At 39.4% G+C, this 278,063-nt stretch overlaps 11 protein-coding genes and 1 long non-coding RNA gene across 23 annotated transcripts; 6 read left to right on the top strand and 6 right to left on the bottom strand.

The window, feature by feature from the left end:
* Positions 1–4,060: 4,060 nt before the first annotated feature.
* On the top strand, positions 4,061–32,829 carry LOC119730701 (hepatocyte nuclear factor 1-alpha-like). Its single transcript, XM_038203703.1, has 8 exons — positions 4,061–4,817; positions 19,316–19,515; positions 20,321–20,501; positions 26,423–26,589; positions 28,375–28,601; positions 29,293–29,530; positions 29,797–30,099; positions 31,296–32,829. The coding sequence occupies exons 1-8, from the start codon at positions 4,399–4,401 to the stop codon at positions 31,607–31,609; spliced, it is 2,049 nt and encodes a 682-aa protein (XP_038059631.1). The 5' UTR covers positions 4,061–4,398; the 3' UTR covers positions 31,610–32,829.
* Positions 19,401–29,327, bottom strand: LOC119730702. Its single transcript, XR_005271389.1, has 3 exons — positions 29,247–29,327; positions 20,296–20,458; positions 19,401–19,480 (listed from the first exon to the last, which is right to left on the bottom strand). It is a non-coding gene; the product is annotated as an uncharacterized LOC119730702 (long non-coding RNA).
* Positions 32,830–37,055: 4,226 nt separating the features above from the next.
* Positions 37,056–48,248, bottom strand: LOC119730094. Its single transcript, XM_038202877.1, has 7 exons — positions 47,867–48,248; positions 45,353–45,403; positions 45,017–45,059; positions 44,683–44,784; positions 44,067–44,137; positions 42,572–42,674; positions 37,056–41,225 (listed from the first exon to the last, which is right to left on the bottom strand). The coding sequence occupies exons 1-7, from the start codon at positions 48,246–48,248 to the stop codon at positions 40,682–40,684; spliced, it is 1,296 nt and encodes a 431-aa protein (XP_038058805.1). The 3' UTR covers positions 37,056–40,681.
* Positions 48,249–52,410: 4,162 nt separating this feature from the next.
* Positions 52,411–57,117, top strand: LOC119730467 (probable sugar phosphate/phosphate translocator At5g05820). The gene is made up of 3 exons (XM_038203383.1): positions 52,411–52,494; positions 53,332–54,010; positions 54,646–57,117. Exons 2-3 carry the CDS (start codon positions 53,467–53,469, stop codon positions 55,074–55,076), a joined length of 975 nt encoding a protein of 324 aa, XP_038059311.1. The 5' UTR covers positions 52,411–52,494; positions 53,332–53,466; the 3' UTR covers positions 55,077–57,117.
* Positions 57,118–68,897: 11,780 nt separating this feature from the next.
* On the bottom strand, positions 68,898–124,401 carry LOC119729952 (splicing factor, suppressor of white-apricot homolog). 2 transcript variants are annotated; one of them, XM_038202744.1, is made up of 17 exons: positions 124,071–124,401; positions 100,297–100,463; positions 90,488–90,573; positions 90,264–90,297; positions 86,268–86,374; positions 84,615–84,849; positions 83,618–83,763; positions 82,487–82,697; positions 80,737–80,920; positions 79,537–79,796; positions 78,105–78,560; positions 77,005–77,178; positions 75,104–75,413; positions 74,565–74,690; positions 71,568–71,693; positions 70,161–70,317; positions 68,898–69,391 (listed from the first exon to the last, which is right to left on the bottom strand). In XM_038202744.1, exons 1-17 carry the CDS (start codon positions 124,283–124,285, stop codon positions 69,326–69,328), a joined length of 3,060 nt encoding a protein of 1,019 aa, XP_038058672.1. In that variant the 5' UTR covers positions 124,286–124,401; the 3' UTR covers positions 68,898–69,325. The 2 variants fall into 2 exon arrangements, with proteins under 2 accessions (XP_038058672.1, XP_038058671.1); XM_038202743.1 differs by lacking the exon at positions 90,264–90,297 and having other exon boundaries at positions 90,454–90,573.
* A 586-nt stretch (positions 124,402–124,987) lies between these two features.
* On the bottom strand, positions 124,988–129,978 carry LOC119729951 (oligosaccharyltransferase complex subunit ostc-B-like). 2 transcript variants are annotated; one of them, XR_005271321.1, is made up of 5 exons: positions 129,757–129,978; positions 128,814–128,887; positions 127,563–127,780; positions 126,033–126,189; positions 124,988–125,777 (listed from the first exon to the last, which is right to left on the bottom strand). XR_005271321.1 is itself a non-coding variant. In XM_038202742.1 (4 exons), the coding sequence occupies exons 1-4, from the start codon at positions 129,893–129,895 to the stop codon at positions 126,171–126,173; spliced, it is 450 nt and encodes a 149-aa protein (XP_038058670.1). In that variant the 5' UTR covers positions 129,896–129,978; the 3' UTR covers positions 125,960–126,170. The 2 variants fall into 2 exon arrangements, 1 of the variants encoding a protein (XP_038058670.1); XM_038202742.1 differs by lacking the exon at positions 124,988–125,777 and having other exon boundaries at positions 125,960–126,189.
* Positions 129,979–130,259: 281 nt separating this feature from the next.
* LOC119729950 (transmembrane protein 199-like) lies at positions 130,260–134,631 on the top strand. The gene is made up of 6 exons (XM_038202741.1): positions 130,260–130,466; positions 130,856–130,935; positions 132,044–132,133; positions 132,518–132,557; positions 133,407–133,519; positions 134,413–134,631. Exons 1-6 carry the CDS (start codon positions 130,274–130,276, stop codon positions 134,488–134,490), a joined length of 594 nt encoding a protein of 197 aa, XP_038058669.1. The 5' UTR covers positions 130,260–130,273; the 3' UTR covers positions 134,491–134,631.
* Positions 134,632–140,060: 5,429 nt separating this feature from the next.
* Positions 140,061–154,950, bottom strand: LOC119730802 (polymerase delta-interacting protein 2-like). Of its 2 annotated transcripts, none has more exons than XM_038203833.1 (11): positions 154,825–154,950; positions 150,361–150,424; positions 148,832–148,929; positions 147,375–147,489; positions 146,468–146,537; positions 145,382–145,489; positions 143,689–143,825; positions 143,507–143,533; positions 141,899–142,024; positions 141,042–141,121; positions 140,061–140,559 (listed from the first exon to the last, which is right to left on the bottom strand). In XM_038203833.1, exons 1-11 carry the CDS (start codon positions 154,932–154,934, stop codon positions 140,445–140,447), a joined length of 1,050 nt encoding a protein of 349 aa, XP_038059761.1. In that variant the 5' UTR covers positions 154,935–154,950; the 3' UTR covers positions 140,061–140,444. The 2 variants fall into 2 exon arrangements, with proteins under 2 accessions (XP_038059761.1, XP_038059762.1); XM_038203834.1 differs by having other exon boundaries at positions 146,468–146,528.
* A 2,086-nt stretch (positions 154,951–157,036) lies between these two features.
* On the top strand, positions 157,037–161,389 carry LOC119730867. Its single transcript, XM_038203931.1, has 4 exons — positions 157,037–157,388; positions 158,781–158,919; positions 160,855–161,070; positions 161,235–161,389. Coding segments are annotated over exons 1-4 (471 nt in total). The 5' UTR covers positions 157,037–157,273; the 3' UTR covers positions 161,236–161,389.
* Positions 161,390–167,026: 5,637 nt separating this feature from the next.
* On the top strand, positions 167,027–239,171 carry LOC119730093 (neurogenic locus notch homolog protein 1-like). The gene is made up of 51 exons (XM_038202876.1): positions 167,027–167,481; positions 175,834–176,080; positions 176,796–176,854; positions 184,975–185,094; positions 187,066–187,179; positions 188,466–188,579; positions 189,042–189,158; positions 192,606–192,719; positions 194,187–194,312; positions 194,752–194,877; positions 195,317–195,442; positions 195,881–196,006; positions 196,451–196,576; positions 196,773–196,892; positions 197,499–197,618; positions 197,866–197,997; positions 198,819–198,944; positions 199,750–199,875; positions 200,678–200,803; positions 201,606–201,731; positions 202,535–202,660; positions 203,463–203,588; positions 204,391–204,516; positions 205,321–205,446; positions 206,250–206,375; positions 207,100–207,303; positions 208,109–208,234; positions 208,988–209,113; positions 209,303–209,422; positions 209,612–209,731; positions 209,922–210,041; positions 210,228–210,347; positions 210,536–210,655; positions 211,037–211,150; positions 211,472–211,585; positions 212,893–213,009; positions 214,578–214,688; positions 216,586–216,723; positions 218,037–218,156; positions 220,149–220,265; positions 223,316–223,429; positions 224,271–224,396; positions 225,904–226,026; positions 227,169–227,312; positions 228,540–228,647; positions 229,779–229,892; positions 231,684–231,791; positions 232,806–232,925; positions 234,243–234,350; positions 235,076–235,189; positions 238,172–239,171. The coding sequence occupies exons 1-51, from the start codon at positions 167,271–167,273 to the stop codon at positions 238,333–238,335; spliced, it is 6,462 nt and encodes a 2,153-aa protein (XP_038058804.1). The 5' UTR covers positions 167,027–167,270; the 3' UTR covers positions 238,336–239,171.
* Positions 239,172–243,323: 4,152 nt separating this feature from the next.
* Positions 243,324–274,857, top strand: LOC119730485 (fibropellin-1-like). Of its 9 annotated transcripts, none has more exons than XM_038203426.1 (13): positions 243,324–243,821; positions 248,684–248,900; positions 249,161–249,240; positions 251,780–251,896; positions 253,060–253,185; positions 258,053–258,163; positions 258,612–258,734; positions 259,646–259,768; positions 260,305–260,409; positions 262,752–262,922; positions 264,220–264,324; positions 265,533–265,643; positions 271,833–274,857. In XM_038203426.1, the coding sequence occupies exons 1-13, from the start codon at positions 243,596–243,598 to the stop codon at positions 272,024–272,026; spliced, it is 1,809 nt and encodes a 602-aa protein (XP_038059354.1). In that variant the 5' UTR covers positions 243,324–243,595; the 3' UTR covers positions 272,027–274,857. The 9 variants fall into 9 exon arrangements, with proteins under 9 accessions (XP_038059354.1, XP_038059353.1, XP_038059355.1 ...); XM_038203425.1 differs by lacking the exon at positions 265,533–265,643 and adding an exon at positions 265,355–265,474 and having other exon boundaries at positions 243,328–243,821; XM_038203427.1 differs by lacking the exons at positions 258,053–258,163; positions 265,533–265,643 and adding an exon at positions 265,355–265,474 and having other exon boundaries at positions 243,328–243,821.
* Positions 266,900–268,125, bottom strand: LOC119730487 (galanin receptor 2a-like). The gene has a single exon (XM_038203435.1). The coding sequence runs from the start codon at positions 268,123–268,125 to the stop codon at positions 266,974–266,976; it is 1,152 nt and encodes a 383-aa protein (XP_038059363.1). The 3' UTR covers positions 266,900–266,973.
* Positions 274,858–278,063: the final 3,206 nt, after the last annotated feature.

Here is a 278,063-nt window from a genome sequence, read left to right as displayed (position 1 = left end):
AGGTCGTTTTGAGCTTTAGATTCAAATTTTCGGTCAAAGTAGGCCGTACTTTGACCGATTGCAATTGCAGCGCAGCCAACCTCTTGACTACATGTATTATACTAGTCAAGTCAAGTATGTTTGCCTTGTCATCAACTAAGCCCCAGGAACCCGAAAGTACAATCGGCGTTTCGTTCGAACTAAATGTAACTTTATTTTATTATTTTTTTGGAAGCTCGATGACTCATCACGCGAACGGCATGCCGTTCAACCGCGTTTATATCTGTGAGTACAACCATTTAGACATAAAGAACCTATGAGTACAACAGATTGTCAAACCGATTGCAATGCTGCCCTCTATGATTCATTCGGTCCAACCCATGCAGTGTCAACGCTGCTGCGCTGGTGAATTGAAACGAAACATCATGATTGCCGAGTGGCGAATCCACGATTTTTCAAATGGTCGTCGCCGAGATGTTGAGCTAAAAAAAATCTATTGTGTCGTGAACTGAGATTGCAATTTTTCTACGTAATACGTGTGGTTAATCACCCCCAACAACTCCCTCAAACTGGCTATTGGTGGCGCTACTTTCACTTGGGGGGCGTGGTGTCCATTCTGCGATCGATACTGAATTTTTAAAAACTGCAATTTTTACCGCAGTTTTCAAAATTCTCTTTCGATTTGGACAGAAAGTTTTAGTCGATGTTTCGTTTTCTTCTAGAGTAAGATATTGTCCTCAACCTGTTGCAGCTAGCAGGCCCATTTTTGTTTACTGGATTTAAGTTGCATGCCGTGAACATGAGCTGAGCGTCGGGGGGGGGGGGGGGGTTCCCCCCTCGAAAAATCCTTGCGATGGTCATGCTATAGCAATGATTAGGAATGTCGTTTCCAATTCAATGGGAGACTTTTGAGACGTCGGTGGCAGCAAACATGTTTAAGCCAAAGCGCGCATGCTCAATATGACGCAAACAATGGAAAAAGGACCGGTATGTTTGCTGCCACCAATGTCTCAAAACTCTCCCATTAAAAACAAAGGCTGGTCACTCTTTTGCAAAGATGACCACTGAACATTAACGGAAAGGAATGCAGTTTTTTCCCCTTTTCATTATGGGTGCAGGCCGGAAAATAGGCCCGATTTTTTTTTTTTGGGCCTTGAGCTAGAGGATTTGTAAACGAGAAGGGTGGAAGCCATGAATAGGATTGCAAACTCCTATTTCTGAAAAATTCGGATGAAACTGGGCCCTAAAATTGGTCTATTTTGCAGTGGAGCGTATAGGCATCCTTTATTTTTGTTAAAGTGGCGATGGGCTTCAGCTAGGACTGCTAGGGTGATCATCCATGGATGGAATTTTCTCTCAAAAATCATTTTTGCCAACCACGGCCTGCAAAACTAGAACTATGGAAGGTCCGACACTGCAAAAATGAAAAAGAGTTATTACAGATCACCAAAATATTATTTGATTCTTGAAAATACAACATTTTCAACAAAGCTACAAAATAATTCCTACATATGCTTTGTTACTATGTGTTGATGGCGTTAGGAGGACTTTTTTGGAAAAATATGTTGCCATCCACGGCTTCAATTTATGCGGTTACGGCAGCCCATACAAAATGGCGCCAATGTTTACAATCAAAAGAAAGGCCTATAATCGTCGAATTTGAACAGCGCCCCCTATTGCAATAGGGTACTATTCCGGTTTTCAGCAGCATGAAACGACTGAGAATTCTTTCTATTCCCCCTGGATGGGATGCCAGTCCATCGCAGGTTACTCCCCAGCTAATGCCGGTACCCATACTCCTGGGTGGAGAGGGGCAAGTGGGGGTGAAGTGCCTTGCCCAAGGACACAATATATGACCAGCGGCTGGATTCGAACCCCTGACCCTGTGATCATGAGTCACGAACCCTAACCACTAGGCCACACACTCCCCTGAATCTAGCTTGAATTAATTGGTAATAAAATCCAATTTCGTTTCCGAAATACTCATGCCACGAGAAAAAATGTCTCGACCATGATTGTCCATGATTGAAACCCATTTTTTCGTCACGAATCATCAATGTAATGTCTACCTGACGCACTTTCAAGCACGCTCCAATTCCGACAGTACAAAACCAATTTTTTGGAACCCCCCAAAAATCCATCCATCCAAAAACGAAGGTGCACAGTCCACCACATCTTCTTTTATTATCAAATCAATTTTAAATTAAAATCTAATATACAAAACATTCTCAAATTAGACACGTTTTCATAATCACGTCCTCCTTTCCCATATTTTTTTTTACATGCAGCTGCTTCTACACGCGACCGAAGATGCATTGTTCGCTTTCATGTTTACGTTGTCAGGAAGTCTCTAATAATAAATTTAGCAAAAACTTGGGCGAGCTAAAAACAATAGGCTGGGACACCTTGCCTCGAACAGTCGAACTTTCAATTTTAAACAAAAAAATCCTTTTGTAGAACCATGACATACCGGTAGCAGTACCCTTAATTGCGTCGTTAATCCATGTAAATCAACGTTAGTTTTGAATAAAGGGGAACAAATGTTTCTGCAGAAAATGTTTAGCCGGACGTGTTTGCCTTCATAACAAAAAGTCGATAAATAGCTGGTTATTTTTGTTGGGATGAAATTTCCAAGAACATCCAGGTTTTTAATCAGCTCCAGCTTCGTGTTATATTAAATATGTCTTTAAAAATCCAGGTTTTTAATCAGCTCCAGCTTCGTGTTATATTAAATATGTCTTTAAAAATCTCCATCTTTTTTTATGGCCCACGCGTGAGTACGAAAACAAAAAGTCACTCGGAAATTATCCAAATCTTTTGTTTATTGCTTTTCCGCTTAAAAGCGGACTTGCTTTCAACGATGAACTTGCTTTCATTATTATTATTATTATTATTATTATTATTATTTATTCGACCAAAACAATACACAATGAACAAACACGGTATGAAAAACAAAAACTAAACAAAAATGTATGAAAGCTACGAAATACAAAATAAAACAAACTAAACACAAAAGACGACACTGTATAAGTGTAAGTGTATGTGTAGGGGCCACAAAAACAACGCATAATATGAAATGAAATGAAAATATTTCAACGATGTTAGTCTGCAGCAAGGGTGGGCTTTTCAAATATCTTACCAGTGACGTCATGTATTATTCGAGCCCCACTTGGCGGCAGGTTAAAAAATGTCAAAATGAATTTTCAATTGATTATTGTGACAACGTTTGAGGTAATCGCTTCAAAATTAATATATATGGTGACCTTTATGCAGACAACACATGTGCGCGAAATCTGCTCACTTTAACGCTGTTTGCCCTTTTGGACACCGACAAAATTTGTTCGTGTTATGAACTTTACTCCTTAAAAATGAGATTTCTCCCATACACAAGGGCTGGTTGGATCGTCATAAAACTTAGTGGAAAGTAAGATAATGTTATTAGTATGCCAAATCCGAAGTGACGTCATAATTACGTAATCGGTGATTTCTTTATGACTTTTTTTTAACGATCAAATACATTTTTTATATATTAAAAAAAAAAAAATGCGGAAAATCCTATGTTCTGTTCATCGAACGGACACAGTTCTAGTTATTTTCCTTTCCGTCATTTTCCAAACCTTTTCCCCCCTTTCGCCTCATTATTTTGAGGATCATTTAACCAGATTTCTAAGAGAAAGACAAATTTGGGGAAAACATTTAAATTCCGAGTCGAATAATTGTGTACTATTCGGCTTGAGCGCAAATTGTTTGTTCGGGTTTTTTTTCACAGAATGTGCATTTTTCTTTTCAATTTCTGACATTCCTATCCTCGCTATACGGACAAGACCTTAAAGTTAATATCAAATTTCGGTCGCACCATTTCGCTGCTTCAGGGGTGTCATAATTCTTGATCATTAACTCCACAATCACCGCCAAGTTTTAGCAAAACATTAAACAAAGTAATTACTCTCGAATCCTCTTAAATGGTTAATGTGAGCTGGACCAGCCGAACCCATCATAACTGATTAACACCGTTATCTCATCGTTATCAGTCCCATGCAAATGAATCATGAATTATGCAACAGATAGGTGTGTCTTTAGCGGGGTTCAGGGGTTGGACTTTCAGCGATGACCCCTTCGAATTTGCAGCAGGGTACAAAAAAATATAAAGCAAACATCGAGAAAATGTATGTACATATATGCACGGGTTGTGTGCATAAAGTACAGGGCCGTATTTATCCGGTGGATCGGGACTGTGAACAGGTGTAAACGACCCGTCACTCGGCGGGACACTACAAAGAGATTCACCGCGAAGAAACTCGTCAAACCACGCTTGTTTCTCCGACACCATGTATAGGCGCAATATCACAATGTTTTCAATTAGAAAATTTAAAGACTAATAAAAAAAGAGAGATTTTTTTGTGTTCCGGAGTCGTCAAAATGTCCAGTGTTACGGAGCTTCAGCGACAGCTCATTTTAGCCCTGGTTCACTCGGGGCTTGATAAAACGGACCTGATACGCGAGGTCGCGATGGCCTACCCCGCCACCACCACGGACCGCAACGGTGAATCGCGTCAAAACCACGGCACCGGTGTCGGCGAGAACGCGGTGAGCGCTCACGCCTCACCCGTGATTCGGAACGCCGCGGCGGTCGTGGACGTACGGGAGCGGGACGGGGACGGGGAAGTCGACGGGGAGAGACGGGCAGGCAGCGGGGATGAAATGAGCGACGACGAGGAGCATCGGCAAGAAGAGAACGGAGGCCTGATGAGCGGTGATGACTATGAAGGGAGTGAGCACACTTACGACCAGTCCGTGGACCCCTCAAGACCCATGTCACTCAAGGAAGAATTACTAAGGTAACCCGTCATCCACAAAAAGTAATAATAGACGAAATCTACAAGAAAATGATACACAAATTCAAAACACAAACATTTGCAATGCCAGTTTGCATTCTAGATCCTTGTACACATTTTTGGTTCGTAATATAAGCATGCAATTTCTTGAATCGTAAAAAATAATTTAAGGAAAAAATCAGATTTGCGAATCTGCATTGCCATGAATCTTTATATTATATGGTGCTAACACTATGTGACATTGATTGAAATAAAAGCTTAACTCAACCTCAGTGAACATTAATTTTTTGTGCCTATTTAGAACCCCAGTAGCTCAATTTCAATGACCATTTTGTACCTACATCAGTTTTGTTTTAATGAAATATTGCAACAAATATATAGGTAACAAAAAGCATTTTTCTCAAAATAAGTGAACATTTGGCAAATATTATTATGCTCAGGTAATTAATGATTGAAATATCATGTGAATATCAATATTAAATATTGACAAGTACCGAGAATTGTTGGTCACATTCTTGACCTTCGGGCGTGTTTATTATACACCGTTACAAAATTTCGTTTAATATTAAACGGAAAGAATTGTTCAAATGGTTTTCTGATGTCTGAATGTCTATAGTAAATTGAACTGGTTTGAAATTGATCAACATAAATCGCAAACATCTTGAACAGAAACAAACCTATAACCTTTCCTAAATCCACCAGGTATTTTATAAGTCATACAATCATGATGTACAAACAAAATATCCGCATGAATGCTTTGCATAAAAAGGCAGGCGAGCACGAAAGGTATACGTCTAGCACCAAGTCATCCCAATGTAACGGCACGATTTATTTTCCGTCAGACAACTCATGTTCAAATTTACTTAAGTTACAAATCTTGTTCAATCTTCCGATTGTCACTCTTTGTAAAAGTGAAAGAAGACTTCAGTTTTTAAAGTAAATGTTTTTTAAAAGTAAATGTTTTGAAAAAGTTACATTATACCTTCGCAAAATCTTATAATAAATGTCGAAAAATTTGAAAATTTTGAAAAACATGTAGCAGGGTTGCTCGAGACTTTTATATTTCCGCAAAGAGCTTAACATTTACATGCTCTTTGTACCGTCCATGTTTATTTGTCATTTTGACATATCTAAAAGTTTGTGTGGTTGTGGTAAACTGTTCTGTATGTGAACTTTTCAAATTCAATCAGCAAAAATATTTGCTTTCCACTTCAGGACGGAAAACGAATCAACCTTGAAAAGCAAATCAAACTTGCCCAAGGCATGCTGGCGGGTAAAAATAAAGTTTAATACACTTTTTGGGGGATAGACAAGTAACGAAATCCCTCCGTCTGTAAAATTGTCTGACGGATTTTCAAATTTCCAGATCTTCACCTTGAAATTAAACTGATACCCTAAAATTAAATTATGAAATAATAATAATTTTAATCAATTAAACGAAACTGACGTTGTTGCCAAATTTGTATTCAAATTTTTCAAAACCCTACAACAAAAGTTTTTCGTAAATTGACGCAATGTAGCCTTCTTCCAAAATATTTGGAAACAAAATTGTACTAAAATCGAAGATACTAAACGAATACTTTGAACATTTTTGTTAAAGAAAATATGATACTGGAAGAAAGTACTAAATTTGTGACTTGCGGTTTACTTTTTTTCGTAGAAATTTCTAAAAAACACATTATTTCTGCGAAGAAAATAATCTTTAAAAATACATGACAATTAAAATCCCGGTAAAATGGGAATTGCCTATTCGCTTAAAAAATCTTTAGCCAAATCAAAACGATCGCTTCTTTTTTTAAACACGAACTGCGGCTACAGAAGCAATGGACAAAACAAAGGCTTGATCAAAGGTTTAAGAAAATCGAAAAAGGAAGCGAAGTTCGAAATTATTTTTTTTATTCGCAACGACCGGAAGGAATGGAAGTCGTGTTTAACAAAGGACTGCACACAAATTCATCTAGTTTCGTTTTTACTTCCTAATTCGTGCACCAAAATTTCCATATGATCATACTTGCCACTTTCACGACAAAGTTTCCAACTAACGAAAATGCTGAATTCCACCCTACCCGCCAAAAACTTTGAAACCCACACTTTGTCCAAGTGGTCCAAATGTATTGATTTCCCGGTCGTTTCTGATTGGCAAAAAGTTTACGGGACCCAGGGGGATATAAAAATAAAACCACTCTGGTTATATCATAACTAGGCTTATGACGGCTAGGAATAAATGATCAACTCGGTGTTATGGCTTAATTGCAGACAGGGCCTGAGAACCCGGGTAGATCATTTGCTAAAGTTTATAACTTTATCTTTAGGGGCATGGTTTGGGAAGCCCTATCTACTCTCTGTTCGGAGATCAAGGTATAAATACTAGCATGCTAAACCCTCCATCCACCACAACATTGTACCATGGCACACCGAGTGCGAGCGGTGCTGTTCGGCGTGCCGTGCGGGAATAGTACAGCCGAACTCCCCGGGATGATATGCGCCGTCTCGCGGTAGCTGCACCACGCATCGCGGAGCCAGCCCCGGAATATTCATCCAGTCAGGCCGGCCATTTTTTTTTCTCGTGTGCCACGATGTTTTCTATAATACCATCAGAAATTAGATCTGTCTTTGTATTTCTATATGTGTGTGTGTCTCTCACTCATCATTACCATGGAGTTGGATAATATGGAAGGATGGACTTTGTCCCCTAAAAAGGCCATTTTGGGGGATAGCGCGGGCCCCGGCAGCGTGTTTGGATCAGGTTGGTTGTGTAAACTGGACCGGCCCACTCGGCTGAAAGGTAAGACCATCGTACCGCAACGCCACCGCCGCCGCAACGCGCGGGGGCCGGTTTGGCGCGAAACTGCGGGAAGACAGGGAATTGACTCGAGGGAAAATTAACGAATTTTCCCCGTTGCTGCGCGGAATCCGTCGACATTTGCTTCCAGGAAGATGGAGCGGTTCCCGTTCGATTCAGAAAAAGTGCGAGTTTGGTTCAAACAGCTCGCTTTAATACCGAGAATTTATGATGGATTTGGCACCAAGAGATGTGAATTAAAAATAATGAAGCGATAGAAATGAGGAAGAAAATTGTCCGAGTATTGCATGCTGACAGCAAACTCAGTGATATAAAATAATTAAAATCTGTGTGTCATTGTATCAACAGAAAAATCTGTATAAAATTTACTTTGTAAATCTAAGAAACTTCATCGCATCGAACTCACAACTGTAGGCCTACTAAGTCTTGGTATTGTGTACAAATTCTACGGACACAACTGAAAGCCGCATTTCGTTTAAAAATTCAGTGGCTGTGTTACAGCGACTGGAAATGCAATTCTCTTTACCGTTCACACAGAAGGGTCCACACGTTAATTACACTAATAAGTAGCGTTTAATTTGTTTTCATTTGAATCATAACGGAAACAGTATTCGTGTGTAAACTGTAAATCGCCATAGTAGGCTACACTGCAAAAACTGCAGTGTTAAATTTACACCATTGGTATCTTTATAGGACCATCTGGTGTTAAATTTTACTGGTGTTGTCCTATATGGATACCGAACGGTGTTAAATTAACACTACAGTTTTTGCAGTGTATATTTCTCAATATCGTTCGGGGAAATTCCAGAATCTTACCACATACATTTCAGTATTACAAGAAACAAAAGCGATAGACGATCGATCGCGTATAAATAACATTGCAAATTTTAGAGAGCCTTAAAAGTAACAAAGAGAACTGATTACAAACAGTTCGAAGAAGAATTCAACATAAACTATCGGGTAACGATTGATGGAAAACACTTGTTCTAAATCGTTCGTTATTGTAACGATCGTTTTATTCAATGAACAGCAGTGAATTTCTATGGGAAATACAACTGCAATATCTTTACGCATACGTCATCAAATGACGTCATATGCAGGGAAGCAAAATTACAAGCTTACGATCTTACTTGTTTTGCCTTTATTTTAATAACCGCACAATAGCAGTTTGTACAAACGTAATAGGAGCTGCGATAACTGTAAGGTTCCAAACACATCTTCGTTTGAAAGGGTTTTAATATAAACTCAAAATAGAATCTTTGCAAAACAACATCTGTTTCCAATGCAAACAAGGTAACAACTGCAATCAATTTCCCGCAAGACAGGAGGCTGATATTTACCATGGCAACTCCTTTTCCCTTCTTATTGTTAGTTAAATTGCATTCGGAATTTTAAATTTCACAAAAATACTGTTCCAAAAATCAATGCAGCATTATCTCTTTTCACATATCAAAATTGAAATAAAACACTTTAGCACGCGTACATTTATTCAAATCCATACTTCTATCTCAGCTCTATTGACGTTTGAATATAAATAAATAACAGCAGGAGTGGCGCCATTATACCATTTTCAATAATTGACTTGTATTTTATAAATCAAACACAGTTATTGATTAATTAATTATTGGGATGATTAACACGAGACAGTGCCACTGTGTAAATTAGATGTTGAACTTCATACCCGGCCCTCACCGTATTAACGTTTAAAGTTTTTTCCGTCTTTTTTTTTTTACCCAATTAAAAAAAAAACCTTCAAACTCTAAAGCAAGGTGTCAGAACATGCAGGAATGATAAAGCTGCTACAAAATGCCTATACCAACTGAAAAGCCCCCAAATATAGAGGGTGGCCAAAAAAATGCAACCCTGAAACATTTGCCTTTTTTTCCAAAAACGTGATCGGTGAAATTTTGTTTTGGATATCAGATTGAAGCTGAAAGCTTTTTCTTTCAAACACTGAAAAAAAATCATGAAACAGCACATAGGGTTGCTGAAAAAATGCCAAAAATGTAAAAGAAGTAATTTGTCATCCTTTCCAAATGTGTTTCAAAAAGTGAAACATGTTACTGTAAGCCCACTGCGCAATTGTCTTTTTGTGCAATATCTTTAATATTTTGACATATTTATGCATGATGCTGAAAAGGTTAAAAAAAAAAATAGAACTAAAAGGAAAAGATTCAGGTGGAAAATAAAAGGTATTTCCACCAAATTCATTTAAACTCTTGTCATATTATGTGCCTTGCTGTTTGCAAGGATTAGGACACAATGCGCTACATACATTTCATGCACAAATAGGTACAGTGTAATGCCATTGGAATGGACCAAAAAGGAGTTGTGTTTCACATAATTGGCATTTCCTCAGCAACCCAATGTGCTATTTTCATGATTTTTTCCCCAGTATTTGAAAGAAAAAGCTCCCAGCTTTGATATCCAAAACATAGCAATTAACTGATCACGTTTTTGAAAAAAGGGCAAATGTTTAGGGTTGCTTTTTGGGGGAACCCTGTAAATAATATAAAGTTGAGGTTTCGGCCCAAGCTGTTTTTTTGTTTTGCCTCCGAGAAATAGCCTGCATGCTAGGATCGAATCGTCAGGCCTTCCAATTTTGATGATTTTAGTTCAAACGCATAGGCCTAGTAAAGATAAACTTGAAGCGTTTATGATAGTTCAGCTATGAGGATATACCTTTTCAAGAATAACCAATTGAAAAACACACTTTGTTTGACAAAAATCCGAATACGAGTTGATGAAAAGCTACCCTGGCCGGACGTTTGTATAGCTAATTTAAACTAATGACCCAAGCAGTACTCAATTCAAGCAAAAGCCAAGATTTATATCCTGTGTTTTTGTCCATGGGCAATATATTTACTGCAATTGCTTCTCTTGCCCAAAATGACAAATTGGTATCAGTTTTTTTCTGGTAGTGTACAAGGCTTCTTACCACAATGGGAAAAATTGCCTTGATAGAGTTATCAGAACAGTACAAATCAATAATAATGCAATAATATTAGTTATAATGATGTAGGCTAATGAGGTAGAGGGTTCGAGTTTGTAAAAACCTTTCTTTATTAGTGGGAAACAACCAATCCTGGTAACGCATCTGGGACAAGTGGTATAAACGTTTAGAGTGGGTGGATTAAGGGGTTTAGAATATGAAGGTGACTTTAAAAGAATCGGAAACCTACACGTTTTTTTTTCTCACCAATGTCGATATTTTAAAAAAGAACACATCTATTTACATTTGGAAGAAATCAGAACTAGGAAAACAGGAAACATAAAATAGTAGCAAGAAATCGATAGTCACAAGATATCAACTAAACTAGCTAATTGAGGAAATGAACTAGGGCCTACAATATCCAGATGTGAAATTTGATGTAAACCAAAACAAATTTGTAATTTTGTTGATTTGCCAAGGGAAAAGTCAATGGAAAACCAGATTCAGCTGATATCAAACAACCTTTGAAATTCATTTCCCATCTTCTTAACTTTCATGAACAAATGTGTCAATTAGTGTATAGATCTTAACCACCCAAAAAGATATTAAGCCTTTCCCCTCTGACTCATCACCTTACCACCCCTGTGGCTGGAATGGAATATGCCATCATTCCTAGGACTCCAACATTAGTGAATGCCGCCCTGGTTGATAGCAGGAGTGGGGATCTCTGTACAAACAGGCTGCAGTTTGTGCACACAAACTGGCAAATGAGCAAACAGGACATGGTTTTGGACTTGGGCTAGACTTCAATCAGTCCTCCCCAGAGAGTATGATCCTGAAGGGTACGAAAGAAGCCAAAGCAAATTTCAGGACCCTTTTAAAAAAGTTTTTCATTTCAACGTTACATGTTGTTCTAATGACACCAGATGTAATGGCACTTAAATGTAGAATTAATAAGCCACACTGTTTTAAACAGTACTGTCGACACATTTAACCCTCCTATGCAAACATACATTCTGTGCAAAGTTGTCCTTTCAGTCAAAATCAATCAAGTGACTGTTTTCAACAGATAGGAGCTCCCAGTCTATATAAAGCAAGATTGACTGGCTGTGATTGTTTATGTAACTTGATAGAGCTGTGCTTTGACTGTAGGTGATTAATAAGCCAGCTGTGCATTTCTTGCCTGCTTTTGTCTGTTGACTGAGTTTGACTAGTCAGAGTGCTTGCTTGAATTATGATCTGACAGTTGTGTAAAAGGCATGGCAGGGGAAGAGGATTGACCGATTACAGTATGCTATAAATATTCCCAAAATAATGAAATTTAATGTTCACAAATTATGATTAAATTACTCAACCTTTTAGCACCCGTGATCAACTGAGCTACTTTGTATAGGTTACTCATTGGTGAATCCATACGAACTACACTCAACCAAAAAAGAAAGTCCCCCTTAATACTTTTTTGTCTAACTCAAACACTACTGGGCACATCTCGCTCAAATTAAGACTAATCAGTACAGAAATTCCTTAGCAATCCAGCCATACTCTTTGTCTGGCCCAAAATAGTGATAATGTGTACAAAATTATGCAATTTGTGACAAATGATACCGAAAACATAGTTGCACTTTTGTATACGTGCAAGGTGAGTGTGAACCACGACTTGCACGTATACAAAAGTGCAACTGTTTTCGGTATCATTTGTCATAAATTGCATAATTTTGTACACATTATCACTATTTTGGGCCACACAAAGAGTATGGCTGGATTGCTAAGGAATTTCTGTACTGATTAGTCTTAATTTAAGCAAGATGTGCCCAGTAGTTTTTGAGTTAGACAAAAAAGTATTGGAAGGGGGGACTTTCTCTTCTGGTTGAGTGTATATACAGTGCTAAGGTGGGATAGAGAGCAACAAGCTGTGGGATACATCATTCACAAATGCCTGAAACTTCCTCTCTACATCTCCCCAGCTTACTGTCCCATGCCCCCCTCCCTTTCTGGCTACAACCCAGCTCACTACCAAATCATGAAATGCTGTTAGTCATACAGGGGATGTTATTCTTCCTAAACATCTACTATTATTTCAATTCCCCAAGAACTGAACAGGAACTAAAAAGTGTGACAAGTCACCACAAAATAAGCAAAGCATAAAGTTAAACTTTTTAAGAATTGAGAATTTTTTTGTATGTCTGGATTCTGCAGAACAGGAGCTTTGCAATGGTAGATAACATATTTGGGGTACTGAGCTCAGCACAGTCAACAGATAAAACAGGAGGGAAGTAGGTTATCAAGATGTTTGACGGAACGAAAACAATTGGAAATGTAGAACAGGATTAACAGATTGAGGTTCACATGAAAACAAACAATCAATACCCCTGGCTTTGCTTAGTGAGTAAAAAAACGAAACCCAAATGTTGGGACCACTGTTTTAGGGAAGTTCTGCATGTAGCATTTGCAATTGCAGGATATGAAAGTCCAATTCATAAGCTTTCTTTTAGTACAATAATCATTCAAATCACTCATGTACTTTTCAAGTTACGGAGTTTTAAACACAACCACCGTTTTATGGTTCTGTCCACGGATCACAAAAAAGTTCAGTGTTCTTTCAGCAAAACGAAAACAAATCACATAGGGATGTGTGTGAATTGTTTTCGTCTTGCTGAAAGAGCGCACACCGTTTTGGTGATCCGTGGACAGAACCTCAAAGCAGTGGTTGTGTTTAAAATTCTGTAACTTGAAAAGTACATTGAGTGATTTGAATGATTCTTGTAGTAAAAGAAAGCTCATGAACTGGGCTTTCATATACTAGATTTTGAAAGTGCTACATTGCAGAACTGCAATAAAACAATAGTCCCGACATTTGGGTTTCGTTTTTTTTTTTACTCACCCTGTACTGCAAAGTGGTAATTTCCAACTTTATGCTCATTTCATTTGTAACAGGTCACAAATTGGCTGGGGGGGGGGGGGGGGGGGGGGGAAGGGGGCAACAAACATACAGCAATTAGTGGGCATAGCTCCAGCGCAGTATTCTGGGAGTGTAAGTTCAAATTGTGCTACATTTCATTTTACTTTTTCAACCTCAAAGCTGGACCAGGGACCCAAATTACAGGGCTGCTCGACTGCAAATATTGCCAAGCACATGTGTGCACACACAAGCAAAAATCCACTAAGAACCAGTCACAATAAAAATCAACACTGTCTTTTATGCTGGTATTAATTTTTGTGGCAAATAAAAGCTTCATTGGGCATTGTTGGCAACGGCTGTGCACTGTAGCACATTAAAGGTAAAGGACACATTTGCAATTATGTTACAATTAAACTGTCAAAATATCACGAAATATCCTACTTGATTGTAAGTTAATAAATAGGATCATGCATCCTTTGAAATCATTGCGCCTAGTATGCTGTCATTTTAGAGAAAAGAGGAAATACCATCATTTCCTTGCGATAGTTAGGACCAAACCATCGCGATTCAACAGAAATCTTTGCTTTGCATCGAGAAAAAGGAAGATGCATTTTCACAGTTTTCTCAAAAAGTATGACATCTGCTGAGCTGAAATTTTGACAGGACCTGCTTCATATTTATTGCATTGTTGTTCCTTGTATCGGCCAAAAAAAAAATTCCCATTTTTGTTGGTGCAAATGGTGCCCATTACCTTTAAAACCCTAACCCCCAGGCCCGTTTTGCTAAGAACCATCCTCAATCCTCCAAAATGCTCCAAAATTTTGCAACTCGCCTAAATTTTTCAAAATTGTCAGACAGTCCTGCCTCAAAATGCATTCATCGTCAATCCTCCAAAATCCTCCTCATCCCAAAATTTTGCACTCGTGTTTAAATGAAGGATAACCAACGCCAAATCCTTCAAAATCATCAGACAGTCCTGCCTCAAAATGCATTCATCCTCAATCCTCCAAAATCCTCTTGTGCTTCAATCACCATTCATCCTCAATCCTCTAGAATCCTCCAAAACCGCCAGGAGGATTTTGGAGGAGTGAGGTGGGTTAGGGTTTTTTGCAGGGTGCGCCATGACAGTGTGCAGGTCTTTGTACCTGTGTGATACACTTGATCAGGCACTTTGTGCTTTCATTATTACTGAATCTAAACAAAACCTGCCCACTGTCATGGCACACCCTGCAAAGGGTCTTGGCATTGTTGCATATGACTACGGCCATTCAGTTGACCTAATTAACAGCAAAAACAAACAAAGCCGAAACCACAAAATATCTGATTAAAGAAAGGGACTTTTAAACTCCATGGGAAATGGCTCCCAGGTACCGAGTGGAATGGATGAAGTCTACCTGCAAGTTCAGCAAGTGCAGATGGGGACTAGCTGCACTTCCAGCCCTCAGTCCCACCCACACACTAAGAGGAAAAAATAACACAAACAAGAAAAATCCCCTCTCATCGGTTAAAAAAGTTGATGATTAAAGTTATTAACTCGGTGAAAATAAAAGCCACACAGATGTGGATCAACAGAACCTCGGGGTAAGGACAGCGGGGAAAAAAGTACTCTGACACGAGTCCGGGAAAGTGGATTTTTACAGTAGTCAGGGTTTTAGTTCGTCAGGTTTTTTTTTCTGATTTGCGATGGTGGGGGAGGGGGGGTGGACAGGGGACAAAACTGTAATGACAGAAGAGAGAGAAGACACGATGTTAATTTCCCGTGACCAGCGGCCTGGCGCCAGGCTATATTGGTAGAGACGAGCGCGTGCATACACATGCACGCTGCGCACAATGCGTGAGCGTGTTTGCCATGTCCAAGGGTCACTTATAATGCAGAGATGCATTGTGTTTTTCCTTCCACCATTTTGTTATTTTTAGGATGCTATTAGCTGAATCGTGAATTATTTTTTCTTCTTTGTTAAAAACATCTCCTTCTTTGGATATTTTAGTAAAGATACTATTGAAAATTAAAGACTGTTTTGTCCTGAATTCTAGGACCGTATTCTGCAAAGTTTATCTTTACGACTATTTCTCTTTGCTTGAAACAAAATTCGTCATATTCTTTGATTTGTTGACCAATGTATGGTCTGTCTAAATTAACTCTGTAATATATTTTAAAGAACAATGACAAAAACTAGCAGGAAACCATGGTACCTGCTGATTGCAATGAAATATCACAATAAGTAAATAAATATTGCAATCGATTCCTGCTGGTTGAAATTTAAAAAAAAATAAAAAACAGTAAATAAATCAGTTCATGCTGGCCCCAACTAAGCCTACATGTATATTGAATCAGAACGATACTGTCATAACTTTTAGGATTTTAAAAGACAAGAGAATTATATTCTATTTGAAAATGCCACATGAAAGAAGATTGTGAATTGCGGGGATGCAAGGGATGTGCAATTTAGCCATAATTCACACTATCCGAAACCCACTGAATGCCACAATATGTAATAGTGTGCAATTTCTATCTAACACAGGGTGAGTAAAAAAAACCCGAAACCCAAATGTCGGGACCATTGTTTTGGTGACGTTCTGCATGTAGCACTTTCAAAAGTCCAATTCATAAGCTTTCTTTTAATACAAGAATCATTCAAATCACTCATGTACTTTTCAAGTTACAGAATTTTAAACACAACCACTGTTTTAAGGTTCTGTCCACAGATCACAAAAAGTTCAGGGTTGTTTCAGCAGAACGGAAACAAATCACATAGGGATGTGTGCGAATTGTTTTCGTTTTGCTGAAAGAACACACACCTTTTTTGTGATCCGTGGACAGAACTTTAAAACAATGGTTGTGTTTAAAACTCCGTCACTTGAAAAGTACATAAGTGATTTGAATGATTCTTGTACTAAAAGAAAGTTTATGAATTGGGCTTTCATATCCTAGATTTTGAAAGTGCTACATGCAGAACTTCACTAAAACAATGGTACCGACATTTGGGTTTCGTTTTTTTACTCACCCTGTAGTGTGCACTGCACAGGAAACAAAAAAGGCCTTTTGTTCTAGCTGTGTGATTTTGATGGATTAAGCAGTTTTACTGTACTTTGTGCTTGTTTTTTTTTGGAATCTGTTGAATTCTGGAGAAAACCTTGAAGGGATTTCAGAACTTCCAATCAAACTTTGCAAATCCAACAAGACCCAACATAAAGCTTTTGGAGGGATCTCTATGGTACAGGGATGATATTGTCAATTTGAAAAAAAGGTCTGAAAATTGGATGAAAGGTTTGGAAGATGCATTTCTTTCTATGCTGATAGTGTCTTTGTCTCAGATTAAAAAAGTCAGAAATCAGACCAAAATCTGAAAAATCTCTTGCGTGATGCAAGAGACGAGTTCCGCTCAGAAATGTACAAAAAAAATGTATTACTTAAAATCCAACTTTTGATGGTCCACCCCCATCTCCCTAAAAAAATTGTGCCTTCAAGTTATAAAAACAAGCAAATTTGATTCAAATAGTAATGGAAAAGTGGCCAGGAAATGCCTCAGATTGCACCACAGAGCATCTAGAATCCAACATTTTCCAAGGCCCGTGAGCAGGCCCCGAACCCTACACCGTATTGGCTTCACGCTCCGCGCTCGCATATAAAAAAATTCCAGTTTGGGATTTGAAGAACCCCCCAGTCTGGGATCAGGGAACAGGCTTGTGATGGTACTAAAACACTGATCTTATCGATCCGTGCCGTTGCATTCTTACAGCCGTGTTCAACTGCCAAAGGAGTCTTAAGTTTTGGGACCGCCATGTTTCAACCTCTTGCCAAAGTGACCAAACTTTGGTTGAATAGAAAAGGTCAATCAGCAGCCACAGGTCAAAAGCCGACAATCTCTGTACCAAAGTTGTAGAACATTCCAGATTTTCTTTCAGAAACCACTAGATAAACTCTAGTTTATTTTTACCCATTCGGAGCATCCCCATACTCGAACACACCTATATTGGCCCAGAAAACAAGTTCCAGTGAGATGCAAACAGCCTCTTTTTTTTCATTTTATTCCCCTGCCGGATTGGAGAAAGCACTATTTCAAGAATTTGACAAGAAAGCACATTAATATTTTAGCGTGTCAATGTTTTTATACTTATCAAAGACGTGGATTTTGTTTAGTGGATTATGTTTATAGTATTTCAATTATGTGTATACAGGGTGAGTAAAAAAAAACGAAATCCAAATGGCAGGACCAATTTTTGATTGAAGTGTTGCCTGTAGCACTTTCATAATCTAGGATAAGAAAACCCAATCAATGAGCTTCTTTTAGTACAAGTATTATTCAAATTACTCATGTACTTTTCAAGTTACGGAATTTTGAACACAAAGACCATTTTAAAGTTCTGTCCACGGATCAAAAAAAAGGTAAGTGTTCTTTCAGCAAATCGAAAACAATTCCCATGTATGGTTTCCTATGAGAATTGTTTTTGTTTTGCTGAAAGAACACTTCCAGTTTGTGTGATCCGTGGACAGAGCTTGAGAACGGTGGTTGTGTTCAAAATTCAGTAACTTGAAAAGTACATGAGTGATTTGAATGATCTTGTACTAAAAGAAAGCTCATTGATTGGGCTGCATATCCTAGATTTTGAAAGTGCTACAGTTTTTTTTAATCACCCTGTATCTCTTATTGAAAAAAATGATTGTAGCTTATAATTTAGCTTTGATCTGAATATCATGAAAACAAATTACATATCTTTTTTTTGAAAAGAATATTAATTACTGTTGATTATTTGTTAAACACTGACAAATAGTTGGCCTTCTGACAAAAAGTACCAAATATGCAACACAAAAAATTGTTTCTTCTAGCTGAATGGTTTATGGTATACAGTATAACAAGTAATGGAATACCATATAGCAAGAAGGGCCCAACTCCTCCAAATACGAGTAAGACCCAGCATTTTTGTTTACTTGAACAAATGGTTTCCTTTTGTGTAAAAGAGCCTAAATCAACACTCCAAATAGCATTTTTGCATGAAAAAAAATTACCAACTCCCAAAGACAAATCCAGAAATGGTGCCGGGTTTTCAATCATAGCTGAACAAGATATTCAGCTTAATCAAATAAGCACTTTGAGCCATAGTTTTTGCCGGCAGGTTGGCTAATGAAACAAGGGGATTATCAATATCAGGGAGTCAGGTTGGCGCAGTGGTTTCTTTCCTCGCCTTCCACTGCTGTGACCCAGGTTCAATTCCTGCCCTGGTTCACATGTGGATTGGCTTTTCAGTCCCCACCTGATTCCGTGGGTTTCCCCCAGAACATTCTTCTGGGGTTTTCCTCCCACCTCTTAAACTGTAATTTCTTGTCAATGTTTTCTCTCCACAGGCTTCCTTAGGCTTGCGAGCTACAGTGCCTAGGGCGCTTTTGAGGAATCCTTGGTTTCAGTACCAGAAAATAATAATAATAACCCCCTTTAGTCAACCTTCTACATCCCTCCGACTCCTTGCACTTAAGAATTTCATCGACACTTGACCAAATTTTGGAGCATCGATGAGATCGTTCTTCCTTTCAGATAGTTAATAAACATGTACATGTATTGTTAAAGAGAAAAAAATGTTCAATGCAAAATATATACGTGTATAAGATGGAATTTTTGCGCCAGGGTGATATAAATCAAATTAGGTTATGCCCTTCACCGACGTTTTAAGACATCTGCACTAGAAAGCAGGAGGTCGTGGGTTCGAGTCCCACCCGAGTGATTGATTTATTTTTATTTTTTTTCCAACTTTCACTCGGGAGGTAACACACTGAGTATACAGTGTTTAAAACGTCGGTGAAGGGCATAACCTAATTTGATGCAAAATATACATAATAACCAGAGCTACCTCTTCTCTGTCGCTTGTTTCAGAACCGACTCATGGCAGGTGGCCAAGATGATCAAGAACTACATGCAGCAGCACAACATCCCCCAGCGTGAGGTGGTGGACGCGACGGGACTGAACCAGAGCCACCTGTCCCAGCATCTCAACAAAGGCACGCCCATGAAGGGGATCAAGAGAGCTATGCTGTACGGCTGGTATGAGAAGAAACAACAAGAGATCATGCAACGTGAGTACAATTTTTAAAAACTCTTAACATATGTTGTTGTTAGATTAGGCCAAAAAAAAAAGTCTCCGGTTTCTGGTATGCGCGCCCGTCGCCGTAGCCATGCGCGTCGGCAAAATGAAATTATTTTTTTTTCAATGAAAGATGATGTCTCAAAACCGCCAAACTCACTGGTTTGACTGGAATCCTGCTGCTGCACTTGTAACGTGTTTTTAGATGGGGTTATGATCGAGAATAAGCTTTATGTGGCCTCTCTGGTCTCCCATAATATTTGCACTAAGTTTAGTCGGGCACCATTTGCAGTCATCAGCCGACATTTGAAGCAAAAAAAACAGGGGGAAAAAAAAAAAAAGCCACGTCGCCGCACCACTTTTTGGGCAAGCTCCATACCAGAAACCGGAGACTTTTTTTTGTGGCCTTAATACCCATTTTTGACTGGCCTTCAAGAGTCGCACTTAAAGGTAATATACAACATTTGCAAACATCAAAAACAAAACTACCAAATTATTACGAAATACCTTGCTTGACTGTAAGTGAATAACAGTTCAAGCATCCTGTGAATCGTGGCACCTAGTGTGCTGTCATTTTCAAGAATTGTGGAATATTTGTATCAATTTCCAATGATGGTCGGCTGACCAAAACTAGAAGGAAATAAATTGTTTTTTTGTTGAAATATAACATCAAAATCCAAACTTTATTTGGAGAAAAAAAAAAAAATTATAAGATACTCACTAAAAAAACACACCACAAAAACACAAAAACTCCAAGCCACCATATATTTACCTGGGTAATGATCTCTCATTGACAGAATTCACAAACCCAGAGAAATCCATCTTGGCAGATGATCGAGGCGATACGAGGAACAAGAAGATGCGAAGGAATCGGTTCAAGTGGGGGCCGGCATCGCAGCGGATACTGTACGATGCCTACCAGCAGAACCGTAACCCTAGCAAGGAAGACAGGGAGAATCTGGTCGTTCAGTGCAATGCGTGAGTATACATAGTCACATTTTGTTGTAATTTGATGGGACTGAAAATTATATCTATTTAAAGGGAATGTACAGCATTGGCTTTTGCTATAATGGATAAAATGTTGTTACACTGACAAGTTTGAAGTTTTGTGTTTAAAAATGCTGGAAAAACCAAGAAAAACAAATATGTTCAAATAGTCTAGTTCCCTGACTCCACTAAAGATGAAATTGATCAATTTAATAGATGCCGGAAAATTGTAAAGTAAGTGTCACAGTCTAGTTGGCCTGCACCCGTTCATGAACATGTAACCAATAGCAAACAAAATTTGCACTGAAAAAATGGTACATTTGGAGCAGTATAGTTAAAAAATAGTTAGGTTTTTCCAATGGTGGTCGGCCGACCACCGTTGGAAATTTACACAAAATAGCACTTTTCTATAAAATGACTTCACACCAGGTGCCATAATTTTACAGGATGCTTTATACTGTCATTTACCAACATCCTAGTAAGGTATTTCGTAAACATTTGGTAGTTTTGTTTTTTTATGTTTACAAATGTTGTATATTCCCTTTAAAAAGATCATCTCTGAAAAAAACTTAACATCCAATGATTGCATACTTTCAAGCAGACACAGGTGAAAAAGTAGGAGAATAGTACCTGGGATCAAATTATAAAAACAAAACAGGACAAAAGTAGGATTTTGGAGGACAAAATCAGGCTTTCGATAGTACACTTTCAAAAGTAGTTTTCGTAGATACTCAAGTCTCATTTGGCATGTTCTGTTCTCACAACACTTGTGCTCCATCGTCAACTAAGCTCTTGGAAGGACAGTTGCAGTACTCCTGCGCCCAATCCCTTCATTGTGTGATTTTATATGTGGCAGTGTGTAACACTGTTATGAAAAAAAAATATTCAATGAGATTTCCTTTTTTTTTGAGTTGTGGGAAAAAAGTAGGGAAAGTAGGAGCAAGGTTAAAAACAACTAGGCAAAAGTAGGAAAAGTAGGAATACTTGAAAACCTGGATTGAGGTACTCACTGTAAGATTTGAACTGATAGGCAGGGTGACCATTTTAGCCGATTTTCAGCTAACTTTGACAGAATTTTGGTTAAACAAAGTGTTCGACAATAAATTTGACAGAATGCATTTTTTTGGCAGATTTCTGGCAGAATTCTGCAAAAATGGATATTTGACAGAAAAACATAGTAAATAAAAAAAAATTGTACGTTTTCTTTAAAAAAGCTTCAATCTTTTCAAACAAACCCTTGCATAATGGGAAATGTTGGTTGGTCTAGGTGCTGAGGTTCACTGGGAACCAGGCTTTGTCACAACACAACCCCGTTTCGTCAGAAATTTATGCAATTTTATAACATCTTTATGTGACTGTAGATTGTTTATAATGTAATTTGAACCTTAATAAAGGCAATACTACAACATTTGCATGTGACTTTAAATGGTTATACTGTATTTCAAGTAAATCTGGGGAATTTGGCAGATTTTTGATGAATCTGACAGATTTTTGAATTGCATTTAGCAGAATTTGTGGCAGTCAGGTGGTAAGGGCACCTACACTTGTAAGTAGGAGCAGCTCCTACGTTTCCTACTTTTCTCACTTTTCTCTTGAAATTCCTACGTTTTCCTCATTTTTTGTCCCACAACTCTGAAAAATGAAATTTCATTGAAAATTTTCCCGAAGGTTTAGCAAAAGTGCCTAGGGAGTTAATGGGCCCATGCAATGTAATATTATTTAATGAAATCCTTGAAAACACACCTTTGTTTCCAATTTAACCCTATTTTCAATTTTCATTTTGCCATTTTCAAGGGTATTTTGGTGCCTTTTTGGTTTTTATGCTAATATGAAGTTTACATTTATGAGCAAATGTGCGATGTCATTTCAGGCAGAATCCGCAATGTTACAGCTGTTTCATCAGCACCGAAAGTTGCCAGAATTTTGGATATTTGCTGTTGTGAATTTTCTTTTCATTGGTGGTTCATTGTTGTATCAGTTGCCATTGAGCAGTAGCCAATGAGCAAACATTTCTCACAAGTGTTGTCAATGAGCAGATTTTGGTTCACAATTTATACAGAAAAACCCTAACACGAACAGTGTCTCCCTGAAATGACATCACAGCAACAATGCCCTCAGTTGTCTGGAAAGCACGGACAATTTTAAGTGTTTAAAGAAGTGTACTTTTCAATAAAATTGGCCCAAAAGGGTCAAATTGTTTTCATACATTTAAGAGGAGTAGAATTTTGCACAAATTAAGAAAAAAAATGCATCTCCATGTACTCTTTAACAGTGTGTTGAATCTTTGGTCTGATACGATACTTCAATTGTGGGCCTCTGTTGGATTTCAAAAACCGAAACCACAGCGAATAGGCCTATGTGTGCACAAAAATTGCTACAAGTTGAGTGCGAACGTGCATGCATTCCCACAACAAATTATCGGCCATCTTGGCTGATAATCTGTTTAAATATGCGTAGACTTTGACCTCTATTATTGGCGCATTTTCTCTACTTCAACGTGAAAGCTAAAAACACTTCAGATTTTGAGGTCAATTTTTGTTTTGGGGCTCAGTGCAAGGGTTCACTTGCAAACATGTGTTCTGAAACAAACACTATTTGTCTTTATATTTATCGATGGTTGAAATGTTAAACGGTTGCTTTTTTTAATTGCAATTTGGATATAAACAGGTGTGACTACTGTATTCTTTTAATTGTCAACATAAACAGCATTTTTGTTAATAATTAGCCAAAATATACAGTCACAATATGCATAATTGTATCCATTTCACAATCTGTTTTTCAATAATTTGTGTAGATCTGTTACATTCAAAAGAAAATTTGAAACAATGAAATAGGTAATTTTAAACACCCATTTTCACTGAAAATGATAATTCATAGTTTTGGCCAGTCGAGTCTAGAAAGAAAATTGGAGATTGTTGTCTGTAATCTTATAAAAATAAAGGCTCTTTATTCTGCTAAAATTTTTGCAGGTTTTCCCCTACACTCCCATATTTTATGTTAAAAGCAATGCACTGCACTGCAGAATTATGTTCAGTGCCTTTCAAGAGCTTTTTCAAAAAAAAAAAAAAAAATCTCTGACGGAATGTACACTAGATGGGTAATGCAAGAAAGTTAAAATCGAAGCCATTTCATGCTACACATTTCAGGTTTTATATAATGTTGCATTTCCCTTTCCCCCCGTTTCATCCCGAAAACTAGTTTCTTTTTCTAAATTCCTTTTTTTTCTAGCTTTACAAAAGTTATTCACTTTTGAATGACATCAACCAAAAAATCTGCCCATGTTTGGTTATCAAATTATTACTTTACTATTTCAAATTATTGGCTGCCAGACAATGATTCTGTTCTTACAGGGGTAGGCTGGTTGCTGCCACAAACAGCATCAATAATGTATGCACTGGGAGCCAGTCTGCTTGCGTAGCGAATCATTCATTCCCAAAACGAAAAAATTTAAAAAGAGGTTTTTGTGGTTGGAATAATAAAACATACAAGTTGAAAATTTATTAGAAAACAATTAAACTTGTTGCAGAGCACAGGGAATGCAAATTTAGGATGGCCACAAATTGCTGCAGAAATGTTAAAGGGAATATACAACATTTGCAAACATCGAAAAATATAACTACCAAGTTTTTATGAAATACCTTACTAGGATGTTGGGAAATGACAGTCTAAGCATGCTGTAAAATTATGGCACCTGGTGTCAAGTTGTTTTCAAGAAAATTGTATTTTTGTATACATTTCCAACGGTGGTCGGCCGACCACCGTTGGAAAAACCTAACTATTTTTCAACTACTGCTCCAAATTTACAATTTTTTTCAGTCCAAATTTTGTTTGCTATTGGTTACATGTTCATGAACTTGTGCAGGCCAGCTAGACTGGTTCCCTTACCTTACAATTTTCCGACATCTATAAATTGATTCATTTTATCTTTAGTGGAGTCAGGGAACCAGACTACTTAAACATTTTTGTTTTTCTTGGTTTTTCAAGCATTTTGAACACAAAACAAATGTCAGTTAAACAATATTTGATCTTTTATACTAACCCTTCAAATAGTTCATTTCTGAAAATTACAGCAAATGCCAATGATGTACATTCCCTTTAAGGTTCAGGGAAAGATGTGCAAAGCTTTGTACAACACCAAAAAGATGTGGACAAAACATAACCAAAAGGTGTATTTGCTCTGTACAGGTAGACCTCAAAGAACTCAAAAACTCATCTTTCGTTTCTTGGAGTACACCACTGTGTAGTGCTTGACTTACACGGCACCATTGTTCGGTATTTAATTACCGATACTAAAAAACACACATATAATAGCAAGGGGTTGTGGCTGGTTTTTAGTGCAGTGCAAAGACTAGCCATTAATCTATTTGTAAACCTCATGAAAGAAGTTTGCCCAGCGGATTAACAGGCCAATAACAAGGGATTCAGGAAGAGGGAAGGTTTACATTTTGGCAAATGTTGGTCCACTCCTTTAGCACAATGCCCTGATCATAACAACCAGCTAGACCACAGTGTAAACTCGTCTGGGGGATATCAGTTGTTGTGGTTTGTATACTTTGGACATGGCACATGGCGGCACAATAAAACCACAAACAAAAATGGAGGATGGTTAGAAATTGAAGTCGTTGAACTGAACTTGGACAAATTGGGAGTTGGCACACACGAATTGACCTTCAAATTTCTGACTTTTGGTCTCCTGACCAACTACTTTTTATTCAAAGATATTCTTTCAGTATACTTCTTGATTATTTGATGTAAATTTTATCGCTGGCATTTTTTTGTGAGAGGGGGAGTGGTTTAAGGAAAGTCAGGAAATTTCAGGAAATTTCCTAAAATGTTTAGGAACTTAAGAATTGTGCAGTGTTTTACTAGACTGATATTGTAACTGCTTATTGACTTTTTCTTATTTATTTACTTTTGGGGGGGGGGAAGAAAAGATGGCTATAGAATTAAATGGTGTCCTTTTTATACAATCTGAAATTTTGATTGTGTACTCTTCAACCTTTTCATCAGATAACTCATTGATATTTTGAAGTAAAACGTTGAAAACTTGCGGCTGGAATAGTCATCCCAAATTCTTGATTCTTTTACACAATTTTAATTTGCAGTATGGGTTGACAACTGAGAAAGAACCATGGTTGGTCAATATTTTCAAAACAACTGAGGAAAATAGACTAGTAGGGGACTCGAACTTCTACTGTCACTGATCACTACTGCTTCAGCTACATGTATGCTCTATCATTGAGTAGTGTACATGTAGGTGGATGCGTACTGTTACAGCGATCCACTGGTTTTGGGTTCAACCTCCATTGTTTCCCTTGTTCACTCCATATGCGGTTTGATTGCTAATTCTCTGATTTTGGTGTTTTTTGCTCGGAAGCTTAAAAATTTACCAAAATCCATCTCCGGCAAACAAGTAACAAAACAACAAATTGGGACATACCAAGCCTAGATGTAGGTGGAGTCATCAGTAGCTGACTCAAGGGAGTCAGGTTGGCACGGTGGTTTGTTCCACACCTTCCACCTCTATGGCTTGGGTTCGAATCAAGCCCCGGTCCACATGAAAATTGAGTTTTTAGTCACTACCTGATTCCATGGGTTTCCCCAAAATATTCTTCTGGGGTTTTCCTCCCACCTGTAAAACTGTAATTTCTTCATTGTCTTCACTTCACAGGTTTCTTCAGGCTTGCAAGCTACAGTGCCTTGGATGCTTTTGAGGAACCCTTGGCTTCATACCAGAAATAAATAATAATAATAGTACCAAATCCTTCAAGTAGGTGTTGGATTCAGAGAAATTAATGAGAGTTGACTTATTATTCCACTTCCCTCATGGTTTATTTCAGTGACCACTAACGCTTCAAACGATGGCCCTTCAGTTTCAGTACAAAAACATCTTGTCTTTGTTTTTTTTACAGAGCGGAGTGTATGCAAAGAGGCGTCTCACCCTCCCAGGTCAGTGGGCTGGGAACAAACTTGGTAACAGAAGTCAGGGTTTACAACTGGTTTGCCAACCGGCGGAAAGAGGAGGCATTCAAGAACAAACTAGCACTGGATGCACAGGGAATCCAATACACAATACCAGGTAAGGATGGTTAATGATGGTTAATGATGGTTAACTTGTCCAAGCAGTTTTAACCGGGTTAGTGAATCGGTTTGCGGCCCTTTATTGATCAGCTGGAGGAGCTAACTAACTAGTGAATCTATTTACAACAAGTTTGTGATTTCAAAAGGAGATTTCTTTTGCAATCTACAAAGACAATTCACAACACGGAGCGTCAGGAAAAAAAGCAACACCCTTAATAATCCAAGTAACAGTTCTTTACAAGTTGGTAAATCCACTGAAAATTAATTTTTGAGCTGCTGAAAAAAGTCATTCAAAAACAAACCGGATGCACAGAAATCCATTCCACAGTACAGGGTGTGGGTAAGTTAAATTGGTTGTTAATCCACATCGATATTTAATCAAAGTTGGTTAACAGGTTAGTTAAGCTGGTCAGTTAAAGGTATTTTTATAATATAGGATCATTTGCATTTATCCCAAAAGTAACCTACCGAGTTATTGTCAAAAACCTTACTTGGATTAAAGATTGTACAGGTACTAAACACCCTGTGAAATCATTCCGTCTGGCTTGCTGTCATTTGTAGGTGATTTCCAACGATCAGCCAAAATTGTGTTTCCTGGTAAGAAGGTTATTCATGGTTTTTCACTGTTTTCTCACAAAGTGTAATATCCACTGAGCTGAATCAGGATTGAAACATTCTTCTTTGGATTTGAGTGGGGTTATTGTTGGAAACAATGAAAAGCAAATTATGCCTTTAACTGGTTAATGAATTTACAAAAGTAATGACTATTTGAGAAGGAACTAGATCTACATGCACTGGAAATCCACAGCTCTGCCAGGCAAGGATTAATTGAACCGGTTCCTTAATCCAAGTTGGCATTTTTTGAAGTTAGTCAACCAGACTAATTCAATAAGCCATTGACCATTCGAGCGCACCGTTGTTACGTCGCCTTCATTGGCTACCAATTCAAGCACGCATAAATTTCAAACTTCTTGTCATTGTATACAAATGTATCAACTCTATGGCACCTTCATATCTCTAAGAACTCATCTCCTTCAACACATATGTCTATGCCACCTGCTCATCATTTGACAAAACACGTCTCCATAACCCCGAAACTAAGTCGCGTACTGGAGATCATGCCTTTCAAGCCACTGCTCCACGGCTGTGGAATTCCCTTCCCCGTAACATCCGGGAAGCCAACACACTTCAGCTCTTCAAAAATAGACTCAAAACCATTTATTTGTTTAATCATGCCATATGTTACTTTGCTTGTATAGGTTTTTTGCTTGTAATGCATTTTTTGTTTGTATCCTTAATTATTTTGTCAGCTTTTGTAAAGTGCTCCGATCTTTGTGGGGCGCTATAAAAATACCTATATGTATGTATGTATGTATTTGCGAGTGACCTATACCCTTTGGGACATAAATTTGAAAAACATCTGGTACACTGACTTGCTCAGAATGCTTGGCACATTTTAACTTTGAATTCTCCTGACCAAAGACACTGTTGCTAATCACATGATTCGGGGCAAGCTCTTGCATAGTTACGTAAGACAGGCTCAGCACCAATACATTGTTCACAATGGGTGAGAATGGCACAAAGACACCAGACCATGCCAGAGCTGGGGGTTGCTAGCATAAGGCGTGCCCCGAATCACGTGATATAGTAACAGTCTCTTTGGTTGGGAGAATGCAAAGTTAAAACATACAAAGCATTGGATTAAGTCAGTGTTCAAGATTTTATTCAAATTGAACTCGCAAATGGCTTATTGGCAAAGTTCACAATTTCAACCAATCTAAAGGTACCATGGATGACGGTAGCAGTCCCGACATCGTCATGGCAAACACAAGCGCAGGGTCCGGCACGCCCTCGGTCATCCAGCACAACGGCCAGCCGGGGATCATGGGAGGCTGCCCAATCACGTCCATGACGGCGCTGGAATCCACCCAATTACAGCACGCCATTTACAGCATGGCACAGCAGCAGGGTGGGATGAAAACGAGCCCTGCGACCCATCCCTCGCACATGGTTAGTTTCAGAATATTTGGATAACACACATTTTTTTATTTGAAAGTGGGTATGGCGGTAAATTCAGCATGGAGGTAAATTCAGCATGGAGGTAAATTCGGCATGGATGTAAATTCAGCATGGAGGTAAATTCGGCATGGAGGCAAATTCAGCATGGAGGCAACTTTAGCACAGTTGTAAATTATCTGAATATGTATAGACATCAGATGTTCTCTCAAGTCAATCACAATTCAACCAGTCTAAAAGCAAGTGACATGCCGTACAAATTAAATGGTGATAAAGACATTTCTTTGTCACTGCACTTGTGATTGACTTGTGATCGACTTGACTAAAATGCTGATATTTAAAGATATTTTGGGAAAAATTTAATGGAGTTATCAAGCAGGCGAATTAACTGAATACAAACAAGTTTTGCTCAGCGAAAATAAGACGTCCTTAAAAAAAAATAATATGATGCGGGAGACAGGACTTTAGTAATGGTTCGAAGAAAATGGTCCATTAACCCGTAACTCCTGAAGCAAACTTAGCACGACTTACTTTGCCCAAAACCTCCAAAATCCCCAGTGGATTTGAAAGACGTCTAGAAAGTTTAGAGAGTTAAATAGTCTGCTTGTCTAAGTTTGAAAACTCAAAAATCAAACTAACCTGCTTCGAATAAATGAACGTTTCCTTTCCTCATCTTTGCCTCCAGGTAACCATGCCGACGTCCACCAAACTGCCTCCAGTCAGCTCGTTGTCAGCGGTGACCAATTACAACCAGGCAGCGTCGCGGCTGAGCCTACAGGGCATGGTGTGCACAATGCAGCAGGGTCACTCACAGCAGCAACAGCAGCAACAGCAGCAACAGCAGTCGCAGCAAGTGCACTCGCACAGCAGGCAACCATCACAGATGGTGCAGATGCTGCAAGGAACACAGGGACAAAACACTGGTCAGTTAAATTTCAAAATTAGGTGTTTTTTTCCTGAGCCAGAAAAGTCAAAAGCCCGCTAGATATTCAAAGCTTAATACTTTTGAGTTAAAGGTAGAGCGGACCGTTTGCAGCTATCCAAAAAAGACCGACCAAAATTTTGCTAAAAGGCTTACTGGGTTTAAAGATGGTAATGACACTAAACTCCCTGTGAAATTATTCCTTCTGGCATGCTGTCATTTTGGGTTAATTTAAAGTTAAATTTCACTCACTTTTTTTCTATCCAGCTGCCGTGATACAATCCCACAGTCCGGCGGTCAGCGTCCATCGCCTGACCACCCTCAACTCCACCACCCAGCCTGACCACCACCCACCCCACTACACGGTGGCCTCGCGGCAGGTTGCGCAGCAACGAAGATCTCAACAGCAGCAGCAACAACAACAACAACAGCAACAGCAACAGGGGCAAACACAACAGCAGCAGCAACACCAGCAGCAACATCAGCAGCAGCAGCAGCAACAGATGGCACAGATACAGCAGAATCTGCAGAGTCTGATCGAGCCAAGCTTCCTGCAACAGCTCAGCCAAGGTGGGTGGTCGCATTATTCCAGCAAGCTGAAAAATGGGGGAAAATTCAAAGAATCTTGGACCTTATGTATTATTATAAGAAGCAAATTTTATTGGGCTGAGCACAAAGTTCTGTTGAGCATAGAAAACATTTGCTGAGAAAAGACAGGTTTAATACTATGACAAAGTATGTGAATTTAAGCAGATGCTAAGAATCCTACAAAATTGTAACTGATTATCTTTTTTTAAGGAAAAAACAAGACAAAAATATGTCGATTACAATATTTTGAAATGATTTAATCATCCTTAAACCTTTGGTCACTGTAGCGCCCGAAAGCACCCTACCCATTACTCACTGCAGTGTCCAGAACGCCTGATCACTCTGTAGATTTATTGATTAAACACAATGTAATACAATGTAGTACAGGCGCTTATCAGTTAATGTCACTGTCTACATGATAACAGACATTTTGTAGGTATACAACAAGAAGTCAGGACACTGAACAGTTTTTGGTCAAATTGTCAGAACTTAATGTCGAAAAAAAAAGCAGCGCTTATACAAACGAGGTGACATTTTGGCTACAGTTCCAGCAGAAGCCATTCAGAGTATTGACTGACATGTTCGGGGCGTTTCCCAGATACCACCACAACCTCAGCAACACTTGAAAATCATTTTTTTTGTTAGTCTCGGGTCAAAGTGTTATTGATGTACTTATCTACATATTGCAGTAGGTTAGTTCAGTATGATGCAATCACATTCCCAGAGGCGTCTTGTTATAAGACTACCTTTTACGACATAAATACTTCCAATAATAAGCGTCTCAGCAAAGCCACCAATCTTAACCTGATTCGTCCATTAGTGCTACATTCTTTTTAATCCAATTTGCAGTAATGAACCAACCAAAGGAGACCAAATTGAACCTGCCCCAGTATAACAAGCACCATTCACATCTTGACTTTATTAAAGACTAACATGGTATCAACCAATGAAACACTTCACCTGATTGGTCAACCAGTAGTTTGACTGACAGTTTTTGTCCATCATTATCTTTCAGCAATGAACCATCCGAAAGAGACTCAATTAAACCTGCCCCAGTATCTTCTTGAGCACCAATCACATCTTGACTTAAGACTAACATGGTATCAACCAATGTAACACTTAACCTGATTGGTCAATCAGTGTTTTGATGGACAGGCTGTTTCACCATTGTCTTTCAGTAATGAACCAACCCAAGGAGATTCAATTAAACTTGCCAGGGCAACATCATCAACACCAATCGCCCCACATCCATCAGGAAGTCACCATCCCGGTCAACGTATCGGGCGGCGTCACCATGACGACGCTGGCCACGCTCAGCCCAATCAAGATCTCGGACATGGCCGAGCTTCCCATGAGCATCCAAACCAAGCAGAGGGAAGGCAACATCACGATCGTGTCGGCACCAGCTGGCACCACGCCGGACGAGATGGAGGATTCTAAGGCGGGCGTGATACTGCAGAGGGCCGTTAGCGGAAGGTACGTCCGTCTCTGACGCTCATTACATCTGACAAATCACCAATATTCTCCCTCTGGAATCATACCTGCATAACATCTCAAGCTATTACATCAGGGGATCTTACACTCTCTGTGTTGTCCGAACTTATGTTTTTAATATCTAAAAATATATGGTGTATACAACTCTGATACATATGTGGCATTCCCCCATCATTCCACTGGATCTATATCGACCAATATTGATGCACTATTACAGTAGGGAATGTTACACCCTCTGTGCTGTTGAATAATGATGAATTCACAAACAAAATCATCCCCTCTGAATATGTACCAGCCAAAATCAATGCGCTTTTACATCAAGGGATGTTATACCCTCTGTTTTATCTCGCTCATGATTTATACTGGTCAGCCAAGTATGATCCGCTGTTACAGCAAGGGAGGTTACCCCCTTTGTGCTATCCACAATATGTTTTTAATATTTAAAAATAGTGTGGTGTGGATTTCAAGCGATTGTGTTTTTTTTCCCACAAATGTCGAAATGAAAGAGCTTAGCAAGGCCAATTTTCTTAAAATTGGTTGATAACTGCCACAAAGTAGTAGGAGTTTTGTGATTTTCGACTTCCTTGCAGTTGGCTTTAGTTTTTAGTGTGAACAAAGTTGTCAAACAAAATAGAAATATTTCTGGTTACGATATATTTTCATTATAATATGTCTGCGCTGGGTTTTAAAATGTTCAATCTCTTGAATCCAATTTCTACTTTTAATTCCCAAATTTCCGAATTCCTTTTTAAACTTTTAAATTTGGTAATCAGGACGACATATTTCTTGAGATTTTGTACAAACCGTCAGCATTATTTGAGCAATGATATTGTGATAAACCGTCCTGAGATGACAAGATATTTTTGACATGAAAACTACGAAATTTTTACTGATATGGATTGGAATTCTCAAAAGACCCTATATAGCATCAACAGTTTGACTTACAATTATTTTTTGGCTAGTTTAGATGAAATAAAAGGTAATGTTTTATGGTGCTAGCGTAATTTCAAATGTTTGAAAAACGGTTTTCTTTTATTGCTACTGAGGTGTACATATTCTAGCTGTAAATAGTTATACAGTGCATGAGAAGATAAACTACAAAGGTTTTATTGAACTGACTGTGACCTCTTTTGGCTTGTAAATTACTGCATACTGTAAAGATACATTTCACAAAACGATATTTGACTAAACAGTTTGGTTGTTGTTTTCCATTCCCCCCATACATTCAGTGGACTCCTTTCCAACATTTTCATGTTATACAAAAGCACTTGTTTCTGTGAATTATTTTGGGTCTTAAACATCTTTTTAAAATTGTGTTCATGAATCTTTGGTTTGAAGGGAGAATGTTGCTGTATTCAGGGTGACCCAAAACAAGTTGTGCAAGCAGACATCTTTAGTTTTCTCAACAGTATCCAACATCAGCATTTCATGTTGATGGAGTAATATTGTTTGTACTCGTGTGTGTAATCACAGTGAAAATCTGATGAAAATCCATTCATGCAAACCAAAGATTATAAATGGCAATGTGTTTTTCACCCGTTCCAATGTGATTTATACACTGTTAATGAAAAGACCAATTGCAGAGTGCCGGTTGAGCGATTTCCAATGCAATGTGTACTTCCCATTGGAATGGTTGAAAAACACATATCCTTTTATAATCTGTTACTGCTCTGGTTTGCATGAATGGGTTTTCCATGACATTTTTACTGACTATACACAAGAGTATAATGAATATGCTCCATCAAAATGACATACTCATGTGAGGTACTTTTTGAGAAATATAACGATATCTGCTGGCACAACTTTTTTGGGGTCACCCTGTAAAAACATGGACGTGGGGAAAATTGTAGCTGTCAAGAAACTACTGAAGGTGCCACAATACCTATATTTAATTGTAAATAAATTTCAGGTTTGTTTTGCGGGAATTAAATAGTTAAGAATAAACTGTTGTCGAAAGGCTGGTTCATAATTCACGCAAAAGCGAATAATACAAAGCTGGTTTGATGTCACTAAACATTTGCAGCGAAATTCGCTAGAGCTGAAATGATGTCAAAGCTTGCCATGACGTCACACGTTCGTGTTTGCGTATGAACATGCCTTAAAGACCAATTTACACATGCTGTTGCGCATTTTTATAAATACACACAAATGAATGAGAGATAAGATGTGTGACTTTGTCGCAAAAATGTAAACGCACTCACTGACGTGGTATCCATGTAAACAGACTGTGGTACATGTAGCTATTAATTGCAATGCTGCTAATTTTATTCATTTTTTTTCTGTAATCGTACAACAGTTTACATCGGAATTGTTTTTAGTAGTTTTCTTGGTTGTGCGGGAATCTTTCTTTTTACATAACAAGGTTTGAAAACAGCTTTTAAAAAACCTGAATACATTGTACATGTATTTGTGGAATCCTTGATGTAGGTGTACAACATATGGTGCAGCCTACATAGACATGTACTGGTATTCAGATAAAAGACAAACACCAGTTTAAAGCTATAGTCCATCATTTGCAGCCATCCGAAAAAGTAACTGGCGTATTATTGTTGAAAAACATACTTGGTTGAAAGATAGTAAGTGGACTAAACTCCCTGTGAAATTAATCTTTCTGGGAAGCTATCATTCTGAAGTAATCAACGAAAGAAGGCCTTTCCATCGCGTAGGAAAATTTCAATTAATAGTTCGTTTTGTTATTCGGCGCAGCGCGCGCAAGCATTGGCACGACGCACAGGCGCGCGCGGTTGCTATAATTCGTCGGATCAGTGCGCGACATCGCGTATAGCTGCAATTCAAAAACAATTCAAAACATGATTCAGCAACTTTTTATTTGAAATCGAGATCCTAGAATGCTGTTTTTCTCGGAATATACAGCTGAAGCTGAGCTGAAACTTCATCAGGTTAGTTGTTCAGCATCCTTCATTAGATTTTGAACACTTTTGTTGCTTCAAACGAACAAAATGCACAAATTACAAATGATGGACTATATCTTTAAAAAGAAGTGTTCAGGGGATGTCAAGTCCTGAAGAGAATACAGGATCCAAAATTACAGAAGTTTTCTCAAAGGCCAATTGATGCAATTAAAAGATGATTACTGAAAAATTAAATTTGGTACAACGGGTGTTTTACCATACCATCTGAGATTTGTTTCCCCAGAAATATGAATCTTGGTTGTAATATGCAAAACTTTACAATAATTATAACTCACAAGATGCTAACTACACAATACATGCCAAACTTTTTACAGTTTTTAACTGCCCTTGGAGAAAATTAATCATTGAGTGAGCTCAATTTTTCGGCAGATTTTAAATATTAAATCCTCCGAATTTATCCTAAGATATTTTTTTTGAGTTCCAAGAAAATTGAACACTTTATTTTTGGACCCTGTATTCTTCACACTGTTTGTATAGCGTATAGATGTTTAAAGTGTTGATCTCTTGCCTGTAAATATATGTTTCAATGTGTTGTGTTGTTGTTGGGTTCTGTTGTTGTAAGCTGTGTTTTCTGTGCCTAACGAGGTACCATGTCATGTAAAAAAGTCTTTTGCTAAAAAAAAACTTTGTTTCAGGTTTCAGAAGCTGGGATTGTACATGGTTATTTTCATCAAATACTATTATTTTTTTGGCCTTGTGAAATAAGCTTTTTTCCTGCCTTCAGCCGGTGATATTGCTTAGGTATAGCTCGTCCGTTTGTCCATGTTCAGTGATTATCCATTCCAAATACTTAGACGAAAACTTAATCTGGATTGCTTAATTTTTCGTCGTTTAAATGCAGACAGTGCTTTCCACTTTTGCTTAATCTGCTGTCAAAAAGAGTTGAAGGGCGTATCTTAGAGTGAAAATAGAAAAATACCAAGAGTTATATTTGGATGTAGGCGATACATTCTAGAACTTATCTATTTTTTTCTTTTATGTTACGGCATCACTGCAAGTGCAGCAAAGTTCAAGTAAAATGACTCAGCACCCGAATTCCGCCTTTAGAAATCACACAAACCCACCACCGCCGCACAGGACCTGTATCAGGGCAACGGACACGCTATCTCCGGCGTAACAGATAAGGAAACACAATGCGAAGTGAGATGCTTGCACGTGCAAACCCCGCCTTTTTTTTTCATGAACAATTTAAAAGGGGTCGATTAGAACGTTTCAGTTCACCGCCCTGTTGGTTAGCGATACTTTTTTTTCTGTCTCTTTTGGGTTTTCTTTGTTTTTTTTTATAGTATGGATTGTTATAGCGTGTTCGGTGCACGTAACCTTTCGAAAGCACTTTGGATAGCACGGTTACCGGTTGCCTGGTAACCCGTATTTAGGTCACACAGTACAGTGACTGCTGCGTGTCACAACGACGGGCCTGCCACTCACCGTACAGCACTTTGACCATGTTCAAACACAGATAAAATTGCCTTTGAGATGCGAGTTCTGGCCATCAACTACAAAAAAAAAATTGTTTTGTTTTTCTAATACATACACAGTCAGAGTTATAATAATTGAGACCTGGAGATTTTTTGTCTCCAACCAAGTTTTTTGAATCTCAACTACACCCCTATAATCAGTTGGCCCAATTCGTTCATTGTAAGCCTTCATTTCTAAGATAAATTTCCAATTTTAAATTTGTATCCTTTTAAAAACAATTTCAAAGCTCAAAGCAAAAATAAAAAACTACGTCAAAGAGTGTATTACTAGTCTGACCTGTGTAACAAAACTATAATTTAATAGTCATGGATTAAAAAATCAAAATTGCAGTAATGATCAAAGTTCACTTATGCCAAAAAAAGTGCAAAATGTCATTGTATGCCTCACATTTTGACGAAACATGAACTTGAAACTTTGAACTTTTTCCCCTAAAGGAAGACAATCTTTTCTTGGTTGGTTTCAGCAGAAATTGTACATTATATTGATAGTGACCATCAACATACACATGTACAAAACCTACATGTCTATTTTTATAAACCTGGCCTAAACTGCATCTCCTGAGGTATCCATGGCAACATGCTTACGTTTCTTGAACAGGTGATGTAATAAAGAGGGAAAACCTATGGGCTGGGCAGGGGGGGGGGGGGGGGGGTTGTAGGTAACTCAAAGAAGGTTCGAGAAAGGATGGTAAGTGTAATGTGATGACCTTGAATGTGATGACCTCGATCGCGTGCATATTCGGAATGTTCCTTGAGTCCAGGGTCCAATCACGGGCCCTCCATGTGTATGGCATGCAGGGCACCGGTGGTAACCGTGACTCAGGCAATTCCCATCCAGTGATGAATCATGGCTTAAAAATCTGGATTACCGGTGTATCCAAGTTTGAAGTGCTGTAGAAAAGGTTAAAGATACGTGCATCTACACACGTATATGACCCGCCCTTGTTTTTTTAAACCAGGCAAAGTTTCCGGGGCTGTTCTGATGATTCATCTACGTTGAATATTAATTAGTGGAAAATCACGACCACGTAGATTTGGTGACCATGACTGGTCAAATCATTTAATCATTCTGAAGATCAATGAAAAGATATTTTACTCAGATGAAAGTATCAGTAAAACTAATTTTGGTGGATAGTTACCAATTTTTGAAAAAAACATATTTTGTCTTTCCTGAAAAACATTCAAGATGTGAAGGAACTTTACTAAAAACTAAAAGCAAGTTACATGCACATTTCAGTGAAAATTTTACTTAGCAAAAAACAACTTGGGGGATGGATAAAAAGGGTTAAAATAATTACAAATAGCTCATTCTAGTTTAGAAAACTTGAAAAATTACTATGACAAAAAACTGCTTATCAAAGCATGCACATGGGCTTTTATACCTGGTTTCCATGACGACCTCACTTTTTTTCCGAGCATTTTCTGTTTAACCTTTCCGATACAATTTTGTTCACTAAAAATGTGATTTGTTTCTTATTTTTTCCCTGAGTTCAATGGGATTAGCTGCGTTTTTGTAAAAATCAGGGTTCTGTGTTTAGAATCTGATAAGCAGAGAAGTTGACTTTTGCTAAGTCATATTGCTGTACTGTAAATGAAATAATAAGCAAATTTTGCCAAAGATGTAATTATTTAATTAAAAAGATTTCTTCAGATGCACACTCAAAAATTGAAATCTGATTTTTGCCAAAGTTGTAATTTATTGTGATTCATATCTATTTATGATAATTACATGTCATTGTTTTATGCTAATTTTATAAAGATTAACAAAAAATACATTCATGATGACTACATGTAAAAGAATCAAAAATTGTTTATATGCAAATGTTTTTTTCTTTTTCTTTGTACATATATTTATTGAGCTAAGCATTTCTCTTGAAATTAAAAAGTGTGAGAAAAAAGAAATCCTGAAGGTGGTGGACATTTTCATTTTGTCTGATTAGTGTCGCGGTCAAGTTCAATGCTTGTAATTTAACCAGTTCACGCTGGGATTATTTTGACAAGAACAGAACGGGGCCCAGGATTACTTTTCGCTCGAACTCAAGCCAGGCGGGTTGAAGCAATCACCCTCATGCAGCACACTCATATTTATGGCCTCGCTCGCTGCGACCGGGTCGCTGACAGATATTTCCGGCCTCGGTCCCTGCGTGCTTTATCCGTCATCCGTTCCGAATACCACAAAATCTTTGTGGGTAGTCACGTCATCCAGCGCGAACTGGTTAAGAGAAGTTTCAAGATAGTATCGGATACATCAATAATCTAATAGATTCTAAAGCATCCTTAAATTGCATTCCCCGTGCTTTTCAAATTCTATTTTTTTTTCATATTTATAAGTTGTAACTTGTATGTTTCTTTACAACCCCAAAAACCCTCATTTTTCCTTTTTGGACATATGCAACCCTCAGAAAAAAGGGTTTGGTTTCAGGTGCAAACAGATCTGCTTTGCAAGCAAACTGGCTCCCAGTCTGTACATGATTGATGATACTCGTGGGGCGGGAACCAGCCTTATCCACGAGAACGAATTATATATTGCCTTGCAGCCAATAATTCAAACTTATTATGTGCTAATTTGATAACTAAAAACATGGGCCAATTTTTTGGGTCAATGTCTCATTCAAAGTGAATAAGTTCTGCATTGCTAGAAAAAATAGCAATTTAGAAAAGGAATCTATTTTTCTGGATGCAACTCGAAAATAGCATGGCGATCGCAACTTTATTTTGAAAATTTGACACATTTTGTATGTTGAAGGGAACACATGGTTAGTTGGGATTGACTGACCACTATCAGTTCAAAACACAACCTTTTGCCAAATCACAAGTCAAGTAGGGATGTGCATCGCCAAACAATTTCTCGGGGGCATTCAGAAAAGTCAATGTTTAAAAATTTCAATCTTTTTTCGAAAATTGTTTTGACCCATCCGCCCTCAATTTTGATTTTTAAATGTTGAATGACTGTACCATATATGGTATACACTTAAGTACAAAGTAATGCTTCAAATGAAGCAGATATTTTATTAGGTCAATGCTCATTGCTCTCCCAGCTCAGGAGTTTTCAATGGCTTTTCCAGGCTTCCGGCATGCAACTTTGTAGTTGAAACAGAAGAGAAAATTGCCAAGCACACAAAACTTTACACAAGGTTTTTTCAGTTTTCTATGACACTATATTTAAAAAAAAATCAATGTATAGAACGGTGATTTCAGCCTTGTTATGATAAGCTTTTGCTGTGTCCAAAAGTATTGTAGATGCGGCGGGATCTCACACAAAAATACACGCGTGATGGTGGCCAAGATTATCGCACAAAACATGTCAGCGCTGCACTAGTCTTCAATTCAAGCCTGGTTTCACCGCTGAGTGAGCGCCACTGATATACCGAACCCTGTTGTACTGCCATATTGGCCTGTGCGCATTGTACCAAAAAACACCCAACCATTACCGACTTGTAATGAAGTCTATTTCAATATTTATGCTAAACCCAACCTCGTCCCCATATGCTCGAAGAGTCACTCACGCGATCTCCCCATTTATCTACCGTTGGAACGAGGTGGACTATCGAGATGCAGAGATCGGCTATTGAAATAAGGTTAACCGATGACAACGGAACAGCACAGACATGACAGACATGACAGACGATCTCAAAGAGGCCGCTGGGTATTTTGGGGGGTTTTATCCCTTCTCCTTTATTATTAAACTGGATTTTTGATATTCAAATACTTGATTTTGAAATGTACTGACCAAGTTAAACATGCGCCAACCGAAATTGGCCACCAAACAGGATTTGCTTGTGTGCCTGCGCTTGTCAAAAAAATTGACAAACGCCTTATTTCAATAATATAAAGAACAGGTAGCAGTGGTTGATATTTGACCGATTTTAAAGATGTTATTTGAGATAAAGTTCCTAACGAAAGCTCTCAAATCATGCCTGAAAATGGCTTATAACAAAGGTGTGGCATTTGATAATTTATACAATTTTCTTCGTCTCCTGGGGATCACTTAAATTTTTCGAATATCTGAATTAAGAAAATGTTTGTCTGTATATTTGGCATAACCCAAAAGTCAATCACAAGTACGTTAATCACATGTCAATCACCAGTCAATAAAAAGTCACACAAGTCAGGTCACCAGACACTGGGAATTAAAAATATGGTTCTGTCAGAGTTCATGTTTTAAATTACCAGTATACTTGACTTTTATACTAAATGACTTGAACATGGCATGTGATTGGCATGTGATTGACATGTGATTGACTTGTGATTGACATGTGAGTGACATGTGATTGACATGTGATTGACTTTGATGACTCTCCTCTCTCTGTGAGCAATCTGGCAATGCAACCTTTTTCCATGGGAATAGTTACTGTAACCCATGAGCTCTCAATTGAGAATTGTATTTTTTTCCCTACAATATTCATATTGGGATTCGAGCACGGGTACCTTAACACTTTTTATCCAGTATGAAACATTTCGTGAACATGGTTCCTTCCATAATGAAACTTTTTTTCCCAAAAGGAATTTTCTGGAAAACCAAGCATGTTCAAAAGTTTGAGTTGTTCCAAAAACAAAAAAAAATTCTGCACAACACAGTAAGATCTTTCACAGCAGCCTACACAGCCAAACTTTTCACATTTTCTGTTCAACAGGTTTGCTCCGTGAATTGTCGCACTGTCACCTAAGAGACGTTTCAGAATCGACGCCATGAATCGTTTGTGGTGCTGTATCTTGGCTCTTTCCCATTTTCTTTTTCTTCTTTTTCCGCTTCTTCACTTTCCGTTCGGATTGTTCAGAAGTCACCTCCTTTCCATTTTCAAAATCTTTTGGTTGTTGTCCATTATGCTTTTCTTCGCTTTGGTTGTTTTCAATCACTTTTGGCAAACCAGATTCATTCAATTTTTCCACGGCCTCAGAAATAGAAGTTGTTTCTGTCTTTGTCTTCTTCTTCCTCCTCTTCTTCTTCTTTTTCAATTCAGTTTCACTGCCGATTCCCTCCGCAAGTCCCTTGTGTCTTTCAGGTTCAGAATCACGTGGTGCATTGCAAGGAATCGACTGTGAGGATTCGGCAGGGGTCAGAGTTGAATGTGGGTTAGTAGGTGAAAGGTTAGAGGTCACCTGGGGGTCTTGCGAATCCGGATGCCAGCTGCTGCTGCTCTGCAGGATTTGATCGTAAGAGACGGCCACTGAAGACAATTTGGCTCTCTCTTCGTCTGAGTCACTAAAATGTGGGAAAAATACAACACACTGGTTGATAAGTATGAAGAATTTCAATCTCAAAAATTGCATCTCTCCAAAGTGGTTTAACACTGTAGTCACTGTACCGCCCAAAACCGCCATACCTATTACTCGCTGTAGCGCCCAAAACCGCCCTGCCTATTACTCACTGTAGCGCCCAAAACCGCCCGGCCTATTACTCACTGTAGCGCCCAAATCCGCCCGGCCTATTACTCACTGTAGTGCCCAAAACCACCCTGCCTATTACTCACTGTAGCGCCCAAAACCGCCCTGCCTATTACTCACTGTAGCACCCAAAACACTCAAGTGCTCTATGGTTTTATTCATTCTTCGGCAAATAAACACAATGTAGTACAATGAAGTACAGGTGCTAATGGGAATATCTTTCCATGCACAAGTCTTCAACTGAAGTGGTGAAAAAAATTGAGCAATTAATGGAATCCTTTGAAGATAAAAGTTGTTTCTGTAGAATGGAAACATATTTTTTTTTTCATTTTGCACAGACATTTGTGTTCCAGCTACCATTTACCGAAGTGATATGCTGGAGATGCACTTAAGAAAAAAAGGAAAGGAAAAAGGAAAAAAAAATGTGAAAAAATATATGCAGAGGGTATTGCAAACCTTAACAGTAATATTGTCAACACAATTATGGGTGTATAAAAGTTGCAGGCCAGTAAATAGGTTACACCTCTATGTTCCGACACCCCTATGTTCCGACTGCACATATTCCTATTCCTTACCCTAACCCTAACCCTAACTGGGAGTAACACAATCTAGGTTGTCGGAACATAGGGGTGTCGGAACATAGAGCAGTCACCAGTAAATATGCCAAAAATTTGCATGCCCTCAAATTCTCTGTTATATTAGAGAGCTTTGTGGCCCATGCAGTTAAGGATTTGTAAAACTGAAGGGTGGAGGCTCTGAACAGGACTTTGAGCTTGTATTTCTGCAAGATTTGGTTGAAATTAGGCCTTACAAAAAATGGCTCTATTTTCCAATGGAGTGGAGGGATCATTTTTCAAAATGGCAAGAAACCTCAGGACTTTTTTTAGGGGCGATCATTTTTGGGGTCAAATTTCTCCCAAATGTCATTGGCTTAAAATAAAAAAAAAATTGAACAGAAAGTGATCAAATAAGCTTGATGTTCGAAGAGTTGTGAGTATTTTTCCTGATTTTTGTAATTGAGGGTATTTACCATTGGGGTCTATGGCAATATATTTACTGGTCTGTAGCCATAAAGACAAAAATATAATAAAGTGTGTGTGCTACAAGCCCACTGACAGGTATATTTGAATCCAACAAATGGACTGTTGGGCCAGTCTAGCTCACCTGTCACTACTGCTTGATGGAGGGCGCTGTTTCCTTTTAACAGCCTGGGATTCCTCCTTCACTGGGAGGCCAAGCTTTGAGGTAGAGAACAGATGGAAATCATCTGAATAAAAAAACCAAAAAAACGAGAATTGTCTTTTTAACCAGTTCGCTTCGGAGGACATGATAACACGCACTGGCTGTTTTTATACACAGGCATGGGTGGCAGGTTAAAACGTCAAGATTGCCTCGACTCTCCTCCGGGTGACGTCTAAACACGCTAATCCCTAATGCCTTTTGTACACACACACAAAGTCTGTGAAGTCTGTGGAGGGGGACTGTGTGTTGATCTTGAATTGGCCGTTGTGCATGGCCTATTGTTGTATAATTTACGCTCCGGAGTATTGAAACATATGAGGTTTCAGCAAGAAATATTGTACAAATACTGTTGAAGTGATTCTTGCGAATCAGTATTGGTGGCATTTGGCTGTATTTCAGAAGTTGGCTGGAAAATTGTGCCTTTTGGCGCAAAATGGTTAAATTGCATTTATCGTGAAATAATTACAGATATTGAAGAAAAGTTGTAAACCCCCAATCCATTCTTGTTTCTGGGTTGTGGGGAACACACACGGAATGTAAATTATTGTGGGTCCACAAAACCTACGGAGGAAATTTATGCGTTTCCACAACTTGGTCCAAGTTAACCTAAATATACAAATCTTTCGAACATTCTGTAAGCATTCAAAAATTACCACCTATCAAATTTCACAGCATTCTATTTGGGGATGGGGTTTCTCATTAGTCTGAGAATTTGGGACTCTCAAAACTGTGTGTGAGAGTCTCAAAACTAAAGATAGTGAAAACATGCAACACAAGAAAATAGACTGGCATCTGAAACAACCAGTCCCACACCACTTCAGTACTGCATCAATCAACTGAGTCAACAGAAACATCTGGTAGCTAGTCTCTATTTCTACACATTCTCCCCATAGTCATCAGGTCGTGCCACGAGACTATAGACATTTATCATGCTTCCACCATTTTAGTCATGTTCCCTGTATCCAATAACAGTACTGAATGATAATGTTTTTGTACAAAAAGGAACCAGACTATTTTTCCTTCCAGCCTCACTTTGGTTACATTGGTCTGAATGGGAAAAATCAAATGGCTGCAACATGATAATGGTCTACTGAAGGGTCAATCTTTTCAAAAAGTTGGACATGTACCAGTCTAGCCTTTGGCTTCAAATTAAAATCACTGGCTTGGCTTCACTCTCAGGTGCAAAATGTTGAAGGAAAGCCTCCTTTAAAAATTGAATTGAGACCTCAAACTACGCTGGTAAAAAACAGAGTTCTTTGCCTCGTGAAAATTTTGGAGAATTTTGTCGGCTAAAGAGTGAGTAGAGTTGGCCTGAGTTTATTTTGCATGTTTTTCTGCACTCAATGGTCCCAGTCTGGTTTCTCATAGAAGCAAGTGGAAATGCTGCAAGATATTTAACATTTTTTCATGTACCTACCATCAGGATTATCCACTGCGGCCACTGCAGTTGAGCCGCCTGATGTCTGTCCATCAATGACTGATATGGAACTGGGGAGATCAACAGAAATCTTATTTAATCTTCTTTTTATACCTGTTACCTGAAGGGGGAAAAATCTAACTATGTAATACATTTAAAAAAATAATGACACAACTGGAAAAAAGGCCAGCAATCATCATGGATTACACAACACCTGAATAAATCCCCGTCATCTGATTGGTGGGTTGTTGATCACATGTCGTTGAATCATTCATCCCAACCCACGGCCCAGCCGCACTGTAAACATTGAAGTTCTATTCCACGGTAAATAGAAGTTCCATTGCACGGTCACACGTTGGTGGCTCTGACCAATCAGATGACGAGGATTTATTCAGGTGTTAAATGAATGTTTCACATTCCCACAATGGAAAGAGTAATTTAATTCAGGGACAGATGAACTATTCCATCCATCTGTTACCTCATGAAATTATTCTTACCATTGCACTCATAAACTCATGGATAGGTCTATTCCTGCAAAATCCTACACGAATCTCTTTGTGGATTTTAAGGGATCTGGAATGTCGTAAACATCTGCTACAGTGCAAAGATGCATTACCTATCCAGCCAGGAAGTAAGTTTCTTGGCAATGAAGGTCTTCACCTCAGGTGTGGCATCAACGTTTCTGTAATCTCCCTGCTCTTCAAAATCTTCTTGGTTTCTGCAAAGGGAAAATTAAGCAGAAATTGTAGTTTAATAACCTATTTTTGAGCAACTTTTATTAAAAGATGTGTTATTTTTGGCTGTACATAACTTCTTTCAAAAAAATTTTTTTATAACAAATTTTGTTTAAAAAGCTCTACAAAGTAATGTTGAAATATAAAATTTTATGAAATATACTTGACTGTAAAAAATTGCTAAATATGTTTCCCCCTGTATTATTTCAAAACTACCTCAAACTCTTCTTTTGTTCAGTTCCAATGCCCGATTTAGTGCCTGAAAAGGAAAGCAATACAGTGGGTATAAAAGTGGAAAGAACCTTCAAGCACAGATACAAAGGGGTAACTGCCGAGGGGGGGGGGGGGGTGCAGGGGTGAGGGTGGGGGGGGGGGGAGAGAGAGAGGGGTGCCGGGGTGGGGGTTGGGGGTGCCAGGAGGGGGGGGGGCAGAAGGGCTCTCTCAAGTGAAAAACAACCTTATTTGAGACAATTTTGGATCCACCACTGACCTTACAGGTAAAATATAAAAAAAAAATTCAAAAAAAAAAAATTCAAAATATCTAGACCCCACCTTTCGGGAATACTGTTGGGTCGGTCAGGTTACCGAAAACACAGCATTTTTTTTACAGGCCTAAGCATAGGAAAAAAACACAAAGGAAGAGAAAAACAAAGAAAAATGTAAAAAGAATTTGTCATTAAAACATCACGTATCGCCATTAGCCAGTCGCAGTGCGACAAATAATTCATGTGACCAAACCAGCCTCTGAAAAGCTCCTGAAACAAGCCATTTAAAATTCATCATCATCCACTTTATAAATGTGTTGTTTTTTTAACAGAAACACCACAGATTACAGTATAATGTATATATGGGCTCCGTGCGCCGACAAAAGAGGGCACCCTTTTACCTAGCAACGACGTCCCATGGGCGGGACATTTCACTGGTTGACGCGCACCGTTCCTTGTGTGTGACGCATGTACACCTGGGGATTTGTACTATGTACACACAGGGGCCGTGCTTTGCGGCAAATGAATTGCAGTCAGGCAAGATGGCGTTGGTCGGTCACCCCCAACTGTACTTCTTTGCCGGTAAGGGGGTGCTTGTGAACAGAGCGGATACTTTATGATTTTCACTTTGAATGCATTTTTGGTGATAAAAAATAAATCATTAATGTATATTTTGAAGGAAAATTGTACGACGCTATTGCACTGAAATTTGACTGCAATATATGTTCAATCGCGTCTATTCTGACTTCAGCGGAGCCAGTAAGTACCCTGTGAAAATTTAGATTTGGCTGAGATTGGGCACAAATGCACAGTCATGTGTGTGCTACAATTTGCCTAGACCTTTACACATTTTCAATGCTCACATTCAAGAAAATAATCGATGAAAAATTGAGCTAAAAGTATGGATTATTTTTGCACCTTCCGAATATCGCACACCAAAATATTCAAGTTCCCGGATGAAGGGAAACTTGTCTACTATGTCATAAGGTAGGTCTTATTCCCAACAGCCCTATAGGGCCTAGTGCATACGAGCTATGCACAATTGTTGGAAAGCATTCCTGCCCGACTGATTCAAAAGCACTGCGCACTTGTACGGCCGAAACATGAACCAAGTTTGTGGTGCATAGACACATACCTACTGGAACGGGGTCCTAGCTAAAATACACAATTAGTAGTTAGCCCTACAGTAGTTGTGTAGTTTAGGACCCCAATCCCATAAGAGAACGAAAAGACACTTGGTGTTTTCGGACATAATATATCCTCGACCCTCCATAGAGAGTTCAGGTTATCTTTCCGAGGGGACGCGAGTCCCTTGTTGATCAAAAAGTCACCTGCAACTGCCCCCAGAGCAGGAATTACAGTGAACTTTTGGGAGAGTACCCCATTGCAGAGAACCGTTATGGGCCTTCCGTGAACGGATAAAGAAGAAGAGTGCAGTGCTATAGAAGAGCCGCAGTCATTTCTGTCGAGCCCAGGTAGCACTGCAGACAACCCAAATAGAGCGGTGAAGGAGACAGTTACTCCAAAGAGATTACATAGTGACTTGTTGAGTTTTGCCACTAGTCCAGCGCGCACAGAGACAAAGAACTTGACACAGAGTACACAGAGCCCATCAGCTGGCCCATGGCTGCTGAAGAGAGAACCAAGAGTTGTCAAAGAGGGCAGGGAAAATTTGGAGTTGTCCAAAAGACGACCTATTACCCCCCATAGCGGGCAAAGTGTTATGGAAAGAGTATTTCCAGCACCTTGAGTCCTGCAGAGTAGTGAACCAATGGAGGGAGCAACAGGCTGCTAGCTATCTGGCTGCAAGTCTGCAAGGGGGCGCCCTCAGATTATTGGGCGATGTTCCTGCAGGACAGAGACAGTCGTATAGCCAACTAGTCAAGTTGCTGTAGAGAAGATTTGGTTCAGGCAGGCAGAGCGGGAACTATCTTGTCAAGCTGAGGCAAGCTGATGCAGTAGAGAGTCCGACAGTGAGAGAGGGCATCAATAGGGCCCGTCCAAAGAATCTAGATGAAGCCATTTGAGCTGCACTAGATACAAAATCTTTTGAAAAGGTTGAGCAACAGAGGGCGCTCGACGGCAGGCCACAGGAAATGGCAAGAGCTGTAGATACAGGTGAAGAACAGAGGTTTTAGAATATAGAGACAGAGATGAAGAGTCTGGTAGGATTGTTAACAGAGTTAACGAAGAAAATCAAAGATAAGAGTACTGCAGGAGAGGACTGCATTGGGACTCCTAGAGCGAGTAAACAGAGTGGTGAAAAGTGCACTAATTGCGGTGAGACAGGTCAATCCGCAAAAGTGTGTAAAAGTCATAAGGATGGAAAACCATGGCAGGATGACTGGAAATGTTTCAACTGTGGAGAAAAAGATCACCTTTGCAAGAGAGTTTGAGACAACCTGAAGAGACCCTGGAAAACAGGGAAACAAGAACCAGCCGCGCGCAGGGCCCGTGGGCAGGCTGGGAATGAATGGGGCCAAAAGAGACACTGTAGCAACAGTCAGAGAGTAGTGTATAAGAGAAGCGGCAGAAAACTGAGGTGACACACTGATCAGCAGTACAGTGTATCACCAGATACCAAAGGAGCAGAGACAAGAGAAGGTAGAGGTGCAGGTCAGGCAGGTGGGTGGAGGTCCCCTCCCTGTGCTAGGCACAGCGTGGGTGGATGTCCAGATTGGACGGACCACTAACCCAGTAAGAGCAATCATCACAGAGATGAGATGTGAAGGAATCTTAGGGATACTTCCTAGTGGAGCATAAATGGTGAGAGAATAAAACGCACCAGTAGTGCAGGAGAGCCCTTTGTAGGGAGAGTGGTAGTTGCAGAGACAACTGTGATTCCCTCTGGGCATGAGGCAGTAGCGCCGGGCATTATTGCAAGAAAACACCAAGAACGGTCTGGGCCAGCCATCATCGAACCAGTAGAGGGTAGTGGAGGCTTGGCACAGAATTGGCATCATGCTTGCCAGATCGCTAGTAGAGAAAGGGAGCCAGGTTGTTCCGCTGCGGGTGTTCAACCCCGGCAAAGAGAAAAAAGTGGCCAGAAAAGGGACCATTGTAGGAATAATTTCTACGGTGAACCCCGAAGCCATAGAGAAGGGGGCAGACAAGTCTAGAGAGGCTGTGCTTGGGTTACCGGTGCACGTGCAAGACTTGTTCGAGAGATCGAGAGACAACGTAGAGAGCAAGTCTCGTGGCCAAATCAAAAGATGCTTGGATGAGTACCAAGATGTGTTTTCTAGAAGTGACCATAATATTGGTAGAACAGATGTTGCTACACATCACATAGACACTGGGAATGCCAGACCAATTAAAGAGAGGTCCAGACAGCACCCCGAGTGCATCCAGAGAGAGATACAGAGACAGGTCAGGGACCTGGAGACAAGAGGTGTAACAGAACCCTCGGACAGTCCGGGGCAGCAAACGTGGGGCTGGTGAACAAGAAGGATGGGACCAAGCGTTTCTGTGTGGATTACAGAGAGATAAAAGCTGTGACTATCAAAGATGCTTACCCAGTACCCCGCATCGACGAGATGTTCGATGCGTTGGAGGGTGCCCAGTGGTTTTTGACGCTAGATCTTGTGTCGGGCTACTGGTAGATTGCACTAGATGAGGAGGCCAGTTTGTTGTGAGGAGTGGCCTGTATGCCGTTTGGGTTATGCATGAAAATGTATGATGTTTGGGTTATGCAATGCCCCGGCTTTGTTTGAGAGACTCATGGAGAAAGTGATGAGAGGATTACAGTGGGAAGTCCTCTTTAGCTATCTAGATGACATAATTATCTTTGGAAAGACAGTTCCAGAGATCATAGAGAGACTCAGAAATGTGCTGAGTAGGCTTAGAGACGCTGGGCTAAAGTTAAAGCCTAGCAAGTGTCACCTTTTTGAGAAGTTAGTGGCCTACTTAGGCCATACATGTATAGTTTCTTCCGAAATTGTGGCCACAGACCCAAAGAAAGTCGAGGCCATCAGAGATTGGCCAGCGCCAAAGTGTGTCCAGGATGTAAGGAGCTTTGGAGGCTTTGCATCCTACAATAGAAAGTTCATCAGAGGGTTTTTTCAGAGATAGCTAGTCATCTGCACGCCCTGACAGAAAAGTCAAGAGAGTTTCAGTGGAGCGGGTCATGCCAGAGAGCATTTGACGAGCTTAAGAGTAAGCTCCAATCGTCTCCAATCTTGGCTTATCCATCGTCAGAGGGATGCTTCATCTTTATAGACACCGATGCCAGTGGTGATGGCATTGGGGCGGCCTCAAACTCAGAATGGTGAAGAGAAAGTGCTGGCTTACGCTAGTCAAAAGCTTAGCAGACCAGAGAGAAACTACTGCCTAACCCGCAGAGAGTTACTGGCCGTCGTGGTATACTTGAAGAGTTTCAAGCAGTACCTGTATGGTCGAAGAGTTGTAGTCAGAACTGACCATGGTGCCTTGAGATGGATCCTTAACTTTAAGAATCCAGAGGGCCAAATGGGGAGATGGCTAGAAGTTATTTCAGAGAATGACCTAGTCATTCAGCACAGAGCAGGGAAGAAGCACGGGATGCAGATGCATTGTCCAGGCGACAATGCAAGCAGTGTGGCCGTGAAGAGCCGGTATAGTCAAAAACTACCCAGGAGGTAGAGACTTCAGAGCAGGGATCAGAAGAGGTGAGGCCACTGGCCAGGGGCATAGAGGCCCAGCCTAGTATCCCGGTTGAGGTTTTGAGGAGAGACCAGTTAGAAGACCAGAGCGTCAATTGGGTGTTAAGAGCCAAAGAGGAAGGTAGAGATCGCCCAGAGTGGAGGGCAGTGTCCCATTCACCGGCGGCGAATAAGAAGTACTGGTCTTATTGGGACCAGTTACACGTAAGAGGTGGTATAGTGTATAAGAGGTGGGAGTCCGACGATGCAAAGTCTGTGAAATGGCTGTTGGTACTACTCCAGAGTTTGAGGAATGAAATCATGAGAGAAGTGCTCGACAGCTAAGCCTGCACTAGATACAGAAAATTTTGAAAAGGTTGAGCAACAGAGGGCACTTGACGGCAGGCCACAGAAAATGGCAAGAGCTGTAGATACAGGCGTAGAACAGAGGTTTCAGAATATAGAGACAGAGATGAAGAGTCTGGTAGGATTGTTAACAGAGTTGATGAAGAAAATCAAAGATAAGAGTACTGTAGGAGAGGACTGCATTGGGACTCCTAGAGCGAGTAAACAGAGTGGTGAAAGGTGCACTAATTGCGGTGAGACAAGTCACTCCGCAAAAGTGTGTAAGAGTCGTAAGGGTGGAAAACCATGGCAGGATGACTGGAAATGCTTCAAATGTGAAGAAAAGCAGAAATTCTCTGATACCATACTTCAACTCCTTACACCAAAAAAGACAAGCAAACAAAACTTCTATATATGAAACAAGAAATTCAAATAAATGTTAAAACGACCTTACCACGAGGGTTAAAAAGAAGAAATTATAGAGAAAAAAAATGAATGAATAAATACATTTACATTTTTTTTTTAATTCCAAGTACAATTTAAATAAATGAATAAGCATATATACTTTTAAGCAAAACTATTTGAAAATTCCGTAATAAGCACGGAACTCGACACGAAACTTTGAAACTGCATGATATGGGACTGTATGTAGGCAGTCCAGCGAATTTCATTCTTTAACGAAAAAAATATCATGTTTTGTATCACTGAAAAGAGAACTACACGACAAAATCAACGGCGTTTGATTGATTCAGCCTCATAGGTGTTTGCATTTTGGAGATACAACAATGTAAATGGCCGAAATTGGCGTTTCAATTCTGTAAGATTTATATTTTATACTTTTAGCATCTTTTATAAATCTTATTTTCCAAACCTATCAAAATGTTTGATATCATTATAGGAATCCCCATTGAATAAACAATAACTTGATTTTTGAATCAGGTTTTAACAACTCATTTACAAAAAAGTTCCTATTTTTTCCGGACCTTCGCACAGTCAAGGCGCACGCCGAGCAAACACTGCTCTGAGACCAGACAACGTCAGATGGCCCGTGCTGGGTTTTCGCAAAATTTTGGTGAATCTTAGTGGCTTTTTTCGAGTGATCTAAAATGAAAATCAAGATGGCTAGGAAAATCATGAAAATCGCATCACAATACCTTACGAACATCCAAAAAGCGGAATGCGCAATTGCGTCGCCACTGAAAAAGATGTTTGAGCATAAAAATGACAATGGCTGCGTGCTCGACCATGTACGGTCCCTACTTCAAGCAGGTTCAGGAACATGACGTGATGGATTCTAAATATTCATGATAATTACATTACAAGATTGGATTTCATCGGAACCTGCAAACCAAAGAAAAATGGATTTAAAGTTAACCAGGGATTTTTTAAAACACCGAAAATGTGTTTGTTTAATGCAGTAAAATGTGATTATTTTGCATACAAAAAGGAGTGCAGAAATATGATTGAAATGCTCAAACATTGTCAAAACTCACAATTTTCTCAAAATCCTTGTCTTTCATCATGCTTATTCCAATCCCATAAACATGGCATGGCAGACAGCAATCATGTTTTCAAACATTCAGATATTTGAATTTAAATAGAACAGTAAGTATGAATGTGCAAAACAAAATCAAAATTTTAATCACAATTTCCTAATCACAAAAAAGGGTCACAAAAGAACAGCGCCCTCACAGTCACACATACCGGGTGTCACATGTCAATGATAATGTCACATTGTGGTAGGCCTAAGCTTAGGCCGGCTAAGGAAAGGGTTAAATATTATTTTATATATATATAAAAATACCTTTTTGATTAGTTCCATGCGAAAAAGTTGGCCAAGCAGCAGATTGAAGTTTAGCTTTTTCCTCTTCGTCGGAGCTGGAACTTGAATCTGCCATGTTTGGGTCGTTTTTACCCTCAGTTATCGAAGCAAAGCTTCACCTTACCTTTCGATGGGCGCAGACATGTTGTACGAGGACAAAATACTGTTTATGAAAGTAAACTCAAAATAAAATTACCAGAGAAAAAAAAGTATTTCTTATGGAAATTTTAAAAGGACACAAATGCCTTTTTTGTTTGTTTTTATATTAACAAATCGCAATATATTTTAATGTTCCTCTAAGCCCCACCTCCCACCTCGGTCAACTCCCCGCCCCCCCCTTCCCCATTCACAGCCACTTGAGGGCGCAATTTCAGTCAACATCTGCTGGCCAGCAGCTCTAGCTCTGCAGTGTTGATAAATTAGGTGAGTTGATTAATCTGAAAAAGCAATTTAAAAATCAAGCATTGTATAAAATATCTCGAAATATCTCAAAACCTGAATAGTACTTATCAGTTATTTTCAAGGAATGATGAATTTTATTTAGAATTAAAAGAATCAAGACAAGAGAGCCATAACGATAGCCACTGGCACTACGATTTAATTAACAATAACATCTGATCTAGGGCCTAGCTACTCCTAGAACTATGATGCTCCGCGTGAGCATCATAGTTCTAGGAGTAGGGCCTAGCCCGACTGCGTCTGGCCGTACAGTACTATCGCAAGCTCTGTAGTACGACCAGACGTCCAATGCTTCCAAAAAGACTGAATTTTTTTGGCCGCTGATGTAGCGATTTTGCTACAGATTTCGATCGAGATTATCTTTTCATCCAGGACAAAAATTTCCAAAGTTAAGGTTCTTAGTCGTAGAGCAACTCGTACCTTTTCGAAAAAACGTTCTTTGGTCTCAATATTTTCATCCATCTGGCCAAAAGACGACTTTCAGTCATCATCTTCCACAAATATCGTCCCGAAAATGCTCCCCCATGCGATTTCAAAATGGCGGCCGTGCTGTAATGTATGCATTATGCGAGCGCCCTTGGGCAAGATAATGAATATGCATTATTTAGATCATGACCTCGTGTTTGTATGGCCAGCCGCGCCGAGTGTCCGACAAACGTCATAAACTGTGATGCATATTCATTATCTTGCTAAATAACATCATGCTGTGTGTTTTTTTCAAAATTCCCAAAATCATTCAAGAGAATTCTGCAAGTATGTTTATACCGTACATTAGTTCACAAAGTTTCTTTCCTTTCACAGGACTCAACTTTTTGTTGCAACCAAACACGGCACAGACTTCTTTGTCGAAGAGGATTGAATTGAACAACATCTGATGAACAAACACACAAATAATAACTAATTCAAAAAGTGCCCCTACCGCAAGGAGGTAGCACCATGTCCCCGCCCCACATCCAAACCATGGCCTACCTGGCCATGGCTGGCTGGATCATGGCTAGCATCGGACTCAGCAACATCAACAAGTGGCTCTTCGATGAGGAACATTTCCGCTACCCGGTCTTTCTCACCATGCTGCACATGTTCTCGGCCTGCCTGTTCGGCTCCGTCGTGCTCCGCTACACTCCCTTGGGGGCGGCCTTCGGCGAGGGCAATGCCCGGTTGCAGATCCCGCCCAGGTTGACAGTCCGGATTCTTGTCCTCAGCATCGTCTTCACCCTGGCGGTCACTCTAGGGAACATCGCCCTCCGTCACCTCTACATCTCTTTCCTGAAGATGGTCTTTGCGCTGTCACCACTAGTGACGGTCATGCTGTCCCGGATTTTCTTTCACCGACCTGTGGATAACTACATCTACATGTCTATGGTGCCACTCTGCTTCGGCAGCATGATGTGCGTGACGGGAGAGGTCAACTTCAACATCTATGGGTTTTTAGCGGCAGTGGGAGCAACAGTGCTCAGAGCGCTGAAAAGTATACTACAAGGTTGGAAAACTGCCGTTTTGTGTTTTTGGGTTGTGTTTGTCACAGTGTGCGCATGTATGCCACACCACACTGCATACTTACTAAAGGCCTTGGCAGCACATTATACCACAAGTTGTCAGTAGATAGTGTGGTAGAAAAGTGGAGGCTGCCCTGTTTTGAAATGTGATATTACAGTCGAGTCTCGTTAATACAAACTCGATCGGACCTAGCCAAATGGTTTGTTATATCAGAATTTTGTATTAAGAGGAACATCAGTCCCATTCATTGCACACATTGCATTCATTGCACAGTCGGGACCAAGGCTTTATGTTTGTTATAACCAGAATTTATATTAACAGACTTTATATTAACAGAGTTTGTACTAACGAGAGTCAACCGTACATGGCAGCCAAAACATGGCAGCCAAATTGACCAATCAACAGCTTAGCCCACATTTATGATTGAAACGACGTCACAGTTTCTCCGAATGGCTGGCGAACGGGGTCGCATAAAATTTGCATGCTAGGATATATCAGAGGTTCCTGAATGTCTGATCCTCAAACTATTCATTTGCATGTGTCCTCCTCAAAGATGGTTAATTTTTTCCACTCATTATTTTGACAAGTGTATTAAACTGATCTCCCTTTGAATCCCAGGTGTTCTCCTGAAGGAGCAACGCATCGACTCCATCCGTCTCCTCTATCACATGTCCATCCCTAGCTCCGCTATGCTGCTGGCAGCCGCGGTCATCCTAGAACCCTCTGCCTTCTCCCCTGCCACCCTCTGGCCCGGTGCCTTGCGTCTCCTCTCCTTGCTCCTCCTGAGTTGCCTCTGCGCCGTCGGCTACAACCTCATGAACTTCCTGGTCACGTTCTACACCTCCCCAGTGGCTTTGCAGGTTCTCGGCAACGTGGCCATCGTTTTGGACGTCGCCGTGTCGCTGGTGGTCTTCCAGAACCAGATCTCCTGGCTCAGCCTCGGGGGAATCGCCTGCATCATGGTTGGCACGGTGATGTACCAGGAGGCGGGGTCGGTCAAGTGGTACGTCGAAAACCGCGTGTCAAGATCGCTCAACGCGTACTTTTAACGAATGGTCACGACAAATGATCCTCTGCGCATATGCAGACATGATCGTTTCTTCGCAGTATCCTTTTTAAGTGTTGCAAAATGAAATAACTTGATGCATACATAAAGTGATATAAATAGTTGCAGTCGGCAAGGCTTGAGCATTCATTACACATTAAACCTCCAGCTGTCTGAACTGTCACAGACAGTCAAAAGAATCACTCCTCTCCCCTGCCATGCCTTTTACACAGGCTAGTCGCCAACAGTCAGATCATATTTAGAGCAATTCACTGCGATTCCGATTGCCTGTTTGCGCACGTAACCGTGACATCACTTCCTTTACATTCCAAGCCCCCCCCCCCCCCCCCCCCCCCCGCTTTTTTAATTGCTCACTGGTATTAATTAATCTTAAAAGACAGTCTGATCTGTCAAAGGATCAACCCACACACAGCAGAGTCTGGATGCCAGACACTATACGTGTATTTTCAATAAAGTTGAAATACAGCTGATTATCATTCCACACACCTTTAGAAGATGACAGTGAAAAAAAAACCAGTAGAATTTCTTTTCGAAATATACATAAGATTTGATCCATGAGGTCAAATTTTTAATCTCTTGCCATGCACAATTTAATTTTATTTCTGGAAAAAACTTTTTTTAACAATAATGTGTAGATTAAATAAAGCCTGTCAGTTTCCATTGTTTTTATTATCATTTTTACGTACCTTTTATATTATTTTTAAAGTCCATTTGATGATCTTAAATGCCTGTTTTCTATGTATACATGCAAGTACAATCTGAGTCTTTTTATAAAGTTATCTTTCTATTCACACATCAGCTTATGTTGAGTTGTGACTATTGACTCTAGTGAAGTATTTTAATCATTCTGAAATGATCTAAGTGTCTAATTATTTAAAAGAAAGCAAGAATTGTGTCCACAATGTGACCATGAACTTAGCAGTTATGACTTCGTGCCTATCTTTTCCTTCATTCCCAAAATTCCATTGCGAGACACCAATAAGTGGTGCAAGTATTCTACGGCTATGGTGATCGATTGTGCAATATTTAAATAATGCTGATATAAATGTACATAATGTAGCTTACTGTTATTATTATTTGACTTATTTGAAGTTTGTATTCTTGTTTTAAATACCCTGCCAAGTACCCCATGTTATCCAGAATGCATTTGGTCATTTTTTAAACGTGTTATATATGCAAATTATTTTTTTTAATTTCTTGTCTTTCATAACAGGTCTTAACAAATTAAGCCATGGAATTCAGTGGTTTTGGTTGTACAGTACATGGTGCACATTTTTGTTCAGTATATTTTTACCTGCCAACAGTCTACACCGATCAAGACGGCCCAATACTTACAGTTTAACGGTGTTAATCTGGAATAACCCTTACCACCCCAACCCTGGAAAAAATCCAACCACATTGAAATTTGTTAGAATCTGTGGAGTGAGTATTGCACTAGTAAACTGATTATGCTTTACATGGGGTTAGGCATACCACCATAATCAGAGTCCAACAGTTTGGGTGTTGAGTTTACCATATGGTGTTGGATTTTGCAAGAGTGAGGAAGGTTCCTAGTAAATCACTCAAGGAGGTAGGGTTAATGCACTTTTGAAATAGCAGATTGGTTTGTGTGAGCCCAGTGCTCTCAGTTTAACGGTGCTAATTTTGAATACTACATGTTTTAAAAGGAAATCCAGGCCAATCTCAATTTAACTCAAAGATAACAAATATGAAAAGTTAAACAGCTCACCAAATAGTCATGTATTCAAAAACCTTTATTCAGCCCAACTAGTGACCAAAATATGACCTCATAAAAGCAGATAGTATTATTCATAAATAATATCCATCATAAATAATATCAATCATAAATAATAATGAGTTTTCAAGAATCAAATGCAGCTTGGAAAATGAAAATGGGTAAAGAACAACAGTTAAAGGTACAGTCCATATTTGTAATGTGTGCATTTTGTTCATTTGAAGCAACAAATGTGCTTAAAATCTAAAGAAGGGTGCTGAACAACTAACCTGATTAAATTTCAGCTCAGCTTCAGCTGTTTATTTCCAGAAAACCTACATTCTAGGATCTTGATTTCAAATCAAAAGTTGCTGAATCATGTTTTGAATTGGGCCTGAATTCAGCGTCCGAGACACGTTCTCACTGAGCTGATTAATTGCAGCTACGTGATGTCGCGCACTGAACCGATAGCAACCGCCCGCGCGTGTGCATCGTGTCAACACCTGAGCGCGCTTTGCCGAATAAAAACACAAACTACTTACGGAAATTTCCAACAATGCGTCTTTAGACGTATCGTTGAAAAGTCTTTCTTTCTTTGATTTCTTCAAAATGACAGCCCCCTTGCTGCATATATCTTTCAAGTTTCAACCAAGTATGTTTTTTAACAATAATTACGTCAGTTACTTTTTGGATAGCTGCAAATGATGGACTGTAGCTTTAAGAGTGTCAGATGTTTGGAAAAATACTCTACATGTGTATCACTGAACAGTATTGCAGGCAATATGGTTAACTTTGAATATCTGTGGGGGTCTAACACAGAGTATTGTCTCTCTTGTTTTTATGTATTCAGTTCATGACCATGTACATGTACATGCTGTAGTATTTGATGCAGTAAAATTACATGCATGCCTGTGGAATTTTTGCTTTATTTTTTAATTTTTTGAAATAAATCATATTCTAAAATAGATATTTATTTCTGGCTTGTAAATACATAAATTTAACTCTTCTTAATTCAAGGTGTGTATTTTATTCAGGACATATTTTTTTTGGCATATTAAACAGAGAATTTTGACGTGTTTAAGTATTTATTTATCAGATGAATTGTACATGTACTGCTATAAGTGTGTATATTGAGGCTGGATATTATTCGTTAATTAATTAACCCTTACTCTCTGAGGGTAGTTTACTGCATGTCAGTTGGTTATGCCAATGCCCTCCAGCTGCAGTTAATTGGAGGATAAACTATCTTGACTGTGAAGGCTCCAATTGGCAGGAGTTGGAGGCCCTGGAGGGTGCCTGATACTGACCAGCTGGGGGCACTCACTTTGTTATCAGAGGACTCTCATTGTTCTCTGTGGCATGTATTGGAGTGCCTGTCCAGTTACCCTTGAAATGACATGGCAGATATTGGAGGGCCATGCAAAAAACATAGGAGATTTTCTTGAGGCACATATTGGCATGCGTTGGAGGGTCTAGTAGGGTAAGGGTTAATTAAAGCTTAAAAGAGATTCTGAAAAAAGCATATATGTCACAGTTTGGGTTGTGAGGGACCACAGTACTACGTATTATTTTTTAGGACGATAATTTATGATTGCAAATAATCGCAACAAATTTTAATACGTACATTGCCATATTGAAATGGTATTGATTATTTTGTAATAAAGATGGAATGTACCTCAAATAAGCTTTTAGGATAATCAAGGTATTGTGACCTGTCGCCACGAAAAGAGCATAAAGTCGTACAGTGGGGCGAAGCCAAATTTTTAAGGGATGGTTGATTTTGTTTTCAGGTGAACTCCCATTTGTAGGTTCTATTCTACCTTTACCAATCGTTCTTGTTCTATCAAATGTCTTCAAACTTATTTTCATCCCTTTGCATTAGTTGACTGTTATTCACTGTAATACAACAGTGGATTTTGAAACCATTTTCTCAAAAATTAGTTTAACAACTTCAATTTAGTTGGCAGTCTATATTTTTGTTACTGAACTCAGTACCGCAAAATGTTATATACCGTTAGAAAGATCTTGTTCTGCAGAATCCAGAAATACAAAATATCAGAAATTCTTCAAAAGTCAGATTTTATGCTCATTGTGTGCTGACAGGTCTCAATTCACAAACAGTGCTTAAAAGTTGTGAATGAATGCATAGATCCACTTTTTGGCGCTTGTCACTACTTATTTAAATGTGAAAGACATTGTTCACAGTTATGCAACCTGAGGGCCCAATTTCACGCTTAGCAGATTTCCGTGCTAAGCATAAGTCGGCAGAGAACCAGTCAATAGCTATAAACACCACATGGCATTTTAGCCGGTTACCTGTTTTTGCTAAGCACATATTTTCTCTGCTTAGCAGGTAACTCAGACTGGGACCTTGAGTGGAGAAAAACATGCAAAACACATTCAGGCCAACCTTACTCTTGACTTTTAGCAGACAAAATTCTCAAAAAGTTTCCTGAGGCAAAGACCAGGTCCTCAGTATTTCACTAGCCAAGTTCAAAGTCTCAATTCAATTTTTAACCCTAACTCCCTACTGTCTTTTACTAAGTAATGGACCAAGTCCGCCAAACTCCATCACTGACCCTGCTTCACATAATGCTTCAGGACCAAATCTGCTGAAATCCACCACAAGACCACCACTAGTATCTAGGTGGATTTTGATGGACTTTGTACAGATGGCTTGTCTGCCAAAATCCCTACGAAGGGGCGATGAATTTGGATGGAGTTGGGAAGGTTAGGGTTAATTAAGAAAACTTTTCTTCAACATTTTGTACCTGAGAGTGAAGCCAGGTGATTTCAATTCGAAGCCTAAGACTAGACTGGTACATGTCCAACTTTTTGCGAAGATTTACCACTTCAGTAGTCTGGTGGCAGAGTAGGGAAAGATGTGTAGAGATAGAGACCATTAACAAATTTTCGGACATGCTCGGCCCTGGTCCAAAAATTTGGGACTCTCAATACTGTGTATGAGAGTCCTAAAACTTAAGGTACTGGTATTGAAAACATGCCAAACAAGAAAATAGACTGACATCTGAAACAACCAGTCCAACAACTCTTCAGTACTGCATCAATCAACTGTGCCAAAAGAAACATGTGGCAAGTTAGGAACTAGTCTCTACTCACTTCCCATTTCTCCATAGTCAGTCACCAGACTGATGACACTGAATGAAGAGGTCAGTCTTTTCAAATAGTTGGACCATGGTTGGACATGTACCAGTCTAGTCTTTAGCCTCATTTTGAAATCACTTGAGAACCCTCTCATGTGCAAAATATTGAAGAAATGTCTCCTTTAAAAATTGAAATGAGTTTTCAAACTTGGTTGGTGAAATGCTGAGGACCCTTTCTTTGCCCAATGAACATTTTGGAGAAATTTGCTGGCTAAAGTGTGAGTAAAGTTGGCCTAATAGTTCTGCACGTTTCAGAGCACTCCAGGTCCCAGTCTGACTCGGCCCTAGCCCTCTGGATATGGGTAGTTTATGTACAATGGGTAATACTCAAGTTACGAATGCAAAAAAAAATGTACAATGGTAACGCATTCTTGTACTTGAGATTAGAATCATTCCTGTTTTACTCGGTAACAATAGACATTCCATGCCACACACAGTCGATTGCATGAAATAAAAAAAAGTTAATCGGATTACTACAAAAAAGGAAATCAAGTAAAGTTGTACACAAAGCTATTTGTGCTTGCGCATTTCCTTTTTCTTCTGATGTAAAGTTGTAAATGTGAAGACAGATTTAAGGCGTCGGCATATCAGCATATGCAATGTAATTGTGAGGGCATACTATGTTTCCTTCCATTTCTGTCATTTAAACATGGCCTTAAAGAGGTTGTGGAATGCTCGAAGACATTTCCGTCATTCTTCGGGTATATGTAGCCTAAGGTGTGATGAAATAAAAACGACTATTGTTTCTGTCATAAAATGAGTACAAAAGGTACTGTTTTTCAAGTCCTGTCATGCCTGTTTCGACCCGAACGTGCAATTTGTGTAAAAGTCGTCGTTGCGGGCAGCAAACAAAACACAGTAAATCGTGACGTAATAAACAGGACTCCCGATGCAGAGTAGCATAAACGAGTCCTGTTTATGACGTCACGATTTACTGTGTTTTGTTTGCTGCCCGCAACGACGACTTTTACACAAATTGCACGTTAGGGTCGAAACAGGACCTGAAAAATAGCTCTCAAAAGTACCCTTTGTACTCATTTCATGACAGACACAATAGTCGTTTTTATTTCATCACACCTTAGGCTACATATACCCAAAAAATGACGGAAATGTTTTCGAGCATTCCACAACCTCTTTAAGGCAGTAGTATTGGGCAAAACATATTCCGTTTGGTCATAAGTTTTAAAGAAAAACCTGGCATCTCTATCAGAAAAGACTTGGGAAAAACCGGAACATCATATATTTGGCTTTTAGGAAAAACAGGAATTTTTATCAGTATTAAATTAACTTATTTTATACATTTTGGAAAGAATGTTGCATGCTGACGCCACTTCTTTTTCATCATATATCATCTCAGTGGAGGTCAGTCAATGCAAAAATGTTGAAAAGACATGAATCTGGGACTGAGAAACATTTCCAATTATGTTAGAAAATACTTGAAATTCTTCTTGACTCTCCATAGACTTTTTTGTACACAACCAATGAAGTGGCGTCTGGATACTACGGTACATTCTTTCCAAGATTTTTGTGCGGTTGACTTACAAATGTCAGTAAACATGTCAATTTATGTTTTTCTTGTGATGCATTCATAAAATTATTTTTTTTAATATACATGGAACTTAACTTTCAGGCATGTTATATTTTCTATTTCGTTTAACATTTTCTATTTTAAATGCTTCTGAGTTCTTTCTTTAATTTAACAGAAATGTTTTATATTTCCTTATGAGGCTTTTTGCAATACACATTGTTTGTTGAATGCACATCATGAAAAAACAAAGTTTGTGAATAAATGTTCAGCAGTGTCGTATTCATATATGTTGTCAAATTGTCTGATCACTATAAACGAAAAAAATGTTGCAACCTGACGCCACTTTTTTCTTCATACATGTTTATCATCTCAATGAAGGTCAGTCATTGCAAAAATGATAAGACATGAATCTGGGACTGAGAAACATTTCCAATTTTATTAGGAAGTACTAAATTTCTTGAGTCTCCATAGACTTTGTACACAACCGCTGAAGTGGCGTCGGGTTGCAACATTTTTTCCCTATAAATTGTTTTTGAATGGTTTCTAAAAACTCAAAATATCATCCATGCCTGGATGTTGAAAGACTAACCTGTTGGAGTTTCACGCTTGGCAGAGGGCGCCAGCCTGTCGTCTTCTTTGCGCCTCACTGACCGACTGCCTGACTGACTCCCCATCACTTGTCAATTAGACTGGTTACCTATCTCCAGGGTGACCGTAAGGTCATGGCAAAATTCTGCTAAATGCGCCTCAAAAATCTGTCAGATTTATCAAAAATCTGTCAAATTCCCCAGAATTACTCAAAATACATTATAAACACTTAAAATCACATGCAGATTTGTAGTTTTGCCTTAAATATTATAAACAATCTATAGTCACATAAAGTTATGCAATTATTGCGTAAATTTTAGGCAAAATGCAGCTGCGTCACGGTTCCCAGTGAACCTCAGCACCTAGACCAGCCAACCTGTCCTATTATGCAAGGGTTTGTTTGAAAAGATTGAAGCTTTTTTGAACATTTACCATTTTTTTTTTCATTTGCTATGGTTTTCTGTAAAAAAAACCCCCATTTTTGCAGAATTCTGCCAGAAATCTGCCAAAAAAATCCATTCTGTCAAATTTTCTGTCAAACTCGTTTTTTAACAAAAAAATGTCAAAGTTAGCTGAAAATCGGCTAAAACGGTCACCCTGCCTATCTCACTGACCGACTAAGACTTGTGTGGTTACCTATCCCACTGACTGGCTGTGGCAGAATTACTTGGCTATAATGGCTGGAAATTACACACATGCCTATAGATGGAAGCACTTGCAGCCACTGCCCATAGACCTGTATGTTATTGCTAGCCATAGCTGTAGCCGTTTCCCATAGACCCGTATGTCATCACCAGCCGTAGCCATGTAATTAGGATGCAGCCGCTGACTGTCTCTTGTGAATTAGACTGGTTACATATCCCACTGACTGACTGTCTCTTTTCAAATTAGCAATGGGCTTCAGGATTACTTTTAGGGGTGCTCATCTTTGGATGGAAACTTCTCCAAAAGGTCATTGCATTACCCCTGATAAGTTGAACAGAAAACAAAACATGATGAAATGAGCTTTAATTTGATGTGCATCTCAAATGCCTTGGAGAGTTGTGCATATTTTTTCCTAATTTTTGGAAGTGGGCCTAATTATCACTTGGGTCTATGGTACCAGTATATAGTTTATTTATTGGTCTGCACCCTATAGTGTTCCACTGGAAAAGTTTAGTTGGGATGGTCCTAACCAAAGTTGGGCAGATAGTATGGTGTAGTTGGGGCAATAACAGGTACTTATTAAGGTAATATATATTTGTTTTTGCTGTCATTTTCAGAAATGGATGGAATTGGGAGTTAGTATTTTTGAGGAAATATTGTTACACTGACCAGTTTAAAGTTTCATGTTCAAAGATGATGGAAAAACCAAGAAAAAAAATGCTGTTCTTGTAGTCTGGTTCTCAGACCCTACTTCAGACGAAATGAAGCAATTTATGGACGTCAGGGAATTGTCAGGTCAGGAAACCAGACTAGCTGGCTTGCACCCGTTCATGGATGTGTAACCGATTGCAAACAAAATGTGGACTAACTAAATTTGGTAAATTGGGGGCAGTATTTGAAGAAAGTCCATTTTTTTCCAATGATGGTCCGTCGACCATCGTTGGAAATTGATGCAAAATGTGGACTAACTAAATTTGGTAAATTGGGGGCAGTATTTGAAAAAAAAAAAAATCCATTTTTTTCCAACGATGGTCCGTCGGCCATCGTTGGAAATTGATGCAAAATTTCCATTTTTCTTGAAAATGACAGCACACCAGGTGCCATGATTTCACAGGATGCTTGAGACTTAATTATTCACTTGCAGTCAAGTAAGGTATTTCATAATAATTTGGTAGTTTCTATTTTTTGGGGGGATGTTTGCAAATGTTGTATAATGGACAAAATGTACTTTGTAATGACAGTACTGTACATGACAATCATCAAAGACACACAGTGGTTTTTAAACAAAAGCTGTTTTGGTTTAATTAATGCATCAACCGTTGAGCAGGTGCACAGACCAAACATGAAGTCAACTGTGCTGAGGTAAATACAAAATAGCCGCAGGCTGGAAACACTATTCAACAAATCATGAGGGGAAAAACAGAAAAACAATGAACACAACCTTTCTGACCGTATTCAGTTTTTTGTTGCTTTTAAAGCAAAACATTTATTTGCAAATTTGTGTACTTTGCAAATGTAAAAAAAAAACTAAAAAAAAAAATAGCCCGTAGCTGATATGTATAGAAAAATGTTGCTATAGCAACACAACAGACTTTCCTTTTTATCTTCGATATTTAAATTTATTTACTAATTTATTTATTTATTTACTTATTTATTTATACAATAATATTCGGAAAGACCAGTTGCACATCCAGCTTTGATTGTTATAGCAACATTTAACTGAAGTTTGTTGAATTTCTGGAGGTACTCTTTCTTTTCACCAATCATTTTTTCGACCAGCGTAGAATTGACAACCATTTTTTTCCAAACTCACATAACTGCAAAGCATGGACAATTTCCAAACACAGCAAGTTTGGCTCATTACAGCAAAAGGACAGATCACCAAAGTTGGAGGTCTTGGTTGTGATTGGAATATTTTTTGGCTTTGAGCTTAAGCAAATTTTAACATGCTTAGCAGATATGTAAAATTTGCTCCTTGACTTTTCTTTGCGTTTGAGGTAAACAAATCTGGTACAGATTAACTTATTTTACACAATATTTATCTCTCAGGAAAAAACAGAAAATTTCTTCAATGGAGTTCACTTTTTTCCCCCTAAATTTTTTAAATAACACAAGACAAGACAAAGTATTTACTTTTTCGTTCACACACTTTTTATTTTATTGTTTTTAAACCTGAGTTTTCCTAAGTAAACAAAACGAAGATATTCATCCCGTAACAAAAAGGTATCTGACAGAATTCTTTTTTTAAAAAGTGAATCCAGTGAAGAAATCCTCTTATTCCTTTTGAGAATTGATTCAACAATCTCAGACAGTGCACAGAAAAGTCGTAAAGCTTTCAGACAACATGACCACCATATACAATTAGTCAGGATTAGCAGAGCATACATATATTGGCACATAGAAAAAACTATGCATAAAGCTCACATATGCTAAACTTTGGCAGCGATTTGCTCTTTCAAAATCGATGATTGAAAATTGGTTTTTCATTAACCAATTGTTACAATTTTCATTTAAAGCCATTTTGGTGTGGACACAGTATGTCCCCAAAAAGTGTCCGTCTTGCTTTTTGTGAAATAACTACAAAACCATAAAGTCAATTTTGATAATGTTTGCTTGTGCAGATACTCCTTATCCTTGGTCTAAATCCCTATGAGTTTCATTTCATTTCAGTCACGCATCACTACACAATTGTCAATTGATCACAGCAACATGTTTGGACACTGTGACCAAGTTCCTTGCCTTATTCAATTTCAGTGCTGTTATGTATTTGTGTTAAATCCTGCATGTTGTGAAAAGGGCTATGGTTGGGATTGGAATCATTTGCCTGGCTATCAGAAATCATGGCAAGACCTCAGTTTAATGCTCAAGGAAAAATGATTCCAATCTCAAACCACATCAGCCTTATTTTCACAACATGCAGGATTTTACCCAGCTTACATAATACAGCACTGAAATTGACTAAGACAAGGGAACTTGGTCAGTGTCCAAAATTGCTGTTGTGATCAATTGACAATTGTGCAGTGATGCATGACTCAGGCATGCAAATGGGAAGTCACAAAAAAAGAGGAAATTCAAATCTTTCCAAGACTTTGTACAGTGTTTTTCTATTTTCAATGGCACACATGGGAAGTAAAAAAAGAGGAAATCAGCTGATTCGAGGAAAAGTTGCATGCCTGATGACTGAATTTAAATGAAACTCATAGGGGTTTAGGCCAAGGATAAGGAGTATTTGCACCATCAAAAATTGTGAAAATTGTCTTCATGGTTTTGTAGTTATTTCAAAAATAGTCAGACGTACATTTTTGGGGGACATACTGTAGTCACTTTACTGTGAATTTAACATTGAAGAAATCATGATCTATCATCACAACCAAGCAAAGACAACACTTGATGATTCTTTAACTCCATTCAACCTAAGCATGGTAGCTGCCGTACACAAGCTTAAACATTTTGTCGATGTTCAATGCGACTCACCTACATCACTTCATGGGCGGAGCTAGGACAAACGAGGGAGGGGATGTACATTGCAAACATTATTTTGCATGTGTTTATATAAAAATTTTAACATCTTGTGCGATGAAAATGAAAAGTAACCCATTCCCTGATTTCGACTTAGATCCGCCCTTGAAATAGACCAGAGATTAACATTGAAAGCAAATAACAATGAAATTGTTAACAGACAAAAAAAAAGAAATACCAGTAACACATTTTCTTATTAGATGGCAGAGCGCCAGTGATGTCCAGTCTTAAATCAAAAAAGCTTTTTAAACAATTATCTTTTGTTGAACTAAAGACTTACTACTTGAGAACCCAAGGTCTTTTGCCAGTTTAAATGTTTTTTTTATCCAAGAATTCTTTTAAAAAATTCTGAGACTTCATCTTTTCAACTGATTTCAATGATTTTCAAGAATTTTTCAATGAGTTTATCATTAACTCAATGACTAAATCACTTTAAAAATTCCATCCTTTTTTTTAACCAACATTTTCAACCTTTTACCCCACTTCAAAATTTAAATTTTTGTTGTGCTTAAAGCTCGACTTCCGTTTCTTTTTCCATGCAAAAAATGGACCAAGACCTCTGAGAAACTCTTATCATTCTTTTTACATTCCGATTTTCGCTTGCCTTCTCGCAGCACAAATATTGGCCATAATTAATCTTTCTCTTTTCATGCAATTTTGTTTTTCAAATCTTTCGCAGGCAGTTTTTTTTTTCATTGGCAATCCTCCTATTTCACAAACACTATTCTGCCAAGTGCCAACTTCCTAGCTCCTAAATGGCTTCTTAAACTCTCCTTTGCGGCATGTCAAGTTTTCAGGCATTCTGTTATAATTCATAAGCAATACCGTACACCATACACCGTAAAATTCATCTCAGTCTGCTGTTTTATATCAAGTTATTTTTTCACGTTTTTTAAAATCGCTTTGAAATAGCTGCAGCGTATATCATTTACTCAGTTTGATTTGGAAACGACATTGAAAGTTGGAGATCTGATAATTTTGATGAAGATTTTTTTTTTACAATTCACTTTTGATAGGTAAGAAGAGCTGGCCATCGCTTGTGGAATACACTCACACACTTTTAAATCTTATTTTTTTAAAAGAGTTAATTTTTTGAATTTTGTGCTTAGTACCAGTGCCTCCCAAAGCCTCGGAGAACACAGTAAATTTCACAAAATGTCTTCCGGTTTTTTTAGGCCCACAGAAACACTTCAAGTATAACAGTCCACTCTCAAAATTTTGAGTCCTATTTGGACAATTCCAAAGCTGAATCTTGTAATATTTTAAAGGAGTTTTTTTTGATATATTGTAGAAAGAGACTTGTTAATTATTAGAAGTCAGAGAAAGAGATTTAGTTTGAAATTCGCTTCTGTGATATCAATTTATGAATGTCTATTCCGAGATGTGCGTTCCAAATTTGACTTTAAAAAAAATTGTAAAGTTTGGCATCAAGTTGATTTTTAACTTTGCAAATCTCAAAAACATGAAAAAAAAAATCATGTTTTTGTTTTACACACATGTCGGGTTCACTAGGTAACATAATTTACCAATAAGTTTCAATACTAATCTGTCAATTCAAAATTTGTTTATAAAAATGGAATGATTTGTTTTCAAAAGATTTTTTTTTACTTTACCTTTGTAATTTGTTACTGTAAAATAATATTCACAACCAACAGCGTTGAGATCCAAAGAACCTGACTACTGTTATTTTATAAGGTATACCAGTCTGGTACCACAGCTCCTCAGTGATGCAACATTTATTTTAAGTTAGAGTTTTTCTTTTCATCTAAGTAAAACTTCCTGCAGGCATTACCTGCAAGCATTCATTCCACGCATGACATTTTTTTAAATTTCACTTTACGTTTCTCAAGCACTTTACAAGTTGAAACCCCTTCTAAATTTCCAAAAAAGGAAAGAAAAAAATGAATGAACTACCGATAAGAAACACAAAGAGGTACACGTAAGTCATTCAAATCCAACATTTTGTCATCTCCATTTACGTTAATACTGCCGACAAAACTTGAAGAAGATCCTTCCACGAGTTCTCACAAATTTATGATTGCTCTTGCAATTTCTTTGAAAACTCTCACAAAAAAAATAACTGCAGTAATTTTCCCCTTAAAACAATTTTGTGGAAGTTTGGTATCTTCATGACATGTACTCTCATACGTTACTGCATGAAAAACATGTGCAGTATAACCGCTAATGCATGTTACACTGTTGGCATGGCAACACACAAAAAATTGGCTTTAAAGATAGCTGAACACAATTTTCTTCTATAAATAATATAATTTTAACTACAAGACCAAATTACAAAACTCCGCTCACGAAAAACACTGCTACAGCAGCAATGGCCAAGTTCGGGCAAGGACCATTAGTCGACTAGTGGTTGATTTGTGACGTACCTTACGCATGCGCACTAATAGCAAAGTGCGAACGTCTCTAGTCGAACGCTGGTCAAAATGTCATTGCAAAACGTCTGGATCCTGGCTCCCTGCTGTACGTTATGAACGCGCGTGGCTATGGTTACCAGCGAAGCAACCAACCCCAGTAGGTTGGTTCCAAATAGTCGACTAGCGTAGTTAACCATCGTCGACTAGACAGAGTTCGGGCAAGCGTTAGTCGACCAATGGTTAACTATAGTCCTTGCGCGAACTTGCCCAATGATACTCAATGCTGATTACCAGGCAAAACACTTTAAGCAATAGTTTTCTTTACAGATTATCAGTTAAAATATCATCCCAACAAAAAAGAAGTGCAATTTCTACGCAATAGCATAGATTTCTACTATTTGCCATTTTACTGTGAATGCTTAATTTTGAAAAGAAAAGAAAATCAACTACTTATTTCATTGCTTGAAGCTTACGAAAAATTAGACAAGAAATAGCAGAAATATTTAGCAGAAACGGTTTGAAACTTTGTTGAAAAAAAAAATCAACAAAACTTATACTTCAAAAGTTGCTTTGAAGTTTTCACACACATATATCGGGGGCTGAATCCCTGAGAATGTGACCCTAGATTTTTCATGTCCGGTGCGTCTCGTGACCTTTGACCTGTCGTGACCTCGCCGGGTGACCCCTCCCCCCCTCACACTGCTAGCTTGGTTGAAAATCCATTGTTCTTGTGGCGGCTAGCATTGCACGGATTTTGGCCCGGAAATTCTGCAAAATAGGGGTGAAAAAAGGAGAAAAAGAGAGGGTTTTAAGAGTTGTTAAAAGACCACAGATATAATAATAATAATAATAATTTGGGAGGCTAATCATCCTTACTCGCAGCTGGTATGCTGAATTGCGAAGGACGCGGCTACAACATGGTCGGGCCACTGGCACGTAAAGGCGCCTATGGCTGCCGGCCACATCGACCCATATATGACCACGGAGCACAGCCTGAGATCAAAAGTGTTTGATTTTTCCGGAGGGAGGAAAACCGGAGGGCCCGGAGAAAAACCCACGTGGCACAGGAGAGAACCAACGCACAACTCTACTCAGGATTCAAACCGTGGTCACCTTGGTGAGAGGCGAGCGCTTTACACACAAGCCACCCATGCCATCCTTGATACTTAAGTTATCACACGAGCACGACTGGAACACGGGATAATGCAGTGTGTCTGTGTCCCACATACCACAAGACCGAAGGCACTACATTTTCCGTGTTTTACGAGTGCAAGTGGGGTAACGACCTTATCTTCAAGCAAACTTGACGGACAGTTAGTTGAGATGGAACACCCACCGTCCGTTGTTCCATGGTTTTCGCATGACACGTGCGTGCAGCATACAGGAATGGTACGGGCATCTTAGAATAGCGCGATACATGGAGTGCCTTACAGACTGTGCTACATGGGATAATGTAGCACAGTTTGTTGCCATGGATCAACCAATCAGCATCTAGGATTCAAGTTTGCTTGAAGATAATCGGGCAAATTGCACTTACATCTTGAAAGCTCGTGTCTGTTGTTGTTGCTGCCGTCGTGGGCACTGTTGTTGCCATTGTCGACGTTGTTGTTGTTGCTGCCGTCGTCGAGGTTGTTGTTGTGGATCCGTTTTCCTCTGACGTCTCCATTGGAGGCTCTTTGTACGAGTCCGAAACACTGCCCCAAAAACGAAAGAAGGGAAATATTAACATTATCAATATTCATCTTCTCATGAAAACTGAAATGAAAAGCATAACAATTTACCAGCAAACATCACATCTATTAAGATTTCCTTGTGTGGCACACTTTCTTTTCTTTTCATGAGACTTGGAATTGTACATTATTGACTTCCTTAATCTTTAGTTTTACTTGCAATAGTCTATGTAATAGGCCTTGGTAAAAGCCACGTTCTATTGTCACGTCTAAACATGGATAAAAATAACCCCGCTAGATACATCAACAAAGGCGTTGGTCACGCGCTACTATGTTACGCAACACGTACGCGCGCGGCTCGCATTACAAAAAACTGCATTCGAATTGACCAATCAAACCATTAGTCCTGATTTGGGAATGAAATGATGTCACGATTTAGTAAAGTCGACTCCGATTGGCTGAGGCGCGAGATCGCATGAATCTGCATGTCTAGACATATCAGACGTTATACAGGAGACTTGGCACCGTGGATAACGGATGATACTCAGACTAACACCCTGCCTGAAGTAACAAACGTTTTGAAAATTTAGGAATTTTCTTTAAAGTTAGACTCAACCATTTGTTTGTAGTTGTGATGCGAAAAAAAGCTGCAATATTGAAGTTTCTGTACCGCATATAAAGCAGTAATTGAATTCTACTCAGAACTGGATTATCTCCAAATAAAGTAATGCGTAAGCAACTTGAGATTATATTTTGAAATAACTCTTACATGGAAAAACAAGATTAAAAGCTTCTCTCTCTCTCTAAAAAAAAACCCTTTCTTTTGCCATACATTTTTACCAAGTGAGAGGTCATCACAGATTGGAAAGTGGATTTTATAAAAAAAGGGGTAAACCTGTGTTAACAGGAACGGAGTGCCCATCTCTCTTTCTTTAGCGATTGGGCCAGACTCGTATGCTGCTGTGGGGGGATTGCCACACCTCCTCCACAGCGAGTCTGTTACCTTCCCAGCATTGAATAATGCCGGCACCCATTTAACACCTGGGTTGAGAGGAGTAATTGAGGTAAATCGCCTTACTGAAGGGCACAACACGCATGGCCATGGCGGGGCTCGAACCCACAACCTCACGATCATGAATCCTGTGCTCCACCGCTAGACCACACGTGCCCACTAGGTGTTCTTGAAAAAAACTGTACCTCAACGCAAGAAACTGGTCAATTTTTTCACACTATTTTTATCTTGAAAGTGAAGTTCAGCCATAAGAGTGTTATACCTATCATCCGGTGTTGGCTCTGATGAGAGAGGGGGTGTGGCACTAGGAGATGGAGGGGCAGCATCAAGGACCATCGGTTCCACTGACGCGGCTGGAAAATTGCGTCCATTTTCAGGGGATAATGACCTGACGGAAATTAAATTGTGAAATCAAAACAACCACTGTTATTTCTTCTGTAACATGTTGACTTTGATTATGGAGTAAGCAGCCTTTTTTAGATGGAATAAAAGCGATGTGTTATGATGACATCTTCAGGCAAACTTGAATCCTCGATCCTGATTGGTCAATCCATAGCAACAACAGTGTGATATTATCCAATATACCATGGTGCACACCACACTCCGCGTATCGCGCTATTCTAAGATGCCCACGCCATTCCTCCTACACGCACGTGTAATAGGATAACAGCTGAAAAGTTTATACAGGGGCGTGCTCGTTTCAAGATTTTCTGTACGTCAAAGTTTGCTTGAAGATCATTTTGTTACCCCACTTGCGACCATGGAATATGGAATTTTAGTGCGTCTGCATCCCACATAGGCACGTTGGATGGACACGCACTACTTTAAAGCGTGTTCCACTCGTGCTCGTGGGATACTAAAAAATACCACATTGAGATACATCAGCCGACTGTGTCCAGTGGGTGCCATTTTGGTCTGCTGTATTTTTTTTAATGCAATTTTCAGTAACGATGGTATACAGGAGTAACAATAAAATGCACCATAGGAGAGTAAGGTTGGATATAAAGTGGAATGGAGTTTCAATTCCAGCCAGATTCCACAGATTTTCCCAACAACTTATTTCAAGGAATCCTCTATGTCATTACAAAAACAAAACATGATCACTGCTATGGTAGAAAGAAGCATTTGTATTTGTGTGAGTATGTAAACACCGGCAATCGTGGACGTAGGACAAAAGAATGTGGGTGCAAACAATACGTCCACGATTGACCGAACGTCCACGATCTCAAATCGTGTACAAAACCAATGAGAGCTGTCGCTAAAAAGTTACAAACAAAGGAAAGAGGATTAGAAACAATGGGGCGTCCACAATTGCCGGCATTTACACACGAGTTTGTCTTACATTCACTATGTGGACTTGCGAACAAAAGATGTCCACATAATGCAGGTTTTGTGGACTAAGCCGTGTCCATATAACGTTTTGCCCTTTCTGGAAAACAGGTTTAGAGGCATTTTTGGGTTAGGTTTATCCGTAGCAGAATGAAGAGAAACACTATAGGGAATCATAGAAAAAAAATTGGGTTGAAAGAGTTTTCACAGTTTACCGTAATTTCCTGCGGATAAGACGCGTCTTATCTGACTTTCTAGACCACAAAAACATCGCTGCGCCTTATCTACAGGTGCGCCTTATCTGGTGTCGCTTGAGTTCAAAGTGACGGTCTTTGTGTGAAGAATTCTTTCAATGCCGCAATCAATAATGCGGTCAACCGAGGCTCAACTCTCCAGACATTGTGACCGTATTTTCATTCCAACAATGCCGCGATGTGTTGATCCCCCATGATCGTGCTTTCCTTCCAACAATGCCGCAATGCGTTGATCCCCCTTAGTGATCGTGCTTTCGTTCCAACAATGCCGTCATACAAACGTTTTTCTTTGTGGCCGTTTTTTCATTCCGAAAATGCTGCAATCAGAATTACTTAAACGTTTGGAAATCGCATTCACTCAAGTTCTATTGTGTGAACGTTGAGGGTGTTTATTGTACAGGATATCTTCGAAGTCTGCAAGCCTGAAGATCAAGATGAAAACAGTGCGAGTCGGTAAAAGCGGCTCAGGAAAGCGTACTTCCGGCCCGAGCGCCATGTTATGCATACAGAGACCGCGCGAACCTCAGTGCACGTGTGGCCGAACATTTTGTAGAAACACGCTGCGGTGTATCATCAAGTCCGAGCGGTAAAATCTCGTTAAAATATATATTTCAACGGACAAATACATACACAGTGAAGAGAGATCACGTTCTGAGAATTAATTTGCGGAAATTCTCTTTCTCCACCGATGTATGTTATTTTCTACGATCCAAATTCGTCCTGATACGCTACTGTAGTCATGCACGGAACATCATGGTCCGGTACCGTATGTAGGCCGTAGTCACTGGTTCCTGGCCCACATCATAGCTTCGATTCTGTAAGCATGCGATGGGAACCAACGAATACTGATGGCACTGCTGCCGCACGGAATATCGTACAGCGGCATGGCTTCGACGACGTGCATCACAAATGCGTCAGAATTACAGGCCTTTTCGTCAAGATTTAGCGTGTCAAGATGAAATAATATCGTGTAAACGATTATGTTGTGCATGCAAATGGCGTGTGTAATATTACTGTGCGTATCGGCGGCTGAAAATGTGATCGGCAATTTGTTTTCTATGTACGGTGAGTAATTATACTGACACTGTGACAGCTCGGTTACTTCTCCCACGCGGTCTGGGTAAATTTTCCCGTGTCGAAAGTCCAAGTGCGGACAGTGGTCACATTTGACCATTTCTCATTTTACTATCGTCTCGGTAAAACCTTCCAAAAAAAAAGTCCAGTGCGGACACGGCTTAATTCATCCTCCGAATAGTGTGATCGTTCTAAGGCAACACAATGGCCCCTTTGTGGCGATGTACCGACACCGGGTGACGCCTGGTGTTCTTCTGTGTGCGGTCAAACATGCGTCTTATGCGGCGGTGCGCCTTATCTGTTGGCGTTTGAATTTTTTTTGGGTGATTTTAGGGACCTGCGCCTTATCCGCCGCGCGCCTTATCCGCAGGAAATTACGGTAAGTAAAGTTATTTTTTGTACCGAGTTTTCTTAACTACACGAAAACAAAGGAATGTCCACATAGCGTATGTAAAACAAACGTGTGTGCGTGTGTGTGTGTGTGTAATAGTGTTAAGTATATTCAATAGTGGCTTTCAATCGATCAAAGCATTTATGCCACAATGAAACATTAAATAAATTTTACAAATAAATTTGTCGCCAAGAGCGTACTGAAAACTTACCGTGATTTTATTGGAAGACTAGAGGCCTCAAGACTGCTGGATCGCCGCGGCAACGATTCTAAAGTTCGAACAGGTCGGACGGGGGAATTTGACCGTGACCTCGACCTCCTCCATCGCTTTGGTGACCTGAAACATCAATATATACAAAGGTCTATTGATCAGCATCTACCTCATAAAATGTAGAATGTCATTACAAGTACAAAATACCCCTCATCACTGGTACACACATTTTTATCAATGACAATCAACTGCTTTGTTGTGGTGGAAAGTTACTGAGCACAATACTGAGATCCTTGACCAGAAATCAAATGTGACGTAAAATAAATATTGTGGAAGTCAGATTTGAGACTTTTATGGATAAGATGGACTTCAATAACTAAAAATCGTTTTGAGAGTAGTCTCCAAAAGCAAGGAACTAATTCTACAAACACCATGATACTTCTACAATTTGAACCAATAATGAGAAAAGGAAGCAAGAACCAGGAACTATGAACCAAGGAACCAAGAACCTCAATGGTACAGCTCGCTAGAGCTCTCACCTGTTCCTGCCCATTTGGTATGACCTGGGCGGGGTCACAGGTCGTGACCTGACCCCCGGCGAGGTGGATCGGGCTCGGGGCTTGTTGTCCCCTTCCCGTGAGGATGATGCGGAGAAACGGTTGGCGTCTTGGTAGGACCGGGGAGGCCGCTTGTGCTTCTTGTCTGGGGAGGGGCTGCGACGGCTGCTTCCACTGCTGCTACCGTGTCGGTGCTTGTGCTTCTTGTGTTTCTTGCGGTCGGTTCTCGAGTCCGTCTTTCGCTGCTTCTCGGGCGGACTGAGCGATTCTGTTGTTGGAATGTCGTTTGGCTCTGTAAGGAGGAAATGACACAAATATTATTGAACGAAATTTTAGTCCAAGATTACCAGAGGGAAAGTATAAATCAAAAACATTACCAGAGTAACTTCAGTTCGGCCACTGTTTTAGGCTTTATATTCTAAGATCCTTCTTCAAAATGCAATGAGACATGACCTACTTAGAATACGGCTTGATGTTTCGGTGGAATTTGAGCTATCCATTCATTTATAAGATTGTCAATCTGCTGGAACTTTGCGAGAGTCACTCGTTCACCGCACACAGTATTTATGCCGCCATGTTTGTTGGCATTACCCTGAGAAAGGTCTATAGTCAACTAGAAATCATAAACTGAAAATGTCTTCAATCAGAGCTGGTAAAACAAAACAGGGTGGTGTTCAGATGCAGATTTCTCAAAATTTGGGAGTCATGTTGAAATTGTTTTTTAAAGATTTTCCTAAACTTCAAGATCTTGGTGGTATATGATTAAAACGGCGTTGAACATAATGCCTAAATTAAGAAATGGCAGCCATTTACAGAAAAACGGCCAAAAACCTTTTTTTGCGCGCATTAGACATGGCCATCGTTAATGCAGTTCTTTGTGCACGCAGTGCTATTGTTTTTACCATATCTCACAGACTTGCATGTGGACAAACTAGTTTTGACCATTTTTCTGTAAAAGGCCGCCATTTCTTAATTAAAGGGAAAATACAACATTTGCAAACATCAAAAAATAAAACTACCAAATCATTTTGAAATACCTTGCTGGACTGTTAGTGAATGACAGTGTAAAGCATCCTGTAAAATCATGGCACCTGGTATACTGTCATTTTCAAGAAAAGTGGTAATTTTGTATCAATTTCCAACGCTGGTCGGCCGACCAGCGTTGGAAAAAACTAGCTTTTTTTCAAATTCTGGCCCCAATTGACCATCGCACTTGTTTGCAATCGATTACACACCTATGAACGGGTACAAGCCAGCTAGACTGGTTCCCTGACCTTACAATTCCCCAATGTATGTAAACTGCTCTGTTTCTTCTTATATGGAGTCAGGGAACCAGACTACAGGAAAATGATTGTTTTTCTTGGTTTTTATAGCATTTTCGAACCCAAAACCTCAAAAAAGTCAGTGTAACTATATTTGCTATATATTTCCAACCCCCAATTCCATCCATTTCTGAAAATTACAGCAAAAGCAAATGATGTATATTCCCTTTAAGGCTCTATTTTCAACGCCCTTTTCACCAAATACCACCAAGATCTTGTAGTTTAGGAATATCAGAAAACAAGTTTAACATGTCTCCCCAATTTTGAGAAATCTGCATTTGAAAAAGTGTAAAAACATCTAGAGCTGCTAATGTAACGTTGCTAATCAAATTCACACTGGGAACCAGTCGCATGCAACTTAAAGTGCATGACTTTTTGACTGGTAACCCGTTTCTGTTAAGCAAATATATTCTGTGCTTAGTGGATTTCTGCGCCTGGCAGCTCCATAGAATTGGGCACTCAAACTTTCACTATGTTCTTGCTGCTCTCTGATTTTTTTTCTTTCTTTTTTCCAATTAATGATCGGACAAGACTACCAGTTCCCTGGTCCCCCGTCCTTACCTGGTTCCATGTTGTCCAGCTCGGCGGCTGCCCCAGCCTGGGGGCGGTCCTTGATCATGCTCAGGAACACCGCCGCTTTCTTGCGCCGTTCCATCTGCTGGATGCGCTCCTTGGACGCTGACGCCATTTTCTCTCGGGCTGCAGAAGCCAGGCGGTCTTCGAGTCGCAACTTGGCTGCAAAGATTAGCAAAGAAAAATGAGACGATAATTCTTCCTATAACTTGGAGGTTGTATTTATAAGATTTGTCTTTGACAGTATCTTCAATTGTGTGAATTTGTAACCACTTTCTTTCAGTTTTCCAGGGAAGGGGCGATTTGTCATATTCTCTGTATTGTTTTTCTTGAAAAATCTTGGCTGAATAAATAATAATAATAATAATTAAGAGAAGTGTTGCATGATGATGTTGCGAACACTGGTCAGTCAAATCCTACCTCTGAATCGGCAGTCAACTTCCAAATTACATTTTATTAATTGAACATTGGGATAGAGTTCCCAATTATATATTTTTTTGATAATTTGAATAAATCAAATTATATATTCTTCTTGAGGTAAAATACATGTACATATTGTGAGCATTTTAAGCCTCCTGCTTTTCAAACAGTCAAAGACAGTCAAAATTCACTTCCACTTCCCCTGCTATACTTTTTACAAAGGCTAGTCACCAGCAGTCAGAACATATGTCATGCAAGCACTGTGACTAGTCAAACTGGTCAACAGGCAAAGCAGGCAAGTTATGCTCACAGCTGTTTTATCACCCACCCGGAGTCAAAGCATAGCTGTATCAAGTTACTTTAAACAGTCCCAGCCAGTCAATCCTGCTTTATCATGCTTATGTAGGCTGGGAATTCTTCACTGTTGAAAACAGTCCCTTGATTGATTTTGACTGAAAGGACTAGTAGGCACAGAATGTATGCTTCCATAGGAGGGTTAATCAAAGAAATCTACGTTCTGAAGCTCTAAAATACCGTATAAAACTAATGAAACTTTACCATGAATTGTTTACATTAAATGAATAGATTTTACCAGACAAAATCTAGCAACAATTCAAATTATATAAATCTCACTCTCAAATTTTAGGCGAAGTTTGCATTTGACTTACCTTGCTTCATTTGCCATTCCTCCTCTGTAATTCCCCGTCCCCGGTCATACGCCCCCCTCAGCTGCGACCCGTCCCGCTCCGTGTATGGATCCGGGTACTCTGAGTATTCCAGGACAGGTGGTTCCCCGTAAGCTGGTTCCCGGTAGGCCGGTTCCCGATATGTGCCCTCCTGATAGGGCCCCTCGTAAGGAGGCAACTCAGTCCTCTCGACAAACGGCCGACCCCTGAACGCGGGGTTGAAGGGCGGTTGGCCAGGGTAGTTATCACCCCATGACCTCTGACCCTCGAGGTCGTCACCCCTGACCTCTCTGGTCAGGCTCTCTGGCGGGGGTAATCTCAAAGGCGGCCTTTCTTCTTCCTCTTCGGAGTCGCTGCTCTCGACTGGGAGGGCGCTTTTCCTCTCCAGGGGACGCTCTTCTTTGGGCGCCTTTGCTTTGATGGAGAAACTCACCGAAACTAAAGCAGAATTTAAACAGGACGGAAATGGTTCAATGCAAGTGTTTTATGAATGAAATTATCTAATATTTCAATATTGCTTGTGACAGTAAGCCAGTTGGGTATCTCAATGAAGTAGTCCAGGTCAAAGGTCATTCGGGATAAAATCGCTGATGCGATGTTACGCGAACTCCCATTCTGCTTGTAATTAACATGTGAGTGTCGTGCACCCGTCTCCCGACGGATTCATGCGCCTTCGATGAGCGTTTGATTATCCCGAATGACCCGTGACCTATATCATTGTGCACATGCGCAGTTAAATTACCGAACTGACTTATTAACTTGAATTTTGGAACAGGTTTTTGGAATAAAGGAGAATGTGCCTGACAAACCAAGCCTCTGTACAATGTTTTCACAAGCACTGATGAAGAGAAAAGAAGTGAAAGTCAGTTGAACAGTTGAAAATCTGCAACCTGCATTTTACAGGAACATGTACACCCCGTTGCTCCACACAAGACTTCAATGGGTTGTTGCATTGGGCAAGTCAAAAGGAGCAGCATTGTTCTGAGACAATTGGCAGGCAAGCAGAATGAAGAATTTAGACCTAACTTCATGTAATTTATTTACCATCCTTTTTTCTTACATTGTCCAATTTGCCTTTTAGCTAACAAAATGAAACAAGAGGATTTCGCACATATATTACCAAAGTAGAATGCTAATCTCCGACAATGAATCTCTGCTACTTCAACTCAACAGCATGAAGGTCTGAACATAAATTGTTACATCTCATAACAGTGCCCTCTTGAAAAAGCCCCCCTCCCCCCCCCCCCCCCACTTTAGAACTTGTGTTCACAGTTTTTCCCCTGTATATGTACACTGCCGTACTAAACGTTCACTTTGTTGGTAGCACTGCAACACCTCCAAAATACGAAACAAAACAAGTGGCTCATGAGTAATTCGGCATCTTCCCCACCCATACCCTCCCCCACCCCCCTACCTTTCTTGGTCTTCTCCTCCTGTCTATCCTCCTCCTCCTCCTCCGCCTTGCCTCCCATCTCGCCGATGAACATCTTCTTCTTCTGCATGTAGTATGTGTTGTACTTGTGCCAGGGCAGGAGAAAATCAAAGCGCGGGTCGGACTTGCTGCGCACGCTGGCTTCAAAGTCAGTGCCGTTCTTGGCCACGAATTTGGCCAGTTTATCGATGACGGGCTGGATGTCCGGCGGTGGCGGAATGACCCGTGGAACATCAGCCTCACTATTTTTTTTTAATGCAAAGAAATCTATAAATCAACTGAATATAGTTAGGCCCAAGTCACGCATTCCAATTGGAGCTACAAATATCCACGATTTACCAAGAATCTATCAATTATGATGAACCATCGAGATTCGTGGAGAAATCGACTTTCTAAGAATGCACTACCGTTTCAGGGCGGATAGCCACGGCTGTCCTAAGGTTTCTCTACGAATACAAAACGGTTTGTCAAGAATATGGACGGACTGTTGAAAAATATCGATGGTATTACTAAGAATAATGATGTTAACGCCACGGTTGTCTGCGATTGGGCCACGGATGACCAAGGTTCTCCTACGAATAAAGCATACATATTCATATTACAACCTTAGCAGAACCCTAGCATATCCGGGAATATCCGTAGGACATTCGTAACAAATCTGTAGAGATTTCTACCATGAATGAGCTACCAGTCTCAAAGAATATGTAAGATTAGAAATGAATAACACTACGAATCAGTACGGTTGTCCTACGGATGTCCCACGGTTGCACTATGGATTGATTTTCATGACGATTCACCACGGAGGTTTTGAACGGTTTAAAACTTCCGTAGCCCCGCCACGAATACCCAAGGAAGATGACGGATAACCACGGAGGTAATAAGGATGAATACGTAATTCCCACGGTTTATCACGAACTTTAAACCGTGGATATCCGTAGCTCCAAACCGTGAATGTGTGACTGGGGCTTCATCAAGATCCGGTAATGGCTATGAAACTACATCAAAAGAAGACTTTTTCTTCGTCATTGGACTTATTTTTTGGAGGGTTAAGGAGAATTGTATTCTCTCTCCCGATACCCCCAAACCATCATTTCCACCTCTGCCTAGTACTATCTCAGTTTGCCAGAACGCCTTACATTTGTGAACAAACCAAGGTTCTTACACCGACCGTTGGACCCTTACCTGATGTCGGCAGACGGGGGCACTGACGGCGATTCTTGGTGAGGTAGAACGTTGGGATCCAGACCCAGGGGCGCGGCATGGCTGTGGGCCGGAGGAAGGGTAGGGTGGGGGTTGGCCATGACGTAGGCGGGGTCGACCCCTGAGAAATGGGGCGGTGGCACTGTCGGTAGTGATAAGGCAGCCCCTGAATTCAAAAAGAAATTATGGAATGAAATGTGAACAAAGCATCATAAAATCTACAGTAAACCATCATTCATTATGGTCAAAATATAAGCTACATTTTGTAAGAGAAACATGTAGGATTGTTTACAAGTAAATGTAGTTGATACTTTCACTCTTTTCGTTATCTACAGCGCGTCTCAAAATACCAGCAACATTTTTTGCGAGGCTCTAGCGTCGTCGCGGAAACACGTTCCGCCATTATTTCTATATCATTTTAAAGCTTGGAATCTCAACTTTATCCCGGTTAAGTATTGCTTTGATTTTCAAAAGGGTTTTGAACTGATTCGTGTTCAAATAAAGGCATGTCAAAAACAAACTAAACCAATTTCAAGGAAAATTAATCATGCACATGTTTTTTGAATGTGGAAATGGTTCATCATGTGACGATCTCATTGCCTTTTACTTTCTGTGTTTCCTATTCTTTCACCTACACTACACCTTAAATAAATTCACAATATTGTTCTTCATTTCAAGTTCAATTTTGAAATTCATGTGCAAGAATGCACCTATTCAAAAAGCGCGCTCAAGGAGCTAGAGCTTCGCAAAAAAAAGGTTACGAGTATTTTGGGACGTACTGTAAGTCAGAAGATTCATACTCTGGCAACTGTGGGCAGGACATGCACACATGTACATTCTGGAGTCTATTTCTGTGAGCGTGGGGCGTGGATGTACATACACTCTTGTTTTACTATACTCCTGAGGACAATGCTTGTGTTTCCCTTTGTCCCTGTAATATAACACTCTTCCATAGACTAAGCACACAAACTTACTACAGAGGACCGTTTCCAACAAAAGACCCAACTCCCAAGGACTGAAAGGATCTGTTGTCTCCCTTTGTGTGTCGGTCCTCAGGGGGTTATGTAGACCACGTACACATGTACATGCGCATAATGGTAATTCTATAAATTTCGGGTCCAAAGTGTGACCTTTTTTTCACAGTGGTGCTGACTAATGTTATCCCCCACATTACAACTGTCAATGTTAAAGCTCTAGTCCATCATTTGCAGCCATCCGAAAAGTAACTGGCGTAATTACTGTTGAAAAACAAACTTGGTTGAAAGATAGTAAGGGAACTAAACTCCCTGTGAAATTATTCTTTCTGGGAAGCTGTCATTTTGAAGTAATCAACGAAAGAAGGCATTTCCAACGGTGATTCTTAAGAAGCACCGTAGGAAAATTTAAATTAGTAGTTCGTTTTGTTATTCAGCGCAGCGCGCACAAGTATTGGAACGACGCACACGCGCGCGCAGTTGTTATAATTCGTCAGATCAGTGCGCGACGCCGCGTATAGCTGCAATTACAAAACAATTCAAAACATGATTCAGTAACTTTTGATTTGAAATTGAGATCTTAGAATGCTGTTTTTCTCGGAATGTACAGCTGAAGCTTAGCTGAAACTTCATCAGGTTAGTTGCTCAGTATCCTTTATTAGATTTTGAACACTTTTGTTGCTTCAAACGAACAAAATGCACTAATTACAAATGATGGACTATAGCTTTAACTGTATAATCTTAAACAGTTGACTTACCAGAGGGAGGAGGTGGAGGAGGAGGTTGGAACATTGGGTAGACGTTAGGCTGGTCGTAATACCCAGAAGGCCCCATGAGTGGGGGGTCCACAGCCTGGGGCAAGAAGTTGGGGTCGTGGTACCCCATGATGGGCGGCGGCTTACTGAAATCCATCGGGGGATGATAGGACGAGGCGGGGGGCATGGAAGTAGATGTTTGAATGGTGGTTGTCTGAACGGATGGACAAAAATACCACAAAAGAAAATTTGAAGGAAAAAAACCTTAATTGTTTTTAGCACCTTAATTTTCTCTTCTCGTGAAGGTTTTTGGAATTTGTCCTCTCACAGATACATGTAGATGTAAATGTACTAATGTCACCTCGTTCCCAGGTTGTCAAGCAGTACGCACACACCACTACCTGCTCTCTTACCCTGGTAATGGATCATTTGCATATTCCACATTGTTTGGATACGTACTGTATGCAAATTAAAGAGACATTCACCCATTTGTTGAACACTGGTGGTTTGTAAATATCAAAACTATGGAACATATGTACTGCAGAGTCACTGTCCAATCAGAGTATAGGAGATCCCATCCCTTGGCCTACTATTGGAAAGGAGGTTGGAAATAAAGTAGGCCCTGGGGACGAGGTTAGTAGGCCCTGGGGATGAGGTTGGTACTTCTTTGGCCGCGATATGGTGCCCTTGAAAGCAATAATCCATGGGGTTTATTTTTAATGGCACACATGGGAAGTAAAAAAAGAGGAAATCAGCTGATCCGAGGAAAAGTTGCATGCGTGCCACTAAGACTGGACTACCTACCCCTGCCTGCATGGGTGTGGGCCTGGGCCTAGACTGGCCCAGTAGGCTGGGATGTAAGTACCCGCTGTTATCATTATCATCTCTGATTCCATTAAGACTGGACTACCTACCCCTGCCTGCATGGGTGTGGGTCTGGGCCTAGACTGACCCAGTAGGCTAGGATGTAAGTACCCGCTGTTATCATTATCATCTCTGATTCCATTAAGACTGGACTACCTACCCCTGCCTGCATGGGTGTGGGTCTGGGCCTAGACTGGCCCAGTAGGCTAGGATGTAAGTACCCGCTGTTATCATTATCATCTCTGATTCCATTAAGACTGGACTACCTACCCCTGCCTGCATGGGTGTGGGTCTGGGCCTAGACTGGCCCAGTAGGCTGGGATGTAAGTACCCGCTGTTATCATTATCATCGTCATCGTCATCATCATCGCCACTGCTGCTGGCATTGCTGTGCTTCCTTACCCTGTTGTTCCCACCTGCAAACAAAACCCAAAACAAAAACTGATTAAATTGAAGATAGCTATCAATGAACCTCACAACAACACAAAGTGAAAACAAGACAGACTTTTGGTTGGCTACTCAAGCTTGACCCTAGACTTGAGGACAAGTCATTAGACAGTCGTGGGCACCCCCAATATTCACCAGCACGGCGCTGTGTATCGTGCTTATCATTTTGCTGGCCTTGACATGAAATTGGTATCAACCTACACGCATATTGGGGCGGAGGACGCACAAAGCGTCCCCGCAAGTTAGTGTCATACTGCACGTATACCCTGCAGGACGATATGCTGTACATGTATTTGTCCAAGCCAGTATGCTGGTGCGCGGTGGGCGAACTACACTGCCAATTACTGAGTCTCTAGAACTTGACCCAACATTTTCATGGCAGTTTAGGAAGTCTGGGACACTATTGATACTCAGTGATTCAGTCAGTGTGACAGTCACTCAATCAATCAGTCCAAGGAAATAGTCTGGCCTTTCGGTTTCAGCAAAAATACAAGTGCATTTTCGATAGAAATATCAACAGATTTCAAAAACTATGTTTTCTGTTTTGGGCGTCATGGTTGCATCGCGTCATGGTTGCATGATTGCTCCCTTCTACGCTCACTGGCTAAAATGTCTGAATTACTTGGCTATGACTAGAAATTACACACATGCCTATGGGAAGCAGCCGCAGCCACTTCCCATAGGAAGCAGCCGCAGCCACTTCCCATAGGAAGCAGCCGCAGCCACTTCCCACAGGAAGCAGCCGCAGCCACTTCCCATAGTCTTGCGTGTTATTGCGAGCCGTAGCCATATAATTTGGCTGCAGCTCAAGTCGGCTTACCCTGTTTCTTATGGTTCTCATCTTCGTCGTCTTCCGGCACTCCTTTGTACTTGCCGCTCTTGATGCACTTGAGGAGGTGCTTGTAGTAAGGGTTGAGGTAGTGGTCAAATTGGAGGAAGTCAAACTGGGGATTGTTGGCCTGTTTCGTCTTGAGGATGATCTCCATCTGGGAGCCCTGGCTCATGATGAACATGGCCGTCTTCTCCATGAACTTGTGGGTCTTTTTGGTCCCCGGCTGAATGAGAATGGGATGGGTTTAGAAAATTAATGATAGCAAAGTCTCGACAGGCCATCATGCAAGAACTATAGTTGCGTCCTCTAAAGTGGCACACGCCAACATTTCCCCCAAGTTTTCTCATGCATTGTTGCCAAACCTCTTTGTTGACAAGCTTCAAATTCATATAGATATTAGTACTACATGTATTACTTTAATAATGCTTGCTGATAATCCCTTGTGAATAATTTTGAGAGTCATGAAATTTTGTTCGAAATTCAACATCTAATGGCATCCAGAAATTTGGCAGGGAGCAGGGAGTGTTCCCTAACGTGGCGCACTTGAACAAGTCTAAAAAAATTCCAAAAATGAACATTTAAGAATTCCTTTACAGATGACAAATTTTGATAAACCAGTATATCTCCACTAACATATTCAACTAAATGTTTGTCAGATAATTATTTTCATATTTTTTTGAGCGCATTAAAAAAAAAGTTTCGCTTTGCACTTCAAAATAAAATAGACAAATGGCGCCAAACACGTAATACCCAGATCTTCATTTTCACAAAGAGGATTTCACAAACACGGAGATCCGATATAACATTTGACAATCCAGCTGTTCTTTTCACTGTGCAATCCAAACTCCAAATGTTATCACCAACTTAAGATTTTGTTTATCTGCTTCCACAATTGAGTGAGTGACTTAACACAATTTCTATAATCTCTGTGTTTAGGCCCTATGTTTTATCAAACATGCTATGGGTGTTTACCAGTTGCCAATGTGTTACAGTGGGGAAGTACCGAGGACAAGTGCAACCTTTCAAAACTCCATCCGTTACCAGCCATCCGTTGACAGTGACCAAGTACAGCTACTTTTCACAACACTTTAAAAACTCACGGCAACCAGAAATGTTTTGTATCATCCAAAATACCTGTAAGTTTATCAGTGAATGACAATAACATGAAATGTCAAATTTTCAATGGTTTCGATCAACAAAACACCCCTCTATCTATCTATACAATGGCAAGGCCCTCTGGTAAACAACTCCTATTATTATGGAGATTGATGCACGCGTCGCGCGTACTGTGTGATGTGGCGCACAACGCAGATGTACCGGTGTAGTGTGAATTTAGGACTATGAAATACTGGTATCATTGCGCATGCCTACATTGTACGTGAGTATTGTGAACGTTCAACCAATAAAAAACGGTGCTGGCACCAGATTTCATAGGAGTCAAATTTCATGTGACACTGGAAAAGTGTTTAAGACCAGCCAGCCATGTCTTTATCAACCGTTTAAAACCGGCCACGTGACGGGCTCTCGACAAATAGGAATGGGTAAACTGTCTTAGGTATTTATAAATTTGGATTTATACTTTTACAGATTTATTTATTGATTTGTTTGTTTGTCTGATTGTCTTTCTTTTGAGTTGTTTACCATTTCCACTCCTATGGGAATGTCCATCTCTGCGGGAGCAATAAACGGTTCCTCCAGCTCAGCCTCAGGTGATTGACACTCGGGCGGAGTCTTGGCAAATTGCTCCTCTGGATTGGATGATAAGACAAAAGTAATTAACATAAATGAATAATAAGTGCGCTCGTTTGCATGCAGATGTAAATGAAAATTTTTCTGGTTTTTTGTATTTTAACAAATTATATAGGAATGATGTAATCTACATAAATGAATAATAAGTGTGCTCGTAAGCATGCAGATAAAACAAAAAGTTGTTCTGGTTTTTGTATTTAACAAATTATAAAGGAATGAAAACATTCACTGAAAATATATGCAAGAAGAAAGAAAATTATTGACAAATATATTAAATTACAACTGTACAAAGTAAATTTACAATAAAACCATCAGAGGGCGTGCACTTTGTTGAACAAACTTTCCTAACACCACACTTGACCTTGATGCAAGGTGAATGCTAAAACTAGACAATCTTGTTAAGTCATACTGATATTGCAAAATAAGTTTATTTTGTGATAGTGGGTTTACACGCACGCGCGATAAGTACCACCTGTAAATGTTTGAATGTATTTAAGATAAAATACGGTTCTGTATTTAGTGCAAATTGAAGGTAATCAGCCTGTATTGTGTTAATAATGTGTGAAGTCATAAATTTTATTTTTGAATTGTAAAAAGATCAAATTAATTTTCATTCCTGTTCATTTTAAGCCCACCCTGAAGTAAGCATTGTACCTTGTACTTTTGGCTATTTCTTTTGTGGTTAGATAGCGTCAAGTGGCTACCTAATATTGACCCTCGGATGAACCGTTTCCTGATACGCAGCCTGGCTAAGTTTCGCGGGCAAACAAAAACAAACCTCTTGCACAACCCTGGACCAAACTTTGGCCTTGTTTTGCCAATGTTATGAAACCGTTTATAAAAGTGGATCTTTATCTGTTATCTGAACAAAAATTGATCTCAACATTTAAGGGCAATAGTGGAAAAGACAATGAAGAGATTTCTGGAAAAAAATGATTCTGTGACTAGTAGTTTTTTGTTTTAATGTGGGTTGACCCAAAATTCCTGAAATTTTATAAAATTTACTACAAAAAAAATAACTATGGTTTGAGGGTTGATAGACGATATTAGTCCCCTGAGGTATTGGAAGTTGACAAATTAATTCCTGAGGCAAACCACGTTTCATTGGTTTTACTATAAATCATTCATATTCAACAAACCTTTGTTGAGTAAGGCATCAGATTTCTTGGAAAACGTTGTACGTGTGGCCCAATTTACATGTACATGTACATGTAAATGTACATGTACCAAGCTACAGTACATACTGATATAGGTATAGGGAGATGCCCATGCCTATGTACACTAGCCCAGTGTGCTGACATTTTCAGGAAAATTTTAATTTTGTATCAATTTCCAACGCTGGTCAGCCGACCAGCATTGGAAAGAAACTGGATTTTTTCAAATACTGCTCCAATTTCATCATATTTAGTTAGTCCGCGTTTTGGGTACAAAGCAGCTAGACTGATTTCCTGACCTAACAGTTTCCCGACGTCTATAAAGTGCTCAGTTTTATCTTAAGTGGAGTCAGGGAACCAGACTTCAAGAACATGATTGATTTTCTTGGTTTTTCCAGCATCTACGAACCCAAAACTTCAAACAAGTCAGTTTAACAATTTTTGCTATAAAATATGGTACTAAACCCCAATCCATCCATTTCTTAAAATTACAGCACAAGCAAATGCTGTATATTCCCTTTTACAGTCAGAGCGGTTACAAAAAATAAAGACTCAAGACCTTGACTTTTTTCCCATGACTCTTATTCTAACCCCTCCTCTATTCTCCTTTCCTAGAATTCAGTGCATAACCCTTACATACCGGTGACGAATGAGCACACTCATGGTGGCAGGATCTGTCTCGACTTAAGTGTCAATCGAAATTTCCTGCCGAAAGCTTGCGAAAAGGAAATTTACTGAAGAGTTCCCCCAAGATGGGTGGTCACTGTTTGAAGTCAACTCAAATTTACAAACCCTATCCTTTCTCCCTCAACACTTTACCTACACGTACTACACTTTAACAAAAAAATTTCCCCAAAAAAATACCCTGCGACTTTTTTTTCCGATTTAAAGTGAAGGTAATATACAACATTTGCAAACGTCAAAATACAAAACTACCAAATTTTTATGAAATACATGTACTTGTAAGTGAATAATAGTCTCAAACATCATGTGAAATCATGGCACTTGGTTTGCTGTCATTTTTAAGAAAAGTTGATTTTTTTTGTATAAATTTCCAATAACGGTCGGCCGACCACAGTTGGAAAAAACCCTGACTTTTTTTCAAATGCTGCCCCCAATTTAACAAATTTAGTTAATACACATTTTGTTTGCAATCGGTTACAAATCCGTAAACGGGTGCAAACCAGCTGGTCTGGTTCCCTGACCTGACAATTCCCTAACATCTATGAATTGCTCCACTTTGTCTAAAGTAGGGTCAGGGAACCAGACTACAAGAACAGCATTTTTTTTCTTGGTTTTCCCAGCATCTATGAACACAACATTTAGTGCAACAATATTTGCTATAAAATATTAACCCCAAATCCATCCATTTCTGAAAATTACAGCAAAAGCAAATGTTGTATATCTTTTACAATATTTTTTCATAGAAATTCCATGCAAGAATTTTTTTCTTTGATGTAATTACTTTGTTGATAATATGTTCAAAACAAGCTGAAATTATTATTTTTTTAAATACATTTCTACATGTATATGCCTCACGCTTGATCAACATGGAATAATCAAGGGCCAATGCATGCACTTTGCCAGTGGCAATCAACGAGGAAAAAATCATTTGACTCCAAATTCAGAAAGATGGAAAGAAGTGATATTCAGATGCGGCATTGACGTCATTCTGTGTTATTTTGTAAACAAATAAACACTTCTGATTTAATTTTCCCTCGGTGTGTGGGCAACAATAAAGCAGATCGGACAAACAAAAATTGTTTTTGCAATTTGTACAAGTTTGTGGCATAAACATGTTTGTGCATGCAATTTCTTTCATATATTAAGCACCGTCGATATATCAATATTACTAGATTATTTGATATTATTTTGATATTGATATCGCCAATAGCAAGTTTTCAATCATATCGAAATATCCACATTTTTGATATTGAGGAATGAAATCGAAAATATCAAAAAGGCATATCAAAATAAATCTCCTGTTTCTGCTTTTAATTTGTGTTTTATGTTTTGTGCTCTGCATTCGCTGGAATTCGCGGCCTCCCTAATGTAAAACAAAGAAACCACCCGTTCTGGACAAACTCTCAAAGCTGAGATTTGTTTTAAAAAGTTTGAGCAATATGCTCCAGAGAAAACCGTGAAAAAGTGCGACATGGTAAAAAAAAAAATTTAAATCAAAGTGTCATCTTTATGGTCTTTAATTTTTACATGGGATAATCGATATATCAAATATTCTCGATATTGGATTTCCGAGTATATCGATTATTGCAAATTCTGATATCGATGGTGCTTATCATTTTAATTCATGTAATTCTTTTTCATAAAAATATTTTATTGCAAAGGAAAATAGCATTGAAAAATAAGAAATATTGGTGTGGCCAAACCTGAAAATAAGAAAAATGTCACATTTTAGCCCAAAACCACCCCAATCATCAAGGATCCATACTATGTTCTGTGAGCACCAGTAATTTGAACGTAGGCCATTAAGTTTATGATGTGTTTTTAAGTAAAAAGTTATCATCCAAAAACTGCCTGTATGACTTGAAAAAAAGAAAAAAAACCCAAAAATTGTAGGCTTGAGGATTTTAAAAGATTAAATACTCCAGCGACGTTGCTGTCGCTACAAGCGTAGCATTTAAGCGGATTTAGGCACACCGCTTTCAAAAAGGACGAATTTGATTTTTTTTTAATATAAACAAATATAAAATTTAACTAAGTCTCAAAGATTTACCATCTTCTGTGGGCCTCATGGGATCGTACTCGTCCTTGCCCTGATCGTAGGAGAACATCACCTGGTTGTACGTACTGTCTGACGAGCGTAGCATTTAAGCGGATTTAGGCACACCGCTTTCAAAAAGGACGAATTTGATTTTTTTTTTATATAAACAAATATAAAATGTAACTAAGTCTCAAAGATTTACCATCTTCTGTGGGCCTCATGGGATCGTACTCGTCCTTGCCCTGATCGTAGGAGAACATCACCTGGTTGTACGTACTGTCTGACGAAGCGATGGCCAGGTTCAGCCGCTTTATCTCTTCCTCTGTGAAAAGACAGACAGGGTAGGAGAGAGAAAACAAACAGAGGAAAAAGACAGGAGCATTAATAACACACTCTCGCTTGAAATCGCAGACAAGGTCTAAGGGTTGAGGATTTGGAGGAAGGTCGGCCGTGGTGCCTTTGGATATGACGAAGAAGATTGATAGTTTGAAGGTGATGGGGGATTTCTGGAGCAAGTGGGGCCAATATTCTGGCTGAATTAATCATTGAATGGGGCCCGATCAGCCGATCTACAGATGAAATACAGGGTGGATAAAAAAAAGCAAAACCAAGATGTTATTGCTAATTGGAACAGAAGTAGGGCACATGTGAATCAAAGGGAGATATCCTCTGTTTGGGTTGAATCTCCTCTTTAAAATGACACCCTGATCATGTCATTACATTCATGGTTGACTGAGCAGTGACCAATTTTATGAAAGGGTCTATTTGGAGAATTGCGCCACTTTTCAATTGTGGTTTTTGTGGTGTCATTTGTCAAAGAGTGAAAGGCTATGGTTGCCAATCAAGGCAGGTGGGGGGGGGGGGAAGAGATTTCACCATTAAAAGTGGCGCAATTCTCTAAATAGACCCTTTCAAAAAATTGGTCACTGCTCAGTCAACCGTGAATGTAAGGACATGATCAGGGTGTCATTTTAAAAGAGGAGATTCAACCCTAACAGAGGATATCTCCCTTCGATTCACATGTGCCCTACTTCTGTTCCAATAAGCAATAATATCTCGGTTTCGCTTTAAATATCTACCCTGTAGAGGAATCAAGCCTGGCAAACAAGATAATGTGGATGGATTTCTCTGGCTTTTGCGTATGGTAGGGATCAGGTCTATGGTGATGCCACTTGCAAAGCAAGTGTTATATCTGTAAGGTGTAACTTTCAATGTGGCCCCTACAAAAACTGAAATAAAATTTTGAACTGGCGTTCATATCAGGAAAATACATTTTGATCAATTCAAGCACCTGTGACGCCAACGCAGACTGGGACCGTGAGTGCATAAAAACGTGCAAAATTACTACTGACGTTTTTTTACTCACCATTAGGCTAATTAATGCCCACACAACACATACATCAAAATGATAAAGTTGCAAGCATGTCATCTGCGAAATTTGAGACCTTAAATCCAATTTTAAGGCAAGTTTTTGGCAGTTCAAAAACCATCCACGTCAATCTCCATGCTCTGGAAATGGGTGTGTGATTCTCAATGTATTCTGGGTAGGTGTAGGAAGTGCCCTGCAGCTTACTTGTTTTTTAATTGATAGCCAAATGAACACAGCGCCCTCTGTTAAAAAATGAAACATTCTACATTCACTCAGATCAACAAGAGGGCGCTGCTTTATCTACAAGATGAAAATGTTCTAGCTAGGGAGTTTTTTTGCACAATGCATTGCAGTACACATCAACGTGATGTCTCACGTTTGGATTTCGATAACTCTCTGCAAAATTAGAATTAAAAGCTGAATATTTGGTGATGCAATGCTCACAACAGCAACTTTGTGAGGCAGAAGTTTCGGGGATTATTGAGGAAACTGTCGTGAGTAAGAAGCTTGCAAATTTGATTCACACTGGTTTTATTATGCAGCACAAACTTTTGCACGATATGGATACCTTAAGTTTTGGGACTCTCATACAAAGTATTGAGAGTCCCAAATTTTCGGACTAACGCCAACGCAGCAGGGAACTTTACCAGACAACCTCTGTCGACAGTTTGTTTGTCTACAGATGTCTAACTGTCTGTGCAACCTTCAAAGCACCTTCCAGATAACACAAACTGAAATCGAGGCAAACACGCCATACCCCCCCCCCCCCCCCCCGAGGCTGTAATATTTCTTTCTAAAATTTATAATGCAGCAAACTCCGAGACCATAGTGGTCCTTACAGCTAGGGGGTACATGTATCTTGAATTTTAATCAACATACTCATGAGGTTGTTTGGGGGTCAGTCTGTGAAGTAGTCTCGGCCTTAGGGCAAAAAAAAAATCATCATCTACTCTACACTTTTGCCTTCCAATCCTCCCCAAAAAATTAATGTGCAAGAGAGACTCAAGTGCCAAGGAAGACCGACTTTGACCCTAACCCCCTAGGCCCTTTTGGCCAGGAACAATCCTCAATCCTGCAAAATATTCCAATTGCCACCATGTTAAAATTGGATTCAGCCTCAATACTCCAAAATCATCCGTTATTTCTTGAATTTGTTCAGCGGAGGGGTGACCATTGCCTCAATCCTTCGAAATCCCCTAATAACCACTGTTAATGGGTTAATGCCGATGACATTCAGAAGCAGTGCGGATGATATCGAGCAAATTGCAGGGCTCAATTTTGCATGGCTGGACATAAACAATGCAGGACACAGCCTACAATGTACTAACGCGGCACAATGCATCCTCCAAAATCAACTGACACTCTTTTGCCATTCAGCCTCAATTATTCAAAATCCTCAAAATTGCCAGGAGGATTTTGGAGGATTGAGGAGGGTTAGGGTTAACCCTAACTCCCTAGGCCTTTTTGCTAGGATGAAGCCTCAATCCTGCAAAAGCCTCCATTTGGCCTCATGGAAAAATAGCATATACCGGTAGCCTCAATCCTGCAAATTCCTGTTATTTCTTGAATATGGTCCATGGAGGGATGACCACTGCCTGAATCCTGCAAAATCCTCCGGCTATGTCTGTCAATAGGCTGAGGCAGAGGCAGTGACATCCTGGAGCAGTGCGGAGGATTTCAATTATAATCAAGGACTAAATTCATGCACGTCTGAGCATAAACAACACAAGGTCCGGACCAAGACCTTGACACAGTGCGTCCTCCGAAATCAGCAACGCACTTTGGCCATGTAACCTCAATCCTGCAAATTCCTCCAATTTGCAAAAAGGATTTTGGAGGATTTGGGATGGTAAGGGTTAAAGTCTGGTTTAATTTGCTGCATAAATTAACCTCAAAAAGCAAGTTTCTGTTTTCTTCAGATAGGGGGATGGGGCTGGAAAGAATTCAGGAAGGAATAGGTTAGTGTATGTTTTATGCGCAGAAAACTTGATATAGGCTGTGTGTTTTCCCCCCTCATTTCAAATAAGTAAAAAAGTTATTACTCCACTAAGGAGCCCACAATTTGACTGACTTTCACAGTATCTTAACAGAATTATCCCAATGACAATTTAAACTGAATCTTCCCAAAGGAGTTTTATTCAAACAGAGGAAAATTGTACAACACATGTACACATAAATGCAGGCCACAAATCAATTGAATGAAATATAATTTGTTTTCCTCTTATACATGTACTTAAAAATAAACTGAAATCTGGTTAATTTGATAATCTGTCAAGATGCCCAGTGAATACGTGTATTGAAGACTAGGTTCAGCTGCGGTCGGTCGCTAATGACGAGGGAATGCCCGGGGGTAAAGAAACTGCAGAAGAAGAAGAAGAAAATCTTGGCATGGGTCTTCACTAGATTAATCAGCTTCCTCTCCTCGTTTTCAATCTTTCTTCTTTTTTTCCCCTTTCTTTTTTCCCCGGCTATTTTTCTGTTACGGAATGAACCGCCGGACAATTCTAGGAGCTCATTGATCTGTTTTGCTCATCTGGCATTCCGTATCAATTCCAACAGGGTGCAGGCGTGATGATCGCGTCTATTTGGCTGACAAGGGCGAGAGACTGGATGAGGGATACTTACCAATTGGCAAAACGAAGGTTGTGACGGGAAATTAGGAACTGATTGTGTGCATATACAAATTCACACAGCTGTTTTAACAATATAAACAGCACAACTACTCCCTGAGAAGTACATGTAATGCAATTATAAGCGCATAAAAAACGGAGTAAATTTCACTAGCAGATTTACTTAAATAGCGTTGGAATTACACGTACATGTACAACTGTACGCAAACACTGACAAGCCTGCTCAGTGCAGCAAGATACATTGTACATAATGTTTAGGCCTAAATAGTTTTACTTCTGACTTTAAGAAAACTTCTAACCTTTAGAAAGCAACCTTCTCTGGACTGACTTTTAAAAAAAATTGAGAATTTCTTATAATTGAACATGTGCTGTTTTATTTTGCTTTCTGTATTCAGGAAATATCCCTACCGGCACGTGTGCATGATGTAGATTCATAGTATGAGAAGTATGGGGGCCACGGGGGCCATTGCCCTCCTCCCACCACTTCATCCACTGGAGGGGGAATCTCTCCCCCCCCCCCCCCCCCCCCCCCACTCTTGGCAGTTCCCGACATAGTCTACTCTGGGCCCTATATCTGGAAGAACATAAAACAAACGTTTTCTACTTTAATGTCTCTGGAAATGACAGGATCAAATGTTCGCTTTCAATCATTGGGAAGGCCTACAAACACTGCAGTTGCCATAAATGTACTTGTACATGTAGGTGGGGGGCGCCCCAAGGGTGTAACATACACCAAAAACAAAAACATAGCCCCCTATCGATGAATGAGGTCCATCAAACCCCCCCCCCCCCCTTGTGTACTGAAAATAAAAATATTTAACATCCATAACGGTTGTTTACTTAGCTCATTTATATCTCATTAATTAATTCAGCTCACACTACGGTACATTAACAATGGCATGTTGTACATTAAGGCCCAAGCTAGAGTTGTACCAAATATATAAAATTTGCTTTTACTGAAAGTATTTTATTTTGTTGTTTCAATTGATGTTTAGCTCTGAATGTAATGTGTAAATACATGTAGAAGTAATTTCTTTCTTGGTAAATTTCTCAATGGTTACCCACAAAAAGTAACATAAGTAAATATGCATAATAATGCATTTGGTTGGTAGTCTGCTTACAGGGAGCTCAAATTAGCTTACATCGTCACATCTGACAATTTCAGGTCCCCGGTCCCCGTCACTACCCCAGACAGACGGAAATGTCAAACAGACGGGTGACCGGTGAACCAAGCAGAGGAAGCTTTCAACACACCAACAGAAGCAGGCCACGGGCCATTCCTCAAACCCTGGACTGCTCTCCAGCTTTGGCATCAATCCTGACCCTGGAACCATCTTGAATGCCTTTGCTGTCTTAGCTATAAAACTTCATACATGTACTTTGGCCTAGTCTGGTTCCCAGACCAAAAGATTCTGACTATTCTGACAAATCGTAGGTCAGGTAATTGCCCCGGCTAAACTACATTGTGTAATCAGGACCAAAAAGAGACTCTGCCTATTTCGGAAAATGTCTGATCTTTACCAAATATACCTCGTTAACACTGGGATTTGTTCGCAATAGCTTGGGAATTTCTGGGCGTAAAATATGATTTATTTACCAAATAAAAAAACACACCTGTCATGCTTGTCATCAGTTTTGAAAAGTGTGAGTTTATAAATTCATTGCTTACACTAAAAAATTCCAATGTCAGGTGTACCATATTATCAAGCTTCTGTATTAAATGTCCAATGTGGACGTTGTGCCTCAAGTACGCACTCGTACGATGGCAGACCCACTACATGTTCCAAGTCTCAGGCATCTGTTTTCCTCAATTTGTGCAAGTCAGCCCAATTTCCACATGCCACCGTCTTGAATTTTGGCCGCTTACACTGTCACGAGACAGGATTTTGATTGACCTTGGTATCTCTGCGATGGGACGGGCTGTGTCGCTTCATATTACCATGACGTGACCAAAGAATTGTCAGAATAGTCGTTATCTATTGCTCTGGGAACTGTGGCTTTGAAACTTGATGTTCCATTGTCCTGTGCAGGACAATAAGCCCAATGTCAGGGAGGGGGGACATGGAGGGGGGGGACATGAACCTGGAGCCTGAAGGCGAGGCTGGAAACAAAGCCTAGATTTGAGGAATGGCACTGGAGTCATCTGTGGCAGAAGCCTCTACGTGAACTCGTCAGTGAACTATTCATGGTGCATGTGTGTCTATTACAGTGTGACCTGGGAAGGCCAGGGTTTAGCTGCCTCGTCTGACGATAATATACAATGTAAAGTGCAGTGTCCACTGCATATCACTTTCATAACTTACATGGAGTTGGAGTATTTTTATCAGGAAATTTGGCCAGACTTTACACAAACAAATGTATTCCTGCTTTGGTGGACAAAAGAAAGACGGAACAAGAGTGTGAAATCGATTCTGTTTGGGAAACAGCAATCATACTTGTACGTGTACACACATACTGAAATTTATATCACTGTGGAGACATTTCTTTGTTCTCGTGTAGTAAAGTTTTCGAGTTTGAAAGTGAAGTTTCAAAATGCTCTTATTTTAACCAGAATTAATTTCCTTGTCTGAAATTCGGACTTAATATCCCTTTTCTAAAACTCTTCCATTTGCGACGGATCAACCCACCTTGGAAATTCCTAGTTTTTGAGTAAAATCCATATATCTATTTCGTGAAAACCTTGTGGAGACGTATTCATCTATAAAAATTGCCATGTGGAGACGTTTACAATCTTTTGTTCCCTATTGTACACACGTCTCCAGAGGGCACGGTGTATCAGATCATATACACTTGTACATTGTACATGATGTATGGACAAGACAATGCATAGTGTACAAAAAAGTAGATATTTTGGACTGTAAAATTGAAACCTGTGGAAGAATATGACAAAAAAAATTTCAAGCCATATTTTCAGTTCACATCCCAATCATTACCCATGTTCTTGTTGTGAGCGTTAAAACAATTGTGACCTATTTAGGTCAATAGTGTGCAAACCCTTCCCTTTTCGTTTTATTAAAACTTTTGAAATAGAATTACTCGGTCTTGTACGGTACATCATGTGAATGAATGATCTTGTGCAATATATACAAAAATGTTAACCAAAAACTGGTGCTCCACGTATTTAGCCAACAAAATTAGAAGTCATATTTGAGGTGAAACCACGTTCAAGTGCACGCTGCACGCATTCTTAAAAGACGAGACACGCAGATTTTGGTCCAAGGAGCACAAAGTGCGTGTACTAAGCACGAGCCTGGTTCCGCCTCGAAAGTGGCTTCTAATTTTGTTCACCGATTCAGTCTATCACCATAAAAACCTGAGGTCAAGTTTCTAAATTCTGTAAATGTCCATTATACAATAATAAGAATTCTGATAGCAAAGTCTGTAAATACCAGCCAGTTATTTTTATTTCCTAAATGCTTTGATGCATAGCCCTTCTTTGTGAGTGTAAGAAAAGCTCAACAAGAGGGCCGAGTTACCCCCTGGAAATTTCTGACCCAACCTGGAAAAAACCCACAATCTGTGTGTGGGCCATGAGGGGTATTGGGTACGACTGTACATATACAATGTACATGTACACGTACCAGTGATTTGGGTTTTCCCCAGAAATCTTCATGTTCGTGGAAAAGCAAACAAACACATAAGCAAACAAATCTTTACACCCCAAAAACATGTCCTGTTGAATAGATTTGCATTTTTCTTCTCAAGCGCTTAGCCTCTGACAGTACCCATTGCTGGCACAAATGCCAAGTTGAACTTCGCAGCAAAAACAAAACTTTGAGAATTTTTTTTTTAAAGCTATACTCCTTCATTTGCAGCAATCCGAAAAGTAGCTGGCGTACCGGTACTTATTGTTGAAAAACATACTTGGTTGAAAGATAGTAAGGGGAATAAACTCCCTGTGAAATTATTCTTTCTGGCAAGCTGTCATTTTGAAGTAATCAACGAAAGAAGGCATTTCCAACGATGCGTCTTAAGAAGCACCGTAGGAAAATTTAAATTAGTAGTGCATTTTGTTATTTGGCGCAGCGCGCACAAGCATTGGAATGACGCACAGGCGCGTGCGGTTGCTATAATTCGTCGGATCAGTGCGCGACATCGCGTAAAGCTGCAATTCAAAACAATTCGAAACATGATTTAGCAACTTTTGATTTGAAATTGAGATCCTAGAATGCTGTTTTTCTCGGAATATAAAGCTGAAGCTGAGCAGAAACTTCATCAAGTAAGTTGTTCAGTATCCTTCATTAGATTTTGAACACTTTTGTTGCTTCAAACGAACAAAATGCACTAATTACAAATGATGGACTATAGCTTGCACCAAAAATACATTAGATGATGAAAACGCAATTTAAACTGTTCCGTGCTGAACATCAATCAATACCCTTCCACTCTCAGACTGTCTGCTTCACAGCACAATGGCCAACCTCGGAAGTTGACACAAGAGCAAAGTTAAAAAAAAAAAAATTCAACAGCTTCCAATGCAGCAAAACGTCAATTTTCTTCTTATTTTCAACATGCTCCCACCAAAAAATTAAACGATGACGATGCATTCAAACTGTTCCGTGCTGAACATCAATCCATAACCTGCCCCTGTGTCTCCACAGCACAATGGCACACCCGTTGTTGACAGTTTGCACAAAGTAAAAAATCCATGGGTCAGGCGCCCCGGAGTGGCCTAAATGCATTGTTCCCTAAAGCCGTCCCTGGGATCGCGGGGAAATTTCAATGTTCAGTTTCCACCTGAACTGAAACAGGTTTTGTGGGTGCAACTTAACCCCTGAACTTTGCCAGCTTTCAGTGATTGGAATCTGTATTTTTTCTTTCGGGGGAAAGCTTTTAATCAAAATATTTTTTGGGTGTTGAGTTTTGACCTTTCTTTGTGGGAGCATGAAATAGAATACATACAGAGCATGATTTCTATAAAAGAATTTTTTTGACCCCCCCCCCCAAAAAAATAATAATAATAATGGAAACAGGAGTTGTCAAATGTTAAGTGCTATGCAGTGAATATGGCATTCATTGTGAGAATTGTGAGTAGACAGAGTGAACTATAACAGTGTTTGCGTAATTAAGAGAGAAACGAATCATTGTACAAAGAAAGACTTTTTAAAGAAAGTAAACATTTTTAAAAAAATGATTGTATTGTACACAGGAAGCAGATTTTATATCAAGGAAAATTAGTTCCAGGAAAAAAAAATGGGAAGTTTGTTGAAGATTAAATCTTCTCAATAAAACCTTTTCCTATAGAAATTGGGAAAGAATGTAGTATCCAGACGCCACTTCGTTGGTTGTGTACAAAGTCTTTAGCAAGTTTCATACATTTTAAAAGCATTTTCTAACAAAATTGGTAATGTTTCTCAGTCCCAGATTCATGTCTTTTCCACATTTTTGTGTTAACTGACCTTCATTGAGATAATATGTGGTGAAAAAAGTGGTGTCAGGATACCACATTCTGTCCAGAAATTGTAGCATATTATAAGAAAACAGTTAAAAGATTTTCGAAGAGAATAACAGATAGAATCTGGAGAAAAGGAATATTTTGTATGAATGTACCGGTATGTTCATGTGCATTATTAAACAGTTTTGTTCCAAATATTTCTCTGTAAAAAATGGTACGTACCGTACAAAAACAACATATTTGCACCCAAAAAATCTTTGTCTTAAGTCAAATATTTCTGGATAGAATGAGAAAGTGGAGTGTCATGGCCTAGCGATTAAGAGCACCGGGCTCATGCTCTGGTGTTACAGCGGCAACAGTGGCGTGGGTTCGAGCCCGGGCCCGGACACTTGTGCCCTTAAGCAAGGCACTCAACCATTATTGCTTCGTCCTTCGGATGGGACGTTAAGCCGGAGGTCCCGTGTGTTGTACAAGGCCTAACGCACGTAAAAGAACCCAGTAACACTTATCGCTAAGAGAAGGAGTTTGCCCCGGTGTTTCTGGCCTCCTAGTTATACTCCCTTGTTGAAGTCCTTAGGAGAAGAACCAACCAAGTACAACAAAACCACCTTCGCACAAAAAAACAAGTTTCACAATTTTCTCCTACCGTACCTTGTCTGAGTTCTTCCTCCATCATGTCTTTATGCAGCGCCATGTATCTCTCCTCGTCACACAAGGCCTCGATTCTCTCCTCTTCGCCAGAGATTTCCTGGCGCCGACTGCCCAGCCACGAGTCCTCGTACTCCGAAAGACTTGGTAGATGGCCCCGCCCATCATAACTAAGAAAACAATTGAGAAAAAGGGTATAATCTTATGTTTATAATAAATATGCCTCAATTTCTGAGATGTCAGGTCACCATCTCGGACTTTCATGAAACTTTTTTTACCTCTGTGGTTCTAATGAACATGTGTAAGTTTAGCTCCAAGTCCAAGTCCTTGGCCAGATATACCGTAATTGCCTGACTTATATCTCGAAAATGCGGCGAGGCAGTGTCGTAGCAAAGGGGCCCAAGGGGGCAAGTGCCCAGCCCCCCCCCCCCCCCCATTAGAAAACTTGAAATTTGCTGCTTGTCAAGGAAGTGTCTTTTTAAAGTATTTTTTGAGTAATTAAAAAGAGGAATAGTAGGTGAAGTTTTTTTAACCGATTCGAATCCCCTTAGTTGCCTTAACCCTAAGCCTTCATTGAAATGTGAATACATTTATAAGAAAAAAGAGCGCCCTCTATCGTCCAGAGGTCGAACACAATGTTACAATTCACAATGTTTATGAGTAATACGTCCCACGATATTGTACAATTCCCAAAAATGTCTGAAGTACTGACATGTACAATCATCAAGACGAAGTCCTCAAAAGTTAGCTTCTTAGCCCCCCCTCCTTTAGCCCCCCCCCCCCCCCCCCCCCACTTTTGTTTAATTTCCAGTTCAGTTAGAGTCTGGAAGCTACAGGTGTTTGCCATATCATACTTCTTTTGAAACACCTGGACATACATGTACATGTACATGTGGATGTGCGTAGGTTCTATGGTTACACTGATTCAGGATCACAAGGTTAACGACAACCTGATTTAAGCACTACCACACTATCCAGCCCAGGTTCAACGACCTCAAAACTTTGCGACACCCAAGATTTTTCTACACCTACCGTACATGTACGTAAAGATAATATCGATGTACATGATACTGTGTCTTTGTGTATCCACACCCTTGGGCTAGGGAGTTAACGTCAACAACAGGAGATGTCTCATAAATGCTCTCAACTAGTCATGATCACGCTGGATGCCTGACAAATGACCCGAGTAGATTTTAATGTCATCCCTGTTTCCTCCAGATCATGTTTGTTTTGTAACCCTATCCTGCTATCCAACGCATCAGACTTGCTAGAGATATCAAACTGTATAATAATATTGCTTTCCAACTAGTGTTACATACATTGCAATGTTGAATTCTGAGTATCCAACATTAGCAACAGGCACACCCCTAAAATTTAGATTATAATAACTTTCTGGAAAGTAACCAATTTCTGACACCATTCTAGTCTAGGGGGCAAGACATTGTTTTGGTTTGATACGCGATAATCCGCCGCTGCGATAGCCTGCCACCACGAGAGGGCGTTATCACGACCAACCAATATCACCTAGGAACCCGTCAGGAACAACATCTAGGGAAATTTGTATCGGTTGTGTTATGCGCGCACACCTGTTTGGCCTAACACATGTACAATATGCAGCGCGCATTCAAAACATTTTATTGTACATGTAGTTCCGAACCAAACTCTTAAATTTCTTCCAGTAGTATACATTTGTAAAAGATGCAGAGTCAGTTTTGTGCAACTTCACGGGTTAGCTCTTTTGAGGGGTATCTAGTGCGTGGGACTGAAAATGGACCGTAATTGCTTGCAGAAGTGGTGCATGCGCACTAGTTTCCCCCATTTTTCGGGGGGAGATTTTACGAATTTCCCTAGATGTTCCTGAGGGGTTCGTGGGTGATATTGGTCTGTCGAGATAATGGCGGCAGCGGGTTATCGCGTATCAAACCATAACAATGTCTAGCCCCTAGACTAACACCATTCTTTCGAATGTTAAAGGGGATATACATGTACATGTATATACATACATGTACATCATTTGCTTTTGCTGTAATTTTCAGAAATGGATGGATTTGGGGTGTTGGTAACACTAACAGTATATAGCAAATATTGTTACACTTACTTTTTTGACGTTTTGGGTGCGTAGATGCTATAAAGACCAAGAAAAACAATCCTTTTCCTGTAAGTCTGGTTCCCTGACTCCATTTAAGATGAAACGGAGCAATTTATAAACATTGGGGAATTGTAAGGTCAGGGAACCAGTCTAGCTTGCTTGTACCCGTTCATAGGTGTATAATAAATTGTAAACAAATGCGGACTAACTAAAATAGGGCCAGTATTTGAATAAAAAAGTCAGTTCTTTCCAACGCTGGTCAGCCGACCAGCGTTGGAAATTGATACACAATACTACTTTTCTTGAAAATGACAGTATACCAGGTGCCATGATTTTACAGGATGCTTTAGACTGTCATTCACCAACAGTCCAGCAAGGTATTTCAACATAATTTGGTAGTTTTATTTTTTGATGTTTGCAAATGTTGTATTTTCCCTTTAATGTTGAATTCTTTCTAATGTTAATCTAAATGAAGACTGTTGAGAGATGAAATTGACAAAGAGCAGTTTCCTTCGATCCTCATAGTGCAATGCAGGGCAACTTTAACTTTGTACATACATGTATTTCACTCATAAAAAAAATATTTCATTCATCAAAATAAATTGTGCTCTTGATAAAATGTACAATATAAAGCATGCAGTTGGTTTGCCAGAATTTTTTTTAAACAAAGTTGTTCACTGATCATCAACTCATTCAAAAGTGCGGAATCACATTTAACCCAACCCGGTATTACCCCCTAGTACATGTAGTCCCTCAGGACTACCCTGCTAAATCCAACAGAGTCCAACCGGACTTTCCTGTTCAATCCACTGTGCCTTATTTTCAGTTGTCTGCTGAATCCAACAGAGTCCAACATGGCGTTATGATGAGGTTCAGTTGCCTGCTGAATCCAACATTTGGCATCAGGAAAGTACACACAAGGGGTTTACTGCTCAATCCAACAGGCTCCATCGGGTATACATCCTGTTGGATTAAGCAGGATTAGGCCAAAAAAAAAAATAAGTCGGTCTCTGGTCAGCGCGCGCGTCGATTTTAATCATGCGCGTCAATCTTTTTTTTTTCCAAAATGTTCCGCGGTAGCTCCAACAGCGCCCTCTATTTCCGCACCTCCTCAATTTTTTTTTACCAAAGAGCACCAAGGAATGGGAAATTGCACCAAGGCAAATGATCGAAAGCACCAAGGCAAATTATGGAGGACACCAATGTACATGAGGACACCAAAAAAGCAAAATAGTACCCACCTTGTCTGTACAATCCAAGCTTGAAGAAAAAAAAAAAAAGCAAACAAAAAAAAAAAGCCGCGTGGCCGCGTCAATTCCGGAACTTTGGTCTGACCAGAGACCGAATATTTTTTTTTTTTTGGCCTTAGGGTTAATTAATATACATGTAGTTACTGGTGCCCAGATTTAATACATGTAGGTTTAATTGCTACTGCCAAGAATAGTTAATGTAAAATTTATTAATTACTTCGAAATTATTGTTAGTGATTTATGGCAGTTACCCGGTAACAGGGGAATATTCAGAGTCTTTTTATACACAACTTGTGGTGTGTGTTTTTTTTTGGGGGGGGGGGAGGGGGTTGATTCCCCCCCCCCCCCTTATTCTAAGAAATGTTAGCATGTGGTTTTGATTTCTTTTAAATATTGACAAAATAAGAATAAGGCTCAAGAGTTAGTTACAGATTAATTATGCAGAATAATTAAGCTCTCTAATTTCTACTTAATAATCTCTCCTCCTTCAAGCACAATAGCCAGGGGATTCCAGAACAACGATTCATGTACACTTCTCCTTATCAAGTACACGTTCCATGAACATACTGTAGGCGTACATAGTACAGAAAAAAGGACAAATTTAACAGAAAAAGCAGCGTGCTGCTAGTGCTTCAGGGAGCAGTTTGGACTGGTTCAGACTAGTTCTGTGCTGAATCACCGTGTGTGCGTCGTATTACTATAGGAAACCGCTATTATTACACCGGTGCTCCGCATGAAAACAGTGACCCTTTGTGACAGTCCTCTTTTATTTTTAAGTACGGGTTATCTCCCTTGACAGCAAAACAGGGGTTGAAAAGTCTGTTTGTGTAGAGGGGATTCACCTTAAAAGTGAGATCACATTTCCTTGAACTCTGTAAACGGCTGTATCAAATGTTGAATAAGCAGAATCTGGTTTTGTTATGCCATTCATGAAAACTATCAACTGACAAAGAAAAACTTGGTGGGGCTACTGATGTTTCCACATGCTATCGGAACATGTACAATATGTACCGGTATGTTTCACTATTGGTATTTAAAGATAATATACAACATTTACAAACATCAAAAAGCAAAACTCCCAAATTATTATGAAATACCTTACTTGACTGTAAGTGAATAATAGTCTCAAGCATACTGTGAAATCATGGCACCTGGTGTGCTGTCATTTTCAAGAAAAGTGACATTTTTGTATCAATTTCCAACAATGGTCGGCCGACCATCGTTGGAAAAAACCTGACTGTTTTCAAATACTGAACGCAATTTACCAAATTTATTAAGTCCACATTTTGTTTGCAATCTGTTACACATCCGTGAACGGGTGCAAGCCAGCTAGTCTGGTCAGGGAGCCCGACTACCAGAACAGCATTTTTTTTTCTTGGTCTTTTCATCATCCATGAACACAAAACCTCAAACAGGTCAGTGTAACAATATTTGGTATAAAATACTAACCCCCAAATCAATCCATTTCTGATAATTACAGCAAAAGCACATATGTTACCTTTAAAGCAAAGGTTCATCTATATTATGTAAATACTTTGTCACATTTTCCGTTACCTAATTTTCAAACTTGAATATCAAGCCGAAGAAAATAATCCAGTTGGCCAAATTAGCATGGCAATTTTGATGAGCTCTTCAGCGCCACTGGGCGCTTAAAACTGCAATGCAGCGCATTTGATGGAACACGGTCTAAATGACAGTCCAAGGTTATCTTGTGCATGTATACATACACATACTGTATCATTGTGTATTCATGAACCGTGCGTCACCTAGAAATTCGTCGGCCGGGGAGAAGAAATTAACGCGTGACCGCCGCCCAAATTTCGGTTCACCGGACATGGAATCTGATTTGACTTGTACGAGCTTTGGACAAAAACCCCGGGCCAGATCCCAGGGCCCCTGTAAAATTCACGGCTGCGGTTACTAGCTGCTAGGACACAGTGTCAGATTGTTGGAAAGTGCATAGTGCTTCCTTGGCTGAGCGTGTCTTGACACGCTCGGCTGTGCCGATTGAGAAGGGAATATTCTCCTTTTGGGATTTAACTAGTTTTGGGATTTCTGCCTGGCACATTAGCCAGGCAATGATACAAATCATGTAGTGTGGTTTGAATAATTAGGAGGGTGCCAATATTTAATCAGAAGCAGTGGCAGTAAATTTCAGAAGGTGTTTCTCAAAAATTGATCTCAACAATTTCTAAATACTTTTTTCTTCTTTTTGGGGACAGGGGGTTTGTAGCAAATTCCACTTTAAAAAAAAAGAGGCCACTTTGGGGGTGTAGCATTTTCCAGTATTTCAAAAATATTATAGTAGTTCCGAAGCAAATTCTCGAATTTCTTCCAGTGCAATAAATGATGCAGCAAGACCTTTGTGCAACTTCACTGGTCAGCTCTTTTGTTATGTGTAGGAATGAAAATGGACCGTAATTGCCTGCAGAAGTCGCGCATACATGCGCACTAGTTTCCCCCCATTTTTCGGGGGGAGATTTCAGCAGATTCCCTAGACGTTGTTCCTGCCAAGTCCGTGGGCGATATTGGTTGGTCGTGATAGCGCCATCTTGCAGCGGCGGGTTATTGCGGTGGCGGGTTATCGCGTATCAAACCATAACAACGTCTAGCCCTAGGTTGAAGGTTTCAAAATACACATGAAGTTTTGTTATTTGACATTTTTTTGGGGGGGGGGGGAGGACTAGGGGTGTAGCAATTTCCATTATTAAAGGTTTTTAAATGCACATCAACTTCTGTTAAACCCGACTAAAACCTCACTGAAAAAACGACATCAACACACAACTTATTTAAAATATATTTATGCCTCATTTTGTGGGAAAATTAATGCATCTAAATGATCCCCAAACATTAGACCAACGTATGCCCATCGAGTGCCTTTCTACACATATTCCTAGATCTCGCCAAATGCACTCTCATCCAAGTACCTCTGTCTAGATGGATATGGAAGCCCTGGGCAACTGAATTATGAGAGTCTGACAGATGTGCCCAAGCAGAGTGCCACTTCCAGATTGCAGTGATAGTCTCAGCTCCAGCCGGCTGTCCGACCAAATTATGATAGAGGTTGCCAAATTGATTCTTGGCTTAAGTAAAATTTGAGTCTAGGTGAAATTGGCAAAGGAAAAGATATTTGTAATTTTACTGATTTCACCTGTAAGGGGAAACTTTGATTTCTGTAAATATACATGTAGCTTGAGCCCTGAACTTACGACCCCCGATATCCTATTTTTTACATCATTACAGCATAAACCTTCCTGCTGTCTAAACAGTCACAGACAGTCAAAAACTCAATCCTCTTCCCTACCATGCCTTTTACACAGGCTAGTCACCAGCAGTCAGATGATATTTTAAGCAAGCACTGAAACCAGTCAAATTCAGTCATGACAAAAGCAGGCAAGTGGTACCGGTAGGCACAGCTGGCTCATCAATCACCTACAGTCAAAACTAGACTTCATCAAATTACATAAACAGTCACAGCCAGTCAATCCTACCGGTACTTTATGTAGGCTGGAGAGCTCTAAACTGTTAAAAACAGTCACTTGATTGATTTTGACTGAAAGGATAACTTGGCACAGAATGTATGCTTGCATACCGGGTAGGAGGGTTCCGCAACCTTACAATCCACTATTGCATTTTTGTTATGAACTGACCATGATAGTGAAACTTCAGTGTTGAACATTGACTATGACACACATGTACATTGTACATGTACACACAGTGTACCGGTACTAGTTCTTGCACAAACATAGCCCTTAACTTGCCGGTAATTGGTCACTTTTTGCTACTTTATTATCGCTGAGCTGTCAAATCACACAACAGTAACATGCAGAATTATAGCACTGCAGAGCTCTTCCTCATAATATTATAAAACCAGCTGATGATATAAACATAATACACAGGGCCACGCTGGTTGATATCAGTGGCACACAACAACACACGACAGTCCAATGACTTGAATCAAGTCTATCATTGGCTATGGAGACACCCACTGACCATCAGGCTGGAATCAAGTCTAGTCTCCTTGTATGCACAGCAAACAGTCTGCCTGCCAATCACCATCCAGTGTCCATTCCAGGCTTCCTGATGGCCCATTGTGTAACCATGGCGTCAACCTCAACCACAATTGACGTTGGGTAATTGCTGCCAGGCTGGCCGCCGCTGACCTTGGTGCGACCTTAGCATTGAGGGCAACCTGTCTCCATGGCTCCATAATGGTGTCATGCAGGAGCTTTTGAGACCATGGCTTCATCTCCGGCCTCAACTTCATCTTTGGTTTTTCAAGATTTATTTAGAAACTTATTTATTTAAAGTTTGGTGTCATTGATGTTCCTGTTAGTAGAACATGGAACCACATTGAGCCAAAGTCCCCCAAGTACGGGTCAGAAATCTCCTGTACCCGAAGCTGCAAAGACGAAGACAAGGTTTCAAAAATCCCTTCAATGTCTGGATCTGAAAGGTGATGACATCAGCAGTATGTCAGCTTCAACATGCTCCGACCATTCTTGTTGCTAGCATATTTTTTTTCAGTGGTTGGCATCAGCTTGTTGAAAATGATTATTCATGAAGGGTAGCACATCAAAACTTGGTATTCAAGTACCTGACAGCTGATATAACACATCAGGAACAGGTTTCAGATTACAGGATTGGGAACCCATAACCAAGTTTACAAATAGCTTAGTACCGGTACCAGCACATGTAACTTTTCAGTCAAGGTTTTGAATGCCACTTTGGGGGAATTTTCAAAATGAAAACCAGGCTACATGGAAAACCAAAACAGAAATCATGTTTATGTATGCATTTTAACGCGCGACAGATGACACTCACGAAAGTTGCAGTTTACAACCGTAAAGCTATGTAATGCCCTTCAGACAACTTCTGGGATTTGAATTTTGGGGTTAGTTTTCTTTTACTGGTACCCGGGCACTGGTTTTTACTTCAATACGGTACCTGGTTCCCATATACCCATGCACAATGTTCTCAGTTTGATACCCAAAATGATACTTGGCTTTGCAACATGTAAGGTACTTTTACATGTACTTCTATAAAGAATGACCAACGAGTACATGTACATACTCTGTGCCGAGCGAAAATTAGTTGTCTGCCTTTCTTTGATTGAAAAACTAACACTTCAGTTCAGCACACAATCAATTTTCTGAATTTAATCGAAATGGCCAGTGCAAGATTCTGACAATTAATAGGACTCCAGTGTGGTTCATCAAAAAAAGGAGGGAAAAAAATTAACATTATCCAATCCCTCACACCCCCCCCCCAAAAAAAATTAAATGAAAAAATCTCAATCGGATTTCGGAAGCTGCGGGCCAACGAATGCGTGTTCATATATGAGTCACGTGATTGTGCCATGTAATTTCTGGACGGAGTCGTGTTTTGATTAAAACAAATCAGGTTTTTGACCCCAGGGGCCCCTATGATGACCTTTGACCCCAGTTTGGTCATGTGACATGTTGGGGCTGGGCTACTGATCCTTTTGACATAGTTCGGTTGAAATCGGTCAAAATATGTAGGAGCAATATAGACAATGTCAACATAAGTTACTAACTAACTTAAACAGAGAGACATGATAATTTGTTGAGCTGCTTTTCCGATCCTGCAGCTAAAAACTTAATACTGATGTACATGTACATGTATGGGAACTTCTTCAGGGGATGTACATTTGTATTTTGGATCACTCAAAAGTTGGGAGCTCTAATTTGATGAGTGTTTCTAGAAAAACGTTAGATTCTCTGGGACATTTTTAAAGCACTTGTACACGTAAATGTGTCATCCAAAATTTACATTTGTCCCATGACAAACGTTTTAAAATTTAGGTGATTTAGCACAGAACGCCCCCTCCATGTACAGAAATGTTCACTGTTACAAACCATGGTTTGATGACACATCGATGACACATTGTTTTGAATATTTTATGGAAAAAGGCCACTTCATATAGTTCCTACATGTAAATGTCCAAATTGACAAAGAAACAACTTGTCTAGACGTGATACATGGACAGTGTTATGAACAATCAAGTGAAATCTAGCACCGTCAATCAACAGTGCAGCACTGGAGAGTTCGAACCCTGTGTTTACCGTGGCACAACATAATGAAAACGATCCAGAGGGGGAATGAAAACGATCCAGAGGGTACGTGTATTCACAGCAGCATGATCCACTGCCCAGAACTTTAGAATAGTTTGTCCTTGCATTTGAAGGTTTTCCTCACATGCACTGATGGAATTTTTTTTAGTGCCCTTACATCATTAGGGTATTAGTCATATTCAACCAAATACTGCACATGTATTGTAATTATTGAAAAATAATCAATGATAAAATATCTGGAGGGATATTTTTCGGTAACTCACGTAAAATTAATGTAAACATTTGAGAAACTAACAATCAAACAAGAGTACTCTTTGGCATAGGATATGAACCTTTTTCTCCGCCTTAAAAACAAAAACTCACAATAACTCTTGCATTTTGCAAGTAAAAACAAGGTGCCAAAATGACTACCGCAAAATACCACGTTTTGATGAAAAAAAAATACACTTGACCATATTCCACCTCACTGGGACATTCAAATGAAAGGTCTCGTTGCCACATTAAAGTTGATACCACATTTGAGGTAAGGGTGCCTGTAATTTTGAAGATTTCATAAATTTTCCATTTTTCAACATTTTCAATGTCAACATTCTCATGGCTTTGCCCATACCAGTAAGGACATGTATGTACCGTACATGTTCCCCAATACCCATATTCCCCAATGCCGATGATCCCCGAAATCCTTACCCTATAACCCTAACCCTAATCCTAATCCTAAGGATTTGGGGGAACATCGGCATTGGGGAACATACATGTAGGTATTGGGGAACATCGGGTAGACTCCCGTACATGTATACTCTTCATTCAAGTCTGTAGTTGTCTATCAAGTTCAAGGCCCTGGGTCTGTGTCAAAGCATCAATAGTATCCAGACTGGAGTCAAGATTAGTTTGAACTTGTCAGCACTTCAGGAAATCAGGAGCACCGTCCTTGAGATCTACATGTGCAATACATGTATGCACCGGTACCTGGATGATTTCCTCTATACGGTACATAACACGTATGTTGGTTTTCATTGCACATGTACAAAAAGTACATAAGGCCAAAAAAAAAGTCTCCGGTTTCTGGTATGGAGCTTGCCCCAAAAGTGGTGCGGCGACGCGGCTTTTTATTTTTTTAACCCGTTTTTTTTTTTGTGGCTTCAAATGTCGGCTAATGACTGCAAATGGTGCCCGACTAAACTTAGTGCAAATATATGGGAGTCCAGAGAGGCCACATAAAGCTTATTCTCGATCATAACCCCATCTAAAAACACGTTAAAATTGTGCAGCAGCAGGATTCCAGTCAAACCAGTGAGTTTGGCGGTTTTGAGACATCATCTTGTATTGAAAAAAAAACTTTTTCATTTTGCCGACGCGCATGGCTACGGCGCGCATACCAGAAACCGGAGACTTTTTTTTTTTGGCCTAACGGTACACTGTACCAAGTTCATCACAACTGTACCACTTTCATCACATTGTACTTTTCTTTGTACACAAACGGATGTATAACCATCTGTTTACATTTTTGCTATGGGTTCGTTAAGTGTGGTATTTTTTTTTCTGTTTTAAAGGGAATATACAACATTTGCTTTTGCTGTAATTTTTAGAAATGGATGGATTTGGGGGTTAGTACTTTATAGCAAATATTGTTACACTGACTTGTTTGAAGCTTTTTGTTCGTACAGTAGATGCTGGAAAAACCAAGGAAAAACCATGGTCGGCCGACCAGCGTTGGAAATTGATACAAAAATTCCACTTTTCCTGAAAATGCCAGCACATCAGGTGCCATGATTTCACAGGATGCTTGAGACTATTATTCACTCACAAGTCGAGTGAGGTATTTCATAATAATTTGGTAGGTTTTTTTTTTATTGTTTGCAAAAATGTTGTTTATTCCCTTTAATGGCTGTTAAGTATGGTACAATGTACTATGCTTGGACTGTAGGTGATTGATAAGCCAGCTGTGCCTACCACTTGCCTGCTTTTGTCTGTTGACTGAATTTGACTAGTCACAGTGCTTGCTTGAAATATGATCTGACTGTTGGTGACTTGCCTGTGTAAAAGGCATGGCAGGGGAACTGGCTGGAATTTTGGACTTTCTGTGACTGTTCAAACAGTAGGAGGGTTAAAGGGAATATACATCATTTGCTTTTGCTGTAATTTTCAGAAATGGATGGAATTGGGGGGTTGGAAATATATTGCAAATATAGTTACACTGACTTTTTTGAGGTTTTGGGTTCGAGAATGCTATGAAAACCAAGAAAAACAATCATTTTCCTGTAGTCTGGTTCCCTGACTCCATATAAGAAGAAACAGAGCAGTTTACATACATTGGGGAATTGTAAGGTCAGGGAACCAGTCTAGCTGGCTTGTACCCGTTCATAGGTGTGTAATCGATTGCAAACAAGTGCGATGGTCAATTGGGGCCAGTATTTGAAAAAAAGCCAGTTTTTTCCAACGCTGGTCGGCCGACCAGCGTTGGAAATTGATACAAAATACCACTTTTTTTGAAAATGAAAGTATACCAGGTGCCATGATTTTACAGGATGCTTTACACTGTCATTCACTAACAGTTCAGCAAGGTATTTCAAAACGATTTGGTAGTTTTATTTTTTGATGTTTGCAAATGTTGTATTTTCCCTTTAATGTGTTTACTAAATGTATTTATTCACAGAAATATGAGCTTTATCTACCGGAATATCAGAAAGCTTTGTTTCTTATTCTCAACTGATTATTCAATTTTTATGTAGGGCATGTAGGGATGGTAGCAACAACCCCCCCCCCCCCCTTCCAAATATTCCAAGGTCTGGCAAAATGCAAGAAGAGCAGACGCATCAAGGAAGGTGATCATCGCTTCAATTCCCAGAATTCACACCTTACTAGCCACCGTCTCTTCACAACAACTTGTCGTCTTGACGCCTCGTCGCCTCATAGCAACAGACCAACCGTACTGAGCCAACCGACATTGACCCCCTGCTTTTTCCTATTTGGTGGTTGTCGCGCCGTCACCTGGTTCTACCAGTACCTCGCTCTCCACTGGGGAAAATTAGCTTCAGAAGAGGCATGTCCTTGGCGTAACTAATATGCATGCAATCTAATGCAGACGAGAAGCTAGCTTTTGATTATAATGCATACATGTGTGCATTTAGTGTACTACCGGTATGCAGTAGACACATTGAACAAAACCATGACAACCATTTTACTATTGTACCTGTTTTGTTTTTGTACTGTTATGCAAATAAAAGCATAAATGTGTCCAGACGCCTGGAGTTCACATTCATGTTTGCATCTGGCGAATACATACTTCACTGCGTATCAAGGTTGAACAAAAATATGTTGATGTTTAGCTTTCATGTACGTACCGGTACATGTACTTGACTGCTTAGTGAAGCGTTATAAAACTGATTGTACTGTATAAAAGGTTTTTACGTATAGCTCTTTCATTTTTTCCAGAGCTAGCACATGAAAAGAGGCTTCTTTAGAACAATGTGATACTTGAATAATTTATGAAAGTTAAACAAAGAAATTAACTGGATGGGGTTTGAACCTGCGACCTCCCGATAACCATTCCGGGGGGGGGGGAATAATTCTGCCCCCCCCCCCCCTTAGATCGGGCATCGAGTGACGAAAAATTATAAAACTCTGTACATGCAAAGAACAACTTAGTATGAACATACCCAGGAAATTTCATGACTATAGGTTAAAGGGTTTTGGAATTATGGCTAATTAATTATTCATATGCACCAATGGTAATTCTGCTTTTGTATGGGGAAATTCAGTTTTCACCAAAAAAAAAAATTGCAAGGGTATCGCGGCAAAAGTTGAGGCCCCTCCTTCCACCCCTCCCTGGCCCTTTTTGGGTTAAAGAATAAGGAACTAATAATTTGGAAAAAAAACTCTATTGGCATATAACATGAACCTTTTTCTCTGCCTTAAAAACAAAACTCACTTGCAATTTTGTATGTAAAAACAAGGTGCCAAACTGACTACCTAAAATCCACAATTTTGGCCAAAGAAATATCCAGAACAGTGATATTTGAACGGTTATTTCACTTTTCTTATCTGAAAAAACTTGTTTGGCACCACACCAAGTAAAATGCTAGTTTGAGGATCAGTCACATTACGTGTGCAGAGCCAAGGGCAAATGTCTGTTCTGCATGTACATGTAGCATGCACATTTTATGCGACCTCGTGTGCCAGCCAATTGGAGTCAACTTTAGAAACTGTGACATCATTTCAATCAGAAATGTGGACTAAGCTGTTGATTGGTCAATTTGGATACTATACTTCTGTAATACAACAACTGGTTACCGACGGCCCGATAAAGGTGCCCGCTGGATGGTCAGGATCTCGAGGTCAAGATGCAGTCTTGTTTTGCTTAACCCTAACATACCTGAATCCATCAAAATCCACACACCTGTTTCGGGGGATTTCGGCAGACTCAGGATACCTCCATATTGAAAAAGTTGGGGGATCTCGATGGATTCAGAACATGATGCCTAGCGGTACTGCAGGATTTTGATGGATTCAGGATACCTCCATATTGAGCAGTTGGAGGACTTTGATGGATTGAGGATCTCAACAGATTTACTCCAGGCTACATGTACATGTAACTGGTGGATTCTGATGGACTCGCTGGCCACCAACATTTTTTTGCATGGCAAAATTGATGGAATTTGGCGGATTCAGGATACTTTCTAGTAAAAATGCCCAAGGGGCTAGGGTTAATTAATCATAGACCGTTGCTATGCAAGGGGATATTCCATAGGCTAATAAAATCCAAGCTGCGTTCTTTATTCTGAGTCATGTGCATTTTTATCAATTTCATCAGTCCATGTTATTTGCCTTTTCAGCAAGGCTGTGCAATCACAAGGCCATCTTGACCAATTACTTTGCAATGAGGATCCATTACGGTGCCGTCTTCTATAGCCATTACACAGCCGGGCACTTATCATACGTGTACTCTATTCACCAGGCAATCAATCCACAGAAAGGAAACGTCAGGTTGATAGAGGTGATGACCACACAATGAAGAACAAAAGGAATAATGCATGTAAAGAGCTTTTATCATTTTATTGATTTTTTTTGTGCCGATGTGCATGAACTCGTAAATGATAGGGGAAAAAATATATTAGTAATTTTTTTTTTGTTCGTAGCTTTTCATTGGAGATATTTTGTCCAAAAAAATTTAATTCATATTTATGTAAGCATTATCTATCCTAAACTCACAATACAAAAAAATGTAAAAAAATAAAATTGGAAAAAAAAATTACACAAATTATCAGTTCTTTTCAAACTTAATAATTTTCCAAACAAATTCAAGTTTTGACAAAACTTTACATACATGTATGTACATGTATATACATGTATTTGTAAGCATTGTAAAATTTTATTTGAAATACCGGTACTTTAAAGGGAAAATACAACATTTGCAAACATCAAAAAATAAAACTACCAAATCATTTAAAAATACCTTGCTGGTCTGTTAGTGAATGACAGTGTAAAGCATCCTGTAAAATCATGGCACCTGGTATACTGTCATTTTCAGGAAAAGTGGTATTTTTGTATCAATTTCCAACGCTGATCGGCCGATCAGCGTTGGAAAAAACTGGCTTTTTTTCAAATACTGGCCCCAGTTGACCATCGCACTTGTTTGCAATCGATTACACACCTATGAACGGGTACAAGCCAGCTAGACTGGTTCCCTGACCTTACAATTTCCTCAATATTTGTAAACTGCTCTGTTTCTTCTTAAATGGAGTCAGGGAACCAGACTACAGGAAAATGATTGTTTTCTTGGTTTTTATAGCATTTTCGAACCCAAAACCTCAAAAAAGTCAGTGTAACTATATTTGCTATATATTTCCAACCCCCCAATTCCATCCATTTCTGAAAATTACAGCAAAAGCAAATGATGTATATTCCCTTTAATTTGAGTACAAGCAATACTTTATGTGATTGAATACCAAAGGTTACCTCTCTTGTTTGTTAAAATGTTTATTTACTGAGATAAAAAAAATTACGAATTTTAGAAATATGAAACACATGTGCCGTTGAATGTCAATGTAAACACTATGTAGATTCATTTCTCCATTAGGCCTACATGTATATATCTGCTTATATTTTCTCGAGTACTTTGGCGATTATATTCAGCGCTCTTTTCATACAGTCTAGATCATTCTGGAAGGACGCTAGAAAGGACGCTACTTGAAACTGATTAATCATCAAATATACCACAAATGGGAAACTGACTAGGTCCCCTTGTCATCATAATTAGGCTTAAAGGAATATACAACATTTGCTTTAGCTGTAATTTTCAGAAATGAATGGATAGGCCTATGGGGAGAACTTTATGGCAAATATTGTTACACTGATCTGTTTAAAGTTTTGTGTTCATAGATGCTGGAAAAACCAAGAAAAAAATTGCTGTTCTTGTAGTCTGGCTCCCTGACCCTATACTCTATATAGACGAAACAGAGCAGTTTATAGACGTCAGGGAATTGTCAGGTCAGGAACTAGACTAGCTGGCTTGTACCCGTTCGAGGATGTGTATTAAACCGATTGCAAACAAAATGTGGACTAACTAAATTTGGCAAATTGGGGGCAGTATTTGAAGAAAAAAAAAAGTTTTTTTCCAACGATGGTCGGCGGACCATTGTTGGAAATTGATACAAAAATTCAAATTTTCTTGAAAATGACAGCACATCAGGTGCCAGGAATTCACAGGATGCTTGACACTATTATTTACTTACAGTCAAGTAAGGTGTTTCATAATTTGAAACTTCTGTTTTTTGATGTTTGCAAATGTTGTATAATACCTTTAAGAAAGACTTGACAAACTGGAAGACTGCAAACATGTACAGTACATACCGGTAGTATATACAAATGAAGAACTGGATACAATGCAAAGATAACCCAGTTGGTAGAGCACTGGTATGGTCCTTTTAAAATAGCAGTTTCAAATCCCGCTGTCTTCAATATCTTTTTTTGTTTTACCAAGTAATAGCCAAATTGGTAAAAAAAAAAAAAAGCTGTCATCACCAGATACGATTTATCTCATACCAGCAACCAGCGCAGATCCATCAACTAAACAGAGTCAACGTGTTCATCTCAATGTCGAATGATTTATTATTTGATAGTGCAGGTTTTTTTGTGGGGGGAGCCCAGCTTTTGGGGGCTGGGGGAGGGGGGGGGGGCACTTGGGGGCTGGGTTGGGGGGGGGGGGGGAGTCCCTCTGCATTTATGCACCCTCAACCCCTCCCTAAAATATTACACTGGAATTTATTTGGGGGGGGGGGGAAGAGGGTGGTGTGACAAAACAAATTCTTTCTCTCTCATTTTGCTATATCATACTACTACCTCATTATATTCTAATGACTGTTTGCCCTGTCTATTTCACTTGACTGACATAAGGAGAGAGAGCGATAGAAAGAGACTGGTAGACAGGTAGTGAATCTATTGACATAGCGTAGTGTTGCATTCCTTGTGTCAACACTGAAACAATGACCCTGGGCGCTGAGTGATAATAAAAAAAACTGTCTGCCGCTAGGTACCAGGAGACTGCGTGCACCGGAAAAATCTAATGAGTGAACCAAATTAAATATCGGTTAATGGAAAATTGCATGTACACTGAGTCTTGTTCACAAAATAAAGATTAGTTGTGTCATTTGGCAAGCTCATGTGCTATCTCTGGAAGAAATGGTATAAGAATCAGTTAAGAGGCAAACTTTCAAATGCAAATTTCCCTATTGATATGGATTAGGTCATTAAGTCCTATCTATTTTTTTTTTTAATAAATGAAAAATTTCTCTGTTGATATGTTTCCAATTAATAATTGAAAAGAGTATGAAATATATTTACGGTATACAATGTACACGTGTTTGAACAACTGTATGAACATATCTGAGTGTTAAAGATTTCTCATTAAATTTACAGAAAGGTTAATTTTTTGCATGTTTCTTTGCTGTTGGCTAATGAATTCAACCGACTGTCGAGGACATCGTTATCTTCAATATTCCTCTAATTTTCATTTATAAAGGTTTGGAATGCACATTTTCATAATGTTCAAGGGATAATGACTTTATTATCACAGAATAACAACTGTACATTTTCTTGTAATAAAAATGGCATTTTACAATCATCCATTAAGGATGTGACTCGGCGTTTAATTTTCTGAACATTTAGCAAATATTTTACGAACCGTTTAAATATTTAGTTAATTTACAAAGGCTGACACCTGCCCATTACATGTATGTTTGCTGACGTGAGTGCTTGGCAAGATCAAAATGATTGACATAATAAGGCCAAACAAAAAAATGGTGTGTTTACGGTAACCCGACCGACCTGGAATTTTTTCGGCCAAATTGCCGACCTCAAACTTTTTATTGCCATTTTGAAGGTTGATAATTGACAAATTTCAAACATTTCAAGTACTTTTAATTATTTGCCACGAACAAAAAACATTTTCCACACTTGAATCTGACCATGATTTGACACAAACATACCTGTGTTAAACGTGCGAAAATCGCGACGATCTCAAAACTTGAATTCTCAAACTACGAAGTACGATTATTTTTGCACAAACGCATCGGGGTACGCATGGCTGGCCAACGGACGGCATGATTCTCCCCACGTACAAACGTGCGTACTGCGTATCGGCCCGATACGCTGGAATTGCGGCCAGCCCGATACGCCGACAAAAAAATGCCGATCACATTTTTTAGCCCCTGATACGCACAATATAATGATCATACACGCCATTAAAATGCACAATTTGATCGTTACATACGCCATTATTTCAAAATCTTGACCAAAATCCTGCTTTTCCGATGCATGTGTGATCAAAATGCACACGATGACGTATTCTGCCGACCACCAGCAGCACCCAGCTAACATACAGCATGGTACACTGGTTCCCTTCGCCAGCTAACGGAATCAATGCTATGATGAAGGACCGGAACCAGTGACTACTGCCTCTCTCCGGTCCATACTTCGTATCATACAGCATGATAATGTAGTGGGCCGAAGTTGGATCGTAAAAGTATTTTTTTGTGCTATGTATATTTGCTTAATAACTTAAAGGAAGTTGGGTTACGGGTTACGGACTTTAAACGTCGTGGAAAATTTGTAAACGGATTTAAAACTTTTTTCGTTTAAAGTTTAAAAGTATAAACGTCATATCCTTATCATCCATCATATTCAAAATCAAATGAGAATCACAGGAATGAAATCATAACACAACTCTTATAAAGCTGAAGAAAGAATTTTTTAGAAAATTGTAATCATTTTTACAGAATAGGCCTACTTTTTGACATCTGCAAGATTTAGATCATTTATTTTTAGATTGAAAACTTGTCTTTCCTCTAGCTGGAGTTACCCAGCCCTAAATTTTATCATTGGGTTGTCATCTAGGCCCAATGATAAAATTTAGGGCTGGGTAACTCCAGCTATCTTTCCTCAGACTATTATTATTATTTTATTATTATTATTATTAATCATTTCTGGTAATGAAACCAAGGATTCCTCAAAAGCGCCCTAAGCACTGTAGCTCGCAAGCCTGAAGAAACCTGTGGAGAGAAGACAATGAGAAGAATTTACAGTTTCAGAGGTGGGAGGAAAAGCCCAGAAGAATATGCAAGGGAAAACCCACGGAATCAGGCAGGGACTGAAAACCCAATCCACATATTGGCCCAGGCGGGTCACAGAGGTGGAAGGCGAGGAAAGTACCGCTACGCCAACCTGACTCCCCAACAAGCAGATAAACTTTCACATTTAGCATTTTGGTTTCCTGACAAAGCCAGACAGACAGAAGATTAAAGATTTTTCGGAGAATAACAACAGTGCAAAGTGAGGGGAATGCCTCACAGACAAAAAGTGCAGCCTTACAACAATGTACAGTGTACGTCGCAGCGTACTTCCTAGTCCTAATGTAAATGTCGTGACAACCACCCAAGGATGAATGTGAATAACAAGCGTTCAACCGGAACATGCCAACACACACGTGTGCATTCATGTGTACCGCCATTCTGTCGGCTGTAACTATTTTTTCGCTTCTTTCTTTCTCAGTTAATTAATCATCCTACGCAGAATGTGCCATCACATCTGTGCTACTTTTTATGTAGGGGAAAGGTGTTGCAGTAGATAGAATGCTGCTGTTTACAATATGTTATTGTTGAGATATTCATCCTGTCGGCCTTGAAAGTCTGGAGCGGAAATGTAATTCCAGTAGTTCAAATCATTCAAAGTCAAATTCAATTGCAAAGTCTGTCCTTCTAACTTCTAAACACAATTTACACAATTGTTGAAGTTTTTAGTTTTGAATTTTGTTAAAGGAAGTCTGATCATCAAATTTAAGTTAGGCAGGATGAATTTGAAACCTTTTAAAGATAATGTAACAATTTGAACTACAAATTTATGTATTTTTAAAGGGTTTTCTTAAAATGGGGAAGTCACTTGTGTTCCACCAAATATTTAGTTGCAATATGGGTTCAAGACACAACTAAGTTTTGTGGGTTTTTTAAAGTGTTTTTTGTACCCTAACCCTGCTCAATCCAACGTGATCCAACTATTTAACATTCTCGTTGGATCCTGTTGGATTGAGCAGTAAAGACCTTGAATTCCTGTTGGATTCAGCAGGCAACAGAACAAACTAAGGCACAGTTGGATTCTGTTGGATTGAGCAGGCAAGTCATTTTATATTTTTAGGTACCTAGCAAGCTCATATGAGTAACTGTTGGACTCTTGGATTTAGCAGGGTAGTCATGGGGAACTATTAGGTTAGGGTTTTAATTACAAGTGCAGACACTCTCAACACTACGCTACAGTAAAATTTTGAGGTGACACCTCCATAAAAGATTTTTACAAGTAGTACTTTTATTTTTGTAAATTGTAAAAACCAATGGATCTATCCAAATAAATACCTGTACACGATACTGCTTTACCTATCAATTCAATTTTTCAATTTCAATATAGGCCTAATATTTATTTCCATCAAAAGCAAAGTAAAAGCATCATAAGAACGAAAAGTACATATTAAGATGGAGGCAAAGTGTTTCCAAACACTCAGAGATCTATGGTTCGTGAAATCAATGAAAACTATACTAAAGATAGTTGTTGCCTCTTTGGAACCTAAAAGAAGCCTAACAACAACAATCTTCTTTGAAGCGAGTGCCTCCCATTGTCCCAGAGAAAGATCCGCAGAGGAAGGCCAACACAGGAAGAGACGATATCCCCGATACGAAGCATTGAATTTCCCTGAGCAGGGCGGAGGGTAAAAAGCTCAGGTTTCTTCAGCGGTGAATCGCATCTTGTGTCCTGCATCCATCCCCCGAATTAGAACTCGGGAATCGGGTTGCGACGATACAATTACTCCCGTGAAAGGATGCTTCCATGGCTGGTTCCCCGTTGAGCAACCGGCAAACGGCAATGGACTGGGGCAATATTGGGAACTCCCGCTCGCCGCGGAAACTAAAATAAACTTGACAGACGGGCTAATTGTGTCTAGCAGATTGATACGGGTCAACACAGCAGGAATCGTATCACTGCGACAGACGGACGCACGCTTTATTGCAATAATAATTAATTACTTCAGGGGAAATGAGAATTTATGATCATTGATAGAATTTCTCTGGGGTATCCCTCAACTACTATTGTGTGGTGCTACGAACCAGGAAACATGTAAACTGTTCTGTAGTGATTACAAGTAGATATCTGTGGACATAAAAATCTTGATATATGTTTGTTGACTTTCGTAATTCTTATTCACAAGTTTTGAAGTGCCATAAATGCCAGTAGTGTTTTGTGGGCCCTTTTTTTGAAGGGGGGGGGGGGGGGGTAATGTAGCAATAGAGCATTAAGTTACAACTGTAACCAGAATGTGTATGCTTAGGAATAGGGTAGGTAGGTAGGCAATTTTTTTTTGGGGGGGGGCAATTTTTGTGTGTCCATTTGTATGGTCATATTGAGGTGTCTGCGTGTAGTCAAGGGTAAAGGGTAGTAGCCCTAATTGATGGTTTTCAGGATTTTTTTCCTCATTTTCCCCCCAAAAAAATTTGGATAGGGGCTGTCGAAATAGGGTAGGAACATGTAGGGTAACCAGAACCAGAACTATTTTTTGTTTTGGCCTTAAGTTCTTGTCGGCATTCGCAAGCGGGAACACAAAGCTTCCAGTATGCATTGCCATACATGTACATGTACACATTTTGCAAAACACGTAACTTGAATTCTCTAATTTATGATTCCTATGAAGTGGTAGGCAGGTAGGAACAGGTAAAAAAAACTTTTAAAATATATGACTGTATTACTTTAATGACCAAAAAAGAAAGCTGCATGGGTTTTCTGAACTACTTCATGAGACACAATGAAGAACAATGGGCTGTTTTATTTTATAATCTGAAGTGACAGTCCTACAGTGCCAAGCCTTTCTTCCCTTGATAAACTACATTTCTTACAATAATCAACTTGATAAGAAACTTCACTATAACACAAGGTTTTAGACCAGGGGAGGCGAATGCGACCTTGATGACCCGGATGACCTCTGTAAAACCCAAGGTCAGCTTTTGATACATGCACCTGTAGCAGTAATCAAATGAAAGTACCGCCCTGTGTGATATGACTTTCCTCCAGCCGCTTTTCAAGATGCTGCATGAATAACATGCTTCCTCCAATCATGGCCGAGAGTGACGCACTGCACGCAGGCTTGAAAACAAGACTGACACACCAAGGTCTATTTCATTATCTTGCATACTGCACATTGAGCCACAGCATGAACGTTGGCCTTGAGCGCTAGAACCCAGACTGGCAGCTGATCATGTGGAACTGTGGAATGACCTCCTTCCCAACGACAAAACAAATTTCAAGGAAAACTTAACATTTTTATTGTTTTTTTTTTTTTTTTCATCAGCACATTCAGGTTGAAACAATTTTGTGTTGCCGCATTTATTTTACATTTGGTACCTATGTGATAACATGCTACGCAGAATCGGCATTCCCATAATCATTATTTCGGAGGGGGTAATTCCATTCGATTCCACGTTATACCTGGACTCCTTGGAGAGGAAAATCATCTGTGGAAATTTGAAGAATGTAGGGCCTAGGCTAAGGTCAAAATGCCCTGTTTTCTTTTAAAAAAAAAAGTTAAAATATTTTGTAGCATATGGGGTCACTCACTTTTGTCTTCTAAGACTTCCGAAACAGACCTATTCTCTATGGCACTACAATATTTGTTATGTTGACAATGTGTATTGTGTTTTGTTACTCAGTGTTTTGCGCATGGAATATCAAAGCAAAACCTTTCATTTGAACCTGCAGATTATAGAGTTTGCTTTTAAAGCTTAACCCTAACCCTCCTCAATCCTCCAAAATCCTTGAGATAGTTTTTTTGAGGATTGAGGCTGAATGGCAAAAAAAGTGCCGGTTGATTTTGGAGGATGCATTGTGTCGAGTTCGTAGGCTGTACCCAGGTACATGTATTCCCGAAAATATTCTTCTGGGGTTTTCCTCCCACCTCTAAAAACTGTAACTTCTTCTCATTGTCTTCTCTCTACAGGTTTCTTCAGTGCTTGGGGCACTTTTGAGGAATCCTTGGTTCATTACCAGAAAGATATCAAATAAATAAATAAATAATAAAAAATACCCTTGACTCAAATTTGATCGAAACTAAACAGGGGCCCTACACTACACGATTGCCGCCAAAACATGCAAAAGGGCCTAGGGACATGAGGGAGGGGGTAGGGTTACACGTTCATCATCGAATCCTTGGTTCATTACCAGAAAGATATCAAATAAATAAATAAATAATAAAAAATACCCTTGACTCAAATTTGATCAAAACTATTAACAGCTAACAGGGGCCCTACACTACACGATTGCCACCAAATCATGCAAAAAGGGCTAAAGAGGGGGTAGGGTTACACGTTCATCATCGAATTCTACAACTTTTTTTAAGACTTTATACATGTAATAATTAAGAGGTGTAACTTTAACTATAAAACTTTAATTAGAACAATGTACAATTTGATGTTTACAAATGATATTATTATTAAAGATGAAAAGAAAATTGCTGATTTTCTTATTAATTATTATTATAAAAAAAGATTTATCCTGTTGACATTTTTAATGCTTTTCAATTTCATCAATGGCAGATATTTTCATGGTTTTAAATAATAACATGAAAAACACTTTCTTTAGCAGTTTAGCAAAGTCTGAAATTGATGTTGAAATTTAGGTAGTTACAACAGTAATCATGGTTATGGTACATGTAAAACATCCATATGGACCTCCACGTACATACCGAACACTCCCAGCACCCAAAACAGGTGCCGCGCCACGCGCAAGGCAAAAGCGGGTAAAACGTCACCAACTCACCGGTCAATCATCAGCGACGCTTCGCCCATCCACGGGATCAGATGTTCCTCACGATCGATCGCCAAAGCGCGCTCATCATCTCGGAAAAGCCTGCACTGGTAGCCCACCACGCAGATTTCATCCACCTCCTCCTGGCGAGACTTCTTGGCCTCCATCTTCTTGGCGTCCACCAGATGGGCCCGCTTGGTCTTCATTTTCTTGCTTATTTGCGCCATTTTTATGGCTACTTTTCCGACTCGTGCTACGTTAGGTTGTCGTCCATTGCGTACATTTTGCGGAATAACTGCGCGGCGCGGTGGTCTGATACCCTGTGAACGCGCGATTGTGCACATGTAAATGAGATTTCCGATAAATTACAGACGGGTGCCAATGTCATTCTATTCACAAACACGTTGCATTTTTACGATGTACCGTTGGATACCACGTTGCAGCTGAATACAATGAAATGGAACCCGACTGCACGGAAAACTGCCGCGGTCCTAGTAAATGGCGCCCTCGCGGGCCCGGTGCACAAAGAACAGGTGTCTGTCTGTTCCGAAAAACCAACAACCAGATCATTTATTAAACGAATAAAATAATTTTCCCGATTTTGGCGTCCACAACCTTCTGAAAAGTTGCTGTAATTTTACGCAACAATGAACCCGCCCTGCATGAGCCAATTATTGTCTGGCAGTAGTAATAATTCAAATTTTGTGAAGAAATAATTCAATAACTTTGAGCAAGGAACAACACCGACTTTTTCGTTCCATGTCTCATTCGAAATTGAATTAATGTTTTTTTTAAATGTCTAAAAGGTGGGGCAGGGAGGGTAAAGAGGCCTTATTCAAGTCTTTCCAATGTAGCTGGGGGTTTTGTAAACATGACAAAATTTAACAAAATGACGAGCAGATGCACATGGAGGTAAATTTTCAATGAAATTTTATTTTCCAAAAAATGGCAAATTCACAACTTCTTTGGAAATCTCATTTCCCCATCGCATTTTACTTAACTTTATCCAGAAAAAAACTTTAAAACATCCTTAAACACACATTTTTGGCTCTTACACAACTGAAAACCAGAATCAACCTAAAAGAAAGTAACAATATGTGAAAGAAAACTAACCAAATCCACCTTTGTAAATGTTATTTACCTTGTGATTTTATTCATAAGTCTCCGTTGACTATGAATGATATTGTCAGTAATTGAGTTCTAATGACTGATCTGCATTAAAACAAAGAACAAGCAATCAGCTGATTTGCATTAAAACAAAGAACAAGCTATCAGCAACTCCCAAAAACGTTAGTCCAATGAGAAATATCTATTTTAATCATCTGAAATTTCTCTAATCTGACTTTGCATCTTTCTTCCTTTTGTTATGATTGTTTCAAACATTAGAATCAAACCATCAACAATTTGTGACATTATCCTTCTTAATTTATTATTGCTCTTAGTTTGATGCTTACCAGTGCTGTAAACAATTTAAAAGACTTGTGGTGTTGTCTCAGGAAGAGTTGTGACAAGTTACCATACTTGTAAGAAAAAAAGAATCTGGCATCCAGAGTGTCCACTGTTCTGTGATAATGTCTTGCCTTCTAGGAGCCATACCAAGATGGTTGTACCTCAATATAGTACAAACCTAATGCAAAAAGGAGGCTACTTTGCAATTGTTTTTCATCTGAAGTGGGTAACAATAGGACCTTGTAGAGGATGCTCCTTTCCAGTTGATATGTGTGATGCGATCAAGCTAAATGAGTCGTTCGTGGGGAATTTTTATTTGGAGATATAGGCCAAAATAGGGCCACTTCATCACATCACTTCATCACATCTCTTGGTGTTTCAACTTCCATAATTAGTGAACTAAAGATGGCATCAGCATGCGGTTTTCACAGCAGTAATGCTGAGGTTGTACTCTTTTCAAATCTGCAATAAAACTTTTTTTGACCAGGGTCGACAAACGACTCATGTTGCTTGATCGCATCACATATGTTGTTTCAATATAGGGGCAGGGAGAGGTCAAAGATCAAAAGGTCACCAGGTGAAAGGTCAAAAGGTCATCGGGTCAGTGACTGTGTAAGAAGAGGGTAGCGGCTGATGGCCCTACTAGCGCTGCTGATTGAATTCTTATCCCTGCAAGTAGCCCCTGAAAGAAAAAACATCACAGTGTTAAAAAAAAATCAGTCATTATTCTACCCGATTATTTCCAAGGAATGATGTCTCAACGATTGTTACACCTACAAAAAAAGCATTTAACTGCATGTATAGATACCAACTATAGTTGGGATCGATACGACCGCAGTCAGTGTCATAAGCTAGGTCACAACATGATCTGTATATTTGAAATTGTTTGTTCTCTGGCCCGATTTTTTTCCTGCGTGTTGTTTGTTTTCTTCCTTCTTTCCCAATTAAACACAAAGGGAAACTGACTAGGTGCATTACAATCAGATCTTAAGTTGAACAAAGAAATTGACTGGATCAGGGTTTGAACCTGCGACCTCCGGATAGCCATTCCAGTGCTCTACCGACTGAGCTATCCAACCCTATTTTGGCGGTTCCCCATTTTGTCACAAAACAAATTTTGCAAACAAAAAGTCACAAACCTTTAAAGGGAATATACAACATTTGCAAACATCGAAAAATAAAACTACCAAGTTTTTACGAAATACCTTACTAGGATGTTAGTAAATGACAGTCTAAAGCATCCTGTAAAATTATGGCACCTGGTGTGAAGTCATTTTCAAGAAAATGGTATTTTTGTATACATTTCCAACGGTGGTCGGCCGACCACCGTTGGAAAAACCTAACTATTTTTCAACTACTGCTCCAACTTTACACTTGTTTTCAGTCCAAATTTTGTTTGCTATTGGTTACATGTTCATGAACGGGTGCAGGCCAGCTAGACTGGTTGCCTTACCTTACAATTTTCTGGCATCTATAAATTGATCGATTTTATCTTTAGTGGAGTCAAGGTACCAGACTACTTGAACTTTTTTGTTTTTCTTGGTTTTTCCAGCATTTTCGAACACAAAACTTCAAACATGTCAGTGTAACAATATTTGATCTATTATACTAACCCCTCAAATAGTTCATTTTTGAAAATTACAGCAAAAGCAAATGATGTACATTCCCTTTAATGCAAATTAACACATTTACCCTCCTATGCAAACATACACTGTGCAAAGTTGTCCTTTCAGTCAAAAGCAGTCAAGTGACTGTTTTTAACAGTTAAGAGCTACATAAAAAAGGATTGACTGGCTGTAACTGTATATAACTTGATATAGCTGTGCTTTGACTGTAGGTGGTTGACTATAAGCCAGCTGTGCCTACCACTTGCCTGCTTTTGTTGGTTTACTGAATTTGACTAGTCACAGTGCTTGCTTGAAATATGATCTGACTGTTGGTGACTAGCCTGTGTAAAAGGCATGGCAGGGGAAGAGAACTGATTTGTTGAACTGAGTGGAGTTGACCAAGCCTTTGGGGAGGGGGATGGGGGGACGGGAGGGATGAGCCACTTACGGTAGTTTCATCCTCATGAAGACCCGACACATGAAGAACGAGACCAGAATGCAGACAAAGCTGACAAACAAGAGAAGGAATCGGTTCAGCTTGGGCATCATGGGAGCGTTAGACTTGTCCAGAATGACGAAACCGAGGCCTCCGACTGTGAAGAGAAAGCTGGATGCGAGACCCTCCATGATGTATTGGCCGTTGACTCGGTAAGGCATGAAGGCCACCTGAAAATAATGAAGGTTTTTTTTAATACGGGAATGAAGCAAAATGTTATACCTTAATCATTTACCTTCCTGGAGCCTTATAAATTCACCTGGAGGTTTAGGAGAATTTTGCAGGATTGATGAAGGTAGTTGGTTGGTTCAGGATGACTAGTCCGAAAATTTGGGACTCTCAATACTGTGTATGACAGTCCCAAAAGTTAAGGTATTGAAAACTTGCAAAACAAGAAAATAGACTGGCACATGAAACAACCAGTCCAACACCGCTTCAGTACTGCATCAATCAACCATGCCAAAAGAAACAAGTGGCATGAACCAGGAACAATCTTCATTTACTACACATTTCTCCATAGTCAGCCACCAGACTAATGACACTGAATAAAGAGGTCAGTCTTTTCAAATAGTTGGACCATGGTTGGACATGTGCCAGTCTAGTCTTTAGCCTCAATTCACTTGACTTCCCTCTCATGTGCAGAATATTGAAGAAATGTCTCGTTCAATTGAATTGAGTCTGCAAATTTAGTTGGTGAAATACTGAGGACCTTTTCTTTGCCCAATGGAAGTTTTGGAGAAATTTGCTGGCTATTAAAGAGTGAGTAAAGTTGGCCTGATTTAGTTTTGCACTTTTCAGAACACTCCAAGTCCTAGTCTGGGATATGACTACAAAAATGGTTCCCAAAATGACTCGGGAGATACGGTTATAAGCATGAGTTCTCTGGAATGGCAAAGAAAGACCTGTAGTTTTCTCAGTTGTGTGCAGATAAAAAAAATGTTTAAATAACAAAAAAGTAGAATATGTTGCTGCTGGGACATACATGTACTTTTGATACACACAATTTCAACATTCCTCTTTAGTTTAGCGTCTGTTGTATTCAAAGCATGTAGCTCATTCATTATGGTTAGGGCCTACTGTGTGGTTCTATATAAGCACAATACATGGAGCATAGAGCAAGGAACAGACATGACAGAGCTACGAATACAATTCATATCAGGTGGTTTAAAGCCTTTTTGGGAGAGTAGAGGTAACCACACTTACAGGTCTTTGATGGCCGTTTTCATCTGTTGTTGAGCCAACACTTGGCGGCTCCACGATGACATCATAGATTAAACCTATACAATTCATAGAAAAACAATAATTTGATTATGTTGGGGGCAATTGCACAGATCCATTAATGGTTCCCAACAAGTGTTGTTGACCATCGACACAAATATAAAAACCAGTACAAAAATACATAAACAAAACAAAAATGCTAGCACCAGAGTATTTTTTGAAATGTTTTTAAAATATTTTTTGTCATTTTTGTGTTGAAATTGATGTTTTGTCATTTCTACCTTAACCCTAACTCCCTAGGCCTTTTTGCTAGGATGTAGCCTCAATCCTGCAAAATCCTCCAATTGGCCTCATGGAAAAATAGCATATAGCCTTAATCCTGCAAATTCCTCCGTTATTTCTTGATTATGGTCCATGGAGGGGTGACCACTGCCTGAATCCTGCAAAATCCTCCGGCTATGACTGTCAATAGGTTGAGGCAGAGGCAGTGACATCTTGGAGCAGTGCGGAGGATTTCAAGTATAATCAAGGACTAAATTTATGCACGGCTGACCATAAAGAACACAGGTCTGGCCCAAGACCTTGACACAGTGCATACTCCGAAATCAGTAACGCACTTTTGCCATGTAACCTCAATCCTGCAAATTCCTCCAATTTGCAAAAAGGATTTTGGAGGATTCAGGGCGGTTAGGGTTAATCAATAAACATATTATTAATATTACATAGCCTACATTCATCATTTCATGTGGCTTTTGTGAATACTTGTTATTGATTTATAAAATGATTGACATGCACCCCACCTGTTTACATCCCCCCCCCCCCCCCCCCCGGGGAGGAGGGGGAGGAACTACACCATCATGACCATGTACACTGGCAATGACCGGTCACTGCAATTCTGTCTAGGAATGTTTGAATAAATAAAACTCACCCCCTGTAACAAGAAAATAAGAACCAAGGACGACAAAGTAGACAGTCATCGCTGATGGTGCGTGTAGCCATGTTGGCCACTTCAATTTCAGGTTTGGACACTCCAAAACTGCGAAGGGAATCGAGTATAACTGCTCCATCTTTTCTGAAGTTTCATGCAATTGCAAAGATCGTCCCAGGGTGTTGCAACCTTGTACCTTGATGCACGATCTCCGTCGCTAAGATCACACATGTAAGTTTTGTCAAATTGCACTCTCCTGGGGACGAGGTAATTGTATAGTGTTTTTACTAGACACGTTTCAAACTTATGCATTTATTTTTAATTCAGTTTTAACTCTGTTTACTTTCGAACTAAATAATTAATAATACAAAAAATAATTGATACAAAATCAACTTTTTTTAAAAAAAGCAGCATTTATTTATTAATATTTTTAAAGTTAATTTTTGAGGCTACATGTATTTGTAAAAAAATAATAATGTTTAAAGAACGACCCTTGACCCCTGAAGTAAATTTCAAGATGGCGACGCTCGTAGTTTTAACGGAGCGAATGTACGATGAAATCGATGGCGTTTTATTACGCGAGGACGTACCTGAAGAATTCCAAAATGAGCTGAGAGGATACGCAAAACTAAGGAATAAAGAAAACCCGGAAGAAACGCCAAGCATACCCTTTTCGACTATTCGAAAACTGCATAAATATTTGGAATCAGGTTAACGTTAGCTTTTTCATTGATTGTTTAAACTCTTGAGGGCGTCCTAACACAATGATGGTCGTCAAATTTTACTTAAAATTAAATGCTTTAAGGGTAGTTTTGGAAAGAATGTTGCAACCTGACGCCACTTTGTTCTTCGTTTATCATCTCAAATTCAATAAAGGCCCATCATTGCAAAAGTCAAATTTAGCCGGGAAAATATTGAAGCATTTAGGCCCCCTACTGAATTTTTTTTTTCAGACCACTCTATAGTATAACTGACTTGAGTCTTGAGGGTTTGTGCACAGGGTGTTATGCGCCTATCAATTGTCGCCTGTGCTGCATAATATTAGTAAGGTTCTTAAATAACAACAAATTGTCGGGTTTTATCTTTTTTTGTTTCTCAGACGGAAAGCCGGGGATGTACCTTCATCAGCTGATGGAAGGTAGTGAAGTATTTTTCCCACCACTTCCACAACCCAAAAGAGTGAGTTAGCAAAAACACTTCAATTGATTTCGAAAATTATTTACATTGTTCACTGATTCATTTTTCTTAACCCTATTTCTGTTAGATTCTTTCAATATCATGGGGATGATATGCAGCATTTTGCACATTAAAAGAGGTAGATCCTGGCAATGATTTTCACAATATACCTTTTGAAAAAATCCCCAATGAATGTTTCATTTGGTTCCTGCAAAACATGCAACACTAGAATATAGACTGGTAGTAAAACAACCAGTTCAACACCCCTATAGTACTGCGTCAAAACAAACATCCAGTACTCAGTCTCTATTATTATTCAAAACATTTCCATAGTCATGCCACCAAAACACTGAAGGGTCAATCTTCTCGAAGAGTTGGATGTGTGCCAGTCTAGTCTTAGGCTTCAAATTGAAATCACTTGGCTTCACTCTCAGGTGCAAAACATTGAAGAAAAGTCTCCTTTAAAAATTGAATTGGAACCTCATCAAATTGGCTGATGAAATACTGAGGACCATGTCTTTGCCTCTTGAAAATTTTGGAGAATTTTGTCGGCTTTAGAGTGAGTGAAGTTGGCCTGAATTTGTTTTACATGTTTTTCTGCACTCAAGGTCCCAATCTGGGGGTAATCCCATACAATAGCACTGCTCAGCTTTCCTCACCATCCAACAGTCAGGCTAAGGGGAGAGTGACAGTCAGTCGAATAGTCAGGCACGAAGAGGACTAGGCCAGCCCTCATTTGGATCAGCAAGCATTCATAATAATTAGTGTTAACCCTAACCCTGCCAGACGCAGCACAGTGAATCAGGTGGAAAAGTCTGGTGCACTTTGATGGAAAATGCTACCAACACCAGTGCATAAACCGGCCACTTCCGAGACACTGAGAGCTAGTCCCATGGAACAATGCCAGAGTTGTATCCTGCTGCAGTGGGTGACCACAGACTCTGAGGCAGTTTGGCCTCGAGACGTTTGACCTGATGGATCTTGCTACACTGGGCAGGCTTGTCACTTAGACAAGTGTTGCATGTTGCTGCGTTTGGCAGGGTTTCTAGCCAAAATACCCTGGAGGGTTAGGGTTAATTAAACTCTTTCCCTTTTTTTGGGCACACGACAGAATCCTGAGTTGGTAGCAAGATTGGAGCGGCTGAGGGCAGAACAGGCAAACAGGGAGTACCAACAGATGACCAAAAGTGTCAGTAATAATGTGAGTCAAAAGGTTTTTTGTCTTTTTTCCCCTCTAAAAAAAACCTAAACCTTACTTGGGTCTAGTAGACATACAGGGGTGTGAAATCTCAGCTTTAAAGCTGATTTCAGCTATTTTTGTTTTGGGTTTCAGCTTTTCAGCTTTTTCCCCTCACTTGCTGTGTACAAAAGTATAGGAGATTTTCAAAGTTCAGGGTTTTTTTTACACCTTTTTCAGCTGTTTTCAGCTATTTTTATCAGTGGTCACTCACACCCCTGACGTACTTCTATCTTGTACCATGAAATTGTGTTTAAATAGCCACTTAGCCTTGAGATTATTACTTTGTGTGAATGATGGCAATTTCCTTTCGTCCTTTTTGTCCTCTTTGTTATTCTTTTCACGCAGATCGCTGGCAACAGTCCAATAGGAAACGTAGGGCAAGAATGTAAGTGCTGAATGCTTAGAATTCCATTTTAACATAATGATGCACAGAGCTCGCAGTCTGTGCAAAAGATAAACATGACTGCGGGTGAATGGTGGCAACCATGGGCGTCGCCAGGATGGGGCATGGGGGGGGGGGGCACTTGCTCCTCCCTGGAAAAGCACCCCAAAAAAGGGAAGACAAAATAGAAAAGAAATTAAAGAAAAGAAAAAGAGGTTTGAAGTCATATTTGCTATTAATTTAAAATACACATTTAACAAAATGGGCGTCAGCAGGGGTGTCAATGGGGGTGGGGTGGGTAAATGTCCCCCACCCATCCTCAGAAAAATGATAAATTGAGAATATGCTAGAGTAAGAAGAAGGATGTTGGGAAGAAAAATGTGCTTTGCCCCCCCCCCCCCCCCCCCCCCCCCCCGAAAAAAATCCTGCTGACGCCCACGGTAGCAACCCTCGGTTATGTTAACCAGTCTGTAGATATGTTTTGCTTTTCTGCTTTTGAGGACATAGTTGTGCACATTCCAGGTTTTCCAGTTGTTGGAACTTGATTAACAACAATGACTATCAATTTGGAAAAGCACTTTTGATGAATTGACAATTATCATCATAAGCAAATGCAAAAATGTCAAATATCTGATGAATTTATCAACTTCCTATTCGTTTTTGCTTGCAGACCAACATGCCTTGAGATGTGACATGATATCTGTTTCCTTTTCCTCCCATTCCACCTTTCCCCCCCCCCCTTTTTCTACACTTAGTATTTTCATTTATTGCACTCTTTTTCTTGTGCTCCTCCTTACCAAACTGGACCTGCTGCCTGTATGTTAAGTGATTGTTTACTTCTGTCCTTCACAGTGAAGAGCGTTCAGGGGCAACTGATGAATGTCTTCAACGTCTTTCTGACCATCGTCGGGGCGTTTGTGTTTGGTTTTATGGCCATGTACTATGCCGGACAATCACTCACGGCGGTAAGCTTCAGTGGCCAGTGTCTTCTTAAGTTGAATGATTTGTGGGGGGTCAGTAAATTTGAATAGATACACATAAGCTTTTTCATTACAAGTCCGGTCACAAGTAAATAACGAGTACATTTAATAGTTCAGTCACAAGTAAAGGAGAGGAACAATAATAAAAGGGAGCCTTCAACAAAGCTAATGTGAGTAGCTAGTGAGTTGACTTCCGACTGGATGGGTTTGTGATGACTTGTGATGATTTATGATGACTTGTGATGACTTTCGATGATTTGCAATGACTTGTGATGACTTATGAGTTGTGATGACTTGTGATGATTTATGATGACTTGTGATGACTTGTGATGATTTATGATGACTTGTGTTTATTTATGATGACTTGTGTTGACTTGTGATGACTTGTGGTGATTTATGATGACTTGTGATGACTTATGATGACTTGTGATGACCTGTGATGATGTTTGATGACTTGTGATGACTTGTGATGATGTGTGATGATTTGTGATGACTTGTGATGACTTATGAGTTGTGATGACTTGTGATGATTTATGATGACTTGTGATGACTTGTGATGATTTATGATGACTTGTGATGACTTGTGAGTGGTGATGACTTGTGATGATTTATGTGGACTTGTGATGACTTGTGATGATTTGTGATGACTTGTGATGACATGTGATAACTTGTGATGCATCACAAGTACCTCAACTACAACACTGAGGGCTAGGTCTTTGTTAAGATGCAGACTTAATCACAAGAGAAAGTTTTCCATGTGACAATGCTTTACCTCATATCAAATTGAAGAAAAAACTAATCAATTCTAAAAATTTACAGGGGAAAAATCATTCATTTGTTTTACGTTTTCATCTTTTGATTTGTTTTTCCTCCTGCAGCGAGTGTTGTGTGGGCTTGCCGTTGCCCTGGTCGTCGCTACAGCTGACCTGTATTTTCTCATCAAGAATGACCTATGACACCAACCGTACACGGTGGCCTTACTGTCTCCCTCAGTCTCACAGTGTGCATTCTATAGGCTTTGTGAATGAAGAGGCCCTCAGCTGTGAACTTGAAAAATCTACTTAACTGACGCGTGGGGGGGGGGGTTTACATTTTCTCTATGCTATGTAAAATCAATGGTGACTGCTCTATGTTCCGACACCCCTATGTTCCGACAACCTAGATTGTGTTACTCCCGGTTAGGGTTAGGGTTAGGGTTAGGAATAGGAATATGTGCAGTCGGAACATAGGGGTGTCGGAACATAGAGGTGTAACCAAATCAATAGCTATGTAAAAATTCATAGGACTTAAAACGGTAGAGTAGATCATTTGAGCATTTATTAAATTTTAAGCAACAAATCTAAAGACAGGTGCTTATAAGCTCAGTGAATGCTGTATATTCTGAGAAAACAATATTCTAGGATCACTATTTCAATTCAAAAGTTGCTTATGTTTTGAATTGCGCCCGAAATCAGCATCTGGGACACGTTCTCATTCAGCCAATTGCAGCTACGTAAATCACGTAAAGAGCCGGCGAATATTAGCAACTGCACACGCATGTGCGCCGTGTCAAACCTACTAAACAGAAATTTCCAGAGATCCGTCACTTGACGCGTCTTTCAAAATTTGTTTTCTTTAAAATGACAGCATGCCAGAAAGAATAATTTCACAAGTTCATTGCCATTACTATCTTTAAAGCAAGTAACCTTTTCAACAATCATTCCTTCAGTTTCTTTTTGGATAGCTGCAAATGATCTACTCTACCTTTAAATTTCAAATCACTTGAAAAGTACTTGGAAGATAGTTTAGGGAGAAACCCTAAGGGTTCCTTTGTGGAGCATTGTTGAGTTGACCTTGACCCAAAGCTAGAGTACCACCAGTCTGACTAATGAGAGATCATGAAGGATAATCAATTATTGTAAATAAACAACAGAGCAAAGTTCTTGCCATTAATGTAATTTGTAATCAGTGTAATTATATCACTATAATGTAATTTGTTTTTGATACATCTACAATTCTCTAAGGGTAGGACATGAATTCAAATCATGGATATACATTTGAATGCAATGAAATGTATGTTTTCTATTGGTTATGCTGTAGACTGCAAATCTGATGTCTGAGGCGTTCTGGCAAAATAAGACAGAACTGGGCACAGGCAGTAGTGGAGAAAAATACAAAATCTGAATGGGGATGATTTTTTTTCTTCATTTTTGAAACTTCCGAGTAGAAATGAAAGCAATGAAATAAGGGAATAAATGTGTGCTCCGGAGTTTTTTATCACTCTGTTTAAGACCACTTATAGTCTGGGTGCTGATAATTACCCGAGCCGGAGGCGAGGGTAATTATCAGCAATTATCGGTAAAAAAAAAATCATATAATTCGTTCAAAACATTCCAATTTTGTTCAACAAATTCACTTTATGCTTTTTCAAACATCCCTCTTGCAAAATAATGGAGTGTTCAGCTGGCGAGTAAGATGTAAACAACCCTTTTATGGAGATTGATGCGCGCGTATCATGTTCTGCGCGATGTCGCGCAGAACGCACCTGGCGCGTTGCGTTTTGAAGTTAGAACTATACAATTCTGACTCTCTGGTAGTGTTGCGCATGCCTACGTGAGGATTGTGAACGTTCAACCAATGAAACGATAAGAGGCACTGGATTTTTAGGAGTCCACATTTTATTGTGACACTGGAAAAGTGTTTAAGACCAGCTAGCCATGTCTTTATCATCCGTTTAAGACCAGCCACGTGACGGGCTCTCGACCAATAGGAATGCATAAACTGTCTTAGGTATTTATGAATAAAAGTTCATTGCACACTAGTACCAGTCTGCTCTGATGAATAGTTGAAAATTTTGTGATTAAACATACCCTAATGTTTTAAGCCACATTTCGAAAACGAGGCTCGGCACGCTCTCAAATCATAAAATAGTCTGGCACCGTCCCATTCAGCAGTTTACAATTTATAAAATAGATTCAGGGAACATGATCGAAAATGGCTTCCTCTTAAATAAGGTCTATTGACATGGAAGGCAGACTTTGATTACTGATGAACTTGCAATAAGTAAGTGAAGTTAGTTGATGTTCTGATTGTAAACATTTAACAGCGGATACTCCGGACACATTGTCAATGAAATTGTTAACATTCCTCGTAATATGCATGTACAAGTAAATAGGTACCGCATAAACTATTATAAGATGGAATTTTGCGTCGGGGTGATATAAGTCAAATCAGGTTTTTGCCCTTCACCGACGTTTTTTAAACACTGTATACTCAGTGTGTAACCTCCCGAGTGAAAGTTGGAAAAAATCACTCGGGTGGGACTCAAACCCATGACCTCCTGCTTTCTAGTGCAGATGTCTTACCACTCGACCACCGAACTAACGGGATCAGTTGGCCGGTTCGAATCTGATGTACATAGCAGCGGGTACCGCATAAACTATTATAAGATGGAATTTTGCGCATGTATAAATTGTATAAATTGGCCATTGTACTTGTAATTTAACTCCAGTGGTAGACCATGTTTTATAATCTTTTTGTATTGTTGGGAGAAATTATGCAGTTCCATGTCGGGATCTTTTTGAGAATGAATCCTACGACTGGCACAAACAAGAAATCTACTTTTTTTGTACTGCCCAATACTAGAAGAGAACTAATAATAGACAAAAGAACGTAAAAAGAAATGGTACAATAAAGATGAAATATTTTTGTAATATACATGTATTTGCATCTGTTTTATTGGTTTGAAGTTGCACGTCATTCATGTTATCACAAATCAGGCATGTATTAGAAAATAAGTAAGATTTTCTGAGTTTTACTTTACAATCGATTTTTTATCCACACATACATTCCCTTCATTTAAATCCCTTCGTCAGCAGAAGATTAAATATACACGGTTTTAATGTACAATAATCAGAAGTTGAGAGAAAGAATATAAATCGAGCTGCAATAATGCTCAGGTTTTTTTCCCGCACTTCTTTTAAAAAAATGTAGGGAAAACGCCAAAATTTCTTTGGTGCATAACATTCCTTGCATGGTGCGCTGAGCTAACTTGGCGGTTCGCATTGAAAATTAATTTCGTGCACTATACAGGGCGAGTCAAAAAAAAGGTAACCCAAATGTCGGGACTATTGTTGTATTGAAGTTCTGCATGTAGCACTTTAAAAATTTATGATATGAAAGCCCAATTCATAAGCTTTCTTTAAGTACAAGAATCATTCAAATCCCTCATGTACTTTTCAAGTTACAGAATTTTAAACACAACCACTGTTTTAAGGTTCTGTCCACGGATCACAAAAAAGGCGTGCGTTCTTTCAGCAAAACAAAAACAATTCACACATCCGTATGTGATTTCTATTCGTTTTGCTGAAAGAACACCTCAATTTTTTGTGATCCATGGACAGAACCTTAAAACGGTGGTTGTGTTTAAAATTCTGTAACTTGAAAAGTACATGAGGGATTTGAATGATTCTTGTACTAAAAGAAAGCTTATGAATGGGGCTTTCATATCCTAGATTTTGAAAGTGCTATATGAAGAACTTCCCTGAAACACACATCCCAACATTTGGGTTTCGTTTTTTTTTTACTCACCCTGTATTTTATAAGGGGAAGTGTGGCCTAGCACTCGTGACTCATGATCAGAGGGTCAAGGGTTCGAATCCAACTTCTGATCATACGTTGTGTCCTCAGGCAAGGCACTTCACCCCCACCTGCCTCTCTCCACACACAAGTATAAATGGATACCGGCATTAGCTGGGGAGTAACCTGTGATGGACTAGCATCCCATCCAGGGGGAGTAGAAATATTCTCAGTCGTGTCATGCCACTGAAACCGAAGATAAACGTCGGCCTGAAGGGTCATATTGGCTCGAGATAGACTTTACTTTTATATGATTTATACATAAAGAAAGCGTCCTGCACATTCTCTTTGTGCGCCTGCGATGGACCACTGACAAGTTCTTGCGATCAGCAACTCAATTTAACATTATAAGCCGCATTTTTTTAAAGCTCAAACTATATTGGGAAAAAATAAAAACAATGTTGAGGTTTGAAAAAAAGAAATTTACACTTGTAAACCTACAAGCAGACCTTATGCAATATTTTGGGGTTTTATTTTGATCATGCATTTGGCATTCCACACTTAAAATCCACTTCCATTGGATAAAGTATATTTTATGGGCATTAAATTCAATAAAAAAGTATTCAATTACACATTTTCAATCCCATATCTCTTCAGAAAGAAGGTCCTGGGAGACTTTTTAAAAGGTCCATGCAATGAATTTTCTTCGGAACATATTCTGTGCAACTTTCTCCTCTTAAACGAATGAAAACTATTTGACATCCCTTTTTGGTTAACTTTAGTGAGAAGTACACTTCTTTAAACTTAAAAAAAAAATCTCCATGCTCTTCTGGTTAACTGAGGCACTGTTGCTGTGATGTCATTTCAGGAAGACGCTGTTCAATTTAGGGGTTCTCTGTTCAAATTGTAAACTCAAAAACTTGCTCATTGAAAAACATTTGTTTAAAAAGTTTACTGATTGGCTTACTGCCATGTACAGACAAAGAATCGCCAAAGAAAAGGAAATTTCCGAACAATTGAGTGTAAGATGATTCGAAACTTCACCTGACCGAATATCAGGCATGCAACTGGGAATTTTGAAGAAGAAAAAAACAGGAAACTCCGAACCACACAAGACTTTGTACAGTGTTTTTCAGTTTGCAATGGCATTCATGAGAAGTACAAAACGAGGAAGTCAGCGGATCCGAGAAAAGTTGCATGCCTGGAATATTGGCCGATCAAGTTATACACACGCCAGCTGCAGCTGCAAAGGTTGCATACAAAGTGTGTTGGTTCAAATTTGCATTCGGCAATGGCTATTATGGGCCACTGGAGTGTATAACTGTCAAAGGACTTTACCCACCTAAAAGATTGGGACCAACAAATAGGCATCGACAAAACATAACCGTTTTCAAAAGAGGGCATCTGACAATGAAAAACGCAACTTTATGATAAAACTGACACCACAGTCATGTGTGCACGAGCCATAGAGCTATATTAAATTACTAGAGCGCTAACTCATGTACAAAGTAATGCCCGATGGGCGCATCCATGTTTGTGCACAAACCTATGGAAAACTCAAAAGTTTGTACGGCTTTTGTACGGCTATTTGCATATCTGCGTTTGTATTCCATACCGGTGCATCATCGAAGCCGACACGCCCAAAACCACAATGCACGATCAGCAAATGAGCGTGTCATTTTGCTCTACGCAAACAGCGCAACGTGTGGGCGTCCCTCCGCTGCAGATGCTTTTCGCCGTGACGTTTTTTAAGCATCATGACGCGCTTAATTTGTTTGCGTATCTTCTACTTGCGCGTTGCATTTAGAGTACACTTTCAAAATTCAATCCATCTAAATTCATTATGTTCTACAAACACGCACATCAATTCCAAATGTCTGTGCCCAGAGCGGCTTCAAAGCGTCTCCACGCGCAAGAATGAAGAGTTATCGCTCTAGTAATTTAAAATAGCTCTGTGGCACGAGCACATTTTTTCCCCTTTTTTTGAATATTCAAATCAGCTAAAAGCTATTTGAGTATTTGGTTGATGATCAAATATTTGGTATATTCGGGACAGCCCCAAGCTTAACTTCAATATGAGGGCATCAATTTCAGATTGAACCTCCAAACTGTGGTTTCAAAGAGCCCTGGGTCTATTCAATGTAATTATGTCTGCCTGTCAGCACCGAATGGAATAGAATAGAAGCTGCTGACGCAAACCAAGACTCTCGCATCATTACTATGTTAAAGGTTGCTGAGCTTTTACCTCCCAATCCATTCTATAACAGACGTAGTAGCATGCCAAAACCAATCGTGCTAAGCATCTGCAGATTTTCAAAGAGGTCATTAAAACGGAGATATTTTGTTGGAAGTTTTATCCAAAGAATCCGTGGGGGCTGGTGTGGTCCTCCTGTTTGCTCTCCAGGGTAAACGGAGGAATCCGACAGTCAAACGTCTGGCCGTTGGTCTTCTCTATTCTGAATGTACCCCTGCAGACACCAACAATTTTGTTTAGATTTAGTTTTACATAAACCAAAAGTATGGCCAATTCTATTAGCATTTTAGTGAAAAATATTGCTGAGAAAAATTTACACACCACGCAAAAATCTGCTAAGAATCAGTTGCATGCAATAAGAGTTCAATATCTTTGTTAGAGTGTAATCTTTCTCTTACATTTAAAATCTCTCAATGCCCTGCAAATTTGGATGCTTTGAAACCCCCTGAATGGCATTTCTGGTGGTAACCAGAGTCTAAAGCCACCCTCAGGTCAACAATGCGACATCACAGAACAGTCGGCAAGTGACTTTTCAGTATCAAGCTGCGCCTGAGTTACGACTGTAGGGAACAAATTAGTCACCGATTTTGGACAACTTTTAAAAAAACGTATTTGGCTTGGATTCTTGTATCTGCACAGAAATTCAAGACACAATAATTCCTTTGGTTCTGAGGTAATATTTTGGTCGGTACATACCACATGTGTCCGCTCGGTGCCTGGAGAGATACATGGCTGCTGTATTGGAAGGCTGGTTGCTCCTTGGACAAAATAGGCTCCTGGCAAATACCAAAATTAAACCAAATATAAAGTTTTAATAAAAATGTAACTGAAACACCAGACAAATGGACTGAAAGACATCCACTAAAGAAACCTGGATTAGAATCAATGTCAAAAGTTATGTTAACCCTAACTCCCTAGGCCCTCTTCGCTAGGAACTATCCTCAATCCTCCAAAATCCTCCAAAATTTGCACTTATGCTCATATGAAGGATACCCAGTGCTTGATGGATACCCATCAAAATTGTCAGTCATGCCTCAAAAAATGCATACATCCTCAATCCTCCAAAATCCTCTTCCTTTTCAAACACCATTCATCCTCAATCCTCCAAAATCCTCTTCCTTTTCAAACACCATTCATCCTCAATCCTCCAAAATCCTCTTCCCTTTCAAACACCATTCATCCTCAATCCTCCAAAATCCTCTCCCTTTTCAAGCACCATTCATCCTCAATCCTCCAAAATACTCTTCGTTTTCAAACACCATTCATCCTCAATCCTCCAAAATCCTCTTCCTTTTCAAACACCATTCATCCTCAATCCTCCAAAATACTCTTCCTTTTCAAACACCATTCTCAATCCTCCAAAATCCTCTTCCTTTTCAAACACCATTCATCCTCAATCCTCCAAAATCCTCTTCCTTTTCTAACACCATTCATCCTCAATCCTCAAATCCTCATGTGCTTCAATACCATTCATCCTCAATCCTCCAAAATCCTCCAAAACTACCATGAGGCTTTTGGAGGACTGAGGTAGGTTAGGGTTAATGCCCACTGACCTGTCCCACGACTCCTCTGCCCCGGACCGTCTCCAGCGTTCCCGACAGGCTGAATATTCTCCAGTGCCGCTCCCTCAACTGGACGGTCTCCTCTCCCAGATTCTCCAGCCGTATGCAGTACCTCCACTGAAACAGAACCAGGCAAAGGGCCAAAACTACATTGATTTGGCAATAGGTTGTTGCCTAGTCCATCACAAGTCAGTAACAATTCAAATCAAAAGTATGACCACAAGTTATAGAGGACGAAATTTTAGAAATGCGTTTGTTACAGCTAATTAACTAGTTTTTCACTTTGAGAATTGGTGACTTGTGATTGATTTGTGAGGACTCCGCTAAGGCCAAGTAAAAAAAAAAAAACAGTTGATCGTCCAGGTTTTTTTCAAAAAGAGGAGGATGAGGGCCTTTTCGTTTTTTATTTTCTATTTTTTTTTCCAAGATGGCTGCCAACTATTTAAATTCAAAATGGCCGCCAAGTTCGGTTCAAAATGACTGCCAGCTTTTGATTAGCTATCCTAATAGTGACTAGAGTCAAAATATTCCTGTTAAACATGTTGTATGTATTTTAATAAAGCGAAATACAAGAAAAAAGTTAGCTTTTGAGGTGAGGGAAAAACAAATTTGTGAAAGGATGCAGCTTCGAGAAAGGATGCGAGTGGGGACGATCAACTTTTTTTTTTTTTTACTTGGCCAAACACTCTGCTTGAGAATTTTCAATTACATTAAACTCTGGTTTATTCAAATCTAAAGGGAATGGACAAAACATTTGAGGTATCTGGAGTTCGAGTAAAGCAAGGTTCCTGATTTTTCTACAGTCACTTCATCTACATGTACACGTATGTACATGAATGGCTTCTATTATTACTCGCTATGCAATGGATATGTTATTTGGCACACTTTTCTCTTTTTCTCCATTCTAATGGTGTAATTGTTTTAGCTACAAGGCATCATTTACTCAGATTCCATATTGTTCTTACCTAAAACATGACAATAAACCACTCAAATTGCGTAACTGTGTGTAGCAAATCTTTGTTCTGTGTCGTTTGTTTATCGATTTCAATGCACCACGCTCGGGGTTTTAGGATGTGCCAGTCCTATTTAATCAATGGAGGGCACACCGGGCCAGCGGCTATGGTTGCCAAACAAAAGTTCAAGTGAAACAGAGGTTCTGATGTGGGCATTTCGAGTTACAGGGGTATTAATGTACGTAAAATCCTATTTTCTTGACAGGAATGGAGTATTACTTTGAGATAAACAGCGTTTCGAGTTATCCAAGTTTGAGTTAACGAGAGCTTACTGTAGCAGCTTATTTCTGCAGTTAAGTTCTGTGCATACATCTATCCCTTAACTAGGTTTCCAATTTTCCTGGATGGCACTGTCCAGTTCAGAGTAATGATCGTACGGCAGAGACGTAAAATTGGGTCCAGAGGTAAAACCCAGTATTTTTTTTATGAGGATTAAATTGCGAAAATACGAGTCTTACCACTGGCCGGAATAAGGCATGCTATCTTTTTATTTTCAGAATCCCATTAAAGTTGATTTAAATTGTTGAATACTGGAAAACCTGATAAACCTAACCAAAGTTAAAACTAAATAGTTGAAGGAACTTACCCAGTATACACTAGAATCTTGTGAAACCTGCAAAAGGACAAACGACAGGTGTCATATGAAGCAGCAAGTGATTTAATCTTCTAATCCTATTTATTTTTAAGAAAAACAAAAATGCATAAAAAGGGCAACCAAAGAAACTTTGGAAGTTTGAACCAAAAGAAAGTGGATTTGATTTGACTTACCCTTGCCCCCATGTAGAACGGAATGACGGTGACTCGAACATTCTCCGTTGTCTCTCTGTGTACGTCTGACAGCTCCAGCCATGGGTGGTTCTTCTCCTGCCAGGCTTTCAACGTGTCCTTGGGCACAAAGGGCGTGTCTGCAGGAGGAGGGAGAAGGGTGAAAGTCAGTCAAGTTCAACGCAAGTCACCCACAAGTACTTCAGTCTCAAGTCAAGACACAAGATATTAGATTTTTGCAATAGCCTACTTGTAGGTCTACCACAACATACGATAAAACGTCTCCAACTTGTCCAGAACTCTGCCGCTCGCACACTCACAAGAACGAAATCATCTTCCCACATAACACCCATCTTGCGCAAACTTCATTGGCTACCAATCCAGTACCGCATACATTACAAAGTTCTCCTTCTTACTTTCAAAGCTCTTCATGGTTTAGCCCCACTGTATCTGAAGGAAATTGTTCAACATCGTCAACTGAGACCAGGTCTGAGGTCGTCGTCATCCAATATACTGTTTGTACCGAAGACTCGTTTGGCGACCTACGGAGATCGAGCAATTTTCCAGCTCTGCACCACGTCTCTGGAACGCGTTACCAGACGAGTTGAGGGCAATACAGGAATTATCTCTCTTCACACGCCAACTAAAGACCCACCTCTTCAATCAGTTTCTCTCTCACACATAATGACCTCTACCTTCACACACACTGACTTTTCACTGACCGGCGCCTTTGAATGACTATTATTGTCAGATACTGTGCTCCTTACAAATGCTTTGTTATTATTATTATTATTATTATTATATTCAAATGAACTGTGACAAATTAAAGGCCATTCTTAACTCTACTGTGCATCCCGATTCTAGTGACCAGACATGGGAAGTGACTTGTAATTTGACTGGTGATGGACCAAACTTCAACACTGGTGCAAGTTGACCAAAAAAATAAATAAATTGAAAAGTTGAACAAAGAAATTGACTGGAGCAGGGGTTGAACCTGCGACCTCCGGATAACGTTCCGGTGCTCCAGCTCAGTTGGTAGAGCACCGGAATTGTGATCCGGAGGTCGCAGGTTCAAGCCCCGCTCCAGTCAATTGCCTTGTTCAACTTTTCAATTGTTATAATTCACCTAGTCAGTTTCCCTGTGTGGTTCATTTGAAGAAAAAAAACCCAGTATTGTATGTCTACCATCTTTCATTTACATAAACTAAAACCCCTTGGCTCTTTTTGCTAGGAACCATCCTCAATCCTGCAGCATCTTCCAATTGCCACCATGTACAAATTGGAAGTCATCCTCAATCCTCCAAAATCATCCGTTATTTCTTGAATTTGTTCAGTGGAGGGTGACCATTGCCTCAATCCTTCAAAATCCTCCAACAGTCACTGTTATAGGTTGAGGCAGTGTCGATGACATTCAGAAGCATAGTGCGGATGATATCAAGCATAATGCAGGGCTCAATTATGCATGACTGAAACAATGCTGGTAACAGGCTACGGTTGCATGTGTATAGAGAGTTCTATCGTTACGCCACTGATTTAAGCAACTTTTTTCCTCTGAGGTAAGCACGGCTTTTGGTGTGCTGGCCCTTTACGGTCGCCGTGAAATAGATGGAGGCTCTGTTAGCAGAAAATTGTGTGCTTAGCAGCGCCATGGCATTGGGCCCTCGAAGCTTCCTGGCGAAAAAAAAACATGACTTACCTTGCCCCGGGTTGCGTTCCAGGAATTTATCAAATAGCTCGTGCTGAATGGGGTTTTTCTCTGTTGTGGAGTATGGCAGTATGTCCTCATGGGCGACATAGTCAAGACCTAAGAAGATGCGTCAAATGTTACAACTGGTGCACAAATATTTCAATCTGCGTCTCAATTTTAAAAATGTAAATTGTATCTTAAACACATTTGATTACATTTACCACTAAGTTAGTAACTAGAAGTGAAACTGCCACAGAGCCAAAAAAAACCCCAAAAACTATAAAACAAAAACCTAAAAACCCAATACATATTGAGCTGTTTCTATAACCATTCAGGGTGTTATGTGACAAAATATAATTAATGGCAAAAGATTCACTGTCTTGCTTATACTTGCAAAAGTTAAAGATAAGAGTATATCATTTGTCAGTTTTGCATTTTTCTTGTTCGCAGCGACAAAATTGCTCAAAATCTAAAGAAGGGTGCTTAACAACTAACCAGATGAAATTTTATATCAGTGAATGTTGTTTATTCCGAGAAAACAATACTCTGATATCTAGCTTTCAATTCAAAAGTTACTGAGTCATGTTTTGAATTGCGCCCGAAATCAGCGTCTGGTACACATTCCCATTCAGCTGATTGCAGCTACACGATATCACGCACTGAACCGACGAATTATAGCAACCGCATGTGCGCCATGTCAATGCTTGCACGCACCCATTCACGGTATCGCCGAATTAAAAATGAACTACTAACGGACATTTCCAAATATGCGTCTTTAGACACATCTTTGGAAATGGCCTTCTTTCATTGTTTTCTTCAATGAGAGCATGCCAGAAAGAATAATTTCACATGGAGTTTAGTGTCATTACTTTCTTTAAACCAAGTAAACTTTTCAACAATAATTTTGTCAGTTACTTTTTGGATAGCTGCAAATTATAAACTCTACCTTTAACAAAAGTGAGGATGCTACAAGTACATAATAACCAGCCTTTTTCCCTGTAAACCCACTCCTGTCAAACCAGAAAGGTTACATAGCCTTTCCCATAAACAATTGGTCAACGTCACTCAAATGAAGATTGAATACGATGAGGTTACCTGGGATGGCATAGAGAGACCTATTGTTGTCTTGGTTGCCTAGAAACGTGACGGCTTCCGTCTGTGCCCGCTTAATGGCAAGGAGAAAAGGAGGCAAAACAAGGGAATAAACAAACAAACAAACAACTTCAATCTCTGAAGAACAAGCAGACAATCTGTTCATATTTGGGAATGTGTCCAAGAGAGGGTCTTTTAGAGAGTGGATTTTCACCTGGCCCAGGAATCTTTATGCTTCTTGTGTCCCTGGGCATGATATACTGCATTAATTCGGGCGATTCACAATGCAGTGCGCCACCAAGAGTTTGCCACAGAGAGTTCATTTTTCCCAGTGCATTGTGGGAGATGGTCGACAAATTCGCAGCACGGGACATTTGAAATTGTTGGTTTTTCCAGGCAGTGGTTTCGTCAAGCGTATGATTCGAGGATCTGTTTGCCCATTTCTTTTCTTGTTATCAATATGGTGTTTTTGGTAAGGCGGCAGAACGCTATGCCCCAATCTATGACATATTAGCTCAAGTTGTCTACCGACACTCATTCAAATGGGCCATGTTTTGTCCACCGTAAACTTAAAAAATGGACTCTCCGTTGCAAACTCTTGGTGGCTCACTGCATTGTGAATCGCCCGAATTGATACTGTCCACCTTTCCATGCAAGAATTGAAAATGGCATGGTGTGGCTAACTGACGAATTCAAGTGACAGATATACGCTGTAAACATACTGGTTTAGAAGCAAATAAAATGGGTGCAAATTGTTTTTTTAAATGAGTGTGCGTAGCCAATAGCATAATGCTTCACTTTTTTACCACTACAGACACAGTTACGCCAAATCGATGAATGTAGCCAATATATTGGTCGACAACGAAGTTTAATACCGAGACGGAATAAGGGTTAATTTTTGGAAACTCACAATGAACGGGCAGTCCCTGCTGTCAATCAGGACTTGGTAGTACACATGCGTCTTGCCTTTGACTTCTTTGTTGTCTGTGTGTATGTGTTCCCCACTCTCGGCTGTGGTGGCTGGGCTGTACGAAAAACAATCACATGCAAATTTGTTAACAGACTTTGACTTTTGATGGCATTTATTACATCCAGATGTAATTGTTTACAAATGTAATACACTCAACCAAAAAAGAAAGGTCCCCCCTTCCAATACTTTTTTGTCTAACTCAAAACTACTGAGCACTTCTCCCTCAAATAACGACTAATCAGTACAGAAATTCCGTAGCAATCCAGCCATACTCTTTATTTGGCCCAAAACATTGATAATGTGTACATATATATGCAATTTATGACAAATGATACCGAAAAGCATTGCACTTTTGTATACGTACAAGTTGTGGTTCAAAATCACCTTGCACGTATACAAAAACTTGTGCAACTTTTTGGGGGGTACCATTTGTCATAAATTGCATAATTGTGTACACATTATCACTGTTTTGGGCCAAACAAAGAGTATGGCTGGATTGCTAAGGAATTCTGTACTGATCAGTTGTAATGTGAGCATGACGTGCCCAGCAGTTTTTGAGTTAGACAAAAAAGTATTAGGTGGGGACTTTCTTTTTTAGTTGAGTGTATTTGATTTGGCCTTCACCAACCAAATTTGTTTAAAAACTGTACACTCATTGTTGTTTGAGATTTTAAGAAAAAAACATAAAATGTCTGCTCAGGTTGGACTCAAAATCATGATTCTGGACTAAGCTGTTGAGTGGTCAATTTGGCTGCCATGTTTTTGTAATACGACGGGTTACGGAAGACCTGATAGAAGGCGCCCGCTGAATGGTCAGAATCTCGAGGTCAAGACACAGTCTTGCATAATTAATTGCCGAATCTGCTCGCATATCATAGACCCTTGCTGTGCAGAGAGGAAATTCCATAGACTGGTAATATCCTTCCATAAAAAAAAACGAGACAGCATCTAATAGATGATAATTTAACCCTAATTCCCCAGGCATTTTTGCTAGGATTATCCTCAATCCTGCAAAATCCTCCAACTGCCTCCATGTAAAAAAAGCATATAGCCTCAATCCTGCAAAAAAATCTGTTATTTCTTGAATGTGGTCCTTGGAGGGATGACCACTGCCTCAATCCTGCAAAATCCTCCGGCAATCACTGTCAATATGTTGAGGCAGAGGCAGTGACATCCTGGAGCAGTGCGGAGGATTTCAAGTATAATCAAGGACAAAATTTATGCCACGCTGAGCATAACAACACAAGGTCCAGCCCAAGACCTTGACACAGTGCATCCTCCCATATCAGCGACGCACATTTGCCATGTAACCTGAATCCTGCAAATTCCTCCACTTTGCAAAAAGGATTTTAGAGGATTTGGGATGGTTAGGGTTAAAGTTACTCTAATTTCTGTACCTTCCCTGTTTGTTGCTTGCTACATCTCGGTCATACAACCTTGCCAGCCAGGGGAATAAGAGGATACCTCGGTAGCCGAATATCCTGTGTAGAAACAGCTGCAATGAAAAGATTGGAGAAAAAAAATTAAGATTTTAGGTTCAAAAATTGGCCGTTCTTAATCAGGGGTGTGAGTGACCACTGATAAAAATACCTGAAAACAGCTGAAAAAGGTGTAAAAATGCTGAACTTTGGAAATCTCCTATACTTTTGTACACAGCAAGTGAGGGGAAAAAAGCTGAAATCCGAAACAAAAAAAGCTGAAATCAGCTTTAAACCTGAGATTTCACGACCCTGTTAATACTGCATATGGGAGTCCCTAAACTTTACATTGACAACATGCAACACTAAAAAATAGACTGGCACATGAAACAATCAGTCCAACAACCCTTTTAGTACTGCATCAATCAACTGTGTCAAAAGAAACATCTGGTACCTAGCCTTTATTTCTACACATTCTCTCCATAGTCTGCCACCAGACTACTGAAAAGGTCGGTCTTTTCAAACAGTTGGACATGTACCAGTCTAGTTTTCAAATCGAAATCACTTGGCTTCAGTCCCATCAGGTGCAAAATACTGAAGAGACGTCTCTTTTAAAACTTGAATTGAGACCTTAAACTTAGCTGATGAAATAATGAGGACCTAGTCCGAAAATTTGGGACTCTCAATACTGTGTATGAGAGTCCCAAAACTTAAGGTATTGAAAACATGCAAAACAAGAAAATAGACTGACACCTAAAACAACCAGTCCAACACAGCTTCAGTACTGCATCAATCAACCATGCCAAAAGAATTTTAAGAAACATGTGGCATGAAGCGGGAACTAGTCTCAATTTACTACACATTTCTCCATAGTCAGCCACCAGACTATTGACACTGAATGAAGATGTCAGTCTTTCCAAATAGGTGGACCATGGTTGGACATGTACCAGTCTAGTCTTTAGCCCCATTTTGAAATCACTTGACTTCCCTCTCATGTGAAAAATATTGAAGAAAAGTCTCCTTTAAAAATTGAATTGAGTCTGCAAACTTGGTTGGTGAAATACTGAGGACATTTTCTTTGCCCCAGTGGAATTTGTGGAGAAATTTGCTGGCTAAACTGTGAGTAAAGTGGGCCTGATTTAGTTTTGCACGTTTCAGAGCACTCCAGAGCCCCGTCTAATGAGGACCTTGTCTTTGGCTCATGACAATTGGAGTGAGTACAGTTGGCCTCAATTTGGTTTGCACGATTTTCTGCACACAAGGTCCCAGTCTGGAGTCGAGTCTATTGGATGGTATTGTGTGAATACATGACAGCCATCGAAAGACACACTCAAGAGTACTTCAATATTTGTGTTCTTTTTCACTGTTAGTATTGAGGGGCTGTTCATGAATGATGTCCACAGGCAATCTATGACTGGGCTAGTCAAATTGCTGACATATCTGGAATAGTAATTTTGCTTTTTAATATAACACGGTGTCTAGGGTGCATTGTAAATTGTAATCTTTACCTGTCCTGTGACATATTTGCCTTGTTGCTTTGGTGATTCAAGCTTGCCCACTGTCAGTAATTTCCTAAAGAAAAAAAAACTATGGAATTATTTATTTTATTTACAAAAACATGTTTAACTAGGCCCTAGGCCGATGTATTACCAAATGTTTATAACTTTTTAATGCAAAATGTAGAATCAATTTTCTTTACTAACCTCATTCCCATTATTACTAATAATCAGGAATGCAACTGGGAAATCACAAAAAAGAGGAAATTCAAATTTTTCCCAGACTTTGTACAGTGTTTTTCTATTTTCAATGGCACACATTGGGAGTAAAAAAAAGATGAAATCAGCTGATCCGAGGAAAAGTTGCATGCCTGAATAATATTATTTTTTCTTCTTCCCTTTTTTATGGTTACTTTTTATCTCCTTGCTTTGCCACTGCTTGTTGGTATATTTTTTTGCAAAACAAGAAAATGTTTATTTTCACTCAAAAGCAGTAGGCCTAGGTTTACTTCTTGTGTAGCACCACTGGATTTGGCAGGCATACTTGCTTTAAATACCACGCCATGTCTTCGATACAGTTGTGAATGTTCAGGCATTTCTACTTTGGCAAATTTAAACAACCGGCAGTGACTGACAACTCGAAACTGTGTCAGCCGCATAAATATGGCTCAAATACTGGACTTGCTTTGTCTTGTGAACCACACAGCAGTGATAGCAACATGTGAGGAAAGTGACAGCACTTTTTTCAAGGTCAGTCATTGCAAAAATGTTGAAAAGACATGAATATGGGACTGAGAAACATTGTTGTGTTAGAAAATACTTTGAAAATACACTCAACAAGTCTCAATAGACTTTGTACACAACCTAAGAAGTGGCGTCTGGATTACCATGATTACTTTATTTCCAAAGACAAGTCTCCTTTATTTAACATTTTAATTGAGACCGCAAACTTGGCTGGTGAAATACCGAGGACCTTGTCTTTGCCTCACGAAAATTTTGCAAAATTTTGTTGGCTTGAGACTCAAGAGTGAGTACAGTTGGCCTGACGATGACTAGAGCAGGCTAGTCGAAACGTTGAGACCAAAGACAAGTTCGTTTAGAACTTACAGCAGGACTGTTCTTATCAGAACAAAAAACTACTTAGCAAAGTTGATAATAAGCAGGACAAGTTCTTTTCAGAACTAATATCTTCTAAGCAGTAGTTATTACCACATGGTGTTACCGCAAACCGAAACGATATGGCCTGATTTTGTTTTGCATGTTTTTCTGCACTGAAGTCGAGGTCTCAGTCTGCAGGGGGGGGGGGGTAACACACTGTGTACGCGGTCCTACTAAACCGCGTCGACAAGCGTCAATGGTCGTCAACAAGCATCAACAAATTTTGTATATGCTTGTGAACATTAAAAGTAGCTTTATATGGTAGAAAAAGCAATAAAGAACATCTTTTGCATTTCAATTAAAGTTAAAATTATTTTAAAACTTGTTTTTAAATGTACAACGAATTTGTCGATTAGTGTTGGGTTGGCCTCCATCTTGTTTGGATGGCGCTGTACACTTCGCGCATGCGTAGTAACTAGTATGGATCTGTACACTTCACGCATGCGTAGTACGGCTAGCTTAGCGTAAACAAAATGGCGGCCAACACTAGTCGACAAATTCGTTGAACATTTCGCATTAAAAAAAAAAAGTTTAAAATAATTTTAACTTTAATTGATAGGCCTACTGTAGCTGGAGTTACCCAGCCCTAAATTTTATCATTGGGTTGTCATCTAGGGCTGGAGCTAATTTTTCACGTAACCCAGCAGCGTAGGCAGGTCCCCCCAAAAATATGAGGTTTACCACTCGCATCACAGCTGCGGTACTGGAACCGCAACCGATAGTGCATGAAACAGTCATCGGGTGTTACGCTTCTGCGTGACGTCATGCGCCAACAGCCAGCGCAGCCGGCAAAAACGACTAGTTGACAGCGCGCTGTGCCTGGTAATCGACCGCCATTCATTGTACACAATTTTTTTTGTGCACAAACCAATTGCGGTCCTGGCCATGCCTGCAAGGTTGTCAGGTTAGCGGTTATTCCTCCTTTTTTCACTGCAATTGTAGGCTGAATCTTCATCGTGGATCGTTTTTTTACTTCAAGGACCTGTGTAATGGTTATTCCAGGCAAGTTTGGGGTGAGTTGCAGTTGCAATTAGTGTGTAACGGGGACAAAATTGAACAATTTTCGCAATTTTTGGTACAACTATAGAATGCAGGGCCACTTTACTCTACATCCGCGCCTCCGTACGGCTGCGTGGAGGCGTGGAGCCACAGTCGACCTAACTCCGAAAATCGACCGTGGAATCGTGGCCGTGGAGCCGCAGTCGATATCTCCGAGAATTGCGCCCTCTATCGGTGCGCGTCTCTGCGACTCCCCGCCTCCGCGCCTCCGCCACTCCAGACAGTGCCCCGTCGCCCTCCTCCCTTCCTAATTTGCGACCTCATTTAAAATGGACTCCGCGCCTCCGCCACTCCAGACAGTGCCCCGTCGCCCTCCGCCCTTCCTAATTTGCGACCTCATTTAAAATGGACTCTGCGACTCCCCGACTCCGCGCCTCCGCCACTCCAGACAGTGCCCCGTCGCCCTCCGCCCTTCCTAATTTGCGAGCCCATTTAAAATGGATATGGATGCTTCGTTCTCAAAAAAATTCCGCCGAGGATTGCGCCCTCTATCGGCGCGAGTCTCTGAGACTCCGCGACTCCGCGCCTCCGCCACTCCAGTGCCCCGCGTCTCCGCGACTCTGCGACTCACCGACTCCGCGCCTCCGCCACTCCGCGACTCCGATCCGTACCGTGCCCCCACCACATTTACAAGCACGCCCTCCCTTCCGATCCTTCATGAGAAGCTTAGAAGACAAGTGCATTCGCTGTACTTAGCACTTTTTGCAGGTTTGCATATCTATTACTCCTATCCATCCACGCCTCCAAGCAAAATAAAAAACCTTGCTCCGGCGTGGCCCTGCATTCTATAGTTGCTCCCAATTTTTTTTGGGACCTGCCTACGCTGCTGGGTTACGTGAAAAATTAGCTCCAGCCCTAGATGACAACCCAATGATAAAATTTAGGGCTGGGTAACTCCAGCTAGGCCTACTGATGATATGATACTGATAGTGTAGTCCGAGTAACTTGGACCCAACTTATCGCCTTTTTAACATTTGGACATGGTCTGGCGATAGTAAGGTCCAAGCTAATACCGCGACCTAGACAACACAGTCCCAAAAACCAACATTTTCAAACAAAAAACATCAGATTTCACCTTCAAAACGGCCTCCAAATTACTAGATATGCCACCTGAGGTACAAGTAGACATCGATAATTAAGATGGTTGTACTGAAGTTTACTTACGATCCGGAAAAAAAGGTGAAATTTTCCGTTCATTTCGGAGAGCTCCCCTCGCGATCTTGAACACGTTAAATTTCCGATCGTGTTTAATGTTTGAACGACGCGATTTCTTCTACATGCCCAGCGTACATTCGATGGTCCCCGTATCCCGTGTGCGATTCCGTTACCGAGCGCGCGCGATGCATCGATTATGATAATGAGTCACGTTTGTAAACACATACATGCGCATTTCGAACTGTAAAAGGGAATCGGGAACCAGCTTGAACTGGTACCCGCCATAAAAGCTGCGCTAGTTCCAGACTCCCTATTATCGTTTGAAATGCACATGTGTTTACAAACGTGATCCAGTCTACTCATTATCATAATCGATGCATCGCGCACGCTCGGTAACGGAATCGCACACGGGATACGGGGACCATCGAATGTACGCTGGGCATGTAGAAGAAATCGCGTCGTTCAAACTTTAAACACGATCGGAAATTTAACGTGTTCAAGATCGCGAGGGGAGCTCTCCGAAATGAACGGAAAATTTCACTTTTTTCCGGATCGTAAGTAAACTTCAGTACAACCATCTTAATTATCGATGTCTACTTGTACTTCAGGTGGCATATCTAGTAATTTGGAGGCCGTTTTGAAGGTGAAATCTGATGTTTTTGTTTGAAAATGTTGGTTTTTGGGACTGTGTTGTCTAGGTCGCGGTATTAGCTTGGACCTTACTATCGCCAGACCATGTCCAAATGTTAAAAAAGGCGATAAGTTGGGTCCAAGTTACTCGGACATGTCGGACTACTGATAGTGATAGGCCTATGCAGAAGATGTTCTTCATTGCTTTTTCTACCATATAAAGCTAGGGCCTACTTCAAAAGCATATACAAATTTTGTTGATGCTTGTTACCGAACGTTGACGTTTGTTTGACGCTTGTTGACGCTTGTTGACGCAGTTTTTATTAGTAGGACCCTGTGTATAGTCGGCAGTGCCACGACGCACGACTTTCTAAGATTTTGTCGAGGCTGAAAAACGGGGGAAAACATAGCAATAACAATCAAACACCGTAATCTTTCGAATCAACGACAATACAGTATCGTACAGACACTTACTTTGTTGCTAAATGTCTTTGGTTTGTGGAATTATTTTGGGCAGAAACCGTTAAAAAGGCACAACTCCTGTGAGACGTCCGCAACAAAACTCTGGCTACGCAAGTCGCCATGTTTTTTCTTACCTATTAATAGCGCCCTCTGTAGAAAGTTTTCGTGAGCACGTACGTACCTTTTTTTTTCGAGGCTCTATCTAGTAGCCAACCGCGTCGCGCATGTACATGTACTTCGTTTTTCCACTTAAAACCCCATTTTTTTTTCAATACTGACTAGAAAAATCAAGTCAGATTGACTGATTTTCAGTTGCACCCAGCTGACCCTGAATAGTCAAATGTAACTGGTTTCTAGTCGAATCTGACTAATGTGTTGGCCTACGAAAAATTTGGGGGCCTACTGAAAATACCGCATTGTGCAATAAAACACATACAGGCCTACAACCACACATCCACACGCAGAGAAAAGTTTTTAAAAAGTTTGAGGGTCTCTCTCAGATTTCACCAACTGACGCTGTACAGTCGTATGTAGACATACAACATGTACGTGTAAAGTCTCATTCTGAAGCATGGTGCCGGGCATGCGCGTAAATCGGTGGGGGACGGAGGGTCATGTCGTTTCCCTCCCCCTCTCCCCCCCCCCACTTTGTCCCCGAATAAGAAACCATTGTAGCCTACATTCTATTCTATAGCTCAGAATAGCTGATTCAATGACTCCGAACTCGAAAATGATGATGATCTTTTGCATACACAAAAAAGTGTTGAAGTGGTCAGAAATAATTGTCTCAGATCGCACCACAGAGCGTCTAGAATCCAAACTTTTTTCGGGTCCCTTTAATAAGCGGGCCCCGAACCTCATGCCGTTTAGGCTTCGCACTCGCATTTAGTTCTAATCAAGATACACATCCACCCCACGTTTAAGAAGCGATTTACGCCCTTGGTGCCAACAGGCTTTTAGAGTATGGCATACCAGTTTGGCCTGGCTTGATTTGTACAGTGCTTTGTTCTTTGAATTTGGTGCCGGTGCCTAGGGCCTACGGAACACTGGTGCCTAGGGCCTACGGAACACTAGTGCCTAGGGCCTACGGAAACACTTAATCCGGGCCGCGTAATTTTTTTTCCTAGGAGGGTTAGGGGCAATGTCATGAATAATTCAGTTTTTCCTTTGAATCATTGCAAGACTTAGGTTCTCGTTCTATTTTCCCCTTAATTTAAAATTATCTCAGTGATAAATTTGGAGAAGAAAAATAGCTGATGAAAATGAGCAGCGACGACGTGGATTCGAACCAGGGATCTTTGTACCCATAGCTCATCTCGCTATCCACTAGGCTACTGTGTGGTAGCTCGACGACAACCGTTCTTTAAAATGCTTTAATGTATTGTAACTAGTTGAGTAACTAACAACAATGCTGTTGATGTCATTGTCCGTTCTCATGGATAAACATGAATTATTCATGACATTGCCCCTAACTCTCCTAGGAATAAATATTACGCATCCGGGCCTGGCACGCCTATTGCACAGACCAAGCGGCAACACCCAACTTGGGCCAAGTCCTTTTTCAGCTCGAGCGTGAAACAAGTGCAGTTGGTGTACACGTGCTTTTTGGGTGTGGCACCTTGAAATATAGATTTTCAAATTGAATTGATAAAAATTGTCTAGAAATACATTTATGAGCTTTCGAATGAGACATCGCACGAACAAATCGGCCCATGACACGTAATCAATTAATTAATTTCAACTTTTGAATTAAGAGCGGGACGCTCCTAATTCGTTCTGAATATTGTGCGCAATTTCTGAACTTGAGCACGCCATGATTTTTGAAACTGTATAAAGGCCTGCAAAAACAAACTGCAAACTGCAAATAATGTGGGTACTATATTGGCCTACTGGCTTCACATGCTAATTGTTGTTCAGAAACATACGTTACAGGAATTCATTATTCCTGTATTTGTATCCGATAAAACCAATTCCGGAAACATCATTACAAGGAAAACATCTCTCCCGGTATAGTGGTTTTCTGGTTTCACAGAAACTTTTAGGGGCACCATTGAACTTTGCTCAGCCGTCTGTGACAATGGGCCGGAATGCGGAAGAATTTAACAACCGTTTTTATTACATTGTGGGTAACGACAGGATATCTCGTTACTGCATCTAGCTCTCTATGAAGAGTATAGCCAGTTGCACGCATGCCTTTTATTCAACTATTTACACGTTGTCTGTTTACCGAGGCGTGTATATATGTATGCTCTTTGGCTGAACGTAAAAGATCTTTGATTCGTGCATGGGACTATAAAGCTATGAAAAATATTATGTTTGTTTTTTTAATGGCCGACATTGAACTGAAGCCAACGAGCTACTGAGTTTCGGATCTATAGAAACTGTTGATTTGCATTCAGTATGACTCTCGGCCGAGGTACATACACACCAATTAGTGTGGTGCCGCTGTAACTCAACGATAATGGTCGGTGTGCCAGCCGTAGGCCTACAGTGGGTTGAGTTGCAAACCGTTTTACTGTTCACTACTGCAAATGCCTGTTTCGCACTAACTACACCTGCACCGACAGAGTCAACAGGTAAGATAGACTTTTATGTCGCCTACCCATACCGTGCTATACCCATACACTCTCAGTGTAAGTTACTTTAACATACACTCTAGTCGTGCGTTGTGATTACACGTAAATCATATTTTGGCATGGTTGTTCACACTATTTTTGTGTTCTGTCAGTTGGTTGTGTGTTTGTTGCTCTGTCTTTCAAACACTATTGCCAGAATATGCCTGCATGTCTGTTTAAAACTTATCAACATTTATATTATTGATAATGCATTGAATTGAGCAATAACGGCAGACAGAACAGGTCTACAAATCAATGATTGACTCAAAATTTACCGTCTGATTTGGAAACTTTCCGCACTGTAGGGTTAATAATGAAACAATTAAGTGAGATTTGGTCCCTAATATAATTAGCTTTAAGACTCAATTACCGTAAACTGAAATTGAGTCCCTCACACGTACCTCTGTACATGTAATTTCAAAGTTCGAAGGCGAACGAATTAAAACATTATTTGAGCAGGAGAAACAAAAATACCTTTAAAAAGGTGTGATTATTTGTCTTATTAACATTGACTTTATTGTGTTGAAAAGTGAGAAAATATATAATGTGCTTAACGAACAAGCTCATGTGAGGTCCCTGTGCGGCGGACCAGGCTTTCAATGGGTTAAACCGGTTTGATGTGGCCACAACCCCGTCTCCAAGTTCCCTCAGTGCTTGTACAAATGGCATCTTCTGGAAAGCTTTGCAATTTCTACTGAGCCCTATAGCATCCTCTTAATGCCGTCATGGGCGTCAATCGATGGGGCAGGGGGGGGGGGGAGAATCCCCCACTTTTTAAAGTGGGGGATATAATATCGTTTGTCCCCCCCCCACTTTTTTCTTTGTCCCCTTTGTCCCCTTAAAATAGCTGATTCAATGACTCCAAACTCGAAAATGATGTTTAAAAGATGATCTTTTGCTCAAAACGTGGTTTAAGTGGTCAGAAATTGCCTCAGATCGCACCCTGAGAATCCAACATTTTCCGAGGCCCTGAAGCGGGCCCCGGACCCCACGCCGTTAAGGCTTCGCGCTTCGCGATCGCATCACTGCTGATCAAGGTATGCCCCCCACTTTTGACAAGCGACTGACGCCCTTGAATGCCGTTCTTTCTCCTCACATTTGGTATGCCAAGTGCTACAAGGCATTTGGGCAGGGATGCATTGTAGAATCTTCGGCTCAATTATTAGAAACGAAACAAAATGTATGAAAAGTAAATAATTGTATACGCCATAAGTCATCAATAGTACGAAATGGTAGGGGGCATTTTTGAACCGGCGACCCTTGTAATACCGAGGTACAACCCTCAGACGACAATACTGCATTACCTTGGAATACTGAACAGTCCTTTGTACTTCTGTTTATTTTGTGCATTAGGTATTTTGGGTCTGTCTAGCGATGTGATTCTGTGGATCATAATTGGCACTGCGTCGCTGTTTGTTGTCACGTGTGTATGTATTATCACTCTTCTGTGTGTAATCGCCCGTAAGGAAAGAGCAGCCAAGAGAACATTCACGTAAGAACATAATTTTACATCATTCGTCAAATTAAAAAGGTTTTCAAGCTTTTCTGGTTTCCTAAACTGTTCTGTAAACAGGAGGACTGCCAAGAGAAAGGTAGCACTTCTTTTACATCTTGATGAAATTCTAACGCTTTCTAGAAGACTTGGTGACAATTAAATGAAAGATACCTTTTTGAGACTTTGATTACAGAGCTCGTATCAGGAGCTTGCGACACCATCACGGTGTCTTTATGGTTGCAGACCAGTAAATCGGTCCAAAATTGCCTACGCCGGCCAAATCACGATTTGCATGCCCTCAAAATCTTTAGTATTTGAGCATGCTTTGGGCCATGAACTTGAGGGTTTGTAAACAATATGGGTGGAAGCCGTGCACAGGACTGTGAGCTTGTAGTTCCGTTAAATTTTGATGAAATCGGGGCCCTTAGAGCGCTCTATTTTGCAATGGAGTGTAGGCATCGTTTTTCTACATGGCGATGGGCTTCAGGCCTATTTTCAGGGGTGATCATCTTCGGATGGAAATTTCTCCTAAAAGTCATCAGTTGGCCCCCCACAAATTGAAAAGAAAATAAAAGATGATGAAATAAGCTTTAATTTGATGTGTGTCTCGAACACCTTGGAGAGTTGTGAGTATTTTTCCCGAATTTCTGAAGTGGGAGCATTTACCATTGGGGTCTATGGAAGTTTATTTACTGGTCTGCAACCTTATGGACTGGTGTTGTTGAGGCCCTCACGTGACCCGTCACTCAACAACACCAGTTGATAAAGACACCGTGATGGTGTCGCAAGCTCCTGATACGAGCTCTGTAACCAAAGTCTCAAAAAGGTATCTTTTATTTAATTGATATAATAATGGGACAGGAAACGAACTTTCACGCTCGACTTGGTGACAAGTTTGGTAAAAACTTGTTACTGACTTGAAAACGATAGGTCCTATGGTAAAATAAGCGAGAATTGTCATAATTATAATCAATGCATTATTGTTTTGTAGGTTATGTTGCAAAATCTTCACAAACTAATAGACAGAAGTCATCCATTCCCAATCCAAGCTATTCGAATGAAATGTGACACTGTTATATTGATGACGTGACTTAAGTTTTGACTTGTGCTATAGAATTGGCTTCGACTTTAATTTAAGTATATACTTTTATAGAAGTTCATTATGATATTGAAGTATTAAAGGACTACTAAAAAGTGTATACACGAGGAGGACAGAAACAACAGAAATGAAAAGCAAAGAAAGAATCTGATTCAGAAGGAAAGGTTTAATATATCTCTTGAAGGACGGAAGTTCAAAGGATGAAGGAAAGCAAGCCTCATGCAATATACGTTCCACAGAGATTCCACAAAAAGAAGCTGCTTGCACATAATAGTTCCCCATCAGGGGATAGAGTGCATGGGTTTGAGGAAACTGCAACCCCAGTCTCCTGCGTCAAACACTTTAAGACATATAAATAGGATCATTTATATTTGGCCAAAAAAAAGTACATGTACTACGGAATTATAAAAAAAAAAAAAAACTCATTCAAGATCGTACTGGTACTAAACACCCCCATGAAATTATTCCGTCTGTCACTCTGGCTTGCAGTTATTTTGACGAAATATAGATTATTTCCAACGATCAGTCAATATTGACTGAATTTTTTGAAATATAGAGAGTGCTGTTATAACGAAATCGTGTGTTTCATGATCAAAAGTTTACTTGTGCATGGTTTGTCACTGTTTTCTCGAAAAAATGTACAGGTGAATTTTCAACAGGTTAGGTTTTGAACATTCTTCTTTTGATTTTGAGTGGTGTTATTATTGGAAACGAAAAATAAATGCATGGAAAGCAAATGATACTGTATCAAGGTTGAGTAAGCAGAGGAGCATCTACCATGACGAAAATGGTATAAGATTACAAGGTCCACACAATTTTTTTAATTTGTTCAGGCCAGCAGTAATACAAGCAGTGCACGGGGATGCGATCAGAGGCATAGGTCCAAGCCGGCCCGTTATCGACACCGAACAGCAAGACTCCCGCGCCGTGCAAACTCCGCAATCAACGGCCGGAGATGGCGATGGCGATGCGGTGGTCACGAGCCCAACGCACGAATCTATTGAACTAGAGCAACTCGGCCAGCGGCAACAACCCAACGGCACGCAATGGTGAGCTCGTTTGATTTAATTCATGTCCTCATTTCCCCAAATTATAAATATCATGTCTTCAAAAGTGCAAAAAAATTTATGTTATAAATTTATTATTTGCCTGCATGATTTACTCTACTTTTGTATTTTTTTAAAATCGATATTGCTTTTTCTTCTTGATTTAGATCATGCAAAATTCAACTGCTGTTCATTAGAATGGGGTTTGGAGAAGGCGCGGCTGATCATCAACCCAAAGTCTGCCTGTGCCAAAGAATTGGGACGAAGGGGCTCAGTAATGGCTGAAATATTCTGTATCATACTCACCGTACTGGCGGGTCAAGAACCCAAAAATGCAGGGGGTAGGTGTGGGGCAAAAGGGGGGGGGGGATAGAGGGGATAGAGAGGCCGTTGCAAGTAATTCGATAAACGGGAAGTGACGGGTGTTGGTCCTCGCCATCGTATGACCCTGTAGGGGCGCTCGTTTCTACCTTTTTCCATGGAGGAAAGTGATGGGCGTCGCCGGGGGGAGGGGCAAAGCACATGTCCCCCAAATCCGTGTACTTTCTCTAGCATATTATTCTTAATTTATCATTTTTTCGAGGGTGGGCGGGGACATTTAGTCACCCCACCCCCATTGACATCCCTACAGACGCCCATTTTGTTAAATGTGTATTATGTTAATAGCAAATATGACTTCACACCTCTTTTTTCCCCCTTTTTCTTATTTTCTTATTCCTTTTTTGGGGTGGCTTTTCCGGGGGGGGGGGGCAAGCGCATGTGGACAAGTAGACCACAACATCAATTAAAAAAAAAGCCAGTTGCATACAATCCATCTCGGGTTTGAATAATACAAAGATTCTTGTCATTTTTAAATTTATTTTTAACGTTTTAACTGTATATATGCAAAAGCAATTCTGTTGAGGAAAAGGCCTATAGTGGAGAGATATACATATACCTATACTTATAGTTGTTATTGCTTTGTAAAAATATTTGCAAATAGCCACTGTATGAAATCGATCCCAAGTAAATACCAAATAATGAATATTTAAAATGTTAAATAAAGAAATAATATTGATAATTTTATGTTTTTAGGAAATATATGCGGTGAAATTAAAATTTAATAGTCCCCGTTCGTATTTTTTTTTAAGAATAAAGGAACCACCTTTTGAAGAAAAAACATACCCTTTCTTACAATTTTGTCACCTCTGTCGTGATATTGTTCTACCAGTGCCTTTTAACCTAGGCAGTTCACAAACAGAGTTTTTGGATCGATTCGCTTTCAGACCATTTTCGCTCAATAGGGGGCGCTCTACCTGTAGACCGGAGCCGAAATTAATTCTCACTGCGCGAAGACGCCTCGCGTCTGTACGCTTGATAGAGCATAACGGATTTCAATAGAAAGTTGTTTTTGTGATATTTTTCCCCCGAGTGGGAGTGCCGACTAGTGTAGCAATTATTGTTCACTGGGTGGTAGTGACTAGTCTCCATTGTTCCATTCCTTTTGTTAGCAACTTTTTTCTCTCTCTGGGTGAGTCATGCTCTGACGAAGTTTGTGACTGGCCCATTCAGGTACAACACTTGCTGGGAAATCGGAAAAGTAAAAAGGCCCAGCTATAGGTTTTGGTCACGGTTAAGAACGTGCACGCATCAAAAGTGCAAGAACCCCCGTAGCTACATTTTTTCGGGGACATGTTGAAAAAAAAAGAAGTATACCTGTGTTGAAATGTCAAAGGTGGCAGACAATAATGAAACTTTTGTGATGGCGCGTGATGACTGAAATTTGTTTAAACTTCAGCCCCCAGAAATTCCTTAAGACTTGCCAATAAAAACACCTAAGCTTTACATTGTATTGAGGGTCGATTACCTAGGGAGTGTTGGGGAGTAAAGCTCAGTGACACAGAAGCTTGGCATTTTTTGCCATTATTGCTCAATTTCGCTAATGAATTTCAAACCTTGACTTTCATTTTTTGGTTTTGCTGTGATAAACAACTGTGCGGGATAGGGAACAAGGCTGTGATACAGGTTGAGTTTAAAGAAAGTGACCTGGATTAATGAGTTTCCCCCTCTTTAAAAGCAATGAATTTTGATACACCGTTTTAGCATGTATTCAACAAAACCTTCATGTTATTCCACTCATGTGAGCAAAACAATTAATGAAATTGATCCATACTGTCGGTTAATATGCATGGTTTACTAAAGAAGCCATTTTTACATCTGTCCACGGATTGAGAAATGCTTTGAAGCCATTTTGCCGAGCCAGAACCTGTAAAAAGGCCCAGCTATAGGTTTCGGTCACGGTTAAGAACGTGCACGCATCAAAAGTACAAGAACCCCCGTAGCTACATTTTTTCGGGGACATATTGAAAAAAAGAAGTATACCTGTGTTGAAATGTCAAAGGTGGCAGACAATAATGAAACTTTTGTGATGACGTGATGACTGAAATTTGTTTAAACTTCAGCCCCCAGAAATTCCTTATGACTTGCCAATAAAAACACCTAAGCTTTACATTGTACTGTGGGTCGATTACTTAAGGAGTGTTGGGGAGTAAAGCTCAGTGACAACGAAGCTTGGCATTTTTTGCCATTATTGCTCAATTTCGCTAATGAATTTCAAACCTTGACTTTCATTTTTTGGTTTTGCTGTGATAAACAACCGTGCGGGATAGGGAACAAGGCTGTGATACAGTTTGAGTTTAAAGAAAGTGACCTGGATTAATGAGTTTCCCCATTTTAAAAGCAATTAATTTTGAAAACACCGTTGCAGCATGTATTAAACAAAATCTTCATGTTATTCCACTCATGTGAGCAAAAGAATTAATGAAATTGATACATACGGTCGGTTAATATGTATGGTTTACTAAAGACGTCATTTTTACAACTGTCCACGGATTGAGAAATGCTTTGAAGCCATTTTGCCGAGCCAGAACCTGATAAGGTTACACAAAAAAAATCAAATCATTTGAGTCAAGACTGCAACTTTATTTGTTACTGTCCGATATTGTATTTTGTATAAGAGGAACATATCAAGTCTTGGGCCGGTCTTAAATGATGATGGTGATTTTTTTCCGTTTTCCTTTGCACGCTTTTGTTAATTCACGAAGGTAGGAACACTTCCATTTTTGGTTGTATATTTAAAGGGTATTCATCAACGCGTGTCGGTAAATGATCAGTGGAGGACAGCTGGATTTTGTGGCATTTGTATTCAAATAAGCATGACTGGTGAATAGAGTATGCAAATTACCCGAAATTTTCACAGTAATACTAGTCAATAGCATGTACTTTATTCCTATATCGTTTTGTATTGAAAGAGGCGAGCCACATATTTTCACGTTTTTTTTTTTTTTTTTACTCGCCGGTTACGTTCTTTGTGACTCATGTATAATTCAATTAAGGCGAATGCGTTTCATATATTGAAAGCTTTATCAATGATTCCTTAGCCTCGGGAGGGGGAGTACAGTAATAAAGTAAATTCTGTTACGAGCCAGTCTGAACCATCAGGCCGGTGTTTATCTCCCGTTTCAGTAGCATGAAATGACTGAGAATATTTATATTCCCCCTGGATGGGATGCTAGTCCATCACAGGTTACTCCCCAGCTAATGGCAGTACCCATTTATACTCCTGGGTGGAGAGAGGCAAGTGGACTCAGGTGAAGTGGCTTGCCCAAGGACACAACATATGGCCGGCGCCTGGATTCGAACCCCTGACCCTCTGATCATGAATCACAAACCCTAACCACTAGTCCACCCACGAGACACCATGCATGCAGATATTTGAAATGTGTTCCGACCTGGTGGTCAAATGAATACAGTTTTTGCATTGTGGACATTTGATTTTTAACTGACTTAGAAGGATGCTTTTCTTTTCTCGTCCAACATTCAGTTCCAGAATAAGCAAAGTGCGTATTAGAAAATGAGGAATTGCACAGTTTTCTCCGTATACCTCCCCCCTGCAAATCCTTATATTTGTTTTAAGCATGAATATCATTATGGAATTTCTGCATTAATTTCTGACTCAAACTTTTGTCGAACGTTGGAATCATACTTGACACTATAGCCTAACACAAGTACATACTGCTTCTCATGGTGTGACTGGTAGACTGCAATCATGGCATATCCAGTATTGAAAATTCGAAGCTGCTTTGGGCGGGGACCAGCCAAAGGCGATGACTACATGCGACGGACGAATGTGTGTCAACTCACTCCCCCCCCCCCCCCCGCCTTTTGTGACTTTCCCCTTATTTACTTTCTATTCACCGTTACTGGTGGAACGTCTACCTACACGAGTAGGTAACCGGCGGAGTTTTTGAGCCCAAGTTAATGAGGTGGAAGAGGAATTTATGGGTCAAATATATTTATGGAAAAGATTTGTAAGCGAGCAGCCTGCCCACTGGATGGTTTAACTGAGAAGTTTAAGGTGTTTCCACACAGAGTGTTAAATCAACCAACACTGTTTAGGGTGTTTTATTCGGTTAGATCGCCCAGTGCTGTCGCAGTAGTCAGATTTCAAGCTCCGGATTTTCTTCTTTGGGGGAGTAGATACTTTGAAATGCCATGGCATGCAATCTATCTTTACAAAAGAATACATTTTCCTTTAACCAACCATGAATTTAAACAGACACCGCTTGACGAGGGACAATAATGAGGAATATTTCCTTGAGATGCTGTTTTACCGTTTCAGAAATTTCATTTGAATTTCGTTGTATGTTTTTGTTAACTTTACATTATACCTGAAGATTTTGATATTAAATTATATGACCTTAATCTGATCTCAAACTTAAGAATGATATGCTACTGATACTCAAGTTTCTATCAAAAATGACGCACGTGTGTTCTTCCTCGAGGCCTACTTATATTTCCGCCCACAAGAAACAGGGGATTTACGTCCTGGTGTCTGACAAAGAAAAATCTAAACCCTGACCTGGACGGACACACTTTAATTTTCAATTGAGGGTCCCCTAAACCCTTCAAGGAACCATAGTGTCTGATTGAGCACGGCGATAACAAAGAACGACCTTCTGAGTTTGGTGTCAACACCGTAGGATTAACCATACACTTCTTTCTTAATAATAGTAAAAGTCCTCGTCAATGCATGTTGGTTTATGCCACAATGATGGCACTGTTGACATTTTGACATGCAGATTTTCTGGAGGAGTTTTCTTCAGCCAACCCAACCGCGGTGTCGCAATTTGCACATCTAGTTTTATTCTGACAATCAGTGGCCAATTTCAATTGCTGTGAAACATCTCGTGAAAACCCGTTTTAATTGTCGTCTTCTGTCAATTCCAGGTTTGTGAATACTTCTGTTAGGGCCTAATAGTTGAATTGAACTTATCCTGTATCAATGAATGAAGAAAACACGCCGAAAGGTGAACACGACAAAATGCTATACAGTACGCGTTGTGCAAAAAATTGAGTTGGCTGATGTATATGACTGACTGGTCACTGATGCGCACTTTTGTATTTAGAAAATGTGAATCATTATGCACTTGAACCTGGGCCCATCTGTCATAAAAAGACTGCATGAAATAGAAATTATGATGTTTATCATTCAGTACAAAACTGAAATTCAGACTTGGTATGTTGATGCCGTTGAGAATCGCCCAAGCTCGACCGACACCTGTATACATTTTTTTATGGGAGCTTGTGGGATTTCACACGTACGTGTATTTGGTAAGCCAGTTCTATAAATGGCACCCGATATGGTATATAACCATTATTAGCCTGGAATATCACCTCCATTTATTACAAATTTATGGCAGTAACTTTCTAAAGAAGGTCTACCAGGCTGGCTCCACAAAACCGAAATCCCTAGAATCAGTCATTTGTGAAAAAAAGGCCCAAGGCCGGTCAGACGAAAATCTTTTGTGCCGAAACCGAACAGCGATAACAAAGCAACATCTAGCTCCACATCAAACTCGTTTGCATATTGCTGAATAGCCTCCCGATGCCCTTTCATATTTTGTTTCCATTGTCAAATAAAAAACACCAGTGGAGTAATTTCGTAAGCCTGCACACATTCATACACAGCGCACTTGACAATCGGCATAAACGATAATCGCGCCTATGAACTTTATGCGCGCATCTCATATAATTTTTATTCACAGCTTCAGATTGGACTAAGGAAAAGAAACAACTTAATAAGATCACTGCCTGGTATAATTCCGTAGATTTGTCGGTCAGACGTGTAGACCGCTGGTGGTGCACATCGTACCAAAGTCGCCATGGAGTTCAGGATCGGGACGGGGATTTTTCTGTGCTTCGTCTCCGTGGCTCTGCTGCTACCGGGCGGTTCTTGCCGGATGACCGGTGCGCCGGTGGCGGCCTGCAGCACTCTCACGCCGCAGCACGGCACGTCGGCCCAGACTGGGCCCAGCCCGTACGTGTTGGAGACGGTTTCAGGTAGCACCTACTCGGTCGGAGGGACAGTTACAGGTTTGTTGAAAACAATCACTTTGTTGAAAAAAAGAAAAGAATCATCATTTTTCTTACATTTTATCTGAGCGAATTATATTCATCCAGTAATAGTTTCGAAACGATGTACATTATCTACAATCTCGTGGTTGTGCAGATAGTGTAGGTCGTCGTTAAAAATTCTCTATAATTAATGTCAAACAAACTCATGCATGCGTTTCCAACATAATTAGCGATAACCGGCCATCATTTGGGTATTGGCAAGGTGAAAAGGTTGTGTTTGAAAACTGCATTCGTTTTTTTTTTCAATGTGGCAGTTGTATACCAAGTGCTCTCTTAAACAAACAAATTTTGTCAAAATACTGACTGGTTTCTCTCGATCGTGAGAACTGACTGGAATGGGAAACCGATACCAAAAGGTTTTAGCTTTCGACTATAAGTTCCCATTGATTGCGGGCTTTCCGTTCCGAAATCCTGTCTATATAAATATTGTTATTTTGACTAATTCCCAGTGGTCATTGGCATTGTGGTCTCAAAGGCACATCATCTGCATTTAACCCAAAGTAACCTGTCTGTTATTACAACGTTCACTTGGCCATGATTAAAGATCGAACTGGTACTAAACATCCCGTGAAATTATTCCGTCTGGCTTGCTGTCATTTATTGGAAAAACTCAAGAGCTGTAGGTGATTTACAACGATCAGTTGACTGATTTTTTTGGGGGAAATGAAGAGTCTTGTGAACGAAATCGTGTTCCGTGATCCAAAAGTTGTGCGTTAACACTGTTTTCTCGAAAAGTGTAACATTCACTGATCTGAAACTTCAACATGTTATTATAAGCTTCGAACATTTTTCTTTGGATTTTGAGTGGTGCTATCATTGGAAACGAACAAAATGCACGAGAAGCAAATGATCCTGCCTTTAAATGCAGTCAAATCTGAGAGTTAGGTGCAGGGCCGTAGCCAGCCGGCCTGGTGGAAGGGGGTGGTCGTTTTTTCGCCACGAAGTGGACCTTTTCATGTCTAATAAACATGGAAACATTTGATGAGTGAAACTCAAATGTCAATCGCGATGAAAAGTGGACCTGCGGCCGAGTGTATAATGAGTGTATAAACGAGAGGTCATCATAGTTGAAAAAACTGGGATTTTATGCTGAAAAAAAATCTCTATTGCCACTTTTTTTTGCCAGTGCATGAAGCGCCTGATGACACAGCATTGGAGATTCGACGAGAAACCATTGAAATCATGCCGCTAATTTATCAAAACGTAATGTTTTACTGTGCAGAAAGAGACATGGAAATACACACTTTCCTCAACTTGTTTTCGTTGAAACAAAATCAGCTTGCCACCAAGTGAAATTTGAATTGAACTGATTTGAACTGATGTGCATGTAAAAAAGAAGAAGAGTATATTAATCTATCCATTAGTAGTGCCTATAGGTTTTCTTGGTTAAAACACTTGTGTTATTTAAAGTTTGAATGATACAAAAGTAATCGGGAAAACCTACATAAATGTTAATGGGGGACAAAAAATAAACAAATATTTGTTGTGATGGGTTTCTCTGAGACATTCGCAAAATTGAATGACATAATCGCCAAAGGCGTTCACAAAATGTGGACTTTACATCGGAACCTTACAAAAGTCCCAAAACAATCTTCGTATACCGGTACGAGGGCCTTTAAGTAAATGACACAGTATTTCTCCATTCAATTGTTATTTGGCAAACGAACATTAAGGCGTCTCGCTTTGAAATAAGTCTGTTAATCACCCCCCCCCTTTTAAAAATCGCTTTTCATCGAAATTCCTGGCACAAAATCTTAAATGCTTCACTAAATTCCAAAAAAAGTACATGTATATCCTGGTTAGGCCACACTTAAAACCCATTGCATGCCAAACAACAGTGTGTGAATTTAATTTTATGTCAGTTTACTTCCGTGAACCAGAGGAAAAAAGGGCTGACGCGAATGAATTCTTTTCTGTGTGCCGCAGGCATTGATGCATAGCAACGAGATGAAAAGGGACGTGCCCCGTATATTGGGCCAGTTTATATAACTGGAAACCCATCCGAGCTTATATTTGCATTAATAATTTGTAACGAGTCGATGCACAGTAATTGCACGACCGTCGATGGACTGTTTAATATGACGGGATGAATTGATTTTTGTTGCGAAATGCAACAAGTGGAATTGTGATGTAAAATAATTCGGTAGGGTCTATAGCATTGTTTTGGGTGTTATTTTCCTTAAACAATGCCTGTGATGTGCTTTAGTACTAATGGTAGGGAAGATTCTAAATATTACAAAACGAAATTAACATCATGCCATTTAAGGCATGCTATTCATGCAAATGGGGCAAAACACATTTTCCCCCAAAAAATTTGGAACTTTTTAAACTTATTCTCAATTCATCATTTTCCGAGCGTGGGCAGGGGAACATTAACTACCCCCGCCCCCATCAAATTAACAGCAACATGGCTTCGCACCTCTTTTTCCTTTTATTAAATATATTTTCCCTTTTAAGCGCCCCCTTGCCCCCCCCCCCCATTGCGACGCCCATGTTCATGCAATTGATCGTTTTCGATAACACCATCACTTAAACTCCAAAGAAGAATGCCGAAAACATGAAGTTTCAGCTCAGTGGATAGGCCTATTACACTTCTCGAGAAAACAGTGAAAAACAATGCACAAACTTTTGATCACGAAACACGATTTTGTCAATAACATGCACTCTGAAGTCTAAAAATCAGTCAACTTAGGCCTTCTGATCATTTCTTGAATTTATTGAAATGACAGCAAGCCAGATGCAATAATTTCACGGGGTGTTTAGTACCAGTACAATCTTTAATCCAGATAAGCTTTTTGATAATAATTCGCTAGGTTACTTGTAGGATAAATACAAATAATCCGAAATTTGCCCGTAATATTGTGCTCCATCCTAACTGTCCTCAATTGCCACATCCTGCTAAAAGAAAATTCAGGTATAACGAAATCGTCAAATCAACTCTTGTTTTTTGGTGCTTGGAAATAGCCGAATATTATGTCATCATAAAATAATTACCTATAAGTACCACTTAGCTTAAAAGTACTTTACCAATCCTTTCCGATTTATGTCTTGCAATTTGACCTAAATTAACGTATGAAATAAACACAAACACTCCATCTGTTTTCCACCACACCAATACAGATTTTGGTTCCCATACCTTTTTCACATACATTGCTTCAGAGCATATTTGTCGCTTTCAATATACATGTTCAATTTCCTCATCTATGTGTTTACCAGTGGTAGCCACTTCACGAGTTATACATCCGGAATATGTTAATGAAAAGTGGGAACCCGACTATACACCTGCAAGTTCAATCAATTAGAACAGGTGCATCGGCTATCCTTGGAAACAATAGCAACAGCTTTGCATAACACGCGATATATCAATGTGAGTAGACAAGTGATTTCAGTCCAGAGGGGAGCACTGTCAAGTTCGTTTTAATTAATGTTACCAGCATCGCTATTATAATATTCATCACACAACCTCACCATTCACTGCTATAATCACCTTCGTGACATCTCAACATCACCACCGTCATACCAAGAACATCACCACGGCCGTCGAAATTGTTTCATGTATAGTGCAGTAGTATCAATGTTATCGCACGGCCAACAATTTAAAATACGTTTACAAAAAAAAAACTCCAAGAAAAAGAGCATGATAAAAAATACCACGGAAAAAAACATACACATAGAAAGGGAAACAACAAAACTGTTAAGAGAAAGGATCACAGTCAACTTTCGTAAATATAGATCTCAGTGAAATAGGAAAACAAATGACAAATTTGCAAGAATAATTTGGGTATACTAAAAATGACACGAAAAGCGTACGAGCTAAAGTGTTGAATTATGGAAAAGATGTAACATTCAGCCCATGAGAGTTATTAATCCACCGGAAATTTTTTTTAGTAGGTGTACATCTTACATCTTTTTCACAAAGGTGTATACGCCTTTTTTTTCTTTCTTAAATTGAAAGCCGATGGATGGATTGATCGCTCATTCGGTAATCGTAGGCGTTTCGGTTGCCTTGGAGATGAAAACAACCTCCAGCCCGGGTCATCTTTTGGGTTTCCCGTACATATTCAGATATTGCATACAAACACCGAAGGCCCGATGATTCACATGTAGGAAGCACCTGCCAGATTACAGATATCAAGAAAAAAAAATAATGAATAGACTTATACACTCAGTGTAAAATAAGCGTTGCTCATTTTAACAACCAATTTTAAACCTCTTCGTTTCACCCCCGCCCTTATCAAGGACAGAGCAGAAAACGACCAGTCAGAATAACTCAAACTACATTTTATAATGTTTAATACTTTGTGTCTTTTGTCAGTGTATAATATAGTGAGATGTCAAGAGACCAATTTAAACTTAGGTTATGTGCTCAAATTTTAAGGGCATATGATCATTTGCATTTATCCCAAAAGTATAACCTACAAAGTTATTATCAAAAAACTTACTTGGATTAAAGATCATAAGATCATACTGGTACTAAACACCCCGTGAAATTATTCCATCTGGCTTGCTGTCATTTAGAAGAAATCCAGAAATAGTGATTTCCAACGATCAGCAATTGACTTGGGGGGGGGGGGCGGGAATAAAAGAGTGAAATTGACGAAATCGTGTTTCGTGATCAAAAAGTTGTGATGATTTGTTTTTCGCTGTTTTCTTTTTAAAAGTGTAGTATCCACTGAGCTGAAACTTCAACAGGTTATAGGTTTTGAACATTCTTCTTTGGATTTTGAGTGGTGTTATTATTGGAAATGAACAAAATGCATGAGAACTAAATGATCCTATATGCCTTTGAATGAGAACTGCAAAAATCTTCGTATTTTGTTTTAATGAATGAAGAGATCATGTTTGATATTTTTTTTGCCAAAGAAAGGTACACGTTATCACCTAATTAAGTCGTGTAATTGGCGTATGAAAATTTTATAAAAAATCGCCTTTTTTTCAATGACATACATATCTGATTGGCATTAGTAATTTAGTCAGACGTGTTCGGATGACTGATTCGTACAGACAAGTTAAAACGGTCGAGCAAAGTACAATTTGGGGCTAAAAGAAATGGGATGTAGGCCATAATTATTTCTTGGCTGATCACTTTCGAATTTAAAAGGGGAAAACCTGAATTACTGACGTGTTAATAATAAAGTTCTCTTGATCTTTTGTAATGATTATTTTTTAGTTCGCATTTTCCATTTGGAAAAGAAAACAACTTAAAGGGAAAATACAACATTTGCAAACATCAAAAAATAAAACTACCAAATCATTTTGAAATACCTTGCTGGACTGTTAGTGAATGACAGTGTTAAGCATCCTGTAAAATCATGGCACCTGGTATACTGTCATTTTCAAGAAAAGTGGTATTTTTGTATCAATTTCCAACGCTGATCGGCCGATCAGCGTTGGAAACAACTGGCTTTTTTTCAAATACTGGCCCCAATTGACCATTGCACTTGTTTGCAATCGATTACAAACCTATGAACGGGTACGAGCAAGCTAGACTGGTTCCCTGACCTTACAATTCCCCAATGTATGTAAACTGCTCTCTTTCTTCTTATATGGAGTCAGGGAACCAGACTACAGGAAAATGATCGTTTTTCTTGGTTTTTATAGCATTTTCGAACCCAAAACCTCAAAAAAGTCAGTGTAACTATATTTGCTATATATTTCCAACCCCCCAATTCCATCCATTTCTGAAAATTACAGCAAAAGCAAATGATGTATATTCCCTTCATTGTGGAAAGGCCAAAGTTCTCATGGGCGATTTCAGGCTTGAAAAGTGCTTTTATAAAATGTCGGCAAAGTCGTTATCTAAACAAAGTACTTTTCCATGAAATCGTTTCCTTGAAATAGCCTGGTCAACTTGTTTTTCAGCAAAGATTTCAGCTGTGGTTGACAAGCATACGGTGTTATGGGTCCATGTATAGCTTTGAATGCAACACGGATATGGTGCAGCCACAACGTTACCTTTTGAGCGTATCCGTTCATGCGAGTCGCCGGCTCAAAATTATGTTGGCCCAGTACGTCAATTATATTTCAATGCAGGGACGTTAACCAACTGTGAATTATTGAAAGCATTTGTAGAAAAAAAAAACCAGCCTTATTTTTCTTGCTAAGGTCAAATAAAATCCGGCGAGTTCCACCATGGTCTATTTGCTTGACTTTTTTCAATTGCAAGGTATTTTTAATGTATTTTTCTCCTTGGGGGAAAAGTTTTATGTTAATATTTGGTTTTGCTCTTTAGCGACTTATTTTGTATAAACACTGTATATGAGTGCTGTCTGAGAGAGATATATATACGATGTATATAGAAAACAAAAATACAAGCTTGTTGGAAGGGACTCTAGCCCAAGTTGTCTTGCTTATGTAGGCCTATATAGACTTATACAAGTACCACACACTTCATCCGAAAGAGCTAGCTAGACCATTATCATGTGGCTGCCATTTGATTTTTCCCATTCAAATCAATGTAACCAAAGCGAGGCTGGAAACACAGTCTGGTTCCTATTTGCTCGAAAAAAATATCATTCAGCACTGTTATTGGATATACAGGGAACACGACTGAAATGGCGGCAGCATGATAAAGATCTACAGACCTTATTCACGAGGAAGTCATTTTCGATCGTGTTCCCTGAATCTATTTTATAAATTGTGAACTGTTGAATGGGAGGGTGCCAGGCTATTTTATGATTGGAGTGCACGTTCCAAGCACTGATCTCCATTTCTTCCGAATGAGATCAATGGTTCCATGCCCCACTTTTTTTTTTTAAATGTGGCTTAAACATTATTGTACAAGTGTCAGATAATTCATCAGAGCAGACTGGTATTAATTTGTAATGAAATTTATTTCATTGGTTTCATTTCTACTCGCAATTTCCATAAATGAAGAGTTTACCTCGCTTTCAATTAAATATGGCTGACTTGTAAATAAGGTTTATACTTGGTTGGTTGGCTGGTTCGAATCCGCACGCGCATTATATACCATAACGATCGCTTAAGAAATGATAAAGGGCAACATTCAAGGTTCGTGTTTATCAAAAAAAAATTCCCCGCTTTTCGTTTCAAAAACTTGAAGTATTAAATTCCTATACCAAAACGTTTCTTCCAAAATCCATTTCGCATGTCCCCATCCAATGTTTGGATTGGGTGGGTGAGTTCGTTTTTTGTAAATGAAATATTCATTTTCAGAGTTTGCACAAAAATGAAACTTATACACGAAAGCATTGTGCTTTATTTTGCCTCTTACCGAACTATACCACACATTGAATTGATACTTTATACCTTGGTTTTTATTGGGTAGATTGTGTCCAAAAAAGGTTAATCGTGACTTCTTCCGGTCATTCTCTTTACACTCACGGATTGAATTTAACTCCAGGCACAGTTATTTCACAGCCTTCTTTTGTGTTCAACCTTGATGTTCTGCCAATGCAACTTTAATGGTCTGCCTGTCTGCGTTTGTACAACTCGTCAAAATTTGGACTGGCCGACTGGCCGACTGGCCTTGCTATATTTTTTGGAGAAAAAATAAGACACAGCTGTCCAAATACAAAATAGGTTTTATTCATCAAGAAATCTTTTCCATAACATCCAATATTATACTCGTATAATTATGCAAAGTTGCTTGTTTGTTTGTATTTGGTTTGCAAAATATATGTAAATTGTCCTTGCCTTAATTGTTGACCACTGAAATTTAAGGGGGAAAAATACAAAGTTTGCTTTTGCTGTAAGTTTCAGAAATGGATGGATTGGGGGTTAGAGTTTTGTAGCAAATATTGTTACGCTGTCCTGTTTAAAGTTTTGTGTTCATAAATGCTGCCCCTCCCCAAGAAATATTCTTGACCCTTTCTTCAGACGAAACGAAGCAACATAGACGTCGAAAAATTGTCAGGTCAGGGAACCAGACTAGCTGGCCTGCACTCGTTCACTGAACCGATTGCAAACAAAATTTGGGCTGACTAAATTTTGTAAATTTCAAGTGCGGCCAACCATCTTGGGAAATTACCAAAAATTCCACTTTTCTTGAAAATGACAGCACACCAGATACCATAATTTTACAAGATGCTTCAGATTATTATTTAATATAGTCAAGTCAGGTATTTCATAATAATTTGGTACTTTTGGTTTTTGATGTTTGCAAATGTTGTACATTACCTTTAAAAAAAGTTTTTGAGGAATTGAGGAAATACCTGTGGGCTCAAAGAAAAAATCGCGGGGGCACTCTAGATTGTGGAAGGGACATCAAAAAGACGTCCATAAAAGAAAAAATAATATAATAAAGAATGTCCGCTTAAAGTTCCTTTTGCAATTATCTTCCATCTGTAGTTCGTGTCAGCGCCAACCCAACTTCCACCCAATTCCGAGGTCTTATCCTGCAAGCTCGCCGGGCCAGCGACGACGCCACGGTGGGTTCATGGACGCTACCGACCGGTGGTGACTTCCGGTACACGGAGTGCTCTGGTGCCGGTGACCAGTCGACGGTCACTCACACGAACGGCCTGTTGGACAAGTCATTGCCGGTGACTTTCACCTGGAATGCCCCAACCCAGTCTGTCGGGGATGTAAAATTTCTGTGAGTATTTTTGTCGACAAATAATATTTTCTGTCATCGCCGATCTCAAAGAGATGTGCACTGACATTCATTCTTGGTAATCAGCGAAAAGCCTGTGACCACATGAAATGATAAAACAGAATTCGACCACATGCCTTAACAATTTAAACGATTTAAATTCATTGAAACTTGTTGGCTCCTACCCAGTTTATAATCGGATCCTCAGACGTTCATCACGTGTGCAGAGCGACACTAGTGCCGTTCAAGGTGGTGGGGATGCAAGGGCGGATCCAGAACACAATTTGGGGGGGGGGGGGGCAAACAAAAAAGTCCCCCATTTTCTTTAATACTAGATGCTCTGTGGTGCGATCTGAGGCAAGTTCTGACCACTTTAACCAATTGTTTTAGCAAAAGATGGTGGTGTTTGCGGTGTCTGCCTTTTTTGGCGACGTCAAAAAAAAAATTGAGTTCGTTGGGGGGGGGGGGGGGGGCGTTGACACCCTCCCCCTGGATCCGTCGTTGGGGGATGTGGATTTGTGACTCCCGTTTGCAACCCTGGATAAAAGAACAATTCAAATTGGCACTGAAGCCGAGGGCCTCGGTGCTTTCTTTAGTTGAGAGGATTAAAAAAGAAATGATCCTCAATTCAAACAATGGCTTAGCACTGGGAGCCTCGGTTTCATAGGGCTACAGTGTTTCATTTTTATAAATCTGTCTTGTTTCCATTTTTGTGCAGACTTTCTGTCGTTCAAGCATTTAGCACATTTTGGACAAATATGGAGACAATGGTCACAGGTGAGTGAATTGTAGTATTAAATATTCATGCCCTCCCGCCCTGTTCTTATGTTTGCCCCTCCTATTAATTGTGGGTGTCAGCAACCCTAAAAAGAAAGAAAAAGGCTGTTGTAATGTGCACAAAATAATGAACCCGCCCTGCGCGAGAGCCGATATTATTGTCGGGCCGCAAATAATATGAATTTTGTAAAGAAATATTTCCATGACTGATCATCACACTGAAAATACAACACGTTGAATTCGTTGAATTTCCTTTTTGCCTTTTTACATTAGCCAATCAAAATCCCGAAAACTTTTGGCATATTTTTTTCGCTGGTGCGACGCGTGCGAATGATGACGTACGTACTGCACTGTGGCATGCATCTGCCGAATTTGCCGTCTACCAAAGGAAACTTTTGGCTGGATAATCCCCACACGTACACGCGGTCTCATTTTCTTATCCGTAAAGATTATAAACTAACGTTGTTGGTAAGTATTTTTTTGAAGAATAAACCACATAAAAATTCCTGGTTTTTCATTAGTGTTGAGGTTGTGAAATGGGGTGGGCAAACTTTAATTGGGCTAAACACGACCGTGCCAACTGTCTTACTGTCACTGTGAGTGACAATTGTCATTATTTCTCCATGATTGTCATGACTGTGAACACAAACTCGGCATTCGGCCGCGCCGCTAGAGCCTACCAGTTGTCGTGCAGTAGCAGCAGTGCACTGTAGCACTAGGCCTATAACCCATGCAAACATTACATTTAAAGGGGTGCTAGTACTAGGTCCTGAAATCCCCCAAATTTTCTGTTTTGGATTGTTTACTTTTAGGCTAAATAAAAAAAAATGTTTAGCGTCCTGCCTTTTTGAAAAAGGGAAAGAGGAGGCTCCCCGGTCCGTGTACATACCGTCCAATCAGTTACCGTTTGAAAATTGTCAAAAGAAAAATGAAAAACGAACCCTTTACCGTTTACCCTATTACCATCTTGGTAAAGAAACAGAAAAAGGAAATCGTTTACCAGTTTCCGTTTATGCGTCTAAAAAACGAAAACAGAAAAACAAAAGTGTTGTACCTTTTACCATTTTTGAAATTGTAAACAAAAAAATGAAAAAGCAAACCCTTATCCAATTTTTGGTTTGAATTTTTGAACAGAAAAATGAAAAAGCAAACCCTTTTCCAATTTTTGGTTTTGAATTTTTGAACAGAAAAATGAAAAAGCAAACCCTTTTCCATTCTTTGGTTTTGAATTTTTGAACAGGAAAATGAAAAAGCAAACCCTTAACCAGTTTTTGTTTTTGAATTTTTGAAAAGAAAAAAGAAAAGCCAACCCTTTACTAATTTCCGTTTTTGAATTTTTGAAAAGAAAAAAGAAAAAGCAACCCCTTTACCCGTTTTTGCTTGTGAAATTTTGAAAAGAAAAAACAAAAAGAAAACCATTTACCAGTTACCATTTTTTTGATTTTAAAAAGAAAAAAGAAGAAGCAAACCCTTTACCAGTTACTGGTTTTTTTTATTAAAAAAAAGGAAAAGCAAACCCTGTACTGTTCACCGTTTTGGAGAAAAACGAAACCTGTTACCAGTCTAAGCCCAACGAAACCCGAGTGCGGCCGAGTTCGTCAGAAAGTGTCTCGCGGCTGTTTCCTGTGAAAAAAACCTGTCCACGGGGCATGGCGGGAACTCATGTGCGACCACGGGCATGCACATGTTTACTGTACTTGCTGTAAGTGCTCTCTTTAGTACGGCGCTCCATACGGCGCTCCATGAGTGCCATCACTTCTTTATTTACTCAGATAAATTTATCACGTCATGTTGACATATCGCCGAGAGTAAGGCGACTTAATCACATAATTGTATCGCTAAGTCGACTTACCGAAGTCGACTTGACGGCTTGTCCAGATGCATTATCTCTCCAAGTCGACTTCCAGAAGTCGACATGACGACTTGTCCAGAGGCATTATCTCTCCAAGTCGTCTTCCATAAGTCGACATGACGACTTGTCCAGATGTATTATCTCGTCAAGTCGACTTTCCGAAGTCGAGATGACTTGTCCAGATGTATTATCTCGCCAAGTTGACTTCTCGAAGTCGAGATGACGACTTGTCCAGATGAAATATCTCGCTAAGTCGACTTCCTGAAGTCGAGATGACAACATGTCGAGATAAATTATCTCGCCAAGTCGACTTACGATGAGGAGATGATGACATGCAAAAATCTCGTTCTGTATGGATATCCCGTTGTTGAAGCACTGTCGTGGATTCTTTCTTGTTCGTCGGTGCATTTGAGGTTTTCCCCACCCGTTCTTACATGAACAATAAACTGGCAGAGGAACAAGAGATAAACTTTAGGGTATTGATTTGATCTGGGTCGAAGTTGATTTGTGTTTTTTATATTTTCAACTTGTTTTAAATTACTCCCCCAAGCTTCGTAGGAAATCACACCTCTGCCTTGTTTTCCCCTATTTATCCCGTTGAAAAGTAATTCACTTCACGTTAAACATTAACAATCATAAATTCACAAAAATGTCTTTATTGACATGTTGCCTAAAAATGACACTTACAAATTCAAGATTTGCTTTAAATCATATTGAGATCATATTTAAGATAAAACGACTCTCACGGCTTAAATTGGAATATCGGAAAATTAGCAAAACTCTTGTCTGAACTCTTGTCTGATATATTACGAGAAATGATTTGATAAAAGCTCTTATTGCCAACATTAAATCTGGGGCACTGAAGACAAAGACAAATTTGTGTTAATTTCAAGATTTTAAATGGGGAGCGCCGGGGGGGGGGGGGGGCATTTGTTGCAGGACATTATATTCTTTTACATTTCGTTCGGAAAAGAAAAATCGAAGTTTTGAAAAAGCACGTATATAATTATACCAACAATAACCTTTCAAATTCCCATAACTATACAATCATGCGTTGCATGTTCGTCAAGCTTAAGAGCTTCTCCATAGATGATAATACCCAAACGCTTTGCATCAAAGCAGCAATACCTTTTCAATGAAAACAACTCTAATGACATCATTAATCATCCGTCTTTGTGCCGCTTTATGTGTGGAAAGGAAATAGACGAGCAGACGTTTTGCATGTTTTATGAACATCAACAAAAGAGACACAACCATTAATTGCCTCTCCACGCTGCATTTTGATATCATTTTCAGACTCGGAGTCGGGTATTAGTTTCCAGCAATGCTATTCAATAATTTAGATATATCAAGTCAGTTTGCGAAAATAATTTACACGTTTCAAAATGTATCACAAACGTATCAACATACATGTTTACATGTAGGCCTGCTTTTACATGTCTTTGTTTGTGTTTACTCGACTCAACCACGGATGTCCCCGGTTCGATGCCCCATGAGTTTGTAAGCTGGGTAAACACAATCTACAAAGAAATCAACTCAGAAACCGAACCATTTGGACCCAGAGAGGATAGACTCACGGACTCATTGCCTGTCACTGATGATCTGGGCAGTGCTATTGTATAGGATTACCCCGTAACGCCACATAAGTGGGCTATTGTTACACAGAGGCACATAAAGGCCTACAGTGAATAGCCATTCGGAACCGGTTGAATATAATTTTGTTTGTGTGATTTGGGAAAAGCTTGGCTAGACTTGCCTTGTCTTTCTTTATTGCCACTATATGAAGATTTCCATATTACCTCAAAATGAGTCATCTGACTATTTTTTTTTTTTACTTCATTATGAGTACCACGTGCATATACTCCACGTGGAAGATCATTTAAAATCTTTGGAGTCAAATGAAATGTCACACGATCTTTACTTCTGAGTACAGAAGATTCAGATTCCGCGGTTACCATTTGTACATGTCAACCACAGCAAGGGAGGTTTTTTTGGGGACACTGTTCTGCAACAACAACAACAAAAATTGGAGATAAAGCTTGGTGGAAAAGGGTAGTTTTTGCCATGAAGTGGACCTTTTCACCATAAAGTGGACCTTTTCAACAACGAATGTCTGCTACCCCCAACCCCGCGCTCCACATTTAAAATCTTAAAATGAACAAAATTATGTCATTATGTCATTGAAAATTATGAGCACCAGGTGCCCCCCCCCCCAGCGGCCCACCAGAATTAGGTTTAACCCTAGTCACGCCACTGACTGTGCCACCAAGTAAACAAAATAATTACTCTCTTTTAACGTTTTATTTTTTCCGGTTTCTATCGTCGAGGAGGTAGTATCTTTAACTTAATAATGGGGACACTGTTTAGGTTCTTTGGAAGTTGCATTAATGTGTGAGAAAACGTATTTTATTCTTCCCGAGGGATTTTCTCAGCATTAGCAATATAGGTCGATTTGGGATCTAAAATCGCTTGTAATTTCATACTTGATGACATCAGAAACACGTCACAGTGATATTGAGACCGATGTCTTATTCAAAAGTCAATAAGTTTAAAATTGTTAGGAAAAGAGCAATTGAAAAGCAAATTTAGTTTTCGAGGTGAAACTCAAAAGAATTCATCTCGGCAAGTCGTCATGTCGATTTCCGTGAGTCAACTTGGTGAGTTATCACTTCTTCACAAGTTGTCATGTCAACTTCGGGAAGTTGACTTGGCGACATGATTTGTCTGGACAAGCCGACATCTTAATGGAGGAAGTCGATTTAGCGAGAACATTCATCTCGACAAGTCGTCATCTAGAATTCGTAAAGTCGACTTGGCGAGATGATTTATCCCGGCAAGTCGTCATCTCGACTTCGGGAAGTCGACTTGGCTAGACAATTTATTTCGACAAGTCGTCATCTCGACTTCGGGAAGTCGACTTGGCTAGATAATTCATCTTGACAAGTCGTCATCTCGACTTCTGGAAGTTGACTTGGCTAGATCTCGACAAGTCGTCATCTCGACTTCGGGAAGTCGACTTGACGAGATAATTTATGTGATTAAGTCGCCTTTACTCTCCGCTATTTGTCAACATGGCGTGATAAATTATCTCAGTATATGAATAAGTGGATGGCACTCATGGAGCGCCGTACAAGTGCATGCCTGTGGTCGCGCATGAGTTCCCGCCATGCCCCGTGGACAGGTTTTTTTCACAGGAAACAGCCGCGAGACACTTTCTGACGAACTCGGCCGCACTCGGGTTTCGTTGGGCTTAGACTGGTAACAGGTTTCGTTTTTCCTTTTTCGGTTACCCTTTTTTCGTTTTTGTTTTGGCAAAGAAAATGTTGTCTTAGTTTTTAGTTGTTTGTGTTTCAGTGAAACAAAATGAAACAGATATGAGTGTGCTGCGTTTATTTACATAATGTTAACTGTATACAAAGGAAAACGATTGATGATTTTGTTTTAAACGCATCAAAAGCGGAATGCTGTAACTCGATGCGTTGTCTCTTTTTCTGAACACAGAATCAAAAGCGGTGTACAGTATAGGGTTTGCTTTTCCTTTTTTTCTTTTTAAAATTAGAAAACGGTAACTGGCAAAGGGTTTCCTTTTTGTTTTTTCTTTTCAAAAATTCAAATGCAGAAACGGGTAAAGGGTTTGCTTTTTTCCTTTTTCTTTTGAAAAAATAAAAAACGGTGACTGGTAAGGGTTTCTTTTTTCCTTTTTTCTTTCCACAAATTCAAAAGCAAACAAGGGTAAGGGTTTGCTTTTCCTCTTTTTGGTTCAAAAATTTCAAAACAAAAACTGGTAAAAAGGTTGGCTTTTTCTTTTTTCTTTTCAAAAATTCAAAAACGGAAATTGGTAAAGGGTTGGCTTTTTCTTTTTCTTTTCAAAAATCCCAAAACGGAAATTGGTAAAGGGTTGGCTTTTTCATTTTTCTGTTCAAAAATCCCAAACCAAAAATTGGAAAAGGGTTTGCTTTTTCTTTTTTCTGTTCAAAAATACAAAACCAAAAATTGGAAAAGGGTTTGCTTTTTCATTTTTTTGTTCAAAAATTCAAAACCAAAAATTGGAAAAGGGTTTGCTTTTTCATTTTTCTCTTCAAAAATTCAAAACCAAAAATTGGAAAAGGGTTTGCTTTTTCATTTTTTTGTTCAAAAATCCAAAACCAAAATTGGAAAAGGGTTGGCTTTTTCATTTTTCTGTTCAAAAATCCAAAACCAAAAATTGGAAAAGGGTTTGCTTTTTCATTTTTCTGTTCAAAAATCGAAAACCAAAAATTGGAAAAGGGTTTGCTTTTTCATTTTTCTGTTTACAATTTCAAAAATGGTAAAAGGTACAACACTTTTGTTTTTCTGTTTTCGTTTTTTAAACGCATAAACGGAAACTGGTAAACAATTTCCTTTTTCTGTTTCTTTACCAAAATTGTAATATGGTAAACGGTAAAGGGTTCGTTTTTCATTTTTCTTTTGACAATTTTCAAAAGGTAACTGATTGAACGGTATGTACACGGACCCTCCCCCCCCCCTTTTTCCCCTGTCTGGGCTATTTTTATTTCTCAATTAAGATGACCGCTAGCTTCTTTTTTTTTTAAATGGCCGCCACTTGGACTCTGGACATGACAGGCCTACCTGCTTTATATGGGCTAGGCCTAGATTACTTCTGAAATCAGAAGGCTTCTCTCCAACAGAAGCCTTCTGATTTCAGAAGTAGGCCTAGATACAACAGACAAAGAGGCCAAACTGATGTCACTGACTGTTTTAAATCATTTTTTCTTTGATTTGAAAAAAGGAAGCAGGCAGGTTCGCTAAAAAAATTTTTTATTTGGCCTTATCCTATTTCAAACATCTGGTTGAAAGGAAACCAACCTAATGTCTTACCGTCATGAACGTTCCCGAGAAAAGATGGGAAAAAATGTACGTGGTTGTTTACATTGGACACGTATATCGTCAGACCTCCTAAAGCTACGCGCTCCTATTTCTGTGCACTCGCCTTTAAGTTATATTTTGCAAGCTGTGCATCCTAAAAATGACATACTTTCACTGGGATCGTATCCTTTAATGCACAAACTTTAACCAGCAGCCGAAAAAATGTGGAAATTGAAGGCTTTACCGGGAATTCAGGGAAAAAATGAAAGACATTGGCTTTTTACTATAAATTAATACTAAGTACAAATGCAGGCAGATGCTTCTAAAATATGACCGAAAGGTGACCTTTCTTGGTCTCCCAATAATTTATAGTTAAGATGTCATAGATAAGAATTTTCAGTTCCTTCAAGGGTGTAAAACTTACGGTGCAACTAAAAAGACACATTTCTTATATTATTTTGGTATTTTTTGGGTCATCAGTTTTAAAATCTGACATCTTAAAAACTGTCTCTGTTGGTCGGGATGATCAGAATAACACTATCATTTAATAGGTAAATATATATAAAATGTATAAATATAGGCCTTTGTTTAAATCTCCAAAATAGTATATTGAAAATAATCCTGAAATTACGAAAAGTGTTTTGGCATTGAAACAAGAAAGGAAAAAGAAAAAAAATATGTTTGAAAAGCTCAGGAAATATATTTTCCTAAAGCAAACAAGTATAAGTTATTAATAAAAAAATTTATATTGAGTTACATGGCCCGGACAGCACATATTTTTCATGAAGCGTCTCCTGCGCAGAATTAGGCAGGATTCTTTTCTACAATGCCAAAACTGCAAGCTTTGGAATTCCCCGCTTGCTGCCACAAATACAGAGATTTCACTTTGTTAATTGGTACGGTGGATGATCGTTAGCTAAGTTTTGTTGAGGAAAAGAGTGGTTGCTTTGCTATATTTAAGCTACTTGGTTGCAAAGCCTTATCTGCGCAGAAATAGGAGGATCGAGGATACAGCACCGTGCTCGCGAACAGCACTGACCAATCACAATGCACAAAATGTGGTTTCTTACAAGTCCGCAAAAGGCAAACACCTTACGAATGAAATCACAACTAGCACCCAAACACTGGACTTTTTAGGGTCGCAAAAGTGGACCACAAAAGTGAAATAATTTTGCATGTTTACCACTTCATTTTGAAGTGGTGAACTTTCTATGAACTGCAACCATTATTTATGCCACAAACCTAAATATATAAAGAAAGTTTTTGTTTACAGAGAGACAATGAAGTCAAAAGTGTTATTTGTGCTTAAATGCTTCTTAGTGTGTACTTGTCTCTGCAGATGTGTGTGGGTTTTTCCCTCCTAATTTCTGCTGTAGTACTAGTACTAACGCCAACTGCCTCTTTATTTATTTTTGCTTTGTAGTTATCACACCTTGTGTGAGCAGCCCATGCCGCAATAATGGTCAATGTGACAGCCGAGATGGCACGACATATTCCTGTGTTTGTACTGCTGGTTTCACTGGGGATAACTGTGGTATTCCAGGTATGTTACCTGCATGTATTCAGGCAGTGGTCTCACCACGAATATACCTAAAGTCGAAAAAAATTAAATTGCGTGTTTATGGTAACCTGACCTATCTGAATTCTTTGAGGCTAAATTTCCAACCTCATTTACCACATTTGGACAAAAGTTAAAATAAATTATAATTATGTTGACTTGAAACTCAAATATATCTTTAAGTTATGCAAAGTTTGTGTGTATTATTGATTGAACAAAGAAACGGTTAAGTGCATGTAATCATACTGTTAAAGGTACTAAAATAAACACAGAAGGTATACAAAACAGACAAGCATACAAAAAAGTTATAAAATACACATGTTTTCCTACCTAAACCTACCTGCATATTTTTTTTCAGGGTGTTAACATAAACACGTTTTTTTCCTTGGCCTAAACATGGTGCTTCCTCCTAAAAATTTAGAACTTTTGTCCTGCTCTGCATTAATGGTTTTGAAAACGTAGAACAAACTGGTGGATGCATGATGCAGTTTTAAAGGAAAACAAGCTCGCGGTGGACCGTAAGCTACTTTGAAATTTCAATTACAATATTCCAGGCTTATAGTTTCGGTAATAAATAGTCTCGTTTATTTATTATTTATGGTATAAAACTGGCTAAGAAAGGGATGCTTCTTATTTTGCAATGACCACAAGACACATCGTAAGTTGCGACGTGTTTTGAAATGTTGTCAAGTACCTTACATCACGTTCAACACATTTGTAAGTTTTGTGAAATGGATCATTCGATGTGTTGCAAGTTGTGATGTGCAATTACGCCTGGCAACTTGAGTTGCTGCGTGTCCCAGTGCTTTATTAGCTGGTGCTTGGTGATAACAGGTAACTCCATGGCTGCATGAATATACCACAGCAGTCAGTGTCCTAGTACCCTTTGAGAATCTTCTGGTTTGTAACAAAACTATAGAGAACTACATTTTGTTCAGCTTACTTAATGCAATTAAAGTAAGATTTGAAACTTTGCTTGGTAGAAGTATGAACTAGTGAACTTAGTATGCGGTACCACCATGTGGAAAACTCTTTTGGGAAGATGTGTGGTTCTGCAAAGTGCAGGTTGGTTGTAAAACTTGACGTTCCGATCAGTATGCTCTGATCTTCTTCGGGGGAAGTTTTACAACCAACCGGTTCTTTTCAGAACCACACATCTTCCCAAAAGAGATTTCTACATGGTGTTACCGCAAACGTTCACTAGTTAATGCAATGTGTCGCATTTGTCTGGGTGAAGGACTTTAACTCCTATCAGCAGACTGCAATTTGTCCTATCATTACTGATGATGGTCCAATTAAGAAAGTAATTGCCCTGCAGTTTGTTTGTATTGTGTTGTTTGATCTGATACACCATGCCCTCTGGAGACATTAACACAATAGGGAACAAAATACTGTATACGTCTCCACAGGGCAATTTGTATAGATGAATACGTCTCCAAAAGGTTTTCACGAAATAGAGGTATGAATTTTACTCAAAAACTAGGAATTTCCAGGGTGGGTTGATCCGTCGCAAATGGAAGAGTTTAAGAAAAGGGATATTAAGTCCAAACTTCAGCCAGGGAAATTAATTCTGGTTAAAATAAGAGCATTTTGAAACTACACTTTCAAACTCGAAAACTTTACTACACGAGAACAAAGAAATGTCTCCACAAGGATACAAATTTCAGTATAGTCGTGGTTATTCAAGTTACTTGTTTCGTTCACTCTGCAGTCACAATTTTTGCCAAGCACTAATAGACGTACGGCTGCAGTGCAGGAACAATTAATACATGGCTCCGTGTGGCACACTCCTCAAACATACAAGTGCAATGTCTGCATGACTTTGCCTAACAGGTTCCAATAAGATGATTGATTGGTTCCTTTTGGTCAAAACCACTTCATCAAATATAATTTGGCTTTTAACGATATTACTCATCCACTGTCATGAGTTTAAACAATTTGATTTTCTTTCTCCAGTGACTACACCTTGTTCAAGCAACCCGTGTCAAAATGGTGTTTGCTCTGACGTTGGTACTTCATCATACTCATGTACATGCAGCCCAGGTTTCACTGGAACCAACTGTGACACAGGTATGGTAGTTATAATTCTCAGTGGTCTTTTATTCTGATGATCCTTTGATCCTTACTTCTGTCTGTGCTCAAGACATTTTCTTGATTGTCTGTAATAATCCTCGGTATATTTTTCAAACTAACTTTTTGTTATACCTGAGTGTTTGGTAGTTTTGTATTAATCCTCCTTTTGTTTGATCAATCACAGACAGTCAAAAATTCCATTTATACAGGCTAGTCGCTAACACTCGGATCATATTTCATGTAGGCACTGTGACAGTCAAATTCTGTCAACTGACAAGTGTGTGGCACACTCCTCAAACATACAAGCACAGTGTCTGCATGACTTTGTCTAACAGGTTCCAATATAGATGATTGATTGGTTCCTTTTGGTCAAAACCACTTCATCAAATATAATTTGGCTTTTAACGATATTACTCATCCAACTAACATGAGTTTAAACAATTTGATTTTCTTTCTCCAGTGATGACTACACCTTGTTCAAGCAACCCATGTCAAAATGGTGTTTGCTAATGACGTCATTTCCAAAGATGTGTCAATTAAGTGTCACATTTTTTGAAATGTCCGTTAGTAGTTGGTTTGTAAATTTGTGAACGGTTGTGCGCAAGTGTTGACACGTGTTGACATGCACGTGTGTGGTTGCTGTTTGATTTGAAAGATTTGAAACTTTGCATGGTAGTAGTATGAATTGTTAGTGAACTTAGTTTGCGGTACCACCATCATGTGGAAAACTCGTTTGGGAAGGTGTGTGGTTCTGCAAAGTACAGGTTAAACTTGACGTTTCGATCATGTATGCTCTGATCGTCTTAGGGAAAAGTTTTACAACCAACCGGTTCTTTTCAGAACCACACATCTTCCCAAAAGAGACTTCTACATGGTGTTACCGCAAACCTTCACTAGTTAATGCAATGTGTCGCATTCGTCTGGGTGATATGAAGGGCTTGGACTCAGCAGACTGCAATTTGTCCTATCTTTACTGGTGATGGTCCAATTAGGAAAAAAATTGCCATGCAGTTTGTTGTATTGTGTTGTGTGTGTTTATTCAAGTTATTTGTTTTGTTCACAAAGACGTACAACTTTGCAGGAACAATTAATACATGGTTCCGTGTGGCACACTCCTCAAACATACAAGCGCAGTGTCTGCATGACTTTGTCTAACAGGTTCCAATAAGATGATTGATTGGTTCCTTTTGGTCAAAAAACACTTCATCAAATATAATTTGGCTTTTAACGATATTACTCATCCAACTGTCATGAGTTTAAAAAATTTGATTTTCTTTCTCCAGTGACTACACCTTGTTCAAGCAACCCGTGTCAAAATGGTGTTTGCTCTGACGTTGGTACTTCATCATACTCATGTACCTGCAACCCAGGTTTCATTGGAACCAACTGTGAGACAGGTATGGTAGCTAATTCTCAGTGGTCTTTTTACCCTGATGATCCTTTGATCCTTACTTCTGTCTGTGCTCAAGACATTTTCTTGATTGTCTGTAATTATACTCAGTATATTTTTTAAACAAAAATTTTGTTATACCTGAGTGTTTGGTAGTTTTGTATTAATCCTCCTTTTGTTTGATCAATCACAGACAGTCAAAAATTCCATTTATACAGGCTAGTCGCTAACACTCGGATCATATTTCATGTAGGCACTGTGACAGTCAAATTCTGTCAACTGACAAGTGTGTGGCACACTCCTCAAACATACAAGCACAGTGTCTGCATGACTTTGTCTAACAGGTTCCAATATAGATGATTGATTGGTTCCTTTTGGTCAAAACCACTTCATCAAATATAATTTGGCTTTTAATGATATTACTCATCCAACTGTCATGAGTTTAAACAATTTGATTTTCTTTCTCCAGTGATGACTACACCTTGTTCAAGCAACCCATGTCAAAATGGTGTTTGCTCTGACACTGGTACTTCATCATACTCATGTGCCTGCAACACAGGTTTCATTGGAACCAACTGTGACACAGGTATGGTAGCTATAATTCTCAGAGGTCTTTTTACCCTGATGATCCTTTGATCCTTACTTCTGTCTGTGCTCAAGACATTTCCTTGATTGTCTGTAATTATACTCGGTATATTTTTCAAACTAACTTTTTGTTATACCTGAGTGTTTGGTAGTTTTGTATTAATCCTCCTTTTGTTTGATCAGTCACAGACAGTCAAAAGTTCCATTTATACAGGCTAGTCACTAACAGTCGGATCATATTTCATGTAGGCACTGTGACAGTCAAATTCTGTCAACTGACAAGTGTGTGGCACACTCCTCAAACATACAAGCGCAGTGTCTGCATGACTTTGTCTAACAGGTTCCAATAAGATGATTGATTGGTTCCTTTTGGTCAAAACCACTTCATCAAATATAATTTGGCTTATAACGATATTACTCATCCAACTGTCATCAGTGTTGTAGGTCTCGAGCTCGGTCTCGGTCTCGAGACCACTTTTTGCTGGTCTCGGTCTCGGTCTTGGTCTCGGGAGCTGTGGTCTCGGTCTTGGTCTCGGTCTCGGTCCCCTTTGGTCTCGATATTTTGGCTGGTCTCGAGTCGAGACCAGCCAAAAAGTGAGGGGGCGGATTCCGCCCCCGGCCCTTTTAGGGTTAAGTAAAGAATCAGTTTAGGGCAAATGTGACTGCAGTGTGATGCTAATGGACATGTCTGTCTTCTTTTTCTAGTGAGTGAGGCATAGTCCAATAACCATTGCTCCTCTTCTTATTTCTCGTTTTTATTGTGGGACGATCTGTTGAAACAAGCACTTTATAGCCATCCTCATTGATTCCAAATACAACTGAGATTTAAATCTTATGAATCAAGACTGAAACATTATTTTTACCGTCAGATTTAGTATTTTGCATATGGGGAACAATTCAACTCTTTTTCCCTACAAATATTGGTGATATTTTTTTATTTTCCTTTTTAATTTTTCCTTTATTCGTGGAGGCGGGAAAAGGTTTTTTTTTCATTATATTTATTAATGGATATTCATCAATTCGTAGACCGTTAAATTTGTATTAGTGGTGGACAGCTGAATTTTGTGATCTCTTTAATAAAATAGACATGACTTGGAAATAGAGTATGCAAATTACGTGAAATGTTCACAGTTACTACTCAATAACATGTTCTTTATCCCAATTGTATTTTTTTACAAAATGGAGCGTGCCATTTTATTTTTTTTCATACTGTCACTTTCTTTTTGACTCGCCATGTATTCATCTTTTCATCTGTGATAAACACAAATTGAGCTACTGCCATGGTAACACAAAAATAGAGTCTAATTGCCTGCCTCGTCTCCTTCCTAAATGTCAATTGCATTTGCATGAGTCGGGAAGAATTGTGTTCCATTAATTGCTATATGCTGTTTACGGCCATCACAATAAACTATTAATATATTGGCAATATGTCGTACTTGTTAATCACTAAAATATTCAAGTAAATCGCCCGGCAAAGTAGCCGATGCAGGCGATACGCTGGCACGGTACAAAACACAGAGAGGCGTGCGCACTGAGCCATGAATCCCAAAAGTACATCTCGCCCACCACATTCAGTTTGTGACAGCACCATTCTATTGTGTCGGCCATATTCTCAAATAGGCTGATGATGACGGCGGGCTGAATAACAGAAGATAGATCAGGCAAATATGGTTCATCAATCTTCTATAGTATATGTAACGTTATTGACATTAAACAAAAATAAAGTGGCATTACATTTCAGCCTTAGCCAGGCCTTCTTCAGAGGTAAATGACAGATGAAGAAGAAACAAACATGTAGGGGACACACAAACATGCAGGGTTGGAAGGAAAATCACAAAGAGGGATGTGGGGGGGGGGGGCAGATCAATCCATATCCGGCCACCATCTCTCAATTTTTTTGTACAAATCTATATTCCATGACTGAAATAAATCAATATTTTCTTGCTCCAAATTTTTTTCGAATCAGGTTTACAAGGAGGTCCAATGTAAAATTAAAGTTGCATTTAAATATCCGTTAGTGGTCATTGCTGAAACCAGGGGGTGGCTGTGGAGTTTAGGGTCCGAGTTCCTATAACAGATTAAACATCCACCTTTAATTTTTTTACTTTTGTCAAGTTTCAACATGTTTAAAAAAAAAAAAAAAAATTTAAAGTGTCAAAAATATATGGAGTTCATCAAATAAGGTTTTCCCCTTCTTTAAATTAGGTTGCTTCCAATTTTTTTAATGATTGGGACAATAACAAATTCTGTTGCCATGTTGTAATTTATGGCATGAAGCAAACTCAAAGAGCACTCGCATGACACAATTAAGCATGTACAAGTGATTCCTAACTTTCAATCACTTCCTTCACATCCCCATGAACATCAACATCTCAAGGACAGACTGTTCAGCTGTATTTAGTGTCTTGTTGTTTATTTAGATTATTGATATTTATTATCCGTGGTCTCGGTCTCGGTCTCGGACCATTTCGGTCTCGGTCTCGGTCCGCCTTGAAGGGTCTGGTCTCGGTCTCGGTCTCGGTCTCGCAACTTCAGGTCTCGGTCTTGGTCTCGGTCTCGGACTATCCGGTCTCGACTACAACACTGACTGTCATGAGTTTAAACAATTTGATTTTCTTTCTCCAGTGATGACTACACCTTGTTCAAGCAACCCGTGTCAAAATGGTGTTTGCTCTGACGTCATTTCCAAAGATGTGTCAAGTGTCACATTTTTGGAACTGTCCGTTAGTAGTTGGTTTGTAAATTTGTGAACGGTTGTGCGCAAGTGTTGACACGTGTTGACATGCACGTGTGCGGTTGCTGTTTGATTTGAAAGATTTAAAACTTTGCATGGTAGTATTATGAATTGTTAGTGAACTTAGTTTGCGGTACGACCATCATGTGGAAAACTCTTTTGGGAAAGTGTGTGGTTCTGCAAAGTACAGGTTAAACTTGATGTTTCGATCAGTATGCTCTGATCTTCTTCGGGAGAAGTTTTACAACCAACCGGTTCTTTTCAGAACCACACATCATCCCAAAAGAGATTTCTACATGGTGTTACGGCAAACCTTCACTAGTTAATGCAATGTGTCACATTCGTCTGGGTGGTAGGAAGGGCTTGGACTCGTCAGCAGACTGCAATTTGTCCTATCATTACTGATGTTGGTCCAATAAGGAAAGAAATTGCCCTGCAGTTTGTTGAATTGTGTTGTTTGTGTTTATTCAAGTTATTTGTTTCGTTCACTAAGACGTACAACTTTGCAGGAACAATTAATACGTGGTTCCGTGTGGCACACTCCTCAAACATACAAGCGCAGTGTCTGCATGACTTTGTCTATAAAACAGGTTCCAATAAGATGATTGATTGGTTCCTTTTGGTCAAAACCACTTCATCAAATATAATTTGGCTTTTAACGGTATTACTCAACCAACTGTCATGAGTTTAAACAATTTGATTTTCTTTCTCCAGTGACTACACCTTGTTCAAGCAACCCATGTCAAAATGGTGTTTGCTCTGTCGTTGGTACTTCATCATACTCATGTGCCTGCAACGCTGGTTTCACTGGAACCAACTGTGACACAGGTATGGTAGCTAATTCTCAGTGGTCTTTTTACCCTGATGATCCTTTGATCCTTACTTCTGTCTGTGCTCAAGACATTTCCTTGATTGTCTGTAATTATACTCAGTATATTTTTTAAACAAACATTTTGTTATACCTGAGCATTTGGTAGTTTTGTATTAATCCTCCTTTTGTTTGATCAGTCACAGACAGTCAAAAATTCAATTTATACAGGCTACTCACCAACAGTCGGATCATATTTCATGTATGCAATGTGACAGTCAAATTCTGTCAACTGACAAGAAGGTGACTGGTAGGCACGACTGGCTTATCAATTTCCTACAGTCAAAGCATAGCTATATCAGGTTTTATAACAATCACAGCCAGTCAATCCTGCTTTATGAAGGCAGGGAGCACTCAATTGTCAAAAACAGTCTCTTGATTTATTTTGACTGTAGGGCTGCATGGCCTTGTTAAAGTTGCCAGCCAGAGAGGGAGGGTTATATGTAGAGTGGACCATTTGCAGCTACCCAAAAAGTGACTGACCAAAATACTGTTCAAAAGCTTACTTGGTTTTAAGATAGTAATGACATTGAACTCCCTGAGAAATTGTTCCTTATGGCAAGCTGTCATTTCGAAGAATACAGTACTAGAAGATCATTTCCAAAGATGTGTCAAGTGACACATTTTTGGAAATTTCCGTTAGTAGTTGGTTTGTAATGTTGTGAATGGGTGCACGCAAGTGTTAGCACGTGTTGACACACACGTGTGCGGTTGCTGTTATTCTTCGGTTCAGTGCGTGACATCTTGAGCTGCAAATGGCTGAATGAGAACGTGTCTCGGATGCTGATTCAAAATATGACCAGGCAACTTTTGAATTGAAATCGAGATCCTAGAATATTGTTTTCTCAGAACATACAACATTCACAAAGCTAAATCTTCATCAGAATATAGTTGTTAAGGACCCTCCTTAAGATTTTGATCACTTGTTGCTTCAAATGAAACAATGCAAAAATTACAAATGGTCCACTCTGCAATTAAATGGAGTGCCTGTTCTTTTCATTTGCGCTCATAAAATGCACAGTCCTGACCGAGAATTAAGTCAATTAATTAATAAAAGCAGAATGTTGATGTAAGGAGAGTCAACTGTCTCTAAATTGATGTTCATATTGTGCATTTTGACAGTGGCCCTCAAGTGTTCTTCAATGCTTCTTGGCTATTCACTGAATGCATGTGAAGCATGTGTTGAAACCAAAGATCCTATGCCGCCGTAAACTAATGTAGTGTAGCCTTTTAAATCCGAGATGTTTGTTGATAATTATGAATCCATTTTGGCTGCAGTGTTATGGAGCAAAGCAGTGGAAATTACGAATTCAAGTAAATTTGTGCAAATCGTATTGCTTCCATAACTGATGTTAACTCCTAAAGAAGCAGTGTGCTTCAAATCTAAAACTTGCATTCAGAAACCTTTTTTTTTATTCACCTAGTAGCCCAAGATCCCTGTCAACCATCACCATGTCAGAATGGTGGAGCTTGTGTCCCAGGCAGTGCATCAGGCCAGTTCACATGTGTGTGTTCCTCAGGCTTCTCAGGAACTCGATGTGAAAACACAGTTGGTAAATAACCACTTTAATTCTTCTTTTTGATCACCCATTTTCGAAAGACAGTGATCATCTGTAAAGGAGAATGTTCAGGGTAGATATGTTCACTTTTTATCGTTAACAAATTTACATTTTCTTTTCTTTATCAATATTTTGCATGATAAATCTGTAATGTTTATCAAGAATTTGTCATTTATATTAAATCAATCAATTAGGATATTGGATGTAGAAACAGGGAAACATGACAGATTGCTGCATGTATTGACTCCTTTCCATGGTTCCCTCTAAAAGTCACACTTTTGTAACCGTTTGTGTGGAAAGGCCACTTACAAATTCACATAAAGTTGTGCAAATCTTATTGCTTCAATAACTGATGTTAACTCCAGTAAGAAGCTGTGTGCTTCAAATCCAAAACTTGCACACATTCAGAAACCGTGTTTGATTCACCATTTAGCCCAAGATCCCTGTCAACCATCACCATGTCAGAATGGTGGAGCTTGCTTCCAAGGCAGCACAACAAGCCAGTTCATCTGTGTGTGCTCAACAGGCTTCGCAGGAACTCGATGTGAAAACACAGTTGGTAAATAACCACTTTAATTCTTCTGTTTGATCACCCATTTTCGAAAGACAGTGATCATCTGTAAAGGAGAATGTTCAGGGTAGATTTGTTCACTTTTTTTCGTTAACAAATTTACCTTTTCTTTTCTTTATCAATATTTTGCATGATAAATCTGTAATGTCTATCAACAATTTGTCATTTATATTAAATCCATCAATTAGGATATTGGATGTAGAAACAGGGAAACATGACAGATTACTGCATGTATTGACTCCTGTCCATGGTTCCCTCTAAAAGTCACACTTTTGTAACCGTTTGTGTGGAAAGGCCACTTACAAATTCACATAAAGTTGTGCAAATCTTATTGCTTCAATAACTGATGTTAACTCCAGTAAGAAGCTGTGTGCTTCAAATCCAAAACTTGCACACATTCAGAAACCGTGTTTGATGCACCATTTAGCCCAAGATCCCTGTCAACCTTCGCCATGTCAGAATGGTGGAGCTTGTGTCCCAGGCAGCACATCAGGCCAGTTCACATGTGTGTGTTCAACAGGCTTCACAGGAACTCGATGTGAAAACACAGTTGGTAAATAACCACTTTAATTCTTCTGTTTGATCACCCGTTTTCGAAAGACAGTGATCATCTGTAAAGGAGAATGTTCAGGGCAGATATATGTTCACTTGTCATCGATAAAAAAATTTACATTTTCTTTTCTTTGTCAATAATTTGCATGATTAACTATTTTGTCGAGAATTTGTCATTTATATTCAATCAATCAATTAATCATTAGGATATTGGATGTAGAAAGATGGAAAATATGACAGATTACTTCATGCATCGACTCCTTTCCATGGTTCCCTCTAAATGTAACACTTTTGTTACCGTTTGTGTGGAAAGACCTATTTACAAATTCAAGTAAATTTGTGCAAATCTTATTGCTTCCATAACTAATGTTAACTCCAGTAAGAAGCAGTGTGCTTCAAATCCAAAACATTCAGAAACCGTGTTTGATTCACCATTTAGCCCAAGATCCCTGTCAACCATCACCATGTCAGAATGGTGGCACTTGCTTCCAAGGCAGCACAACAAGCCAGTTCATCTGTGTGTGCTCAACAGGCTTCGCAGGAACTCGATGTGAAAACACAGTTGGTAAATAACCACTTTAATTCTTCTGTTTGATCACCCATTTTCGAAAGACAGTGATCATCTGTATTAAAAAGGAGAATGTTCAGGGTAGATATGTTCACTTTTTATTGTTAACAAATTTACATTTTCTTTTCTTTATCAATATTTTGCATGATAAATCTGTAATGTTTATCAAGAATTTGTCATTTATATTAAATCAATCAATTAGGATATTGGATGTAGAAACAAGGAAACATGACAGATTACTGCATGTATTGACTCCTGTCCATGGTTCCCTCTAAAAGTCACACTTTTGTTACCGTTTGTGTGGAAAGACCTATTTACAAATTCAAGTAAATTTGTGCAAATCTTATTGCTTCCATAACTGATGTTAACTCCAGTAAGAAGCAGTGTGCTTCAAATCCAAAACTTGCACACACTCAGAGACCGTTTTTATTCACCATTTAGCCCAAGATCCCTGTCAACCATCACCATGCCAGAATGGTGGCACTTGCTTCCAAGGCAGCACATCAGGCGGGTTCTTCTGTGTGTGCTCAACAGGCTTCACAGGAACTCGATGTGAAAACACAGTTGGTAAGTAACCACTTTAATTCTTCTGTTTGATCACCCATTTTCGAAAGACAGTGATCATCTGTAAAGGAGAATGTTCAGGGCAGATATGCTCACTTTTCATGTTAACAAGTTTACCTTTTCTTTGTAAATATTTTGCAAGATATATCTGTAAAGTTCATCAAGAATTGGTCATTTGTATTCAATTAATCAATTATAGATCCCTGTCAACCATCACCATGTCAGAGTGGTGGAACTTGTTTCCAAGGCAGCACATCAGGCGGGTTCTTCTGTATGTGTCCAACAGGCTTTGGAGGAACTCGATGTGAAAACACAGTTGGTAAATAATTTCTTTATTATTAAGTTGGTGTTTCTGTAGATTTGATAAAGGATGGCATTTTGAAACAAAAATAGCAAATCAAATTTGTTACAACACTAAATTGGGAACTTTTTTGCATTTTCTTCGCCATTTAGTTCATCACAGTTACTTTTTTTAGTATCTTTGCTAATTTTTCGGCTTGAATAGATTTTTTTGTTCCCCCCACTGACTAACTACATGTTTGTCTCCATTGCTGTCTTGATAATCAGTTAGTGTAGATCCCTGTCAACCATCGCCGTGTCAGAATGACGGAACTTGTTTCCAATAGGCAGCACATCGGGCCAGGACGCATGTGTGTGTGTATGTCCAATGGGCTTTACAGGACCTCATTGTCAAAACACACTTGAAAAAATGTCTTACTTTAAGTCTATTTTAAATTCTGAAGAAATAAAAAAATTAACAACTTTTAACAATAAGCGCCAAAATGAGAATTCTGAAAGCACCTAATAGTAGTACTTTCTGCACTTTTTCTTTGCTATTTTAGAAGATTGCAGTAAACTTTCAGTGTGTATCTTTCATTTTGCTGCCTCATCCTACACTTATGATAATTTCTACCATACTAATCAGATCCATGCCAACCATCGCCATGTCAGAATGGTGGCAATTGTTTCCAAGGCAGCACATCAGGCGGGTTCTTCTGTATGTGTCCAACAGGCTTCACAGGAACTCAATGTCAAGACACAGTTGGTAAATAATTTCTTTATTATGCTGTTGTTATTTCTTTAGATTTAACGAAGAATGGCATTTTTGAACAATAATAGCAAATCAGAGTTGTAAATAGAAGGGCCTTGTTGTTTGCATTTTCGTTGCCATTTAGTTCATCACAGTTACTTTTTAATACTTAACTTTCTGCCTGAACGTGTCTTAGTTTTTTTAAATATTGTTCCCCACTGACTAAATACATGTTTGTCTTGATTACTGTCTTGATAATCAGTAAGTGGAGATCCCTGTCAACCATCGCCATGCCAGAATGGTGGAGCTTGTTTCCAATTAGCCAGCACACCAGGACAGTTCATCTGTACGTGTCCAATAGGCGTCACAGGAACTCGATGTGAAAACACAGTTGGTAAGTAGGTTCAATTTGAGCGATTTACAAACAGTTGGGCGATTCACAAAGATTGCGCCACCAAGAGTTTGCTATTGAGAGTCCATTTTTGGAGAGTTCATACATGTACGTGTGTGTTCAGCAGGTTCCTCAGGACCTCGATGTGAAAGCCCGATTGGTAAATAAACAGTTTTGTTCTTTAGTTTGATCACCAAGATTGGAGTTGTTTTAAATACAATTTGGTGTGGTACAACATTAATTTGTTTTCCTTGCCTGAATGGTGGGAATTGTGTCCAGTCTGGGGTGGTGATCTCTTGCACTTGTCCGCTTACATTAACAGGAGATCAATGTCAAAACCCCATTGGTAATTAGCATATCCATTGCAAGTTTGATGACTTATTGGGGTGCAAAGTTTTTCAAATTTTCAAAATTCAGTTCTTTAATTAAAAGCTGTGAGTTATTCCCACATACCTTTTGTAAGGAATATTTGTTCACTTTTCATCGTTAACAAATGTACCTTTTCTTTTCTTTGTCAATATTTTGCTTGATAAATCTGTAAAGTTTATCAAGTATATTTCATTGATATTAAATCAATCAATTAATAGGATATTGGATGTAGAAAGAGGGAAAACATGACGGATTACTTCATGTCGACTCCTGTCCATGGTTCCCTCTAATTGTCACACTTTTTTACTGTTTGTGTGGAAAGACCTATTTACAAATTCAAATCAATTGGTGCAAATGTTATTGCTTCCATTACTGATGTTACTCCAGTAAGAAGCAGTGTGCTTCAAAACCAAAACTTGCACACACTCAGAGACCGTTTTTTATTCACCTTTTAGCCCAAGATCCCTGTCAACCATCACCATGTCAGAATGGTGGCACTTGTTTCCAAGGCAGCACATCAGGCGGGTTCATCTGTGGGTGTCCAACAGGCTTCACAGGAACTCAATGTCAAGACACAGTTGGTAAGTAAGGTTCAATTTGGGCGATTTACAAAGATTGCGCCACCAAGAGTTTGCTATTGAGAGTCCATTTTTGGAGAGTTCATACATATACGTGTGTGTTCAGCAGGTTCCTCAGGACCTCGATGTGAAAGCCCCATCGGTAAATAAACAGTTTTGTTCTTTAGTTTGATCACCCAGTTTGGAGTTGTTTTAAATACAATTTGGTTTGGTACAACATTAATTTGTTTTCTTTGCCTGAATGGTGGGAATTGTGTCCAGTCTGGGGTGGTGTTCTCTTGCACTTGTCCGCTAACATTAACAGGAGATTGATGTCAAAATCCCATTGGTAATTAGCATATCCATTGCAAGTTTGATGACTAATTGGGGTGCAAAGTTTTTCAAATCTTCAAAATTCAGTTCTGTAATTAAAAGCTGTGAGTTATTCCCACATATCTTTTGTAAGGTATATTTGTTCACTTTTTATCGTTAACAAATGTACCTTTTCTTTTCTTTGTCAATATTTTGCTTGATAAATCTGTAAAGTTTATCAAGTATATTTCATTGATATTAAATCAATCAATTAATAGGATATTGGATGTAGAAAGAGGGAAAACATGACGGATTACTTCATGTCGACTCCTGTCCATGGTTCCCTCTAATTGTCACACTTTTTTACCGTTTGTGTGGAAAGACCTATTTACAAATTCAAATCAATTGGTGCAAATATGTTATTGCTTCCATTACTGATGTTACTCCAGTAAGAAGCAGTGTGCTTCAAAACCAAAACTTGCACACACTCAGAGACCGTTTTTTATTTACCTTTTAGCCCAAGATCCCTGTCAACCATCACCATGTCAGAATGGTGGCACTTGTTTCCAAGGCATCACATCAGGCGGGTTCATCTGTGGGTGTCCAACAGGCTTCACAGGAACTCAATGTCAAGACACAGTTGGTAAGTAGGTCCAATTTGGGCGATTTACAAAGATTGCGCCACCAAGAGTTTGCTATTGAGAGTCCATTTTTGGAGAGTTCATACATGTACGTGTGTGTTCAGCAGGTTCCTCAGGACCTCGATGTGAAAGCCCCATTGGTAAATAAACAGTTTTGTTCTTTAGTTTGATCACCCAGATTGGAGTTGTTTTAAATACAATTTGGTTTGGTACAACATTAATTTGTTTTCCTTGCCTGAATGGTGGGAATTGTGTCCAGTCTGTCGTGGTGATCTCTTGCACTTGTCCGCTAACATTAACAGGAGATCGATGTCAAAACCCCATTGGTAATTAGCATATCCATTGCAAGTTTGATGACTTATTGGGGTGGAAAGTTTTTCAAATTTTCAAAATTCAGTTCTTTAATTAAAAGCTGTGAGTTATTCCCACATATCTTTTGTAAGGTATATTTGTTCACTTTTTATCGTTAACAAATGTACCTTTTCTTTTCTTTGTCAATATTTTGCATGATAAATCTGTAAAGTTTATCAAGTATATTTCATTGATATTAAATCAATCAATTAATAGGATATTGGATGTAGAAAGAGGGAAAACATGACGGATTACTTCATGTCGACTCCTGTCCATGGTTCCCTCTAATTGTCACACTTTTTTACCGTTTGTGTGGAAAGACCTATTTACAAATTCAAATCAATTTGTGCAAATGTTATTGCTTCCATTACTGATGTTACTCCAGTAAGAAGCAGTGTGCTTCAAAACCAAAACTTGCACACACTCAGAGACCGTTTTTTATTCACCTTTTAGCCCAAGATCCCTGTCAACCATCACCATGTCAGAATGGTGGCACTTGTTTCCAAGGCAGCACAACAGGCGGGTTCATCTGTACCTGTCCAACAGGCTTCACAGGAACTCAATGTCAAGACACAGTTGGTAAGTAGGTTCAATTTGGGCGATTTACAAAGATTGCGCCACCAAGAGTTTGCTATTGAGAGTCCATTTTTGGAGAGTTCATACATGTACGTGTGTGTTCAGCAGGTTCCTCAGGACCTCGATGTGAAAGCCCCATTGGTAAATAAACAGTTTTGTTCTTTAGTTTGATCACCCAGATTGGAGTTGTTTTAAATACAATTTGGTTTGGTACAACATTAATTTGTTTTCCTTGCCTGAATGGTGGGAATTGTGTCCAGTCTGGGGTGGTGATCTCTTGCACTTGTCCGCTAACATTAACAGGAGATCGATGTCAAAACCCCATAGGTAATTAGCATATCCATTGCAAGTTTGATGACTTTTTGGGGTGGAAAGTTTTTGAAATTTTCAAAATTAAGTTCTTTAATTAAAAGCTGTGAGCTATTCCCACATGCCTTTTGTACGGTATATTTGTTCACTTTTCATCGTTAACAAATGTACCTTTTCTTTTCTTTGTCAATATTTTGCTTGATAAATCTGTAAAGTTTTTCAAGTATATTTCATTGATATTAAATCAATCAATTAATAGGATATTGGATGTAGAAAGAGGGAAAACATGACGGATTACTTCATGTCGACTCCTGTCCATGGTTCCCTCTAATTGTCACACTTTTTTACCGTTTGTGTGGAAAGACCTATTTACAAATTCAAATCAATTTGTGCAAATGTTATTGCTTCCATTACTGATGTTACTCCAGTAAGAAGCAGTGTGCTTCAAAACCAAAACTTGCACACACTCAGAGACCGTTTTTTATTCACCTTTTAGCCCAAGATCCCTGTCAACCATCACCATGTCAGAATGGTGGCACTTGTTTCCAAGGCAGCACATCAGGCGGGTTCATCTGTGGGTGTCCAACAGGCTTCACAGGAACTCAATGTCAAGACACAGTTGGTAAGTAGGTTCAATTTGGGCGATTTACAAAGATTGCGCCACCAAGAGTTTGCTATTGAGAGTCCATTTTTGGAGAGTTCATACATGTACGTGTGTGTTCAGCAGGTTCCTCAGGACCTCGATGTGAAAGCCCCATCGGTAAATAAACAGTTTTGTTCTTTAGTTTGATCACCCAGTTTGGAGTTGTTTTAAATACAATTTGGTTTGGTACAACATTAATTTGTTTTCCTTGCCTGAATGGTGGGAATTGTGTCCAGTCTGGGGTGGTGATCTCTTGCACTTGTCCGCTTACATTAACAGGAGATCGATGTCAAAACCCCATTGGTAATTAGCATATCCATTGCAAGTTTGATGACTTATTGGGGTGCAAAGTTTTTCAAATTTTCAAAATTAAGTTCTTTAATTAAAAGCTGTGAGTTATTCCCACATACCTTTTGTAAGGTATATTTGTTCACTTTTCATCGTTAACAAATGTACCTTTTTCTTTTCTTTGTCAATATTTTGCATGATAAATCTGTAAAGTTTATCAAGTATATTTCATTGATATTAAATCAATCAATTAATAGGATATTGGATGTAGAAAGAGGGAAAACATGACGGATTACTTCATGTCGACTCCTGTCCATGGTTCCCTCTAATTGTCACACTTTTTTACCGTTTGTGTGGAAAGACCTATTTACAAATTCAAATCAATTTGTGCAAATGTTATTGCTTCCATTACTGATGTTACTCCAGTAAGAAGCAGTGTGCTTCAAAACCAAAACTTGCACACACTCAGAGACCGTTTTTTATTCACCTTTTAGCCCAAGATCCCTGTCAACCATCACCTTGTCAGAATGGTGGCACTTGTTTCCAAGGCAGCACAACAGGCGGGTTCATCTGTACCTGTCCAACAGGCTTCACAGGAACTCAATGTCAAGACACAGTTGGTAAGTAGGTTCAATTTGGGCGATTTACAAAGATTGCGCCACCAAGAGTTTGCTATTGAGAGTCCATTTTTGGAGAGTTCATACATGTACGTGTGTGTTCAGCAGGTTCCTCAGGACCTCGATGTGAAAGCCCCATCGGTAAATAAACAGATTTGTTCTTTAGTTTGATCACCCAGATTGGAGTTGTTTTAAATACAATTTGGTTTGGTACAACATTAATTTGTTTTCCTTGCCTGAATGGTGGGAATTGTGTCCAGTCTGGGGTGGTGATCTCTTGCACTTGTCCGCTTACATTAACAGGAGATCGATGTCAAAACCCCATTGGTAATTAGCATATCCATTGCAAGTTTGATGACTTATTGGGGTGCAAAGTTTTTCAAATTTTCAAAATTAAGTTCTTTAATTAAAAGCTGTGAGTTATTCCCACATACCTTTTGTAAGGTATATTTGTTCACTTTTCATCGTTAACAAATGTACCTTTTCTTTTGTTTGTCAATATTTTGCTTGATAAATCTGTAAAGTTTATTAAGTATATTTCATTGATATTAAATCAATCAATTAATAGGATATTGGATGTAGAAAGAGGGAAAACATGACGGATTACTTCATGTCGACTCCTGTCCATGGTTCCCTCTAATTGTCACACTTTTTTACCGTTTGTGTGGAAAGACCTATTTACAAATTCAAATCAATTTGTGCAAATGTTATTGCTTCCATTACTGATGTTACTCCAGTAAGAAGCAGTGTGCTTCAAAACCAAAACTTGCACACACTCAGAGACCGTTTTTTATTCACCTTTTAGCCCAAGATCCCTGTCAACCATCACCTTGTCAGAATGGTGGCACTTGTTTCCAAGGCAGCACAACAGGCGGGTTCATCTGTACCTGTCCAACAGGCTTCACAGGAACTCAATGTCAAGACACAGTTGGTAAGTAGGTTCAATTTGGGCGATTTACAAAGATTGCGCCACCAAGAGTTTGCTATTGAGAGTCCATTTTTGGAGAGTTCATACATGTACGTGTGTGTTCAGCAGGTTCCTCAGGACCTCGATGTGAAAGCCCCATTGGTAAATAAACAGTTTTGTTCTTTAGTTTGATCACCCAGATTGGAGTTGTTTTAAATACAATTTGGTTTGGTACAACATTAATTTGTTTTCCTTGCCTGAATGGTGGGAATTGTGTCCAGTCTGGGGTGGTGATCTCTTGCACTTGTCCGCTTACATTAACAGGAGATCGATGTCAAAACCCCATTGGTAATTAGCATATCCATTGCAAGTTTGATGACTTATTGGGGTGCAAAGTTTTTCAAATTTTCAAAATTAAGTTCTTTAATTAAAAGCTGTGAGTTATTCCCACATACCTTTTGTAAGGTATATTTGTTCACTTTTCATCGTTAACAAATGTACCTTTTCTTTTGTTTGTCAATATTTTGCTTGATAAATCTGTAAAGTTTATTAAGTATATTTCATTGATATTAAATCAATCAATTAATAGGAAATTGGATGTAGAAAGAGGGAAAACATGACGGATTACTTCATGTCGACTCCTGTCCATGGTTCACTCTAATTGTCACACTTTTTTACCGTTTGTGTGGAAAGACCTATTTACAAATTCAAATCAATTTGTGCAAATGTTATTGCTTCCAATACTGATGTTACTCCAGTAAGAAGCAGTGTGCTTCAAAACCAAAACTTGCACACACTCAGAGACCATTTTTTATTCACCTTTTAGCCCAAGATCCCTGTCAACCATCACCATGTCAGAATGGTGGCACTTGTTTCCAAGGCAGCACATCAGGCGGGTTCATCTGTACCTGTCCAACAGGCTTCACAGGAACTCAATGTCAAGACACAGTTGGTAAGTAGGTTCAATTTGGGCGATTTACAAAGATTGCGCCACCAAGAGTTTGCTATTGAGAGTCCATTTTTGGAGAGTTCATACATGTACGTGTGTGTTCAGCAGGTTCCTCAGGACCTCGATGTGAAAGCCCCATTGGTAAATAAACAGTTTTGTTCTTTAGTTGGATCACCCAGATTGGAGTTGTTTTAAATACAATTTGGTTTGGTACAACATTAATTTGTTTTCTTTGCCTGAATGGTGGGAATTGTGTCCAGTCTGGGGTGGTGCATTCTCTTGCACTTGTCCGCTTACATTAACAGGAGATCGATGTCAAAACTCCATAGGTAATTAGCATATCCATTGCAAGTTTGATGACTTTTTGGGGTGGAAAGTTTTTGAAATTTTCAAAATTCAGTTCTTTAATTAAAAGCTGTGAGCTATTCCCACATACCTTTTATAAGGTATATTTGTTCACTTTTCATCGTTAACAAATGTACCTTTTCTTTTCTTTGTCAATATTTTGCTTGATAAATCTGTAAAGTTTATTAAGTATATTTCATTGATATTAAATCAATCAATTAATAGGAAATTGGATGTAGAAAGAGGGAAAACATGACGGATTACTTCATGTCGACTCCTGTCCATGGTTCACTCTAATTGTCACACTTTTTTACCGTTTGTGTGGAAAGATCTATTTACAAATTCAAATCAATTTGTGCAAATGTTATTGCTTCCAATACTGATGTTACTCCAGTAAGAAGCAGTGTGCTTCAAAACCAAAACTTGCACACACTCAGAGACCATTTTTTATTCACCTTTTAGCCCAAGATCCCTGTCAACCATCACCATGTCAGAATGGTGGCACTTGTTTCCAAGGCAGCACATCAGGCGGGTTCATCTGTGGGTGTCCAACAGGCTTCACAGGAACTCAATGTCAAGACACAGTTGGTAAGTAAGGTTCAATTTGGGCGATTTACAAAGATTGCGCCACCAAGAGTTTGCTATTGAGAGTCCATTTTTGGAGAGTTCATACATGTACGTGTGTGTTCAGCAGGTTCCTCAGGACCTCGATGTGAAAGCCCCATCGGTAAATAAACAGTTTTGTTCTTTAGTTTGATCACCCAGATTGGAGTTGTTTTAAATACAATTTGGTTTGGTACAACATTAATTTGTTTTCTTTGCCTGAATGGTGGGAATTGTGTCCAGTCTGGGGTGGTGTTCTCTTGCACTTGTCCGCTAACATTAACAGGAGATCGATGTCAAAACTCCATAGGTAATTAGCATATCCATTGCAAGTTTGATGACTTTTTGGGGTGGAAAGTTTTTGAAATTTTCAAAATTCAGTTCTTTAATTAAAAGCTGTGAGCTATTCCCACATACCTTTTGTAAGGTATATTTGTTCACTTTTCATCGTTAACAAATGTACCTTTTCTTTTCTTTGTCAATATTTTGCTTGATAAATCTGTAAAGTTTATTAAGTATATTTCATTGATATTAAATCAATGAATTAATAGGAAATTGGATGTAGAAAGAGGGAAAACATGACGGATTACTTCATGTCGACTCCTGTCCATGGTTCACTCTAATTGTCACACTTTTTTACCGTTTGTGTGGAAAGATCTATTTACAAATTGAAATCAATTTGTGCAAATGTTATTGCTTCCAATACTGATGTTACTCCAGTAAGAAGCAGTGTGCTTCAAAACCAAAACTTGCACACACTCAGAGACCATTTTTTATTTACCTTTTAGCCCAAGATCCCTGTCAACCATCACCATGTCAGAATGGTGGCACTTGTTTCCAAGGCAGCACATCAGGCGGGTTCATCTGTACCTGTCCAACAGGCTTCACAGGAACTCAATGTCAAGACACAGTAGGTAAGTAGGTCCAATTTGGGCGATTTACAAAGATTGCGCCACCAAGAGTTTGCTATTGAGAGTCCATTTTTGGAGAGTTCATACATATACGTGTGTGTTCAGCAGGTTCCTCAGGACCTCGATGTGAAAGCCCCATCGGTAAATAAACAGTTTTGTTCTTTAGTTTGATCACCCAGTTTGGAGTTGTTTTAAATACAATTTGGTTTGGTACAACATTAATTTGTTTTCTTTGCCTGAATGGTGGGAATTGTGTCCAGTCTGGGGTGGTGATCTCTTGCACTTGTCCGCTAACATTAACAGGAGATCGATGTCAAAACCCCATAGGTAATTAGCATATCCATTGCAAGTTTGATGACTTTTTGGGGTGGAAAGTTTTTGAAATTTTCAAAATTCAGTTCTTTAATTAAAAGCTGTGAGCTATTCCCACATACCTTTTGTAAGGTATATTTGTTCACTTTTCATCGTTAACAAATGTACCTTTTCTTTTCTTTGTCAATATTTTTCTTGATAAATCTGTAAAGTTTTTCAAGTATATTTCATTGATATTAAATCAATCAATTAATAGGATATTGGATGTAGAAAGAGGGAAAACATGACGGATTACTTCACGTCGACTCCTGTCCATGGTTCCCTCTAATTGTCACACTTTTTTACCGTTTGTGTGGAAAGACCTATTTACAAATTCAAATCAATTTGTGCAAATGTTATTGCTTCCATTACTGATGTTACTCCAGTAAGAAGCAGTGTGCTTCAAAACCAAAACTTGCACACACTCAGAGACCGTTTTTTATTCACCTTTTAGCCCAAGATCCCTGTCAACCATCACCATGTCAGAATGGTGGCACTTGTTTCCAAGGCAGCACATCAGGCGGGTTCATCTGTGGGTGTCCAACAGGCTTCACAGGAACTCAATGTCAAGACACAGTTGGTAAGTAGGTTCAATTTGGGCGATTTACAAAGATTGCGCCACCAAGAGTTTGCTATTGAGAGTCCATTTTTGGAGAGTTCATACATGTACGTGTGTGTTCAGCAGGTTCCTCAGGACCTCGATGTGAAAGCCCCATCGGTAAATAAACAGTTTTGTTCTTTAGTTTGATCACCCAGTTTGGAGTTGTTTTAAATACAATTTGGTTTGGTACAACATTAATTTGTTTTCCTTGCCTGAATGGTGGGAATTGTGTCCCACGGTCTGGGGTGGTGATCCTTTGCACTTGTCCGCTTACATTAACAGGAGATCGATGTCAAAACCCCATTGGTAATTAGCATATCCATTGCAAGTTTGATGACTTATTGGGGTGCAAAGTTTTTCAAATTTTCAAAATTCAGTTCTTTAATTAAAAGCTGTGAGTTATTCCCACATACCTTTTGTAAGGTATATTTGTTCACTTTTCATCGTTAACAAATGTACCTTTTCTTTTCTTTGTCAATATTTTGCTTGATCAATCTGTAAAGTTTATCAAGTATATTTCATTGATATTAAATCAATCAATTAATAGGAAATTGGATGTAGAAAGAGGGAAAACATGACGGATTACTTCATGTCGACTCCTGTCCATGGTTCCCTCTAATTGTCACACTTTTTTACCGTTTGTGTGGAAAGACCTATTTACAAATTCAAATCAATTTGTGCAAATGTTATTGCTTCCAATACTGATGTTACTCCAGTAAGAAGCAGTGTGCTTCAAAACCAAAACTTGCACACACTCAGAGACCGTTTTTTATTCACCTTTTAGCCCAAGATCCCTGTCAACCATCACCATGTCAGAATGGTGGCACTTGTTTCCAAGGCAGCACATCAGGCGGGTTCATCTGTACCTGTCCAACAGGCTTCACAGGAACTCAATGTCAAGACACAGTTGGTAAGTAGGTTCAATTTGGGCGATTTACAAAGATTGCGCCACCAAGAGTTTGCTATTGAGAGTCCATTTTTGGAGAGTTCATACATATACGTGTGTGTTCAGCAGGTTCCTCAGGACCTCGATGTGAAAGCCCCATTGGTAAATAAACAGTTTTGTTCTTTAGTTTGATCACCCAGATTGGAGTTGTTTTAAATACAATTTGGTTTGGTACAACATTAATTTGTTTTCTTTGCCTGAATGGTGGGAATTGTGTCCAGTCTGGGGTGGTGATCTCTTGCACTTGTCTGCTAACATTAACAGGAGATCGATGTCAAAACCCCATAGGTAATTAGCATATCCATTGCAAGTTTGATGACTTTTTGGGGTGGAAAGTTTTTGAAATTTTCAAAATTCAGTTCTTTAATTAAAAGCTGTGAGCTATTCCCACATACCTTTTGTAAGGTATATTTGTTCACTTTTCATCGTTAACAAATGTACCTTTTCTTTTCTTTGTCAATATTTTGCTTGATAAATCTTGATATTGGATGTAGAAAGAGGGAAAACATGACGGATTACTTCATGTCGACTCCTGTCCATGGTTCCCTCTAATTGTCACACTTTTTTACCGTTTGTGTGGAAAGACCTATTTACAAATTCAAATCAATTTGTGCAAATGTTATTGCTACCATTACTGATGTTACTCCAGTAAGAAGCAGTGTGCTTCAAAACCAAAACTTGCACACACTCAGAGACCGTTTTTTATTCACCTTTTAGCCCAAGATCCCTGTCAACCATCACCATGCCAGAATGGTGGCACTTGTTTCCAAGGCAGCACATCAGGCGGGTTCATCTGTGGGTGTCCGACAGGTTTCATGGGAACACGATGTGAAATCCCCACTGGTAAATAACCACTTAAGGTCTTCAGTTGGATCACCTAGTGGTCATCTTTAAAAAAGGAATTTTAAGAGCAACTTTTTTTTCAATGTATAAACATATGTACAAATTTGGTTTTCTTTGTAAATATCTGATATGATCCATCTGAAAAGTTTGTACTGAATTTGTCATTTGTATTTCACCAATCAATTATAGATCCCTGTCAACCATCACCATGCCAGAATGGTGGCACTTGTTTCCAAGGCAGCACATCAGGCGGGTTCTTCTGTTCGTGTCCAACAGGTTTCATGGGAACACGATGTGAAATCCCCACTGGTAAATAACCACTTAAGGTCTTCAGTTTGATCACCTAGTGGTCATCTTTAAAAAAGGAATTTTAAGAGCAACTTTTTTTTCAATATATAAACATATGTACAAATTTGGTTTTCTTTGTAAATATCTGATATGATCCATCTGAAAAGTTTGTACTGAATTTGTCATTTGTATTTCACCAATCAATTATAGATCCCTGTCAACCATCGCCATGCCAGAATGGTGGCACTTGTTTCCAAGGCAGCACAACAGGCGGGTTCTTCTGTGGGTGTCCAACAGGTTTCATGGGAACACGATGTGAAATCCCCGATGGTAAATAAACACTTTAGGTCTTCAGTTTGATCACCTAGTGGTCATCTTTAAAAAAGGAATTTTGAGAGCAACTTTTTTTTCAGTAAATAAACATATGTACAAACTTGTTTTTTGTGTGTAAATATCTGACATGATCCATCTGAAAAGTTTGTACCAAATTTGTCATTTGTATTTCACCAATCAATTATAGATCCCTGTCAACCATCACCATGTCAGAATGGTGGAACTTGTTTCCAAGGCAGCACATCAGGCGGGTTCTTCTGTTCGTGTCCAACAGGTTTCATGGGAACACGATGTGAAATCCCCGTTGGTAAATAACCACTTAAGGTCTTCAGTTTGATCACCTAGTGGTCATCTTTAAAAAAGGAATTTTAAGAGCAGCTTTTTTTCAATATATAAACATATACAAATTTGGTTTTCTTTGTAAATATCTGATATGATCCATCTGAAAAGTTTGTACTGAATTTGTCATTTGTATTTCACCAATCAATTATAGATCCCTGTCAACCATCACCTTGCCAGAATGGTGGCACTTGTTTCCAAGGCAGCACATCAGGCGGGTTCTTCTGTTCGTGTCCAACAGGTTTCATGGGAGCACGATGTGAAATCCCCGTTGGTAATAACCACTTTAGGTCTTCAGTTTGATCACCTAGTGGTCATCTTTAAAAAAGGAATTTTAAGAGCAGCTTTTTTTCAGTAAATAAACATATGTACAAACTTGTTTTTTGTGTGTAAATATCTGACATGATCCATCTGAAAAGTTTGTACTGAATTCGTCATTTGTATTTCACCAATCAATTATAGATCCCTGTCAACCATCACCATGCCAGAATGGTGGCACTTGTTTCCAAGGCAGCACATCAGGCATGTTCCTCTGTTCGTGTCCAACAGGCTTCACAGGAACTCGATGTGAAAGCCCTGTTGGTAAGTTACCACTTTAGTTCTTCTGTTTGATCACCAAGTGTTTCTGTCCCCCGAACAAAGTTTTGGGGGACACTTACTAATCCTAAATTCTGTATCTCTGTATCTCCTTATGACCGTCTGTTAAAGTTTAGGCTATCTTTTTGAGAAAAATTGGATGCAGTGTCCCTAGGGGACCCTAGGGTCACTGCAACACAAAACATATAAGCCTAGACTGCAAATAAAGGCAACACGTGATTTGTGGATCACTTGTTAAATGCAGTGATCATCCGTAAAGGAGAATGTTCAGGGCACACGTTCACTTTTCATTGTAAACAACTTTACCTTTTCTTTTTTGTTTATCAAAAATTCCTCTTTTTTTAAAATAAAATTAATCAATTACAGATCCCTGCCAACCATCACCGTGCCAAAATGGTGGCAATTGTTTCCAAGGCAGCACATCAAACCAGTACATCTGTGTGTGTCCAGCAGGTTTCACAGGAACTCATTGTGACGTTGGTAAATAAATCTCAATTTCTTGTGAGGAACGTTCAAAGTAAGGGCAACAATGGCTCAGATTTCAAGACACTAAGCAGTATTATATTGTAATAAGGGAGCACTTTCCAACAGCTAGCTGGCGCCCTACAAATTTGACTTTGCAGTCGTGCGTGTGCGTCGCATTCGCGTTCGCACGATGTTACGCATGTTACCAGAAATAAGGGGAAGTTGTTTATCCTGTGTAGAGGATCCGTGATTTGATCAACACCAATTTGAAAAAAAAACAAACAAGTGCACTCAAGAAATACTTATTTTGCTCATTCATATTCTGCCACATTTTAGCTGGCTGTCAGCCCAATCCATGTCGGAATAACGGAATATGCAGCTTTGTGGCAAACCAGGCTTTTTGCCAATGCTTCAACGGCTACACTGGACAATTCTGTGCAACTCCTCCAGGTACGAGATTCTTTTTTTCAAAACTTGTGCAAAAAATAACATTGGACTCAGAGAATATATACTTTGTACTGTAGTCTTGTGGATGCATTTTTAAGTCTGATCCAGGCTTTCCAAGCTGACTGGTTTGATGTTTAGTCTTGAGTCCAAATTTGTAATGGTTTCAGCCTTAACAAAAACCCACTTTAATTGCAAGTACTGATGTGTCACTGAAAATAGTGTGGAGAAGAAAAATCAGACATAAAAGTTTATATTGTACAAAAATACTAAACTGACTTTTTATAATCACCATAATGTATAACGTTGATACCAAACATATTTTGATTTCCTAACCCTCAACTTTCTTTTCCCAAATTGCAATGTATAGCCCCAGTCACACATTTACGTTTGGAGCTACGAATATCCACGATTTACCAAGAATCAATCGATCACAATGAACCATCGAGATTCGTGGAGAAGTCAACTTTCTAAGAATGCACTACGGTTTCAGGACGGATAGCCACGGCTGTCCTAAGGTTTCTGTACAAATACACCACGGTTTGTCAAGAATATAAACGGATTGTTGAAGAATATCGCCGGTATTACTAAGAATAATGACGTTAACGCCATGGTTGTCTGCGATTGGGCCATAGATGACCAAGGTTTTCCTACGAATAAAGCATACATATTTGTAGTACAACCTTGGCAGAACCCTAGCATATCCGGGCATATCCGTAGGACAGTCGTATAACGATCTTGTAGAGATATTCTACCACGAATGAGCTACGAATCTCCAAGAGTACGAATAACACTACAAATTAGTGCGGTTGTCCTACAGATGTCCCACGGTTGCACTATACGGATTGATTTTCATGACGATTCACCACGGAAGTTTGGACAAGTTTAAAAGTTCCGTAGCCCCTCCACGAATACCCAAGGAAGATGACGGACAACCACGGACGTACTAAGGATGAATACAGTATTCCCACGGTTTAACACGAAGTTTAAACCGTAGATATCCGTAGCTCCAAACCGTGAATGTGTGACTGGGGCTCATGTCATGTCAAGGGGTTGAGGAGTTGTGATCAAAGGTCGTAGCCATTGCCAAAGCTTTCATAGTATGCCTACTGAAGGAATATACTTTTGTTAATTCTCCCTCCCGTTATAAGCGCAGCTATGAGCCACAGACAGAGATCTCTTTGTTTTGTGCATTGCAGCTGCATCTTTGTGTATTTTGATTGCCCCCCTCCCCCTAAGTTGATCATCTTTTCCCCTTGTCAAATAGTGACGCTAATAACCTGTAACTCCTCCTTGGATATCTATTTGTGTAGATTTATGTGCCATCAATCCGTGTCTGAATGGCGGCACCTGTAGGCAAATTTCTGATCTGGTGCACATGTGTGTCTGCCCCATTGGCTACAACGGGGCAGACTGCGAAATTCCACCGGGTAAGTTACCATCATATTTGTTTAGGAGCATGCCCGAAATGGTCTCCAAATAAACAACATAAGTACACGTAATTTACAAAACAAAACCAAATTGTATACTGATGGTTGCATTTAACCAAGTGTTCGTTTTTTTCACAGCAACTCATAAGAATTGAACAAAATTTGAATACAAAAAAAAAAATGGGAGAGCGGTTGAAAATGCTTGTGAAGTTTTGACACGTTTTCATAGGCTGTGAAAATTATGATCCTTTTTCTTGAAATCCTGCCTCTAATTTCAAAGCCTTAATTAGCAATGTCCCCCATCCCACATGGAGCAGGAGTAGGTTGGGTAAAGTCCTAATAGCTATTTTCATATGTCACTTGTTAAATTTATTTTTTAACCCTTCCATGCTTGAATTGGCATGGTGAGATCATAGAAGCAAACCGACCGAACAATTGATCACTTCATGAATTGAATGGTTGCTCCTGTAAAGTAATGGGGCTCTCTAAACTCCCAATCAATTCAGCATGCAAACTTGGGCCAAGTTCGGGCAAGGACCATTAGTCGACTAGAGGTTGATTTGTGACGTACCTTATGCCTGCGCACTAATAGCAACATGCGAACGTCTCTAGTCAAACGCTGGTCAAAATGTCATCGCAAAACTTCTGGATCCTGGCTCTCTGCTAGCGTTATGAATGCGCGCGGCTATTGGTTACCAGCGAAGCAACCAACCCCAGTAGGCTGGTTCCAAATAGTCGACTAGCGTAGTCAACCACCGTCGACTAGACAAAGTTTGGGCAAACGTTAGTTAACCATTGGTCAACTATAGTCCTTGCGCGAACTTGGCCTCAGCTCCGTGTGCCAACAAAAGAGGGCGTTTTTTTTACCACTTTTGAGAGCCCCGTGGACGGGACACACAGCATGTGTTCGTGCGCGAAGTATGCACAACTTCTTCAATATGCCAAAGTTATTAGCTACAGTGCGCGTCTTTGCGTAAGCATTGTCGGCACGCGAATGTGTTCGAATTTATCTTGCAATGGTCTCCCAGACTAATCCCCGCCCCCAATAACTTTGAAACATTCGAAATACGCAGTGGATGGACTGGGAACCAATCTAGGTCTCCCCCAACTCTCCTTTTGTGGTTGTTGAAAAGGTCTTGTGCATGGAGCCCATAGGGTTAATGGAACAAAATAAAGTTGATCATTAGGCCAAAAAAAAAAGTCTCCGGTTTCTGGTATGGAGCTTGCCCCAAAAAGTGGCTTTTTTTTTTTTTACCGATTTTTTCCTTCAAATGTCGGCTGATGACTGCAAATGGTGCCCGACTAAATTTAGTGCAAATAAATGGGAGTCCAGAGAGGCCACATAAAGCTTATTCTCGATCGCAACCCCATCTAAAAACACGTTAAAATTGTGCAGCAGCAGGATTCCAGTCAAAGCAGTGAGTTTGGCGGTTTTGAGACATCATCTTTCATTGAAAAAAAAACTTTTTCATTTTGCCGATGCGCATGGCTACGGCGACGCGCGCATACCAGAAACCGGAGCCTTTTTTTGTGTGCCTTATATGACTATAACAATATGCAACTTTCAGGTATTTGCTCAAGTCAGCCGTGTCTGAATGGAGGGACCTGTTTTGATCAAATGACAAGTTTCAACTGCATGTGTACTGCTGAGTTCACAGGTCCTACCTGCAACATTCCCGGTGAGAACATTTAAAAAAAAAAGAAATCTTTTCTATCTGATACTATCCTGTAGTGTACCGTGTCAGAACATTGGATCTCTTCAGTCAGCCAATTTTGATGAAAATTTTAATGTCTGTGTGGTTTGTATGAACAAGGATTTGCCAAAGATATGGGACTTTATAAAAATATAACAATTATGTGTTTGAGAGCGAAAAAATTAAAGTGGTTAAACGAACCAGGAGCCAATTTCACGAAACTTGTCTTATCTTGCAACTCATCTTAGGACTTAAGATGAGTCCCCGCTCGAAGATTGATCTTAGCTAAGACGCGTTCTAAGATTGATCAAAGACGCATCAAAACTACCAATTTGATGGCTCTTTCATGTTTGTTTTTACCGCTTGACAATTTACCGCTTGACAGTTATTGGAAATAAACGCGCAAGACCAATTTCTTGCGCGCGAAATTGGTTTCTTTTCAATGACTTTTACGTCAAGCGGTAAAACAAACATGCACATGCACATAGAACAAGAACTTTGGCCAGAAAAATTACTGTTCTCAATAGATTTTAAACACAAGGTAGTTCTACACAAGATGCGATAGAGTCATTCTTGGTCCCCATTTCGTCACTCTATTTTAAAAAGTCGACTAGTTGTTGGCATATAATTACATCTTGTAAATAATTTATTTTCATTAAACCTACCCACATATCAGAAATCTTTTCAAATCTGTCTCTACAGCGGTTTTCTTTCTTGAAACTATTACTCTAAGCCAGCATTCGTCTTTAACAAGAAGATATTGTAATGATTTCCGGACGACTATACAAATGAGCCTAGCATTAAGGAGATAAGGTGACCCTCAGACCGATCTTAAGAGAAGACGAGTTCAGCTTCCTTGCTAAGGAAGATAGGATGTATTGAGCATCTTAAGTTTGGTGAAATCGATCTTAGGACGAGCCGCGAGTTGAGACAAGTTACCCTTCCTTAGATGCATCTTACCATTTCATGAAATCGGCCCCGGAACAAGGACTGTACCCGTCTGGGATGGGTGTCTTAATCACTCACCCAGGTTTGGTTTGATTGCAAGTGTATGCATGCTTTATGCCACTGATTTTCCCCCAGACAGCAGATTCACTGATGCAGGTTGTGGGTTTGAGTCCACATCCACGGACCATCTGTCACAGCAAAGCAAAATTCCTTCTTTTGCCATCCCCAGACATTTAACATCCCATTAACTTCCTGATTTCCAGTGTCATTCACCTTGCACACCCATGGCTCCATACATGCACATACCCTCTATTCCGTTGTGTCACTTTCTCACCTTATCTCTATCGGTTGCCTCTTGAACAAAAATATTAACAAAACTGACCATTCAAGATGTGGTAAAAATATGATAACCTAATCCCTTTTCTTTCCTTAACATCCTTATATTTTGTTTGAAATGAGTGGAAAGATCCCAGTTGTTCCACCGTAACTTTGTACTTCCACTCTGTTTTCCACGAACTGCTTCCACTCATGAGAACTAAGATGTATTACAGGGATGTAGTCTAGTCCATCACTTGTCCCTGCAAGTCCATCACAAGTCCTCCAGTCCCAATTCAACTTGGAAGCTATTTGAATGAGCTTTGACAAAGCATTCCTTTGTAGTTGTTCATCCACTGTGCTGGTGACTGGACATGTGTTGGACTTGGTGACTAAATCCCCGATGTATTTCCTTCCATCAAACTATCATTTGTGCATCAGCTGTTACTGTATGTCCATCATTGTTTTCATTTGTGCCTGTTTTCCCCCCATTCTTCTGCACGTGACATTTCTATGCTTATTTCACGTGGCGTTACGGTTTAGTCTGTCTCTGTTATTCGTGTTCATCCTGTATCCATTTCACATACCTGCATGTCGCCTTTCCATTCATTCACGTCAGTCGACAATACCCACCCGTGTAACCCAAGCCCCTGCCAAAACGGGGCAACATGTTACAGAGAACATGAATCGGAGATCACCTACTTCTGCTTTTGCACCGCCAACTATTTTGGCAAAACTTGTCAAACTGTGATCCCTGGTAAGTTCAGGTGCCTGTCATCATCATCGCTCCCCTTCTGGCTTGCTGGTAGTTCCTGGCCGCATCTCACCTCTAACAAGACTTTAGTTTTCTGTTTGAGTTGGGGTTGGGGAGGGGAAAGAGAAATAGAAAAATGGAGCCTAGTGGAGGAAAATGTTTGGATTGTGCTGCATTTGTCAGTAAGTAGATTTCATAGATATTGCAGAAACTAACCACCTGAAAGCAAATTTTTCCTGGTGCAGAATAAAGTCCAGTCTTCAAATCAGTAGATATATGCCAATGTGACTGTTGACATTGGCTTACTGGTTGATCATTCTTGTTCCGTACCCTTGCACATTGCACATAATTTTAAAGAATTGTAATGCAAAATAATTATGACTGACCTTGGTTTAAAAAAAACCCAAGGCTTGTACAAGAACTGCAACCATGTGTTGCTTGAGAATAATAATTTCCAAACTGGTGTTTTATTTGGTGGAATTTTGCCGTACTCTGATAAAATAGACCACCCATTATCATTGCTGCCTTTGCTGCTACATTTGTTTTTAATGAGTGGACTAAAACAAACGTAGCTATTTTAGTGGCGTAAACAAAACAGCTTGCTCATATACATTTAAAAGTGCAGCATCAATACTTCAGAAAAAAAAAGCAACATGGATGCCATCTATAGTCTTATAGATCATCGTTCATCATGATAATAGTTATAGTGTGGTGCTTCTATAGAGCTGTATACCAAAGTCTCAAAGCGTTTCACAACATGAATTATCTTCAGGTCGGGTAAATATTTACTGATATAGTCACCTTGAAATAGACACAAAAGCCTAGAACAGTGCAAACCTGAACACAGTGCTTTAAAAGCTGTCAACCCAGTCTGTGTAGCCAGGCAAGAATGGAAAATTATAAATTCAAATTATCCTAACTGAGATTTCAAATTTAGATGCAGTGTATAGAAAAGGTAGTTTAAAGCTACTTTGTTAGTCCATACTGATTTACATTTTGTCCTTGATATGGGTTTCGTGCGCTGCCATCAGCGAAAGAGGGCACCCTTTTACCTAGCAACGACGTCCCCATGGGTGGGACATTTAAGCTGGTTGACGCGCACCGTTCCTTGTGTGTGACGCACGTACACCAGCAGCTGCAGGGGATTTGTACAATGTACACGCAGCGGTACGGCCGCGCGTCGCGGCAAAATTGCAGTCAGGCAAGATGGCGTCGGTCGGTCACCCCAACTGTACTTTCTTTGCCGGTGAGGGGGTACTTGTGAACGGAGCGGATAGTATCAATATTTCTGTTTCCTTTTTGTCTTTTACTCACAGCGGGTACTGCATGTGACTCTAGCCCATGTCAGAACAATGCTGTCTGTTCACCTTACGAAGTTGGAAGAGGCTACGCTTGTATTTGCCCTCCAAGATTCATTGGTGTCCATTGTGAAATCTGTGAGTATATCTCTTTAGGCAAAGTTAATTGATGCCTTTATTATTTTCTTATGTTGGCATATGTGCCCGTATTGGAACAGTTATAGGAAAAAAAAATGGAACCTGATGCCACTTCCGCAATTGTGTACAAAGTCTATGGAGAGTCCAGAAAAGTATTTCCTAACAAAATTGGAAATGTTTCTCAGTCCCAGATTCATGTCTTATCATTTTTGCAACGAATGACCTTCATTGAGATGATATAAGAAGAAAAAGTGACGTCAGTCTGCAACATTTTTTCCCAGGTTATATTATGTGAGTAAGTGTGCTACAAGATGAGTTTCCAGAGATTTTGAATCAATCACAGCAGTGGCTGACAGAGATAACATCAGCTGAGTGAGTGTTACTATCCACTCTACAAATTGTCAGTGCTGATTAAATTAGCCAAAGCCCCCATCTTTTGACCACACCTTAAATAGAATCCACATTGTACTTTACTGACACTGCAATGGAAATGTGTATGTTTGATGACCCTTCAGAGCTAGGTGTGATTGTTATCTCATGTTATTTGCGTAACAATGTCAAAATAACCTGTGAAAACCTGTATAAAAGTTCCACTGCGGGGGTACTATGGCATTCAACATATATTCACCAGGCTTTGTTTGCTTGGGTTGAGCTGATGAGAGCCTGGAATGTTCACCACATTTCTCTTTTGTAATCAAGAAACAAGAATATTACTCATTAAAGCTAGAGTCCATCATTTGCAGCTATCTGAAAAGTAACTGGCGTCATTATTGTTGAAAAACATTCTTGGTTGAAAGGTAGTAAGGGGACTAAACTCCCTGTGAAATTATTCTTTCTGGCAAGCTGTCATTTTGAAGAAATCAACAAAAGAAGGCCTTTCCATTGCAACGGTGCTTCTTAAGATGCACTGTAGGAAATTTAAATTAGTAGTTCGTTTTGTTATTTGGCGAGGCGCGCGCGGTTGCTATAATTTGTCGGATCAGTGTTTGACATCGCGTAGCTGAAATCGGCTCAGTGAGAACGTGTATCAGAAGCTGAATTCAGGCCCAATTCAAAACATGATTCAGCAACTTTTGATTTGAAATCGAGATCCTAGAATGCTCTTTTTCTCGGAATATACAGCTGAAGCTGAGCTGAAACTTCATCAGGTAGGTTAGTTGTTCAGTACCCTCCTTTAGATTTTGAGCACTTTCGTTGCTTCAAACGAACAGAATGCATAAATTACAAATGATGGACTATACCTTTAATGTGTAAGATTTTTATAAGTCATGTAAGATTTAATAATGTTCAATATTAGGTTTTGCCCTTCACTGACATATTTTATGTTGTCCCAAGTGATTGTGAGAAAAAAATCACTTGGGTGGGACTGAAACCCACGACCTCCTGCTTATTGCAGACGTCTTCTCTTACCAGTCGATCACCAAGCTTGCCCGGGTCGACAGGTTGGTTAGAATCTGATATGTCAGCGGGTATCGCAATGTCAGTGAAGGTCAAAACCCAATATTGAATTGTATCACCCCGACGCAAATTCCATAATTTAATAATGTGTTGCTTAGATTGGAGTAAAAGACAAAGTTGGTTCCAGATGTTCAATAGAAACTCTGCTCACTTTTTAACTGAGTACTAGGAACTGATCATCGGGTATTATCATATTATTTCGACACATCATGGGTGGCTAGTGCATAAAGTGCTTGCCTCTCATCATTGTGGCCCGGGTTCGATTCCTGGCTCGGACCATATGTGAATAGAGTTGTTCATTGATTCTCTCCTGTGCCGCGAGGGTTTTTGTACGGGCCCTCCGGTTTTCCTCCCTCCGCAAAATTCAACCCTTTCGATCTCTGGCTGTGCTCCATGGTCAGACAAAGCTCGTATGGCGGCAGCCTGAGGCGTCTTTACATTCCTTTGGCTCAACCATGTTGAAGCCATGTCACATAACCTGAACCCCATCTCCACTTCATCAGAGAATAACTGATTATTTGACTGGTCATCTAGATCAAATGCCGTGTGAATCGTCGCCTTGTGAGAATGGAGGCACATGCCAACACAACGGTTTTGGCTTTTTCACGTGCGTGTGCCCTGCGGGTTTCACTGGGAGAGTGTGTACGACTGGTAAGACAGACTTTCTGGAGTATCCCCCTATTCTCAGGGGATCATCTTTGACCCTTTAACATTGTCGTAGTTTGCCGTGGGGCAATCACTGATAATGATACTAATGACATTAATGACATACAGCAATTGACGTCTGGACTAACGTTAGTAACGCCCCTTAGACAACCCTATGAAAATGTGTACGTTAAATTTTGTTGTCTCAGATTTTGCGCGTTCCGCGTCCATTTGAGTATTATGCAATTCGACAATATTTCACAAGCTGCATTGACGCGATACCACCACGATAGGTCAAAAATTGATAATTTGCATGCGCTTTTAAAATTTTGTTGGGGGTGTTTGTTTGGTATATGGGCTTGAACGGGCTTGGACTGAAGGCCGGTTCAAACAAATGCTAATGTGAATGTGAAGCCAATTGATGTTTTGAAACATTTGACATGCGTTCCATTTGTAACAATTTGCAGCCCGAATAATTGCCATGATGTCACAAATATGTGTTCATGTTCGCTCTCAGGTCGATTTTGAACCAGCCTTTTTACACAATCATTGCATATTAGAGATGCCATTCTGACTTCAAATTTGTTACAAGTAGTGATCCTTACAATCAAACAGCCGGTGTATACCGTGTAAAGCTCAGTCATTCAGTATTTTATCCCATACTTTCTACAGTGTCACAAACTGCTGCAAATGGCAGAATAAGACTTGCACCAGACTTGTCACACTTGCAATGCTGCATGTTACAAAACCTTGTTCCTCTTGTTACTTTGTGGGCTAAAATGAGTTATAAATTTTAAGAGTACTGGTGGGATGGCATAGTTAATTTTTCTAATGAAGTACCTTTGTACTTGATCTAATGGTGTACATCTGTAGTCAGTAGTAGTTTAGGACTTGACAGTAGTTTTTACACTTGCCAGTAAGCTCAGATTTTTGATATCTGCATTTTGTTTTATGGTTCATTCTATAAATTTGGGGTGGCATTTTTTCCTGTCCCTGTTACATCTGACATCTATGATTTTATAATGCTGGCTGCACTCCTTAATGTATTCTTCCGCTAAGAGTGATTATGTGAAACAATCGACCTACCCCCCCCCCCCAAATAGTTTGAAGATGTTTGTAATGACACATGACTGGCAACTTACAAAGTTCAGAGGTATTAGGGGCAGGAAATATGCCACACTTTGGACCCTAAATTTATAGAATAACCCTTATTGCTAGACGTCACCAAGAACTTGGTTTGCGTCATCTTTTATACTGACGATGCAGCCATTTGAGCATGGTTCGGACTTGTGGTAATACCACAAAGGCTTTTTGTCACTTGATTGGATATCCAATGATGCTGCGAACATGCACGATATCACATATTGTCACTGATGAGCATATAGGGTATGCGTATGGCTTGATGTATGAACGATTTTTATCTATAGCCCGGTTCATACTTCACGCGAAAGCGAAGTGAAATTTGTGACGTCAACAATACGTTCGAAGCGCGTCCACCATTGTTGACGACAGGAATTTCGCTTCGCACTTGCTTTCGCGTGAAGTATGAACCGGGCTTAACTGTGCAAAAACCGTAGCCTCTTTGCATGAATACCAGGCGTATATGGCGGCAATCTGTTCAACTATTCAAGAGCCGCGCTTTATGCTGTCTTTGTAACAAGCCAGTTCGGTATCTCGATGAAGTAGTCCAAGTCAAAGGTCATTCGGTATAAGGCAAAAAAAAAAAATAAGTCGGTCTCTGGTCAGCGCGTGCATCGATTTTAATCATGCGCGTCAATCTTTTTTTTTTCAAAATGTTCCGCGGTAGCTCCAACAGCGCCCTCTATTGCTGCACTTCCTCAACTTTTTCTACCAAAGAACACCAAGGAATTAGAAATTGCACCAAGGCAAATGATCGAGAGCACCAAGGCAAATTATGGAGGACACCAATGTTCATGAGGACACCAAAAAAGCAAAATAGTACCCCACCTTGTCTGTACAATCCAAGCTTGAAGAAAAAAAAAAAAGCCAAAAAAAAAAAAAAGCCCCGTCGCCGCGTCAATTCCGGAACTTTGGTCTGACCAGAGACCGACTATTTTTTTTTTGCCTAAAATGGAAGCGTCTTGTATTACCGCAATGTTACCTGAACGCCCATACTATAATTCACATGCGAGCATCGTGCTTCCGTCTCCTTGCGCGTTCATGTGTGTTCGATGAGCATTTATTCAATTATCCGAAAGACCAGTGACCCATTTCGTTGCGCGCATGCGCAGTTGAAATGCTGAACTGGTTTATTGAGAAAATACTTGTGCGCAGTCTTGGGTTCTAATGGTATGATTTTGGCTGTATTTTTAAACTTAGTTTTGTTCTTTGCATGAGTGCACGTTAACCTTATATAACTAATATTCTTCAACAGATGTTAATATTATGTTAACTTCTTTGCTAACCTTTGCTGTTTGTGCATGATCTTGATCTTGACCTTGATGCATGAATGACTAATATCTTATTTCGCAGAGCAGCATGGAGGAAACACACCTTAAATGATTATCTGATTAAACACTTAAAACACGCTGTACGTTGATGACGGACGACATTCAAATTTTACACGTTTTATGCAAAAAAAGTTGTCAGGTTGTAAATTGCTTTACAGAAAACCGGTCAGTTCCATTTTTACAGTACGACGTTCAAACCATTTTCTTCAGAAGTAATATCATGGAATGCTTAAAAGCAAGCACAAGAGTTATTTTCCAAGAACGAATTGCTGTGTGATTGCTACTACATGCATGATTAGCCACCTCCTTGATGTTTCCATTCATTTATTAATTCTGCCATTCACCACTAATGTAGTATATCACCAGTCAATGATATAAATCACCCAGTTATTTAAAATCATTTAATCATTCATCCTGACCCATTACAATTCTACTAATGATAGCAATCTTCTAGCTGAATCGAAACTTAATACAGTCTTATTTCAAAAAGGATATTGAAATTTATCCCATATATTCCCCTGATTTGAGGAAAAGTTTTGACAAAAACTGATTTGTCTTCACACTGTACGTCTTTCTTATACACAGCTGTGGATGCCTGCATATCCTCACCCTGTAGGAACGGAGGGATGTGTGCACCAAGTGGCGACGATTACATCTGCACTTGCCCTCCGGGCTACATGGGCAACAGATGCGAAATTTGTAATTAATTCATTTTCTTCTGCTATTTAGTTAATTTTCTGGGTGTAGTATAAAAGAATATGTACTGCTTAACCATTTCAGAGGCAGTTAATAAATACTGTAAATGAAATGTTTATTACATGTAATCATGGTTGTAGGTCAGACTATTTGTCTGACATCCCAATTAGAAGAAAATGCACTTGTTTCTTTCAAACATTTTCACAACAAGAAGTAGAAAACAATTTGGGGGGAAAAAGTCATCTTCCTGTAGCATCAAGAACTACTTAAGGAGTTACTTATCATATGTGACCACATTCCACGAGTCTTCAGGACTTTCTTTTACTGTTTCATTTTCCATATGCATTAGAAAGAATATACTCAGCTCTTCATGTCGATATTGGACTCAGTTTGACAAGTACTTGTCTTAAGACATGTAAATCAAAAATAGCTTACTGCAGGCAACATTGTACCAAGGGCGTCAATCGCTTCTCAAAAGTTTGGGGGGGGGGGGGGAGGAACATAACTTGATCAGAACTAATGCGAGCGCAAAGAGCAGGTCCCGAACAATTTTGGATTCTAGATGCTCTGTGGTGCAATCTGAGGCAATTTCTAACAACTTCAACTATTTGTTTTTAGCAAAAGATCATCATTTAAACATCATTTTTGAGTTTGGAGTCTTTGTATTAGCTATTCTGAGCTATAGAACCAAATGTAGGTAACAACTTTTATTCAGGGATGAAAAAAGTGGGGAGGGGGGGGGGGGGTTACAAACGATGTGATATCCCCCCCCTCCCATGGACCCCCTTTGTCTTATTTTGACCAACGTAACAATAGTTGCTTGTGGAATCTATTTCCTCCCCAGACCGCCCGTGCAGCTCCAGCCCCTGTTTGAACGGCGGTACATGCACTGAAGACTCAACTGACATTGATGGCTACATATGCACCTGCGCTGCTATGTTTATGGGGAATAACTGTGAAGTAGAAATGCGTAAGTTGAATTTCTAGTCTCTATGTATGCTTCTTCACACTGATATTACTAAACTGAATGCCTTTAACTACTTATCTAATTAAACTAAATGATCATATTGATATGGTTATAGCATAGAGCTATTGTAAATTCCCATTACTGTAGGCCTACCTTTTATGAGACATGTTTTCGACATAAGTTATACCCTAGAGAGACACCGAACATTAGGGAGATATTTCTATGTCTCCCTAAAGTCACAACTCCTTTTTAGAGGCAAAGGGCTAGATCGATTGCTTGTGGCCCAAAACATAAATATACCAAAATTTGTGGGGGTAGGATAAGAGAAAAATTGGGGTTAGGGGTCATTAAAGTTGGAAAAAAGTTGCACGGGAATGTTTCCCTAATGTGCCATTTCCCGTAATAATTATTACTAGAGCGCTAACTCCTCATTCCATTGCATAGAATATCTTTGGACACCTTGTGAGTGCAGACATATTGATTGTGGTATATCTTGAATGGTATTTTACCAGTGGGGCCACTGGGGTGTAACCCGAGAGTATGGGCTCCGTGCACAAGTACCCCAACAACGGCCAGAAAAGGAGAGCTAGGGGGGATTAGTCTGGGAGACCATCACAAGTTAAATTTAAACGTATTCGCGCGCCGACGACACCTGATGCTCACGTGCGAAGACGCTATGGCTTAAGTTTGAGCACATTCTGGATAAAAAGTCGTGCGTACTCGCGCGCGAACCAGTACAGTACGCACATGCGGTGTCAAAAGTGGTTAAAACGCGCCCTCTTTTGTTGGCGCACGGAGCCCATAAGGGTATAAGTATAGGCTAAGTTGAAAAGTTTGAAGAAAAAAAATCTCAACAGAAAAGGATATGCCTGTTTACTGGCATATACATGGTAATGCTCATTTACTGACTGTGAGTTTTTCTTTTTTGGGGCACATACAGATGTGCATAAAGCTTTTCAAAAAACTGCACACAATTTCAAACTTTCCGTAGGTTTGTGCACAATTATGGATTCAATACTAGAGCGCCTATGAACTCCTCATTCCATTGCATAGAATAACTTTGGACACTTTCTCAGCGCACTTTTGTTGAGCAGGTTACATTGCATACTGATTGTTAGCTCTCAATGAAACAAAGTTATGGAATTTATGGAATTTACGGAATTTTAAACACGACCACCATTTTTAAGTTCTGTCTACGAATCACAAAAAAGGTGTGCATTCTTTCAGCAAAATGAAAACAATTCACACACATCCCTACGGTGACTTGTTTTTGTTTTGCTGAAAGAACACTTGCCTTTTTGTGATCCCTGGACAGAACTTTAAAACAGTTCCGTAACATAAAAATTACGTGACTGATTTGAATGATTTTTGTACTAAAAGAAAGCTTATGAATTGGGCTTTCATATCTTAGATTTTTAAAGTGCTACATGCAGAACTTCACTAAAACAATGGTCCCGATATCTGGGTGTTTTTTTTACTCACCTGTATTTCCCTTCCTGTTTCCCCACAGCTACTGCCTGCAGACCTACCAATCCTTGCCAGAATGGAGGAAACTGTTCCCTGGTCCCAGGAGCACCTGATCAGTTTACTTGTCTCTGTCCACCACAGTACGAAGGGGAAAATTGTGAGACAGGTAGGCAGACTTGTTGGTTGTTCTTTAAACTCAACAAAGTTCAAGTGAAATATCAACATACTCTTTCTCTCTCTTTATATTATTTCTTGATTGTGATCATCATTTTGAGTGGCACTTGGTCTTGTGGTTGGCGATTTTCATTATAAAATAGACATTTTTTTTTGTTTGCGCAGGATCAGTGAAATCAAACTCAGTGTATTGAAAGACATATTTCGATTTGCAAGTTTGTACATTTGTCTTAGTGAAACAGCTGCTTATATTGATAAAGAATGTGTTATTGATGATGAAAACTTTTTGTTCTTCTGAAACTAGGATATGCTTATGCACATAAGAAATTTCCATTGTTATATTTCGTTTAAAATGTGTGTTACTGGTAAATAAATGAACTCGGCATCATATAGGTTAAGTTATATTAGTAATTTATGGGTGAGTAACCATCCAGGACCAATTGCACATTATATGGGACTTTTTATTTTGGTTTTTTTTTCCCATAATTCCCCTCAATCTAATCGTTCATACCATGCGTATAACATTTATTCATAAATACCTAAGACAGTTTACCAATTCCCATTGGTTGAGAGCCTGTCACGTGGCCGATTTTAAACAGTTGATAAAATATGGCTGGCTGGTCTTAAACACTTTTCAAGTGTCACATGAAATTTTTACTTCTATGAAATCCGGTGCCAGCACTGTTTTATTGGTTGAACCTTCACAATCCTCACGTAGGCATGCGCAATACTACCAGTGAATCTGTTTTTTTTTAGTCCTAAATTCACACCAACTGGTACAGCTGCATTCTGCACCAAATTGTGCAGTACGTGGCACGCGCACTGAACTCCATATAAGGACATTTTTAGTACAACTTGGAGAGACACATAAACGTACATGTAGCTAGTGGGGTGTTTAAAAAAACATGAAGTAAAATTGTCGAACAAAATCGTTCGAAATTTATAATTTTTTACTTTATCAGCATCCAGGCTCCCGGCCGGTTTAAAACGTAATTGTTTAAAACCGGCCAAGCACATAAATTATTCCCTTAATGATAGCATGGTACTGCTATTCTGGCCTTGGCATTCACACACATAATGTCTGAAAAGATGTGAATACAAACCTTGTACTTTCCATGTTTTGTTTTGTTTCAGAGATTGGCATGTGCCCAGATATGTACTGCCAGAATGGTGGGACGTGCGCGGTCATGACCATCCCTCAACCACCAGGTGCCACACCCATGTACAATTACACTTGTACTTGTCCAATCACCCACACTGGTGATCAGTGTGAAATGGGTAAGACTATTTTCTTCTCAGTGTTTACCAGAGTGAAAACAAATATGCAAGGTGGCATATTGGGCAGAAGTTGTTTGCATGAATGTTGAAGGCTGTAATTTCAAAGAGGACACTCGTTAAAAAGGTACAGATGCTGCTCTTTTAAGACATTTAATCCTCATTCTTGCTTTTGTGCAGACCATGCAAGCTGGCGGTAGCGTTAACTGTGGCACTGACTGACATTGCCATTATACTGCAGGGTATCTTGAAAAAAAAACCGAACCTTCAAAGTGTCCTCTTTTCACAGCTTTAAAAAAATACATCGCAAATATTTTATACATATTTAGAGAGTATAATCCATTGGCGTTTCAACAACGTAAAACTTTTTCCATTCAGGTGAATATTTATTGAGTTATGGCCAATTGAAAACAAGTACCACCTTTTGATTTTGTCCACGGCGACTGACATTTTGACTGTCGCAATAAGGACAAGGACCGAAACTTGCATTTGTGAAAAAAGGCTACCAAGTAGAGGGCAGAGACAAAGCAGCACAGTAAACATCTAAGAAGCTAATAGTTAACAAATTCTTTTCAGTACTGCCATTACTTCCAGAAGGATAAAAAGACCATTGTTGCGAAAAAATTAGTAATAAAATGAACAAAATAAATAGAAAGAGATTAAAACATTAAAGAAAGCAAAACTACCCTCACCCCAAATCCATTGAATAATCAGCAGATTGAATAATCAGCACTTAATTTGAATTGGCCATTGCTACGTAAATATTTACCCAATTGGAAAGATTTGTTGGTTGTTGAAAAGCTAATGGATTATACTCTCTAAATATGTATACATATTTGCGATGAATTTTTTGTAAAGCTGTGAAAAAGAAGACGCTTTTGAGGTTTCAGGTGTTTTTTGTGAGACTCCCTATATATTGTGCTCAAAATCTGAGAATTTGCATATCTTTACGTGATGAGGAAGTGAGCTGGTGGTAAAAATTTAATCAGGGCAGCAAACTTTGAACAGGGCGGCATAAGATATTGTCAGGCAGCCTGCCCTTCTAAAATTCCTCTTTTTTTCTGGATGACACAATTGGAGGTTTCTTCATTAAATACAAGGCTTTTGAATGAATTCTTGTTAGTGTGGTACTGCAGGTTTGTAACTAAAAGTGAGTCATTAGCATTGTATTACCGTGCATATGGGTGAAAGAATAACAACAAATTGATGGATACATCGAACGTTTGCCAGATCGCTGTGATGGATACTGCCTGAATGGAGGAACGTGCACTGTGAGCTTCACGGGTGAGGCTATCTGCAACTGTGCAATGGGATACTTCGGAACACAATGCCAACAAAGTAAGTTCTGTTCAGTCATATGACTGGTTTTACTTGTGCGCTGTTTTGTTTTCAGAAAAGTTCACTTTAGTTTAAAGAAAACTTAGTACAGCATTGGGTGTTTGCCTTTCACCAACGTTATTTCTTACACTTGCTATACTCAGTGCGGTCTGAGAGCTTGCAAGAAAAATTCATGAGCTTACTTTGGGCGGGACTCAAATCTATGACATAGAAGCACTGCATAGTCTATAGACCACTACCAAAACTGACATGTTAAAGTCCCTCTAGCTAGGCCTAAATCTTCCTTTTTTGGGGGGTAAATCGGATAATTTTAAACACTGAGGTTATTTGCAGAACTTGAACGTCCATACAAAAGGCTGGTCTGGAGCATTCTGCAGGTTGTGGGTTCGAGTCCAGCCTGGGTTTATGGTACGTGTGCCCTTGGGCAAGGCACTTTGTTACTCTCCACCCAGTGGAGAGAAGCAATGAGTACCTGTGAGGGCAGAGGTGGTTATTGTGGTTGATTTAAGCTACTTTGCGCCGAAATGGCAACATCGAGCTGTAATACTCTCAAGGGAGCTGAGATGGTATTTGGAATGTTTCATTGTCCCAATGAGCAGGGTAATAATGATGTAGCGCCTTGAGCACCAATAATGGTGGATACGTGCGCTCTACATATATTATTTTTATTATTATTATTATTATTACTATTAAGACATGTACCCCTAAACTGTGAGAGGGACAGATTCTAAGATGCATATTATACGCACATTGAAGTAAGTAAGTCTGTCCCGAGCCAACGTGGCTCATCAGGCTGGCGTTTATCTCCGGTTTCAGTAGCATGAAACGACTGAGAATATTTCTACTCCCCCTGGATGGGATGCTAGTCCATCGCAGGTTACTCCCCAGCTAATGCCGGTACCCATTTATACTCCTGGGTGGAGAGGGGCAAGTGGGGGTGAAGTACGCACATTGAGATCAAACTTAATTGTGTGAACTTTAAGTGCCATACGCATGGAAACCAATGCGTGCATGCAGTGCGCTCAAAGAATTCTCCGTCAGTAATATTGATTTGGCACAATGTTGGCGTCGGTCTTGACTTTCCCTCCAATCACTCATGCTTTGATGAAGTTTTGTTTTGATCTCGCTCAGCTGTGACTACCTGCACCGACACGCGGTGCCAGAATGGAGGCACCTGCAGAGAACTGAATGGAGGTGTTGAGTGCCAGTGCCCCCTAGCAATCACTGGGATGTTCTGCGAGAGAGGTAACTAAAACCTTTAATTCATCTGAAAAATTAGCGAGATTTTGGATTTGTGGGAGGTTGGATTGATTACCAGGGATGTAGTCGAGTCCATCACAACACCTCAAGTCCAGTCACAAGTACATCACAAGTCCTTTAACCAGTCCAGTCACAGGTAATGCTTGAATAGTTTGTGAAATTGACTTAGGACTGGAGGACTTGTGATGGACTTGCAGGGACTTGTGATGGACTTGACTACATCCCTGTTTAAAAGAACACCAAACCCTACGGGTTCTCACAAGATGATGTGGACACATATCCATCCATGGCCACTTTTGCTGTTTTTATGTGCGTACATATTAAAACGAAAGAAAGTCTGATTGCCATATTTTTTTTAGGTAGCCTATGCAAAACATTTATTTGGAAGTGGATAGACTTGGGAAAAAACCCTTGCATTTTTTTATCTGGAGAAAAATAATAATACAAATAATATAACCCCAAAATATACCATTAGGGAGACAATCCCATAGACATGTGCACAAATAATAATCTGACTTTCCTGACCCCCAACCCCAATTTCCCTCATCCTACCCCCACGAATTTTGGTATTTTTACTAATTGGACCATGAGCAATCGATCTAGCCTATTTGCGACAAGCAAAATTTTGCCTCTAAAAAGGAGCTGAGGCATTAGGGAGACATTGAAATGTCTCCCTAATTCCACATGTCTCCCAAAGGTAAACCTCCCACGCAAAAGAGTCTGCCAAATGGTATAAGTTGTGATTGTTTTCGTAATAATATTAATAATGATAATAATAATTACCCTTGATTGGACATTTGGGAGACCATGACATCCCCATAGACTTGTGCACAAAATTTTTCAAACTTAAATGTGCCCTAACCCAATTTTCCCCTGTCCTTTTTCCACGATTTCGGTCTGTTTACTAATTAGACCACGAGCAACAAAAATGGTCTAATTGCGACGGTAAAATTTTGCCTCAAAAGGGGGGCTGTGACATTAGGGAGACATGAAAATGTCTCCCATCGTGCAAAGAAATTACGATAACGTGTCTCCTTAATGGTACCATTACATGTATAATGTGGTGCTTATACAGCGCTTTATGTCGAAGGTCTCAAAGCGCTTCACAATTATTACCCCTGATTATCAGGCCATGAGACCAATTTTTGCAGCAGCACATTCTGGTCTCTGCCTTAATTCACAGGTACCCATTTATACTCCTGGGTGGAGAGAGGCAATTGTAGTAAAGTGTCTTGCCCAAGAACACAAGTACCATGTTCCCCGTCAGGGTTTGAACCCACGTGCCAAGGCACACGAGTTGAACACCGTAACCATAAGCCATTTGCGAGTAAACCTATACCATTTGGGATTTACATTTGAAAAACATCTGGTACACTGACTTGCTCAAAATGCTTGGCACTTTTTAACTTTGAATTCTCCAGAACAAAGACACTGTTGTTGCTAATCACATGATTCGGGGCAAGCTTTTGCATAGTTACGTAAGAGACGCTCAGCACCAAAGCATTGTTCACAGTGAGTGAGAATGGCACAAAGACACAGACCATGTCGCAGCTGGGTGTTGCTAGCATAAGGCTTGCCTGAATCACGTGATATAGTAACAGTCTCTTTGGTCAGGAGAATATAAAGTTAAAACGTGCAAAGCATTGGATTAAGTCAGCGTTCCAGATTTTATTCAAATTTAACCCGCAAATGGCTTATTGGACCACAAGCGCTTCTTGTGGTTTTTTTTTTTTTCATTATGAAATCTGTTTGCTTTTGATGTATTTCTGCACCTAGTTCCTTGTTCACTCATCACTTGTCTAAATGGAGGCACCTGCTCTGATACTGAGGGCCTGGGATCCTGCACATGTGCATCTGGATTTAGGGGGCCGCTGTGTGCCACAAGTAAGTATCAGTACACATATAAAGCCAACGTGGTTTTAAGGGAAGGAATGTAAAATTGCTGGTGGTGAGATGTTAGATGATAAGAAATCATCTGCATTCCAACACCAAGGAGGGACCAGTAACTTGACACTCCTTCCCTAAATAAACCCTGCTGTATAAATTTGCTCTGATACACACCCTTGTAGGTTTTGATGGGCTCTAGAGAGGGCGCTGTGTAGCACGAAGTACAAAGTACACACGTTTTATTCTGAATGTGCACAAAGCCATATAGTGTCTTCGCTTGAGCTTCGGGTGCCGTCGGCAGTGCGTTCTTATTGACTTATCGCGGTAGAATCGTGTCAGCGCAGCTTGTGAAATATTGTCCAATGACATGATATACAAATGGACGCGGAATGCACAAAATCTGAGACAAACAAAACTTAAGTGTACAAAAACTCCATAGGGTTGTCCAAGGGGCGTGGCTAACTTACAAACAGCGGTAAGTCAAATTGTCTCCCCCATGGTCTCCCTGAAATCTCTCATTCTTACCGTTGAGGGGGTACTTGTGCAAGGAGCCCGTTGCGCCTCACTTGTAGGTTTATTGAAGATTATTTCAACAAAAACAAAAAAATGATGGATCAGGTAGAGACTTCCTACACGCCATACACTAATGCATGGTTTATGGCCGGTACCTTGGTGGGACTGACCAAATGTAAATTTGTTCATTTTGCTATGTTGCCTGTCCTTCAAATATTAAAGGGCACTCTCCAAATTTCACCAATAGAGAACCACTGCCATATAATGATGAATTAATGCATTGTTATTTGTGTTGAAATAAATACAAGTAAACCCATCATTATTCCTGCAAATAAAGTCAAAACTTAAATTTTGTACTGATTTGCTCACGGATTTTGACTTTTTTGACCAAAAAAAAAGTACTTCTGTATTATTTCAAAATGTGTGAATTGTAGTTTTTGTCTTGTAAGGTCAGTTTTTGGACTGCCTTTACGGCTTTCAATCTTACCCCTCTTGCAGACATTGACGAGTGTGCCAGTGTTCAGTGTCTCAACGGTGGAACCTGTCTTGATCTCAACAACAACTATTTGTGCGAATGTGCTGACACGTACACAGGTCGACACTGTGAAAACCGGACCGGTAAGAACTACAAATATCCATGCTGTTGAAAATGTTATCAAATTAAAAAAGAAACTTGTATCAAGGGATGTAATCGTGGATATTGGGGAAGACGAAGTATGATGAAGTTATAAGTCTGCATCCATGGTCCGTACTGTGAATGGATTTTTTTTTAAACAGGATAAATTTCCTGTTTTCTATGCCAGTATACAAATATATTGAGTGGCTCATCGTGGAATGGGAGGAATATTATCGCAAGGTAAAAATCTGGACTTTTCCATTTCACGAGGCAAAGCGGAGTGAACTGGAAAAGTCCAGATTTTACCAAACGATAATATTCCTCCCATTTCACAATTTAAAGCCACTCAATATTTGTTTTATATAACTGACAAATAGATCCCTGTCATTTGATATTTGAACTTTTATTTCAATACAAAATTGGTAGAAAATGTATTGCTGTCTTTTGAACCACCCCTTCACGAAAATTTTGAAACCAACACTGTAGCGTCGGCTCTTTGGAATAATTCACGCTACTCGCAGCGCTGAACGCGCACACCAGCATGTTGCACACAAATACCGCGTCATGGAACAAGAATGATGTTGAATAGTATTTCCCATTCCCCATGGGCGAATGGGACTTTTTGAGCCCCGGCATGAATGGGAACAATATTGAATGTCACGTGATGTGAGTTCCACCAATCAAATGACAAGGATCTGTATGTCGGTTATATTATTTCAAACATTGCTACACTCATTTTAGTTTTCAGTGTATAGGGCTCTCGCACAACCCAGCCTACATCTGGGTATTGAAAAGTCAGCGTCACCACTGTAGTATATAAAGATCATGTAAAGTGGACTGCACAGTAAGTTTTGGCAAGCTGTGATGGATGGCAGAAACAGTGGGAAAAAAACACAGAGCCAACACCAAGTACTGGTACATAAGCTCTTCAACCAAATGCAGTCTCATGGGCTCTGTGCGCCAACAAAAGAGGGCGTGTTTTACCTCTTTTGAGAGCTCCGTGGACGGGACACACAGTGTGCGCGTAGTGTACTTTACTGGTTCGCGTGCGCGAAGTAGGCACGACTTCCTGAATGTGCAAAAGCTATTAGCCACCGCGTTTTCGCGTCATGCAGGCGTCATCGGCGCGCGAATAAATTCGAATGCAACTTGGGTTGGTCTCAGAGACTAATCCCCACCTCTAATAACTTAGGATACATTTGAAAACGTAGTGGATGGATCGGGAACCAGTGTAGGTCACCCCCAACTCTCCTTGTCTGGCTGTTGATGGGGTACTTGTGCACAGAGAGCCCATAATGTCATCACCCTTGTTATTGCAGATGTGTGCGGTACCTTGGACGGCAGATGCAAAAATGGAGCAGTATGTGATATGCCAAACAACATGTGTCTCTGCCTGCCAGGCTGGGAAGGAGTTCTCTGTGACAACGGTAATCATTGAAAGCAGCAATTTCCGTCTGCTCCTATAGCTTACATTATTTCAGACCTACATAAGGCCCCCAAAAAAACTCTCCGGTTTCTGGTATGCGCGCGCGTCGCCGTAGCCATGCGCGTCGGCAAAATGAAAAAGTTTTTTTTTTCAATCAAAGATGATGTCTCAAAACCGCCAAACTCACTGGTTTGACTAGAATCCTGCTGCTGCACAACTTTAATGTGTTTTTAGATAAGGTTATGATCGAGAATAAGCTTTATGTGGCCTCTCTGGACTCCCACATATTTGCACTAGGTTTAGTTGGGCACCATTTGCAGTCATCAGTCGACATTTAAAGCAAAAAAAAAAAAACGGTTAAAAAAAAAAAGCTGCGTCGCCGCACCACTTTTTGGGCAAGCTCCATACCAGAAACCGGAGACTTTTTTTTGGCCTAATGTAACACATCCATGTTTCCATGTCCATCGCGTCAGTTCAAAATTACGCGGTTCGGTAAAATACATGCGTGTGCCGGGCACACACGCATCACCGAGAGTCAGTTTGTGGTGACGATACATTGACAGTTTGTGAAGATAAAGTGTCTATACCGGAGTTGCTTCAGTTAAATAAATTGATTTTAAGCAAATTCCATCTTAGCACTGAGGGTTTTCTGTGCGCATAAAGTCCAACAGTGCTAAAAAAAAAATGCAGAAAACTGAAATATTATGCATTGCTTTTTTTTTCCAGATATAAACGAGTGTGCTTCCAATCCTTGCGAGAACGGTGGGGTTTGCGTCAATCGCAACAACAAGTTTCAGTGTGCCTGCAAGCAGTTTTACACTGGAGTCAAGTGTGAAATGTGTACGTACTTTTTTCCCTTTCCGTTAGATGAGAGCAAGAGCATTTGTTTTGGCAAAGTACATTCCTTCCCCGCTGCCTTCTTCTATGGTTACGTTTGTCAGCTTGTGCTTTGTGTCAATGCAGTTCTTGTAGTCATAGCTCTAAAACCAAAAGATCTATTTTTTTGCCGTTTGCAGTTTTGGAAAATGTTTGACTTCTACCTGAATTTTGGAATGAATGGTAAAAGTTTGTCTTAAAAAAACCGGCAAATATAGTTTTGTTTCTGGGTCAAAGTCAACTTTTTTGTGATTGCATTCTTGGAAAGTTTCTTGAAATACTTTCGTCTTTACTGTTGAAATTGTTTCCAAAAAAATGTATTCATAAACATTATTTGCCAAAACAATATCTTTCATAATCAAAGTCAGTTTTTTGTTGATAGCATTTTTGGAAAGTTTTGAAAATTATAAAAAATTTGTACTGAATTTTTTTTCACTTTTCAGATTTTTTTTTCATTCCAAAATATAAAAAGGCAAAAAAGGGGGCTCTAGACACACAGTTTTACAGCCCTAGGCTTCCTGTGCGGTGGCATAATGCGTGGTCTACACTTACAGTGTTGTCGGTTGCTTAGTGTGCATTTTGATTTCTGTCTTCAATAGGAGTACGACAACATTTGTTCCCAAACACCTACCTTAACCCACCCTCCCCTTCCCAGTATATCTCCTCTGCGCCCCAAAGCCCTGCCCCTGTACTCCATCCCTCCGTCCCTCCGTCCCTCTGTCCCTCTTCCCCGTCCTTATCGAGAGGCAAGTTTTTGCTCCCGCATGGCACACACTCCACGCCTGCTTCTGCTGGGTTGAGCTCGTCTTCGGCTCAGGAAGCTGATATAGTTTATTGCTGCATGCCGTAAATGGGCAGTATTGGTTTTGTTTCTCCTCTCCCTACCTGGGCTCTTTCCTCAGATTCCTTCTCTCAACCCCCCTCCCCACACCCCCTAAATTCCTCACTATAATCCTCCCCCTTAAATTCCTCATTATAATCCTCCAAAGACTTTGTCCTGCTCCTTCATAATTTACCTAATTTTGTTGTGGCAAATGCTTAAGAATCTCTGAAATCTGACAAAGTTAATATGTCGGTGAAGGGAAAACCCCATCATTAAGTGATCTTTCACAAAACGATCAAATCTCAAGTCTTAAAGGTAGAGTACATCGTTTGCAGCTGTCCAAAAATAACTGACCAAATTATTGTGAAAACGCTTACTTGGTTTAAATATAATAATGGCACTAATCTCCCTGTGATTTTTTTTCCTTCTGGCATGCTGTCATTTTGAAGGAAACAATAAAAGAGGGTCATTTCCAAAGATGAGTCAAGTGACACATTTTTGGAAATTTCCTTTAGTAGTTGGATTGTAATTGGGCGAATCCGTGAATGGGTGTGTGCAAGCATTGACACAACACACAGGCGCAATGTTGCTATTATTAGATAATATATAAAATGCACCCGCTGTTGCTCTTGAATGCTACTTTGCACGCAATCAATCAAGCACATTAGATGTAGTTTGAGTTGCAAAACTTTGGAAGGTTTTCTTCCAATTTCCTTTTGAAGCATATGTCTTTGCATTTGAATGATTAGAAAAGAGCTGTTGAATTTCATTGTTGTTTCTCTATTAGGCCAAGAAGCTGCCATTTCCAAATCTACACGCCTCTTCCTATGCCCTATTCTGAATCCCTGAATCTAACTTTTATGAAGTAAGGCCAAGTAAAAAAAAAAAAAAAAAGTTTCTTGTCCCTGCCCGCTTCCTTTTTCCAAAGTGCCTTTTTAAAATTATTTTTTTAAACTTATACCTTTGCAATATAATTTTGCCTTTTTGTTTGTTTTCAACAAAATTGCTGCTATGTAGATAGGGTTACGTCTCCTTTGGACACAATTTCGTATACGCAAAAGAGTTGAGAAAATGGAAGAATCCATCTGTCATCTTGAAAAGTCTGTCATCTTGGAAAGAAAAAGAAAGGAAAAAACGCCCGCCTCCTTCATATTTTCGAAAAGCCTGGACGAGAAACAACATCTTCTTTTTTTACTCGGCCTTATTTGTTGAACTGCTTTGTATTATAAAGTTTGTCCTAATGGACAAAACTAAAGGAGAATTCCTAAATATTTTTACTTCGCTTCAGCAAAGAAGTGTCACATATTCAATAAAGCAAATCACTTGGATTTCTTTACTGTCAAATTTCTTGATTAGCCCGAAGAGAAAACATTTTCAATTCTTTATTTCTCTAACCAACTAATTACAAATAAAAAACTGAACACTCATATCAAATAAGTAGCTGCAACCTACCATGGGAAAACTTGAATTTTTTCATATAACATTTTTTTAGACACAGTAAAGATGCCTTTACGTGAGACAACAAAATCAATGGTTTTACATTCAGTGGACATTAAAAAGCTTTAAAACAAAATTTGGAACCTTTTGGTCTGGTGCGAAATGACGGTCTTGGTTTGGCTTCAAGTGAGGCCATCAGCCTGGGGGTTTGGTCGGTATCAAATGAGGGGAAATGCTCATTGTGAGTTTTGGCAAGGTATGCACCCCTGTAGTTGGAAAATATGTGATAGCATTGCAGCGGTGGCAGCTTTTTGGGTGCTATCACTTTATAAGAAAATGGTGGCCAAAACATGCTTGTTACCACATATAGCTTATTCAGTAACAAGCATATTTGCGGCCATTTTGAAAAAAAAATATAAAAAGTGATAACACCCCAAATGCCTCTGCTCACACTGCAAAGCTTTCACACATTTTCCAACTCTAGATGTGCATACCTTGCCAAAAATCGCTATGAGCACACCCCCTTTTGATCACTTGATACCGTTGGCCCAATTTTTGGACCGAAACTGATAGTCTACATCTTGGTGCAATTTGGCGTGAGTGAAATTGTTGATGACTTGACACTGCATTGTGATATCTGAGTATTGTATAAATACCCATTACCAATTTTTTGTATCCGCATACAGCCGAGAACGACGTTAATAATGCTGCACAGGCCGGAGCCCTCCTGGAGCCCTGGTGGATAGCGCTCATCTGCCTGATTGGTGTTCTGTTCATCATCTTCCTCTTCATTGTCATCTGCACCATGAATCGCAGCAACGACGACGACCTAAGGAAAACAATCATCTAGTCTCACTCTCTCATCCGCTCCTGAAAATCCAGAGTGATTACTTGACTCTTCATCATCTTCCTCTTCATTGTCATCTGCACCATGAATCGCAGCAACGACGACGACCTAAGGAAAACAATCATCTAGTCTCACTCTCTCATCCCCTCCTGAAAATCCAGAGTGATTACTTGACTCTTCGTCATCTTCCTCTTCATTGTCATCTGCACCATGAATCGCAGCAACGACGACGACCTAAGGAAAACAATCATCGAGTCTGACTCTCTCCCCTCCTGAAAATCCAGAGTGATTACTTGACTCTTTGTCATCTTCCTCTTCATTGTCATCTGCACCATGAATCGCAGCAACGACGACGACCTAAGGAAAACAATCATCTAGTCTCACTCTCGGCTGAAAATCCAGAGCAATTACCTGACTAAAGGCCGGTTCATACTCCACGCAAATGCCAATTCGAAGTGAATTCGATGCGATGAAACATTAGCTGCGAAATTGGCCAGAACTGTTTTCAAGTTTTGCAAATACACGTACTTTGTTGTGAAGTCATCACAAGTTCGCGTTCGAGTTTGCTTTTCAGCCAAGTATGAACCGGCCTTGATGTCACTTGTTGAGATTTGAATTGAACCAATACAGTATCACATCACCATTATAGTAGAATCCCACTGCAATGAACACTGTGTTCTGAACATTTGGTAATAATAAACATAGCCTTTGGCTCTCAAATTTAACTACAGTACTTTTTAATTAAGAACATTGGCCGCAGCCATTGCTCTCATTGTGTTCTTATAGCGTCGTTTTACTGTAAGATTGTTATCTGCAGAGTAGTATTATTAAAAGAGATTCAAAAACCAATTTATAGTTTTTAAAGTAGTTGATAACTGCAATCATGCCTTGCGCATAAATACCACTGGCTTTCTGTCAGCTTCATAACAGGATTTTTAAATACCAATAAAATAAAGTTTTCTGGGTGTGGCTGTTTTTCTATAAATTACATGGCTATGGTTGAAATACTGCAAGATTAAGCTTTCTAGTAATGCCATTTTGAAAATGTTGTGCATTTGCTTGGTGACTGAAATGCTGGCTGTCAAGTATTCCTACTCGCCCTACTTTTTCCTAGTTTATTTGTTTTGCCTTACTCCCACTTTTCCTACTTTTTTTTTGAAATTCCTACTTTTTCCCTACTTTGTTTTGTACCACAACTCAAAAAAATGAAATATTATTGAATATTTTTCACAACAGTGTTACACACTGTCATATATAGATCACATAATGAAGGGCTTGGGCGCAGGAGTACTGCAACTGTACTTCCAAGAGCTTAGTTGAGGATGGAGCCAGCAAAAGCTCGACTTTTATCCTGATTTTGTCCTCCAAAGTTCTACTTTTGTCCTGTTTTTTTTTTTTGTGAAAATTTTTGATCCTACTGTTTTCCTACGTTTTCACCTGGGTCTGCTTGAAAGCCTAGAAATATTTTACAGTAAATTTAGCACGAAGACAATGTAATTTAATTTCAAAATTTTATATAAGTGAGAAATTTTAAGGTACGCTTAGAGGGCACGCTTTATTGATATTGACAAAATGAATTTATTGTCGGAACTTTTTAACTGCTAAAGCAGATATATATGTCTATGCAAATTACAATCTTTTGTATATCAAGATGAAATTAGATATTATAAACATTGGAATATGAAACGTTTTGTGTATTATAGGGTGTAAAATATGAATTTTCAAAAGTAGGATATTTTGTATTACACATGATCTTTTTCATTGTACTTACCGTGGATATTTTACTTCAATTTCAAACTAATATTTTCTGTATTTACTGCAGGAGGATGATTCTAACTACATAAAATGATAGAGGACTTACTTTTTCAATGGCTCTACATTAAGAGTACTATGGGCTGCTTCAAGCAAAAAATTAAGGATACTTTTGGTAACTGTATATGAATGAAATTAATCCGTTTGGTCGTTTAGGGATACTTTTTTGATGAATATGAAAAAAATGAAGCAAACAATTTATGTTGAATGTTGAATAAATATTGATCTGTGGAATTTCAAAAACAGTATTTGTATAACCAAAAGATTCTGGTATTTTGTTGGCCGTATGGGCATTATGATTCATTCCTCCTGCTGTCTGAACAGTCACAGACAGTAAAAAAAAAAGACAGTTAAAAAAAACAAAAAAACAAAGCAATCCTCTTCCCTGTCGTGCCAGTCTGTATTCACAACAGTTAGATCATTTTCAAACAAGCACTGCGACTAGTCAATTTCAGGCAGAATTACAGAATGTATGTTAGCATAGGAGCAGGGTTAATGTTATTTTTCTTGGATCTCTTAAATCCAAATACTTTTTTTGTTCTGTGGAGTTTCTTTTGATCTACCTGTGCAGTTACTTTGTATGCAAAAGGTAATGTAGAATTTGATACATTAATGATGCTTCGGTTGTTCCTTGTGATTTTAATTGCTATAAATGCTTGATTAGTTATATGATAGCATGTGCTTTTAGGACAATCTTTCGCTTAATATTATGTAGGAAAATGGATTCTCAGTTTATAATGTTGAATATTCTTTCAACAATGCGTCTTTCCAGATATTAAAAATACAATGTCTTTCATATTGCTATTTTTTTGTAATAAATGCTGTAAGGGTAATTTGATAGAAAATAAAATGAAGGTATTGTTTTATCAACATTTTTAACGAGTATACTGGCAAATTATATTGAATTCACATTGGTCAGAAATGTTCTGTAACATCCTATAGCATGCACTATCGTTTATCGGTTGTCCTTACACCGGCAACAATCGCCTAAATTTAGTTTATCCACATAATGGATTAATGCAAATGGAATAGTCCAAAGCCAACATTTTTGGAATTTTCTCGTGAACTGGGCAATATACAGGTTGAGTCAAAATAAAGGAGACCCATTTTTATTTTTTTTTTTAAAGAAGTTCAGCACGAAGCACTTTTCAATTCTAGGATGTGAAAGCCCAATTCATAAGCTATCTTTTAGTAAAAGAATAATTCATATCACTCTCCTACTTTTCTAGGGGTGCAAACTTATGTTCCCCAATACCGATGTTCCCCGAAATCCGTACCCTGACCCTAAATCCCAAGGATTTCGGGGAACATCGGTATTGGAAAACATATGGGGAGCATCGGGTGGACCCCCTTTTCTAGTTATGGTCTTTTTATAAACACAAATACATTTTTGAAATTTGGTCCACGGATCACAATAACGGTAGGAAGTGACAATGTTAGGTACGGCTTATAAGAAATTTTGTGGCGTAAACCCTTTTGGGGTTATTTAAATAACTGTGCTGACGTCCAAAGTATCCACTCGCTCTCATGGGCGTAGCGAGGGGGAGGGGGGGGGGCAAGGGGGCACTTGCCCCCCCCCCCCCCGGAAAAGCAAAAAGAAAAGGAAAAAACGAAAAAAAGAAAAGAAAAAAAAAGTAAAGAAAAAGAGGCGCGAAGACAAAGTGGTGTAAATTTAATGAGGGGGGGGGGGGCAAAATGTCCCTGCCCCCCTCTAAAACTGATAAATCGAGAATGTGTTGAGAAATACAAGCATTTTTTGGCAAATTTTTTTTTTGCCCCCCCCCTAGAAAAAATCCTGGCGACGCCCATGCTCGCTCTTCAATAATCACAAACTGACAGGGGAGATCAGTCTTGCCCTGTGTATACAAACCGACTTCAGTCAATTTTCTTATTGCGGGAAAAGAGATTACATCACAAGACAAGTCCTCGCTGACGGGTTTTTGGGTCTTTTTGCTGAGGCCTATGGCAAACGTCGACCTTCCTATGTTGAGGTATAGCGTTTAGTTTTCTGTGGTCTAGGCGTGCGACTTTGCCTTGTATCAGTTGAATTCCTCGTTTTTACTTCACAAAACGTATGCCATTAAACAAAAAAGGAAACACAAAGTCTTGCAAAGCTTGGAACTTTCCCCGTTTTTTGATACGTCCCAGTTAATTGCATGCCATGCATGCCGATCTTTCGCATTAATGCGTGAAAATTAGTTGTATTGGAAGTCGAAGCATGATCTCGTTTACAAAATGGATAATTCAGTACACTAAAAAAATGTTGTGAAATGTTCATTTTCTGCTGAAACTAAGTAGACTTTGTTGTAACGAAAAGACCATTAATTGGTGGAATTTATTGTAAAAGCTGCCGCACTGCTAATAAGAAAATGATGACCAAAGAGATATAAACAGTGAATTTGATCAGTGGAGTCTGATGTAAATACTTGTGGTGGAAATAAATCAGAAATTTGCACCCGGTTTTGGGAGTCCAAAAGGTCAGTAAATACCCTGAAATTCAAACATATTTTAGTAAAACAAATTCAATCAATACCTTTCCATTAAACCAGTAAATTGTCCCCCTTTTTTCCAGTGTTTGTAAACCTGAAATTAATTGACGACACTCTCAAGGAATTGTTACTCTTTCCCACCAGTCGATTCCCCAATGTAGGAAGGCTATCGGCAAAGGAGGATAACGTTTCCCTTTTTTCAATAGCAAATAAATAACCTTTTTTCTTCCATTTATGAGTATGAATCATTTCTATTTTTTTTTGTGTAAAACAACGCCCAAAAATGTGGGGGTTTTTGTTCCATTTAAACAAAACAAGGTTAAAGTATAAGACCAAGTTTGATGCCAATGACTCACCCCAAATTCCAGCATTGTCCACCCAATTGAAAAAAAAACCCTCCTACGTATTTGTTCATTCAGGCGTTCGGGCCCATGGACAGAAAAAAATTCTATTTTTTTCCCCTTGGCTCAACAACAGCATACTTTGGTATCAGCTAGTGCTTTGCTCGGTTGATATTTACTGAAGAGAAAGACATTTATTGTGTGGGGATTTGCATCATAAATTCCCTCTTTTGTGTTCGTGGAGCGAACCGAAACTGTCCCCATACTGCTCTGTGTCAACTTGGGCGGTAAACGTCACAGTGCCAAAAATGAAAGTGTGCACTCATGCGTAACCATGGAGCGAACTGGTATCCGGTACTAGTGGTACACTTCATCAATACACTACACCTGTTATCACATCTAGGCGTTTTCTGTCATCTCGGTCGCCAGAAATTGAAACCTGAAAACGTCGATTTTTTTCACATTTAGAAGTGGACAAAAGTGAACATTGTATCCAAAAGCTGACAGAACTAACACGTTCTGACGTTCTTCGACCAGAAGGAGAATATAACAAGAGATAGGTGGGACGGAAACTTGGTGGAAATAAGTGCGAGAAGTTTTGTTTTTCCGTGGATTATAAAAATGGCCGTCAGGGAAGTTTTCACTTCCGTGTTGGTGGTGCTGACCGTGTTTTTGGCGAGTCGTGACGGGGCGTGGGGCCGCCCATCCGGGGCACCGACAGCCGCTTGTACGACGCTCACACCCGGACATCTTAACAATGGTCAACCCATCTCTGCTCAAGCTTTTGCTAGCCCCTATGTTATTAAAGTTCAGCCAACGAAATACACTCCTGGGCAACCTGTCACGGGTAAGTTTAATTAGTATACGTAATTGTACATGACTTTTTAACAAATGAGCTAATTTTGAACTTTGAAGTAAGTTTTCTTTTATCAAGGCAAAGGTTACTCCAAGAACTATGACAGGCTCCACTACATAGTTCTAGGAGTAGGCAAAGGTTTCAGGAATATGAAAAGGATACAGTATTTTGATGCCATTAATTTGGTAAAATCTTGACCTTTACCTCAGTGATACACGTATTTTTACAAAACATGAACTTTAGAGACATTTCCAATTTTGGTAAAAAAATGAATTTAATTTGTAAATAAAAAACATTGGAAGTTTCGAGTAAGGTGACATTTTGTTCAGTTTGAGGAAAGTTTTTGTTCTTTTTTTTACTTAATATCTTTTGTGAGTGAGATTTTTCGTAAGTTACGGTTTAATTTTCTCTGATATTTGGACTATTCTGAATTTTAGAAAATGACCTAGGATATTGTCATTGGTTGTGTTTTGGGACTTATACATTGTAGGCCTACTTAGTGGGTAGAAAAGGAGTATCTAAATGCCACTTTTTATATAGTCCTAAAGGAATTGTTGGACAATCATTGCAAATATGATTCATGTAAAATGAAAAACCTTTGAATTTGCAAAAAAATTTTTTTTTTTAAATTTCTGGGTTTTTTTTTATTTGAAAATGTAGTGTCAAAGTCTGAGTCCACAATTGTGCTTTTTGAGGTGATTCTTTTGATTTTTGTTTTTTGTATAATTAGGGTTTTTTATAGAGAAAAGTATAAAATGGGAAACTCTTAGGCAAAATAAAAAAAAAACATGTTTAGCGTCCTGCCTCTTTGACAAAAAGGAAGGAGGAGGCCCTTTTTTTTTTTTTTTCTTTTCAAAATGGCCGCCCGACACATTTTTCAAGACAACGCGGGCGGGCTATTTTTCAAGATGGTTACCAGCTTTTTTCAAAATGGCCGCCACTTGGACTCATTGACTATTTCCACAGCTTTATACATGGTATAAAAGTCTAAAAATATGATTTCTTTGGTCAGAGATCGTTAAAATTTATCAATTTTTGTCTTTAAAAAAAAAAAAAAAAAAAAAGAAAAAAAAAAGAAGGCGGCCTCTAAAAAGGAAGCGGGCGGGGACGCTAAACATGTTTTTTTTTTTACTTCGCCTTATGTGCTGTAAAAATGATCACAAACTTCCAAGAAGCATATTTTTGAAAAAAAAGTCCCCTTCAAACAATAAACCTTGAAGGGGAATATTTTATTTTTGTTTCAATGTCAAAAACAGTCTGCTTTTGACATAACATCACATTTGTTTGTGATATTTTTTAAAAACACCTTAAGACTTAAAAAAAAAGATGGGCCTAAATACAAAGGGGGACCAGGTCAAAAAAGACATTTGGAATAAAGTTTGGTCTGGTCTTGTTTTCAACATGTTCTTGAAAAATCTCAAAATTACCAGTTGCCAAAAAAGAACAAAACATGATTAAAAAAATATGTATCAATGCCAGTTTTCAGGGTTTTTTTTACTTGAAAAACAAAAGAAAAATGCATACTGCAGGGTTAAAAGTATTGAATTGAATTAATAAAGTGTAACTTAGTTAATTGAATGCTTGGTCAGATTGATGGTTTTGATTTTAAAATTTTGAATTGGAAAATATATTGGAAACGGGACTTTAAACAGAACTGTTTTGTGAGTTGTTGCTTAAACCACCTTCAATCTATCAAATGAAAAACATGTTTGTGGTCAATTCATTATTGGATAGTAGCTAGAAATCCATACATGTGTTGAAAAAGGATTAGTGCTATTGATCGTTGGGCCAAGGTGAGTTCAGAAGGATTTAGAGCTGGTGAAATAAATGACTGAAAGTGCGAATGGTCCATTGTTGTTGGTTCAAAACGTGCCAGCTGAATTTGGTGCTAAAACGCATGTTTGAGATTTGTTTGTAACATGTCAAATGCAGGCTTAAAACTGAAGAGATTTCATTGGTTGATGTACGCTGTGATTCCTCTTCCGTGGGGGGTACTCATTGGCTGGTTGCACAGTTCAGGGAAGAAAACTGTTTTTTAAGTAAAAAAAGGTTACACTCTAAATTGAAGCTGTTTTAAAAAAATATCAATTTGCTGTGTGTGTGAAGATTTATAAAAGCTGTTTGAATTATCAATGGAGAGAGGTGATTCCAGTTTTAAAATTTTACATTTGATAGAATCAGTGAATTTAAAATAATGCGAAGTCATGTGAAATATAGGCTACATAAAATGTACTTGTCTACGATACCTTTCTTTTTTTTTTTACAAAGGTGGAATTCAGTGCATTATTTTTAGCTGCGGGATAGCAGCTCAACAAATCACTGTGTCTCTGCGTTAGTTAGTAACAAACGTTGACACTGTCTATTGCTCTACATATTTTCACCGATTTCAACCAAACTTTGTCAAAAGTATCAGTAGCCCAGTCTTAACATGTCACATGACCAAGCTGGAGTCAAAGGTCATCATGGGATCACTGGGGTCATAAAGCCGATTTAAAAAAAAATCAAAACACTTCTCCAGTTGCATAAATTACATGTACGTATATATCGCACAGTCACGTGACTCATGCATGAACACGAATTCAATGGCCTGCAGCTTCCACGATCCGATCGAGCTTGTTTGTGATTCAATGGTTGTACATGTAGTGGGTGTTGGTTTCGGGTGACTTTTACAAAAGGTACATGTTGGCCTATACATATTGTCCCTTTCATTTTGTAAGCGGCCATGCATGCATGAATTCTTGTTGAATTGTACAATGTACATGTACATGCACATATTTCACAAATTGTGCCTGGTTTAACAGATGGAAAAACTATGCATTTTTATTAATTTAACCCAAACAGAACTCCACCCATCAAACCCCAACAGCATGTTTTGTTGGAATCTGTCGGGATGGGTACAGTACCCCTAAACACTAAACTGACAGTCTTTTACATTGGGTTGGCACACCTCCAGAAACTAAGTCAGAAATATCCAGTTTCTCATGGTGTTGGAATTTGCCAGAATGGGTATGGTTCGTAGTAAATCATGCTAGGGAGTAAGGGTTAATGTTGTTGGGGAAGTGAGATACCGGTACTACCAGTTATTTAATGTGACTCTTTTTGTTATGCAGGTGATAATATTTTGAACAAATTTGTATTTGAATGGGTATGAATAATGTATTATTGGCACATACATGTAGGCGTTGCCTGTTGTGTTTTGTGCAAATAACCTCACGGTTGCGTAACTTGTTGAGTTTATGTTCCTCTACATGCATCATATACAGGAACATAAACCTACATTCCTACCATTTCTAAATCTTCTCATTAGGCCAAAAAAAAAAATAAGTCGGTCTCTGGTCAGCGCTCGCGTCGATTTTAATCATGCGCGTCAATCTTTTTTTTTTTCCAAAATGTTCCGCAACAGCTCCAACAGCGCCCTCTATTGCCGCACCTCCTCAATTTTTTTTTACCAAAGAGCACCAAGGAATGGGAAATTGCACCAAGGCAAATGATCGAGACAACCAAGGCAAATTATGGAGGACACCAATGTACATGAGGACACCAAAAAAGCAAAATAGTACCCCACCTTGGCTGTACAATCCAAGCTTGAAAAAAAAAAAAAAAAGCCGCGTCACCGCGTCAATTCCGGAACTTTGGTCTGACCAGAGACCGAATATTTTTTTTTTTTGGCCTTATATTAAAGTTTCCAGTGTTTTGCTTCTACTTGCACAAGGACAATTTCATAGCTACATGTACATCAATTACTCTTTTGGCACTCTTGTACTGTCATTGTTTTGTAGCTTTTTATCAATTAATTGATTTTACCAAACCTGGTTTATTTTTATGAATCAGCTTATATAAGAGAAAAAAAATTAACATTCACAAATTTGAACATGTCTTACATTTATTTGACATGTCAAAAATTTGGCACACTTTCCATTCATTGTTTCCTAACACAAAGTATCAGTTTTGTTCGTGCTGTGTTTATGTTAACACACTGAAGGATGTGCAAATTAGGGTTAAAATTTAGCTTGAAAAGGAAACTTTAAAGTTTCTTCCCACAAACGTTTACTACTTTACTCAACGCATTTAGATTTTTGATCAAATAATGAGCTTCCTCTTTTAGATCTAGTGTATTCACATATTAGCACAAAGTGATAAGGACTTTTGGGATGGACTTTCAATTTTTTGGTCTCGTGTTCCTGTTTTTGCTTGCCCAAGAGGGGTAGCCCAGTGTCCTCTCTGTACCCATCTAACTGACTACTGTTACAACTGATAATGTAGTAATCAACGCATAATGTATCACCAACCGATAATGTTACACAAATTGACCGATACTGTATCACTAACCGATAATGTAACAGAAATTGACCGATAGTGTAGTAAAAATGTACTACACTATGAGTCGATTGTTGTTACATATTATTGGTCTTAACTGATAATGTAACAAATATTGACTGATAGTGTAGTAACATTTACTACACTATCGGTCAATTTCTGTTACATTATTGGTTAGTGATACAGTATCAGTCAATTTGTGTGACATTATCGGTTGGTGATACATTATCAGTTGGTTACTACGTTATCAGTTGTAACAACTACCACCAATTGTGACTTAGACTTGGTGTACACGAGGATGAAAAGAGCCATGCATGCAGGCAGTGCTATTGTTTATGATTAGCCAGGAATGCCAATGATGGGACTATATTCAGCCTATTTTGTAGACTACATGTAGATGCGCAAAAAGACTAGTCACTAATCTGAATCAGTTGAATAGAATTTTGTGCACTCTGGTCTAGGACCAGCTTTAGCACCAGGCTTGTCTAGTTTTTTCTTTTCTGTACCTTAATGTTTTTAATTTCTTTTGTTGTCAGTGACCATTGAAAGTTCCTTCAGCTTCCGAGGAATACTCTTGCAAGCTCGAAGTGGTGACACACCAGTTGGTACTTGGCAAGCCCCTATTGGTTATCAGCTTCTTCAGTGCACCAATCCAGGAGACTCCCTGACCCACACAAGCATGGATTTAAAGGCAGGCGGTGCCCAGTTTACGTGGACTCCACCCAATTCTGCCACAGGAATTATCAAAATAATGTACGTTCAACTTGTTCAAAAGCAAGTTTTTAACAAGCTGAAATCCATTTTGGATACAGTCAGAACAGAAAATCTTTCTCGTTTTTCTTCATTTTTGAAAACAAACCTTAAAATAGAAAACAAAAGTGTTGTTAAAAAAATGTTTATAATGAAATCTTGCATTCATTTTACAGTGCTTAAGTCCTTAAAAAACAAACTTGTTATCCTGTTGAGATTGTTGCTGGTATTGATTTTTGTCGCTTTTTTTAAATTTCTTGTAGGGGAACAATTGCCCTCCAAAAGGAAATTTTTTGGACTGGACACGTTGCGGCCATTTCACCAGCATCTGGAGTTCCAACAGGTAATAATTGTGTCCATCATTGCATATCTCCAATATGTATAGCATGCAGGCACACTAGAAATAATATGCATATGTTTTTCAAGATTCCTACCTTGTTTGCTTTTCTCTTTTACTGCAAAAAAAAATGAAAGAGGATGACTTTATATCACTGTCCATAATAGTCCACTTTGAACAGCAGCCCGATAAATTCACACTCAAACCAAACTCTACTAAATATTTTGTCATTTCTAAATCTCCCCACCACATAATTAATTAAAGGCCCTGGTGTTTTGCTTCATGTACTTGTGCAAGGACAATTCCATAGCTGCATGTACAAGTTTCCATTACTCTTTTGGCACTCTTGATACCGTCATTGTTTTGTAGCTTTTTATCAATTGAGTTTAGGCCCCCCCAAAAAATATTCGGTCTCTGGTCAGACCAAAGTTCCGGAATTGACGCGGCCACGCGGCTTTTTCCTTTTTTTTTTCCTTTTTTTTTTCTTCTTCAAGCTTGGATTGTACATTGTACAGACAAGGTGGGGTACTATTTTGCTTTTTTTGTGTCCTCATGTACATTGGTGTCCTCCATAATTTGCCTTGGTGCTTTCGATCATTTTCCTTGGTGCAATTTCCCTCTCCTTGGTGCTCTTTGGTAAAACAAATTGAGGAGGTGCAGAAATAGAGGGCGATGTTGGAGCTACCGCGGAACATTTTGGAAAAAAAATAAGATTGACGCGCATGATTAAAATCGACGCGCGCGCTGACCAGAGACCGACTTATTATTTTTTTTGGCCTTACCTAACTTTTTTTTTTTTACAAATCTTGTAAGACAAAAATTTAACATTTGCTTATTTGAACATGACATTGTTTGAATAAATTATATTACATTGATTTGACATACTATATCAAAACTTGCCACAATTTCAATTCAAAGTTTCCTAAAACAAAAGATACCAGTTTATGTTCTGTTTATATAACACACTGAAGGGTAGGTGTAAAATAGGGTTAAAATTCAAAAGGAACCTTTTGGTTGAACAGTAAATGGAGAAAATACTGTTCTAAAGTGGCCCCAGTGTCTAGCACCCCATCCCTCCCTCCAATTTTTTTTGTTTGTGCAGAGGACGGGTCTGGTTTCCAGACCCGTCCTCTGCAAAATGGGAACATTTCTAGATCCGTAGCTCCCCTATGTATTGGAAGTTGTCAAACTACTTTGCCTTGGGAACTAGTGTAGTTTGTCAGTCATCTTCCAATATTGAGGGAAGCTATATGTAATATGTGTATGTAATATTGTCTATTATCCACCTGAAATAACCATGTTGTACATGTATTTGTTTGATTACACCAGTATTATCGAGTTACATGTACACAACAATTTTCTCAGCAACACTTGTAGGGTATGAGCTGCCATCTTTTCATGAGCTAGGATGATAATTGATATTCGTGCGTGTGCATGCAATACCCCCCGTGCAATAGTTCAACAATTGCATGCTAAGGAGAGCAAACTTGTGTAGTAGACTATCGTACACTTAACCCATGCGATAGTCGACTGCGCTTATTTATCAACCTTGTGCATGAATCCTCGCCTGTGTTCTGGGTAAAAAGCAAAACTATAGCGACCGACACGTGATGGTGAATGGACCAGTGGCAGAACCAGAGGGGGCGCAGCCAGCACATGCCCCCCCCCCTATTTTTCACATTTTGAAAACAAATATTTTCTAGGCATGGCTTGTCCTTTTTTCCCATGCTTCTTCTGCCGTCCATTGGTTATTTAATTGTGTCCAATACAGAAATGTTCACCCACATGAGCAAATGTATGCCCCGCTTGTATTATTATTATTATTTATTTATTTCTTATTTTAACTGGGAAGCCCATTCAGTGGAATCCACTGATCTCCCATGGGGCCCAGTAAAGAGAAGACAATGTGAAGAAATTACAGTTTTAGATGTGGGAGGAAAAGCCCAGTAGAGTATTATGTTTGGGTTTCGCTTCCATTTTGAGGTTGGAGGGAAATCTCTTTACAAAAATACCAATATTAAACCTCACGCACTAAAGTCCGACATGCCTGCACGCGCGTATGATGCGCGTGGAAGGAAAAAGCAGCGTGGCATTGGTGAGGAGCACGAGTTAATTTGCCCACGTGCGCACTGGGCAGAGCTTACTGGATCAGTCCATTCCAGGGCGAAAGGGACCGGGAATCGCCTCAGATTGCCCAACAGAGCATCTAGAATCAAAAATTTCACGGGGCCCTTAAGCGGGCCCCAGACCCCAAGCCTTAAAAGGCCTTTGCGCTCTGCGCTCGCATTCGTTCTCGAAGCAGTATGACCCAATGGCGTACCCCCCGTCTGAAAAGATCCTGGATCCGCGCCTGCCCCCCCCCCCTTTTGTGCAAATGCTGGATCTGCCACTGAGTAACAATTTATATTATTTCCTAAAGTGCCTAAAAACTGAACATACCCGTTTAACTATGACGAACAGCTGTCAAACTTTCTGGTCCAGCTTAACATACAATGTAGCAAGATCACTCTTAAAATACAGTATTTATAACCAAATTTTATTGCAGCTGATTGTGCAAGTGAGCCTTGTGTCAATGGGCTGTGTTTCCAAGGGAGTCCTGGCGTGCATTTCTGTTCATGTGACTCGGGATTTGAAGGACCTACTTGTAGTAGTCAAATATACAGTAAGTACATTGCACACTTTTATGACAAGAAACCGATCACTGTATTTTGTCAGTGTTTGTCTAAATGACAGTAAGACAGTTTGTCAAATCATTTTCAGATGACCAAACTAGTTATTGAACTACATGTAGATCAACTTTCCCAGAAAAAAAGAGCCTCAATTTGTTTGCCATGAAATCTATCTTACATGCAACCTTAATCAAGTTTTAAACTTTATTTTTTATTTTTTTATGTTTCATTAACATTAAACATTTGCATTCATAAATACCTACAGTTTACCCATTCTAATTGGTTGAGAGCCCGTCATGTGGCCGGTTTTAAATGGTTGATATGAGACTGGCTAGCTGGTCTTAAACGCTTTTCCAGTGTCACATGGACTCCTATGAAATCCGGTGCCTTTTACCGTTTTGTTGGTGGAACATTCACAATATACTACAAGTGAGTCAGTATTTAGTCCTAAATTCACAATTCATGCACAGCTGTGCTCTGCGCCACATCGCGCAGTACGCCACATCGCGCAGTACGCCACATCGCGCAGTACGCCACATCGCGCAGTACGCACGATGCAGGTGCCAATCTCCGTATAAGGAGTTGTTTAAGACTAGGAACGTACCATAAAATAGCTAGAGGGGTGTTTAAAAAAACATAAAGTAAACTTTTGAACAAAATCTTAGACGGAAAAGGTATTTATGAATGGGAATAAGTATGTGCTTGGCCAGTATTAAACACACACTATGTTTAATACTAGTTGGAGTCTGGATGCTAAAAATTACCCTCAACTTTGGCTCGGGAAATTATCACCCATCCAGACTCGACCAGTATTAAACATAATGTTTAAAAAGGCCAAGCACACAGGACCGACACACAAAGGGACTACAACAGATCCTTTGTGTCCTAGCTCGGCTGTTGCGTCTTTTGTTGAAAACGGTCCTCCATGGTACAGTTATTGCTTAGTCTATGGGAGAGTGTTATATTACAGGGACAAAGGGAAACACAAATCATTGTCTTGGGGGGTATAGTAAACTCGACTGCGTGTACTTGTTATTATCCCTAAAAATTCAGGTGAAACATTGACAGCTGAATTCACTTTCATCCCTGGTACATGTCGGGTGCTAATGGGCTGAAATTATTATAATGGATATATGGTTGTCTTCCAATTTTTCAGGCCCATACTGTATGGATGGTCGTGTTTGTGGCATGGGAGGCACCTGTTATCAGTCATCTACGACTCCTGGTACATACTTTTGTGTCTGTGATACAATGCACACTGGTGCCGACTGTATGACGGAAAGTAAGTTACATGTACCACCAACTCCTCCCATTTAATTCAATTCCCCCCACTTTAAAAAGTGGGGGGAACTTATCCCCCCCCCCCCCCCCCGTCCCCCACCAATTGATGCCCATGGATCTATTATACTAGTAGTATACTAGTTTTTTTTATTTTGACTGCTCCATGCTTTACAATTCATCCCTACTAGTGCATACTAGTTTCTGTTTAATATTAACATAATATTAAATAAATGAATTATTGAGCTATAATTTCCCCATGCATTAAACAGTCCCAACTAACCCACCAAGATTAATGTGATGCCTCCTTAAAATGTTCAAGAATTTGATAATGTTCTAATAAGCTTTTGTTAAAAACAATTCCCCAATTATCAAAGAATCGAGATTATAAAGAATGTTGTCCCTCATAATTAGTCTAGCACCAGCGGCAGCGGAACGGGTTTGAAACTGGGGGGGCAGCACCCAAAAGGGGCACTTGCAAACCAAAAGGGGCACTTGCAAACCAAAAGGGGCACTTGCAAACCCGTGCTGAAATGTCGCCACGTTTTTTTTGACGGACACTTGGCCTCCGTAAAATCAAATAGGGGGGGGGGGGGGGGGGGGGGGGGGGGGGGGGGCTTGTTCCATCTTCCAACATAGGGGGCGCTCTTCAAAACCAATGATTATATGCTAAACATACATTATGTGCCCATTTTCAGGGCGTCTTGTATGGGTTTTGGGACTTGGTTTTCATATTCCTCGTTTATATCAAGAATATCTCTACCATTATTGGGAAAAGGTTACTTCTAAGAAATACTAAGATACTTTAAGGGCATTTTTATTTATCTCGAGGGGGCACATTTATGGCCGCAAAAGGGGCACTTGGGAAAATCTGGGGGGGGGTGGGGCAAACGCCCCCAGCCCCCCCGGTTCCGCCGCACCTGTCTAGCACATCATCAGAGTAGTACTCTCAAAAACCCTAACCCTAAAGTTAAGTTCCCTAGGACTATCCTGCTAAATCCAACAGAGTAAATTTGACGATCATATGAGTTTCCTGCTCAATCCAACACAGTCCAACAGGTCATTTTGCTGGGTAACTTACGTTACAAAATGACTTGCCTGCTCAATCCAACAGAATCCAACACTGCCTTATTTTTCTGTTGCCTGCTGAACCCAACTGAGTCCAACTTGGCGTTATTTACCAGCACCCAACATATTTTGACTCTTAATGTTTTCATCAGGTTAAATTAGTATACGATTACTCAAAACTGTGTTTGACCGAATATTCGGATATTCAAAATTGCCAGCTACAAATGGGTGCTGTGCGGGTCAAAAGTTGCACGCAGAGCGCGCCAGTTAGAATTTGCATGCGGCGATCGATATGAAGTGTTTTGCAGTAATTGTTTTATAACTGTCAAAAACCTGTTAAAAGGATGGAAACAATGAACAGCCGTCGGAAAAAAAGTTACCGTTAACACAAAAAAGTGCACCTGACAATGCAACGTCCCAACTTTATGATAAAGTGGAACGTGGCTACACCGAACACCGCTATACCAAACATTCATTTGGCTATACCGAACAACGTCCTTGGCTCCCGATTTTTGTGTACAAAACGTACCAAACATTGTTGTTGAAAAATGTCAATGGACTAGTGGCTGTTATTTCCCCAAGGAATAGAAGGGGAAAGCCACCCATTACTGTAGGTAGTAAGCTAAAAAACTATAATCACATAATTCAATAGTTGGCGCGTGTTCAAAGTCGTCTTTCAGTAACTACCAGGGCGTGCAGGGTGAAGTTCTGAAGGGTGCTATTTATTGAAAAGTGAGTACCAGAACACTGGTAGCTTAAAATATACTTGAAGCGGCAAAAATTAATTCTATTATTGGGTTGATGATCAAATATTTGAATATTCGGTATAAATGGGACAGCGGTATATTCCAACGGAAAAGTAACATAGTTGGATCCTGTTGGGTTGAGCAGGTTACATGGAGTGTCATCTTGCAAGTCTTTTTTTACTGTAAATTCTATTGTAAAATAAGAGGATTATCACCTAATGGCTTTTCAATCGCAAGAGTTCATTTTGGTCTTGTTTGTGGTCTTGTAATCGACAATTACAATTTTTTTTTTTATTTAATGATATTTTTTCATATTGATTTTAAACCCAATTCTTCTAGAATGTCCTGACTTTATTAATATTTTGATGTTGAGGTGGCTTGAAAATTATTTGAGCAATAAGCACTTTCACTGTGATATGCGGCGATCTTCACGTGGCAAAAAAAACATGCATTGCTGAGCACAGGCGACAATTGACAACTTTGGCGATTCCAAATCATCAGGCATTTATTCCAATATGCGCTCACCTCTAGCAACGCACGTTCTTGTTGCACCGTGAACAAGATGGCCCTTTATTGCCATCAAAGTGCTTTTTTCTAAAAGGAGCCAATTTTTAACTTGAAAATGATATGGAAAGGGTTAATGTAACCAGTTGGCAGATATTGGCAGGCTGAACACTTATGCTCCACATATTAGTCAATCTCTCAGGATTCCAGACACAAAACTGCTGGAGAAGTGACAGCCCCATTTCCTGAATGTATAACCATGACTGTAAAGTTGAGTACATGTAAATAGCTCAAATACTGCACTTTTAAAAGATAAAAGCATGCGTAGAAAGTGTTAGCTTTTTAACACGTTTAATTGTCTTGAAAACGTTGCAGTACTTTTTGCTGGGACAATAGTTCTGTGATGTTTGTGAAAGCTTTCTACCTGTTAATCTAACCGACTCCAGAAAGTTTTCATTGTTTGTGTGTGCAACAATCAAACATTTTAGGGAATTTTGTGGTATTTGGCAAAACGTTCTTCCCGAGTTTCCTTTCATTTTGGCTTTACTTTAAGCCTTTAAAAAATTTGACTGTTCCTGTCCACAAATTTAAAATCAATGGTTGCGAAAATTTGTAAAGTCCAGTGTATACAGAATTGCCCAAGAGAACCCTTGATTTGTTGCCCGATTGTTCATTCTGTTGTCCTCTCGTAACAACAGCACAATTGACAACGCAAATCCCAAGCCTGGCCTGCGAGTCAGGCCCATGCCAAAACAGCGGTACTTGCCGAGAAGGAGCCGGCAACTCGTATATCTGTGATTGTCCCTCCGATTACGACGACTACATTGAATCTAATTACCTTAAAAAACTTGAATCCTCGATTCCGATTGGTTGGTCCAGCATATTGACAACAGTGTATAATATTGTCCCATATACCATGGTCAATATCCCATTCCTTTTATCGATTGCACTGTTTTTACGATGAGCTCGCTATTCCTGCTCCTCGTAAGCGTGATAACTGTTGGAAAATTCCTTCCATGATGTGTATTTCCATCTTTACTGTGCGTCAAGTTTGCTTGTATATATATTAGTTGTCTCACTCGCGCGCATTGAACTTGATCGGAAAATGTAGTGTGTCTGTGTCCCACATACACACTACATTATTCCGTGTTCCAATTGCGTTTGTGGTATTATAAGTTATCCCGCGAGCGCGAGCTCGAGTGGAACACGGAATAATGTAGTGTGTCTGTGTCCCACATACCATGAGGCGGAAGGCCGAGTGGTATGTGGGACACAGACGCACTACATTATTCCGTGTTCCACGAGCGCGAGCGTGATAACGAATTTATCTTCAAGCAAACTTGACGCGGCAGTACAGTTGGAACAAGCACGCTTTGCACGGACATTCTGCAGTATAGCGTATGCAGCTGGAATGTCGCTCGTATCTTGGCACAACGGAATACGCGGAGTGCGGCATGGACCGAGGCCGTGCTACATGGTTATATGTAGCACGGCTTGTTGCCATGGACTGACCAATCAGGATCGAGGATTCAAGTTAACTTGAAGATAATAACTAATATCTCTCATTCATACCTATTCATTTCATATTATACATAACGTAGGACCATTTACATATCATCCATCCATTACTGAACCAGGGTTTATCAAGTCAATTGCACTTTAATGCCTGTGAAAATCCACTCAAGATTTGAAAGAGCAAATCAAACAATTTTTTTTGCTTAAAGTCAGTTTATATAGATTGCGCCCAAAGAATGGTGAATTTGAGAAATGAATTATGATTTTATGAGAAATGAAAGAGATAATTAAACTACCTGTGTTTACATAGCGCTGGAGTTGTGTAGTTGGGTAGAAGCACAACATCGTTGCAAATCTGTAATCTGAGTTACAGTATATTGGCATGTGATCACTCGTGAAAAAAATTAGGACATGCGTGGAACAAAAAATAGGGCATGTGTGGATAAAAGGGAACTAGTTAAAAAGTATAAGAGGCAGGGGGCTACGCCCTTGTTAATGCTATTTTCGCAAAAACACATAAACTGCTCACACTTAGTGCTTTCAATAGGTTGGCGCGGACGTCCGGGGAATTTGTACATTGGCATATCAAGCTCCAGCCCAGACTTACAACTGTATTTGCTTGAAACTCAGTGGTTCTTGAGTCTGGAGTGCTGAGTTGTAATACAAATAGCAACCGATGAAAACTGGTGTGCAAATCAATAGATGTTTTCATCGGATGACATCATATCATCATCATATATCTGCCCCAATCTATAAAGTAATGCAGGGAAAAAGAATTGATATCTCCGTTGAGCCTCATCGTAATTGGTTAGAAGTGTATATAATCTACACAAATAATCAGATCAGTAAAAAGAAAAACTAAACCTAAACCCAGCCATCCTTTGATTTGCATTTTTACATTGGCTTTGATTTGCTTGTACATGATTTGCTTGTTGATGTTCAGTTGACTTAACCTCCCTGTTTTTGTCATGAGTTTCTCCTTTCCATCCATGATAACCTTTGTAACTCAACCCCTCATGTGCCTATAACTCCATGCAGTAACCGCATGCAACCCTAACCCATGCCAGAACAGCGGAACCTGTGCCCTTAACGGAAGTGGTTTTTCTTGTACATGCCCAACGGGATATACCGGCACCATGTGTGAAACAGGTACACGTACATTGGTATAAATTGTGTGGATTTACCGAGTTTTTATTCAGATTGCCTGATGAGAAACCTGAATTCATAACTCAATTGATTTTGTTTGGTATTTTCGCTTGGAGTATAAACTGATCTGAAGCTCTTTCAAATTACGTCACTTCCTACAAATTGTAACGTGCATTGGCATTTTTTGGTGTCAAATTGTCCTGACGTGCAGCTACTGGGCTGTTTATTTCGAAAAAATTTCGAACAACATGACCGCATGTTTGGAACATTTTGCACACTCCGCGCATGTGCACCTATGGCATTACAGTTGTAATTTTCCTACGCAGATGGATGTCTATAAGAGGGGTCTATTATTCCATACTTTAAAATGAGATGAAAGTATCGAGCATTTTCGTTTTGTATTTTACTGCGTGTTTTTATTTATTTATTTTATTGATTTGTTTGTTTGCAGTACCTCCTCCCAATGCTTGTGATTCCAACCCTTGTATGAATGGTGGAGTTTGCATGGCCAGTGGGAACACCCATACTTGCGACTGTCCGGACGGATTTACTGGAGCTAACTGTGAGACACAAGGTACGCCACCACATTTACCCCCAGACATCTTCTGGAGGACCTTTCTTAAAATCGTTCTTCCCTATAATTTGTTCTTATTTTGCATGCTGGCCGCAATGCAACTTACAGCCATACACATAGATGCCACATACTTTTCCAGTTTTAACAGAAATTCCGGTTTTAAAAAAAAATCTCACAAAATTCCTGTGTTTTTTTCCCTTCCGGTGTCAATTATTGAAGGGGAAAAAAAACCCGGAAAAATACTGAGTGATTTTCAAAATTTTTTTCCGTTTTTTTTCCGGCTGTCAAAAAAAAAAAGCATGGTAAAAGAGAAGAAAAACTGTGGAAATGTGTTGATTTTTACCTCGTAAGGGACTTGAGTTTAGTGCTTGTGCTAAATGCCTGACTCCTATACAACATTGTGCCATGATCTCCCCACCGGGCATACGTTGGACACGCACGCATACACAGAATCAATCACCTTCGCTGCATAGCACCCACATGACTGGTACCTGCGTGTTGCAGCTATGCACTGCAATTCATGATGGAAGTTTTAAGCCTACGTAATAGCGAGCAAGGTCACTGGACTTTCCTGATGATGGATCAGACACACATGTGGCAACTGATCCAGCCATTGATACTACACGTGTATTTGAAGCAAAAGTGAAATCATTCGGAAAACTGGTCAATAAATGCTACCTCACAATTGTGAGTTATTTCCCTGTAGGCTGTTGAAAATAATGCCTGTAGATTTGTTTTTCCAATTTGTTTATGAAACATTGCGCGTACAAGCACCTGATGGTGTTGAACACGCAGTTGTAGTTTTCCTACGCAGATGGATGTCTAAGAGAGGGGTCTATTAATCAGGCTTCTTCGTTTTGTATTTAACTGTGTATTTTTATTTATTGATTTTATTGATTGTTTGTTTGCAGTACCTCCTCCCAATGCTTGCGATTCCAACCCTTGTATGAATGGCGGAGTTTGCACGGCCAGTGGGAACACCCATACTTGCAATTGTCAGGATGGATTTACTGGAGCTAACTGTGAGACACAAGGTACGCCACCACATTTACCCCCAGACATCTTCTGGAGGACCTTTCTTAAAATCGTTCTTCCCTATAAGTTTTCTTATTTTGCATGCTGGCCGCGATGCAACTTGCAGCCATAAACAGAGGTGCCACGTACTTCTCCAGTTTTAACCGGAATTCTGGTTTTTAAAAAAATCTTACAAAATTCCTGTGTTTTTCCTCCCGGTGTCAATTGAAGAAAAAAAACCGGAAAAATACTGAGTGATTTTCGAAACAAATCCGTTCTTTTTCCGGCTGTCAAAAAAAAGCCTGGTAAAAGGGAAGAAAAACTGTGGAAATACGTTGATTTTTACCTCGTAAGGGACTCGAGTTTAGTAGTACATGTACATGTCGGCCCACTTACTTGCACACGCACGCACGGCACAACGTTGTTCGTTGAAGTAATCTTAAAAAACAAGTCTTTGTTGTTGCCGAGCCTCCATGCGATCATTTTAACGATGAAGAAGTTTCAAAGAAATGACATAAGAATGCAAGTTTGAAAATTAAGATTTTTTTTCTGACAGTGGACTGTTCACCTTCTTACCCTTGTGAGAATCAAGGGACTTGCAATGCCAACGGACAGTGCATGTGCCCCACTGGTTACACAGGCAATCGCTGCCAAACTACAGGTAGGTGTATAACTCCATGCTATAGAACTCCCAAAACTGGCATTTCCCAGTTTGGTCAGGCTGGGAAGTGGACGGTAGTACCTTTCCTTACAGTTAAAATATTGGTACCTTACCTTACGGTTACAATATTGGTAGTTTTGAATACCTGACCTACCTTACGGTTAAACATTGGTACCTTACTTTAGGTTTAAAACATTGGGAGTTTACCTTATGGTTAAAATATTGGTACCTTACTTTACCTTAATCATGCTGCTGTTGAATCCTTGTGAACTATTTAGTGTCATGAACTTTATTAATTAAAATGCAAACATGGTGGTGCCCATAAATTGGGCAAAAAAATCGGCTGAGTGCTTCCTAGCGAGGCGCCCTACTTTAACAAATATGGGTCATTCTATAAAATGGGGTCCGATTTGTGTGTGTGTCCCTGTTACATCTGATATAAGCTTTTATAAATTCAGGACACATTCTGTAATGCCTTCTCCAAGAGTGATTGCAATGTATTTTTCAAAGAAACAAAACTTAGTTTGAAGTTTTAAAGATACTCTCATGACAAATTACACAGGTCAGGTGTAACAGGGACACACAAAAATGTCGCATTTTTGGATCAAAATTTATGGAATGACCGAAAGGGAAATGGTAATGGCCAATCATACAACTTGAAAATTCCATGATTTGTCAAAGATATATAGTCCTCCACTGTGTCGCATTTTGATGTTTCCCTCGACTTGATTTGTATTTGAACATTTCAAAAAGACCCTTGAGGATGTAAAGGTAAACTCCATCATGTTTGGTAAATTGGGGGTACATGTAGTATTTGGAAAAAAAAAGTTTTTTCCAACAATGGCCGGCCGACCATATCATTGCAAATTGATACAGAAATTCCACTTTTCTTGAAAACGACAGCACACCAGGTGCCATGATTTCTTGAGACTATTATTCATTTATAGTCAAGTAAGGTTACACTGTAATTTGGCAGTTTTTTTATATTTGTGAATTTTGTATATTACCTTTAACCCAGTGTAAACACAAGCCTATTAACCCAGAGTAAACATAAATATCGTTATTAACCCTCAAACATAATAAAATAACAAAAATAATGATAATAATAATAATTAACATTTATAAAGCGCTTCATCCTCATCATGTACAGTAACTATTCCCTGCAAATCTAACCCATGTCAAAATAATGAAACCTGCATGGAAAATAGGAACTCATTTTCTTCCGTGTCACGTGATATGCGGGACTCACTTCTGGCGTTTTCACAAAGTAGCGCTAAGCGCTAATACACATAGTTAGCGTCACTTCGTGAAAACTGGAACATAGCGGTATCTGATGTTTGAGTTTCACGAAGTGTACTTATGGTTAATTAATATAACCACTCGTTATTTTGTTCCATAAAAATCATCAGACAATGCAACAAAATATGAATTTTGAGGCTAAAACAATATTCAAATCACAGTTTCAAAACATCAACTTAAATCGCTTGTAGTAACCTCAAAACACACATTCAACTACGTAGCGCTGGAGTATATAGTCGGTTAGAAACACAATGTGCTCGCATATAATCTGAGTTACACTATTGGTATGTACCTACTCGTAAAAAAAATATTAATAGCACGCTTGGGAAAAAAAAGGGCACGCGTGAAAAAAAAACTAGGGGTAGGGGGCTACGTACTTCACCCTTGTTAATGCTATTTTCCCAAAACACATAAACTGCTCACACTGAGTGCTTTTAATAGGGGGAGTTTTTCAATTTGTCGATATGGCAATTATTGGCAGCAATTAAGTCTTCACAAACTTAGTACAACTAAGTGAATTAAGCCTCATTTCTGGGGTTCATATTAAACCAAAGTGAGTCTTCTGCAAAGTTGAGTAAATAACTTGAATTTTCAATATGACAGTGCATGCTTAGAAAATGTATAACATTTGTATCTAGATAATGTTGCAGTATATTGTGCTGTGTAAATTGTTCTGTGATTTTTTTAACCCTTCTAACTGACTATTATATATATCTAACTGATATTTTACATGTGTAATACTTTTATGCAACAATCAAGCATCTTGGAATTTTGTGGTTTTTGGCAATTGTTTTCCTACTTTAAAAGGAACTGATGGGGGCATTCGTAATGTGGTGTTAAAGGTGAATTCTTGGATCACCGCAAGACGACCAACTGCGAAAGCATTTGCCAAGAATGTTTTCATTTAGCTCGTAAAAAAAACAGAAGATAATTCCTGTCCACAAATTTCAAAACAATGAATGCAGAAATACCACAGAATTGCCCCAAGAATGCTTGATTTGTTGCCTGATTGTTTATTCTGTTGTCTGCTGTTCTATGTGTAGTCACAACCTTGCCACCGCTCCTAACAACAGCACAGTTGACAACGCAAATCCCAAGCCTGGCCTGTGAGTCAGATCCGTGCCAAAATGGCGGTACTTGCCGAGATGGAACCGGCAACTCGTATAACTGTGAATGTGCCGGTGGTTACCAAGGCCTTAATTGTGAAACTGCTGGTGAGTCCACTGACTGGCTAATTGTTGGTGGCGGTAACCTGTCGGTGGTGGGAATTTATTTAGCCTTTGTGACTTTTGTCATTTCTGTCATTTCGTAACAACACTGTATACTGAAAAACTCTTGCCAGTAATGCAGTTATCTTTAAGTATTACATATGTTATTTCAAACTACCTTTCACAAAATTTAAGGCGGACTAAATTTAATCTAATTACCTTCAAACAAACTTGAATCCTCGATTCCGATTGGTTGGTCCAGCATATTAACAACAGTGTATCATAATATTGTCCCATATACCATGGTCAATATCGCATTCAGTGTATCGATTGCACTATTTTTGCATGTGCCCAACTGGCTACACTGGTGAAATGTGTGATCAAATGAGTAGATGTCTTGTTACTTTTCAAAAAGACCCCCTATCCAGTTCGTTGGTGTGACGTCAGTTCAGTTTAAACCACGCCCACTGACCATTCAGTAGCATTGGAACCATTAGAACTGGAAGCTAATGTAACTTGGGTTTTTTTCCAATTGCGCTAGTAATCAGTGGTGCGCGCGCGTGTATGATCTTTTACTAATGAACCAGATACAGTTGTCAGCCTTTTCACGAAGGGACGAATTCAGCCAAAATCCATATTTTTTTCAAAATTCTTTTTCCGGGCAAAATCGGTTTAGTAAACAGCAACGAACCTTTTGGCAAAGTTTTTTGGGTCAAAAATCAGTTCAAGTCAGTGAAATCATGACAATCAATGCAGGGAAATTTCACCTGAATGATGACGTATTTTAAGTTTTCACGAAGAGACAAATTCCAACTTTATCACGTTGTTTTATGGGGCAAAAATAATGCGCGTATAGGTGTTGGAGTTTTCACGAAGAGACAAATTGAATTAGCCCCGCAAAAAAGTCGTCGTTGCGGGCAGCAAACAAAACACAGTAAATCGTGACGTAATAAACAGGACTCGTGTATGCTACTGTGCATCGGGAGTCCTGTTTATTACGTCACGATTTACTGTGTTTTGTTTGCTGCCCGCAACGACGACATTTACACAGTTGCACGTTCGGGTCGAAACTGGACCTGAAAAACAGCTCTCAAAAGTATCTTTTGTACTCATTTCATGACAGAAACAATAGTCTTTTTTATTTCATCACACCTTAGGCTACATATACCCGAAAAATGACGGAAATGTCTAAGAGCATTCCACATCCTCTTTAAAAACAGAAGAAACCTCACACAAACATCTTTTACAAAGCTTTAACTGTTGATGATTTTTTTTTGTTCAATTTGTTGTTTGATTATTGCAGCCGACACCTGCGTGGTGGGAATGACTTGCATGAATGGTGGTTCCTGTAGTGCATCTAGTGGTCAGATCTGTGTATGTGCAGCAGGCTTCACTGGAACGAACTGTGGTAAGTATTGCTTGTGGTTTGATTCAGATCTAAACTTAGTAAAAACATTTAAACTTAGCCCTCCCCAAGCTAGGTTATTTTAATAGTGGGGTGCTGTGGTCCAATGGTTATGGTGTTCGACTTGTGTGCCGTGGTACATGGGCTCGAATCCTGACCGTGGGAACAATTACCATTATTGCTTTGTCCTTTGGATGGTATGTAAAGCCGTAGTTATTTTGTGTAATGCATGTTAAGAACCCAGTAACGTTTATCGCTAAGAGAAGGGGTTTGCCCCGGTGTTTCTGGCAGTGGCTGCAATATGCGCCGCAGCACCTTGTACACCCTTATAAGGTGCTACATAATGGGTCTCATATTTCTCATGAACCTCATTTACCTGTCTTTAATAATAGACATAATTACCAGCGCTTTGAGTACGTAATTGTTGGTAGATATGTGTGCTATATCAAACTCCAGTATTATTATTAATTGCTATTTTTCTAGCGAAAGAAAGTTATTCACTTTCGAATTAAACATCAAATAAAAATTCTAGCCAAGTTAAGAAGAATAATCACTTTATAAAGTTATAAATATTTAAAGCCTAGCAACAATTCAGGCAGACCTTTTTATACACGATATGGGCAAAACCAAAATGCAAATGCCCAAAATAGGAATAAAAGATATTTGGAGACATTGAAATTATTTGAAAAGCACAAAGTCCATTACATGTTGACTGCAGAGTTTATGTTGTACAAGTAACTAAGAATTATACAATTTACTAAATTAACCCTAACTCCCTACTAAGTTTTACTAAGTAGAAGACCATGTCTATCAAAATCCATCACTGATCACTCTGCTTCACATAATGCTTCAGGACCAAATCTGTTGAAATGTCCACCTCTGGTGCCGGTGGATTTTGATGGACTTGGTACACATGGTTTATCTGCCAAAATCCCCCAAATTGGGAGGATGGAATTTGATGGAGTTGGGAAGGTTAGGCTTAAATTCAAACCCCCCAAATTGAAATGGAATTGGTTTGTACATTTCTCTGCAGACACTACCGAAACAAATTATTGCACTAGCAATCCTTGTAAGAATGGCGGAACTTGCATCAGCATAAACGACCGGTTCACATGCGCCTGTAAAAACGGCTACGTGGGACAGACTTGTACCAGTAAGTAATTTCATTCAGATAACTATTACATTTGATTGATTTGTATGTTTCTTGCCAGAAATGGTAACCCATCCATTCTGCACCGACAATCCTTGTAAGAATGGCGGAACTTGCACGAATGACGGAAAATGTCTCTGTAAAATTGGCTATACGGGGCACACGTGCATAAGTAAGTATTTCATTCTAATAATAATTACATTACCCTGGCCAAATTTGATACGGAGTTAGATTGGTCAGGCAGAATTTGGCTTACTTCAACTGTGCTCATCTACTACAAAATTTACGAATGCTTGGAATTTGTTTGTTGATGCTTAATGATATCCCTACCCCTCCACCCTCAGCCGTTGGTGGTATGCTTGATTGTGGCTTGCTCTAAATCCTTGCCATCCCACAAAATGAGTGCTTTGGTTAAATATTTTAAGGTAATAGACACCATTTCCAAAAAAAAAAACCCCAACCAAACATACTTTTTGAAGATTTAAACAAAATAATTTCCATTTTAATAAAAATGAGAAAATGCATCTTTGTTTTTTTTTCCCAATGCGAAGCATGGTTTCTGTTGAAGACCCTCCCTTTGCATATTTTCATAGATATATTTTGACTTGCACCTTCTTGCGGTATGATCTCCAGTTTCTCACTCGGGAAAAAATACTTCTCATTCATGGATATGTAACCGATGGCAAACTAGACTAAATATGGTGAATTTGGGACAGTATTTAGGGCAAAGGCAATGCTGTTTCTTTGGTAATTCCTCTTTTTTTTTAGAAAGCCAGCAAACTAGGCGCAATAATTTCACAGGATGCTTGATGCTATTTTTTACTTAAAATCAAGTATGGAAATAAATGAATCTGCTGCAAACTTCTCACTGACTGGATTGACCTGAAATATTCAATTTCAACAAATTAAAATGGCCTGATATCTCAGCCTTAGCGAGGCCAGCCCCGAGCATCGGGGGGGGGGGGGGGGGGGGGGGGGCCAAAGTACCAACAAGGTGGGCCCACATACCGTAAAAATACAAAAATACACATGTACGGCTTTTGCCATTTGGGGGGGGGGGGACAAATTGCTCCCCAAGGTTGGCCCGGCCCCAGCCCCTCCAGGCCCCCCTTTGATGACAGGCCTGAGCAAGGCCCTCTTGCTGAGGCTGAAATATCAGGTCACTTTAATGTTTTGATTTTAAAATCAAGTAGTAAAATCAATTTTATACAATCTTGCAGTTTAGTTTTGTAGTGACTGCAAATGGGTCCATTACCTTTGAAAACAACGTGGCATGTTCAACTTGCCAGGAAATCCTGCAAAATCCATCTGCTTCTTTGAAAATTGCGTGGGTTTCGTTTTAGCACAGTCATCTTTACTTTTCAACATATCAACAAGTAGGCACTTCACATCATTTCAAAAAGTTACTCTAATTTGGCTCTCATGAGTTGGTCACAACGCCTTTTCCATTCGCCCTATACATTTAGAAGTCTTAGAACTTACATGTAAATAGGGCTCAGTCTTCAAAGTTGTGTTTCATTGGTGTCGCTGGTGGTCGCATTATCCGTGGAGGAGTTCTTGTTCCCCGGGGCACTGATTACAAATGGAGGATGCGCGCTGTTGTTCTGCCTGGCTCGACCCTTGCATCCAAACACCTGAGCCAAAGCAACTCGGTACTGCTCACTCATTACGCCGTAGACCAACGGATTGATGAAAGCGTTGATCAACTGCGGCAGAGTGGAAATCCATCGAGCGCCACTGCCAAGCGTAATCAGTAAAGGATCGGGGATGTGGCCAATCAAGCAGATCCACTCAGAGAAACTGAGGATGCGGTACGGGACTTGGCACATGAAGAAAATGACACCGTTGACGACCAACATCTTGGCCACCTGGTTCCGAAGGAGCAGAGCTTTCTGAGCTCTCTCCATGGTGCTGTTTTTACTCCTGCGATTGTTCAACTGTCGTACAATTTGGATGTACATATAAACATTGGCCGCCATGGTGATGAGCCAGGGAAAGTTTTGGAATGGCGGGACGGCGTATCTAACCCACGAGGACACCGCATCACAGCGAGTTACCAAGGACGGAAAATCCTGATACTCATCATCGTCAGGCCACTGGAACTTTTGTAGAATCAGCCGAGCTGAGTGGGGCACCGTCGAAGAGGCAAACAACAGCCCAAGCAGCCAGCAGAGCCCGGTCATTTTGTAGGTCCGCACTCGAGTACGGATTTGACGGTGCTTAATGGGGTGACACAGGGCCAGGTATCTCTCATATGAGACGGCCGTCACTGCAGCAATGGCCGTAAAGTAGCCAGTGTTTAAAACCAGAATGAAACTGACGCAGCTGGCAGAGTTCTCAAAAGGAAAGTCAAAGGCGACGGGAGATGATGCAAAAAGCCAAACGTAGATTGCCGTCGTCATGCACAGATAGAGTACATCGGCCACTGCCAAGTGGGCCAGGTAGACGTTGGTATCCGACCTCAGTTGAGGAACCCGGAACAAGACAAAGAGAAAAGTGGAATTGGTCAGGATCCCAAGAAGGCAAATGATGGGAATGACGATAGGCATGATGACACGGTCCGCAGGAGTATACAGCCACTGAGAAGCTGCCTCTGCGCTTATGTTGAAAGTCTGTAGTGTACCGCACTCGCCCGAGGATGTGCACGATCCCATGGTCCCTCCTGCTGACTTCTCTTGAATAACAGCAAAATAGTTACAGGAGATTCACGAATATGTCTTATTCAAATGACATCATTTCCTACAGACCATCCACGTGCATCTGCATTTTGAGCGTCAACTTGCATAACGCGCATCGGCTGCGTCCTATTTTGAACAAGAGGCGTATTTGGAACATTTATAACACTGCACAATGCGTGCTTGATTGCGCAGTTGCACTTTTCCTACAGAGATGGCCGTTATAAAGCGAGCCGTATACGCAACTTTTCTTTGCGTCAGCAGAATGGTATTGATGTGCAGCTGGGTTTACCCTTTTTTTTTCTAGACGCGTGAATTGGACGGTTGCTTTTCCTCAACTCTGCTGCTGCTCACTTGAACTGATTCTGAAGTCATTCGTTTACCACCTCCTATCAAGAGACATCGGGTACTGTGCCCTGAATATGCGCACTAGCTGTCTCATATACTGTTGACACAAAAGCAAGAGCAAATATCGTGCAAAAAAATTAAGAGCTTGGCGAATTATGAAACATAAAACCGATCTGTTAATGGTTAGAAGAAGTCTGATGTGAGCTGGGTTTGGCCAGTTTGTACCTGTCGGCTCGTGTGGAACAAAGTAAATGTTTCTGTGAATTACCGTATCCCATCAATCAGTCAAATAATAACGCTGACATATATGAGTACATCCCTTGAAAGCATTGGACTTGAGCATAAAATAGTCATCCAGCACAAGCTGGAGATGTATTTAATCTACGTAATTGCATCTCCCATTTTTGAGATGAGACCATTATTTTGTGACTTCAATATTTGCTGAGGTGATTTTGTAAATGAGATTAATACTTAAGCCGTCTATTGCTCAGACTCTGCCAGTGGGCCATTATTTTGTGTTTGCTCTTGTAGCCGGTACAAGGCCAGTGGAAATGCAACAGGCCATTCTGCGGAAATGAGCTTTGCGTGTCTACATGTAGATGGGATGTAATGAGTTTTGATGATGAATAATTGAGCTTCAGCTTCCTGTGTTCTTGTCATTCGAGACACTGGTCGGAAAATGTATTGAAAAAGGCGGTTCCCACTATATATCTTTGCAATTGGATATATTTGCTTTTTGTCCAGAAAGAGGGTGATGTATTGCTTCTCATCAGTCATTCAAAAGCCAATTTCAGATTGACTTTTCCATTGATCATAGAGCTATATTAAATACTAGAGTGCTGACTCGTGTACATTGTGATGCCTGCTGGGCGCATCCATGTTTGTGCCCAAACTTATGGAAAATTCAAAATTGTGTACGGCTTTTGAACAGCTATTTGCATATCTGTGTTTGTATTCTGTGTTTGTGCAGATGCGTTATCAAAGCCGATCCGCCCAAAACTGAAATGCACGATCAGCAAATGAGCGTTTCATTTTGCTCTTCCCAAACAGTGCAACGCATGCATGTATCCGCTGCAGATGATTACCATGACTTTTTTTTTAAAAACCGTCTTGAAACGCGCTTAAGTTGTTTTCGTGCTTTCTACTTGCGCGTTCCATTTAGAGTACACTTTCAAAATTCAATCCATCTAATTTCATTGTGTTCTACAAACACGCACATGAATTCAAAATGTCTGCGCCCAGAGCGGCTTCAGAGCTTCTCCGTGTGCAAGAATAAGGAGTTAGCCTATGGCCTATACAGACAGACTGTAGTGATATCTATAACTACCGGTCTAACATCTACTCCAATTGCACCTTTCACAGCTCCATAATATGGTTGTGGCGCCTGACTTAATCGCCAGTTATAAATGTACAGAGTCTATAAAAACAGCTCTCAAATTTAACTTATTCAAAGTATTTTATATGCCAGAAATAATTGCATTTTGTATTTTGATATGCCTTAAGCCAGTTATAACGAAATAATGATTTAGGTGGAGGTCCATTCTGCATTGACAATCCTTGTAAAAATTGTAGAACTTGCAACAGCCTAAACAACAGGTTTCTTTATCTGTAAATATTCTTTGTGGGACTGACATGTAACAGAAAGTAATTTCATTCAAAAAATAATTCAATTTCTTTGCTCAAATGAATTGAATGAAACCAACCAGCAGGTCAACAAGTTCTTGGTTGTTTCGTGCTCTGCCAATCTGTAAGCCATGGCAAGGAGAGCCAGGTGCTCGGCCCAGTCAGTTTGAGATCTTTTCACCAAAAGGCTCGGCATGGCATCCATGATTAAAATGCTCTACCATCCCGTCAGATCTTGAGTGGCACGTAGAGGTGTGAGTTCTCCTCAAGCCAAGGGTCAAGCACATCTCACTGAAGACTTCTGATTTGAGTTCTCTACCTTAGTTTTAGTGCATTTCAAGGGGGACTCCACATCGGGCGACAAACTCGTCCACAAGCTTGGTTGTGACCGTCTTTAGCAGTGTGATCAGTAACTGGAAAGCATTCAGTCCATCTGGTACAACAGTCGCCCACCACCACGATTTACCGCATACCTCGTTCAGTGAGAGGAAGGGGCCCCAAGACATCAATTATGGCTATTCACTCAATAGGTGCTCCCATTGGTAGTCCGCCATCCCCGCCCTTCTCATCCTTGCAGAGGTTACCGTCTTCAGCACTGTGTGCGTTGCTGGACCCAGCAACGTTTTGTCCGACGTATCTGTCCCATGCATGGGGGCCAGTAGGAACAACTTTGGCATAGCTAGACAATGCCCAGCATGGGCGTCACCAGGATTTTTTTCTAGAGGGGGCAAAGCACATCCCCCCCCCCCAAATCCCTATTTTTTTTCCAGCATTTTCCCAATTGATCATTTTTAGAGGGTGGGCAGGGATATTCCCCTCCCCCCACCAACCCATTAAATTAGCAACAATATGATTTCGCCCCTCTTTTTCTTTGTTCCTTTTCTGCGTGTGTGGGGGTGGGGGCAGTCGGGGTCACCCTTGACTGGACACCCCTCATTGTAGGGTGATACCATTGTCCTGAATGGGTATACAAAAAGTGCCAGTCAATGTACAGAGTATGACTCTACGGGAAGAACTGTACTTTTTCATTTTGGTTTGAAGTGTTATGGATATTTCAGTTGGGCTAAACTCAATTAAAAAACTGAGTATTCACTAGCTTTTGAACAGTTTTCCAACAAGTGCATGCAGACTTTTGGTTATCCTTTCTGTAGTTCTGGTTTTGGTGAATACAATGTAGTTTCTAATGTGAAATCTGTTGACCCCAATGTTGGCGTTGCGTGGACGTTTTAGAAAAATTGGTATTTCCACACAAAAATTGTGATTTACATATTTACACAGCACACGTTGAGCAGATGAGACCAGCGTTTCCACGTACCTTGAAAGTAATGGACTTGAGCATGAAATAGCCATCACGCTCAAGTTAACTAAGAGATGTATTTATTATACTACATAATTGCAACTCAAATTTTTTTTTTAAGACCAGACAGCTATTTTATGACTTTTTGGTATTTGCTGACTTGACTTTACAAATGAGATTATTACTGAAGCCATCCATTGCTCAGACCTAGGCCCATTTGTGATTGCCTTAATGTTTTTTTTATAATGATGGATTGTTGGGCTTGAGCTTCCTGTAATTTGGCCGTTGAACGTCACTCAAGATAGACACATCAGATGTTGTTTTAAAATGTTCATTCACTTGTGACTGGACTTTTAAATTAACAATTTATTTCAATTTTCTTTTCTTATTTCTCTCTCTCTCGCCATCTCTGGTACAGCTCTGACCACCAACGGCAATGGTACCAATAGCCAGACGGGACTCCCCCTGGAGATCTGGTGGATTGCCCTGATCGCTCTGATCGGTCTTCTCCTGATCATCATCGCCATTGCCGTCTGCGTCACCGTCATCCGCTCCGGCGATTCAGATCAGGCCCACATTATTGGCAACCGCAATGCCAAGGGATATCCCTAAACTCCGCCTCCGAAAAAAAAAATTGCACTGGTCTCTCCCATCTGGGCCCAAATTCTCAACTGGGCCCACATTCTCAACTGGGCCCAAATTCTCAACTGGGCGAAATTTCATAGAGCTGCTACGTACAAAAAAAGTGCTAAGCAAATTTGTGAGCTAAGCACGAATAACTGAGAAAGCAGTCAAGTGCAATACATATTACATGACATTTCGGCTTGTAACCTGTTTTTTTTGCTAAGCAGAAAGATTCTGTGCTAAGCACATTTCTGTGCTTGGCAGTTTTATAAGATTTAGCCCCTGTAATTGGCCAATCTTACAGAGCAGGGCCCAATTTCATGGCGCTGCTTAACAGTTAGCAGAAAAGTTGTGCTTGTACTACAGCTGAAAATTGTGCTAACATTAAGCACTATGTTTTTACGGTGTGGATGTGCTAACGGTTGAACGCGATGGAGATTTCCATTGTTACGTCACTAAGTAAAGCGAATTTTTCTTCTGAGGTACGCGTGCCCTTTGCTGTGTTTACTGCTTACGGTCTCCATCGCCATGAAATTAGGCCCAGCTCATCAGCACAGAAAGCAAAGTTACTTACTGATTGATGCTTATAGCACATGCATTACTTTTGCCTAGGAGCTTCATGACATTGGTACTCAGTGATCTTTGGTAAGCAAATAACACTCTGTTTGTAAAGATGCACACTTTAATTTTTCAGGGTTTTTTTTTCCAAAAAGTAAAGTCTTTTTATTGATAACTTCATTGTCTGTTAGCATCAGTGGAACTTTTCAACTGTACGTTACTTCCTCGCTTATGACAATATCAAAAATGGGGAATCCCAACCTATGGCTGGAAAGCTCAGTTTATTGGTATAGAGCACCGGACCGGCAATTCAGAGGTCACTGGTTCAAACCCCACTCCCCGGAATGTCGAGTTTATACCTCTGCTTTTCAGAACCAATCTCTTAGTTCAAGAAAATATTCCACATGGTGTTTAGGCAAACCTTTCATTCATTAGCCCGCCTCCAGTCAATTTCTTTCCTCAATTTTAAAATATAAAACACAAGTTAAATCTTTGGCACAGGTAACAAAAAGATGTGTATGGATGTAGTGTTTTTTTGTGTCGAGGACAGAGTGCATGAGTGAACTACTTGACATGAATCAGGCATGCAACTTGTCCTCGGATTGGCAGGTTTTCTCTTTTTTTTAATTTCCGTGTGTGTCATTAAAAATAGAACACTGTACAAAGTCTTGGACATATTTCAATTTCCTCTTTTTTTGTGCGTGCCTGATGAATTGTTGATGAGAAATCGAGATTGTCAAAAGCCATCCCATCGGATTGAAGAAAAGCCATCCCATCGGATTGAAGGCAAACTAATTTGATCAGCTGCGGGCAGCTTTCCTTCATGAATTGCCATTTTAATCAAGTGAAAAGCCTTTCAGTGTTGATGTTTGACTTCAAACACTGTCAGACAGGTACATTTAATTATCCGTTCTTTCCTCACAGTGCCAAGATCTTTTATTATGTGGATGATTGTAACATTTAAGGGAAGAGACCCTGCATTAGCTGATATATCGGCTAGAATGTCTTAAGTGCATTGTTTTAATTCTGTCTTCTTTATAGGCAATTGATAACGTACATGTACTCAAAAGAATGAACCCGCTGAAAAGTACAGTAGATTGCTTTTTACCCAGTACACTTCTGGAACCTAGTTTTGAGAGCTAAATATATTTTTTTTAAAGTAACCAAGTTTTAATGATTGTATAAGTAGAAATACACAGTCTACACTACTTGTATTAGTATCATTTTCTAGAGAGAAAAAAATTCTTGTCCATTTAAAAAAAATTTGGAATGTCTTCCAATTTTTTATTTTTTTTTAAAATTAATAAATACATTTAAGGGCTGGGCAAAATACGGTGATTCCGAGAGCTCGGTACGCAAACAGTAGACAATGCTTTGTTAGGCCTACCACTTGAGAAATTCAGTGGGAGAGACACACGCCTGATTGTAATCTGAAGTTGGGCCTAAACGTCCATACTCTCAGTTGAGAAGCTGAATTGCGAAGGACGTGGTTGATCAGAAGGCATGTCAAGTCGCCTCAGGCTGCCGCCATACGACCCCTTTCTGACCACAGAGCACAGCCAGCGATCGAAGGTGTTGATGTTGCATATTGCCAGGCTTACGGCAGCAATGCATTTAAGGGCCCCTCCAAGTGGTCCCCCAACTCTCTCTTTTAAACCGTTGAGGGGGTACTTGTTGCACATAGATCCCACTCTCCCCCAGCCCAATTTCACTCCCACCTAAAACAAAATTTGATACTAGAACCAGATTTTGTAAATTCGTTCAAGGACTGAACTAAAAAAAAAAGGCAAAGCCTTTAAAAATAATACAGCGCAATAATTGTGTCCTTTTTAAATTGATTTTGTTGCGGAGTAGATTTGCTGTAAACTTTGTGCCAATTACTTGCGTGCGCGCGTAGCTTCGTAGTCGTAGTTTGGGATAAAATATCTGACTTTTATAATCGCAAATCAGTTTAATCGGTTGTATATTTCAGTACCAAGTTTCAAAATGGATTGTACGCTTTTGGTATTGAGAAACAAAATATATATGCAATGTATTTAAAGGAGTTTCTTTTAGTGAATATTAGTGTTTTCTACCGACAAGCTTTCATATGTATACAGTGGGCCTTATATTATTTTAGTACATGTACATATGTGGATGGAATGTTTTTGAAAGGAATAATGAAATTCTAGATTCTAGGCTGAAGACGGATTTTGACAAATTTTGTATTTCTTCATGTACATATACACAGTCGTCAAGTGCTTAAAAGGAGATGTTATTAATTCACGATATTTTGTTGGGGGTTTTATGGTTTGGAAAAATGTAGTTTTTTTTGTTTTTTATATATGTACAAGTTAATGGTACCATGGGATCCCATTGGGATCCATGCTATTTGTTGTTTGATTCTTGACAATTAGAGAGGTTTCGCATGCAAACGGATACGTTTAGTGCGACGGATACGTCATCAGTTATGACGTCATTCGCCACTCACTATCCGCTAAATGTGCAGACGACACGCATATCTCGCTCGCTACACGCAAGTAAAAACGGCTACGGATAGCTAAACGTAAGTGTAAGCGTATCCGTTCGTTTGCGAAACCTCCCTATTACCCTAATTGCCATACCATTAGTCTGTACCCTGAGTGGACAACAAACTGTCAGGCTATGATAGTGCACTCGTTACGTATGGTCTCTAGGCTATCTGTCTTGACTGCTACCCTAGATACCATACCATTAAAGGATTTAGCATAGAATTATGGCTGGTCACTCTTACACGAAGCATGAATGGAAATTTGCGAGAACACGAACATGAGTAGAATAAGCCATTTGCGAGTAACCTATACCCTTTGGGATTTACATTTGAAAAACGTCTGGTACAATGACTTGCTCAGAATGCTTGGCACATTTTAACTTTGAATTCTCCAGACCAAAGACACTGTTGCTAATCACAAGATTCGGGGCAAGCTCTTGCATAGTTACGTAAGAGACGCTCAGCACCAATACATCGTTCACAATGGGTGAGAATGGCACAAAGACACCAGACCATGCCGGAGCTGGGGGTTGCTAGCATAAGGCTTGCCCCGAATCACGTGATATAGTAACAGTCTCTTTGGTCGGGAGAATGCTAGGTTAAAACGTGCAAAGCATTGTATTAAGTCAGCGTTCCAGATTTTATTCAAATTTAACTCGCAAATGGCTTATTGAAATGAAGAATAGAATAGAAATGAAGCCTTATCAAAAGCTTATCAATTTGTAGCGTAATGTCATTAAACGGCCGATTCAGACATAGCCGAATTCTTATCCGGCAAACATTCATATAATTAATCAATTTAATCTCACCCTTTTCAGATCTTTCATGGCAGACGGGAAAAAAAAGCTCAGGTGATCATCTGATATCCTATCACTTTATGATTACTTTACTTAATATGACGGTGAAAAACTTAATATACTATTGCAAACTGCAACGTATGTTTAATATTTTTTTTTGATTTCAGTAATACATACACGGATGAATTACATTTCGCAAATGGCTTCCAATATCTGAAGGTTGACTTTCAGTGCTGTGTCTAGACTTGTTTGGATTAAAAAAAACCAAGTATTAACAGAGCAATTTTGTACATTATGGAGAAATCTAGTTATGCCAGAAATTGACTTTTAACAGTTAAAAACCTGTTTGTTATGTAAATGCAATTTTCACCCTTTTTTTCCTAAAGAAGACAAACTACATGTGCAAAAAGTCTGTTCAGTTCAAAACAAGCAACAACATAAAAAACCTTAGTTGTGTATCTGATAGTTTGGTTTTGGTATGAATTTTAAAGAATGTTATGACTGCTTACATTTAACAAACTCAGACTAGTGAATAAAAGAAAGGGGATCTTCTTTCTGAAATAGTATATTTTCAACTTCTCAGATGATTATAATCATGCAAAGAACATTATGTGATGTGATTATGTAAAAAAAGAGAAATCATTGAATACAATTATTGCTGTCCTATCACGATTAATGCTCCATTTTTTATAGAAACACACATGAAATTTCTGAGAGTGATTGAATTTTGTGAATAAAATTTGCAGAGTATTAATCACACGTTATGAAAGCCCACACTTTATCTTGTTGTTATTCCACCCGCTCCCCCACGCGACAATACTGACCCTTCACCTACCAGAAAATTCCTCTCAAGAAAATGTCAAAACAAAATAGAAATATATGTATACAAACATTGCATTGAAAAGCTGCTACATAGTTTTGTGCGTAATTAAAAAAGTTAGTTACCCTGTACATAAGTATAAAACACAAACATACCGTCGACTCAATAAGCCTTTTTGAAGTATGCTGGCCACAGCAGGAGAGCATTATTTAAAGTGGGTATATTTGAGTAAATGCAGAAGCATTTACTCAATCAAATTATCGCCCTCCTATTGTGTCCGCAATACTTTAAACATGTTAAAAAGGGGAATATATTTCACACCATATCCTTTTATCATGCATACAGAGAGGAAAATTTGGCATGAAATTTGTTCAGACAAAATTAACTAGCATAATGAACTGAAGAGTGTCACATTCTTATAATAAACACTGAACACTGCACAAAATCCACATCAAGCACATCTATTTTTGTTGAGACAAATATATTCGGAAATGGTTTCATTGTTGGACCGCATTTTCACTCTCATGTATGCATGTGCTACATTCTAAATTAAAGTACTTTGCAAAACTTGCTTTTAGTACATCAGATTATACATTTACAACGTACCAACTTATTTTGTAGGTTTTCCCGTCCACTTTCGCAACTTGTTCATAAACTCAGACAAAACGCGAGGCACTCTGGCAAAAATAAGACAGAACTGGGCAGATGTCGAAATGAGGGTTTGCGGGTTTTAGGAAACAGAATACAATTCTCCTTACAATACTGTTGTTGCACTTCAATCGGGCATTCCGTTGAAAAGTTATGGCTGTTTTAAAGTTCGCATTTATCAACATGTCCAAAAAGTAAAATACTGGGAATAAGACTCTTTAAAGTCTCGATTGTATAGTCGTGAAAATAAAGATGCCGACTGTTTTTCCTCAACTTACACTTTTATTTCACGTGTTTTACACTAATTTCTTTAGAATATGTGTAGTAGACGTATCAAAGATAACTCTGTAAAATCAAAAAAAATCACCCCCATTCGTTTGTTTTATTTCTTCAATTTTTTTTTCCACTACGGCCTGTGCCCAGTTCCGTTTCATTTTGCCAGAATGCCTCATAAACGTTCATTCAACTTCAGGTTGAAACACTGCAAATGAAATAGAATGCTCTAACTGCATATTAGAGACCATGCCTTCATTCCCAACTCTCTGAAACCTCTTGAAATGGAATGAACATTCTGTCTGATTGAATAAACAAATTACGCAATTAGACGAGAAAAACTTTATTTCAGGTTGAAAAACAAACTTAACATAAACATGTTTTTCTGAAGTGTGAAGTATTAGCCCTTTACCTCAACCC

Source organism: Patiria miniata, unplaced genomic scaffold, assembly GCF_015706575.1.
Source record: "Patiria miniata isolate m_02_andy unplaced genomic scaffold, ASM1570657v1 HiC_scaffold_22, whole genome shotgun sequence".
NCBI classification, from domain to species: Eukaryota; Metazoa; Echinodermata; class Asteroidea; order Valvatida; family Asterinidae; genus Patiria; species Patiria miniata.
This window is presented reverse-complemented; position numbering and strand designations above follow the sequence as displayed.

Coding starts and splice junctions, on each gene's coding strand:
- LOC119730093 (XM_038202876.1), top strand. CDS start 167,271: ATGGAGTTCAGGATCGGGACGGGGATTTTTCTGTGCTTCGTCTCCGTG. Junction 194,878..195,316: donor TCGATGTGAAAACACAGTTG/GTAAATAACCAC, acceptor TGCACCATTTAG/CCCAAGATCCCTGTCAACCT. Junction 223,430..224,270: donor GGGCAACAGATGCGAAATTT/GTAATTAATTCA, acceptor TTTCCTCCCCAG/ACCGCCCGTGCAGCTCCAGC.
- LOC119730094 (XM_038202877.1), bottom strand. CDS start 48,248: ATGATGCCAATTCTGTGCCAAGCCTCCACTACCCTCTACTGGTTCGAT. Junction 44,785..45,016: donor GAACAAAAGAAGAGTTTGAG/GTAGTTTTGAAA, acceptor TTCCCTTTGCAG/AAACCAAGAAGATTTTGAAG. Junction 41,226..42,571: donor CCATCAAGCAGTAGTGACAG/GTGAGCTAGACT, acceptor CCCACATTTTAG/TGACTCAGACGAAGAGAGAG.
- LOC119730701 (XM_038203703.1), top strand. CDS start 4,399: ATGTCCAGTGTTACGGAGCTTCAGCGACAGCTCATTTTAGCCCTGGTT. Junction 19,516..20,320: donor ACAACAAGAGATCATGCAAC/GTGAGTACAATT, acceptor TCTCATTGACAG/AATTCACAAACCCAGAGAAA. Junction 26,590..28,374: donor AATCCAATACACAATACCAG/GTAAGGATGGTT, acceptor ACCAATCTAAAG/GTACCATGGATGACGGTAGC.
- LOC119729950 (XM_038202741.1), top strand. CDS start 130,274: ATGGCGACGCTCGTAGTTTTAACGGAGCGAATGTACGATGAAATCGAT. Junction 132,558..133,406: donor AGGAAACGTAGGGCAAGAAT/GTAAGTGCTGAA, acceptor TGTCCTTCACAG/TGAAGAGCGTTCAGGGGCAA. Junction 133,520..134,412: donor CCGGACAATCACTCACGGCG/GTAAGCTTCAGT, acceptor TTCCTCCTGCAG/CGAGTGTTGTGTGGGCTTGC.
- LOC119730485 (XM_038203425.1), top strand. CDS start 243,596: ATGGCCGTCAGGGAAGTTTTCACTTCCGTGTTGGTGGTGCTGACCGTG. Junction 249,241..251,779: donor AGCATCTGGAGTTCCAACAG/GTAATAATTGTG, acceptor ATTTTATTGCAG/CTGATTGTGCAAGTGAGCCT. Junction 264,325..265,354: donor CTTCACTGGAACGAACTGTG/GTAAGTATTGCT, acceptor ATTTCTCTGCAG/ACACTACCGAAACAAATTAT.
- LOC119730487 (XM_038203435.1), bottom strand. CDS start 268,125: ATGGGATCGTGCACATCCTCGGGCGAGTGCGGTACACTACAGACTTTC.
- LOC119730867 (XM_038203931.1), top strand. CDS start 157,274: ATGGTCGGTGTGCCAGCCGTAGGCCTACAGTGGGTTGAGTTGCAAACC. Junction 157,389..158,780: donor TGCACCGACAGAGTCAACAG/GTAAGATAGACT, acceptor TTTGTGCATTAG/GTATTTTGGGTCTGTCTAGC. Junction 158,920..160,854: donor GCAGCCAAGAGAACATTCAC/GTAAGAACATAA, acceptor TAATTTGTTCAG/GCCAGCAGTAATACAAGCAG.
- LOC119730802 (XM_038203833.1), bottom strand. CDS start 154,934: ATGGCGACTTGCGTAGCCAGAGTTTTGTTGCGGACGTCTCACAGGAGT. Junction 150,425..154,824: donor CAAAGACATTTAGCAACAAA/GTAAGTGTCTGT, acceptor TTTTTTCTTTAG/GAAATTACTGACAGTGGGCA. Junction 142,025..143,506: donor AAGATTCTAGTGTATACTGG/GTAAGTTCCTTC, acceptor GTTCTGTTTCAG/TGGAGGTACTGCATACGGCT.
- LOC119729951 (XM_038202742.1), bottom strand. CDS start 129,895: ATGGAGCAGTTATACTCGATTCCCTTCGCAGTTTTGGAGTGTCCAAAC. Junction 128,888..129,756: donor TTATTTTCTTGTTACAGGGG/GTGAGTTTTATT, acceptor TGAATTGTATAG/GTTTAATCTATGATGTCATC. Junction 127,781..128,813: donor AAAACGGCCATCAAAGACCT/GTAAGTGTGGTT, acceptor CATTATTTTCAG/GTGGCCTTCATGCCTTACCG.
- LOC119729952 (XM_038202743.1), bottom strand. CDS start 124,285: ATGGCGCAAATAAGCAAGAAAATGAAGACCAAGCGGGCCCATCTGGTG. Junction 100,464..124,070: donor GCGTCGCTGATGATTGACCG/GTGAGTTGGTGA, acceptor TTGTTTTCTTAG/TTATGATGGGCGGGGCCATC. Junction 82,698..83,617: donor CCACACCCATGCAGGCAGGG/GTAGGTAGTCCA, acceptor CCATCCGTTCAG/ACAACCACCATTCAAACATC.
- LOC119730467 (XM_038203383.1), top strand. CDS start 53,467: ATGTCCCCGCCCCACATCCAAACCATGGCCTACCTGGCCATGGCTGGC. Junction 54,011..54,645: donor GCTGAAAAGTATACTACAAG/GTTGGAAAACTG, acceptor TTTGAATCCCAG/GTGTTCTCCTGAAGGAGCAA.